The sequence below is a fragment of the Mastigoproctus giganteus genome, chromosome 12 (assembly GCF_048544385.1).
Source record: "Mastigoproctus giganteus isolate SK-2022 chromosome 12, ASM4854438v1, whole genome shotgun sequence".
NCBI classification, from domain to species: domain Eukaryota; kingdom Metazoa; phylum Arthropoda; class Arachnida; order Uropygi; family Thelyphonidae; genus Mastigoproctus; species Mastigoproctus giganteus.
Genome location: NC_143586.1, coordinates 56,532,675 through 56,821,032, shown reverse-complemented (window position 1 = coordinate 56,821,032; position 288,358 = coordinate 56,532,675). Strand labels below are relative to the sequence as shown.

General features: G+C 39.3%; 1 protein-coding gene across 1 annotated transcript; it reads right to left on the bottom strand.

Annotated features, from left to right (window-relative positions):
* Nucleotides 1-58,559: 58,559 nt before the first annotated feature.
* DCTN3-p24 (Dynactin 3, p24 subunit) lies at nucleotides 58,560-193,240 on the bottom strand. The gene is made up of 7 exons (XM_090386475.1): nucleotides 193,050-193,240; nucleotides 177,861-177,945; nucleotides 162,824-162,910; nucleotides 162,101-162,184; nucleotides 134,596-134,654; nucleotides 70,808-70,867; nucleotides 58,560-58,664 (listed from the first exon to the last, which is right to left on the bottom strand). Exons 1-7 carry the CDS (start codon nucleotides 193,152-193,154, stop codon nucleotides 58,575-58,577), a joined length of 570 nt encoding a protein of 189 aa, XP_090242601.1. The 5' UTR covers nucleotides 193,155-193,240; the 3' UTR covers nucleotides 58,560-58,574.
* Between the last annotated feature and the right edge of the window lie 95,118 nt (nucleotides 193,241-288,358).

Genomic DNA, 288,358 nt, shown 5'->3' with positions numbered 1-288,358 from the left:
TTTATCTTACCTCCTAGGAAGGTAAAAAAACTCCCTTATGTAAGATAGTTTATCAAAGCAGCGTCAGTGGCATGCAAATTGGAGTTAATGACACTTTTGTGATCCATAAAATATTTTAATGCTGGCACAATAAAATTTGTATCAGCAAAGTTAATGAAACTGACAAAAGTGGTGCAGTATAACAAACTGGAACAAAATTTCTTTTAGAATAGAAAGAATAAAGAATTTTAATTTTCTGTAATTTCACATTAAACAAATAGTTTTTATAATTCTTATATACGAGTACATATATACAATGTGATTACAATTAAACTATGTCACTCTGGTGGCCTGTAGATAGAAAATGGCTAATTGTACAGAGCTGAAATGACAAGGACACTTCAACTGAATAGTGGTGTTAACACACAGATTTGTCAGATATGGGGGAACATCACATCCATGTATTGTCAGTAAGACTACTACATTCCCCACATGCTACTGTGCAGTGCAGCTTCACTGCTAGTCTGTGCTTCTTTGAGAAAGTTCACCCATATAGTTCCATAACATGCATGTGATTGGTGCATGACACTCTGAATGCTTAAGCATGTTATTCCCTGCCTTCAAGTTAGAGGCACTCGGGTACAGTAATTTTCATGCAGAATGGAGTACCATCATGTGTTACTTCTAGTGATGTGGCTTCTTTGTGGTAGACTTCCTGATGACCATGTAATTTCCTATTTGTTCCCAACTGCTTGGCCACTTCACTCACTCAATCTCAATCCATAAGATTTTTTATTTGACATGGGTACCTTTATGATTTGAATAAACCTGTTTATGCCTACATGATGTACACTACCCTTTTTCCATCTACAGGCTTCCAAAAGCAATGCAATTCAATTATAATCACTTGTATATACATACATCAATGATAAAACTGCAGTATTTTAATTTTCATTAGTTTTTCTATCCAACTTTCATTATTTAATAAATATACAAACCACCACACATTCTTAAATGAATACCCACTCTCATGCACAAATACAATGTCAGTTAGCTCAGTGGTCACAACAAACATGCCTATTAATATTTGGAATGGCACAAAACAGTTTGTACATCAGCAAAGCATTTGAAGCATCAGCTGTTCAACCAATACAGCATAAAGTGGTAGGTCTCCCAAGCACAAATAAGCTAACAGTTTGAATAATAGGCCAGATCCTGGGAGAGGGGGGGGGATGATTTGGTGGAAACTGTTCTGGGAGAGTAATTATCCTTATGTAATTTTCTGTATACATGGGAATAATTACTCCCCTATGGATTGAGATCAGATGAGCAAGGTACTCAACTGCTTGGCTATTTTGCCATTCAGTTTTTGGTTTTAGGGTTATTTGAAGGACAAAGTGTATGGGCACAACACAGTAACCATGATATTATTATTATTATTAGCCATTGGTGCAAGGAAGCCTGAGGCTTATGTTGCATCAGCCAAAAAATATTTCTGAGTTACCCTGAAAGAGAAAGAGAGAAGTAGAAGGAAATCACCAAGAAAGAGAAGAATGATGATATCTAGCTCAGGACCCTGGGTGTGCCAAGCCCATACTCACCAGATGTGAGCCCCTGGGGTTGTATGTTAGCATAAATATTAACAGTTTCACACCTCTAGCAGACTTGCTGCCCCAGCCAGTTTTTTTTTTTTTTTTTTTTAAGAAAAAGAGTATTCTGATATTAATGAAAAATTTTCCAAGTGACATGTCAGTAATTCACCTTAATAATAATATTTCTATTAAAAGTGTATTCATGCACACCCTAATTCAAACCGTTACTGAATCAGATCATTAATTACTGTTTATTTGACATTTTAACACAGAAGCATAAGCATTGGGGATAAATATTGTTCAATGAATCTTGAAAACAGTATAACTTCAAAACAGGTGCATACAGCCTTCCCCACTCTTTAGTATACTTTTCAAGAAAGTTTTACTCGGGCACTAAACATGTTTCTTTAGTGCCTAGACAAAATTTGCTCCATATTAATGTTTACAATATTTTTCAATTATATGGAAAAATAGATTGAAACTGAGACAAAGCTTGAAAATGACTGCAAAGAGCATTCTGTTGCTTTTTTTTTCGTGGAGACTACATTTATGTTTGATTGCTGTACACCTATAGCAATGAGTAATTTTTTCTTTTTGATTTTTTGTAATGAAATGCCTGTTGTATGCATCTAAATCCGATATTTGTTGCTTATCTCTGTGTTAATGCCTACCCCTTCCTAATACATAGATCATGTGATTTAAAGCATGACGAATATATTTACATGTGGGGCACTTTTTACCCAATGCATGCACCAAAATCTCAAATTTTCACGTGTGTACTGATGGGTTAACTCTTATAATGTAATGTATATACTAATGTTATTTCTAAAAAACTGAAAGTATAGTTCACTGATGGAAAAATATTGGCATATATAGGAAAATGCACTGGCATGTGGCTACTCATAAATTTTCTTTAATAAAATAAAATTATTTTCAATAAAACAGAAAAAAATAAAATTCTGAATTGTTACCTTTCATAAAATTTCAAGATTTACTAATTTTAAAGCTATTGAAATGTTACTAGATATGTAGCTGAAATTAATTATATTTGGTGTATACAGTATATTATCAGATATCAACTGTAATAATTTGGACTTTGCAAAATGAGCTTCCAGAAAACTAGATTTGCAATTTGATATATAAATCAACAAAAAAGATATATTATAAGGGAAGCAGGAAGGTATATTCAGCTGTTTCACCAAACTGGTATGTGTGTGTGTGTGTAATAAAAAGCAAGAGTAACCTGTCTAGCAGTTTATTCAAGGTCATAATGCATCAAGGACAGACAACTAAATGCTTGTAGAAGCCCAAGCACTTAATATTCTTAACTACAGTATCTCATGGTCATCACAAACAGTGACATAATGCTTATTTTCTCTTTAATGTAATGATATCATGGTGACACCATTTATTTCATTTCCTAAAATGATTTCTACAATGTTTTTAATAATCAGCTTTCATATAATTATGTGGAATGCAAAAAATATCCTTAAACTTAATTTTAAAAAGAGAACCTGTTTTATATATACTATACTACACATTAAGACACTAACAAAATTTTTAAGTTTTGGCCAGCACCATATTTAAAAATCTGTAAAAATTAAAAATTTAATATACTCAAATTTTCTTTAATAAAATAAAATTATTTTCAATAAAACAGAAAAAAATAAAATTTCAAGATTATTTACTAATTTTAACCCTACTGAAATGTTACTACATATGTAGTTGAAATTAATTATATTTAGTGTATACAGTAATTAAGAAAATTAATATGCATAGTAAATTAATAATTAAATTAAAATATTAATTCAAGAACCTAAAAAATAATAAAATAATTTATACCAATGAGAGAATAAGTGCTACAATTATAATATACATGAAGTACACATTTATAGAATTACAGATCAAGTCAATTAAAATATAACAAAAGTGTATGCCCAAATATGTCTGTTTTAAGGCTAAAAATTTAATATCAAAACACATTCAAAAGAAAATGAATTTTTAATCACTGTTAGAAAGAAATAAAGCATTATAGTTAGAGAGCCAATACTTAATTTCTTCAAAGATAAGTTCTTGTTGTGACAGTTTAATCCCCGACTCCAAAATAGCAATGCTGCCAAACAATTATCAGCAAGTTCAATATGAAATTAGCAATGGGCTTGACCACTGAAACTAACTATTCAATATACACTTTGGTACATAAGGTCTTAATAATGGACTTGATAAACCAATCAAGTTCTAGCAACAGGGCAGTGCAAGCTAGTGACAGCACACCCAATCCCCAGCCAAAATAAGCCACTATGTTACCAAATAACTCATACTGTATATGGCTAAATGGCTTGGGTTAAAAACAAATAATAATAAATACTTAGAGTTTCATGAGACCTGGCACTGTCTTTACACAACTGAAAGATTAATTTTTAAAAATTAAGAGGTGTAAAAATATCTAAACTGCATTATATATTATACACATTATCATTATTAGTTGTGACAAAATAAATATTCAAACCAGATACCATGATAGCACACAAACACCTCACACCAATGGCATAGAAATAAAATCTGTAGTGGAGGAATGATCTGGGTCAAAAGTGTAGCATTCCCAGTGAACTCACAAGGAGGAGTCAGAATATTTTATGAAACAGAATTCTCATTAATAAAATATCTTATTCTTAATAATCAAGCTTGTATGTGATGTTATGAATGCACATAACGGACTAGAACAGCATTCCAATGTGCTCTGGTCTATTCTGAGCCCTGCTTACAAGTATCTTAACCATCTTTTAGAAGAAAGCCAAAGTACATCAGAAGAACCTTAACAGACAAAGCATCCTAATTTCCAAAGCTGACAAGTTAACCATCAAAAATTCCTGTTTGCCTACAAACACCCACTGTTATAACAGTAAAAAGAAGGGGTTAATTATATACTTTTATGTTTATTGACTGTTCTCCCAGAGGGGAAACAATAAATTGATATTTATATATAAAATTAACATAAAAACAAGGATGACATGAAAATAAAATAGTAAGCTAAAATGACCAAGATTTAAAAAAAAAAACTTCTCCCCACTTCTGAAGAAGTGTACTTCACTGGCCCCATAACAACTGAAAAAAAAAAAAAAAAAAAGGTGAAAATATCATTCCCCCAACAAGCATTAAAAACACTCATTTTCCTAATTTGCTTTAATGATAAGTGCATGTTCAAGACATGAAATTTTATATCAATTCTGACATACAAAACATACAGTAACTGCATAACTCTCATGCAACAAAATATCTAAATGTGAGGGTCTCACTGTGCAAATAAAAATATATTTACAGATGAATATCAAAAGTTTTGCTTCTGTGCACATGTCTGTGTGTAAAGAAGCACAACTTTTCAAATATGGTGCATCATTAACTATTGAAACTGACTGAAGTTTAAGCAGTTCAGTTAATTAATTTTAACTTAATTTTTTAATTTTTATTCTTTAATTTAATTATTAACTTTAACTTAACCAAACTTTTATACCTTGAGCTCCCTTAATTTTTAATAAATTTTATGCACCCCCACCAAGTTCTAGAATGTGAAAATAAACAGATCTGACTTAATTTAGCTATGAATATACATACTTTTATAAATTAATATATTTCAGTACATTTAATCTCAAAAAAATAAAATAGAAATAATAGAAATAAATAAAAAATGCTTTGTACCTAGATTAGACGGTTTGTCCATATTTTGTTAAAAAGTGCTTCATGAAAACAAGTGTGTCACCAAAAAATCAAGTGTTCCCAGGTGGGGGCATGCCCCACACTTTGGGAACCTCTGCTCTATATATAATTTAATGGTAAAACTATAATTGGAATATTGTATTCATGTTTGGAAGCTACATCTAAAAAAAAAACATGGAATTTCCAGAGGGAGTTCAAGAAAGGCCAACCAGATTGATGAGGTGCATTAATTGTTTCTCTTTTAAGAGTAGCTTAGAAGATGCAGACTGCAAGGCCTGACAGATTGGGTGGGGCATTTGAGGTGTAAAAGCCCTGAAGGGGATAAGTGAAATGAATGGGGAAGAATATTTTCACTGGTAGGAGAAAAGATAACTTGGGGGTGGGCACAGATATAAAAAATCAGAGGAAATCATTTATTTAATCATTTATTAAAAATCACTTAATAAATATGGAAGGCTAGACCTCAAAGTTTACCTTCATGCAATGTGTTTCAAAAAAAAGTCTACTTCCTTGTGTCATTCAACCCTTGTAATGTTAATACTACATGGGGGAGATATCTTATCCCCCCACTCATAGATAGCCTAGCTAAAAATCATAAATATAAATGCTATTTTAGTTTAGGAAAAAAATTCCTAAACAATTTCTAAGGTGAACTTGTTTAAAGAAAGTTACAATCAAATATGCAGCCAATAAAATCACACATCAAAGTGATTAAATAACAGTTTCATTCTGTCAAGAGTAGATTTCATATAAGCATTTCCTGTGAACCCTAAATGAATTCTGCTAATAATGATAACTAATAATAAACAAAAAATGAACAGTTTAAATTTAAATAATGTTTATTGCCCATTGGCAGCTTGAAATATGCAAGATAGGTCTGGATGCCATTCCAAGTAGTAAAATCTAACCCCGGGGGCTCACATCTGGTGAGTCTGAATGGCGTATATCACAGCATTGGGCAGTAGTAAAACAAACTTTAAATGAACTATCTCTTAATGAGATTTTCAAAATTGTGCTTTATTTGTTTGAATAAAGTGCGACGTTCCTTTTATTATGTTCATTTTTATGATTGTGTAAATAATTTTTTTCTAGTGTAAAACAGTGAGCTATAAATTTATAATGTTATTTATAATGTTCAGAGAAGTGTTCATAAACTACAAATAATCAGAATAAAGATTATGATGTTAAAATTTTGTATTTGTCCCAGGGGGTTTTGTCCTACACTGGTGAATGTGTAGTATAAACTGCACAATGTATAATTGGATGCATTTCATTGTGGTTTTCCCTTGTAAATCTTTATGCGCTGGTATCCATGTTGCAGGTTTTTATGAATACCTGTTAATGTAACTTTGAAGTGCAATATAAAATTTTAGAACAAAAGTGTTTCTGCTGTTTTTGTAAACCGTTTGAGTCAATTTGTTTTAACAGTGCAAAAGATGTAACTATATTAGTCGCAAGTTATGATAAACTCATTCTTTCTGAAGCCCTTTGTGAATGTGTAATGTAAATCATAATGTATAATTAGATTTATAATTAATATCCACGTAGATAAATGGTTTAGCTGGTAGAATCGGGTGTGTTCCATTGTAGTTTCCCTTATAAACCTTTTAGCACTGGTGTCCATGTTGCAGGTTTGTATGAATACCTGTTAATGTTCCTGTGAGGTGCAATATAAAATTTTAGAACAAAAGTGTTTCTGCTGTTTTTGTAAACCGTTTGAGTCAATTTGTTTTAACAGTGCAAAAGATGTAACTATATTAGTCGCAAGTTATGATAAACTCATTCTTTCTGAAGCCCTTTGTGAATGTGTAATGTAAATCATAATGTATAATTAGATTTATAATTAATATCCACGTAGATAAATGGTTTAGCTGGTAGAATCGGGTGTGTTCCATTGTAGTTTCCCTTATAAACCTTTTAGCACTGGTGTCCATGTTGCAGGTTTGTATGAATACCTGTTAATGTTCCTGTGAGGTGCAATATAAAATTTTAGAACAAAGGCGTTTCTGCTGATTTTGTAAACCATTCGAATCAATTTGTTATGACATTGCTAAAGATGTAACTAAAATAACAGCAAATTTTGATCAATGATAAATTCTATTATCAGAATGTCTCCATTTTCCCTGAAACTCTGAAAAAGATGACTATATTAACAGCAAATTTTGATAAATGATAAATTTCATTATTAGAATAGGTCTCCATTCTTTCTGAATGAGTAATGTAAATCGCACAATGTATAATTAGATTTATAATTAATATCCACGTAGATAAATGATTTTTCTGTTTTAATTGGATGCATTTCATTGTGGTTTTCCCTTGTAAAACTTTATGCACTGATATCCATGTTGCAGGTTTGCATGAATGCCTGTTAATGTTTCTGTGAAGTGCAATATGAAATTTAGAACAAAAGTGTTTCTGCTGTTTTTGTAAACTGTTTGAGTCAATTTGTTTTAACAGTGCAAAAGATGTAACTATATTAGGTGCAAGTTATGATAAACTCATCAGAATGTCTCCATTCTTTCTGAAGCCCTTTGTGAATGTGTAATATAAATTGCACAATGTATAATTAGATTTATAATTAATATCCACATAGATAAATGGTTTAGTTGGTAGAATCGGGTGTGTTCCATTGTAGTTTCCCTTATAAAACACTGGTGTCCATGTTGCAGGTTTGTATGAATACCTGTTAATGTTCCTGTGAGGTGCAATATAAAATTTTTGAACAAAGACGTTTCTGCTGATTTTGTAAACAGTTGGAGTCAATTTGTTCTAACAGTGCAAAAGATGTAACTATATTAGTCGCAATTATCAGACTAAGTCTTCATTCTCTCTGAAGCCCTTTGTGAATGTGGAATTGTAAAGTGCAGAATGTATAATTAAATCATTTGTAATTAATATCCACTTAGTAATGGTTTAGCTGGTACGGTCGGTGTTCCATTGTAAACCTTTTGGCACTGGTGTCCATGTTGCAGGTTTGTATGCAAACCCAGGGTCCTGAGCTGGATATCACTATTCTTCTCTCTCTCTCTCTCTCTCTCTCTCTCTCTCTCGGGAATTTTTTTTTTTTTTTGGCTGGTGCAGCATAAGCCTCGGCTTCCTTGTACCATATAGCTAATAATAATAATAATAACAACAAAATAAATAATAATTATTAAGCATCAGCCTGTTACTGACCTAGGCATCCCCATGCTTGCAGCAGCTGTATTAGCTAACCAACTAATCACACTCTGAGCACTTACCTTGAGCTAGCCCTGTTTGTTGCAGAAGCAACCAACTTTCTGTTTTAAGCATATGAAATGGGTAAAGCCAACAGGTAAAGGAAAGTTTCCTATCACAGCTTAATTATAACTGCAGAAATATTTCTGAAATATTTCTGAAACTAATCATATGGATAAAAGAATGACGCTCGGTTACCCAGTTGAATTGAAAAGTAAACTGTTTAAAACTCTACTTGAGTTCTACCTTTTTAGCAATAAATACATTCTAATACCGATTCTTATTTTTGTAAATTACGTTTTGTTTTATCAGGAATTATTTTAAATAATCGAACCTAATGTATAAAACATTTTATTAAGCAACACTAAACTTTTCTAAAATATTTTAAAAAATACTCGCACTGTGTACAAAAAGATGTGCATTCAACTAAACTTTAACAGCTGTTGCATATGCTGTACTATTATAATACGATATGCGATTTCTGTGGAATATTACATACTATATAGTAAGATGCATTTTTATCAGATGTGTACAAGAAGAAATTAGCATGGGACAAGGTCAGTATCATAAAAAAAAAAACAAAAAAACTTAATACTCCTCCATATGGGATCAGAGGGGTTTATGACCTATATAGCAACTTAAAAGAATTCTACCTTAATTTGTAGTATCTGATTCAAACATAAGGTACACAAATCTTGAAATGACCACTCAATTTAGGGACTATCACATTCCTGAAACTCCCCCCCATCCCCCACCCAAAATCTAATATTGATCTTATGAATAACATAAATATGAAAATAATGCTATGGTATATTTAACTTTCATTCAGTCTTTCACTATTTAATTATGTTGGCCAATGTATATTAATGATGAAATTAACATTCAAGAAATTATAAATACCAATCGAATAAAAACATTCATATATTTGTAGTGAACCAAAAAGTTCAGTTAACTTTTATAAAAGAGATTTTCTTGTTTGAACAAAACCTAATAATATTAATATTATTATTTTATCTTAGCTAATTTTAGGCATAGTATAATCACATTCTGTGTATGAGTACTACATATTGTTCATCTATCAATATACACTTATATGCTTGAAGTCACAACATAAGACAAACAAGCATGCTCTAGAACAGCTATGGCTTAGCCACAGGAACTAACGGGGTCAAATAAAAATTATTCCATAAAAAGAGAAAATATCTGTATCAACAAAAAGTTAACAATTCAAGAGGAAAATTATTGTCATGAATAAGAAAATTGTGTACATAATGTAATAACAAATAAGATGCATAGTTTTAACACAGTATAAACCAACTAATCATTGAAAACATGTACATTTATAATATTTATAACACTGAATCACTGCTAGCAATTAAACATAAAAAAAGTAAACTGCAGCCATTATCAATCCACTGTAGGATGGAAGCCTCCTCAATGATTCATGTTGAGGGAAATGCACCATAATCTGCCACGCTGGTCCAGTGTGGGTTGGCAGATTGATCGTATTTAGCAGTCAGGAGCTTGAACTCCGGTCTACTCAAAGAGCATGTGCTACTACACTTCTGCTCCTAACCATTAGCAATTAAACATACCATACTGCAAATTTAATCATTCACCATTTATAACAAATATCTAAAGTAATTATCAAATTTTTAATAGTGAAAACATTACCAAATTTTCATAATAACTGCAGAATCCTACACCAACTGTTATTAAAAATAAATAATTAGTGTTGTGTTATATTAAAATAATAATGATGTAAATAAATAGAATGATATAATTCCACCGGATAAAACTGATAACTTTATTATCCTGTGTTTTATCTACATTGTTTTATTGTAATTTATTCATTGCAGTTTAAAATTTCATATTTTATTGTACAGACAGTTACCTTTTTATCAGTTTTATCCAGTGAAATTATATCATTATATTTATTTCATTTATTTACATCATTATTATTTTAATATAACACAATACTAATTATTTATTTTTAATAACGGTTGGTGTAGGATTCTGAAGTTATTATGAATATGAATATTCCCAACCGAAGAGGCCTATTTGAAGATTACCAAATTTTTACAAAGTCTAAATTTCATGTATTAAAATTGAAAAATTTTAATTGCTATTAAAATTATTGAAGTTTGATATTAATGTGCATGAGATTTAGAAAACTTGTACTAAATTATATTTTGTTCATAAAATATATGGGCCACTGTAGCTGAGTGGTCAGGCATGAGGGTACATAAATACACATGCTTTGAGTGACTGGGGTTCAAGTTCGTGACTAAACACTGTGCTGTTTCTTGTATTCTTTTGATCTTGTGAACTCCTCTGACCTTGTGGTCATCTTGGAGCATAAACACATTCTTTTTAACCCCAGGGGCTCACCATCTGGTGAGTATAGGCTTGGCACACCCAGGGTCCTGAGCTGGATATCATCACCCTTCTCTTTCTTGGCAATTCCCTTCTGCTTCTGACTCTTGTTTTTTCTCTCTCTTTCATAGTAACTCAGAAATTTTTCTTGTGGCTGGTGCAGCAAAAGCCTCAGGCTTCCTTGCACCATATGGCTAATAATGATAATAATATGGTCAAACTTATGATTTTGAAATTATACCCACCCATTATTCTTTTTGAATAATACATATTAACTCAGTAACATACATTAGGCTATACTTACAAAAAATTCAGTCTTACATCAGTAACTAGGGAAAGTTTCTACGAATGGCACTGTTACCTTCCTAATTACCAATGCATGACTGCATTGCTTTTTATAGCTTTAAAATTTGTCTTTCACCAGTTTTTTTTTTTTTTTTTTTTTTACATTCAGTTTCACAATATGTGTATATTTCAGATGCCGTACATGAATGCATACAGTGTTGCTAGTGCAGTTCTAAAAATTCCTTAAAAAACCCTGTCTTTCTCTCTGTACTGGAAAATGGTTCACGTGTATACATTCAAGCACATCATAAAAATTTGAAAAAAAATAAATAAATAAAGTACAGCATATTACGTAATCAGACTTTGCTTGTATTATTTTATCCAGCTATTAAAATTAGAAGTGTCAAATATGCAAGAAAGCAAGCTTATACAGCATCACCCCAAAAAATGAAAATAAATAAAACTATCCACTTGATTTGTTCATCCCCTCTAATAATTTTTTCTAATTCTTTTTCAAATTTATTCAAACTACCTACTTCCATAACACCAGATAAAAGTTTACTCTAACAATCAATGATTCTCTGGCTGAAAGCAAATTGTCACACATCTATTTAAGTTTATGTCCTCTTGTGCACTGTCTGAGAAAGAGTAAGGATGCCATTATCATTTAGTTTACTCAGTCCATTTAATTCAGTCAGGTCTCCTCAGAGGTGCCTAGTTTCCAAGCACTGCAACTTGCAGAACTAAAGTCTTTCATGGTAAAAGTACCTTTTAATATCCCTGAATAACCTTATTTCTCTTCTCTGAACCTTTTTCAATATAACTATAGCAGTAGTATTAGAACTGTAGTAGTATTTCTTTATCATCAATACTGTTTTCTGACTATTAGAGTACCAGGTTAGGAGACAATGGTGGTTAATTCGACTTTTGTGCTCTCTCTTTAATTCAAAATGAAATGGCAAACTTTTGCTATTCAACACACATTAATTGGAATGAACATGTTCACCATGAGAGAAGAGTTGTTTTACCCATTAGTTAAAATGGAAATTTCAGAGCAGAAAGTTCATCAGGATGATACCTGCAATTAGCATGTACCGATACATATAATGAACTGGAATGGCATTCCAGCATCCATTCCAAGTCCTGGTTTCATCATTTATCATAACATTTATTTAGAGATCTCAGTTTTGGAAACCAGTGAAATTCTTAAAAGCTTCTTCAATTGGAGCTGTAGTTAGCTGATCTTGGACAAAGTGAGTTATTGTTGTCAGTTATTCTGGGTTTTTTTTATCCCACATAAAATGTATATCAGCCCATGAATATGCACTTCTATGGACAATGCACAACCATCTGCATGAACTAGAGTACCACAAGAATTAATGTACTGTAGCTTGAGCAGTCCATGCATCAAAAATTTCACAGAAAAAGATATGTACACAGAATACCATAAATATGCTGTAAATTAGAAATCAGATATCCTATACATTGCAGTTATCCTATACACCATGAACTCCTTGAATAAAATGTGCACCCCATTTTTTTAGAGTTGATTTCTTTAAAAAAAAAATTGATAGAATCTTTGTTTTCAGAGCCATGTGTGGAGGTAAATTTTGTCATTTAGCAATGCTACATATCTTAATAAAGATATGTATCATTGCTGAAAGACAAAAGGATATTATTTATCACTGAAGGATATATTATATATCACTGCTTCTTGATGCTATCCATTTCATAACCACATTTTTTAAATCATTTTTTCATTGTGTTATCTGGCAACATTTCAAAACAAACAAGTGTTTGTCCCACATTTCAAGTGGTATAATATGCAAATGCTGATTCTGCAAATGTGTGATATTTCTAAATATACAACTCCTCCTCATGGGTATCAGGTTTATGGTTGGTTGCAAAAAAATGAAAAAAAAAACCCTCCAATTTTGTGGAATTAATTATCTTCCACCCTCTCAATCCAACTTTCACTTAACATCATGCTTTTCCTCAAGACAATTTTCAATTTCTCCAGTTGACTTGGGTTTTTATACACATTAAAAAAAAAAACCCAACTTCTTCTGATTTATTTTTGAACACAAATAGTTAACTTCCAGCCTACAACAGAGTATATGAATGCTGATTCCACTGAAATGCGAGAACAATTCAGTTCTCTCATCAGAGCCAACATCAGGATGTGCAAAGTACAGTTATATTGGTTGCACATTCCTGATATTATGTCTGGTGAATATTTTGGGGGATTTAATTTTATGCTCTGTATTAGCAGTGTTTAACCTCCACTTCCCTGTGTATCTAAAATAAGCTGAAACAGAAATAACTATTTCTGCATGCTATAGAAAAAAAAAAAAAAAAAACCTGACTAAAATCAGTAAGTAGCCTTTATTGCTATTATAAAAAAAATAATAAATAAAAATACCTGAACGTTTCTAATGAGAACTTTGTTGCTGTATAATTCTGCACACAATTACACTTATTGTTTTCACTAACAGATGTAGCTGACAGATAAAAACAAATCTGTCTTTAAAAAAAAAAAAACTTAACTATTTATGGGTGGCTGCATGCCCATATATTTTCCTATATGTGTTCATCATCTCTACGCTACGTGAATTTATATCCATCAAAAGTCAATTGTACTCTTAATTCTTTGATCTTTAAGACATCATACTAGCTATGGTACAAGGGAAATAAAACATGGATACATGTTTATAAACATACTGTTAACAAGACACCTTGAATTCTTAATATTAATATGTGGCAACATTCAAAAGTACAAATCCTCATAAAAACACATGCATCAGAGTTTTTAACAACTCTTTCAGTTGTGGGGGGGGGTACTGTGATAAATTCAGTAGACACACAAAGTACATATCTTTAAATCATCAACAACATTTACTTCATGTAAGGTTGATTATTATTCATTGTGTTAATCATGTGTGATTATTTTTTATTCCATCACTGTGGAGTCTCTACACTGAACCACATAAAATATAATAATATTTTTAATCATTAACATATATATAGAAGGTATGCTGCTACAACAAGAGCTAGAAAAGTTAGGCAGATGGGCTGAGAAATGACAAATGAAGTTTAACATTGACAAATTCAAGGTACTAACCACATATGAACTGTGTGGTACTACACTTAGGGTAGTGGAAAATGAAAAGGACCTTGGGATAATTGTGCAGTCTGATATGAAGTTGTATGAGCAGTGCTCACAGGTTGCCAAGACAGCTCATGGGGTTTTGTCAATGATATACAGGAATTTTGCTAGTAGGGATAAGGAGATGATTATCCCATTGTATAAGGTAATGGTCAGGCCATACCTTGAGTACTGCATACAGGGCTAAATTCTTCTTAAAATGAGGCCTCCAGATCTCATTTTAGGAAGGAAGTAGAGCTGCTGGAACAGATACAGAGAAGGGCAACGAGATTGGTGAGGGGAGCAAAGGGGTGCTCTTACCAAGAAAGGCTTCAATTCTACAAATTGCAGCTTCTGGAGACTAGGCACATGTGAGGTGAAGTGATTGAGGCATTTAAAGCTTTGAATGGCTTGAGCAAACTCAATGCTGATGGAATTCTTCCTCTTGCTGAGATTATGCACATGAGGGGACATAAATTGAAACTGAGAAAGGATGGTTGTAGAATAGATGTGCAAAAGTTTGCCTTCAGCCAATGAGTGGTTTATTGCTAGAATAAGATTCCGTCCATTATTGTGGCAAGTGGATAGTCTGAATAAATTCAAGGAAGAACTAGACAAACTATTGGAGGGGATGGATAGGCAAAATATATATTTTTATTTTTTCTGCTGATGCTGTATAAGCTTGTTTTCTTACATCATTTGCCACTATTAATACTAATAACTAATATATGTATTAGTATTGATAGTGGCAAATGATGCAAGAAAGCAGATTTATTTGGCATCAGCCAAAAAAAAACCTACCCAACTCATCTGTCAATCCTCTCTAATAATTTGTCTTGTTTTTCTTTAAATTTATTCAAATTGCCCACTTCTACAGCACCAGATAATAGTTTGTTCCAACAATCAAAGTAAATTTTTGCATATCTATCCTACAGTCAGCCTTCTTCAATATATACTAGAATTTGATTCATTTTGGTTCCCTTTCAGCATTTCAGTTCTAAAATGTTTGTCTTCTAAAGGTAACTATAACCTACTATAGCCAAATAAAAACAGTTAATTTGTTACATATTCCTAAGGACATAAATGAGAAATGTTTTATTCTAATAATGGCATTACTAATATCCCATGTATTCATTATGTGAAATGTTATTAACAAAGGCAGTTCCATGCTCAGCTAATTTAGCACTCAGGGCAATTTATTTAATTTTTGCATCCCTAGCAGAAATGCATCTGTGCCCCATTCACTCATGTCTTGGCACATCGACAGAATTGCAGCCTTTCATGGTCAGAATACACTTTTATGTCCCTGGCTAACCTTGTTGCCCTTCTCTCCATAATATAGCAGCTTAAAAGCTTTTATCAACAGAGAAGATATACGCTTTTTTTCATGCATGCCACAACTAGAATGTAAGAATGAAGAGAATAAAGCAGAAACTTTAGACACTACACAACTGAACTCAGAATGATGCACAAGACTTTTTTTTTTATGAAATCACACTACTCCAGTCAATATCAGAAAAAAAATTTACCATATACTTCCCCTCATTTTAATTAGATACTAAAAAACTTCAAATGAGGAATGTTTGGTACATTACATCAGAATGGACTATGACCCTCCTTATTTCAGTTGACCTGTTTTTAAAATTACTTCAAGTTTTTACTAGACAGATACTGATTATTATAACATAACTAACCCATACACATCCTCCCTCCCAAAATAATCTGACAATGCACAAAAGCATTTTTTGGGAGTTGGGATTGGCAATTTTTTTTTGTCTGGTGGGATTGGCAAAAGAGTCTTCAAATATGTGGCTATAGAGCATGATAACTAAATACCCTAGAACTTATTAACTAAGTACTTAAGAGTAAAAGATCTGACTGGAGCCAGTAAAGTGAAGGGGAAATTTTAAAGTGTGAAATTATGATAGAGGCAGGGGCATAAATTCAAACTAAAAGGGAAGAATTATAAACTGGATTTAGGAGGTTTTCCTTTAGCCAGCAAGTTGTTAACTACTGGGACACATATTTCAGATGAACAGCTTGGGCAAATTAAAAACTCTGTTTGATCAGTACCTATAGGAAAAGTTAAACACACAGGGCTTTTTTTTTTTTTTTTTTTTTGGCTGACATAGCAAGGCCAAAAAATAATGTGGCAATAATGTTCTGTTCATACTCTGGCACGATCACATAGATTAAAGGAGGGTTACAAAAATATCATCATTAGTCGTATTTTGTGGAGATATGGATTTGAACCTTTGTCAGTTCAAATACATTTATTACTTTGGCATTCAGTTACATCATGCTATATGCATAATCTGGCAATAGAAACTGCTCTCTAAAACTAACTTTAATCTTAAAAAATTTGAGAATAGAGATACTTTTTGGTATCATCTAATATTACAAAATCAGACTGACTGACTACTTTTAAATGTGGCACGGTGAGAAATTAAGTAGCCTATCTAGTACCTAGCTTATTTTTTAACTATCTGATAGATTTAGCAATAATTGAGAGGAACAGTACTTAAGAATAAAGCCATATACCATAGTGGGAATATTATTATTATTATTTATTTATTTATGATGATTATTATTATTTTTTTTTTTTTGAGAAAACAGGAATATGCACTGCTTGTAAGTGATAGCAATCGATCATCATAATTTCCTATATGGACCTATTCAAACATAGGTTTACCTTCATATAAAGCATTATATAAGCTAAATGGAGTGAGCTATGCAAAAAAAAAAGGGGGGGGGGATACACTGAAAGCAAAATGCCCGAGCCCTTACACAGATGGGGAGAGAGCTCCAAAATGTTTTTAAATGGTTATAATGCAGCTATTATATTAAAAAAAAAAATGGGGAGGTCTCCAAAACCAATCAATCACTAAAGTTCTCCTTGATACTATTTAATGGCCCTCTAAGTGCGATTCCTTGGATTTGGAATCACTACAGCAAAACAGTTTTCATCTGTTATATTTATTTATTTTTGTATGGGAAAGAAGCCATCATGCAGAGATGGATGTTGATGTAAGCAGTTTCCAGAAGAAATTTATTACATATTCTTAAGCAATATTTGTGGCATACATGCAAATTGCATATGCAGAATTCTCTAGATATCTGAACATGCAAGTTAATCAATAAGCCCTGCCAGCCTTAACTATAATTAACACTAAACAATGAAGAAAGGAGCGTTGTCTGCAGGTTTCTTGCCTTTTGGGTAAAAAAAATGCTTTAGTTTATGATTTGTAATTCTAAGTTACCACTAATGCTGATGATTTAAAATGTATACAGTACTTAAGAGATGCCTGAAAACATCAATTCCCCCCACCCAAATTATTCAAAAAGCATGTTCTTGCAGGTTATGCAAGAACATGCTTTTTGATTAATTTGACAATTTTTATATACTTCCTTCTGTTCCCACCCCCCAAATGAAGAATGGATCTGCTCTTGGACAACTCAATATATCTGATAATCAAATATATATGTACATATAATCACAGACTAATATACAATATGAAGAAAAAAAAGAAATAAAAGAGTATACAGATAGCTGGAATGCCACTGAGATTTCAGCATTTTTACCATCCTTGATGGAGTTTTAGATATCCACAATCAGGCATATGATGATGGATGATACAGTGGCAATAAATGACGGTTCAGTCAATAATAGAGTACTTCTCGCAGTGCTAATCAAAAACTTTTTCACATTTAAAAAAAAAAAAAAAAATTGTCTATTTAAAGTACAACCCAATGATCAGGTACTTGTGGTGTTTCACTAATCCTTTCTTCTCTCTTTTATATTTATTATTATTATTAGTAGTAGTGGTGGTGGTGGTGGTATATGATCAGGGCCAGAATTACACACAAGCTAAACAAGCTACAGCTTAGGGCCTCATATTACAATAGGCTTCATGCCACCTTAAAAATTCTTAGCCTTGCATATGATGCAAGAAAACAAGCTTATAAAGCAAAAAAAAAATTCCTACATCATCTGTTCATCCCCTCCAATAATTTGTGTAGATCTTCCTTGAAAATATTCAAACTACCACTTCCACAACAACAGATGGAAGTTTATTCCAACAATCAACCACCCACTGGCTGAAGGAAAACTTCTGCACACCTATCCTGCAACCATCTTTCCTTAATTTGAATTTATTTCCTCTCACGTGCATAGTCTGAGCAAGAGAAGGTTATATATAAAGAGCACAAAAGACAAAACTTCCATTTGCCATAGTAAGGATTTGTTAAATATTGAATTAAAAACTATTAAATTTATTATTATGATTAAAGATATTAACACATTATACAAAAAATTATCAACACATTTCAAAGAATACTGTAAATTTTGTGAACTTCTTCCCCTTTATTTTTCTTTACTTTAAAAACTAGTCTAGTAAAAACTGCTACAAAAATATTGTAGCAGGCATGCACTTACTGAGTGCACCAAACTCAGACCCAGAATGCATTTTGGAACTGTGTCCATCCTGAACAGAGGTCAGTCTTTAGAAACTTATTTTTTCCATGCATATTCTAAACATACTTTAAAAAGACTACCTCGAAACAATTTTTATTCCCAATTGCTGAACTTAAATGGATTTAAATTAAAAATTAATTGGATTAGAAATTAATTGAATTGAAATTAAAATGTTAAATTTTGAAAGATGTAATTAAGTCAATCGTGAAAAATTTCTACATCATATTATACAACTTCAAGGAGAGGGAAGTTACAACTTCAAGAGAAGTTAGAAATAAAAAATTAAAAAAAAAAAATATGCTACTTCCAAACAAAACTTTTATTTTTTAATTTAGAAGCAGAAACTAGTGGCTGTTTATTACAATTGCTAAGACTGACTTTCAACATTTTTTTTTCCCTGATTGCGATGTATAAAATTATTTCGATTCATTTCTGTGATTCAGTTGAAAAGCTAAAAAAATAATAATAACAATGTTGAGATTAGCTTACCTTGAGACGTAAAATTCACATAAAGCTTCTCCTCCTTCTAGTGGTGGTGAACTACATCGACTTTGATCTACTCGCTGTTTTGGAGACTCAGTTTGATGAAATGTAGCGTCATCGGATAACCACATTTCTTGAAATGAGTTTATACTAAGCAAATCTGTCGAGTCCAGAGATGAGTTGTGAATTTTCAATTAACTGTTATATATATGTACATTGATACCACAAAACTTATATTCAAATGTCAGCTTGTCTGTATTCTGAAAAATGCACGTACCGAAAGTTAAATAAGTCTCAATTAAATCGATTAACGAAGTAAATAATGAAAAAAAAAAAAAAAAAGATATATGCACAAGCCAAAGCTTATGGTGGCCTTAATAAAAGCCAAGCATCACTCACAATTTTTAATGTACTGTCATTGCTTAGCTGCCATAAATAACAAAACCGAAACGGCTGCTTCAGAATAGTCTTATTTATGGAATTCCACGACTTGCACATCAATTCTAATTTTATCGCATGCTGTTTTTAAACATCTGAACCTAATTACTCTGGTCTTCACCTGTTGAGGAGGGAATACTTCGGTCATTCAGTTCACATGGAATGGACGCGCTGCAAGTATCATCCTGCCAAATGTGATGTTGAAACAGTTAAAGTGCAAAATTTCATCCAAACACGTTAAAGACTGAGCTTCAGAAATATCTTTCCACGGTATGTATAGGCACGAATTGCTGATTTCTTGCAAGGATTTTCCATATTCCAGGTGATATTTAGTCGAGGTCATATCAGAGGGTGCTCAACAGATAGTAGGCAGAATTAGTACAGAATAGGCCTATAATAACTTAATAAAATAATTATATAAGAAACGAAATTCAGTTTGAATTCATTTGGAAGTAAAAAAAAAAAAAAGTAGTACACTGTTACAAATTAATATAACAGTATAACCGTGAACTTTGGTACCGATTTGCTACTGTAAGAACCCATCTATACACATGCTGCTGCTTACCAGCGGATGAAATGATCTTAATCTTGCTCCTCGACATCACTCTCCCTCTACCGGCAGAGAATAAACTAAACTACAGGGTTGGCTATGACTCAAAAGTGACGTAGCAGGGACACCCATTACGTGGGAGGAGCGATGCGGTCATAATGTTGATGGCTTCAAACGAAAAGCCACGGTAAACAGTCGTATCATTCACTACGTTACAACCCGTTTCGTAAAGAGAAAAAGAAGGACTTTTGCAGGAAACTGGTCATTAGATCAGAGGGTGAAATTACTCGAAGCGTAAGCGCATTACTACACATTTTTCAGTGAAACTGTACAAGTAACAACCTTGAATCATTAGCGCGAAGTGATTCATTCTTAAGCAGACAATACACTGTGCGGATTCTTTACTATCATGATTTTTTTTTTTTAAATTACTGAATACTGTATTAATGAGGTTTTATAAAGTTTACTTGTTAAAGATATTTTGTCTTTTATATTCTGAAATATTGAAATAAAATATAACCTTTAATATTTTTGCTAGATTGAAAAGTGATACAAATCTGACAGGTGCTAGGTCGCACTACATTTCAACATAATTTTCATAACACCTTAAATGAGCTTCTGGTCAATAAGAGAGGCCCTCGTGGAATGGGGAGGTGGTAGAATGGCTGCCTCCCTACACCGAGTGGAAAAGACCTGAGTTCGAAACCTGTCGATGACCTGAGGAATTTTTATGGGCCTTACGAAGAAAGGCTTAAGTTCTGCAAAATGAACCTCTGGAGACTAAGCACCTGGGAGGTGGTCTGATTTAGTTGTATAAAGTCTTGAATGGGTTGAGCAGGCTCAATTCTGATGGGATTCTTCCTCTTGCTCAGATTACGAACCTGAGAGGGTATAAATTCAGATAGAGGAAAGATAGTTGTAGAAAAGATGTGCGGAAATTTGCCAGCGGGTAGTTGATTGCTGGAACAAACTTCCATCTGTCGTTGTGGAAGTTGATAACTTAAATAAATTCAAAGAGGAACTAGACAAACTTTTGGAGGGAATGGATGTGTGAAATGTGTTTTTTTTTTTTTTTGACTGATGCAACATAAACTTGCTTTCTTTTATTACATTCCTCTTCTGCTACAACTGTACTACTTTTTCACAACGTGGCTGAGTTAGTCGGTCTCGGGGAAGAGTAGCAGTTTATTTTTTTTTCTGGAAACTGGGTTTTCGGAAAAAAAACCAGTTTCCGGAAACCCAGTTTTTTTTGGGTTTTCGTCCAGCAAACAGGAAATGGAGCACAAAACACACTGAGCAATATGGCCTTAGTTGCTGATGCTCCTAAAACCTTACAACAACAACAAAAACAGTAAAAGAGAGTGAAAGGGAGAAATCATCTTATCTTCAGTGGGGGAAACCCCAGAAATTTTTTGTTCGGGGGTGCTCATACCTTTCACATTAGTGGATTTTATAAGAGCACGTGATAATAAAATTATGTAATATAAAACAAAATGCTTTTGGGAGGGCTTTAGCTCCATCAGCCCCCCCCCCCCGTTGGTGTGCCTATAATAATTTTTATTGCATGAAAAATAAAGAAGTATATATTTATTCTTTTCACTATGCCCGTCATTTCAAGCTTAGCGGCTCACGTCAAGCGAATACTGCCAAATTTAAGGTTTAGTAACTAAGAATATTCTACTGCACATTTTAGATTTATAAACTTGCTTTTCACTACATAAATGTGTTAATGTGAGATAATAAAAACAAATGAATAATATAAAAGAATAATGTTAGATTTAGATAAATATAAAAATGCATAATTTGGACAAAAAATTTATGCTATAACATAGTGCCACAATCTTATTCGTTTGTTTACATCTACACAGGAAAGGCTTCCATGGCAGCAACAGAGTACGGAAAACTTGTTGTCTCCCCTCCCTGACTATTAGGCTAGGAAAATAAAAGTCACTTAAAGGAGGAGGAGTTTTTACAGGAATGACATGTGTGGTCAGCAAAAAGGGTTGGTACATGTACGAGTTTTATTCGACTGGCATGATGAAGAATTGTACAATTCTTCCGGACGTTGAAATTCTTATAAAGCAGCAAAGCTTCAATCGTGCGACAGTTGAATTCAGGGCTGGGGGCATTTGGGGTTAAGTCAGAAGTTCCTAAAGTATGGGGTTTGTGCTGGGTAGTGGTGGGGGGGGGGGAGACACATGCTGTTTTATGAAATACTTTTTTCCAATGAAATATTATGGACAAACCATCTCACTAATTCAGATATGAAAACGCATTTTATTTCAAAATTTCAAATTAAATGTATTGCAGAACATTTTAATTTATAAAAGTATGTATACTCATAGCTAAAATTTGTGAAATCTGTTTATTTCAATTTTTTACAGAATGGGCATGAAATTTATGAATTATTTTAGAGGTTAAAGATTTTAAAGTATGGGAATCCTCTGGATTAGGCAATATACAGCGTCAATCAATGTACAAGACAGTAATAGTAGTTTGAGCCACCAGAGGTCAGTCGAATAGCCAGAAGAGACAGATAAATCATAATAAATGACACAAGTGATCCTCTTTACATGAGTATCGGTGCCAATTTGAAAGGATATCCTCTAAAACGTTTTAAATTACAATTTTTGATGAATACTGTAGTGAGCGAATGGCCAAAATGATACTTCTGTAGGAGCGATCAGCTGTAGATTTGTTAAGATCTGCATCAAGGTCCTGTGCTCGCTAACAGCAAGTGTATCAAATGGTGCCGAGATCAAACCAACAAAGAGCTTCAAAGTGACATAATTAATTGTTATTGTTTTCTTTATGGATTTTTTAGTTTAACACCGATTATATATGTTAATACTTCTAAAGAATCTTTTAATTAATCTTACAGAAAATATTAATTAATGAAAAACGTAGACATTGTGTTTGGTACTCGAACTGGAAAATATGTAACTGGAATTGGCAACGAAATCGAGATATTATCAAAAGTTTACAGGTAAAAATTATGCAGCACTCGAAAGAGCTGATTTAATGAATGAATGAACTGCTGCATATTATGGCCCACTTATGATGACATCAATATTGCGTGTTGATGTCATCATAAGTGGGCCATAAGAAGTACATAAAGCTACATCGCTACCCAGATTTGAAAAAAGCAAAAGCAAGAATTGAATATAAATCTACTTTATTTTCTGTGCATAATAGAAAGATAATTCGTAACAAGGGACAATTACGAAAAAAAAAATAAATAAAAAAATACAGTTTTGATACTTAAAGTGTGATATTTTTTAATCATAAAATTCCGAAAAAAATGAAGAGAACACATTTTATAGTTAACTATTTTATTACATTTTGAAGGTTTTACATGTAATTTGTGATCCAACTAATGTATACATTTATTCATTAAATCTAATAATTTGATTACTATAGTTGAACAGAAATTATTTTACTTTAAATTTAGCTCTTTGTCAACGTTTGAAGTTTACGTTTATGTGTTGCTTTTAATACATCATTTTAGTTTTTTATGATAATTGTTGAGCAAAATATTGATAATGGTATTAATTAGCAAATTTTTAATTATTTTTCCAAAATGATCAATTTTTCAAACATCATTCAAAGAAAATTCAATAGTTTCGAAGAAATTTGCATAGGTAATGATAAGAAATCTCTGATTATGTAACCTTAAGAATTCTTTTTCTAGGGCTGTTTTTAAGGTGGCGGTACCTGAGAGCGTGGGGAAAGTGAACGCCCTGTCCCATGTACGGTCCTCGCTGCTGAAATTTTTAAGTCAGCTTATATAGATCAGGGGATTTCCTTTATTTTGCAGCGTACTACATAATATGTACACAGTATTATAAATTGATAATAATATTATAACAATATTAATAATATTAATGTACATCAAGGAAATTCAAAACATCATAAGGCTTGCTACAGGGATGCTGTTTAGCAGTTGTACCTGGAAGCGTGGTCCTAAGGATGCAGATCAATGTGTGGATCAAAACATTCACCTTTCAAATCTTTTGTTTGCAGATGACCAGGTACTGATCGCGGAGGATGCTGTGTAGAAGGAATTTGTTTTGTAGAGACGGGATACACTTAAACAAAGGTGGTGCAAAAGTTTTTGCCAGTATTATTGAGGATACCTTAAAGTTTCAGGGAAACTGCTAATTAGGGGAGATGTGGGAAATAGGGGATGATGAGTTTCAGTACGGCTTGTATAATGTATTTAGGAAGGAGAGGGTAGATAGAAGGGGTGGTAGGGTAATGCTTCTTATCAGAAGTAGCCTGAGTGCGACGATGGCTTTCCCGGATTCAGACGTTTCACGTGCTAGTATAGAATCTGTATGGTGTGAGATAGTTGGAAACAAAGGCATAATGCGAGTAGGAGTAATCTACAGACCAGGTGATGGTGAAGATTATGACGAAAGCCTCTACATGCAAATGGAATGGGCAAGTAAGCGTCAATGTCTTATTATGGGTGATTTCAATCTGCGTCTAATTGATTGGAGTAAATGGGAAGGAAACTCGACATGGGGAACAAAATTTTTAAATCAACTAGATGACTGTTATTTGTATCAACGTATCAAGGAAAGTACTAGAGAAAAGAATATCCTAGACCTCATCATCACCCATGAATCAGATGACATAACAGGGCTGACAGTAGAGGAACCAGTAGCAGGAAGTGACCACGGAGTTCTACGGTGGATGATGAAGAGAGAGGTAGCAGTAGTAAAAGGCAAAGGAATGGATTTTAATTTCAGAAAAGGAAATTATGATGCCTTAAGGCAGTGGTCTCAAACTCAAATTGCATGCGGGCCGAATGCACGATCTGAAAGCAGCTGACGGGCCGGAATTTTTTTTTTTTTAACAAAATGAGAGTGAATATAAGCACCGTATTAACAACAAATACATAATTGAAATGTATTTGCGGGCCGTGTAAACTTGCTTCGGGGACCGGATGCGGCACGCGGGCCGCCAGTTTGAAGACACTGCCTTAAGGTACTACATGGCCTCTATTAACTGGGTAGATATCGCACAGAGAACGAATACAATTGAACTGTGGTATGCTTTTAAAACATTAATCACAGACGCCTTGAATGCGTATGTACCATTAAAAAAATACTCCACGAGGAGGGTTCCAAGTCGGATGAATAGTGAAGTTGCCACATTACTTGAGCAGAAAAAGGTGGCATGGAAAAGTTACAGAACAATAAAAAGTACTGAAGCCTATAACAGTTACAAGATGATCTGTAATAGAGCCACAGAAAAGGTTCGACAGGCAAGGCAAAGGCAGTTTATGAGAAATCGCTAGCAAACAGAGCAAAGAGGGGGATAACGAATTCTTCACATATACAGGGTGTCTCAAAAATATTGGTACAAACGTTTAGGGGAGGTAGGTAACATCTAAAGGAATGTGAATCGCATAGGAACCCATAACCGGAAACGTCACGGGAAAGTAGTAGCAGAAGCACAAGAAGCAGAAATGACACAAGACAGTAATTAGTGGCAAACAACATTTATTTGACATAATATTAGCAATGGAGTACGAGATGGATGCATTTCATGATGTTACGACAGATGATCGAAGGTTCCACCATGATACGCGATCCATGCGTGACACCGACGCAGCATGGATTGGCGGACACGGTCGAACACACCTGGAGTTTCTTTGACAGTAGCAGCAGCGCAGAGTCTCGCCACGAGATCCATTTCTGTCTCCACAGGCGATTCATACACGATAGATTTGAGGGCCCCCCACAGAAAGAAATCAAGGCTCGATAAATCAAGTGAGCGTGGGGGCCAGGCAACGGGTCCACCACGGCCAATCCATCGATGCCCAAAACGCCTGTTCAAATGGTCACGAACACACCTTCCATAATGGGCAGGCGCCCCGTCATGATGAAACTAAAACCACATTTGCTGGAACATCGTCAAGCAACCGTGGTAGAACTTGTTCAAGAAAGATCCGATATTTAGCGGAGTTCATGCGGGATGGTAACAGGTATGGGCTGACTAGGCAGTCACCGACCATACCTGCCCACATATTTATTGCTAAGCGATGTTGTGCCGCATGGGGGCGCACACCATGTGGGTTGTCGTGAGCCCACACATGAGCATTGTGCTGATTGAATAAGCCTTCCCGAGTGAAATAAGCCTCATCCGTGACCAAAACATGGGCCGGAAAATTCAAATCTTGAACACTTTCTTGAAGAAACCACTGCGCAAAAGCCACACGTGCAGGATGATTTTGGGAGAGCAGTAACTGAACCCTTTGGAGATGAAAGGGGTGTAAGGAATCGTCGTGCCAGACACGCAGTACACTGCAACGAGACACTCCTAAGGCAGAGGCAACGACACATGTGCTGGTAGTAGGATTATTCTGGACGGCATTCAACACACTTTCTTCCATGGCGGGAGTTCGCGTCGAACGTGGTCTGCCCGCACTACCCCTGTTACCTCTAAATGACCCATATTCGCACAAATTTTGATACACACGACCAAACAAACGGTGGTCCGGTACATGTCTGTCTGGGAAGCGTTCTCAATAAATTCGTTGAGCGGCTCGTCCATTGCCCTCTGCTAATCCATACACTAGGTGCATGTCTGCCAGCTCACAGTTCGTATATTGATGCATGCTCTTCGTGCGGCGACTACTGCTTGAATGAGTAAACCAGAAATTTTCCCTCTCGCGAAATGATGAACAGCGCCGTGTACCGATTTACGGTGACGTTTCCAGTTATGGGTTCCTATGCGATTCACATTCCTTTAGATGTTACCTACCTCCCCTAAACGTTTGTACCAATATTTTTGAGACACCCTGTATAAATGCTAAGAAGAGCAGGACAAACCAAATCGGACCTTTACGTAAGGGAAAGGAGATGGTATAAATACACCAGCTGCCGTTGCAGATGAACTCAACAATTATTTTTCATCGATATTTACAGATGAAAAACCTTTCGTGGCAATGGGAAATTGTGGGAGCGAAGTTTTAATATGTAATTAATGATATTGAAATTTCGCAAGATTATTTAATGAAAAAACTTTGGAGCCTACAGGCCAGTAAGGCTCCTGGAGTTGATGGAATATACCCTATAATCTTAAGGAAGGCGGCAAGTGAGTGTATTGAACCATTGAGGCTAATTAGAAGGTCGCCGTAGCCTAGTGGTCAGGCGCGCGGGTGCATAAATACACGTGCCTTGAGTGACCGGGGTTCAACCCTGTGACTGCTGAATACGGTGCTGTTTCTTGTATTCTGTGTATCTTGTAAACTCCTCTGACCGTCTGGTCGTCCCGGAGTATAAACAGAAAATTTATTATTTTTTATTTAATTATGCGAGCATCAATAGACTCTGGGAAGATTCCATTGGATTGGAAAAGTGCCAATGTATCTCCCATTATTATTATTATTATTATTATTATTATACATAAGGGTGGTTCTAAGAATGAAGTGGGAAATTATCGACCTGTCAGTCTGACTTCAGTGGTAGGGAAAATCATGGAGGCAATGATCAAGGGTGGAAATCAGGATCATTTGGATAGAATTTCATGGTTTTGTAAAGGGAAAATCTTGTTTAACAAATCTGGTTCTCTATTTTGAAAAGGTCACTCACGAGCTGGATTTAGGGAATAATTTCGACATTGTTTATTTAGATTTCAGCAAAGCTTTTGACTCAGTCCCACATGAGCGGTTGCTTTATAAGCTGGAACAGGTTGGAATCTATCACTGGGAAAATCCTTAGATGGATAGCAGGATGGCTTCAGGGCAGGAGGCAGAGGGTTGTGATAAATGGGGATTCCTCAAATTGGGCTGATGTAAGAAGTGGGGTTCCCCAAGGATCAGTATTAGGACCACTGTTGTTTTTAATTTTCATAAACGACGTTGATGAAGGGATAGAGGGCGTGATGTCTAAATTTGCAGATGACGTTAAAATTGGTAGAGTAGTTAATGATCACTGTCAAGCTGAGCTTCTTCAGAGAGACCTAGATAGACTTCAAGAATGGTCAGAAAAATGGCAGCTGTGCTTTAATCCAACAAAGTGTAAGGTATTACACCTGGGAAACAGTAATCCCCAAAAAACTTATTCACTTGGTGGAGTTCAACTAAACCCAGTACTGGAGGAAAGGGACTTGGGTGTTACGATACAGTCAGACATGAAATTCTCTGAGCATTGTAAACAGGTTGCAAGGAAGGCCCATGGTGTCCTATCGATGATCTATCGAACTTTTGCAAGTAGAGATAGGGACGTGATAATCCCATTATATAAGGCTTATGTTAGACCACACTTGGAATACTGTGTTCAAGTATGGAGACCGCACCTAAAGAAAGACATCGAGCTTCTTGAGGTGCAAAGAAGGGTAACTCGCCTGGTGAGATCGGCAAAAGGGCGTCCTTATGAAGAAAGACTTCGAATATGTGGGTTGCAGAGTTTGGAAACTAGACACCTTAGAGGAGATTTGATTGAGGTGTTTAAGGCTCTGGGAGGCATCAATAAAATGAATGAAGACGAAATTTTCAAGATTTTAAATGATGCTAGAACTAGGGAACATAAATTCAAATTACGGGGGAAGATGTTTAGATTGGGCTGCAGGAAGTTTTATTTTAACCAGCGAGTTATAAATTACTGGAATAAGTTGCCTACATGGGTGGTAGAGGCTGACAGTTTGGGGAAATTCAAAGGTCATCTGGATAGTACCTTCGGGTGAGGGAAACGCATGGGGTGATAGGTTTAATTTCCTTTTCTTTTATTAATTATTATTATTATTATTTATTTATTTTTTAATCATTGTTTTATTCGTTTTTTTTTTTTTTGGCTGGTGCAACATAAGCCATAGGCTTTCTTGCACCATGCGGCCATTAGTAATACTAATACTAATACTAATATGTGTGTAACGCTACTGGAACAATATAAAATATGAGATTTGAGAATAAACTTCAGTAAGACGGAATATATGAATTAAACAGGGGACATTTTGAATATTAATGGCACACCAATAAAGAATGAGAATGTGAAGCAGTTTAATATCTAGGAGCTATTGTGTAGATAGACGGCTCATCTGAAGATGAGATTGCAAGAAGAATTAATGAGAGAAGAAAGGTCTTGGGAATGCTAAACCCAGTATTATGGAGCAATAATATTTTTCCAAAAACCAAATGGTTAATATACACTGAGTGATCACTCAATTATGACTACCTACCTAATACTTCGTAGATCCTCCTTTTGCCCTCAGTACAGCAGCTATCCGACGAGGCATTGATTCAACAAGATGTCGGAAGCGTTCGAGAGGTATGGCCAACCAAGATGTGTGTGTAATGCGGTCAGCAATGCAGGTATGGAGGTGGTTGGTGTATCCAGACGCCTGATATGCTTTTACATAATGTCTCACAAGTGCTCTATGGGATTGATATCGGGGGGGGGGGGGAGTTCGGAGGTCAATCGATATGCTGGAAGTCAGAACTGTGTTCATTAAACCATTCCTGCACAAGTGCCCGACGGATCGGCGCATTGTCATCTTGGAAGACACCATAGCCATTCGGGAAAAAGTGTAACATAGCGGGGGTGTACACAGTCAGCAAGCAGTTGACGATAGCGGATACCACCGATACATTGTTCCACATGCACCAAGGGTCCAAGTTCCTGCCAGTGAAACATGCCCCACACTGTACAACCGCCTCCACCAGCCTGCACTTTTGATGCCATCATGATGGATCAAGAGCCTCATGTTGTTGACGCCAAATAACGTGACTCATCCGACTAGCACACCTTCTTCCAGTCTTCTAACGTCCAACTTGCATGCTCTTTGCACCAGGCGAGTTTTTTACGCCGATGAACCTTGGTTAGGAGAGGATGCTGTAGGGGTCGTTTATTGGTATAGCCCATATGTGCGAACGTGCGACGCATGGTCATGCCAGATATTGTTCCGGGTTAGCCCAGGTTGTATTGGGTAGTCAACTCTTCAACAGTGCTGCGCCTGTTCGCCTGTACGAGTCGTCGGACACGGCGCTCACCTCTAACATCAACCTTTCGCTAACCTTTATTTTACTACCTACTGAACCACACTGACATCTTATCTATGCTACGTAGGTCGACTAACTCCGCACTCTGGTACCTCACGTGGTCAACGGGTCACATTTCGTTTTCATAGGGGTGGTCATAATTCAGTGATCACTCAGTGTATAACGCAATTTTCCAAAGTATCCTACTATATGGATCTGGGGTTTGGACTATAAAGGAAAGGTAAAAAAAGAAATTACTAGCTGTCGAGATAGATTTTTGAAGAAAATCAGGCCGAAACTCTAAATTGGAAAGAGTCGGGAACGAAGATATAAGAAAATTAATGGAAGTTAAAAAAAAAAACATCATAGACAAAATAGAAGAGAAAAGCCTAGAATGGTATGGACATGTTATGAGAATGGTGGAAGAGAGGCTGCTAAAAAAAAGCAATGGAATGGATACCCCCCCCCCCCGGAAGTAAAAAGAGGGGAAGATCTAGAAGCACATGGATGGAGGGAGTAAGGGCGGCTTATAGAAAAGAGGAAATTGAAGAACGGGAACTGGGAGGGCAGAAAAGAGAGGATGAACAAAAATTAAAATACATGTATATAAAAAAAACAGTTAAAGTCCAGGATAACCGTTGATGCAACGGATAAATCCAAGAAGAAGACTGTTATGTACATAATATATTTTAATATTATGTTGAAAAATGCGTTGCGGCAACATATATATTATGTATGTGTGTGCAAAGGGCCAAAACAGTTAAGTCTATAAGGCTGGAGTGTATTCTGTGGTTAATTTGCCTGTTTGCTAGATAAAAAAATCGATTTTCTGGCAGAAAAAACCGTGTAATCCTCGCCTGACACCGACTAACGCAACTACGTTATGAAAAAAGCCTATAAAAATTCCTCACGTCGTTTACATGTTCGCACTGAGGATTTTCTTTAATTTTATTCTTTAATTTTAAGTTTTATTCTTCAATTTTAGTCGCATTCAGTTTTCATTATACTGTTCTGATTGTAACAATTGTTGCTGTTTAGGTAGAATAGTATTCTGTAATTTTTTTAATAATATTACATGACCAGAATAATAAATTGAACGGTTTAAATGACAAATGAACATAACGATTTTAGCAGTGAATCCGTACAAAGTAACTTTTTTTATATACAGTATATAAATATCGCTCAATTGTTCGGATATGAAGATATTTTCTCTTAAAAAATTAAAAAAAAAAAACTGCGCAACCAAATTTAAATTAGAATTTGCAGATTTTGAATAGTTTCAATTTAACTACACTGTACTGTAGTTTACATTAGTATCTTTTTACTGTATACTTCCAAAGAGAACCACTAGATGGCAGTGATCGCAGTGTTTCAATGTGGTGTATACTATGTGGTATTTCAAAGTGGTAAAGAGAAGAGTTTTTCTTTCTTAAAAGTGCCTAAAATGGTCCCAGAGAGTTTTTAAATGGGACCAACTGATGATGTTACCAACAAAAAATTGTAAATAAGAAGCACTGAGGAAATTAATCATATAGGCTACTAGGCTTTTTATACCAATGAACTGGTGAAAATCGTGGCAGAAAAGAAAAATGCGTGAGATGGCATATACATTATCTAGCAATACAGAAGTCTACATAAACTATTCTGCAATCAACTCACTAAGGCTGTTAGGCAAGCTAAAGCAAATTAAGAGAAGTCTTCTTTACTTATGGAAATACTAGGAGGAAGGGTAACGAATCACATTGGTCCACTGCATAAGAATAGTATAACTACTGATTGACAAACTGAAAATTTAAAATACTGGTTAAGTTATCAAACGGATATTATAGGGATATCGAAGATATAGTGTCACTCAGTCATAAGAGAAGCAGAATTTGAATATGGGAGTACAAGTGTCATGTATATGTATGTACCATTAATATCTGCACACTTGCATACCTACAAATAACTTTTATTTACAGGAAAACTAATTAAGTGTGCTGAAACCTTTAACCTTTATGACAGCCTCTAGTCCCGTAGAGCACTCACTATGTTTTTTTTTTAATTATTATTATAAATACCTTCCGATATTTTCCGCCATTTGGTCTTCAAAACAGCAACAAGTTTTGAGGAGAGACTGCCCTGTTTTCAGGGCAGTCTCTCCTCACAATTCAATACATCTAAGACCTCAAAATTCAACACATCTAAGAGGTTCTCTACAGAATTGAGATCAGTGCCCTGTGCTAGCCAGTCCAACTTTCCGACGATCATGTACTCAAACCAGTTTGTCACAACACGAAAAGTATATGGCGTTGTCCTGCAGATACAGTCACTTTCCAGACGTACTGTCACAACATAGGTAACGTATTATTGTCCAGCGTGCCTACATAGGCCTCAGCATTTATGCTTTTGTCCAAAACAACTAATGGTCCTAGTCCAAAACATGAAAAACAGCCCAAATGTCATCACGCTGTGGGCAAACTTGAACCCATGGGGACTACTCCATAAACTTAGCAGAGATAAAGTGCCAACCAATGATATTTACAACTACATAGTGACCATTGACTCTGAAACCACAACTTGGCATGATACTGTCACAATGATTCTGGATAAACTTTTCCCTCAGGATGATCAGTCAACAGACTCTCCCACTCAATCCATAATAAGAACCCTCAATCTTCAATACTCCTCCACTGTGGATACTGACCTGTTTACTCAACAAGAGCTTCAAACAGCTTTAAATAAAATCAACGTCCAAAAATGTCCTGGACCTGACTTGCTGGAGAATACTGTCATTAAGAAGTTCGGAGAAACTTATCCTAACATCCTGTTAAATCTCTTCAACAAATATCTTCTCTGTGGTACTTTCCCCCGTCTTTGGAAGAATGCACTAGTCAAACTACTACAAAAACCAACAAGCCCCCATCAGACCCCAGAGCTTTCCGTCCCATTTCTCTCCTACCAAATTTGGGTAAACTCTACGAACGACTACTCGCCCCAAGAATCTATGATCTTTTCCAAGCTTAACATATTTTTTCACCTCACCAGTATGGATTCGTTAAGGGCAAGTCTTGTGAAGATGCAGTTCTTGCGTTAAAAAATTACATCCAGAATTCCACATCAAAATATGAAATGGCCATCTTCATAGACTTTGTAGGTGCTTTTGACTCCCTCTGGTGGGAGAGTGCCCACGCAAGCCTTTGGAACATCTCATGCTCCTCTCAGTTGTACCAAGCAATCCGAGCCTACTTTGATCACAGATCTATACAGGTTACTTCAAAAACCTGCAGCATAACACGAGCTGTCAATAGAGGATGTCCTCAGGGCTCTGTTCTGGGCCGCTCTTCTGGAACATTACACTAAATATGTGGCTAACCAGACAGTTCAATTTTGCTACTCCATTCGCATATGCTGATGACCTTGTCATTGTCTTCTCAGGCAACTCCAGGCAAAAAATTCAAGAAAGAGCTTCTCCGGTCTTAAACGATCTCATTAAATGGGCAACTGACAACAAATTTAGTGCACTAGTCAAAAACCCGGCTCATGATCTTTAAAGGTCAACTAAATATTCATCGTCCTCCTATCTAGAAAAAAGCTAACAAGCAAATACCATATGTCAAGCACGTTGGTTGGGTTTTATTGGCGCCTTAGCAACTAAGGCTATAATGCGCCAAAACCTTGTCATAAAAAAAGTAAAACTTTCAGTGACCTAATGAATTAGGTCACTAAGTTAGGGTATAAAAACAAGTATAAACTGTAAAAGACAAATATCAGTAAACAAGTAACAATAATAAGGTAGATTTTTTTTAAATGTGAGTAAAAATGTTTACTGATTTTAGAAAGATAAAAACAGCAGACACATGATCATTGTCGGATAAAATCTGACTGAGTGTATACGGCTCAGTCAGATGATTAAAAGCGATAAAACGAGCATTTCTAAAACTGCTACAGTCGCATAAAATATGTTCAACGGATAAAATGGTTCGCATTGCTCGCACATAAGAGAGTCATTAGCCTCAGCAAAGAGGAGTGTGTCAAATGACAGTGTCCTATGCGGAGCCGAGCAAGAACAACTTCCTCTTTGCGATTCCTGCATAAGCTGGACCGCCAAGGATGGATCACAAGCTTAATTTGACATAGTTTGTTTGTAGTAACCAGGCGATGCCACGAATCTTGCCATTGAGATTGTAGATTACTACGGATCACTTGCCTGTAGTCTGTATAGGGGACTAACAGGTCAAGATTATCCGTCAGGGGTGCCGGATTTGGCTGCAATGTCAACCAAATCATTTCCTTTAATCCCTATGTGACTGGGGATCCAGCAGAAGCGGATATCGAATCCACTTACATAGAGGCTGTATATTATCTGCTGAATTCGGGATAGGGTTGGATGATTAGTACGTGACACCGCTGATAAAGCCTCATTGAATGGGCATATATAATACACTGTTGGTAACGGTGTTTTCTAATGTGGTCTAGAGCTAACTCTACAGCATGCAGCTCTGCAGTGTAAATGCTGCAGTCAACGAGTATCTGTTCTGATACGGTATCATTTGGAAAAACAGCAGCAGATCCCGCATACGATTATGACTTCGAGCTGTCTGTGTAAACTGGCAAGAAGTCAGAATGTTCTGCACGGTGTTGTGAATAGAGCTGAAGGTAGACAGAAGCTGGAGTATTAGACTTCGTCGCAATTTTGAGCGAGAAGTCACATGCTGGTGTTTGTGCATGCCAGGGTGGAAGGGGCTCCTTTGGTGATCGAGCAACCTTGTCTACTCAATGAGCTCTTGAATTCGTGTTCAAGAGCTCATTGAGTAGCTCTTGAACACGAATGCCGAATGGGCGATTGGAGGTCCGTCGTGTGTTATTAATATTTTCCCATCGTGGCTCGAAAACGGATGTCCACGTGGGATGGTCTGGCAGAGACTTCAGCTTGAAGGCATATTGTAGAGACAACTGCATTCGTCGAAGCGACAAGGATGGTTCATTTGCTTCAAAATACAGACTTTGGACAGGTGATGTTCTGAATGCACCAGTAGCAATACGAATGACTTGATGATGGACGGGGTCAAGCCAACGAACAGCGCTATTTCTGGCAGATGCATATACCTGAGACCCATAATCTAATTTTGAGCGTACAAGTGCACGGTATAGACGTAGTAGAGTGCATCGGTCTGCACCCCAAGAGGTAGAAGAGAGAGAGCGGAGAATGTTAAGCCCTCTCGTGCACTTTGTGCGTAGCTGTCGAATGTGTTGGACAAATGTCAGCTTTTTGTCAAAAATGAGTCCCAGGAATTTCGCCTCTGATACAATTGGAATGGTGCTTTGTCCAAGTCGTAATTCATGCTCTGGGTGGAGGTGACGTTTGCGACAAAAATGTACGCAAACGGTCTTCTCCGGGGAGAACCTGAAACCATTGGCCGTGGCCCAAGAGTTAAGACGGTCAATAGCTTGTTGCAGTTGTCTCACAATAACCCTCATATTGCATGATTGAGAGAATATGCTGAAGTCATCGACGTAGAGTGCACTGTTTATAGTTGGAGGAAGTTGTTCAGAAAGAGAATTTATTTTAATGGCAAAAAGCGTGACACTTAAGACAGATGCTTGTGGTACCCCCTCCTCTTGGCAAAAGGGCCGCGAAAGGGTGGATCCTACACGAACTTGGAAATAACGGCAGGATAAAACATTTTTAATAAAAATGGGAAGGTGACCTCTTAGACCGAGATTGTAAAGGTCTTTTAAAATACAAATCTCCAAGTTGTGTCGTACGATTTTTCCATGTCAAAGAAGATGGACACCAAATGTTCTCTTTTTAGGAAAGCATCTCGGATAGATGTTTCCAGTCTAATTAAATGGTCTAATGTGGACCTGTTTCTTCGGAAGCCGCACTGAAAGCGGAAGAGAAGGTTGTTCGATTCTAAATACCATAAGAGACGGGCATTGACCATTCTCTCCAATATTTTGCACAGACAGCTGGTCAGAGCAATAGGACGATAGCTTTTCGGAAAACTAGGATCCTTTCCTGGCTTGGGAAATGCAAGTATAGTTGCTTTGCGCCAGGTATCCGCAAAATGCTTTTCAAGAAAGATTCTGTTGTACAGGAAGAGCAGACGGTCCATGGATTCTGGTGAAAGATGTTTTATCATTTCATAATGGATGTTGTCTGGTCCAACAGCGGTAGCCTTTGTATGGGCAAGTGCTGTTTTCAGCTCGTGGTTAGTAAATGGCCCTTTATACTCGTGGGAACCATTCGATATGAACTTAAGGGTCTGTTTTTCACTGTTGTGCTTTAAGACCAGAAACTCTGGGGAGTAAGATGATGTTGTAGAGATGTTAGAAAAAGTTTCCCCAAGAGCATTGGCTATTGCAGTAGATTCTGCAATAGTACATCCATTATATTCCAGGACCGATGAGGGATGTGCTGTGTATTTCCCCTTCATTTTCCCAATTTTATCCCAGGCCAACCTAGTACTAGTAGACTGAGTAATTGATGAAGTAAAGCGGATCCACGATTCCTTTTGACTCTGATGGCGGATGTAGCGTGCTTTGGCTCGCGCGCGTTTAAAGGCTATAAGGTTGGTCGTGGTAGGATATCGGCGAAATATCCCCCACGCTTTATTTTGAGCCTTTTTTTGCTGCTGTGCATTATGAATTCCACCATGGTTTTGGAAACGGGGTGGACGTGTTTGGAATTGTAGTTGCAGCTGCATGGACAATATTTTCTGTTATGTACGTGACTGCATCATCGATAGACTCCTGAGTGACTGCAGAGATGTCAAAATTTGCCAGGTGTTGAAAGGCACTCCAGTCAGCCTGATTAAACTTCCACCGTAGTAACCTGAAAGGAAGACACGGTCTCCCATTGTGTTAACGAAGTTATCACAGGGAAGTGAACGCTTCCGTATGGGTTCTCCTCCACTTCCCAAGTGAGCGAATGAAGTAGAGAAGGGGAGCAGATGGATAGATCAATGGCAGAAAACGTACAGGTAGGCATGTGTAAGAATGTGTTTGTTCCAATATTTAGAAGGGAGAGGTCACTGTCATTTAGCATACGCTCTATGACTCGTCCCCTTCCGTTAATGCTAGCACTACCCCACAGAGTATTATGTCCATTGAAATCACCAAGAAGTAAGAAAGGGGGAGGCAACTGCATTACAAGATCATCAAGGTCTTCCTGGGAGATGTCAGTCCCAGGTGGCAAATAAATAGAGCACACGGTTAGTAGGAATCCCATTGTAAGACGAATTGCAACAGCCTCTATGCTGGTTGTAATTTGCAACTGCTGAACGGGAGTCTGGTTGCCCACAAGGATAGCGACTCCTCCATGAGCAGGACCATCTGCAATTCTATCCTTACGAAAAATTGTGATGTTACACATGGTGGGATCATCATTTGCCTTTAGGTAAGTCTCCTGCAAGCAAAAGCAAACTGGCTCGTCCTTTTGCAGGAGGTCTTTGATGTCATCATTATTTCGCCGGAATCCACGACAATTCCATTGTAGGATTTTAGCCATTATTTTGGCTTGGTGGGTCCATCAGGCGGCTTCCGAATTGCTGAGGGCTTACTTTTAGCAGTCTTGGGTTTATCTCTTTTGGGGAAGTATGGACGCTGTCCGGTATCCATTTCTTCCTCCACAAAGAGTTCCAAGACGGATTCGTCCGATACCTCCTTGTCCTCTACGTCCCTTGGTTCTGTTATTATTGGTTGCTCTTTATTACCACTTGGATTTGGTACTAGTGCAGCACTAGGAGGTACGGATATAGGAGTGGCAGCTGATTGTGTACCGATAGTGCACTTCGCAGAAACCTTCTGAGCATATGAAGGCTTCCCGCTATTTATTGGTTTTATGCGTTTTCTAGCCTCTGGGTAGGAGATGTTCAGCCCCGTTTTTATTTTTTTGGATCTCCTTTTCGTCCACCGCTGACATGCTCGAGAATAATCAGGGTGCTCTCCTTGGCAGTTAATACAATTAGGCTTAGGAGCTATACATTCCTTGCTCTCTTGATCTTTAACACCACATCGAGCACAGGCAGGGTTACCACGACAAGATAATTGTGAGTGGCCGTACTTTTGATATTTAAAACACCTCAGTGGGTTTGGAACGTAAATCCTCACTGGGCAGTTTAAGTACCTTGCCTTGATGGAACTTGGAGGCCTTGGGGTGTTAATTGTTAGGATGAGAACTCGGGTAGGGACGAGATTCCCATCCTTACGCATGGATATTCGCTTGACAGCTGTTACTCCTTGTTCTTTTAGTTCAGAGCAGATCTCTTCTTCAGAAACGTGAAGGAGATCCCACTCTGACATAACACCTCGTGAAGAGTTCAAAGTTTTGTGAGGGGTTACGATGATGGGCATAGCCCCTATAGATGTGGCTTTCAAAATTTTTTCGGCTTGATTTGTATTTGAAGCTTCAATTAAAATATCTCTAGAACGCAGCCGTTTTACGGATTTGGTTGAACCTGCCATCCCTTCTAATCCTTTCCGGATAAAGAAAGGTGACATTTTCCCAACTGACTGGTCTCCCGTGGAATGGAGAATGAGGAAAAGAGGTGTCACAGATGGTGTTTTCTCCTCAGTTCTGGCTGTTTTAGCAGAATTGCTCTCAATATCATCTGACGTAGGTGCCTTGTTGGGGCCCCAGAAGAAAAGGATTTAAATTACTCATAGGAGTAAGATAAAAATTTCAGATGCCCTAAGTACCTCACCCACCACGGAGCCCTACGAGGGGACGCCCACTCGTGAACTAGCAGGTACTGCGTACACGAATGGGACGCCAAGTTAGCTTAGAGGCACCATACCCCCGTTTCCAATAAGCCTTGATCCCGTCCCAGGACCAAAGGGAGGGAGACTTATTGGAACGCAGTTGATCCTAGCAGTAAGAACCACCCGCCGAATGATCCCAGTCGGGCCGGTCCGGGACCACTCGTGTTGTTGAAGCAGGGGCCAAAGTGGTGTATTAAGGCTGGACCCCTCAACCACCAGGATCCCCCCTTTACGAATTCCACGGGTCGCGGCGCACGGCTGCACACGCCGGATTCCAACGATGTAACCCTGGAACCAAGGTATGGGCGTTAGATCCCAGTGATGCTAATCTGGAAGCCCAGCAGCATCACTGGGAGGTCCCCTCACCACGTACAGGTGCCCACGTCGAGGGTTATTCACAGTGATGCTGTGAATACCCCTGCATCTCTGCCGTTCAATGGATCTCATATTCTGAGAGTGGCAAGTGATGGAGAGACTGTATTTGGTCTCAACTGTATTTGGAAGTTCTTTTGTGATGAAATCAATTTTAAGGGCAAAGAGGGTTGCACTCTGTAGAGAACCTTGTGGCACTCCTTCTTCCTGTAAAAATATCGTAGATAGCGAGTTGTGGTATCGAACTTGGAATGAACGATTCTGGAGAAAGTTCCTGATGAATATAGGAAGGTTGCCTCGTAGCCCAAGAACAAGTAGGTCACTGAGAATGCCATGGCACCTGGTTGTGTCAAATGTCTTCGCCATGTCTATGGAAACCATAACAAGATGTTCATTCTTTACGAAGGCATTGCGAATTGCAGACTCGGCCTTGATCATGAGATCTAAGGAAGACCTGTTCTTTCGAAAGAAATGCTGATGATTACTCATTAGGTGTTGTGTTTCGATGATCCAAACAAGTCGATCATGGATAATTTTTTCAAGTAATTTACCGAGGCAACTGAAGAGGGAAATTGGTCGGTAATTCTACAGACTGGTAGGATCTTTTCCAGGTTTTAAAAAGGCAAAAACTGTGGCATGATCCCAAGAGCTGGGATACATGTTTTCGATAAATATTGGGTTATAGTAGACCAGCAGTATTTGTAAATTTTTGTCACCAAGATTTTGTAACATGATATAAGATATTGCATCTGGCCCAGCAGCACTGTTGCGTGTTGTTTTAATGGCATGTAGAAGTTCAGAATATTGAAGAGGCTGGTTATACGGAAGGGAACTGAGGTTTGAAAGTTGATGGCACGTTGTTCAGTCATGGTCTTTATTTTCTGCAAATCCGTAGAATAATCTGATGCTGCAGAAACTTCGGCATAGGTTTTGGCCAAGGCATTTGCTATGTCCTCAGCAGCAGAGGGTTCCTGCCTATTCCATGAAAGAATTGGTGAAGGGGTGGTTGGAAATCTCCCTGATTTTCTTCCATATTAACCTGGAGTTTCTGTTTCTGTTAGTGTTTCTGTTTATGGTAGATGCGGCGCCTCCGTAGTCAGGTGGGAAGGAGCAGCAATGCGCAGCACACGCTTCTTGATTAGACCGGGGTTCGAGCCCGTCACCACCAAATACGGAGGATGCGGAAAGGTCAGGGAATGACCACCGCATATCCCTGGAGCAATATGGCCTTAGTTGCTAATGGTCCTAAAAAAAAAACCAAATAACAAATAATAATAATTATGGTAGATGCAAACCGAATTCAAGAATTCTTCTTGGCTTCTCTTTGAATGCGATGTGCTTTTGCCCTAAGTTTCTTGTAATTGATCAGATTAGCCGTGGTTGGGGATCTACGAAATAAATTCCACGCTTCATTTTTTAACTTCTTAGTTTTTGTGCAGTCTTCATTCCACCAATAGTTAAGGTGCCGTCGGGATTCGACAATGGAATTGAACATTTAGCTGCATATAGTATGTCTGAAGTGATATAATCTGTGGCTTCATCTATCGACTGTGTTCTTATGTATTGCTCATCCAGGGTGACAACTGATTGAAATTTGACCCAGTTGGATTGAGAGAACTTCCATTTCCTACAAGGTTTGGCTAATGGTGGTTGTGCAGTGAGCAGATCACAAATAATCGGAAAATGGTCACTGCCAATGGGATTGTCCATAACAAACCATTCTATGATTGGTAACAGAATCGGAGTGCATATTGATGGATCGATTGCAGAGGTTTGTCCAGTTGGTAGTTGTATGCGAGTGGGTACACCAGTATTAAGAACAGTAAGGTTTTGCTTATCCAGAACGGTTTCAACTAGGCGGCCATGTATATCTAATTTTGTCGATCCCCATAAGGGGTTGTGGCCATTGAAATCACCCAAGAGACAGACTGGGAAAGGTAATTGCATTAGCAGGTTTTGAAGATCTTGGTAAGAGAAGGTATGACTTGGTGGGAGATAGACTGATACTAGTGTTAAAGCAATCTGGGTTATCAAACGCACGGTGACAACTGCAATTTCAGTTTGCAAAACAATTTGATTGGTCGAGATCTTTGAGCTGACCAAGATGGCCACGCCCCACGGGCAGCATTTGAAGTATTACGATCGTGTCGATAGATGGCATAGTTCTTTATGTTGGTGGAAATTTGAGGAGCTAGATAGGTTTCCTGTAGACAGAAACCAACTGGAGATTAGCGGTTAATTAAGAGTTGAATCTCATTAAGGTTGCGATGAATTCCTCTACAGTTCCATTGTAGAATATAAAGCATTACTAGTTTAGTAGAAGAAACTGTATCTGACTGTTTTTCTAATAACTGTCTTGTGACGTTCAGGCTTTGGTTTGTCTTTTTTTGAGAATAATGGTCGACCGGTGTGCATTTCTTCCTTCCGCATATATTTCTAAGATCGGTTCTTCTTGTCTGGATGAGTCAATTGTATCCATTGATGTTTCTTGGATATTCTTTTTTAAATGTGATCTTCGATTATTCGATATAGAAGCAATCACTGGGGGAGGAGAAGGAGATGTAGCTGGTGCTGTAAGTGCAGTATTACTTGCCTGGTTCAACTGGTTAAGGATATTGGACTGTTCTGAGAGAGAACAGCACAAGCCCAGTCAGAGATTGAAGTGTTTGAAGGGACTGTAACATCAGTTTGGTTGTTGTTGTTGTTGTTGGGGTTTAAAGTGCAATGGCTACTTAGGCCATATTGCACTTATGGAAGTGGTGCATACTGTCTGCGTTTGTTGATTTAGAAGCAGTTAAATACGGTTATACAATCTTATTCGTTTTAGAAAGGAGAAGAATTCTGCGAAATTTGAATTTTCGCCTATGATATGGCGAAGTGACAAAGGTTCCTTTAAATTTGACAGAGAATTGAAAGACATTAGTCGAGCATTATTATATAGAGTACAGTCCAGAAGTATGTGTTTGACTGTCAGTGGTGTATGACAATGATTACACTGGGTAGGATCATTTCCTGACAAAAGAAATAGATGAGTTAAATGAGTATGATCGATTCTGGCTCTGGCTAGAATTACTTCTTCTTGTCTGTTTGCTAAAGAGCTAGAAGCCCATAATTTTGGTAAGGGTTTTATTTGGAGTAGTTTATTATGGAATTGTGTTTGCCACTGAAGAGTCCATTGATCCTCACCTATTCTTTGTATATTCATTTTATAATCTGTGACGGGTACTAGCGAATTCGTTGGGGCTGGGCTGGATGGATTTTTGGCAGCATTATCTGCAATGTCATTCCCTGGTATTCCGGTATGGCTTTGGATCCAGCAGAAGATAACCTTTTGCTAATGCTCTCTAAGAGTTATCAACTGTGTTTTGATGTGCTTTAATATCGGGTGATTAGGCGGGGAATTGTTTTGCAGTGCTAATATGGAACCTTGCGAGTATGTGTATATTATGCTCTTTTGAATTGACATATGGAAGACATTTTCTAATGCAAGCTTTATGGCAAATAATTCAGTTGTGTAGCTACTACACTCTGTCGGAAGAGATTGAGAAATTATTTTATCAGGGAGTACCACTGCTGCACCCGATCCACTCTCAGACTTCGATTCATCTGTATATATTTTAGCGAAGTCAGGATAATGTTGAGCATGTTCAATGTGTATCTGTTGGATGGTAAAGTCTGATAGAGAGTGTTTACCCCACTGGTGGAAATACTTGTCACAACATGGCATGATGACAGACCATGGAGGGTCAGGATCTATAGGATCTTGCAAGATTTTATCGAAGTGTATATCCCAATCTTCTGTTAGATGTTTTAGTCTAATACCAGCAGGCCGAACTGTCTGTGGTTTGTTTCTATACAGGGTCATATACAGCGGATCATGAAGTATTGACCAATTAGTATGGGTTACCTGGCTTTGGATCTTGATTGCATAGTTTAACAGCAACATCTTTCTCCTGATATTTAGAGGAGGTTCATGGGCTTCGATATATAAACTTTGCACTGGAGATGTTCTGAACGCACCTAATGCTGTTCTAAGAGCTGAATATTGAATAGGGTTGAGGCGAGATAAAACACTCTCCCTAACAGAATCGAAAACAGGCGCCCCGTTGTCCAGGCGTGATCTAATTATGGTTCTGTATAGGTGAAGCAGGCTGGAACGATCTGCACCCCATGTTGTCGCTGATAAAACTCTGAGTATGTTCAGTTTCTTTTGACAGTTTGTCCGGAGATATTCAACGTGTTTTTGGAAGTTTAACTTGCTGTCGAAAAATAATCCTAGTAGACGAATACAATTAGCTATGGGAAGAGGATGGTTATTCAAGTGGAGCTCAGGCTCAGGATGCATATTGCGTCTGTTACAGACGTGTATGGCAGCAGAGTTCTGGCTGGGCAGTCTATAACCATTTTGTGTCATCCATGTCAGGATGCGATTAATTGATATTTGTAGCTGCCGTTCAATATAATGCATGTTTTGAGAATGACAAGATATTGAGAGATCATCTGCGAACAGGTACGAATCTACAGTTTTCGGAATGAGTTCAATTATATGGTTCATTCTCATTGCAAATAAAGTGGCACTGAGAACCGACCCATGCGGAATTCCTTCTTCTTGGGTAAAGATCTTAGAGAGGGTTCCCCGGTAACGAACTTGAAAGGATCTCTGGTGTAGAAAATTTTTGATAAAGTATGGTAAATTACCTCTCAGGTCAAGAGAATGCAGATCTTTTAAGAGGCCGAATCGCCATGTAGTGTCAAAGGCTTTCTCAACGTCAAGACAGACCATTACGAGATATTCCTTCTTGATGAAAGCATTTCTAATGTTTGTCTCGGTTTTGATCATGAGATCCAAAGAAGATCGATTTTTCCGGAATCCAAATTGGTTGTTTTTAATCAAGTTTTGGGACTCCAGGAACCAAGTGAGACGGCGATGTAACATTTTCTCTAGGGTTTTGCTTAGACAGCTGGTAAGGGATATTGGTCTGTAATTTTGCGGAACAGAATGATCTTTACCGAGCTTTGCAATTGTTAGTACATAAGAATGACGCCAGGAACTTGGGAAGGTATGTTCGGAAAAAATTCGATTGAAATATATGAGCAGTAAGGAGAGTGATCTCTGATCCAAATTTCGCAGCATTACATAGTATATCCCATCTGGGCCAGCAGCACTGTTTCTTGAGTTGTTAAGGGATTGTTGCAGCTCAAGCATGGTAAATGGTTTATTATAAGATAAAGCGGAATTTCCAGTGAAATTTAGTCTCGATTTCTCTGCAACCGTTTTAAGTTTTTGAAATGTTTGATCATAGGGGCAGTTAGTTAGTTAGTTAGTTAATTGAGTTTTATTGGCTCATCAGCAACTTAGGCTATAATGCGCCAAAACTTTGTCAACAAAATTAGTAAAACATTCAGTGACCTAATGAATTAGGTCACTAAGTCAGAGTATAAAAACAATTGTAAACTGTAAAAGACAAATATCTGTAAACAAGTAACAATAGTAAGTCTTAAAATAATAAGATTTTTTTTTTTTTTTTTTTTTAAATACGAGTAAAAAGGTTTATTGTTTTTAGGAAACTAAAAATAGCAGACACATGGTCATTGTCGGATAAATTCTGACTGAGTGTATAAAGCTCAGTCAGATGGTTAAAAGCGGTATAACGAGCATTTCTAAAATTGGTACAGTCACATAAAATATGTTTAACGGATAAAATGGTGTCGCACTGCTCGCACATAGGAGGGTCATCAGCCCTCATCATAGGCGGCAGAAGAGGACAACTAAGAAAATACGATCCCCAGTGCATTTGCTATTTCTGTAGGAGTAGTAAGCTCCTGTCCATTCCAGTTCAGTAGTGGGGTGGATAAAGAAGGGAATTTACTGTTTAAACATTTTATTTTTCTCCAGATTAATCTGATATCGGTATTTTTATTTACTGATGAGGCGAATTTAATCCAATTTTCTTTTTTCGCTTTACGTCTGATGAAACGGGCTTTTGCTCTAAGACGTTTATAACTAATAAGATTGGAGGTGGTTGGGTGTTTGCGGAAAAGGTTCCAGGCTTTGTTTTTCTCTTTTTTCGCATGATTACAGTCTTCATTCCACCAGTAATTGTTTTTTTTGTCTATTTCTTACTTGATATTGAGGAATGGTAGCGGATGCGGCTGTCAGAATTTGATTTGTGATGTGCTCAGTAACACTGTCGATGGATTGTTGCTCTGGAGGTTTAATGGCACATAAGCTGCTAAGGCTATAATGTGCCTATTCACTTATTATATTAAGACATGAGTTTTCCCTAAATCAAAAGAAAAGAAAAAAGAAAATCTGAAATCAGAAATAATTGAAAAGCCCAATTTGCCTGAGAAAGTCAAAAAATTCAAAAATATTTGCCTTATCACCAATGAGATTTTCAAGAGTTATTGGTTTATGAAGTTTAACCAGTGAGATGAAGGATGAAGTTCTGGCTTGTTTATAATAGGGGAAGCCAATAAGAATATGTTTTACAGTCAGATTATTAGAACAATGTGTACATTGTGGTGGATCATCTCCTGTGAGTAAATGAAGGTGGGTCAGATGGGTAAGTCCTATTCTTGCTCTTGAAAGGACTACTTCTTCTTGTCTCGATGTACGGATACTGGAGCGCCAAATTTTTGGATGATGTTTAAACTGAAAGAGTTTATTATTAGTCTGAGAGTGCCAGAGTGCTGTCCATTGGGATAGGCAAGCAGCATGAATGGTTAGCGCATAATCTGATGCTGGAACAGGGATATTGGTTAAATCAATGGTAGTTGGATTTTTTGCAGCTTTATCGGCCAGTTTATTGCTTAAAATACCGCAATGGGCTGGAATCCAGCAGAAAATGACCAGTTGGTTTCGTTTTTTAATTTGCAGTAATAAGCTTCTGATTTCATCTAGAACAGAGTGAACTTTATCTGAAGAATTACATAACGACGTGATTGAGCTGAGTGAATCAGTGTAAATAACTGATTTTAAGGAACTGTCAGAGCAGAGATTTTCTAAAGCTAGTTTAATTGCATATAATTCAGCAGAAAATATACTAAAATCTGATGGAAGGGAAACTGATAGAGTTGTATTCGGAAACACTGCAGCTGCTCCAACATTTAAATTAGATTTAGAGCCATCTGTATAGATTGGGGAAAAATCAGTATATCTTTGAGTGTGAACTGCATGAATTTGTTTGACATTTGATGCTTGCAAAGTATTCTTTCTCCATTGACAGAGGTAAGTGTCACAGGTTGGAAGAGGAGGAGGAGTCCATAGTGGCTGAGTACATGTTGCTACTTGTTGTACGGAATGGACGGAAATATTCCAAACTTGCTCCAATTCAAGAAGGCGAAGACCAGCTGGCTTTACTATGCTAGGTTTGTTTCTGTATAGGATTTCTAACGGTGGGTTGAAAAGGTATGACTGAACGGGATGAGAGGCACAACTTTGTATCTTTACAGCATATTTGAGTAACAATGTTTTCCTGCGTAAAGTTAGTGGGGGCTCGTGAGCATCAATGTAGAGACTATGTGCTGGCGACGTTCTGAATGCACCAATTGAAATTCTCAAAGCACTGTGCTGAATTGGATTAAGCCAGCGTAATACACTCTTTCTGGCAGAATCATAGATTGGAGCACCATAATCGAGACGGGATCTGATTAATGCCCTGTATAAACGAAGAAGCGAGGTACGATCTGCACCCCACGTTTGGGCAGATAAAGCTCTAAGTATGTTTAACTTTTTTAGACATGAAGTCCGTACATTTTTAATATGATCTAGGAAATTTAACTTGTTGTCAAGGATTAATCCAAGAAATCTGATGTTGCTGGTGACCGGTACAGGGAACTGTCGATGGAACAGGACTGAATAATGTAGTTGTCAAATGATATGTGCGTTCTGTATTTTGTCCAGTCAGCTCTTGAAAATTTCCATTTCATTGGATTTTCTGTTGGGAAGGAACAGGATGTTTGAATTTTGCAGATTATTGGATAGTGGTCACTGCTATAAGGATCTCTTAGAGTTACCCACTCTATACTTGGAAAGAGGATTGGGGACCAAATGGTAAGGTCTATTGTAGAAGTTGAACCTGTAGGGAGATGGATATACGCGGGAGTGCCAGTATTTAGTAAAGTTAAATTCTGCCTGTCTATCAACATTTCAATAAGCTTCCCTCGTCCGTCTGATATAGGGGAACCCCATATTGGATGGTGGGCATTAAAGTCTCCTAGTATACAAAATGGACATGGTAACTGCAAGACAAGATCTTCGATTTCTTGAATGGTATATTGATGATTTGGTGTAAGGTAGATTGAAACCAGTGTCAGTGTAATACCATTTACAACGCGAGTGGCAACAGCTTCTAAGGAGGTTTGTAAATGGATGCGTCTGGAGGGGATGCTTGAATCCACGAGTATTGCTACTCCTCCGTGAGCACTGTTAGTGCCAGCTCTGTCTTGTCTAAACAAGGTATAATTTTTGATTTTGATTGAGATCTTAGGTGTCAAATTCGTTTCCTGCAAGCACATTGCAAGAGGTCTGTAGTGGTGAATTAATTCATGGATATCATCGATGTTACTGCGAAGGCCTCTAGAGTTCCATTGGATGATCTGTTCCATTATTTGGATTTGTAAGAGGGAGATGAATCTGACTGCGTTTTATAAGTGGGTTGTTTGTGACGATCCAGCGTAGGTTTTTCTTTTCTGGGGAAGTTGGGGCGTGTTGAATTATTGTTATCTTCCATTTCACCATCTGCATGTAATTCAAGAAGGTCTTGGGTAATCGTATCATCAGTATCCATCCTTGTTGAGGGTGGTTGATTAACCTCGACAGGATCGGATTTTTGCAGTTTTTCTGTTACTTTACCTTGGGTTATGATTTGGGTTGGAACTGTAAGAGGTGTATTCATACTTTGATCTACTGTGTTTGGCTTTGATGTAGGCTGGGTCGATAGAACTGATCGAGCCCAGTCTGCGATCGATTTATCTGGAGAGAGTGACACTTCCGTCTGACATGCTACTGATTGGTGAGAGTGGATAACCGAGGCATAAGAGCTATGTGGCATGATTAGTTTAATTTGTTTCCTAGCTTCTTGATAGGAGACTTTATTTTCAGTCTTACATTTTTGTATTTTTTTGCCTATCTTCCAGAGATCACATTCTTTAGAGTATGCTGGATGGCTTCCCCTGCAATTAGGACACTGCGGAGTTTGTGCTTTGCATTCTGACTGGGTTTGAGTTGTGGAGCCACAGTTTGGACATGTTGAAACGCCACAGCATGCTGTCTGGGAGTGACCAAATTTCTGGCATTTGTAGCATCTTATGGGATTTGGGATAAAGGGTCGAACACGGCAATTTAAGTAACCTGCTTTGACTGATGCTGGTAGATTCGGTGTATTGAAAGTTAGAATTACGTTACGTGTGGGGACTAAGGTACCATCTTTTCGTATCATGATTCTTTTTGCTTGAGTTACATTTTGTGTCTTTAGTTCCTGTACTATTTCTTCTTCAGACACGTTCAGTAGATCCCACTCAGTAATCACTCCCTTGGACGAATTTAGGGTGTTATGTGGAGTGACTTGTATTGGAATTCCGCTTAAAGTGGTGAGTTTCAATAGTTGTTCAGAGTGTCTTGGGAGAGAAGTCTCTATTAGCAAGTCCCCGGATTGGAGACGTTTCACCATTTTTGGTGATGCTGCTGCATGTTCCAGGCATCGTTGGATTATGAAAGGGGAGAGTTTACTAACAGGCTGTGCCGACAGAGAATGGATAATCAGGAAGGCTGTTGATTCCTGTCTGCCTGTATCTTTTTTTTCATTCTCTTCGAGGTAGAGAAGTCATGGTCGGTTTCATGATTTTCATATTGAGCACTCTTGGACTCTAGACGTGGAAATTCATTGGTTTCAATTACTGCTCCTTTTAGCCCTGAGGGTTGATTTATCCCCCAGGTTACCGGCCCCGCCACGTGGAGGCAGGAGCGGTGCCACCAGTGACCAAGCGATAAAAGGTTAGTGGTTAGTATGTTAGAAAAGTATTTATATATACAAAAGAAAGGTGTCTTTCCTTTCTTGTAGGAGCTTCCTTCTTTATTTACAAAGAGCCAGAAAATAAATAACTTTGAAAGTAAAGCCTTTGGAAATCTCTTTAACAAATTTTCTTTAGAAAAAACTCTTTCAAATTCACTTTGTAAATCGCTAGATCACTCGCTTGGCACTCGGGGCCACATCAGTTTGGATGGCCACTGATTGATATTTTTGAGGAGTACTGGCATATGTACGCTTAGTCATACTTGCAGCAATTACTTTCCTTGCTTCTTGAAAACTTACTTAATTTTCAATCTTATATTTCACACTTTTCTTAATCGAAGGTTTCCTGGTCGGTGGATAGGTAGAGGTGGACCACCTGCCTGGCCTCCACGCTCACTGATTTAAACCCACTAGTTTTCTTCTTGTGGGGCCATTTAAAGTCATTGGTGTATTCGACTCCGGTAGCTGATGTGGAAACTCTCCGCAATCGAATTGTGGCAGGTTGTGAGACAATACGAAACATGCCAGGAATTTGGATCGTCTTCGCGAGTCCATGAGACGTCAATGTGAGGCTTGTATTCAGGCAGACGGTGGACATTTTGAACAATATAAGGTGATGCGAACAGTTAAGTGTCATAGACAGACCTTCAAAACTCGGAAACCAAGCATTTCCGGAACTATGTTGATATAAAATATTTTTATTGTCTACATGAGGAACTCATTCCTGAAATTATGCCGTGTATTTTTGAGACACCCTGTATATTGCAATATAGTTCTAATTTCCTGACTATTCATGCCATTACTTAACAGACTACTAAGATATCTGTATTTATTTATCCAACAGGATTTAAGTGTTAAACGGGATTTAATAAATAATTTAAGTTATCTCCTTTTCATTCCTTCTCATCATCATAATTTTAGTCTTACCAACGTTAATTCCACTTTAATATTCTTCGCAAGTTTCCTTAAGTCTTCCTAACCAAATATGTAATCTAACCCAGGTTCCTAAACTGTGTCATGACCCCTCCGGGGATCGCGAAAAAGATTCTGGGTGTCGCAGCAAACATTGATAAACGTGAGTAAATTAAATATTTATTATAGAACTATTGAAATTATTATACACCAGCGATTTTTAAACTGCGGGCCGTGACCCTCAATGTTGTTGCGATAAAGATTCTGGGACATCTAATAATTTTGTCTCATGAAAAGGGGTCGCGGATAAATAAAGTTTAAGAACCACTATCTAACACGTCTTCTATATCTGTACAATGCTCGCGAGAGACAACACCTTTGTTTCGCTCTTCTACTTATTTTCATTTTACCGATATTTCTATCACATAACCATGGCCGGATTTAAACTTGTTGTGACCTTAATCTATAACATGAGACGCTTCTCTCTCACAATTCACCTGCGACAATATTATAAAAGGATTTCTTAAGATGGAGAGAGGTCCCTTGTAATGCGAAGCCCTAAGGCACAAGCTGTAGCTTGTTTAGCTTATATGTAAATTCGGTCCTGCACATAATCCCTAGGGGTTCACATCTGGTGAGTATGGGCTTGGCACTCCCAGGGTTCTGACCTGGATATCATCATTCTTTTTCTTGATGATTCCGTTCTACTTCTGACACACACACTCTCTCTTTCTCTCTCTCTCAGGGGAACTCGGAAATTTTTTTTAGCTGGTGCAGCATAAGCCCCAGGCTTCCTTACACCATATGGCTAATAATAATAACCCTTTGATCCCAACATAGTTCCTATATCAATATCTTAATTTCAAGTTATAGTAATAGCCTTGTTACTCAATCGAATAATCATACAGTATTATTATTTATATTAATAATATAACTCCAGGGGCTCATACATCTAGTGAGTATGAGCTTGGCATACCCAGCGTCCTGAGCTGGATATCATCATTCTTCTCTTTCTTGGTAATTTCCTTCTACTTCTGACTCTTGTTCTTTCTCTCAGGGTAATTCAGAAAATTATTTTTTTTTTGGCTGGTGCAGCATAAGCCTCAGGCTTCCTTGCACCATATAGCTAATAATAATAATAATAATAATAATATATTAATATTTACTTTTTTTCATTTTTAATAGGTATTTTATTAAGAGTTTTTATAATTTACTAACAGTAAATATGGATGACAGTTTTGTATTTTTTAAATTTAGAGTCGTTTTGGTTCGAGAGTTTGCTTTGACTGAGAGTTTTTAATAAAGGCGTGAATCATGGAAATCTCAAATCGACAAGTTTGAAATTTTTATTAGTCATAAAAATGCGCATGCGCACAAATATGCACCAGAATATAGAAAGTGTCAAATAACTCAGACACCTGATTACCACTTCCGCGCAGTCACGCACATTAATACCTTAGCGTAGAGGTCAAAGTGCGGCTAACCACCGCAACGCAAAGCAGCCAAGTGCCACAGTGTTCATCCGAAAATCAGCTTTCGAGGCACGCGCAAGACGGTGAGTGTAGTGGAATGCGCGGTTTGTTATCGTAGAGCGCATATTGGTAGTCCCCCAGGCATCCATTAAAGCTGAGTCATTCTGGGGGTTGTGTTAGTCACCAACTGAATTCTATAATCCTGCCATTCTCCTCTCATCCCCGATACTTCGATGCCAATATTCTGTCCTCGAAGTGCGGAAGGACGGTGCACGAAAGAGATGACTGAGCCGTACGAACCAACGGAGCATAAATCACACGATTTACGTATTATCTGCTGTCGTTATTATTTTACTGAGACGAAGGAATGTGTGAAGTGCATCCTGGAGAGAGAGAGAGAGAGAGAGACTGCCATGCAAACCTCTATTTCAATGAGCAACTACATTTAATTAAAAATTGCTAATACTGTTAAACATGTGTCAATGGAAAAATATTTAGAATAAATAATAAATAAATAAATAAACAAACTTGCTGTTTATACTCCGGGACGACCGCAGGGTCAGAGTGCACGGGATACAGTGAATAGGAAAAACAGTGCTGTATTTAGTTGGAACTTACCATTTGTTAATACGGTTGCATTTATTTAGAGACTGGCTGTAGTTCTGGGGTGCGCATGTGGTGACTAATATGCATGTTGAATGTTTCAAATGGTAAATCATAAACAAAAAAAGGAAAGAAAAAAAGTGCAAGGTTTAAAAAAAAAAAACAGAAAGAAAAGGAAAAAGAAGGGAGAGATTGCTGTTGTTCTGCTACATAAACCACGATCAACAGGCGTCGGTGCAGTGTCTGTAAATTGGAGTATTCTGTAGTCAATTTTTCCGGATGAAAAACCGCATTGCTATCTGTTTGGGAGCAGGGGGGGGGGGTGTTTTCGAAACCTTGAGAGGCAAATTATCTTATAGCTGAATTTTGAAATACACTTGATTTATTGGTAGAATTCTATCGCTATGACAGTCTGATCAGTTTATAATTTATAATTTTGGTAAGACTTTTCAAGAGAAGATGAGTATACGCCGGTTCCAACGCTTTTGCAACATCTTATTAGCGAGATGTTGCAGAAGTTGAAGCCTTGTCATCAGGGGCTCACACCTGGTGAGTATGGGCTTGCCACACTGTATATAATCATTCTTCTTTTTCTTTGTGATTCCTTTCTACTTCTCGCTCTCTGGGTAACTCGGAAATTTTTTTTTTTTTGGCCAGTGCAGCATAAGCTTCCGGCTTCCTTGCACCATATGGCTAATAATAAACAATAAAAATAATCAGTGTACTTAAAAAAAAAAAGAAGAATCACATGGAGTTAAATGTGGTGAGTACAGTTGAATGGGAGCACCATACTATGGTGAAATGCTTTACAAAAAATTCTTAAATGAAAAGCGCCGAGTGTACAATGGAATTGTCACGATACAAGCGTCAATTCCCTGAAGCCCACTCTCCTACCATTTCTCTGAACAATATCGGACAATCGCCACAGGACTCTTTTGTAGTATTTATGATTAACCGTTTGACCATATAGGACAAATTCACAAAGAACAATGCCCCGAGAGTCAAAATCTACGATAAGCATGATCTTCAGATTTGATCGAGATCCGTCTTTTTTTTTTTTTTTTTTTTTTTTGCTTTGGAGAAGATGGAGCGCCTTCCAGTGCGAAGACTGGGCTTTTGTTTTCGGGTCATAGCCACCAGTAATGATGGAAGAAACAAAGTGTAGTATCAGCATGTTGACGAAGATTCTGACATGCTAGAAATCGTCGCTCTCTGTGATCATCAGTGAGAATGAGAAGTCCAAAATTGGCTGAAACGCGTTGCATTCCCAAACAGTGTTTAAATTGATTGACGTCTCATAAGAAATACTTTCGTTAGCGACTTCGCGAATAGTTAAACATTGATTACTCCTGATCAGATTACGAATACGAACGATGAATCATTAGTTTTCAAAGTTGAAGGGCGGTCAGAACGAGGTTCAACTTCGACAGACAAGCACAGTGGGTTTAATGGGCGATGACCTTGGTTGTAGTTGTTATTTGTTTATGGCGCATTGGCTTCTGTGGCCATAATGCACCTCTCATAGTTTTATTTTTTTTCTAGTTTGGTCTCTTGTAATTGTAGTTCATACTGATGCCTGATAGAATTACAGAGTAGACATATTCACAATGTGCTTAATGAGGAGATGGAGTTCGATTGTATATATCGATCTGCGATGACTTTTATATATATATTTAAATCCGATTATAAAAGCCTATTAATATCAGGTAGTGAAAGACTTCTTGTATATCATTTTCTTCACTTAAAATGGTTTTCAAAGTAGGAGCATCTTGAATTTCAGTTAGGGACTTAAAAAGCTATTTTCCTTTCGCTTACAAAGATTGGACAATCTAGTAGATGACAAGGGCATTCCACTTTCAGTGGGGGAGGGGTCCTCGCAGCTGAAAATCAGTTGTGATTCACTAAGTGCATCAGTACTACAGCCATATTGGACAAGTGTGTACCCACGGGTTTTTTACACTGACATGTTGTGCAGAGTAATTAGCTGTCAATCTTTTTTATAATACAAATTGAATTTTTCGGTCTGCTTGTCTTTGTGTTTAAAATAATTTAAGGCCAGCATCTACACTGATGTCCAACGACTTGGGGAACCGTAGTAAGGCCCGAGATGCCTCAGCTCCCAGTCAGTCTGCGTCTGCTTACAACCATCCTGCATGCCAACTTGCCAACCATGCTCCATAAGCTCGGTATAATGTTGTCATCAATGCATGATCTTTGAATATTTGTTTATTTTGACTTTGATAAAATAACACATTATTAGAAGTTACTGTATCGATGCTGTTTATAAACAATTAAAATGCAGTATGTCAACCTAATGTTTCAGTCAAGGGATTCGGGAACTCTTTTGAGTTCTCTGTCACCGAGTCGCTTATTTTTGTCCATAAATATTAACAGACAATCCTGTTTTAGAAGGTTATAGGATCGGTAAACCTTTTAACAAACTTCCCCATGTCATAAATTATGGTATTTACCTTATTATGGCTGTGTGAATATAAAAAGCCTTACTATTATGGTTGTGTGAATATAAAACGCACATTTTTTCTCTGAAAAATATTGCCTAAAAATTCCTGTGTCTTAGATGCAGGGGAATTTTAGGCACCTAGTATACTTTCGGACCTACAGTCCGAAGGTATACTAGGTGCACACAGTGATGTTATTATCATTAGCCGTGGCTACAGCTTATGGTGAAAACATCCACGTGGTCTAAAAAAATGCTAGCTCTTTTATTCTGCGACCCTTTATGGAAGCAACAAAAAGAGCGGGTGCTGAATTAAACATGAAATTATCTGCAATTCCAGTAGACCTTAGCCATTGAGATGTCAATAGACATCTCAATTAAGAAGAAACCCTTTTAAAGTATTCACGTGTGAGAAGTGAACCAAATAAATGGAGGCACTAAAATAAAAATTTGACATCAACAGGGCGAATGGAAGTGGCCATTTCTCAGATGTGCGAAAGGGTGAAAAATTAGTAGGAGTTGTGTGAAACACAAGACAGTGGCAATGACTTTCAAGAATCAGCCACGTTCTTGATGTCTCTGAACATGACGAACTCTATATGAAATTTTTTTCTTAGAATTTGCCTTCTTAAATGTGGTGCATCTTATCATCTGGAAAATGCAGTAATCACAAAACACAAACATGTCTTGATTCTAAAACAACTCTATGTCTTATATGTTAATGTGTTCACTTTAGTGTTCGAGTGTAGTAAGATTTTTATTCTGTGCGGTGAAATTTCCAAATATCCAAGTTAAAAAAAAAAAAAAAATGTAATGTACTGGTTGGCCCACTAAGAGATGCCTGTGCATTGGATATAATGGATAATCACATACCAGATTATTGGACCATGACTGTAGTTTTGTGACTGTTAAACTTCTAGAACTTGAAGTAGCTTAAAATTTCTGACATGTGATTTGCTCTCAAAGGGGACCTTGCTAATTTTTTCATCATGTAGTGCTGGATGAAAAACCCAGAATAACACAGGGAACCCTACTACCATTGGCTAACTACAGCCTCAATTGAAGAGGATTTCAGAAATTCTTCCAATCAATGATGGCACTCGAATACAGACATCTCCAAATGAGTGATAGGTGGTGAAACACTTAAGGAGAACCTCAATAATGTACGAGGTGTGGAAATAAAGTTCCCGGACTGGTACTGTTGTGGTCATGTTTGATGAGTTTCAAAATTAACAGTAGTAATTTGTAGTTCAAACTTTCTCCAACAGAGATTGTACAGATGGTACAGAGATTGTCCAGTAGGCTGACAGGTTGCTAGTAACCAGTTTTGTTAGTACAGTAGTATTAATGTTTCTTGTCACGATTTTGCAGCAAATATCAACTTTTGCTTTAAACTGGAAAATTCTTCAACAGAAATGTATGAAACATTAAAAACTGTGTAGGGTGATGAAACATTAATATGTACCAATGTGTGTTTGAAAGGTATAAACAGTTCAAAGTTTCTGACGGCCCAAGAAGTGGCATCTGTCAACCTCTCAAAATGAGGACAGAGATGCAAAAGTTTAGAAAATTGTAGCAAGAGATTATCATTTAACAGTCAAAACGATGGCATCTCCTTGGTATCCGTCTGGTCTTCCATGGTAGTTGTAAACTTATTCTAAACCAAAAATCCAGGCCCGAAGACAGATTTCAAACACAGAAATATGAAATGTAGTATTTATTCGGTTGTTGGGACTGTCTGGGTCTACTGTAATAACTGTCCTCATTCCAATAAACTAATTAAATACTTCACATGTTAAAGTGTCTTTACTAAACCTACTTAGTAGTAATTCCAAGTATTGTCCTTCTCAAGTTTAATTAAAATCATATATTTGTTCAAGGGTTCTTTGGGATTAAGGAAAGCTACATTTCATAAAGTTTACTGAGAGGTGCAATGAGGGTGGGGAATTTGATTCCCCAGCTTTCTGTTGCTTTGAAGCTGAAGCAGGTCTTTGTTTGACAAAGCTTAAATTCTTATAAAGTGTATATTTTATGACATATAATCCTTTTTAAATACAGTATTTATTAACAGATATTAATTAACATTTACTATATAAAATGTAAAAGTTACTGACATTTCAGAGGACAAAATTTTGAACTTTTCTCTATACTGAAGTTGTAGTTATACTTAAGAGTTTACCCTCTGGAAGAGTGCTATATATTACTGGACTAAATTACGGCCAAATTTTTATTTATTTTTTTTTTATGTGAACCCCAAACACGAGAGGTATTAGAATCTATAATACTTAGTACCGTGCTTGGGTTGGAGGTTGAGAAGACGAAAGAAGATATTTGTTGACATTGGACTTGAACTTCTGTAGATTGCAATTTTCAGGAAATACGTATGAAGGAAGGTTGTTCCAGAAAACGGCAGTTGAATGAATAAATGAGGAAGATGAAAAGTTGGTTCTGTGGGTTTGAAGTTGGACAGTAAATGGATGTTGGCTGGTGACGGCACGTGTTCAGACTGTTTTGAAAGAGAGAGTGGGAATTATAGAAGCCAATTCAGAAGAACAGTGCCCATGGAAGTATCTGTAGAAGAGGCATGCAGCAGAAACAGTACATCTATGAGAAAGCGAGTGGAGAGACTCTGTTAGATAGGAGTCATTAATTAACCTAACTGCCCTCTTCTGAATGGAATCAAGAAGCCTGAGAGAGGTTTTGGGGGCACCACCCCAGATGTGGGAACAATATTCCATTGTAGGGCGGATTTGTGATTTATACAGAGTGAGCAGCTGTTTGGAAGAAAAGTAACGCTGAGAGCGAAAGAGAAAACCAAGTTTTTTAGATGCAGAGGAAGCAATATTTGTAATGTGCTTGTGCCAAGAGAGATTAGAAGTCAGGGTAATCCCCAAAAGAGATATATCATTTTGCCTAGAAATCGGAGTGTCACTAAAGATAAGCATAGAGGCAGAAGAATCCTTTTTGCGAGATATAAGACAAGACTGAGTTTTAGAAGGGTTGAAATCAACTAAGTTGTCTTTGCCCCACTGGAGAATTACCTGAAGATTGGCATTTAAGGAACTGGTAGCAGATTTTCGAGAAGTTGAAGCTGATTGAGCAGGAAAAGGTTTCTCAAAATGGAAAGTGGAATGCAATGTGCTATCATCAGCAAAACTATGGATAGGATTTCCAGTCAATGGAAGAAGGTCATTAATATACAAGAGGAAAAGAGTGGGGGAAAAGAATGTGGCTGAGGTGAAGAAATTTGATGAAACAAAGAGGAGCTGGATGGTTACTTTTTGGAAATGGAGAAAGTATGAGTGATTGGAGATTTATTTTATGGCAGATGCAGAAAAAAGAAATTTTTCTGCATCTGCCATAAAATCACAAGGATAGTACTCATAACCAAATGATCCAAGATGATTTTACATGATTTTTTGATGGATGATTTATCACCATATAAACACACATGTATCAATAATTGCCATTTTAAGAGCTGTTCATTAAACTAAAATCAATTGATAAAATAAACTTTCATAATTTACTGAAATTTAACATATAATATTTTGTAATACATCTTTTTGAATTAACGAGATCAGAAAAACATATCTCTAAAAAGTTCATTTTATTATAAATAAATACATCAACCAAATTAATATATTTAGATAATTCATATTATATTCAAAATATTTCCTGCATGACTTCAATGGAACAGTCAAAAGCATTTACAGAAGAAAAAAAAAAAATTAAAATATCAAATTTTTCAGCAAATTTTTATTCTAATATTTTTTTTGGTTGTGCTTCAATTTCACACCTGGTTACAATTTCATCCCAAAGGATAAATTGCTTAGCTAATATCTGAATCTGTATTTGTGGTTAAGGAGTTCTTCAAGAATTTTAATATATTTTCTATAAATTGTATGTTTCATAAACCAAAACCATACAAAACCTTGTGAATATACATCATATTTCAACATGTTATTGTAGTAGGGTTTTAGGAGCATCAGCGACTAAGGTCATATTGCTGTGCATATGTACTGTCCGTAAATTGTGTGTGTTCTGTTGTTGATTTCCTGTTTGCTGGACAAAAAACCATGCTACCCTCAACTGAGACCGACTAACTCAGCCATGTTGTGATAGAGACCCATAAAAATTTCTCCCACCATCGATGGGACTTGAACTAAGGTCTTTTCCACTAGGATCTCTAAAATCACTATCCTCCCCATCCAGTGTGGGGAGGATAGTATAATGATTTTTCCAACAGTGCTATCCACGAGGGCTTTTAACATGTCTTGAGATGCCTAATCCTGGGGAAATAATGGTTAATTCCAGAAGTCATATGACAAACAAATGGAAGTACCAGTTAAAAGTAGGATATAAAAGGCATGCCCATTCAATGATAGGTAAATCAACTAAATAGGATGGGAAAAGGTGCAGATCCTTCACAAGATAAACAATTGACTTGATTCCTTTTTTTTTTTTTTTTCCCCAAAAAGGTATAAGTATGCCATATACTTCCATTCATTTAACTTTCTTGGCACACATTATACTGTTGCAATTTAAAAGGATATATCATTAATCAATGTATTTCTTATAACAGCATTTTGTAATTGGTGCTCTGCAGAATATTAGCATTCTGTGAACATAGTCCAAGCATTCTGTGAAGTTAATTTGTAAATCATAATTCTGCAAAAATTTAAAAATTTCGAAATGTTTTGCTAAAAATTAGTGTTTGTTGTGTATTGTAGACATAAGTTGAGTTATTTTTTGCCTTGAAAACTGATTCTTAATCAGACTCACTGTATGAGTTTTCCCCCTCCCCTTTTAACATGCATCTTTCACATCTTGCTTAGCGATACAATAAAATCTGCATTCCAAACCACTGTTTATTATTTAATTCAATTATTTCTGCTCTTTCTTCTACAAGTGTACACAGTGACTTCAATTATACTGCACAGTAAAGTTTAGAGAAAGGGGTAAAGCATATACAGCACTCCCATATGCAGACGGCCACAAAACCAAAACCTAGAGGCATATATGATACGACATCGTTCTTACTGATGGTGTATATATGGGGATTTGTTTGTGTAGCCAAGTAAACAGTTTCTCTGCAAAGAGTGCCAGAATATGAAGTATGTTTGCTATAAGAATTGACAATCTTGAAAATCGGTGTTCATTTACTCAAAAAGTTTGAAAAACTCTATAAAGAAACCCGATAATATTAAAATAATGGATGGCATTATGAAGTGCACCAGCTAAAACTATTTTTAGCCTCTAGTTTTATTAAATTATTAAATGGCATATAAAGTATGCTTTGTATTTGCTTGTGTGATTTTTTTGTATGCCTGCCCAAGGGTTAAGTACCTGATTTTTAACATTCACATTTTTAAATAAAATCTGGTTTAGATCAGTAAAATTGCTTCATTATTTATGTACACAGTATAAAATTATATCATGTGCCTTGCTCCCAAACATAAAAAAAAAAAAAAAAAAAAAGGAATGCACATATATGAAATAAGACTAGAGGAGAAACATCTTTAAATAATCTGGTAGCAACTATGTTTATAGCAGTACAACATTTGCCCTACTACTAACTTGTTTCTCTTTTGCCCAAAGAAGTAATAATGGGGGTTTGAGAAGGGGTTACCTGCCATTTTAGGGGCTGCCTTGCTTCCCTCTTCTGAGGCTTAAACAGACTGAGGAATGGCCTGCTAGTAGCCGTAGACTCTGACAAGATACATAAGTAGGGTAGTAGTGCTTTGTCAGAGTTTCTACAGCCAAGAGGCCATTCCTCAGTTTGTTTCAGTCTCTGAGGTGAGGAGCAATGCAACTCCAAAATGTCAGGCACCCCCTCCCCCATCTGAAATATTACTTCAGATGTTAACAACTTTAAACCACAATAAATTTAGTTTTTCTAACAATTTTGTGTTATCTTTTTAGTTATATATTCACTTGCTTAACTTGTAAAATGCCCTTCCCACAATAAATTTAAAATAATCAAATTTTTAGAGTAATATCTTAAATTTAACTTTTTTAAAAATTGTTTAAAAAAATCATGCTCATCAAAACCAATAATTTCATAAAAGAAGAGAGCCATTCAGTAATGAAGTATTTTTCTCTGAAAGGAATGTCTGGAACAAAACCCACAAAGATTTGATGGAGACATTACATGATTGCAGCCAACTCTGAATCTTGTAATGGGCAAAAAATAGGAATCTCCAAGCCTAAAACAGGGTCAGCATAATTCTTTTAGCTGGTGAAATGGTTTGCAGACCAGAAGAGGGAGAGGGTGAATTGTGATAAGATAATTCTTGCAGAATTTGCCAAAAGATTCAAAAGAAGATTGTCAAGCCAATTGATGACCATTCCTTATTATGATCCAGAACATAAATAACATGAAGGATCTCCTCACTACAAGAAATTTCAAAAGGTGCCATTCAGCTACCAAGGCAATGGGACAAAGAAGGTAACACATTCATTACCTTAAAAAGAGTAAATCCATTATGGATAAATATTATTCTTCAATGCTACTGAAACTTCATTAGAAATTAAAGGCTAAACATAATGAGAAACTCTTCAGGGACTTACTCCCTCAAGGCAATATGCTTAGTAACAGTAGGCCCATTTCTAGATTGCTTTATTCTTTCTATTCAAATATCCATTGTGTTGTGGAACCTGCAATAGCATACCTGTTCTTGTTTCCCATTTATAAAAACAGATTTTTCTATCAAAAAAGACAGTCACCAAAAGCAATGACCAATGGCTCTCTTTTTTTTTTGCACCTACATCGAGTTAAATGAGTAGCCATTGTTTTAACATGAAATATCAAGTTTTAGTAAAAAAAGAAAAAAGAAAAAAAGAAATCTCGTTTCAATTCTGTCTGATCACAATTATTTTACAATAGTCAATTTTGCCACAAAAATTGAAAAGTTGAACTGAATGTTCTTGTTTTAATAACAATTGGCCAGATAATTACTTTTTGTTGAAAGTAACAACCAGACTGTGTCATGAAAAGTTTAATCTCAAGCACTGAAGAAAACTGATTACACAGAGTAATAGGTTTAAAATAATATTTGTGCTTACAGCAATCAATATTAAAAAAAAAAAAAAAAATAGATTAGCATTAGCATTAGTAGAGGCATTTGATGCAAGAAAGCAAGCTTATGCAGCATCAGCCAAAACAAAAATAAAGTAAAATAAATAAATAAAAAATAACCACTTCCACTTCACCCCTCTATTCGTTCGAAATACCTGTCCAGCTGAGCCTTAAACTTATTTAGGCTATCAACTTCCACGACAAGGGATGGAAGTCTGTTCCACCTACCAACCACCCGCTGGCTAAAGGCAAATTTCCGCACATCTATCCTACATCTGTCTTTCCTCAATTTGAATTTATGCCCTCTCAGGTGATTATTCTGAGCAAGAGGAAGAATCCCATCACCATTGAGCAAGGCTTTGTACACCTCTATCAGATCACCTCGCTGGTGCCTAGTCTCCAGACACTGTATTCGCAAAACTTAAGCCTTTCTTCGTAAGAGCACCCCTTTGTTCCATTCACTAATCTTGTTGCCCTTCTCTGTACCCGTTCCAGCAGCTCTACATCCTTCTTGAAATGAGGCCTCCAGGCCTGTATACAGTACTCTAGGTGTGGCCTGACCATTGCCTTATACAAGGGAATAATCACCTCCTTATCCCTGCAAGAAAAATTCCTATATATCATTGACAATACACCATGAGCTACTCTTGCAGCACGTCTGCACTGCTCAGAGAACTTCATATCTGCCTGCACAACCACCCCCAGGTCCCTTTCATTCTCTACCACTGTCAGTGTAGTACCACAGAGTTGATACATTGCTCTGGGGTTGCTGTTTCCCATATGTAGTACTTTACATTTGTCAATGTTAAACTTCATTTGCCACCTCTCAGCCCATCTGCTCAACCTTTCCAGATCCTGTTGCAGCAGCATAGTGACAGTAGTGTCCTTGACAACCCTGCCAACCTTCGTATCGTCTGCAAACTTGGACATTAAGCTTGATATACCATCATCAATATCATTTATAAATACAGAAAACAATAAAGGACCCAATACTGAACCTTGAGTTACTCCACTAATAACATTAGTCCACGATGAGCAGTGTCCATTGATTACCACTCTCTGTCTTCTCCCACTCAACCACCCTTTTATCCATAGCAGCAATTTGCCTCCAATGCCACACTGCTCCAATTTGTGCAGCAGTCTTCCATGTGCAACAGTATCAAAAGCCTTTCTAAGATCCAAGTATATAATATCAAAGTTATTCCCTGCATCCAGTTCTTTTGTGACTGCATCATAGTATCCAATCAAATTGGTCAGGCAAGACTTCCCCTTAACAAAACCATGCTGTGTCCGAGCTATAACTGCAGTCTTGTCTAGATGATCCTGCAGTGCTTCTTTAACCAGTGCCTCCATTAATTTTCCGGGAACAGAAGTTAAACTCACAGGCCTATAATTACTTGTGTCAGCCTTTGATCCTCCTTTGTGAATTGGGGTCACATCTGCACATCTCCAGTCCATGGGTACCTCCCGAGTCCATGGAAGCTCTCATAATTATGGCTAAGGGTTTGCTTACTTCCTTTGCTGCCTCCTTTAATATAACTGGATAGATCCCATCCACCCCAGGTGCCTTTCTTGCGTTTATCTTCAACAATTTCTCCTCCACTTTACTCTCAGTTATTACAAGATTCTCTAGCTTACTGCCAGAGTTGAATACACCTCTGGCATTCTCCTCGCTGAATAACTCCTCATGTGTGAATGTCGATGCAAAATATTCATTTAGTTTGTTAGCTACCTGAGCAGGATCTTCAACAGTTGATCCATCGATATCAAGTGGACCAATCTGATTCATCCCCTTCCTTCTAGAGTTTACATAAGTAAAGAACTCTTTGCTGTTTTTCTTCGCATCCCTTGCCAAGGATTTCTCGTAATATGCCTTCGCCTGCCTAACCTCCTTTGTAACTTGGTTACAGATCAACTTGTATCTATCATAGGCTTCTGTGTCACGTGTTAATTTGTATGTATCCCATGCATTTTTCTTCTCTGCCATATGCCTCATTAGTTCATCTGACACCCAGCAGTCAGATGAACTCCCACTATGACTCCCAGCAGTCCTGGAAATTGCCATTGCCTTGCTTTCCAGGCTGCTGCTCAATTGCATTTCAATAGAATTAGTGCAAGAATCACTTTTACCTCTGCCAGCAGCTAATGTTAATCTATTAGTCCGTGTATCCCTCCAAGCTAGCAGTTTTCCGACCCACCTAACTCTGCCCCGATAGCATCGGCAAATATTCTTGCACCCTTTCTATTTAAGTGTATCCCATCCCTGTAGAAGCAGTCTCTCCTGTTTGATTATATTTTTTTTTGAAAAAAACTTGTTACTGTATGTTGTTGTTAATGGACTCTGAAAAACAAACAGGCAGAGTTATGTGAATGATGGAAAATATTGCCATTCCAGACTTGAGATAGTGAAGTGTCAGTCAGGTTTTCTTTCAACAGGAGGTCTCCCCCACATACATTTATATTTTGGTGAAAGAAACATCAGCAAGAACTTTAGAAGCAAACTGGACACCTCACAGTCCAAACACAAATCCTGCTGATTTCTGGTTGTGGGGTATTTAAAAGGCTACCGGCACACATGATTCAAGAGATGTTTACATAAAGTGATGCAAATAAATAAATGCAAAAAACGTGTCCCAAGATAAGGTTTCCTCTGTAGTTCATAATTTCATTACTCGAATCAAAAACTATTACTGATTCAGATGGATGAGATTTTGAGCAATATTTGTAGTCGTGTAAATTTAGGTTTGGTTTGCTTTGTTGGAACATTAGCAACTGAGGCTATAATGCATCAAATCAAACCAGGTCATAAAAGTACATAATTAAAACTTCAGTGACCTAAAGAATTAGGTCACTATGTCAAAGTATATAACGAAAAAGGCATAAAAATGTATAAAAATATAACAATAAAGGTATAACAATAAAAAGGTAAATTTTAAATATGAGTAAAAAGATTAATTGATTTCAAATAACTAAACACAGAAAACAAGTGGTCATTATCAGATTAATCTGACTGAGTGTACAAGGCTCAGCCAGATGACTAAAAGCAGTAAAATATGATGCATGGTTAAAAAGGTGCCATAATTCTCACACATAGGATCGTCATCTGCCCTCAGCAGGAATGAAAGAGTGAGATGACTATGTCCTATTCGGAGGCAAGCTAAAAAAAACTTCCTCTCTGAAGTTCCTGTGGAGACTAGACTGCCAGTGTCGGATTACAGGCTTTATCTGATACAGCTTGTTTATTACCTGCCCTTGCCAAGATTGTTGGCATTGGGAGAGTAATGCAGAGTGTATTAGTTGCCTGTAGTCTGTATGGGTGACTAACAGGCAATGGGTGTTGTTTGGTTCTGGTGATCTAGCCACAGCATCTGCCAGTTCATCACCCATGATCCCAATATGGTTTGGTATCCAGTAGAAATAATTGTCGAATGAACACTCAGAAAGAGAAGGTAACATCTGCTGAATCTCGGTCAGGAATGGATGAGTATTATACCTCATCCCTGATAAAGCGTGCAGTATACTTAAAGAGTCAGTACACACCTTTGGTACTTGTGGGTTTTAATGTGGTCCAAGGCTAACTCCATAGCATACAACTCAGCTGTGTATATGCTGCATTTGTAAGGAATATTCTTAGATACAGTACTATCTGGAAAACCAGCAGCAGGTCCAACAGACAACTCTGATGTCGAGTCATCAGTGAAGACAGGGATGATGGCCTTACTCCAATTTTTAATGGAGAAGTCGCATGATGGTATGTGAGCATGCCAGGGTGGAAGTAGTTGCCTTGGTGACTGTGCAACACTGTCTACTGTGATGTTGAGCTCTCTGAGCAGCTATTGGACATGGATACCAAAGGGATGGTTGGCGGTCTGACAGGTGTTATGGAGAGTTTCCTCTTATGGCTTGAAGATGGAAGCCCATGTGGGATTGCTTGGCAGGGATTTCTGTTTAAAAGTATATTTTAGCGACAACTGCTTTTGTCGGAGCAATAGTGGTAGTTCACCTGCTTTGACATATAAACTCTGAACAGGGAATGTTCTAAATGTTCCAGTATTGCTACTGGAACATTTAGCTTGGTGTTGAACTGGGTCTAGCCACTATAGTACGCTATTTCTAGCTGATGCATACACTTGGAACACATAGTCTAATTTAGTGGAGTAACCACTGGAATAACTGCATTGAATTGAACCACATGAATTGTATAAAGCTGCTGGAAATGCGTGGGTACTGTGCAAAAAGTTCCATCTGAAAACCACTCCTGGCTATGCACCAATAACTGAAGATTGTTACTAGTTGAAAAAATAAGCATGCAACCCGGGAGCAGTTCGTCCTGAGAATCATACATCAAAAACTGTTGTACATTGCCATCAATGATAATTTCTTGATAATTTTGTGGAATTACTAGGTCCTGGAGATTGCTCGGTAAAGCAGGAGTACCATTGTTGCATCGAACATGACGAATGGTTAATTTAAGTGAATCCTTTTTAGGAAGTAATGCTGTGACATTGGCATGAGCCTCTGCAATTACTGATGCAACAATTTGCTGTGGCTGTTTGTTCGTGGTTGTTGCACGTTGCTGTATTTGTCCAATAAATTGCAATGCTTCCGACCTTGCAGCTTGAGCTGCATGGTTATGTTTAGTTACGACTTTCACAACTGGGCCTTCCAAACCCTCTGTCCAAACATACCCTTTGGAGGTGGAACGTTTTTCACAAACCCAGATTCCATGTTTTTCATCTAGAGTTCTCTTTGAAAACACGTAAATGTGGTTGTCATCATCTACCAATTTTCTTTTGCCTCTTATTGACGAAACACTTTTTGCCATTGTACACACAGGTTTGGTTTGGTTTGTATTGAGGTTTAATGGCGCATGGACTACGCGGGTCATAATGCGCCAGTTCATACGGTGTGATGTGTTTCAGGGGTGTTTACTTTCGATTTCAATTGTTCATTTTAACCTGATTCATACGTTCTTGTGTTAGTCTTTTGCTTATATTCACTTCCTTAGAGGAGGTGGTATAAATCGATAGCTTTAAGAAAGTTGAAGAAAACATCTGTGCAGTCATGTTTATTTTTCAAGAGATCTGTTAGTGTAATGGCGTCATGTGTCTCATAAATATCTTTGAAGGCTTGTTTACGTTCATTTGTATATGTAGGACAGTCTATTAATATGTGTTGAACTGATTGAATGGTGTCACAAGTCTGGCATCATAGTGGTTCCTCTACTCGCGACAAAAATGAGTGTGTAAGATGGGTATGCCCGATTCTTAGCCTGGTGAGTGTTGTTTCTTCTTTTCTCGACCTTCGACTGCTAGAAATCCAGTTTTCAATATTCGGCTTTATTTGGTATAATTTGTTTGCAATTTGCTGATTCCAAGTTTCTTGCCATTGCAACTGGCAAATACGCCATATCGCAGGCTTGTAATCGGAATACGGGACTGATATATCCTCTCCGATCTGTAGTATGGCTTCTTTGGCTGACATGTCTGCTGCTTCGTTTCCCGCAATCCTTGTATGTCCTGGGATCCAGCAGAAAAAAGTATTCTGTTCATTTCTGGCACAGTCAGTTAGTATTTGCCATATGTGCCAAAGGATTGGGTGTTTGGATGTACCTATGTTTTGCATGGATTGTAAGGAACTCAAGGAATCTGTATATATTACACTTCTCGTATAATGCTTATCTTGTACATGAGTTAAGGCTATTTTTATTGCGTATAATTCTGCTGTGTATACACTGCACTCTTTCGGTAGCTTGGTACACACAGGATTAATTAATCAAGATGCAAAAATAATATGCAGATATTGCACTGCCTGCAACGCTCAGCTTGTTCACGCGATGCACCGCCGATAATGAGGCGGCTAAAACAGCAAACGCGTGCTGTCCACTGCGCCAGGAAATGTGAGGAGAGCCAGATGCAGGAACTTTTACTGTTTGAATTTAGACAAATCAGAACAAGATTCACTTGTTACTGAAAAGACTCCTATAAGATTAGTCACTGTTCCCTCCCCTCATGTCCGTCACTAACCACGTGACTATCGCCCTCGTGGTCGAGTATGTATTCTTGCCATTGTGAAAGGATTAACTGGAACTGTTAATCCTTTCACAATGGAAAGAGAACCCTGAAGACATACAAAAGGGGAGAAATTAGTTTAAAGGCTATGGACAATTTGTACACGAATGTAATTTTGAAAATTTGTTCGGAAAAGTTAGAGTTATCCGAAGTTCAGTTCGAGTAATCGAGAGAGTTTAACATTGAATCTCCACTAAAGGGACTGGGACTTCAATAAAAATTTGAGTTATCGAGAAATGACTGTATTTATATTTTTGTAACCTACTCATTATGTTATGCATGTTTTAATAATCCTAAAAAAAAAAAAATCTTCGATCATCAGTGGGATTTAACCCACACCCTTTCACTTGACACACTGTTACAAGAGTTGATCAATAAGTAAAGACACAAGCATTAATAACTGCAGAAATAGCTGTCATAAAATGGATACTTTTATTTTCAACCAACACAGTTTCCCTTGACTATTAGATACCTAATAGTCATTTTTTTTATTCCTGTAGGAAAAAAAGCTTTTTTTTGCTGTTCACCAAGCCAAAGTTGCATCACTGTTTATAATTAAAAATATTAATTTATTTTCACCACGAAACTTTCTTCCCTATAATGTTGCCCTGTGTGGGCCAATCCTATTAAACTATGACTGTGCTATATCTGAAATGTATGGGAGATAAAAGTAGTGCTACCCATCCCAATTCAGTATTGGTCTCTTGTGATGCAATAGCAAAACGAGGAAGGTATTTATTGCAAAGCAGAATCACTCCTTTTGTCTGCTTTCTCTCGAATTTTTCGAGTGTTTCCAGGTGCAGGTCACTTTGAAGCATGTGATAGTAGGAATATGATATACATTTGCTTGCATGTAATGGTCAAAAACAGGATTCTCCAAGTCCCAAAACAAGATAATCATAATTTTGTCAGCTGATATCTGCACCTTAAGCTTCTTCCTCAATAGTGAATTTTGATGCTTTCAATTAATGGTGAATTGCCACTTAGACTACTCTGGCTGATAATAATATTGAATACAAGTTTCATCCAAAGTCTATGCACTCAAGAAATCAACTCTGGTAATTTTAACTCTTATATCATTGTGCTCCTGTGACAGAATTCTAGACACTTACCATGAACAAGTCCTTTAAAAAGTAAGCTTGTCACGAATGACATGGCATACAATACTTTTGCTAGTGCTGAACTTGTACAACAGTTAATGTACTATTACTTGTTATCTTTGAAAATCAAAATTAATTAACATTGAAGCATATTATTGAAACTTAAACAGGTTGTCCTGAGTGATAAGCAATAAACATCTGGGAATTCCCTTCTGTTTTCAGTAAACCCTACAATCCATTTGTAAATGTTCTTTTTATTCAGATAGCTTACTCTGTATTGAATATTCATTCTTTAGAAAATTTCTGTGCCACCAACACCTTTAATACTTAAAATTCTGATGACAGTATGATACTCTTGCAATGTGATGTCTTGAGGCAGAAAGTCAGGTTTATAACTAACCACATGACACAAAGCTGAACACAGATACTTCCTCCTGGGTAGTGTGTGTGTGTTATGGGGGTTTAATGGTGCATGAGATGCTGGGGATATAGTGTGCCTGGGTAGCAGTGATGGTTGGTTGTCGTTTTTTTTTTTTTTTTGGCGCAAAAGCAACTTTGGCCATATTGTGAAACATCAATGACAATGGCAGTGATGTTTCTTGATTATGGTTTATATCTGGCTAAAATATCCTATTAGTTTTAAATAAGTAAATATATTTTCAATGTTGGAGTTATTGCCTATGATTTGTGATAAAGTCAGGGAATCCTGAATATTTATATGGAGATGGTATGTGGTATTGTGGACATTCTATAAGGAAATGTTTTACAGTGAGTTGACAAGAACAGTGAAGACATTCTGGAGGATTTGCTTTTGTGAGTAAGTAAAAGTGTGTGAGATGTGTATGTCCAATGCGTAGTCTGGTTAAAATTACTTCTTCGTGCCGATCCTTATGAAGACTCGAATTCCATGGCTGAATTTCATGTTTTATTTGAAACAGTTTATTGTTTGATTCATATTGCCACATTTATGACCATTGAGTGTGGAGAATCTGTTTTATGATAGGTCCGTAATCGGAATGTGGAACTTTGTAAAGCCTTAGATTTGTATTTGTAGGATTCTTTGCTGCTTGATCAGCATTTTCATTACCTTCAATGCCTGCATGTCCTGGGATCCAACCCCCAGGGGCTCACATCTGGTGAGTATGGGCTTGGTACACCCAGGGTCCTGAGCTGGATATCGTCATTCTTCTCTTTCTTGGTGATTCCTTTCTACTTCTCTCTCTCTCTCAGGGTAATAGGGAATTTTTTTTTTTTTTTTTGGCCGGTGCAGCATAAGCCTCAGGCTTCCTTGCACCATATGGCTATTAATAATAATAATAATAAAAATAATAATAATTTTATTTGCCTTCTTTTGCTTTTGAGTTTCACAAGATGAGCTTGTATCTGGTAAAGAATGGGATGTGATGGTCTGCTTTTGTTGGAGGGCATGTATTGCACTCAATGAGTCTGTGTATATGAGATATTTCAGAAGAGGAGAAGATGCAATGTATTTTAAGGCCATTAGTAGGGCAAATAGCAGTGATGGATGTCCAAAGTTAAATGCCCTGAAGTATGACTTTTCTATGTCAAATCAGAGTGAAATTTTTTATGTTTCTGTCATTACTTATTGCATCACACTTGTACCCAAAGTTTAATCAGCCATCCAGGTCCAACCTTCCCCCACCACTCCAGAGAAGCCAGAAATCATTTATATGAAGCTCTTTGTTTTATGATAGAACACTAATAATAATTAAAGGATACTGTCTTGTTGTATACTTCTAAAAGGGATCTAACATCCTCTGAAAGTGCAGAACTTTGTTCCTAAAAAAAGAATTAACAAAAAGGACACAATGAAATACAGAAAAATTAAAAATTATGTATTTATTCCTTCAGATTAAAAAAAAAAAAAAAAAAAAAGAAGCTAATTATACTACAAATCTGACCTGACCTCCAAATAATTATGCTGTCCACTCATCAAATTTCATTTCCAATATCCATTCATCTTTGGCAATCTAACTTTTGAATTTTATGAGTCAAGGACAAAAGCTGCTGTCTCCAAATAATGAGATTACTTATTTGCCAAGAGTCATTTTCACTTTTTTTGTTTCTGGTTGTTAATGTATGTTATCTGGGATTTTAATAATAGCTTGGCAGTGCTTCTGGAAGCAAACTAAAGAAGAGAATGCACATGTAATCAATGTCTAATAAAACATGGTTCATTATGTCACACATTTCAGATGGACCATGGACAAAAGCTATATTCCTAGCTAATTACTGTTATAAAAATTAAATTTGCACTGCATGCCTGCGTTCTTATGTCTGAAAATAAAATATGAAAGCAATCTGTAAGTAAGTTTTGTATTTCACCTGGAACAATCAAATGGCAGTAATTAGTATAATGGATATAAACAAAAAATATACATACGGAAAAAGAAAAGTTAGAAATATTTTCAAACAGGACTGGTCAAAAGATTGTATCTACTTAATTTAATCCAGTTGCAGTTGCATTTATTTCTGTATGCAAGTGGACATTTATATATATGCTCTGTACACTAAAAATAAAACTTACATGGGCACAGTTGGCACAGATGAAATGGGCAGGTTCAAGGGTTAATGGCACTTGAAGCCTGTTCATCTCAAGCAAGTGTACCTATATTCTCAAATGCCCTGCTGAAGAAGTTAATCCAAGAATAGTGTGTGTGTGTGTGTGTGTATGTTTAATGGCGCACAAGCTGCTGTGGCTAGTGCACCTATTCACAGGAATGTTAAAAAATAATTAATAGGAAGCCAGTTCACAATTTCATTTCAGCTCAGAAACTAATTATATTAGCATTAGCAAGGGCACATGATGCAAGAAAGCAAGCTTATATAGCATCAACCAAAAAGAAAAAAAAATCCCTTATTTCACTCATCCCCCTCACTCCAAATGTTTGTCAAGTTCTGCCTTGAATCTATTTAAGCTGTCAACTTCTACGATAGATGGAAGTTTGTTCCATCAATCAACCACCCACTGGCTAAAGGCAAACTTCTGCACATCTATCCTACAACCGTCTTTCCTCAATTTGAATTTATGCCCTCTCAGGCGATTATTCTGAGCAAGAGGAAGAAACCCATCAGCATTGAGCATACTCAAACCATTCAAGGCTTTATACACCTCAATCAGATAACCTTGCAGGTACCTAGTCTCCAGACACTGTAATTTGCAAAACTTCAGCCTTACTTCGTAAGTGCAACCCTTTGTTCTGTTCACTAATCTTGTTGCCTTTCTCTGTACTCGTTCCAACAGCTCTACATACTTTTTAAAATGAGGCCTCCAGACCTGTATACAGTACTCAATGTGTGGTCTGACCATTGCCTTATACAAGGGGATAGTCACCTTCTTATCCCTGCTAGAAAAATTCCTGTATATCATTGACAAGACACCATGAGCTACTCTTGCAGACTGTCTGTACTGCTCAGAAAACTTCATATCTGCCTGCACAATTACCCCCAAGGTCCTTTTCATTCTCTACTACTGTCAGTGTAGTACCACACAGTTGGTACGTTACTCTGGGATTACTGCTTCCCATATATGTAGTACTTTGCATTTGTCAATGTTAAACTTCATTTGCCTCTCAGCCCATCTCCTCAACTTTTCTAGATCCTGTTACAGTAGTGTACTGTCATTAGTATCATTAACAACCCTGCCAACCTTCGTATCATCTGCAAACTTGGACATTAAGCCTGATATACCATCATCAATATCATTTATAAATACAGAAAACAACAATGGACCCAACACTGAACCCTGAGGGACTCCACTAATAACATTAGTCCACATTGAGCAGTGTCCATTGATTACCACTCTCTGTCTTCTCCCACTCAACCATCCCTTTATCCATAGCAGCAATTTGCCTCATATGCCACACTGCTCCAATTGGTGCAGCAGTCTTCTATGTGCAACAGTATCAAAGGCCTTTCTAAGATCCAAATATATGATATCAAAGTTATTCTTTGCATCCAGTTCCTTTGTGATCACATCATAGTATCCAATCAAATTGGTCAGACAATTCTTTCCTTTAACAAACCCATGCTGTGTCCGAGCTATAACTGCAGTCTTGTCTAGATGATCCTCCAATGTTTCTTTAACCAGTGTCTCCATTAATTTCCCTGGAACAGAAGTTAAACTAACTATCTGTGTCTCCCTTTGATCCTCCTTTGTGGATTGGGGTCACATTTGCACATCTCCAGTCCATGGGTACCTACCCTGAGTCCAGGGAAGCTCTCATAATTATGGCTAAGGGTTTGCTTACTTACTTTGCCACCTCCTTTAATATAACTGGATAGATTCCATCCACCCCAGGTGCCTTTCTTGTGTTTATCTTCAATACTTTCTCCTCCACTTTACTCTCAGTTATTACAAGATTATCTAGCTTACTGCCAGAGTTGAATACACCTCTGGCATTCCCTTCCCAGAATTGGTGAATCTCATGTGTGAATGTAGATGCACAATATTCATTTAGTTTGTCAGCTAACTGAGCAGGATCATCAACAGTTGAACCATCAATATCAAGTGGACCAATCTGATTCATCCCCTTCCTTCTAGAGTTTACATAAGTAAAGAACTCTTTGCTGCTTTTCTTTGCATCCTTTGCTAAAGATTTCTCGTAATCTGCCTTCCCCTGCCTAACTTCCTTTGTAACTTTGTTACAGACCAGCTTATATCTATCATAGGCTTCTGTGTTACATGTTAATTTATATGTATCCCATGCATTTTGCTTCTCTGTCACATGTCTAATTAGTTCATCTGATATCCATTTAGGCCTAAATCTTGAACAATATTTCTTTGTTGGTATGAAAAGCCTATTAGCTTCCAAGATTAATTCTTTGAATGCTTCCCATTTTGAATTTGCTGTTGGTAACATCACCAGTTGGTCCCACTGTAGTCACCTTTACAAAAGCAAAAACTCTTCCCTATACCCCTGATGGTAGTTACCTCTTTGGGTAAATCCCACTTCAGCACACTGTGATCACTGCCACCTAGTGGTTCCTTTATCTGCAGATTCTTGATGCATGAAGAATCACTACTGATAATCAGATCAAGAGTATTACTCCCTCTAGTTGCCTCCTGAACATGCTGCTGTAGAAAACAATCATCCAATAAATCCACAAAAGCCTTGCTAGTGTGTGAGTGTCCAACCCACAAATTCCAGTCAATATCTGGGAAATTAAAATCCCCCATTATAAGACACTGATTTACTGGCCCACTATTTCTCTGCACAACTGCTCATTATACTCATCAAATTCATTTGGCCTATAACACACACCTACTCTCATTTTTCCTTTTCAATTGCTTATGTAACACCAAACAGACTCAACATTGCATTGTTCACCAACATCAATTGGATGCACTTCCTTAGACTTTATGTGTTTCTTAACTAACAGCATAATCCCTCCTCCCTTTCTGTCCTGTCTATCCTTTCTGTACAAATTGTACTCCCCAAATTCCAGTTCTGCTCTGCTTATGTCTGTGTGACACCATGTCTCTGATATCCCAACAATATTTGTCTTTGATGTCTTGAGTAGCACTTCAAGCTCATCGAATTTATTAACTATACTCCTAGCATTGGTGTACATGCAAGTATACATGCACCTGTTTCTACACTTAGTTACCCTAACACAGCCCATGTATTTACTTGTTCCACTATGACTCCCAGCAGTCCTGGAAATTGCCATTGCCTTGCTTTCCAGGCTGCTGCTCAATTGCATTTCAATAGAAGTAGTGCAAGAATCACTTTTACCTCTGCCAGCAGCTAATGTTAATCTATTAGTCCGTGTATCCCTCCAAGCTAGCAGTTTTCCGACCCACCTAACTCTGCCCCGATGGCATCGGCAAATATTCTTGCACCCTTTCTATTTAAGTGTATCCCATCCCTGTAGAAGCAGTCTCTCCTGTTAACCAGCACAGACCAGGCTGAGAAAAATTCTACCCCTTGAGCCTTGCAAAATCTCTCCAGGGCCGAATTGATCGGCAAGGCTCTCATCATGTACTCCCTCCTATCGTGGGTGCCTCCATAGCCAGATGGGCAAGAGCAGCAGTGCGTAGCACACGCTTCTTGATTAGACCGGGGTTCGAGCCCGTGACCACCAAATACGGAGGATGCAGAAAGGTCAGGGAATGATCACTGCATATCCCCAGAGCAATATGGCCTTAGTTGCTAATGCTCCTAAAAACCAAATCACAACTCCTATCGTGCCTGGGCAGAATTGAAGAGACTTTCAAATTCAACCCTAACTCACGGCTTTTTTTCAGCATTGACTTGTACTTGTTAAGTAATTCCACCGGTCTCCTAGTCTTAATATCATTAGTGCCAACGTGTACAATATCACCCTTTGTGACCTTAAAAGATGATATCTGCTCTACAAGTTCATGAACCTTTGCCCGCGGCAGACATACCCTGGTCCTGTTCCATCTATCCTTTTTGCACAATAAGTTCCCCTATTTGTTCATAAATTCCAATTTGTTTCAAAAAACAGAAAAGTTCATTAATATTTGCCTCCTCTCCAATGATATGATTTAATGTCATCAGTTCTCGGAGGTTAGCCAGAGAATGAAATATTGAAGTGTGATGATGTTGTTGATAGTGTGGACAGTCATTAAAAATATGTTTGACTGTTAGGTGTTCTGAGCAGTGTTGACACTGAGGAGGATCAGCACCTGTGAGTAGATGGAGGTGAGTCAGATGAGTGTGTCCTATTCTAATCTTCGCGAGTACCATTTCTCGCCTAACTGTCTGAATGATTGAATGCCAAAATTTTGGGTCTTGTTTCAATTGGAAAAGTTTATTATTTGTTTGATTATGCCATAGCTCTGTCCACTGTGCATGGTATGCTGCTTGAATTATGATATTATAATCAGAGGCTGGAATAAAGATAGAGCTTAAGTCTAAAGTTGATGGATTTTTAGCAGAAATATCAGCCCGTTCATTTCCTTTAATGCTTGAGTGTGCTGGAATCCAGCAAAAGTTTACTAGTTGTTGACGATCTTCAATTTTCTACAGCAAATACCTGATATGATTTAAAATAGGGCAATCCTTATGAGAGGGATTCTGCATTGCTCTAATTGAGCTGAGAGAGTTGGTGTAAACTAAATATTTTGCAGATGGGTGAAGAGTCAAATTTTCTAGAGCTAATTGTATTGCATATTACAATTAGCTCTAGATTATATAGCTAATTAAATTAACTGTGGTTGGCGATGGACGGAATAAATTCCATGCTTTATTTTTTTTCTCCTCCTTTGTTTCTGTGCATTCTTCGTTCCACCAATAGTTGAAGTGCCATCGGTTTGGAGGATCTGATAATGGAATTGAGTATTTAGCTGCAAGTAAAAGACAGGATGTGATATAATCAGTGACTTCATCTATGGGTTGTAGTTGAATAATTTTTTTGTGCAGAGTGATTGCTGACTGAAATTTGGCCCAATTGGCTTTAGAGAATTTCCATTTCCTGCAGGGTTGGTCTAATGGTGGTTGTGCAGTGAGCAGGTTACAAACAATTGGGAAATGGTAACAGCACATGGGATCATCCATAGCGGACCATTGAGAGACTGGAAGCAGTATCGGGGAGCAAATTGAGTGATCAATTGCAGAAGTCTGTATAGAGATGTGTGCACTACTATTAAGAATGGTCAGGTTTTGTTCATCTAGGAGAGTTTCAATAATTTCATTCATTTTCATTTATTAACTGCACACAATATACAGTCTCAAGATTATGTACATTAAAGTATATACATGATTTATATACAAGATATATTTAGATGCTCTGTATATACCATTAAACACTTGTGTGTGTGTGCGCGTAAGTGTGTTCTTTAATCAGGGTGGCTCTCAGGCATAAGCCCAACTCCACCTTGAAAACTTGTGAATGTGTAGTCTTTACAAAGCAGGTTTGGAAAAGTATGTTGAATTACCTGGTTTTACTGTAGCGCAATTTGCACATGAAATCCAGCACCCACCGGAGGTAGTGCAATACCAGTGGGTGCCAGCAGGGAAAAAAAAACAAAAAACCCCCCCCCAACTAATAATCAATAGTCTGGATGGCACAACTACAAACTTCAAAAATCACAGCTCAACTGAATATCTCCTCATCTGCTGTTCCACAAGCACTGGAACCTCAATACCCAATAAAAATACTGTTCAGCAAATGTTTAACTGTCCGCCATGGAAAAATAGAACCATTAGAGCAGCAGACCCAACGCAATGGATCAGGTCCACCACCCAAGGATCCAGAAGGAAGTATTTGTGATTGCAGCACAAAGACAACTAACCAGAGTGCCAGACCCAACACCACGAATCAGGTCCACCACTCCAGCCACTAGCCAGAATTAGAATCCAATAGTTGAAGGCAATGTTCTCCAAAATCACAGAACCGACACAAGGAATCGGGTCCAACAAGAAATTTCAGGAAGACAATACAGGCACCAGGTTTGCCCCTCAAAGAAAGGCTCTAAGAACGGTTCTTGCAAAAACAGCAGCTGAAAAACTCCTGAAATGAATTAAAGCAGTCACGATTTGCAATAAGTAAATGTACTGTATCATTAGCCATTAGCATTAGCAACGGTACATGCTGCAAGAAAGCAAGCTTATATAGCATTAGCCAAAAAAAAAAAAAAAAAAACCCTTATTTCACCCAGCCACTCGTTACAAATGTTTGTCTAGTTCTGCTTTGAATCTATTTAAGCTATCAACTTCTACAACAGATGGATCTCTGTTCCAGCAATCAACCACCCGCTGGCTAAAGGCAAACTTCCGCACATCTATCCTACAACCATCTTTCCTCAATTTGAATTTCTGCCCTCTCAGGCGATTATTCTGAGCAAGAGGAAGAATCCCATCTGCATTGAGCATGCTCAAACCATTCAAGACTTTATACACCTCAATCAGATCACCTTGCAGGTGCCTAGTCTCCAGACATTGTAATTTGCAAAACTTAAGCCTTCCTTCGTAAGAGCAATCCTTTGTTCCATTCACTAATCTTGCTGCCCTTCTCTGTACTCGTTCCAACAGCTCTACCTCCTTCTTAAAATGAGGCCTCCAGACCTGTATACAGTACTCAAGGTGTGGCCTGACCATTGCCTTATACAAGAGGATAATCACCTCCTTATCCCTGCTAGAAAAATTCCTGTATATCACTGACAAGGCACCATGAGCTACTCTTGTAGACCGTATGCACTGCTCAGAAAACTTCATATCTGCCTGCACAATTAACCCCAGGTCCTTTTCATTCTCTACCACTGTCAGTGTAGTACCACACAGTTGTTACGTTACTCTTGGGTTACTGCTTCACATATGCAGTACTTTACATTTGTCAATGTTAAACTTCAGTTGCCACCTCTCAGCCCATCTGCTGAACTTTACTAGATCCTGTTGCAGCAGTGTACTGTCACACAATAAGCCAGGAATATGTGCCATTAAAGTCTGCCTTTGGTCTTCATACTCCTGATATAAGAAAATTACATGCATCCAAGTCTCCTGTTTGCCACATGTACAGAACGGATCTGTCTCCAATCCTCTTTCATATAATTTGGCCCTTAGTAAACCATATCCTGTTAACCAAAAGGAAGTATACATAGAAGGTGCAAACCGAGATGCCCCGGATTTTGCCTGGGGCATATATTTCTTTGTGACAGCTCCAACATCACCACTTTCCCATCTGGTCTGCCATAATTCCATTAATTTATTCAATATTCGTTGTTTTTCTTCTTTAATATTATTCTCCAAATCGATTGTGATGTCCAAAAACATTAATGACATAACCTTTTTCAATTTGTACAAAAAACTTCTGTAGAAAATAAATAAACCCAATGGCATGGCACTGGCAATTACCTGTAGGGTGTTTGTTGTTTTTGTTGTTTTTGGTTTTTAGGAGCATTAGCAACTAAGGCCATATTGCTCCGGGATATGCGGTGGTCATTCCCTGACCTTTCCGCATCCTTCATATTTGGTGGCGACGGGCTCGAACCCCGGTCTAATCAAGAAGCGTGTGCTATGCACTGCTGCTCCTTCCCACCTGGCTACGGAGGCGCCTAGGGTGTTTGTAGATGCCGTTCTAGTTACTTTCAGTAAAGTTTGTAACATAGAGCGCTGAAGTGATAAAAGTTTCGACTGAATCCTAGTTTTAATTACCACAGAAAACCAAGCAACAGTTGCATATGCCACTATCTGGAGAAAAATAGTCATAATACAATGACAACACTCTCTTATTCAATCCCCACTCCTTACGAGAAATCCCAGCAATGGAAGCAGTAAAGTGTCTTACTTTTATATTCATGTGTGAAACATATGGCAAAAAGGAATTTGAATTCCACCTAAAAGAACTCTTGAAAGTATGCCATAATCAAATTGTTTCTTGAAAACCATAAAACACGTCTTACTTGCAGCGATCTTCAATTTGTTCAATTTGTCTCACTGCATTAAATCATCTAAAACTGACTGTATTTTTATAAGTCTGGAGCACCCAGAAACTCCAATCACAAGGTCATCAGCATAGGCTATCTTAAACTCTGTAGACTAGGCACCGGCGAGGTGATCTGATAGAGGTGTATGAAGCCTTGAATGGTTTGAGCATGCTCAATGCCGATGGGATTCTTCCTCTTGCTCAGAATAATCACCTGAGAGAGCATAAATTCAAATTGAGGAAAGATAGATGTAGGATAGATGTGCAGAAATTTGCCTTTAGCCAGCAGTTAGTTGGTTGGTGGAACAGACGTCCATCCCTTGTTGTGGAAGTTGATAGCCTAAATAAATTTAAGGCTCAACTGGACAGGTATTTCGAATGAACGGAGGGGTGAAATGGGAATGTTTTTTTTTTTTTTTTTTTTTTTTTTGGCTGATGCTGCATAAGCTTGCTTTCTTGCATCATATGCTTCTACTAATGCTAATGCTAATCTAAAACATTCCCATAGGTTTCAGAAATTCACCACCGTGAATTTCTGGAACCTATGGGAACCAAAACCAAGGAAAATTCTTTCATTATGAAACAAGCATTTATATAAGAGAGGGCTGAAACCAATGACTCAATTAGTCACTTCAGTTCCAGATCCAGAATGAAATCTGAATGTTACTTCATCTTTTACCTCATCCTGGGTAAATTCATAATCTTTAAAATTTGTATGGTATAACTCCTCGAGGATTTCGTCCTTTGTAAACTCCTTGGCCACTCTGTATAAAAGCACTGTTGAATCTGACATCTTAGGCCTTTCGATCGATAGACCAATCTCCTATAAAGCTGAACCATTCCCTATCCTAGTTACATCTTCTGAGTTTGTGGTTTCTATTAAAACCCCTTTATTTCTCAGGAGACAAATATTTTTAATCTTCATATTCTTATAATTCTTCTTAATTGCATCTGCCACTACATTCCTGATGTCTTGGCTTGAAGCCAAAGCAGAATCTTCTGTTGGTTTAAGTATAACAATGATTTTAGGGTCTGACTAACTGAGGACTCAGGTCCAATCTTATCTTCAGCTGCAACACCCATTTCACACCACACAGTAGCCTCACCATTAGAATCCCCAGAAACCAAATTCTGCCTAACTGCATCAGCAAATGATCTGTGAGGAGCTGCCCGCTTCTCCATTAGCTGATCAAAATGATTTGCTCGAATTTCTAGTTCTGCTGATTTAGTTTCAATCAGTTGGCCGTGTCTATCTAATTTAGAGGATCCCCATAAAGAATAGTGGCCATTGAAATCCTTCAGCAAGCAGACAGGGGAGGGTAGCTATCTTATAAGTTCTTTAAGATCATCATTCCCTTGTATAAGGCAATACAACAGATCTTGTAAACGCAATCTGAGTAATCAAATACACAGCAACAGCTTCAATTTGGGTTTGGAGAATGATTTGGCTAGCAGGGATCTTTGAGTTAATCAAAATAGCTACACCACCACGAGCAGAATCAGATGTATTCTGATCTGTTCGATAGATTGAGTAGTTTTTTATGGAAATTGAAATTTGAGGAGTTAAATAGGTTTCCTGCAGACAGAAACCAACTTGAAAGTAGCGTCTAATTAAGTACTGAATGTCGTCAATGTTGCCATGAAAGCCTCTAAAATCCCACTGTAAAATCTAAGGCATTACTTGAATGTAGAAGAAGCTGTACCTGACTTGGCTGTCTTATGGTGATCAGGCTTTGGTTTGTCTCCTTTTGGAAAGGTAGGGCGAGCAGTGTCCATATCTTCTTCTTCTACAAATATTTCCAGAATTGGATCTTCCTGTTTGGATGAGTACTCTGCATCCATCGATGCATCCTGAATAATCTTTTTTGAAGTCAAACTAGGATTATTTGAAGTAGCAGCAATCACTGGCGGAGCAGATTTCGCTGGTGTCGTAAGAGGCATATTACTCGCTTGGTCTGAGTGCTTCAGGGCATTGGACTGTTTCTGGGAGAGGACAGCTCCAGCCCAGTCAGAGATTGATATGTTAGATGGAATGGTAACATCAGTTTGAGTGGCTATTGTTTGATATTTCTTTGCAATACTGGCATAGGTACCGTTAGGTATACTGGGTGCAATTAATTTTCTTGCTTCCTGATAACTAACTTTGTTTTCAACTTTATATTTCGCAATTTTTTTCTCCATTTTCCATCTCTCATATGTCTTAGAGTAAGCAGGATAGTTACCTTTGCAGTTGGGATAGGTCATTTCTTTTGCCGAACAATCACTTTGACTGTGATCGGAGGATTCACATTTGGGACAAACTGGGTCCCCCCCTGCATGCTGTTTGAGAGTGGTCATACTTTTGGCATTCACAGCATCTCAACGGATTAGGAATGAAAGATGAAAGGACGAATGCAACAAAGTAGATATCCTGCTTTTACTGATGTGGGTAGATTTGGACTGTTAAAGATGAGAATGATATTTCTGGTGGGTGTGAGCGTATTGTCTCTTTTGATCATAATTCTTTTGACAGCAATTACATTTTGTTCCTGAAGTTCTTTAATTTCTTCCTCTGTCACATTCAAAAGATCTCAACTAGATATAACACCCTTAGATGTATTTAGGGTTGCAAGGGGAGTCACTTTCACTGGAATTTTAGCAAACTTGGTCCTTTTTAAGAGTTTTTCAGAATGCCCGCGGTTGACAGTTTCTCCAAGTCCCCTGATTGTAGTCTCTTAACTGCCTTGGGAGACCCTGCAATACTTTCCAAGTATTTTTGGATTAGAAAGTGGGATAGCTTATTGAGAGGCTGTTCTGATAGTGAGTGCATTATTAAGAATGCAGGAAACTCTGTCGCCGAGGAATTGATTTTAAGCCTCTTTGGTTGCGACGAGTCATGGTCATTTTCTGTCTCTGGCCGACAGCTTGTTGGTTCTAAAGAGGGAAACATATTGTGTTCCATATTGGCTCCTTTTAGCCCTTGCAGATGAACTTTTCTGCCAAGGTTACTGGCCCACCACAGGAAGGCAGGAGCAGCAGCTGGTGTGACTAAGCAAAATTAGTAGGAGTTAGTCTAATAAAATATGAAAAATAAAGAATGGTTATTTTCCTTCCTTGCTTTCTACCAGTACTTTTGATATAAGAGCTGCTATTAAATAAAAGGATTTCTTAAAGGAGTGGAATGTAAAAGAGAACTAGAATTTACCTTTTAGAAAATTGCAGTGAAAGCACAGAGAAATTGCTTGGCACCAGGAGCACCAAGAATAGTGAATAATCAGTCTTGTGTAAGTGCTAATCTTCTCTAAATGCTGTATTAGTATTCTGCCTGTATATAAGTTTCACAACTCAGTTCTTTACTTTTAATGTCGTGAGTCTTGTACTTAGCCGTAAACAGTTTATTTATTTACTCCTAACTGCACTGGCAATATGCACACCTGTCAAACTTTAGAAATCAAAAATTGGAAGACTTTAAGAGATCTGAAATATTGCAGAACTGCATTCTTATACTATCCAAATGTCATTTCTAGGCTTTTCTTCCAAATTAATGATATTCTGCAGCAAATAAATTACATGTTTCTGTATTTTAAAGTCTCCCCCCCCCCCTCTTTACTAGTTTTATTCAATTACACAGCACTGGCTATTCAAAATCTTTATATTCCACGACCTACTTGAAGTTGACTACAGCACAACCATGTCAACCTAAGTGAATTGACCACCAGAGGTAGTCATATCATGCAACTAAGGCTTTATTTCAACAATAAACACAACTACAACAGATAACAATTACCCAACAACCAGTAACAATGATGGTACAAAAAACAAGCATTGAAATTAAGATATTAAAAGTTAAACTTTTATTGATAATAAAATATGTAAACATACCTGTCATAACTTATGACACATTAAGAAGTCTAGAAAACAAGAGTACAAAACATTGTATTTTTTGTGTTTCATTCTTTGCACTTGATGTTCCAAATGTGTTTTAAATACTTATCCCACTATGTGATTATATTAATGACACACCAGCACAAATCCCAAAATGAAAATCTACAAATTTCTGGGGCACATACCTAAATCCTTGAAAATAGAGACTTACTTTTCTTGGGTGACATTGTTTGTATTTGAAGTAATTGTAATAACTTTTTTACATTAAATCTTGACTGTTATAAGCTAGGCATATGCCTCTTTCACAGCCATACAAAGTACTGATAATGAACATTTTATACAGTGAAGGAAGGCATTATGCAGCAAATAATTTTAAATGAAAAATACCAATTGTTTATTCCCTAGTAAATGAACGAACAGTCACATAGTGTTTGGGGGTGAGGCGTCACCAGTGGTTTCCCAGAACTGTGCTATGAACAGTCACATAGAGCATCATGTCATTAATATCCGAAACGAGAGTGAACACATATTAGCATGCGATTGTTATAATTAGGCTAAATGCAAGAAGAGCCACTTAATCTGTGGTTTAACAGCCAACATTAGTTGGCTGTTAACAGCCAACATTAGTTGGCTGTTAAACTACAGATTGTTAGATTCAGTAGTTCTCTAATTGAAAAAAAAAAATAAATAAAAATAATAAATAAATAAATAAAAAAAAAAAATAAAAAAAATAATAAAATAAATAAATAAATAAAAATAAATAATAATAATAATAAATAAATAAAATAATAACAACAACATTTCTGCATATATGAAAAATAACACAAAGGAAAGAAACCAATTAGTAGACTGACGTATCACTAGAAGTCAAAATCAGCACCTTTGGCATAATCAAGCACATCGTTCCTTTGCTATCTATGCTATTGTATTAAGAGTGGGAATTATATAGGTAAAATAGTACTTTATTTATTTAGTGCATATTATATATGCACAGTCATTGACTATTGTGTGGTACATTCCTTTTGTCACACTTGAGAGAGTTGAAGGGTCAAATCTGGATCACTATAAAGGCCTATATCTTTGAGAATTCTTGGTAAATTTTTATAGGTCTTGTTGCCCTTCTCTGTACTCATTCCAACAACTCTACATCCTTCTTAAAATGAGGCCTCCACACCTGTATACAGTACTCAAGGTGTGGCCTGACCAATTGCCTTATACAAGGGGATTATCACCTTCTTATCCCTTACAGGAATTTTTGTAGGGAGACAAAAATTCCTGTATATCATTGACAAGACACCATGAGCTACTCTTGCAGACTGTCTGCGCTGCTCAGAAAACTTCATATCTGCCTGCACAATTACCCCCAGGTCCTTTTCATTTTCTACCATTGTCAGTGTAGTACCACAGAGTTGATACATTACTCTGGGGTTACTGCTTCCCATATGTAGTACTTTACACAGGTTTCAGAAATTTTATAAAATCTCTTTGGCAGAGGCGGATTTAATGGCGGGCGCACACCTTGGGCCCCGACTTCTGAAGGGCCCACGCAAAACCCCAACAAATTAGTTGAACATATTAGTTCAAAACTTTGTGATTATTATTATGCTATTATTAATTATATTATACATATATTATATTCAAATTTTATTGGAAATAAAACATTAATAGTACATAATATATTTTTATTTATTTAAAAAAATGGTTAATATGTATTTTTATTTCCCTTTTCTTTCTCTTTTTTTTAAGGGGCCCAATATTTTCTTCTGCGCCCGGGACCTCAACCGACCTTAATCCACTCTTGCTCTTTGGGCATATGGCAAAGAGGTGTTATAAGGTAGATTCAGTTATGGTGGTTAAGGATATATAGCTATATGGCATGCCCAAAATAAGGAATGGCCTGTCTTGCAAAAACTGTGCAAGGAGCAAATGTAGTTCTGATCATTTGATATTTTGATTACTGATCATATTATCTGTTCAATGATATTAATAAAATTACAATAATTTGGATATAAACTAAAATTTTTGTCTAAAAATTTGAAAAAAAGGTAGGCTTTTTGTGCAGTTCAAATTATCATCTTGAAGTTTTGCAATATAGGCACCTCAGATAAACCAAAGTTGGCAACGGTGCAAGTTGTGATGGGGCTGGCATTAGTCTTTTGTAATTCTGTCATTTGGCTAATGCTTTTGGTTTAGTTTAGTTTTGATTTTATTGGTGCAAAAACGACTGGGGTTATAATGCATGAGAAAAAAATTAAAATTTCAACAAAGATCAAGATTTTTGTTGATACATAAATAACTAAAATGCTGTATAAGAGTAAATTATCTATTTTAGATATATGTATATACAGAGTCATTGAAAAAGGTATCTGTGATTTCCCTTTTAATTATCTTCAGAAATATCTGATTGATTTTTTTTTTTTTTTTATGAAAACCCCAAACACGAAAGGTATCAAAAACCTATAGTACTTAGTACCGTGCATGGGTTGAAGGAGAAGTATGTGGAGGGGGGGGGGATACCAGAAACTTTGCTCTAGAGACTAAACATGGGTTCACCACTTCAAGCCTCCAATAAGCAAAGTGGTGGTATTTCACCGGTTGATGAAAGTCATATACCACCTATTGGATTGCAGTGATCGTAGCAGCAAATGGTGTGGTAACCCACTAAGTTTTATTTGACATGTCAACAATGACCTTGGCTGCACCTTGAGTGTGCGCAGAATAACTCCTACATGCACTGCCTCAGTCAGTGTCAGTAAGATGGCTGTGCAACAGAAAGTGCAATGTGTGTTGTGTACGCTGAATTTAAATCTGTCATAGTGCAACTTCAATACCGACATATGCCGGTATTGAAATTCAGTGTACCACAATACATACTGAGCTTCCTGTTGCATGGTCATCTTACTGACACTGACTGAGGCAGTGTACATAGGAGTCATTCTGTGCACACTCACGGCGCAGTGAAGGTCATTGTTGAGGTGTCAAATAAAACTTAGTGAGTTACCAGACTGTTTGCTGTTATGATCACAGCAATCGATCAAATATTTCCAAAAATAATTAAAAGGGAAATCACGGTCACCTTTTTCAATTACATTGTATATTAAAAGCTTGTAAAAACTTAAAAACTGCTAACACATGGTCGTTGTTGGATAAAATCTGAATGAGTGTATAAAGCTCAGTCAAATGGCTAAAAGTGGCAAAATGAGCATTTATAAAATTGATACAATTGGATAAAATATGTTTAATGGATAAAACAGTGTGGCATTGTGTGTGGCTGAGGGCTGATGACCCTCAGGTAGGAGGGTCATCAGCCCTCAGCAGAAAGGAGTGGGTCAGATGACTGTCCTATGTGCAGCTGAGCAAGGACAACTTCCTCTTTATGATCCCTGTGCAGGCTAGACTGCCATAGATGGATAATTTTGTTTGCAACCTGCTGACTCCATAAATCGTGCCACTGAGATATAATTTATTACGCATTACTTGCTAGTATTCTGGCAAGAATACTTCGGCTAGTTTGTGAACACCCGCTTGCCCAATGTTCAACAAACCGACATAACAGGTTACTAATCTTTCTTTGTATATGCTATCGCAGGACTAGATTTCACTTTTATCCAAAGGATTAAATTATAATTTACCACCTCGCAAGCTACCTAAAAAACAGTGCATTATTGATATTGAATTTGGACTTCGTAATGTTCCACAAAAAGATTTATTTATTCAACAAATTAACCAAGTGGTTAACTAAAATAAACGCGACTTCCTAAATTGAATACACGACAGTTCATCTTTATGTGACCTTCAGGAAAATAAAGACATTATTTTTCAGAGAGCAGATAAAGAAGATACAGTTTTAATACTCGATAAACCTGATTGTGGAAATCTGCTGTACACCAATGGAAACAGTGAAAGGAGTGAAGGTGGAGTTGGGTTTCTGGTCCATAAAGATTTTAAAAACATTTTGGAATTCAAAAGTACATCACCAAGGGTGTCAAGGCTAATACTCAAGATTTCTAAGCGGTACAAGCTAAAGATTATAATGATTTATGCACCAACATCGAGCCATGATGATGAAGAGGTTGAAGAAATGTACACCGAAATTGAGAGTCTTCTAGATGAGCAGAAAACCCACTACACTATTATTATGGGGGACTTCAATGCTAAGGTTGGAAAAAGGCAAAACAGCGCAGAAAGAGGAACTATAAGAAATTTTGGAATTGGTGAAAGAAATAAAAGAGGTGAAGACTTGTGGAATTTGCAGAATCTCAAGGACTGTCAGTAATGAACACTTTTTTCAAGAAAAGGGTGAACAGAAAGTGGACATGGAACAGTCCAAATGGATTAACAACTAATGAAATCGACTTCATCCTCACTAACAGAAGATATATTGTGAATGATGTTACCGTCCTGAATAAGGTAAATGTTGGAAGTGATTACAGAATGGTAAGATGTACACTTGATATAGATGTAGGAAAGGAAAGAAAAAAACTGACTCGAGTAAATAATACAAAGGTCTTTGAGATAACAGAGGAGGAGAAAAAGCAGTATGTACTGGAACTTAAAAACAAGTTTGAGCTTCTGCAGACTGCGCAGGACCAAGATATCGATGAGGAATATTACAACTTTCTGAAAGTGATAAAGCCCAAGAAACCTATAGGGAAACAGAAATCCAAAGAAGAAAAAATTAGTCAAGAAACACTTGTCATGATGAACCGAAGACGACAAATGAAGAGCAAGAAAAACACTGACAAGGAGAAAATTGAGTATACCGAGTTATGCAAAGCCATTAGAAAGAGACTCAGAGAGGACATAAGAAGATTTAACACAAGAAAAGTAGAACAAGCATTAAGGGAAAACAAAAGATTTAAATCAGCAGCCATGAGCAGTAATACAGAAAGACAAATGATACTGAAACTGAAGAATAGCGATGGTGTACTTATAAACAGCAGAGAAGACATAATTCAAATAGCAGAAGACTACTATAGAGAATTATACAAGGAGCGAGGGAATGATACCAGCAGTGGGGAAGATGGATTGCAAAGTAGCAACACATACGACACACCCGATATTCTTCCTGATGAGGTAGAACATGCATTGAAGAAAATGAAGAATCGGAAAGCCCCGGGGGAAAATGAAGTTACTGTAGAGTTGTTAAAATTGGGAGAAAGAGACATAACACAAAAACTGGCAAGGCTCTTCACAAAGTGCATCAGAAAAGGTGTGATGCCTAAGCAGTGGAATAATGCAATCATAGTTTTGCTGCATAAGAAAGGAGATAAATCAGAAATTGGAAATTATAGACCAATTAGCTTGTTATCCCACATCTACAAGTTGTTCACAAGGGTCATTACTAACAGATTAGAAAGAATACTTGATGAGAATCAACCGAAAGAGCAAGCTGGCTTTAGGACAGGATTCTCAACTATGGATCACCTTCACATAATATCACAGCTAATGGAGAAAGCAAATGAATATAAAACACCATTATGCCTGGCATTTGTGGATTATGAAAAGGCATTTGACTCCATACAGCATAAGGCAATGTTTCGGGCACTGGAAAGACAAGGCATAGATACCCCATATATTATGATTTTGAAGAAAATATATGAGAGTGCTACCTCCTTTATTAGACTAGACAGAGACAGTAGCAAATTTAAAATCGAGAAAGGAGTTCGACAAGGAGACACAATATCTCCGAAGCTGTTTACTGCTGCCCTTGAGGAAGCTTTCAGAAGATTAGACTGGTCACAGAAAGGAGTCAATGCGAACGGAGAGTACCTAAACCATTTACGATTTGCAGATGACATTGTGGTCATACGCCACGATCCCAAAGAATTAGAGGAAAATCTTAATCAGTTATGCACAGTTAGTAAGGATTTTGGACTAAAGATGAATATGGCTAAAACAAAAGTAATGATTAACAAGTATGCCATGGAAAGGGAAATAATGATCGAAGGAGCAGTAATTGCAAAGGTGGAGTCATATACTTATCTGGGACAAGTTATTAGCTGTAATAATGATAAATGGCTGGAAGTCAAGAGAAGAATAAATTTTGGATGGATAGCATTCAGGAAATATAGTCACATACTGAAGAGCAATATCCCAGTTTGTCTGAAACGTAAAATAATGAACCAATGTATACTCCCCACCATGATTTATGGAAGTGAAACTTGGGCACTCACCAAAAGAATGGAAGAGAAGCTGAGAACTACACAGCGAAGAATGGAACGAATTATATTGGGAATCAGACTGTTAGATAAGAAGAGAAACACATGGATTAGACAGCAAACTCAAGTAAAGGACATTCTTATCAAAACTAAAGAACTAAAATGGTCTTGGGCAGGACACATAGCTCGAAGACATGATGACAGATGGACTAAGAAAATAACAGAATGGTACCCAAGAGGAGCTAGAAGAAAACCTGGAAGACAAAGGCGGAGATGGATAGATGAAATTCATGAGTTTTTGGGTAGTAAATGGATGGCCAGTGCTCAAAACAGAAGGAACTGGAAAGTTGCTGGAGAGGCCTTCATCCTGCAGTGGATTGAAAATGGCTGATGATGATGATACAAATAAGTTAGATTCAGTTGTATCAGATACCTCCACTTATCCTGAAGTAGACCTGGCACAACTTACCAATTTGGTCAATCAGTACAATAAAATGCTAACCACATATCAAAAAAATGACTACATTACTATGGCTCAGTTAAAGGAATTGAAGGCCAGAACATACAATATTCCTGCACTTTTCTGTCAGGTAAAATTGCATAAGGCTGGATTTCCTATTCGGCTCATTGTTTTCTACAGAAACTCGGCATTTTCATCCTTTGCCACACATCTATAGCATTATAAAACCCTTTAGACAGGCAATACAATTTGGGATAAAAAACTACGATACAATATTTAATAACCTTAAGGACTGTAGACTTGGTGATGATAATTTATTCTCACTAGATGTTACCTTGTTATATATGAATGTAAACGTTGAATACACATTAGATATTCTTTGGGATATGTTAAATAATAACTATATACCGATTAATTATGCAAAGCTTCCTATTAAAGAAGTTTTTCACTTAATTAAGCTTTTAGTTGAAGCCTACCATATCACCTTTCGAGACAAAGTATATAAACAAATTTTTGGTTTGCCAATGGGACTGAGCCTGAGGAACTTAATATCGGAGGTCTATCTCTCAACGATTGCGCATATATGTTGACGCCTTTTCTACCCCATATCACATACTATGGGAGGTATTTACACGATGTTGTTGTTATTACTAATAGTAGCACTATCCAAGACATTTTACATTCATTTAATAATATTCATTCTAAACTCAATTTTACACTGAAAAGGGTGAATGCGGATACTAAGTCATTAAATTTTCTAAATTTCACGCTTACTTGGGACTCAAATAAAATCCAATTTAACATCTATCGTAAACCTAAAAAAACCAGCATGCTTCTGCATTATAACAGCTATCACCCATTCACCTACAAAAGATCTATTATCTTTAATCAATTTCTCAATGCCTATAAATATTCAATGATGGAATCTGCTTTGGGCTCTCAGAAATACAAATATTAACCAGCAGATTCTTAAACAGGGGTTACCCCCTTGCTACAATAAACCGAATCAGAGTACAAGCTAAGGATAGGATACAAAAAACTACACCAACCAACAATAGTAATATCAAAAAATACTTTATTTCTGTCCCATATGTTGAAGAGTGGCACAAACAGCTTAACAGATTCTTTAAAGATACTTGAATTTAAAATTTTGGCCAGGCAAATATGGAAATTACACACTATACTGAACAATCGCTCAGTCCTTTCCTCGTTCGCAACACTAATAAATGACCTGGTATACAACATTCCTTGGGGTGATTGCGATTCCTCTTACTACGGTTCCTCTTACGCGGTTTTCTCTGAATTTTTATGTTAATCAACAAGCAGCCTCAGTTCATGCTTCTCGTTCAGTAGCATCAGAATTCGCCTTTCATGGCATTAATGAAAAACGTACATTTTTATTCGAAGCCAAAATACTTAGTGTCCAACGTAATTATACATGACTATTAATTGCAGAAACCATCAAAATTAAATTACATGAAAATTCTGTTAATGTTCGCCGGCCATATCTAATCTCCAATTCATGGTTTTTTATGGGCATGCACAAAGAAAAATAATCCCTATTTAAGATTCATGCTTGCCCCTATTCGGTAATTTTCATTCCTGTGATCACAACATACGGTCGAAAAGCGTTTCAGCTTCAGGAAGGAAAATCATTTGGCAATATTTTCGTTAAATTCTTTTAATTAATTTTTCACTTAATTTTTAATTGCATTCAATTGATATTTAATTGTGTTCAATTGTTTTTTAATTGATTTCAATTTATTTTTTACTGTAATGTAGTATTTTCGATTTTTTAATCTAATTTTTACTGTAATGTTATATCCATTTTAATTTCTGGAGAGTATCATACAGAAGTATTCTACATATCATATTGAGGTAAACTGCTCTTATTCTTTTACAAATATTGCTAGTATTCTGTACAGGGGACTGACAGGTTAAGATTATTCATCAGGGCTACAGATTTGGCTACAACTTGTTTCCTCTAATTTCAATGTGACTGGGGATTCAGCAGAAGCAGATATTGAATTCACCTTCATAGAGAGTCTCATCGCTGATAAAGCCAGTAGTGCACCCAGTGAATCGGTGTATATAATCAATTGTTGGTATTGGCGAGTTCTTAAGTAATCTAAAGCTAATTCTATAGTGTCTAGCTCTGCAGTGTACACGTTGCATTCAGGGGGCATCTGCTCAGATATAGTATAGATCAGTGGTGCGTAAACTGTGGGGTGTGACCCCCAGAGGGGGTCGCTGGATAAATTAAAGGGGTCGCAGAAATTTTTAAATAAATTTATTTTTTGTGTACATAAAAGCTAAAAACTTGTTGTTAAAATTACTTTTCAATACTGTAGGTGTAGAGTCCTTGCTACTCGAACTAAGTCTGAGATATGCATGAATCCTACTGCCTACATCGTTGGGGATGCGCCTTAATTTGCTCAATGGCTATGGACACAAAGAAAGCAGCTGACTAGTGCGACTTCTCAGTATGTATTAATACTTCTCAGTAGCACTCAAACACTGAGTAGTACTCAGAAGTACTATTCAATTAATCCCTTTAGCCCTTATTTCATGCTTCCTACAGCAGCACAATTCTTAAATTGCCTGTATTGTATTGCCTAAAGGCCAGAGGTATGAATGTGCGGTAGCAGTAAATGTATATAGCAAGTGTTGCATGCAAGCTTTATTCTGGTTCATAATTCAATGCATTCTCCCTGCTGCAATAAAAATTATTTCAATTATGCATGAAGAAAAGTACAGCAATGATTTAAATACCATTCCTCTATCCAGAGACACAGTCTTGCAGTTATGAAATTCAATTTATTAAATCGATTGACAGAAAGTCCAGTTTTTGCAATACTATACAGCTAGATGAATCCACAGATATTTCAAACCTTGCTCAACTTATTGTATATGTCGGATACTGCTACAAGGGGAATATTTTGGAGGATTTTCCAATGGATTTTACATTTTGCAAAAGCTTTAGAAGGAAGAATGGTGGGCAAGAAGATTTTTGATGTTACAAATATTTTCTTTCAAGCATTTGATCTAATGTGGAACAAACTGTGTTGCAATTTGTTCTGATGGATGCATTAACAGGAGAAAATAAAGGTTTAAAAAGCAAAGTAAAGGAAGTTGCTCCAAATATAGTTTTTAATCATTGCATTATACACAGGGTTGGTTGGTTGGGTTTTATTGGTGCATTAGCAACTAAGGCTATAATGCGCCAAAACCTTGTCATAAAAAAAGTAAAACTTTCAGTGACCTAATGAATTAGGTCACTAAGTCAGGGTATAAAAACAAGTATAAACTGTAAAAGACAAATATCAGTAAACAAGTAACAATAATAAGGTAGATTTTTTAAATGTGAGTAAAAAGGTTTACTGATTTTAGATAGCTAAAAATAGAAAACACATGGTCATTGTCGGATAAAATCTGACTGAGTATATTTGGCTCAGTCAGATGGTTAAAAGCGGTAAAACAAGTTGGTTGGTTGGTTGGGTTTTATTGGCGCATTAGCAACTAAGGCTATAATGCGCGAAAACCTTGTCATAAAAAAGTAAAACTTTCAGTGACCTAATGAATTAGGTCAATAAGTCAGGGTATAAAAACAAGTATAAACTGTAAAAGACAAATATCAGTAAACAAGTAACAATAATAAGGTAGATTTTTTAAATGTGAGTAAAAATGTTTACTGATTTTAGAAAGCTAAAAATAGCAGACACATGGTCATTGTCGGATAAAATCTGACTGAGTGTATATGGCTCAGTCAGATGGTTAAAAGCGGTAAAACGAGCATTTCTAAAACTGGTACAATCACATAAAATATGTTCAACAGATAAAATGGTGTCACATTGCTCTTACATAGGAGGGTCATCAGCCCTCAGCAAAAAGGAGTGTGTCATATGACAGTGTCCTATGCGGAGCCGAGCAAGAACAACTTCCTCTTTGCGATCCCTGCGTAAGCTGGACCGCCAAGGATGGCTCACAGGCTCAATTCGACATAGTTTGTTTGTACTAACCAGGCGATGCCACGAATCTTGCCATTGAGATTGTAGGTTATACTACGGATCACTTGCCTGTAGTCTGTATAGGGGATTAACAGGACAAGATTATATGTCAGTGGTGCCGATTTTGCTGCAATATCAGCCAAATCATTTCCTCTAATCCTGATGTGACTGGGGATCCAGCAGAAGCGGATATTGAATTCACCTAAATAGAAGCAGTATATTATCTGCTGAATTTGGGACAGAGTCGGATGATTAGTGCGTGACACTGCTGATAAAGCCTGTAGTGCACTCACTGAATCAGCATATATAATACACCGTTGGTATCAGTGTTTTCTAATGTGATCTAGAGCTAACTCTATAGCATGCAGCTCTGCAGTGTAAATGCTGCAGTCAAGGGATATCTGTTCTGATATGGTATCATTTGGAAAAACAGCAGCAGATCCCACATACGATTCTGACTTCGAGCCATCTGTGTAAACTGGCAAGAAGCCAGAATGTTCTGCACGGTGTTGTGAATAGAGGTGAAGGTAGACAGAATACAGAGTATTAGACTTCATTGCAATCTTGAGTGAGAAGTCACATGCTGGTGTTTATACATGCCAGGGTGGAAGGGGCTCCTTTGGTGATCGAGCAACCTTGTCTACCGAGATGTTAAGCTCATTGAGTAGCTCTTGAACACAAATGCCGAATGGGCGATTGGCGGTCCGTCGTGTGTTATAAAGATTTTCCCATTGTGGCTCGAAAACGGATGGCCATGTGGGATGGTTTGGCAGAGACTTCAGCTTGAAAGCATATTGTAGAGACAACTGCATTCGTCGAAGCAACAAGGATGGTTCATTTGCTTCGACATACAGACTTTGGACAGGTGATGTTCTGAATACACCAGTAGCAATACGAATGGCTTGATGATGGATGGGGTCAAGCCAACGAACAGCGCTATTTCTGGCAGATGCATATACCTGAGACCCATAATCTAATTTTGAGCGTACAAGTGCACGGTATAGCATTAGCATTAGTAGAGGCATATGATGCAAGAAAGCAAGCTTATTCAGCATCAGCCAAAAAAAAAAAAAAACACACACCACTCCCATTTCACCTCTCCGTTCGTTTGAAATACCTGTCCAGTTGAGCTTTAAATTTGTTTAGGCTATCAACTTCAACAACAAGTGATGGAAGTCGGTTCCACCAACCAACCACCCGCTGTCCAAAGGCAAATTTCCGCACATCTATCCGACATCCGTCCTTCCTCAATTTGAATTTATGCCCTCTGAGGTGATTATTCTGAGCAAGATGAAGAATCCCATTGGCACTGAGCATGCTCAAACCATTCAAAGCCTCATACACCTCTATCAGATCACCTCGCCGGTGCCTAGTCTCCAGACTCTGTAATTTGCAAAACTTAAGCCTTTCTTCGTAAGAGCAACCCTTTGTTCCATTCACTAATCTTGTTGCCCTTCTCTGTACCCGTTCCAGCAGCTCTACATCCTCCTTGAAATGAGGCCTCCAGATCTGTATACAGTACTCAAGATGTGGCCTAACCATTGCCTTATACAAGGGAATAATCACCTCCTTATCCCTGCTAGAAAAATTCCTGTATATCATTGACAAGACACCATGAGCTACTCTTGCAGCTCGTCTGCACTGCTCAGAGAACTTCATATCTGCCTGCACAATTACCCCCAGGTCCTTTTCATTCTCCACCACTGTCAGTGTAGTACCGCAGAGTTGATAAGTTGCTCTGGGGTTACTGTTTCCCATATGTAGTACTTTACATTTGTCAATGTTAAACTTCATTTGCCACCTCTCAGCCCATCTGTTCAACCTTTTCAGATCCTGTTGCAGCAGCATAGCGTCAGTAGTGTCCTTACCAACCCTGCCAACCTTTGTATCATCTGCAAACTTGGACATTAAACTTGATATCCCATCATCAATATGATTCATAAACACCGAAAACAACGGACCCAACACTGATCCCTGAGGAACTCCACTAATAACATTAGTCCACATTGAGCAGTGTCCATTGATTACCACTCTCTGTCTTCTGCCACTCAACCATCCCCTTATCCATAGCAGCAATTTGCCTCCAATGCCACATTGCTCCAATTTGTGCAGCAGTCTTCCATGTGCAACAGTATCAAAAGCCTTTCTAAGATCCAAATATATAATATCAAAGTTATTCCCTGCATCCAGTTCTTTTGTGACTACATCATAGTATCCGATCAAATTGGTCAGGCAAGACCTGCCCTTAACAAAACCATGCTGCGTCTGAGCTATAACTGAATTCTTGTCTAGATGATCCTGCAGTGCTTCTTTAACCAGTGCTTCCATTAATTTACCTGAAACAGAAGTTAAACTAACAGGTCTATAATTACTTGTGTCAGCCTTTGATCCTCCTTTGTGGATTGGGGTTACATTTGCACATCTCCAGTCTATGGGTACCTCCCCTGAGTCCAAAGAAGCTCTCATAATTATGGCTAGGGGTTTGCTTACTTCCTTTGCTGCCTCCTTTAATATAACTGGATAGATCCCATCCACCCCAGGTGCCTTTTTTATGTTTATCCTCAACAATCTCTCCTCCACTTTCCTCTCAGTTATTACAAAATCATCCAGCTCACTGCCAATATTTACTTTACCTACATCATTCTCCTTCCTGAATAACTCCTCATGCGTGAATGTAGATGCAAAATACTCGTTTAGATTGTTAGCCACCTGAGCAGGATCCTCAACTGTTGAACCATCAATATCCAGTGGACCAATCTGATTCATCCCTTTCCTTCTTGAGTTTAAATATGTAAAGAACTCTTTTCTGTTTTTCTTTGCATCCTTTGCCAAGGATTTTTCGTAGTCTGCCTTTGCCTGCCTAATCTCCTTTGTGACTTGGTTACAGACCAACTTATATCTATCATAGGCTTCCATGTCACCCATTAATTTGTATGTATCCCATGCATTTTTCTTCTCTGCCACATGTCTCATTAGTTCATCTGACAACGATTTAGGCCTAAACCTTGAACAATATTTCTTAGTTGGTATGTAAAGCCTGGTAGCCTCCAAGATTAGTTCCTTGAATGCTTCCCATTTTGAGTTTGCTGTTGGTAACATCATCAGTTGGTCCCACTGTATAGAATTTAAATACTGTCTCAGACCATCATAGTCGCTTTTACGAAAACAAAAACCCTTCCCTTTACCTCTGATGGTAGTTACCTCCTTGAGTAAATCCCACTTCAACACACTGTGATCACTGCCACCTAGTGGTTCATTTATCTGCAGATTCTTAATGCATGAAGAATCACTACTGATAATCAGATCAAGAGTATTGCTCCCTCTTGTTGCCTCACGAACATGCTGATGTAGAAAACAATCATCCAATAAATCCACAAAAGCCTTGGTAGTGTGCGAGTGACCAACCCACAAATTCCAGTCAATATCTGGGAAATTAAAATCCCCCATTATAAGACTCTCTGATTTACTGGCCCACTCTATTTCCCTGTACAATATCTTATTATACTCATCAGAGTCATTAGGCCTATAGCACACTCCTACTCTCATTTTGATTTCCCTATGCTTATGTCACACCAAACTGACTCGACACTGCCCTGTCCATCGATGTCGACTGGCTTCACTTCCTTGGACTTTATGTGTTTCTTAATTAATAGCATAACCCCTCCTCCCCTCCTGTCCTGTCTATCCTTTCTATACACATTGTATTCCCCAAATTCCAGTTCCACATTACTTATATCTGTGTGACACTACATCTGTGATATCCCAACAATATCTGCCTTTGATGTTTTGAGCAATACCTCAAATTCATCAAATTTATTTACCAAACTCCTAGCATTGGTGTACACGCAGGTATACATGCACCTGTTTCTATTCTTAGCTACCCTAACACAACCCGCTCATTTCGATAGAAGCAGTGCAAGAATCACTTCCACCTCTGCCAGTGGCTACTGTTAATCTATTAGTCCTTGTATCCCCCCCCAACTAGCAGTTTTCCGACCCACCTAACACTGCCTCGACAGCATCAGCAAAAATTCTTGCACCCTTTCTATTTAAGTGTATCCCATCCCTGTAGAAGCAATCTCTCCTGTTAACAAGTACAGTCCAGGCTGAAAAAAATTCTACCCCTTGAGCCTTGCACAATCCCTCCAGGGCTGAATTGATCGACAAGGCTCTCATCATATACTCCCTCCTATCGTGTCTGGGCAGAATTGCAGACACTTTCAAATTCAACCCTAATTCACGGCTTTTTTTCAACAGTGATCTGTACTTGCTAAGTAATTCCGCCGGTCTCCTACTCTTAATATCATTAGTGCCAACGTGTACAACTATATCACCTTTTGTGCCCTTAAAAGATGATATCCGCTCTACAACGTCATCAACCTTTGCCCCTGGCAGACATACCCTGGTCCTATTCCACCTATCCTTTTTACAAAGCATGTTCCCCGTTTCCCTGACAATAGAGTCACCAACAACTACTAGTTCCTGTGGGACCAGCGCATTCTGCCTAGGGGGCTGCCTCTGTGTTGCCTGATGACCAAGTGCAAGCTCTGGCGTTGATGTGGGCAGCTGAGAGCTTGATGGGCCCCTCAATTTATTTCCCTCGAGGGCATCCACCCTGTCCTTCAAGCTCTCATAAAGGCCCATAACAACGCTGAGTTGTCGCCTGATTTCCTTGCACTCCTTACATCGTGCACACACAAAGACATCCCCCTTGGCAGTATCATGCCCCGTACCCGACTGCTCCGCAAACATCAAGCAAACAGTGCATTTTAAAAGACTGTGATTCAGAGGGCAACTGCCCCCCTCAGTTCTCCCCTGAACCACAGCACTCCCATTAGCTTGAGCCTTTTGCATTGCTGCTCTGGTCAGAGTCATGATTCCGATTTAATTCAATAAAATTTCAAAACAAAAATTAAATCCTTAAGTTATATCCCAAAACCGTTATGTTATATATATATATATTTTTTTGACTTATACGTATATTTTTACGTATATTTTTCTATACATATAAATACATATATATATGTATTTATACGTATAGACGTAGTAGAGTGCATCGGTCTGCACCCGAAGAGGTAGAAGAGAGAAAGCGGAGAATGTTAAGCCCTGTCATGCACTTTGTGCATAGCTGATGAATGTGTTGGACAAATGTCAGCTTTTTGCAAAAATTAGTCCCAGGAATTTCGCCCCTGATACAACTGAAATGGTGCTTTGTCCAAGTCGTAATTCAGATTCAGGGTGGAGGTTACGTTTGTGAAAAAATGGACGAAAACGGTCTTCTCCGGTGAGAACCTGAAACCATTGGCTGTGGTTCAGGAGTTAAGATGGTCAATAGCTTGTTGCAGTTGTCTCTCAATAACCCTCATATTGCATGATTGAGAGAATATGCTGAAGTGATTGACGTAGAGTGCCTATTTATAGTTGGAGGAAGTTGTTCAGAAATAGAATTTATTTTAATGGTAAAAAGCGTGACACTTAAGACAGATCCTTGTGGTACCCCCTCTTCTTGGCAAAAGGGAGGATCGTACACGAACTTGGAAATAAAGGCAGGATAGAAAATTTTTAATAAAAACGGGAAGGTGTCCTCTTAGATCGAGATTGTAAAGGTCTTTTAAAACACCAAATCTCCAAGTTGTGTCGTACGCTTTCTCCATGTCAAAGAAGATGGACACCAAGTGTTCTCTTTTTAGGAAAGCATCTCGGATAGATGTTTCCAGTCTAATTAAGTGGTCCAGTGTGGACCTGTTTCTTCAGAAGCCGCACTGAAATCGGGAGAGAAGGTCATTCGATTCTAAATACCATAAGAGATGAGCATTGACCATTCTCTCCAATATTTTGCACAATCAGCTAGTCAGAGCAATAGGACGATAGCTTTTCGGAGATTTAGGATCGTTTCCTGGCTTGGGAAAAGCAAGTATAGTTCCTTTACACCAGGTATCCGGAAAATGCTCTTCAAGAAAGATTCTGTTGTACAGGAAGAGCAGACGGTCCATGGATTCTGGTGAAAGATGTTTTATCATTTCATAATGGATGTTATCTGGTCCAACAGCGGTAACCTTTGTATGGGCAAGTGCTGTTTTCAGCTCATGGTTAGTAAATGGCCCATTATACGCATGGGAACCCTTCGATGTGAACTTAAGGACCTGTTTTTCACTGTTGTGCTTTAAGACCAGAAACTCTGGGGACTAAGATGATGTTGCAGAGATGTTAGAAAAAGTTTCCCCAGGAGCATTGGCTATTGCAGTAGATTCTGCAATAGTACATCCATTATATTCCAGGACTGATGAGGGGTGTGCTGTGTATTTCCCCTTCATTTTCCGAATTTTATCCCAGACCAACTTAGTACTAGTAGACTGAGTAATTGATGAAGTAAAGCGGATCCACGATTCCTTTTGACTCTGACGGTGATGTAGTGTGCTTTGGCTCGTGCGCGTTTAAAGGCTATAAGGTTGGTCGTGGTAGAATATCGACGAAATATCCTCCATGCTTTATTTTGAGCCTTTTTTGCTGCTGGGCATTGTGAGTTCCACCATGGTTTTGGAAACGATGAAAACTGGGTGGACATTTTTGGAATTGTAGTTGCAGCTGCATGGACAATATTTTCTGTTATGTAAGTGACTGCATCATTGATAGGCTCCTGACTGACTGCAGAGATGTCAAAATTTGCCAGGTGTTGAAAGGCACTCCAGTCAGCCTGATCAAACTTCCACCGTGGTAACCTGAAAGGAAGACATGGTCTCCCACTGTGTAACGAAGTTATCACAGGGAAGTGATCACTTCCATATGGGTTCTCCTCCACTTCCCAAGGGAGTAGAGAAGGGGAGCAGATAGAGAGATCAATAGCAGAAAACGTACGGGTAGGCATGTGGAAGAATGTGTTTGTTCCAATATTTAGAAGGGAGAGGTCATTGTCATTTAGCATACGCTCTATGACTCGTCCCCTTCCGTTAATGCTAGCACTACCCCACAGAGTATTATGTCCATTGAAATCCCCATGAAGTAAGAAAGGTGGAGGCAACTGCGTTACAAGATCATCAAGGTCTTCCTGAGAGGTCAGTCCCAGGTGGCAAATAAACAGAGCACACGGTTAATAGGAATCCCACTGTAAAGCGAATTGCAACAGCCTCTATGCTGGTTGTAATTAGCAAGGGCTGAACGGGAGTCTGGTTGCCCACAAGGATAGCAACTCCTCCATGAGCAGGACCATCTGGAATTCTATCTTTACGAAAAATTGTATTGTTACACATGGTGGGATCATCATTTGCCTTTAGATAAGTCTCCTGCAAGCAAAAGCAAACTGGCTCGTGCTTTTGCAGGAGGGCCTTGATGTCATCATTATTTCTCCGGAATCTACGACAATTCCATTGTAGGAATTTAGCCATTATTTTGGCTTGGTGGGTCCATCAGGCGGCTTCCGAGTTGCTGAGGGCTTACTTCTATCAGTCTTGGGTTTATCTCGGTTGGGGAAGTATGGACGTATTATGGTAAATACGTCCATAAATACTGATTCGTCTGATACCTCCTTTTCCTCTACATCCATTGTTTCTGTTATTATTTTTATTTTATTTATTTATTTTTTTTGATTTATTGGTGCATCAGCAACATAGGCTATAATGCACTAATTACTGTCTGAAATTTCCTTCGTTTTTCTTACAGGAGATAGCGGTTCAGATAAGGTGATATTTAATAATAAATTTTAGAAAAAGAAAAATGTCATTCATGTTCTCTTGATCTCCAAGGACACGCTGCAGTGTTAAATGATTGTAATTATGAAAATTAGAGGAAAAAGCTGTTTTCCGTTCTTTTTGATATTGCGGGCATTCTATGATGATATGCTTTGCTGTTAGTGGGCATAAACAATTACTGCATTGTGGAGGGTCACTGTTTGTTAGTAGATAGCTATGAGTGAGGAAAGTATGACCAATGCGTAATCTGACTAGAATAGTGTCTTCCTTTCTGTTTCGTCTCAGGCTGGATTGCCACTGTTTAGGTTCTCTCTTGATTTCAAATAGTTTATTATTTGTCTGATCTTTCTACATGCGTGTCCATACTTCTTTATATGTCTGTTTGATAAAGGACTTATGATCACTATAAGGAGTCCTGAAATTAGATGGCATCACATTTGTAGCAATTTTAGCAGCTAAATCTGCCTGCTCGTTTCCTAGGATTCCAACGTGTACAGGGATCCAGCAAAATATTACGAGCTGTCCACGTCCATGAAGTGTAAATAACTGTGCCAAAATTTTCTGTATCAGAGGATGACTAGGGAAGGATTTACACTGTAGAGCATTAACAGCACTCAACGAGTCCGTATATATGATGGATTTAGCGTACGAGGCTTCTTTTATATTCTCTAGGGCTAGTAGAATACCATATAACTCTGAGGTATAAGTACTGCATTCTGGTGGGAGCTGTCTGGAGATGGTGGCATTTGGTAGTACTACAGCTGTGCCGACTTTATTACCAGTTTTGGATCCATCTGTGTATAGCTGAATGAAGCTGCTAAACTCGGTGGAGTGAGCCATATGTATTTGTCTAATGTTGATATCGGGGAAGTTATTCTTTCCCCATTGCTGAAAAAGTCTATCAATATGTACTGGAGCCATGGAAAGCCATGGCTGGGTTTCCATGCTAGTATCCTGGAGAGTGTTAGAAAACTTCACACCCCAGCTTGTGATCAAAGCCTGAAGCCTAATGCCAGATGGTTTGTTGTAACGCCGTTTAGTTTGATAGATTTCTCTCCATTTTGGCATGAAGAGGCATTGCCACATGGGATGATGTGGGAGACTGCTAATTTTGGCTGCATAATTTAGTAGTAGAGTTTCTCGCCTAAGGTGTAACGGTGGTTCATAGGCTTCGGTATAGAGGCTTAAGATTGGTGATGTGGAAAAGCCCCCAGTGCAACTCTTAGTGCACTGTGATGTACAGGATCGAGCCATTTCAATACACTTGGCCTGGCTGAGTCATATGCAGGAGACCCATAGTCTAACCGGGATCTGATCAGTGAGCGGTATAGATGTAACAGCACGTAACGATCTGCACCCCATGACATAGAAGAAATTACTCTGAGAAGATTTAGTTTTCTAAGACAACTTGTACAAATATGTTTTATATATTCCAGGAAGTTTAATTTTTTATCAAATATCACACCAAGAAATCTAATACTAGGTTGGAAAGCAATACAATGAGAATCCAACTGAAGGTCTGGATCCGGATGTAAAGAACGTTTGCGGCAGAAGTGCACAGCAGTCGTTTTTGGTTTAGAAAGCCGATATCCATTATTTTTGGCCCAAGAGACTATTTTGTTAATGGTGCCTTGTAGTTGTCTTTCAATAAGTCTCATATTTTGAGAATGACATGACATGGCAAGATTGTCAGCGTACAAGTATGCGTCAACTGTGTTAGGTATGCACTTGGTAATAGAATCAATCCTAATGGCAAAGAGTGTGGTGCTCAACACTGATCCTTAGGGAACTCCCTCTTCTTGTACATATGCTCGAGATAATGAAGAGTGGAATCGGACCTGAAAGGATCTATTGCCTAGAAAGTTCTTAATAAATTTTGGAAGATGACCCCGAAGTCCAGATTTATGCAGGTCCTGAAGAATCCCATATTGCCAAGTTGTATCAAAGGCTTTTTCGATGTCAACACATACCATGACTAGGTGTTCATTTCTCAGGAACGCGTTCCGGATATTTGTTTCGGCCTTGATAATGAGATCAAGCGTACATCTTTTTCTCCGGAAGCCATACTGACTTGGGCTTAAAATGTTTTGAGTCTCTAAAAACCATGTCAGTCTGGCGTTAATTATTTTTTCCAATGTTTTTCCCAGACAACTGGTTAGAGAAATAGGACGGTAATTTTTGGGATCTGTGTGGTCTTTCCCTGGTTTCGGGAACACTAGCACATAAGAATGGCACCAGCTAGCGGGGTAATACTCCTCCAAGAAAATTCTGTTATACAGTTGTAAGAGTACAGTTAATGATTCCTCACTTAAATGAGAGAGAGATCATGGTGTAATAAATCCCGTCGGGACCTGGAGCACTGTTTTTCACTCGTGCAAGTGCATTACGCAATTCATTCATGGTCAGAGGCAGATTATAAGAATGAAGGATGACAGTATTAAAATTTAGTTTGTATTTTTCTGTCTGGGATTTTAGCAATTGAAATGCTGATTCATTAGCATTAGCATTAGTAGAGGCATTTGATGCAAGAAAGCAAGCTTATGCAGCATCAGCCAAAAAAAAAAAAAAAAAAACACCCACTTCCACTTCACCCCTCTGTTCGTTCAAAATACCTGTCCAGCTGAGCCTTAAACTTATTTAGGCTATCAACCTCCACCACAAGGGATGGCAGTCTGTTCCACCAACCAACCACCCGCTGGCTAAAGGCAAATTTCCGCACGTCTATCCTACATCTGTCTTTCCTCAATTTGAATTTATGCCCTCTCAGGTGATTTTTCTGAGCTAGAGGAAGAATCCCATCAGCATTGAGCATGCTTAAACCATTCAAGGCTTTATACACCTCTATCAGATCACCTCGCTGGTGCCTAGTCTCCAGACACTGTAATTTGCAAAACTTAAGCCTTTCTTCGTAAGAGCACCCCTTTGTTCCATTCACTAATCTTGTTGCCCTTCTCTGTACTCGTTCCAGCAGCTCTACATCCTTGAAATGAGGCCTCCAGACCTGTATACAGTACTCTAGGTGTGGCCTGACCATTGCCTTATACAATGGAACAATCACCTCCTTATCCCTCCTGGAAAAATTCCTGTATATCATTGACAAGACACCATGAGCTACTCTTGCAGCTCGTCTGCACTGCTCAGAGAACTTCATATCTGCCTGCACAACCACCCCAAGTCCCTTTCATTCTCTACCACTGTCAGTGTAGTACCACAGAGTTGATACGTTGCTCTGGGGTTGCTGTTTCCCATGTGTAGTACTTTACATTTGTCAATGTTAAACTTCATTTGCCACCTCTCAGCCCATCTGCTCAACCTTTCCAGATCCTGTTGCAGCAGCACAGTGTCAGTAGTGTCCTTGACAACCCTGCCAACCTTTGTATCATCTGCAAACTTGGACATTAAGCTTGATATACCATCATCAATATCATTTATAAATACAGAAAACAACAATGGACCCAACACTGAGCCCTGAGGGACTCCACTAATAACATCAGTCCACGATGAGCAGTGTCCATTGATTACCACTCTCTGTCTTCTCCCCCTCAACCACCCCTTTATCCATAGCAGCAATTTGCCTCCAATGTCACACTGCTCCAATTTGTGTAGCAGTCTTCCATGTGCAACAGTATCAAAAGCCTTTCTAAGATCCAAGTATATAATATCAAAGTTATTCCCTGCATCCAGCTCTTTTGTGACTGCATCATAGTATCCAATCAAGTTGGTCAGGCAAGACTTCCCCTTAACAAAACCATGCTGTGTCTGAGCTATAACTGAAGTCTTGTCTAAATGATCCTGCAGTGCTTCTTTAACCAGTGCCTCCATTAATTTTCCTGGAACAGAAGTTAAGCTCACAGGTCTATAATTACTTGTTTCAGCCTTTGATCCTCCTTTGTGAATTGGGGTCACATTTGCACATTTCCAGTCCATGGGTACCTCCCCTGAGTCCAAGGAAGCTCTCATAATTATGGCTAAGGGTTTGCTTACTTCCTTTGCTACCTCCTTTAATATAACTGGATAGATCCCATCCATCCCGGGTGCCTTTCTTGTGTTTATCTTCAACAGTTTCTCCTCCACTTTACTCCCAGTTATTTCAAGATTCTGTAGCTTACTGCTAAAGTTGAATACACCTCTGGCATTCCCCTTGGTGAATAACTCCTCATGTGTGAATGTCGATGCAAAATATTCATTTAGTTTGTTAGCTACCTGAGCAGGATCATCAACAGTTGACCCATCAATATCAAGTGGACCAATCTGATTCATCCCCTTCCTTCTAGAGTTTACATAAGTAAAGAACTCTTTGCTGTTTTTCTTTGCATCCCTTGCCAAGGATTTCTCGTAATCTGCCTTCGCCTGCCTAACCTCCTTTGTAACTTGGTTGCATATCAACTTGTATCTATCATAGGCTTCTGTGTCATGTGTTAATTTGTAAGTATCCCATGCATTTTTCTTCTCTGCCATATGCCTCATTAGTTCATCTGACATCCATTTTGGCCTAAACCTTGAACAATATTTCTTAGTTGGTATGTAAAGCCTAGTAGCTTCCAAGATAAGTTCTTTGAATGCTTCCCATTTTGAATTTGCTGTTGGTAACATCATCAGTTCGTCCCACTGTATAGAATTTAAATACTGTCTCAGTCCATCGGAGTCGCCTTTACGGAAGCAATAACCCTTCCCTTTACCCCTAATGGTAGTTACCTCTTTCAGTAAATCCCACTTCAGCACACTGTGATCACTGCCACCTAGTGGTTCATTTATCTGCAGATTCTTAATGCATGAAGAATCACTGCTGATAATCAAATCAAGAGTATTAATCCCTCTAGTTGCCTCCCGAACATGCTGATGTAGAAAACAATCATCCAATAAATCCACAAAAGCCCTGCTAGTGTGTGAGTAACCAGCCCCCAAATTCCAGTCAATATCTGGGTGTGTGTGTGTGTGTGTTATGGGTGTTTATCGGCGCATAAGCTGCTGTGGCTATAATGCGCCTATTCACATGAAAGAGCTAAAAACATAATTTAGGCGTAACAACTTGCTTGCGTTTATAGAGATATTTAAAATTTATCATAGAATCCAATTATTTTCAGATATGAGAAAAACTCGTTGAAGTTTGCATCATCTCCAATAATATGTTGTAATGTCATTGGTTCTTGTAGATTTTTCAGGGAACTCAGGACGGATGTTCTGTCCTGTTGATAGTGAGGGCAGTCAATCAGAATATGTTTGACTGTTAATTTTTCTGAACAGTATGGACATTGAGGAGGATCTTCGCCTCTGAGCAGATGGAGGTGGGTCAGATATGTGTCCAATACGTGCCCGTGCAAGAACCACTTCTTCTCTTCGCACTGTTTTTGTGCTAGAGTGCCAATGTTTTGGATCCTGTTTCAACTGGTAGAGTTTATTATTCTTTTGTTTGTGCCATAGCTCTTTCCACTTCGCGAAACATGCTGTTTGTATGATGTGACAGTAGTCAGAGGCTGGAATCGGAATGGAGGTTAAATCAAAGGTTGACGGATTTTTAGCATTTATATCAGCAAGTTCGTTACCCATTATCCCTGAATGTGCTGGGATCCAGCAAAAGGTCACTGATTGATGACATTCTTCAATTTGTAACAGGAGTCTTCTAATTTGATTTAACGCAGGATGAGCCTTGTAGAAAGAGTTTTGCATTGCGGTTATTGAGCTGAGAGAGTCTGTGTATACAACATATTTTACAGATGGGTTGAGATTCAGGTTTTCTAAAGCTAATTTTATGGCATGAAGTTCTGTGGAGAAGCTGCTATACTCAGGTGGAAGGGCAGCCGAGATGATAGTAGACGGAAATACTGCCGCTGCTCCTACGGCTGAATGTGATTTGGAGCCATCAGTATATATGGGCAAAAAATCAGCGTATTTCTGAATATGACTTGCATGGAGTTGTTTCACACTGAGCGTTGGTAGACGATTCTTTCCCCACTTTTCAAGATAAGTATCCAAATATAACTGAGGAGGAGGAATCCATGGCGGTTGGGAGTAATTCATTACATGTTTCCTGTTGAAAATTTGAACATTCCAACTCTGCGTTAATTCAATAAGGCGTAAGCCTGCCGGTCTTATTTTACTGGGTTTATTTCTATAAAGGTTTTGCAGTGGTGGATTAAAGAGATATGGTCCAATAGGATGCTGAAAGCAACTTTGTATTCGGGCTGCATACATAAGAAGTAGTGTTTTCCTGCGGAGACAAAGAGGGGGCTCATGTGCTTCAATATACAAACTATGAGTAGGAGATGTCCTAAAAGCACCAAGTGCAATCCGCAATGCGCTATGCTGTATAGGATCCAGCCATCGTAGTGTACTCTTACGGGCAGAATCATAAAGTGGAGCACCATAATCCAATCGGGATCTGATCAATGCTCTATATAAAAGCAAGAGAGATGTACGGTCTGCTCCCCAAGACAAGGCAGATAAAGCTCTTAGTATGTTCAGCTTTTTGAGGCAGGATATACGCATAGATTTAATCTGCTCAAGGAAATTCAGTTTCCTGTCAAGGATTAATCCCAAGAATTTGATGTTGTTAGTCACTGGAACGGTAAAGTTTTGCATCTGAAGTTCGGGATCTGTATGCATTTTCCGTTGATTACAAAAGTGGATTGCAACAGTTTTCTGCTGTGATAGATGATAGCCATTTAACTCTGCCCACCTTTGGACTTTATTTAAAGATATCTGCAGCTGCCGTTCAATGGATCTCATATTCAGAGAATGGCAAGAAATAGAGAGATCATCGGCATAAAGGTAGGTCTCAACAGTATTTGGAAGATCTTTTGTGATGGAATCGATTCTTAGGGCAAATAGGGTTGCACTCAGTACGGACCCTTGTGGCACTCCTTCTTCCTGTAAAAATGTCTTAGAAAGCGAGTTGCGGTATCGAACTTGGAACGAACGAGTCCTGAGAAAGTTCCTGATGAATATAGGAAGGTTGCCTCGTAGACCTAGAGCATGGAGATCACTGAGAATGCCATGACGCCAGGTAGTATCAAATGCCTTTTCTATGTCTATGGAAACTATAACAAGATGTTCATTTTTCACAAAGGCATTACGAATTGCAAACTCAGCTTTGATCATGAGATCTAAGGAGGACCTGTTCTTTCGAAAGCCATGCTGATTATTGCTAATTAGTTGTTGCGTTTCGATGATCCAAACAAGGCGATTATGGATCATTTTTTCAAGTAATTTTCCAAGGCAACTGGATAGAGAAATAGGTCTATAACTGTTAGGACTGGTAGGATCTTTACCGGGTTTCAAAAAGGCAAGAACTGTGGCATGATGCCAAGAGCTGGGATAAATGTTTTCCATAAATATCCGGTTATAGTAGACCAGTAGTATTTGTAAGTTTCTGTCACCAAGGTTTTGTAACATAATGTAAGATATTCCATCTGGTCCAGAGGCACTGTTGCGTGTTGTTTTAATGACATGTATAAGTTCATGATATTGAAGAGGCTGATTATATGGAAAAGAAACTGAGGTTCGAAAATTGATGGCTCGTTGTTCATTCTTGGTCTTTATTTTCTGGAAATCCGGAGAATAATTTGATGCCGCAGAAACTTCGGCAAACGTCTTAGCCAAGGCATTTGCAATGTCTTGAGGAGCAGATAGTTCTTGCCCATTCCATGAAAGAATTGGTGAAGGGGTGGTTGGAAATTTTCCAGAAATCTGCCTGATTTTCTTCCATATTAACCTGGAGTTAGTGTTTCTGTTTATGGTAGATGCAAACCGAATCCAAGAATTTTTCTTTGCTTCTCTTTGAATGCGACGTGCTTTTGCTCTTAGTTTCTTGTAATTGATAAGATTAGCTGTGGTTGGGGATCTACGAAATAAATTCCACGCTTTATTTTTTAACTTCTTAGCTATTGTGCATTCTTGATTCCACCAATAGTTAAGGTGCCGTCGGGATTGGGGATTCGACAATGGAATTGAACATTTAGCTGCAGATATTATATGTGAAGTGATATAATCTGTGGCTTCATCTATTGACTGTGTTCGTATATATTGTTCATCCAGGGTGACAACTGATTGAAATTTGACCCAGTTAGCTTGAGAGAACTTCCATTTCCTGCAGGGTATAACTAACGGTGGTTGTGCAGTGAGCAGATCGCAAATAATCGGAAAATGGTCACTGCCCATGGGATCGTCCATAACAGACCATTCTATAATTGGAAACAGAATCGGGGAACATATTGATAGATCGATTGCAGAGGTTTGTCCAGTTGGTAGTTGTATGTGAGTAGGTGCACCAGTATTAAGAAGAGTAAGGTTTTCCTTATCCAGAAAGGTTTCAATTAAGCGGCCATGTATATCTAATTTTGTAGATCCCCATAAGGGGTTGTGGCCATTGAAATCACCCAAGAGACAGACAGGGGATACTAATTGCATTAGCAGGTTTTCAAGGTCTTGGTAACAGAAGGTATGACTTGGTGGGAGATAGACTGATACCAGTGTTAAAGCAATCTGGGTTATCAAATGTACGGCGACAGCTTCAATTGTAGTTTGCAAAACAATTTGCTTGGTCGGGATATTTGAGCTGACTAAGATGGCCACGCCCCCACGGGCAGTATTTGAATTATTACGATCGTGCCGATAGATGGCATAGTTCTTTATGTTGGTGGAAATTTGCGGAGTTAGATAGGTTTCCTGTAGACAGAAACCAACTGGAGAGTAGCGGTTAATTAAAACTTGAATGTCAATAAGGTTGCTACGAAATCCTCTACAATTCCATTGTAGAATGTAAGGCATTACTGATGTTTAGTAGAAGAAGCTGCTTCTGACTGTTTTTTTAATGTAACTGTCTTGTGACGTTCAGGCCTTGGTTTGTCTTTTTTTGGGAATAATGGTCGACCGGTGTCCATTTCTTCTTCCGCATATATTTCTAAGATCGGTTCTTCCTGTCTGGATGAGTCAATGGTATCCATAGATGTTTCTTGGATATTCTTTTTTAAATTTGAGTTACGATTATTCGATATAGAAGAAATCACTGGGGGAGGAGCAGGAGATGTAGCTGGTACTGTAAGTGCAGTATTACTTGCCTGGTTCAACTGTTTCGGGAGATTGGACTGTTGCTGAGAGAGAACAGTCCGAGCCCACTCAGAGATTGAGGTGGTAGAAGGGACTAACATCAGTTTGGGTGGCTACTGATTGATATTTTTGCGTAATATTGGCGTACGTACGTTTATTCATACTGGGAGCAATTAATTTCCGTGCTTCCTGAAAGCTCACTTTATTTTCTATCTTATATTTAACGATTTGCTTTTCAGTTTTCCATCTGTCACATGTCCTTGAGTAGGCAGGATGGTTTCCCTTACAGTTGGGACAAGTCATTTCTTTTGCCAAGCAGTCACTTTGGGTGTGGTCAGCGGACCCACAATTAGGACAAACCTGGTTTCCTCTGCACGCCGTTTGAGAGTGGCCATACTTCTGGCACTTAAAACATCTCAATGGGTTTGGAATATATGGTCTAATGCGGCAGAGTAGGTAGCCTGCTTTTATCGATGGTGGTAGATTTGGCATGTTAAAAGTTAGAATAATATTCCTTGTTGGTGTGAGTATATTTTCTCTTTTCACCATAATTCTTTTCACAGCAATAAAATTTTGATCTTGAAGCTCTAGTGTTATCTCCTCCTCCGTGACATTCAATAGATCACAGCTGGATATAACGCCCTTAGATGTATTTAGGGTAGCATGGGGAGAAACTTTTACTGGAATTCCAGCAAAGCTTGTAAGTTTAAGCAGTTTCTCTGAATGTTTACAATTCACTGTTTCCAATAGAAGGTCGCCTGATTGTAGCCTCTTGACTGTCTTAGGAGATCCTGCTAGACTTTCCAGGTGTTTCTGGATAAGGAACGGAGAGAGTTTACTGAGAGGCTGATCTGTAAGAGAGTGCATTATTAGAAATGCAGGGCAATTTGTCGCTGAGGAAGTGGTTTTCATCCTCTTGGGTTGCGATGTGTTATGCTCATTTTGAAACTCTGGCCGAGAGCTTGTCGGCTCGAGAGGCGGAAAGGCATGTTGATCCATGTTTGCTCCTTTTAGTCCTTGGCAGATGAGCTTTTCTGCCAAGACTTCCGGCCCCGCCACGGGGAGGCAGGAGCAGTGCCCGGTGTGACCAAGCGTAGAGTATTAAGTGTTAGTAAAAGAAGTATGAAAAATAAAGAAAGGTAGCTTTTCTTTCTTGCTCTGTACAAGTACTTTTTGTGACAGTAGCTGATATAAAAAATAAATTTCTTAAGGACAGTAACTTAATATAACTTTAAATCGCTTTTATATAATCACTTTTTAAGCACAGAGAAAACGCTCGATCACATTCGCTTGGCACTCAATATCTGGGAAATTAAAATCTCCCATTATAAGACTCTCTGATTTACTGGCCCACTCTATTTCCCTGTACAGTTCCTTATTATACTCATCAGAGTCATTAGGCCTATAGCACACTCCTACTCTAAATTTTGATCTTCCAATGCTTATGTCACACCAAACTGACTCAACACTGCACTGTCCAGCGATGTCGACTGGCTTCACTTCCTTGGTTTTTATGTGTTTCTTAACTAATAGCATAACCCCTCCCCCCTTCCTATCCTGTCTATCCTTTCTGTAGACGTTGTACTACCCAAATTGCAGTTCTGCATCCCTTATATCTGTGTGACACCACGTCTCTGATATCCCAACAATATCTGCCTTCGATGTTTTGAGCAATACCTCAAATTCATCAAATTTATTTACTAAACTCCTAGCATTGGTGTACACGCAAGTATACCTGCACCTGTTTCTATTCTTAGCTACCCTAACACAACCCATGTGTTTACTTGTACCGCAATGGCTCCCAGCAGTCTCTGAAATACCATGCATCTTGTTTTTCAGGCTTCTGCTCATTCTAATAGAAGCAGTGCAAGAATCTCTTTCACCTCTGCCAGTGGCTACTGTCAATCTATTGGTCTTTGTCTCCCCCCAAGCTAGCAGTTTTCTGACCCACCTAACACTGCCTCGATAGCATCAGCAAATATTCTTGCACCCTTTCTATTTAAGTGTATCCCATCCCTGTAGAAGCAATCTCTCCTGTTAACAAGTACAGTCCAGGCTGAAAAAAAAAATTCTACCCCTTGAGCCTTGCACAATCTTTCCAGGGCCGAATTGATCGACAAGGCTCTCATCATATACTCCCTCCTATCGTGTCTGGGCAGAATTGCAGCCACTTTCAAATTCAACCCTAATTCTCGGCTTTTGTTCAACAGTGACCTGTACTTGTTAAGTAATTCTGCCGGTCTCCTACTCTTAATATTATTAGTGCCAACGTGTACAACTATATCACCTTTTGTGCCCTTAAAAGATGATATTCGCTCTACAACGTCATCAACCTTTGCCCCTGGCAGACATACCCTGGTCCTGTTCCACCTATCTTTTTTACAAAGCATGTTCCCCGTTTCCCTGACAATAGAGTCACCAACAACTACTAGTTCCTTCGGGACCAGTGCATTCTGCCTTGGGGGTTGTCTCTGTGTCACGCGATGTCCAAGTGCAAGCTCTGGCGTTGATGTGGGCAGCTGAGAGCTTGATGGGCCCCTCAATTTAGTTTCTTCGAGGGCATCCACCCTGTCCTTCAAGAGCCGACCGGGCTAGCCGAGTGGGTAAAGTACCTGCCCGGCAACCCAAAGGTCGCGGGTTCGATTCCCGCCTCGGGCTTGGATCAAAGTACTGCAAAAACCTTGGGAGGTGCAATATGGCCACAGAAGCCGATGCGCCAACAACTACCAAATCAAAAAATCAATGTCCTTCAAGCTCTCATATAGGCCCACAAGAACGCCGAGTTGTTGCCTGATATCGATACACTCCTTGCATCGCGCACACACAAAGACATCCCCCTTGGCAGTATCATGTCCCGTACCCGATTGCTCTGCAAACATCAAGCAAACAGTGCATTTTATAAGGCTGTGAGTCAGAGGACAACTGCCCCCCTCAGTTCTGCTCTGAGCCACAGCGCTTCCATTAGCTTGAGCCTTTTGCTTTGCTGCTCTGGTCTGAGTCATGATTCTATTAATTTATTAATTAATTATAATTAAGTATGTTATGTTATTAATTATGTTAAATATAATTAATTATATTACGTTTGTAATCTAAGTCGTTATATGTATTTATTTAAACGTACAATTTAACTGCTAACGAAGTTCAACTAACGCTTCATATGCGGCAACAGCTGAAAGCGTTTCAAACGTAGTACCTAAGGCATTGGCAATTTCTGTAGGTTCAGAGATTTCTTTCCCTTTTACAAGTAGAATAGGAGAAGTTGTCTGCAAGTATTTACCATTAAGTCTTTTGATTTTTTTCCAAATTGTAGAAGTATCTGTGGATCTGTTTATGGTGGAGGCATAATGTGCCCATGCTTCTTTTTTACTCTCCCGTCTTATATGATGAGCTTTAGCTCCGACTCTCTTAAACTGTAGGAGGTTAGCTGTGGTTGGATGTTTTCGAAAAATATTCCAATATTTTTTCCTTTCTTTTTTAGCACTGTTGCATGCTTCGTTCCACCACATTTTTGGATGAAACCGGATTTTGGATGATGATTTTGGTATAGCAGTCTCGGATGCTTTCATTATTTTATCTGTAATGTAGCTTACTGCAGAGTCAATTGTGTGGGTTGCTATGAAGACAGTATCTAAGTGAGCTATTTCTTGGTATTTAATCCAGTTAGCCTTAGCAAATTTCCAGGTTGTCCTAATGTTACTCTGAGGAGTAGAACTTATACAGAAAGTACAGATGATAGGAAAGTGATCGCTACCGCGAGCGTTATTAGTAACAGTCCAGTCTATGAGAGGAAATATCACTGGAGAGCATATTGAAAGATCAATAGCAGAGCTTGTGCCAGATGGTAAATGCACGTATGTGTGAGCACCAGTGTTTAAAAATGTCAGGTTATTTTTATCTAAAATTTTTTCAATTATCTGTCCTCTGGAGTCAAGATGTTGAGAACCCCATAGAGGGTGATTGCCATTCCAGTCACCCATAATACAAAAGGGAGCAGGTATTTGGATTACTAAATTATCTAAATCAGCAAAGGTGTATGTATGATTTGGTGATAGATACAATGAAACTAATGTTATTGTGATTCCGAAGGTGACACGGACAGCAATTGCCTCTAAAGATGTTTGTAGGGAGATAGGTCTATGGGGCACCAAAGAGTTCACTATGAGTGCTACTCCTCCATGAGCTAAATTAGATGAGTTTCTATCTTTTCTATACATATCGTAATGCTTAATTTTCATAGATATTGCATTTGTGAGATTTGTTTCTTGAATGCATACTGCAACAGGCTTGTATTCAGATAGGAGATCATAAAAGTCGTCAAAGTTAGCACGGAGCCCATGACAATTCCATTGAATAACTGTATCCATTGTTTGGTTTTAGCTAGTGTCTGCTAACTTCCGTGAGGTAGTTTGCTTACGCCTGTCTATTTTCCCTTTATCCTTCTTTGAGAAGACTGGTCTGCTTGTGTCAATGTCACCTTCTGGATGAATTTCAAGAAATGTGTCATCTTCATCTGCTTTTTCATCAGTGTCCATGGTATCAGATCTGAATGTGTGTGTATCAGTTCTTTCAGAGCTCTTAGTTTGTACTTTCTGTTGCTGATTGGGATTCTTATCTGGAAGTATTGTTACCGGTGTATTTACTTCTTGGGTTGCATATTTGGAGGGAGATTGTTCTTTAAATGAAGTAAGTAATGATTTTGCCCAACCAGATATAGAGATATTTGGAGGGACAGAGCAGTCAGTCTGAGTTGATATTGTGCGTAGCTGTTGAGTAACTGATGCGTATGTAGATAATTTAGTAGGGATTGCAAAGTGTTTCTTTGCCTCTTGATACGACACTTTGTTCTCTATTTTATATTTCTGAATGTTCTTCTCTCTTTTCCATTGGATACAGTCCTTAGAAAAGGCAGAATGATTTCCCTGGCAGTTAGGACAGTTTTGGGTTTCATTATTACAGTCCATATGTGTGTGTTCTTTTGAACCACAAGAAGCACAAGTGACTATACCTCTGCACACAGTTTGCGAATGACCGAATTTTTGGCACTTAAAGCACCGAACTGGGTTGGGAATGTACGGTCGAACATGGCATCTGAGATATCCAGCTTTTATAGTTGCGGGGAGATTTGGTGACTTAAATGTCAATATGACTGTTTGTGTAGGGACAGGCTCTCCATCTTTTTTGATGACAATTCTTTTTGCCTGGACTACATTTTGGTTGCTTAATTCAGAGACAAGTTCATCCTATGATACATTTAGAAGATCCCATTCAGATATTACCCCTTTAGAGGAGTTCAAGGTAGCATGTGGGGTAACCTTTGTGGAAATTCCACCAAAGGTAGATATTTTCAAGAGTCTTTCAGCATGTCTGTGTTCACTCATCTCCACTAACAGGTCTTCAGGTCTTAGTCGCCGAACCGTTTTTGGAGGCCCAGCCACATTTTCGAGACATCTCTGAATCAAAAATGGGGAGAGCTTACTCAATGGTTGGTCTGTGGAGGAATGCAATATTAAGAAGAGAGGAGCAGAAAAATCTGTCCCTTCTTTTTTTTGTCTCTTAGCATGGGATTTATTCAAATTATCATGGTCGTCATGTCTACTTGAATCTGGATCAAGAGATCCATAGTAGGACTGTTTTGTGTTGTCCATAGTTGCTCCTTTTAGTCCCGGGAGAGTGGATTTCTTCTCCAGGCTTCCAGCCCTGCCACATGGAGGCAGGTGCGGTGCCACCAGTGACCAAGCGATAAGGTTGTTAGTGTTAGTGCGTTAGTAGATTAGTCTTATATACAAGAAGAAAGATGGCTTTCCTTTCTGTTGCGTAAGCTGACTTCTTTACTTTAGAAGAGCAAAATTATATAACTTTGGAAATTAGAAAATAACGTTCAACTACAATCAATCGCTCTTTTAAGAAAATCGCTTTCAAATCACTGAAGAATCGCTTTAGTCACTCGCTTGGCACTCGGGGCCTGTTATTATTGGTTGCTCTTTTTTACCACTTGGTTTTGGTGGTGATGGAGCACTAGGAGGTACGGATATAGGAGTGGCAGCTGATTGTTTTTTTGGTGGGCTTTTGTGAACTAAATAAATAGCGTGCAATTGGAGTGAATGACTCTCTTGGTGGTACAGTCATCTCTGTTTGTGTACCGATAGTGCACTTCGCAGAAACCTTCTGAGCATACGAAGGCTTCCTGCTATTTATTGGTTGTATGCATTTTCTAGCCTCTGGGTAGGATATGTTCAGCTCCGTTTTTAATTTTTGAATCTCCTTTTCGTCCTTCCACCGCTGGCATGCTGGAGAGTATGCAGGGTGCTCTCCTTGGCAGTTAGTACAATTAGGCTTAGGAGCTAGACATTCCTTGCTCTCATGATCTTTAGCACCACATCGAGCACAGGCAGGGTTACCACGAGAAGATGTTTGTGAGTGGCCGTATTTTCGGCATTTAAAACACCTCAGTGGGTTTGGAATGTAAATCCTCACTGGGCAGTTTAAATACCCTGCCTTGATGGAACTTGGAGGCTGTGGGGTGTTAAATGTTAGGATGAGAACTCGGGTAGGGACGAGATTCCCATCCTTACGCATGGACATTCGCTTGACTGCTGTTACTCCTTGTTCTTTTAATTCAGAGCAGATCTTTTCTTCAGAAACGCTAAGAAGATCCCACTCTGATATGACACCTCGTGAAGAGTTCAAAGTTTTGTGAGGGGTTACGATGATGGGTATTCCCCCTATAGATATGGCTTTCAAAATTTTTTCGGCTTGTTGTTGTTGTTGAGTTTAACGACACATAGGCTGCTGGGGCCATATTGTGTCTTTCTAATGGTGAATATGAAACAATACCTATATTTTATGGTATATTCCTATCTGATTTAAGAAAGTAAATAGTTCCTTTTTATTAGGATCATCTCCCAGGATCTGCATTAAATTTACTGATGACTGTGTATTAGAAATTGACTTAAAGCTGCCTAAGTGGATGGTTTGAAAGTGGGGACAGTCCACTAGCAAATGGCGAATGGTCAGTTGAACTTTTTTTTTTTTTTTGATTTGGTAGTTGTTGGCGCATCGGCTTCTGTGGCCATATTGCACCTCCCAAGGTTTTTGCAGTACTTTGATCCAAGCCCGAGGCGGGAATCGAACCCGCGACCTTTGGGTTGCCGGGCAGGTACTTTACCCACTCGGCTAGCCCGGTCGGCCCAGTTGAACTTGGCATGATGTGCATTGGGGAGCACTGTCATTATTTAATAGATACAGATGAGTGAGGTGTGTATGCCCAATCCTTAGCCTTCCTAAAATTGTTTCTTCGCGTCTATTTTTCCGGAAACTGGAAAGCCACAGCTTTGGTTCTGGTTTTATTTTGTATAGTTTGTTTCCTGGATAACCTCTCCAGATCAGTGACCATCTATTGTAACATGCTTTACGAATGATATGTTTGAAATCGGAATACGGAACTTGACAATTCTGTAAAATATTGGTATCTGGCTGTTTGGCTGCAAGATCTGCTCTTTCATTACCTGCTATACCAGAATGCCCTGGTATCCAGCAGAATGTCACAGTTTGGTTTGACTCATTGCACACAAGTAATTTGGAATGGATTTGTTTGATAACAGGGTGAGAGGAGGTGGTATTGCTATTTATGGCAGAGACAGCACTGAGGGAGTCAGTGTATATTAAGGCAGAAGAAATCAGAAGTTGAGTAATGTGATCTAGGGCCAAGTTAATAGCATAAAGCTCTGCAGTGAAGATACTGCATTCTACAGGTAATGAGATAGAAGTAGTGAATGAAGGGAAGATTGCCACAGCGCCTACTTGGGTCTCAGTTTTTGATCCATCAGTATAGATCTTACAGGCCTGTGAATTAGAAGCAGAATGAGTTTCATGTAATTGTGCAATATTGAAGGGAGACAAGGTTTTCTTTCCCCACTGTTGGAAATAATCACCATAAATTGCACGGATATTTGTCCACGGTGGATCAGGCGGTGTTGTCCTCATATATATTGCCGATTTCAATATTCCACGTTTGAGTTAGTTCTTTAAGTCTAAGTGCAGCAGGTCTGTTTTCATTTGGTTGGCTGTTGAAGAATGACTCCCATTCGGTATTATACAGACATCTCCAATTCGGGTGAGAGGGAAGACTGCGGATTTTTGCGGCATACATCAAAAGCAATGTTTTCCTCCGAAGATGTAAGGGAGGTTCGTGGGCTTCAATGTAAAGGCTCTGAACTGGGAGGTTCTGAAAGCCCCTAGAGAAACTCTCAGAGCACTGTGCTGGATCGTGTTCAATCGCTCTAAAATAGTTTTCCTAGCAGAGTCATACACTGGGGAGCCATAGTCTAAACGGGACCTGATGAGAGCTCGATAGAGATGGATCAGGGTATGCCGATCAGCGCCCCACTACATAGATGACACACACCGGAGGATGTTCGATTTCTTCAAGCAGATGGTCCGAAGGTAGGTCACATGTGCTTGAAAGTTTAGTTTCCTATCTAGCACCAGGCCAAGAAAATGGACAGTGTGAGTAAGAGGTATTGGCATGTTATTGATCTTTAGCTCAGGATCGGGATGAAGTGATCGTAGTTTGCAGAAGTGAGTAGTGGTGGATTTCTGTTCAGCAAGACGATATCCATTGCATAAGGTCCAGGTTTCTATTTTGTATAGAGCATTTTGCAACTGTCTTTAGATAGTATTCATACTTTGTGATTGGCAGGATATAGTGAGGTCATCTGCATACATATAAATTTGAATGGTTTTTGGAAGATCTTCCAATATTTTGTTCACTCGAATCGCAAATAGGGTAGCACTCAGTATTGAACCCTGCGGGACACCCTCTTCTTGAATGTGAGTTGCTGACAGCACGTTTTTATATAGGACTTGAAAGGTGCGTAATTTTAAAAAGTTCTGAATGATTTGAGGAAGATAGCCTCTCAGCCCCAACTGATGTATATCTTTAATAATGCCATGACACCAGGTAGTGTCGAATGCTTTGTGAATATCTAGGTTGACCATCACTAGGTGCTGTTTCATGACGAAGGCATTTCGTATGTTGCATTCAAATTTTACAAGTAAATCTAGGGTGGATCTGTTTTTACGGAAGCCATATTGGTGATCAGAGAGAAGATTCTGGGAATCTAGAAACCAGGTGAGCCTCTTATGTACCATCCTTTCAAACATTTTGCCTAAACAGCTTGTTAATGATATCGGTCTGTAGTTCTGGACCAGAGTGGGATCTTGGCCTGGTTTTGGAATAGCACAAATATAGGAATGCCGCCAGGACAGAGGATAAGTATTTTCTGAAAAGATACGGTTATAGAATAGTAATAATATGCCAAGGTCAGATTCACATAGATGCTGCAACATACTGTAGTGAATACTGTCTGGTCCTGCTGCACTATTTAATAATAAATAATAATAAATTTTCTGTTTATACTCCGGGACGACCAAACGGTCAGAGGAGTTTACAAGATACACAGAATACAAGAAACAGTACCGTATTCAGCAGTCACGGGCTTGAACCCCGGTCACTCAAGGCACGTGTACTTATGCACCCGCGCGCCTTTTTTGACGATTTGCTTAAGCATTCCTTCAGCTCGACTAAAGTAAAAGGCTGGTTATAAGAGAGTGACAGTCTAGTTTGAAAATTTAATTTTTGACGTTCTTCATTAGTTTTAATGCGTTGAAAGGATGTCACATAAGAGGATGAGGCGGAAATGTCATAAAAAGACTCTGATAGCGCATTTGCAATATCATTAGGGGAAGATAATTCCTGCCCATTCCATTGTATTATTGGTGATTGCAACGGTAGAAATTTCCCATTGAGTGCTCGTATTTTTTTCCAAATAATTCGAGTGTCAGTATTTTTGTTAATGGATGAGGCGAAGTTAGTCCAGGATTCATGTTTTGCTTTTTTTCTAATTTGTCTCGCTTTAGCTCTGAGTTTTTTGTAAACAATTAGGTTGGCGGTAGTTGGGAATTTACGAAAGTGGTTCCAAGCTCGGTTTTTATCACGCTTTGCTTTGGAGCATTCTTCATTCCACCACTGATTTTGGTGTACACTCTTGTGCAGGTTAGATTTTGGAATGGAAATTTCTGCTGCAGATAATACTTGGCTGGTAATGTGGTCAGTTACGTTATCAAGATTCTGTTGCTGTTCATATTGCTTTTCAAGTATAACACAACTGGAATAGGTTTTCCAGTCTGCTTTTTGGAAGTTCCAAGAAGTACGGCCTTTAGGGTATGACATGACCTGTGTTTGTATTGAACTGATGATAGGGAAATGGTCACTGTGGAATGGATCATTTAGCACTAACCATTCTATGCTTGGAAAAAGAGAGGCTGAACAGATGGATAGGTCTGTGGCGGATGTAGTACCAGCAGGTAGTTGAACATGAGTTGGAGAACCAGAGTTTAAAAGAGTCAGGTTATGGTTATCCAGGAATGTTTCGATTAGTTTGCCTCTACCATCCATGGTGGAGGATCCCCACAATGGATGGTGACCATTGAAATCACCAAGTAAACAGAAGTTGCGTAATAAGACTGTCCAGTTCAGTCTGGGAGCAAGGATAATTCGGTGATATATAGATGGATGCAAGTGATAACGATATTCCCATTGCTATCCGGACTGCTACAACTTCTAAGGAGGTATTTAGTTGGAGATGTCTTGAGGGAATTGTAGATTTCACAAGTATAGCTACCCCACCACGAGCAGGGGAGTTAGAAACCCTGTCTCGCCTAAACATAGTATAATTTTTGATTTTGACGGAAGCGTGTGGTGATAAAAATGTTTCCTGTAAGCACGCACCTACTGCATTAGTTTGAGTGAGTAAATCACTGAGGTCGTCTATATTACTGCGTAATCCTCTACAGTTCCATTGTAGGAATTTATTCATTGGTTGGATTTGTTTGAGGAAGATTGATCTGACTGTTTTTTCTGAGAAGGTTTCTGTCTGCTTGGTTTTGGTTTCTCATTTCTGGGAAAGATTGGGCGTCTTGTATCCATGATATCACTAGCATGTAACTCTAGTACTGTGTTGTCATCCTCTGATTGAACATCAGTTTCCATGTTGATATTTCGTGGCTTCACCTTTTTCTGATTTTCAACGGTAGTTGATTTTGTTGTTTCGGGAAAAGTTGAGATAGCATCAGTTGGGATGCTGATCGGCGTATTGCTGGTTTCATCGACTGTAGGTTTCTTATTGCATGAAAAAACAGTTTTGGCCCAGGTGGCAAAGGAAATTCTCGGTTCTATGGACACATCTGTTTGAGTTGCAGCTGAGCGGCTGGTTCTAGTAACAGATGCGTATGATCGGCTAGAAATGGTTAGTAGCACTTGCTTTCTTGCTTCAGGGTAAGTGACTTTATGTTCAACTTTATATTTCTGGATTTTTTTTCCTGTTTTCCAAAGGTCACATGCTTTTGAAAATGCAGGGTGGTTTTCCTTACAGTTTGGACAAATAGGAGTGGAAGCTGTACAGTCTTCTTGAGAATGCTCCTTGGAACCACAAAGAGGACACACAGCATCGCCTCGGCATGCTGTTTGAGAATGACCGTACTTCTGACATTTAAAACAGCGAATGGGGTTTGGGATGTAAGGACGTATCTTACAATTTAGGTAACCTGCTTTAACAGAAGATGGAAGAGTCGGAGTACTGAAAGTTAAAATGATGGACCTGGTTGGTAGTAGGTTGCCATCTTTTTTAGTCATGATTCTCCGTGCATGAGTCAATTTTTGTTCACTAAGCTCTTGTATTATTTCTTGTTAGAGACATTTAGTAAGTCCCATTCGCTGATGACGCCTTTAGAGGTGTTCAGGGTGTTATGTGGCGTAACTGACACTGGAATGCTGTTAAAAGTTGTCAATTTTAACAATTTTTATGAATGGCTTGGCTTGGAAGCTTCAATTAGGTCTCCAGATTGAAGACGTTTCACCATTTTAGGAGATCCAACAACCGATTCTAAACATTTCTGTATTAGAAATGGCGATAACTTGCCTACAGGTTGTGTGGATAATGAGTGCATTATTAGAAATGCTGGCATATCTTCACTCTGTTTTTCAGTCCGCTGTCTCTTCGGACGATTCAAGTCATGCTCTGAATCAGAGTTGACAGGTCTGGAGCTCGTGGGCTCTAGCGGTGGATATGCATCACAATCCATCGTTGCTCCTTTCAGCCCTGGAAGAGGGAATTCCTTCTCCCAGGTTACCGACCCCACCACGTGGAGGCAGGAGCAGTGCCAACCAGTGACCAAGCGATCATCAGAAGAAGAGAGCAGTACGTTGCTAGTGATAGCAGTGACGTTGCAAGCGGGGTTACAGTAACGTTGCTAGCGGTGAAGCAGTGATGTTGCTCAGCGAGGGAAGCAGTAACGTTGCAAGCGGTGGAGGGATTATTTAAGCACTAGTACTCGCCCTAGGAAAATCGCTAGAAAATCGTACTAGAAAGATCGCTTGGCACTCGGGGCCTTTTTCAGCTTGATTTGTGTTTGAAGCTTCAATTAAAATATCTCCAGAACGCAGCCGTTTTACGGATTTTGGTGAACCTGCCATCCCTTCTAATCCTTTCTGGATAAAGCAAGGTGACATTTTCCCAACTGACTGCTCTCCAGTGGAATGGAGAATGAGGAAAAGAGGTGTCACAGATGGTGCTTTCTCCTCAGTTCTGGCTCTTTTATGCTTCAATTAAAATATCTTCAGAACGCAGCTGTTTTACGGATTTTGGTAAACCTGCCATCTCTTCTAATCCTTTCAGGATAAAGAAAGGTGACATTTTCCCAACTGACTGCTCTCCGGTGGAATGGAGAATGAGGAAAAGAGGTGTCACAGATGGTGTTTTCTCCTCAGTTCCGGCTCTTTTAGCAGAATTGCTGTCACTTTCAATCTGACGATCGATTAGGTAGGGGCCTCTGTTGGGGCCCCAGAAGAATTTAAATTTATAATACTCAGGAGTAAAATAAAAATTTCGGATTCCCTAAGTACCTCACTCACCATGGAGCCCTACGAGGGGACGCCCACTCGTGAACTAGCAGGTACTGTGTACACGAATGGGACGCCAAGTTAGCTTAGAGGCACCATACCCACGTTTCCAATAAGCCTTGATCCCGTCCCAGGACCAAAGGGAGGGAGATTTATTGGAATGCAGTTGACCCTAGCAGTAAGAACCACCAGCCGATTGATCCCAGCGATGCTAATCTGGAAAACCAGCAGCATCACTGGAAGTTCCCTCACCACGTACAGGTGCCCATGTCGAGGGGTATTCACAGGGAAGCATTAGTAGCGAAGGAAATGTTGTTGTTGTTGTTATGGGCGTTTAATGGCGCATAAGCTACTATGGCTATAATGCCCCTATTCATTTTTTATATAGGGAAATCAAACAATTTTTATGAAATCAGAAAAGATTAAAAAGTCCAATCTGCTTCAGAAAGTTGAAAAATTCGAAAATATTTGCCTTGTCACCAATGAGATTCTCTAAAGTTATTGGTTTATTAAGATTTACCAGTGATAGCACGGTTGATGCTCTGTCTTGTCTATAGTAGGGGCAATCAATGAGTATGTGTTTAACAGTCAGATTTATATAGCAATGTGGACACTGTGGTGGATCGTCTCCTTTAAGTAAATAAAGATGGGTTAGATGGGTATGACCTATTCTTGCCCTTGATAGGACTACTTCTTCTCGTCTTGATGTACGGATACCGGAGCACCAATTTTTTGGATCGTGTTTGAATTGAAAGAATTTATTATTTGTTTGAGAGTGCCAGATTGTTGTCCATTCTGACAAGCATGCAGCTTGAATAGCTACTGCAAAGTCTGATGGCGGAACAGGGATATCAGTTAAGTCTAAGCTAGTTGGATTTTTTGCGGCTTTATCAGCCAGTTCATTGCACAAAATACCAGAATGTGCTGGAATCCAACAGAAGATGACCTGTTGATGGCGTTCTTCAATTTTTAGTAATATGTTTCGTATTTCTTCTATAACAGGGTGAACTTTATCTGAGAAATTACATAAAGCCATGATTGAACTAAGCGAATCGGTGTAAATAACCGATTTTAAAGATCGATCAGCACAGAGATTTTGTAAGGCTAGTTTAATTGCATATATTTCAGCTGAAAAGATACTGAATTCAGATGGAAGGGATACTGAAATAACGGTATTCAGAAACACTGCAGCTGCTCCAACGTTTGAATTTGATTTAGAGCCATCTGTATAAATTGGGGAAAAATCACTATATCTTTGAGTGTGAACTACAAGAAGTTGTATGATATTAGATGCTTGTAAAATGTCTTTTCCCCATTGGCAGAGATAAGTGTCACAAGTCACCAGAGGAAGAGAAGCCCATGGTGGTTGACAGTAGGTTGCTACCTGTTGTACGGAATGAACGGAAAGATTCCAAACTTCCATCAGTTCAAGGAGACGAAGACCAGCTGGCTTTACTATGCTAGGTTTATTTCTGAAGAGGTTTTCTAGTGGTGGATTGAACAAGTATGACTGAATCGGATGCGAGGCACAGCTTTGTATCTTAACAGCATACTTTAGTAACAGTGTTTTTCTACGTAACGATAATGGAGGCTCATGAGCATCAATATAGAGACTATGTTTGGGCGACGTTCTAAAAGCACCAAGTGCAATCCTCAAAGCACTGTGTTGAATGGGATCAAGCCAGCGTAATGCGCTCATTCTGGCAGAATCATAGATGGGAGCTCCATAATCAAGGCGGGATCTGATTAATGACCTGTATAGCCGAAGCAGAGAAGTACGATCTGCACCCCATGTTTGGGCGGATAAAGCTTTGAGAATGTTTAACTTTTTTAGAGAGCAAGTACGTACATTTTTAATATGGTCTATAAAATTTAACTTGTTGTCAAGGATTAATCCTAGAAATCTGATATTATTAGTGACCGGGATGGAGACATTAGAAATTTGAAGTTCGGGATCTGGATGAAGTTTGTGCTGCCTACAAAAATGAATTGCAACTGTTTTCTGCTGCGAGAGCCGATAGCCATTGATGCTAGCCCACTGTTGTATTTTATTTAGTGATATCTGAAGCTGGTGTTCAATAGACCTCATATTTTGGGAATGGCAGGAGATGGAGAGGTCATCTGCATAAAGATAAGTCTCGATTGAATTTGGAAGCTGTCTTGTAATAGAATCTATTCTAATAGCAAACAGAGTGGCACTCAGTACTGATCCTTGGGGAAACACCTTCTTCCTGCATGAATGTTGTAGAGAGAGCATGTTGGTACTGAACTTGAAACGATCTAGTACTTAGGAAGTTTGGAATAAATATAGGAAGGTTGCCCCGCAGACCAAGGGCGTATAGATCACCAAGTATGCCATGCCGCCAGGTGGTGTCAAAAGCCTTCTCTATGTCTATTGAAACCATTACAAGATGTTCACATTTAATGAAGGCATTTCGAATGGCGAATTCAGCCTTGACCATAAGATCTAAGCACGACCTATTTTTACTAAAGCCATATTGACTATGGCTCATTAGATGTTCTGACTCAATGATCCAGACGAGTCTTCTGTGGACAATCTTTTCTAGGATTTTGCTGAGGCAGCTTGAGAGAGATATCGGTCTATAGCTATGGGGGTTGGTTGGATCTTTCCCAGGCTTTAGAAGTGCCAAAACAGTAGAGTGATGCCAGGAAGCTGGAAAAACATTTTCTGAAAATATACGATTGTAAAAAACCAGCAGCAAGCGCAAAGCTTTGTCATCAAGATGTTGTAGCATCACATAATAAATCCCATCTGGCCTTGCAGCACCATTGTGGGCTGTTCTAATAGCATGCAAAAGTTCAGAGTATTGCAGAGGTTTGTTATATGAAAGAAGGCGGGCAGTGTGAAAGTTTATAGAATGCTTTTCTTTGGTGTTTTTAATTTGTTTGAATGATGTAGAAAAGGCTGATGCTGCTGAGATTTCAGCAAACGTACTGCCCAAAGCATTAGCAATATCTAAGGGACTGGATAGATCTTGTCCTTTCCAGGAGAGAATTGGAGAAGGTATAGTAGGAAACTTACCAGATAACTGTCTAATTTTTTTCCATATAGTTTTCTGATCAGTGTTTCTGTTAAAGGTCGATGCAAAACGGGTCCAGGATTCTTCCTTGGCTTGCCTTTGTACAAATCGTGCTTTTGCTCTTAGTTTCTTATAGTTAATGAGATTGGTTGTGGTTGGACATCGCCGAAATAAATTCCAGGCTTTAATTTTTGCTTTCTTTGCTTTTGTACATTCCTCATTCCACCAGTAATTATAATGCTTGCGACCAGGGGGATTTGATAATGGTATTGTCTCCTTGGCCACTTTTACAAGATGTGACGTGATGTAGTCTGTCACATTATCAATATTCTGGAGCTGGATTTTTTCCTCATCAAGAGAGATTGATGTCCGAAATTTTGCCCAGTCTGCCCGAACAAATTTCCACTTCCTGCGGGGTTTGTTTGAAGGAGTCTTTGATATTAAAAAATTGCATATGATTGGAAAGTGATCACTGCCCATAGGATCATTTGAAACATGCCACGCTATGCTTGGGACCAGGACTGGAGAACAAATTGAGAGATCTATTGCTGAGGTGTGTCCAGTTGGGAGTTGTATGTGAGTGTGTGCACCAGTATTGAGTATGGTAAGATTTTGCGACTCTAGAAAGCTTTCAATTAGTCGACCCTGTCTATCTAGTTTAGGATCGCCCCATAAGGGGTGGTGCCCGTTAAAATCTCCTAATATACAGAGGGGTGGAGGTATCTGTATGAAGAGATCTTCAAGGTCTTTTAAGGAGTAAGTATGGTTTGGTGGTAGGTAAATTGAGACAATTGTCATTGAAATATAGTGAGTTATATGAACAGCGACAGCTTCTATTTCAGTTTGAAGTGGAATATGTTTAGTTGGGATATTTGAATTTATTAGGATTGCTACACCACCATGGGCAGCATTTGTTCTATTATGATCTCTTCGATAAAGGCAATAATTCTTTATCGAAGGAGAAATTTGTAAGGTTAGGTAAGTTTCCTGAAGACAAAGAGCAATTGGAGAATACCGGTTAATTAAAGCATGGATGTCATCTGTGTTGCAACGAAAGCCTCTGCAGTTCCATTGTAAAACACAGGCCATTATTTATGTTTAGTTGATGGAGCTGTATCTGACTGCTTTTTGAAGGTGACTGGCTTATTTCGTTCCAATTTTGATTTGTCTTTTTTGAAAACTGGTCGACCAGTATCCATTTCTTTTTCAGCGTAGATTCCTAAAATTGGTTCTTCATGTATAGTTGTCCCATCTGTATCCATGATTATGTCCTGGGTATTTTTCTTTGATTTTGGGTTTGTAATATCGGATGTATTAGCACATATCTGAGGAGGAGATGGAGCTGGTGTTGTCAGTGGAGTGTTATTTGCCTGGTCTGAGTTTGGGTTGTTGTTTATGCACACTTGGTTGTTGCTCAGAGAGGACAGTTCTAGCCCAATCAGAAATTGACTTGGTAATGGGAACTGTGACATCTGTTTGAGTAGAGACTGTTTGGAATTTTTTTACTACATTAGCATAGGTACTATTTTTGTTTATAGTAGGTGAAACTAGTTTTCTTGCTTCTTGGTAGCTGACTTTGTTTTCGACCTTGTACTGTAATATTTTTTTTTCAGTTTTCCATTTTTCGCAAATTTTGGAATATGCCGGGTGGTCACCTTTGCAGTTCGCGCACGTCATTTTTGCAGCAGAACACTCACTCTGATTGTGATCTGAGGACCCGCAATTTGGGCAGACAGAAACTCCCCTGCATACAGTTTGCGAATGGCCAAATTTTTGGCACTTAAAGCACCGGACTGGGTTCGGGATGTAAGGTCTTACCTGACACCTAAGGTAACCAGCTTTTATAGTGGTAGGCAGGTTCGGTGTTTTAAATGTGAGTATCACTGTCCGAGTAGGGACAGACTCTCCATCTTTTTTGATGACGATTCTTTTTGCGTGTGCCACATTTTGATCTTGTAGTTGTTGTTGTTGGAGTGGGATTTATTGGCGCAAGGGCTGCTATGACCATATTGCGCCTATACCGTTACTTTGGAGTGTTTGTCAATATAGGAAAGGAGACTATTCTAGAAGTGATTGTATGCGTTAATCATTTTTAGAAAGGCGAACAGTTCTGATAAAGTGGCATCATTTCCAAGTATATGGCTTAGTTGCAGAGGTTTTTGTGAGCTAATTAAGGATTTGAAACATGCGATTCTAGCTGAATGATAATGTGTACACTCAATGATAATATGTTTTACAGTAAGTATGGAACTACAATGCGGGCAAAGTGGAGGATCTTCTCCTAGCAGTAGAAATAGGTGTGTAAGATGTGTATGGCCAATTCGTGCTCTTGCCAGCACGACCTCTTCCTGCCTGTTTGATCGGGAATGATCTTGTAGTTCGTGGACAAGTTCATCCTCCGATACGTTTAAAAGATCCCACTCTGATATTACCCCTTTAGAGGAGTTTAAGGTGGCATGTGGGGTAACCTTCGTGGGAATTCCACCAAAGGTAGATACTTTTAACAGTCTCTCAGCGTGTCTACGTTCGGTCATTTCAATTAATAAGTCTCCGGATCTCAGTCGCCTAACCATTTTTGGAGGGCCAGCCACATTTTCAAGACATTTTTGTATCAAAAATGGGGAAAGCTTACTCAATGGTTGGTCTGTGGAGGAGTGTAGAATTAAAAAGAGAGGTAAGGTATTATCCGTTCCTTCTTTTTTTTGTCGTTTAGCATGGCATGTTGTGTCATCATGATCTCGATCATGTCTATCTAGGTCTGGATCAAAAGATCCATATGTGGACTGTTTAATTTTGTCCATCTTTGCTCCTTTTTGCCCTGGGAGGGTGGCTTTCTTCTCCCAGATTTCCAGCCCCGCCACGTGGAGGCAGGAGCGGTGCCACCAGTGGCCAAGCGATAAAGGAAGGTTAGTAGTTAGTGCGTTAATAAATAATCCTATGTACACGAAGAAAGGTGTCTTTCCTTTCTGTTAGGTACGCTAAATTCTTTAATTTAGAACAGCAAAATTAAATAACTGTGAGAAACGAAGGATACTACTATAATTATCAGCTGCTCTTTGAGAAAATCGCTTTAATATCACTTAGAAATCGCTATAGTCACTCGCTTGGCACTCGGGGCCAGCGAAGGAAATGCAAATCGATTTGGACAAAGTTTTGAAAGATGCAGTAAGTGTTGTCAACTTTACTGAAAGCAGAAGCTTAAATAGCAGACTTTTCACTATACTTTTTCAAGAAATGGGATCCTTCATGGTTTCAAACATGAAGTTTTATTGTTTTTATCAGATACAGATCAGAACCTTGCTCAATTGTTTACATGTCAAAAATGGCTTGGAAAACTTAGCTACCTTGTTGATATATTTCATTAATGAATTAAATTTAAGCCTTCAAGGACAGGGAACAAATATATTAATAATCAGTGATAAAATAGAAGCTTTCAAAAATAAACTTAACCTTTAGAAAACTGAATTTGAGCGTAATAATATTTAAATGTTCCCATGCTTTTCTGATTTTGGTAATAGCAATAATATTGACTTTATACAATTTAAGGATATCATTGCCACCTATATAATAATGCTAATTGTGAATTTTTCTAAATGATTTAATGTATCTCCAGAAAAAAAAAAAAAAAGTATTGGATTCGTGATCCCTTTGCTTTTGAAATTTCTTCATGTCTGAAAATTGTTGTTATGGGAGTTTAATGGCGCATAAGCTATTTTGGCTATAATGCACCTATTTATTTCTTGTATAGGGAAATCAAATTTTTATAAAATCAGAAAAGATTAAAAAATCCAATCTGCTTCAGAAAGTTGAAAAATTCGAAAATATTTGCCTTGTCACCAATGAGATTCTCTAAAGTTATTCGTTTATTAAGATTTACCAGTGATAGCAGGGTTGATGTTCTGTCTTGTCTATAGTAGGGGCAGTCAATGAGTATGTGTTTAACAGTCAGATTTATATAACGTGGACACTATGGTGGATCGTCTCCTCTAAGTAAATAAAGATGGGTTAGATGGGTATGACCTATTCTTGCCTTTGATAGGACTACTTCTCGTCTTGATGTACGGATACTGGAGCGCCAAATTTTTGGATTGTGTTTAAATTGAAAGAGTTTATTATTTGTTTGAGAGTGCCAGATTGTTTTCCATTCTGACAAGCATGCAGCTTGAATAGTTAATGCAAAGTCTGATGGCGGAACAGGGATATTAGTTAAGTCTAAGCTAGTTGGATTTTTTGCAGCTTTATCAGCCAGTTCGTTGCCCAAAATGCCAGAATGTGCTGGAATCCAACAGAGGATGACCTGTTGATGGCGTTCTTCAATTTTTAGTAACATGCTTCGTATTTTGTCTATAACAGGGTGAACTTTATCTGGGAAATTACATAAAGCCATGATTGAACTAAGTGAATCTATGTAAATAACTGATTTTAAAGATCGATCAGCACAGAGATTTTGTAAGCTCAGTTTAATTGTATATATTTCAGCTGAAAAGATACTGAATTCAGATTGAAGGGATACTGAAATAACGGTATTTGGAAACACTGCTGTCTGAAAATTACCATTGAGCAAAAGGAAGATTGACCTGTCATCTGACGAATCATTATGTGCTCGTTTCAAGACTACTTGTGAAAAAGTTTGGCTATCTCTTCAAGACGAGTATTCAGAATTATCAAAAATGGTAATACAAACATTGCTACCTTCCGGGTCTACATTTTTATGTGAGGTTTTTTTTCTCAAAATTAACAGCTATAAAAACAAAACAGCATTCCAGACTTGATCCAGAAGATGACACGAGATCAGCAATTTCAAATATTGCGTTCAAATATTATCGGTTATCCAGGCTCATCCTTCTCATTAATTGTTTTGTAATCTTAATTGAAGAATAAGAATTTGATCTGTTTTTGCTGGATTCAATTAAAATATTAAACAATTATTTTCATGTGCAAATTAAAAAGGAAGCAATTGTTTTTTTTCCTTTCTCAGTACTCAAATAAAATTTTCTACTACATAATTTATAAAATGCCATTTTTCTTCTCTAAAAATCTGGTCATCCTCCCTCAGGGTTTACATTGAGGGGTCATGCCAATTTTATATTTAATAAAGGGGGTTGCGAGCGAAATAAGTTTGCGTGCCACTGGTATAGATACAGCAGCAGATCCCACACACGATTCTGACTTCAAGCAGTCTGTGTAAACCGGCGAGAAGTCAGAATGTTCAGCAAGGTAACAGTAATAGAACCATAAAACTACAGCTTTTGTTGCACTGGCTAACAAAAAAAAAAAAAAAAAAAAAAAGAAAATATAAATAAATATATGCTTCATTCCTCACATAGGTCTATCCAGTTGACCTTTGAATTTATTCAAACTGTCAACTTCAACTACTTAAGACGGCAACTTGTTCTAGTAATCAATGACTTGCTGGCTGAAAGAAATCTTTCAACAATCTAATCTAAAACTTGTCCCCTGTAATTTGAATTTATGGCCCCTAATCTGGAATTCTTTACAACAGTGAAAATTCCACCTTCATTCACTTTACTAACCACTCTCAGAGCCTTATATACAGAGCTTGGCAATCATGTACTGATTGCCAAGCTCTGTAGCCCACATAATCAGTTTCTCCTTGTACAGTTGTCCTTTTGCCGATCTCACCATGAAAGTTGCCTGAGTTTTGGACTCTTTCATTGTGTATTCTAAATGTGGTCTTACAATTGCCTTATACAGTGGGATTGACCTTCCTATCTTTACAGGATAACATTCCTGTATTGTAACTCCCAGATCCCTATTATCCTCCACTGTTTTTAATTCAACCCCATCAAATGTGTAATTTATTTTGGGGTTGCTATTTTCCAAGACCTTGCATTTTGCTGCATTAAGCTCTCTCACCATTTCTGAAGTCTGTTCAAGTCATCTTGAAAGAGCACTGCTTGTCAATAATCATTAATGACTCTACCAATCTTTACATCTGCAAATTCTGACATCATCCCTTCTATCCCTTTGTTGATGTCATTTATTAAAATGAGAAACAACAGTGGTCCAAGAAGCAATTCTTGGGGGACCCCACTCCTGGCATTACACCACTCTGAAGAATATCCATTAATCTCAACCTCTGCCTTGCCACCACCCAATAATCCGTCTTAGAATCTTTCCAGAATTCTCAACCTGTTCACAAGCTTATACGGTAACTTCTGATGAGGGACCGAGTCAAATGCTTTGCTCAAATTCAAATAAACTATGTCAAAATTGCTCCCTACATCGAGCTAATGAGTAACTGTGTCAAAATAGCCTACTAAGTTAGTTAAACACGATTTTCTCTTAACAAAACCACATTATGTATCCTTCAGAATGCTATATCCATCTAAATGTCCCTGAATTGCGCTCTTAATCATTGCCTCTAAGATTTTCCACTACCACTGAAGTCAGGTTAACCGGTCTATAGTTACCAACTTCACTCTTAGAACCATCTTTAAGTATTGGTGTTATGAATAGAGCTGAAGGTAAATGGAGACAGGGTATTAGACTTCGATGCACTCTTAAGTGAGAAGTCATAAGTTGGTATTTTGGCTAATGCACATATTAGTCTATTATCTAACAAAAATCTATATAGGTATGTGAATAAAAAAGCATAATTATTCACTACCCCATCAAAAATCATGGGACAGCACTCCAATTGCAGAAAACTGTGTGTGAGCATGAAATATGCAAATATTTTTGCCTATAAAGGTTAACTTGAAATTCATTTCACTTGCTTATGCAGAGTGATCAGCACACAGGAACCCCACTTCTGATGAGGGACCGAGTCAAATGCTTTGCTCAAATCCAAATAAACTATGTCAAAATTGCTCCCTACATCGAGCTAATGAGTAACTGTGTCAAAATAGCCTACTAAGTTAGTTAAACACGATTTTCTCTTAACAAAACCACATTATGTATCCTTCAGAATGCTATATCCATCTAAATGTCCCTGAATTGCGCTCTTAATCATTGCCTCTAAGATTTTCCACTACCACTGAAGTCAGGTTAACCGGTCTATAGTTACCAACTTCACTCTTAGAACCATCTTTATGTATTGGTGTTATGAATAGAGCTGAAGGTAAATGGAGACAGGGTATTAGACTTCGATGCACTCTTAAGTGAGAAGTCATAAGTTGGTATTTTGGCTAATGCACATATTAGTCTATTATCTAACAAAAATCTATATAGGTATGTGAATAAAAAAGCATAATTATTCACTACCCCATCAAAAATCATGGGACAGCACTCCAATTGCAGAAAACTGTGTGTGACCATGAAATATGCAAATATTTTTGCCTATAAAGGTTAACTTGAAATTCATTTCAGTTGCTTATGCAGAGTGATCAGCACACAGGAACCCCTAACAGATTTTTGGAGGGCAATAATAGGAGAAAATGCCTTGGATACCACATGGGGAATTTGTGCATGCTATTTCTTATGAACAGAACATTCTGAAGTCAACAATTTGCAACTTAGTGAGCCCAAGAACTGACAGGAGCCAGCAGCAGTGCAAATGCACTGCCAAAGATGTGTTGCTTTGTTGTTTCTTATTTTAAATATTAGGGCATCTTGGTACTCAGGTAGCAGGACTGCAACTTGCCAAGCATAACCTTAATTGTATTAATTTGCTGCATTTTTTTGTGGTAATTAGTGTTTCTTTTTCTAAATAGTCTTGGAGACATAAGTGCATTTGTCTTCAAGATAATGTTATACTTGAAGGTACTAACCATTTGCTGCTTATTAGTAAAGAAAAACAGAATAAATGTTTTAACAGTCACTTGTCACTGTTCCACTTTCAAATTTTTATATAACAAATTTTCTAGGCACAGCATTTTTAACACAATTGAATTTCACTAAATCAATTTGCACAAAATCTAAATCTACTTACTTCTTGTTTTATTTGCAGTTGACTTAGATCACAAAGTTTAGATGTCAGACTTGGAGCAGCTGCAATTAATGTAAAAACATGAAATAAAATAAAACCATAAATATTCTTTTGGAATTTTAATACATGGAAAAAAAAAATCACAATGAAAAGGAAGCAAGATCTTGCATATTGTGAGTGTAGCAAATATTTTAAATATGTAAATTTTTAGGGATAGAAATTTTCTCAGGTTAGTCCTCATGAAAGTTTAGCAAAGTGACAATTTTTAATACATTTAGGGCTGGTTGGTTGGTTATTAGAAGTTTAATGGCGCATCAGCATCTAAGGCTATCATGCGCCAAGTCTAAGGTAATAAAATATAAATATGTAAAAATATAAAATAGCGTATCTAGTTAATATATTATGCACAAAAATATGGCATAAAACATTTACAATATGTTAAATATTAGGGCAATCTAAATAAAACTATGTAGATTAATCAGTTGTAAAAATCTAAATACATCTGACACATTGTCATCGTCGGATAAAATCTGCCTGAGTGTATAGGGCTCAGACAGATGGTTAAAACACGAACGGCGTTCATTACTAAAATATGTACATTCGACTAAAATATGACGGATAGTTAAAATTGCTTTACAATGTCTACACACAGGACAATCATCAGCCCTCAGCAAATACGAATGCGTCAGGTGAGAATGTCCTATGCATAGCCTAGCAAGAATTACTTCCTCCCGTCGAACCCTGCGCTGACTAGAATGCCAAAGCATTATTTCAGGCTTAATTTCATTCAGCTTGTTGGTAGGGCACCCATTCCAAGATTCTTGCCAACGCGCGCATAATTTTTTGTAGATCAGTTGCTTGCAGTCTGTATAGGGGACTGACAAGTGGATGCACAAAGTCGCACTGACAAGTGCGACTTTGTGGCGTTGCTGATTTTGCTACTGCATCAGCTAAGTCATTGCCTCTGATACCAACATGGCTAGGGATCCAACAAAAGCGAATATCGAAATTTAACTCTAAGAGGGAGTGTAATATTTGCTGCACCCGACATAACACTGGGTGAGTGTTTCTCACATTGGATAAGGCCTGTAATACACTTAGAGAGTCCATATATAGCATGCACTTTTGGTAGTGGTGGGTTTTTATATGATCCAAGGCCAGTCTACTGCGTGTAGCTCTGCAGTGTATATGCTACACTCACTTGGAATACGACTACAGATTGTTTTATTTGGAAAGACACAAGCAGATCCCACAAACTCTTCAGATTTCGAGCCATCTGTATAAACCGTCAAGAATTCAGAGTATTCGGCAAGGTGTGCTGCAAAGAGTTGCCGATATATACATGGCGATGTGTTAGCTTTCAGCCAACTCCTAAGACTGAAGTCACAAGACGGAGATCGTATATTCCAAGGGGGAAGAACATGCTTGACTGATGTTGATATATTATCCAACGTGAAGCTAATATCATGAACCAGCTCTTGGATCCTGATACCAAAAGACCGACTGGCAGTTTTACGCGTATTATACAGATTTTCCCACCGTGGCATAAAAATAGATGTCCACGTAGGGTGGTCAGGCAGGGATTTTATTTTTATAGCATATTGTAATGACAATTGCTGACGTCGAAGCATCAATGGTGGTTCATTGGCTTCAACGTATAGACTTTGGACAGGCGAAGTACGGAAAGCCCCTGTGGCAATCCGAATGGCTTTATGGTGGATTGGGTCAAGCCATCAGAGTACAGAAATTCTAGCAGAAGAGTAAGCTTGGGAGCCGTAGTCAAGTTTAGAGCGAACAAGTGCTCGGGTATAGACGCAATAATGTGCTTCTATCTGCTCCCCAAAAGTTGGAGGAGATAGCACTGAGCATGTTCAAACCCCTCATGCATTTTGCTCTAAGCTGACGGATATGGTGTAGGAATGTCAGTTTTTTATCAAAGATAAGTCCCAAAAATTTTGTTTCTGCTACCACAGGAATTGGATTTTGTCCAAGTCTAAGTTCCGGGTCAGGATGTAGATTCCGTTTGCGGCAGAAGTGTATGCAAACGGTCTTTTGCGCAGAAAACGTAAACCCACTGGTTAAAGCCCAGGAACTAAGGTAATTGAGTGCTTGTTGCAATTGTCGTTCAATAACTCTCATGCTACAGGAGTGACAGAAAATACTAAAATCATCAATGTACAAGGCACTATTTACTGAAGGAGGAAGCTGTTTTGTAATGGAGTTAACTTTGACTGCAAACAGCGTAACACTGAGGACAGAGCCTTGGGGAACTCCTTCCTCTTGACAAAAAAGACGAGACACACTGGATTTAACACGAACCTGGAAGCGTCGTTTAGATAAAAAATTTCTGATAAAAATAGGGAGGTGGCCGCTCGGACCCAAAGAATAGAGGTCTTTTAAAACACCATACTTCCAGGTTGTGTCATAAGCTTTTTCCATGTCAAAGAAGACTAATACCAAGTACTCACGCTTTAAAAACGCATCGCGAATCGCTGTTTCCAGTCGGATTAAATGGTCCAAAGTGGAGCAATTCCTTCGGAAGCCGCACTGAATTTTGTTCAAAAGGTCGTTTGCCTCAAGGTAATATATAAGGCGGGCATTCACCATTTTTTCCAAAATCTTACATAAGCAACTGGTCAGAGCAATTGGACGATAGTTGCTAGGAATTTTGGGATCTTTTCCTGGCTTTGGGAAAGCGAGGACAGTTGCCCTACGCCAAAAAAACGGGAAATTGATCCTCCAAACAAATTCGGTTGTAGAGATGTAGCAACAGCTCTAGAGAGTGAGATGATAGATGTTTTATCATCTCATACTGAATTTCATCTGGCCCTGCGGCACTCACTTTCGAGGTAGCAAGTGCAATGGTTAATTCCACTTCACTAAAAGGCAGGTCATAAGTTTCGGCTTTGCTTGAAGGGAAGTTAAGTTTTTGTTTCTCCGCTTTCTTCTTTAACACTAGAAACTCAGCAGTGTATGAAGTTTCAGCAGATATAGTGGAGAATATTTCTCCTAGAGCGTTGGCAATAGCAGTTGGGTCTGCTAATGTACAACCATTATGTTGTAACATAGATGAAGGAGCTGATTTGTATTTACCCTTCATCTTCCGAATTTTATCCCAGACAACTTTGGTACTGGTCATCTGGTTAATTGAGGATGTAAACTTGACCCAGCATTCCTTTTGGCTCTGTCGGCGTATAAATCGTGCTCTGGCACGGGCACGTTTAAAGGCTATAAGATTTGCAGTGGTGGTGTAATGTCGGAATTTTCCCCATGACCGATTTTGTAACTTTCTTGCTTCTTTACAATCTTGGTTCCACCATGGCTTTGGAAAGCGTGGAAATCGGGAGGATGTTTTTGGGATTGCAGTTGCCGCTGCGTGGATAATAGACTCTGTGATATACTTCACTGCTTCATCAATTGATTCCTGCTGAATTTGTACAGGATCAAATTCAGTGAGCAGTGAAAATTTCCTCCAGTCTGCTTCATCATACTTCCAGCGTGGAATTCTAAATGGATAACAAGGTTGTCCATTCACAATGGTAGATATTACGGGGAAATGGTCACTTCCATAAGGATTCTGTTCCACTTCCCAGGTTAATTGAGTTTTATTGGCGCATCAGCAACTTAGGCTATAATGCGCCTCCACTTCCCAGGAAAGCAAAGGTAGCAGAGAAGGCGAACAGATGGAAAGATCGATGGCAGAGAAAGTACGGGTAGGCATATGGAAATAGGTGTTTATTCCCATATTTAGTAACGAAAGGCCGTTATTGTCGAGAAAACGTTCATTACGTACAATACGAACAAGGTCGTACAATACGACCTCGTTCATTAGTTTCTGCACTACCCCACAGAGTACTATGTCCATTAAAGTCTCCAAGAAGGCAAAAAGGAGAGGGCAATTGCGTAATAAGATCGTCGAGATCTACCTGAGAAATGTGTGTCCCAGGAGGCAAATATATAGAACATATTGTAAGTAAAGACCCTATTGCTAAACGAATGGCTACTGCTTCTAAGTTAGTGTTCAATTGAACTTGTGAGAAAGGGGTATGGTTGCCCACAAGGATTGCGACTCCTCCATGGGCCGGGCCATCCCCGTTTCTGTCTTTACGAACAACAGTAAGATTTCGCAAGATGGGGTCATCATTTACCTTTAGGTACGTTTCCTGCAAGCAGAAGCAAATAGGTTCGTATTTGCGCATTAGCATTTTGACATCCTCCATATTTCGTCGGAATCCACGACAATTCCATTGCAGTAATTTAGCCATTATTACTTGGAATTAGTGGATCCGTTGACTGGCTTCCGAAGTGATGCGGGTTTTGATTGGCCCACTTTGGGTTTTATTCTGCCTTTGGGAAATTGAGGGCGCCCAATATCCATTTCTTCCTCTGGATGAAGATCCAGGATAGATTCTTCCACACTTTCAGTTTCTTCATTTACCTCCATTTCCTCCTGTACCTCACGAATAACAGGCAGGGTTTTAGTTGGAGGTGATTTTCCTTTAGGTGCTACTTCCTTGGGTGGTATTGAAATGGGAGTAGCGACTGCTTTATCTTCCTGTGCTTGTGTCAACAAGTATCTAGCTTGGGGTGCAAAAGAATCACGTGGCGATATTGAAATATCAGTTTGGGTCGAAACTGAAACCTTCCTCAAAACTGCTTGTGCATAAGATTTTCCACTGTTTACTGGTGTTACCTGTTTCTTCGCTTCCACGTATGGGATGTTCTGTTCCGTCTTGATTTTTTGAATTTGTTTTTCGTCTTTCCATCTTTGGCATGCTCTTGAATATGCAGGGTGTTCACCGCCACAATTCAAGCATGCTGGCTTCGAGGCAGAACATTCCTTTGTGTCATGTTCTTTTGCTCCACACCGGGCACAAGCAGGTAATCCACGACATGACATCTGAGAGTGGCCATATTTTTGGCATTTGAAACATCGCAACGGGTTTGGAATATGCAGCCTTACAGGACAGTTCAAATAACCAGCCTTGATGGAAGTAGGCGGTTTAGGTGTGTTAAATGTAAGGATAAGAACCCTAGTTGGAACTAGTTTTCCCTCCTTACGCATAAATATCCTCTTAACGGCTGTAACTCCTTGATCTCTCAGTTCGGTGCATATCTCCTCTTCAGATGTTTCAAGGAGATCCCACTTGGCAATTACGCCACGCGATGTATTCAATGTCCTGTGTGGTGATATCTTAATTGGAATTCCCCCAAGAGATGTTGCTTGGAGGAGCAATTCTGAATGTCGCACTGAGGAAGTTTCAACTAAAAGGTCACCCGATCTAAGTCGTTTTACCGACTTCGGGGACCCTGCCAGCCCTTCAAGACCCTTCTGGATGAAGAAGGGCGACATTTTACCCATTTCCTTTTCACCGGTAGAATGTATGATAAGGAATCGAGGTACAGGAGGTGGTGCAGCTTCTGTTCGGTGTTTCTTTTTTAATGTTATATTATCTTCATCAGTTTCAGGTAGGGACCTCGTAGAGGCCCCAGAGGGGTTTGAAAGATTTAAATTACTCATAAGAGTAAAGAGAAAATGTCTGATGCCTAAGTACCTCACCCACCACCGAGCCCAACGAGGGGATGCCCACTCGTGAACTAGCAGGTACTGCGTACACGAATGGGACGCCAAGTTCGCTTAGAGCACCATACCCACGTTACCAATAAGTCTTTATCCCATCCCAGGACCAAAGGGAGGGAGACTTATTGGAACGCAGTTGACCCTAGCAGTATAAAACCACCCGCCGATTGATCCCAGTCGAGCCGGTCCTGGACCACCCGTCTTGTCGAAGCAGGGGCCAAAGTGGTGTATTAAGGCTGGGCCCCTCAACCACCAGGATCCCCCTTTCCGCTTCCACGGGTCGCGGCGCACGGCTGCACACGCCAGATTCCAATGGTGTAACCCTGGAACCAAGGTATGGGCGTTAGATCCCAGTGATGCTAATCTGGAAAACCAGCAGCATCACTGGGAGGTCCCCTCAACATGTACAGGTGCCCACGTCGAGGGGACACATTTAGGGCTGTGAAGCCTCAAGTCATGGGAGATTTACGTAAGTTAATGCCATTTGCATCATTACTATATGTAACTAAATCCAAACAACTTCAGTTTGTTTGCATAGAATGGCATTCACTGAATCACTGTCTGTTTCAATATCACAGGTCCCTCATTTGATGACTGGTGACCACAATTTGTAAAATTTTGACTGATCTGTGAATAATGTACTGAACCTAAGTGAACAGTCAAGCAGTGTACGGAAGAAAAATTTCCAATAGTTGTGTGCCTTAAACACCTAAAATGAGAGTAGTAGTTTCCCTGCACGACTCAATAGTAAAGTTAGTGGGGGTGACATAGAGTGAGTGAAATGAAAATGCGATTTTGACTGTCTAAATTCAAGTTTTGTGCTGCCATGGGTGTGAATTTAGGGATTGGTAGTAATGTCTCTACAGAACAACAGAGTATGCATGCTGTCCATTATGCATACAAAGAGATATGCAGTAGCAGAGACCTTGGACACAGTGACAGGTGTGCACAAGGTAGAGAGCGTGATGTATTGTTATTAAGTTTCTTAATGTGTAGTGTTTCACTGGCACAAATTTTCTGGCATATGGAAAAGGTATATAACAACAACCACATGACACACCCATGAGTGTATGAGGAAAATTCATTACTACCACAAAGGAAGATGAACTCTGCTGGATGTTGTTGTTGTTTGATGGCGCATAAGCTGCTTTGGCTATAATGCACCTATTCATTTATTGTATGAATAGACGAGAAATTCTTGTAACGTCAAAAAAGGCTGAGATCAGAAAAAAAAAAAAAAAAAAACGTATGGCTAATCGGCAGTATGGACGTGTAATTTGGTGCTCCGTTTCTATGAGTTTTTAAAAGTAGTATAATTCCCCTATACTGGATCTATTTTGTGATATCCAAGATCCCTAGGTGACGGTGAGTCCGCAGATATTATTTTGTGCCGAACGTCTAAGGTGTTTTGGAGATATAGCAGTTTTTAATTTTTGTCTTGTGCTGTCAACTCCAACGGAGGATAGCAAGCCAGCGCCATATAGGTTCGGCCGTCCGTTCTTTTGCATTGCAATTTATAACCTGATGATATATAAGTTTTGACTAGCTTTAGGTAGTTTGAATTGTGCCTAGTAAATCTTTAGGATTTCCGATTTTGCCTCATATGTTTTTTTAGAATGATGTTTCTAAAATTTTTTGAGTATTGTGGGGAAATGTTTTTGTCTTCAATAATTATGTTACCTGGAGGTGGCCATTGCTTCTTCCACATTTGTTGAGAACAAAGGCCGTTGTCTGGAACTGCTGATCACGTGATCACAAGACCTGGTCTGGATTGGCTGGCTTAGCCTATCCGAAGCTAGACACTTATTCCACGCTTGGGCTTATAATTGTTTGTAATTAATAAATTAACTTCGTTAGGAGATTCATTGGTGACGTCATAGTTAATGATTATTAATAGAGATCATTGATAAAAGATTTAGCTTTGAACATTTTATAATGACTTTGATTAATATGGAAATTAAGGGTAAGTACTACATGGCCGCTAAAGAATATGCTTCATCCGGGTTCTTTATACAAATCAAGTAATTTGGCAGCATCCCCCAGTGACAATAGTTTGAACTTAGGTTTTCAAGAAAAGTCACGTGCCTTCAACGGAAATCAGGAGAACCCAATAATTATCAGACAGCTCACTGTAAGTTCAAAGTTTCAACCCAACTGGGAAAAACGCTTAGTAATGAGCTCCCAGGATGATTCAAGCTCTAATTTGGAAGAGCCCTATGACCCTGAGTACCTCCCCTCACCTAAGTCAGGAGGTAAACCAAGGAGGAGGAAGAAGATGAAGACCAAGAGAAGGTCCCGGGCCCAACCCCTCTCCTCCTCCAACAACCTGTCTCCAGAAGATAAAAACAGCAGGATCCTTACTGCTTATCCACCCCAGACTCCCACAGCTGAGCTAAACTTTAGCATTTCAACCCCTGTTGCTGCCTCCATCTTGGAATCTCTTGCCTCAGCAGCCCCTGTTCCCCATCTTCAAGCCCTCTATCAAGCTTCCCCACCCAATCATCTAATCAAGCAGCCCTCAGACCCCAATCAGAGCACTCAAACTCTGACAGCTCCAACTGCCACTATGGCCACAAATTCATCACTAGCTGAAACAGGAAGGGCCTCCCAAGTTGAGTCACCACATCCGATCCTGGCCTCACCAGCTGCTCACATTCTCGCTCCATCTTCTGCTCCAGAAACTTCTGCCACAGCACCTGGAGCTCCTCTTCTTCCCTCTGCCCTGGATCAACTGATTGCTTCAGGCCTTCCAGCTTCTAGTAGACTTGCTATTCCTGATACTGCTTCAGTCCCTGGGCTGAACTCCAATGATGCAGCCTCACTCCACCAGGTCATCTCCATGCTGCATAGGGGCCTGGCAAACTTTCTGAACCAAGAAACAAACAGATTCACCAGATCTGCTGCTAACTCCATTCAGGAGATGTGGGACAACTTAGAGTCAATAGCCACATCCCTGCTTATTGAAAATGCTAAGCTCAAGGCTGCTAATGAGGAACTTTCCTCCCATACGGCTATCCTGGAGCAGGTTCTTGGCACCATTTCCAAGCTACCCTTGCCCTCAAGTGAGGGCCGAGAGCCTGTGAAGATGATAAAAGAGAAACAAAGTGGACCTCCATCAAAATCCTTTGCTTCTGTCGTGGGGTCAGCACACCAATCCCCCATCAGTCAGCAACCACAAGCAGTCCTCCAGCGGACACAAGCCACTAAAAAGGATCAGCACGTCCTCCTGCTGCGTGCATCTGAAGGCTCCCAACTTAAGACAAGCGAGGAGGTTAAAGATTTGGTCCAAACCACCCTAAAGAAAGACTTTAAAACACTAAAAGTTAAATCGCTACGTGTTATTCGCAATCGAGGGGTCCTCCTTGAAGCCACCAACAAGGAAGATCTGACCTCAATCTCCATGGCACCTGCTCTGCAGGCAGCTGGCCTGTCCAGCAACCCGCCTAAACGCACCGATCCATCAGTCCTTGTTTATGACGTGCCCAATACCATCACTGATACAGAACTACTGGAGGACTTGTTTAACAAAAACCTTGACAAGTTTGACATCTCTTTTGAAGAGATTAAACAAGAGATGGTGTACAGGTTCTCTATGAAGGCTCGCTCATCTGCAGCATCACATCGCGTCATTACAGTGTCCCCCAGACTCTTCAAGTACATCATGTCCCATGATAGAATCTTCCTGGGCTGTAGTGCTCACCGATTCAGACCCTTCACAGTACTAACAAAGTGTTTCTTGTGTCTTGGCTTTGGGCATTCAGCACAGCATTGCACACACTCCTCTCCTACATGTGGACACTGTGCCCGCAGTGGACATGTGCTTGCTGAATGCCCACATAGGGATGAAAGTCCTTGCTGTGCTAATTGCAAAAGGAGAAAGAAAGAGCACGGCCACTCGGTCAGAGATGCAGCCTGCCCAGAATATCAAAGAGCCCTCGACCTGGCAAGACTAAGGACCGCTGATGGATGAACCTGTTCTAACCCTCCTACAGAAACAGTCAGCCGATGATAGACCACCACAACCACTCCGAATATATTCAGCCTCAGTAAACTCTAGGAACAAGAATCCCTTTACAAAACTTAGAATAATGCAAATAAATGGTCACCGGTCTCGGGCAGTTGCTGACGAAATTAGAAGAGCAGCAGAAGAACACGCAATAGATATAATCTCCATCCAAGAGCCCTATGCCTCCAGAACTCCGATGTCCAACAGTGATAAGATTGTGGGATACTCCATACATGCAAAAGTCATCCACTCTGCTACAAAGGACCCAAAATCCTGTATTGTAGTGCTTAATAGAAATCTTGATGTACTGGTGATCCATGGATTATGCACAAAATTTGCAACCTGTATTCAGATAACATTCTACTCACACTCATTCTATCTAATATCTCTATACTGCCCACCATCTATGGATATTGAAGAGTCACTCCACTATATTGAGCACGCATTGGACCTTCTTGGCTCTAAAGCTATCGTCATCACCTCAGATGTTAATGCAAAATCCCCACTTTGGCACTCCCCGGCTTCAGACCCTCGAGGACTTCTCCTGGAAGACTTGATCCTGTCTAGGAATCTTACTGTCCACAATCAGCCCAGCCAGCTAACAACCTTCTGCAGTCCATCAGGTCAGTCCAACATTGACATTACAGTCTCGACCAAGGATCTCAGGACAGCAGTCAGCGAATGGACTGTCATTCCAGACTGGACACTCAGTGACCATAGGGTGATCCTATTCAACCTCTGCCTGAACCTGAAAGACTCAACATCCACGAACCGGACCCCGGACTTTGTTAGGTTCTCCACGAAAACAGTTCACTGGACCGCTTTTGATGACACCATCCAGAATGACTTCCCTGATTCAAATATCCAGGGCCTGGAGCACATCTCAGCAGTTGACCTTGGACATAAGATTCAGAATTCTTTATCAAAAGCAGCGTACAAGTCTGCTAGGAAAAAGACTATCGTGCTAAGACCCTGTGCCTGGTGGACAGCTGAACTAAGCAAACTCAGGAAAGACACCCACAGTGCCAGGAGGGAATACCAACGCCATAGAGACTGGCCTCCCCCTGATGTCGAACGTCTTCACACTGCCTACTTGATAAAGAAGAATGAATACACCAAGGCTATTGCTGCTCGCAAAAGAGAAACCTGGACTGGATTTGTCAGAGACTCAGGTAATACTAACCCATGGGGCCTCCTGTACAAAATCACAAGGGACAAAACCTTTGTCCCAGAAATCTATGGATCGGTTGCCACTGCTATGAGGGAAACCACCAACTGGGAAGACTCAGTCAACGAGATACTAGATAAGCTTTTCCCCCCAGATGACGTATCAGAAGATATGCCAGAACATATGACAATCAGAAGAAACAATGCTAACTATATAGCATCCAACAGTACTAACCCTTTTACCCCACAAGAACTTGAAACAGCTATGATGAAAATTAATCCCAAAAAATGTCCAGGCCCCGACTTGATTGAGTATATGTTTATACAAAGATTTTATAAATTAAGACCCAGCCTACTGCTACTCCTGTATAACAAATGCCTCCTGGAATCAAAATTTCCGAAATACTGGAAGGAAGCACTCCTCCGCCTTATACCTAAACCAAACAAGCCACCAATGGAGCCAAGATCCCTTAGGCCAATTGCTCTTTTGGCCAACCTAGGCAAAATCCTGGAACGCCTCATGGCCCTGAGGATTGTCAACTTATTCCAATCACAAGATCTTATTTCCCCAGCACAATACGGTTTCACGCCTGGCCGCTCCTGCGAAGATGCCCTCTTCGACCTGGTTCTTCATCTAGAAACATCTAAGTCAAAGTATGAGCTTGCTGTTTGTGTTGACTTTGAGGGTGCATTTGACAAAGTTTGGTGGGAGAGTGCACTGGAGCGTCTCCGGTTAGCCAACTGCTCCTCACAACTCTACTGGCTAACTAGAAACTACTTTTCTGAAAGGTCAGTTATGGTGAAAACAAAACATCAGCACGTCACCAGACCAGTCTTTAGGGGCTGCCCCCAAGGATCTGTCCTAGGCCCCCTGATCTGGAATGTAGTTTTACAAGATTGGCTAAGCAGATCATTTGAACGCACCAAGGTCATTGCATTTGCTGATGACCTTACCATTGTTGTCTCCGGACACTCAAGACTTGCTCTGGAAGATACTGCTAACCTAGTACTAACTAACCTTACCAACTGGGCTAAGATTAACAAACTGCACATCAATCCTCACAAGACAAATATGATGATTTTTAAAACTAAACTGGATCTTCGGCGGCCCCCTCAGGTCAAGATAGATGGAATACGGCTCCCCCTGGTGACACAGACCAGGGTCCTTGGGGTCGTTATTGATCACCGGCTATCCTTCTTACCACACTTGCAACATTTATATGCCAAAATCAGAAAATTCTCTGCCTCAATTATCAGAATCTCCCGAAGCGACTGGGGTCTCTCTAAGCGTACCTTACAGTTATACTATAAAGCTGTTTTCTTACCTATCGCCACGTATGCTGCAGGAGCATGGTTTCACAGAGCGACCAATTGCAAAATCAAACAGAAGCTTAACTCAATCCAGAGAAGCATTATTCTTGCTACCCATCGTGCTTGTAGAACTGTGTCAACTGCAGCATTGCAAGTAATATCTGGAAACATCCCCCTGGATCTATTCCTTATCTATAGAGGACTTGCCTACCGTCTGAAGAAAAGAATCCCAACTGAAATACTGGATATTGAACTCAACCTGGACAGTGATACCAAACAGGAAAGAGCTCGTTGCTATAACGAGCTAATCAATTACTGGCAGACAAGATGGGACACGACCACAAAAGGCATTGTTACGAAAAAATTTATACCGGATGTCACATTCGCAACCAGCAAAGCGGTCAACAAGTGGTTCTCAATCAGCATGGAAACATCCTTTCTGGTCACTGGACATGGATCTCTCAACCAGAAACTCCACCAACTAGGTCTGCTAAATACTGACCTCTGTTTCTGTGGGTCTGTCGAGAGTTGGGAACATCTACTATTTGAATGCACTATCTACGAGGACCATAGACAACAACTGCAGGCAGCAATTTTGGGATTTTCTCCTGACCAAGTAGAACTCCTTGTCCATTCCAAAAGGAACTTAGGTGCACTACAGCACTTTGCGGCAGACGTATTCAAGCGTAGGAGGAGGATCATCCTAGAAGCTTCTGCAATTCAATAACTAGTTATTTATTTTTATTATTATTTTTTTTACTCTCTCTCTCTTCTTCTCATAATCAGCTAGCACTAGTAGCCCTAGCACTCTCCTGATAGCCTTTTCCTATCCACCCCGTGTGGGATAATTTGGAAAAAAAAAAAAAAAAAAACCCTCTTTCTTTTCTTTCTTATTTATTTGTTATTTTTTTCCCCTTTAACATCATTCTGCTTGCTGACATCCTGGCTCTATTCCTTTCCTTGACCAGGTTGTGGGATTAAATCTTTTTTTTTTTTTTTTTTTTTTTTTTCGCGTTCTGACCTGGGCTGGGGCTCCCCAGACCAGGAAAGCTCCTCTCTCACACTAATTTTTTTTTTTTTTTTTTTTATTATTATTATTTATTTATTTATTTATTTGTTTGCGTTGTTGTTCTAGCTATCCATCCTGGACTGGGACTTTCCTGGGCCGGAACAGTCCTTCTCCTCTTTACTCCTTCCCTCTCTTCATCTTATACAAGTTTTTCTTTCTTCCCTGGGAACTCTTCCCCAGGGAGGAGGGCGAGCAGATAGTAGGGGAGGCCTTGCCCTTCTTCTGCTAGGGACGAGTACCTGGAGGAATCGTCCAGGTGCTCACTCCTTCCAGGTAGCCAATAGGCCAAAACACAACATCACGCTACAGAACACACACACATAAGCTCACAAACACAGTTTTTCTTTCCTATCACTTTCTCCCGTGCGGGATGAAAAGCTTTTTTTTTTTTTTTTTTTTTTTTTCTTTTCTTTTTCCCTCTCTCCCCTTCCTTTTCATCTATCTTCATGCAATCTGGGATATTCCTGTGTGGATTCGGTTTGGAAAAAAAAAAAAAAAATATTTATTTTTATAAGACACACACCGGCCTTACCCTTACAGAGTGTATAAAAACTGAACAGAGCAACGAGGCGGAGATGAACTTCTGTTCTAGGAGCCGCCCATACAAAAACACAAAAATAAAAAAAAAAAAAAAAAAAAAAAAAATCAGAAATGATTAAAAATTCCAATTTGCTTCAGAAAGTTGAAAAATTCAGAAACATTTGCATTGCCATCAATAAGATTCTCTAGATTTATTGGTTTCCATAGGTTAACCATTAATAACAAGGTTGAATTTCTGTCTTGTTTATAGTATGGGCAGTCAATGAGAATGTGTTTAACAGTCAGATTTATATAACAATGTGGTCACTGTGGTGGATCATCTCCTGTGAGTAAATGAAGGTGGGGCAAATGGGTATGACCTATTCTTGCTCTTGAAAGGACTACTTCTTCTGCAGCATGAATGATTTGTGGATGGTGTGATACTGGAACAGTCTGTTATTGGTTAAATCTAAGGTAGTTGGATTTTTTGCAGCTTTATCAGCCAGTTCATTAGCAGAAATTCCAGAATATTCAATTACAGGCTTAATCTCATATAACTTGTTTGCAGCCTGTCCATGCCATGAGTGTTGCCATTGGGATACAAGTTTCTTTCCTAGCCTGTAGTCTGTGTATAGGGGACTAACAGGCAAGAGTTAAACAGGTTCGTTGATTTGGCTGCAGTGTCTGCCAAATCATTTCCTGAGATCCAGCAGAAACAAATGTCAAATTTAGATTGTGAAAGAAAGTGCAGCTTCTGCTGTATCCGGGTCAGGACAGGATGAGGGTTGAAATTCATCGATGATAAAGCCTGCAATGACCTCAAAGAATCGGTATATATAATATATTTTTTGTGGTGGGTGGTTTGTATATGATCCAAGGCTAGCTCCACAGCGTGCAGCCCTGCAGTGAACACACTGCATTTGTGGGAGATCTGCTCAGGTACCATGGTGTCTGGGAAAACAGCTGAAGATCTGACAGACACTTCTGACCTCAAGCCAGCTGTGTAGACTGGCAAGAAGTCAGAATGTTCAGAGCGCTGTACTAAAAATAGCTGCAGGTAGACAGTGGATGGAATACTGTCCTTTCTCCAGTTGTTAAGGGAGAAGTCGCAGTTGGGGACACGAGCATGCCAGGGTGGAGAAAGTTGCACTGGTGATGTTGCAACATTGTCTAATGTGATGTCCAAATCACTCAGTAGTCTTTGGGTATGAATGCTGAATGGCCGATTGGCAGTCTGGCGAGTGTTATACAGGATTTCCCAACATGGCTCAAAAACAGGTGTCCACGTGAGATGGTCTGGCAGGGATTTCAGTTTCGAAGCATACTGTAGAGACAACGAGGGCTCATTCGCTTCGACATACACCGATGAGCCAAAACAATATGACCACCTACCTAATACGATGCTGGTCCTTCATGTGCAGCCAAAACAGCTTGTACCCAGTGAGGCATGGATCCTACAAGATTTCTAAATGTGTCTTGTGGTATCTGGTACCAACACGTAACCAGCAGATCCTTTAACTCCTGTAAGGTCCATGGTTCAGATGCCACACATTGGAGTTGCTGTTCCAACAAAAACCATAGATGCTCGATAGGATTGATGTCTGGGGAATTTGGAGGCCAGAGCAATACCTGGAAGTCTTCCTCATGTTCCGCAAACCAGTCTCGAACAATCCGGGCGATGTGGCATGGCACATTATCCTGCTGAAAGATGGCACCACCAGAGGGGAAGACTGTTGCCATGAAAAGGTGTACAGTCAGTCCTCGTATAACACGTGTTTACATTACACGAATTCGATCATACACGATTTATAAATAGGGGAACGATATCTTATATAACACGAACCGAATTCGCTTATGCACGATTCGCCTTTGTGTTTACAAGAAATGGCAGTCGAACGCAGAATCACCCTAACCGAATGCAACACGATAGGAATGAAGAGAAGATTCTGAAAATGTATTTATGTTTTTTATATCAGTGAAGGGGAAACATTTCACCATAATAAAGTAAAAAACCAACACAATTCCAGCTATCGATATAATCGCAAATGCAATTAGATGGAGTTTACTACCAGTTTATAACAGATTCCACTAGCAGAAACGCAACTGGAAATTGTTTTATGGTAGTAACCCCCGGAAATGTGCTTTAGTAAAGTGTGAGGTGTTAATAGTGTATCTCGGCCTTTACAGTGTTGTTTATTCAGTTGTTAAATGTGTCTGATTGTTTATTCAGTTGCTACACGGGCGCAGCTTTGTTTATGTGTATCAAGCGTGCCTCCTCGTTTTGTAATTGTGCTTTATTCCCTGAAAATTAGTAAAATACTTAAAAGGTGTGAAAAGGAAGCGTCCTGGCGAAGACACTGCAGATTCAGAGAGAGAAAAAAAAAAGCAATATCGATAAACAGAGGCGGACTGAGTCAAAACTTCTTACCCGGGAAAATTTATAGTGGCCTCATACTACGGTTTATGGCCAAAATCACACCGGCCTCTGGCCCACCGGGATTTCCCGGGTAAGGCTTATGGCCAGTCCGCCTCTGTCGATAGAGAAAAAATATGAAATTGTGAAACGCTTTGAGCAAAATGAAAGACCATGTGATATTGCACGTGCTACAGACCGAAATGAGGCAATGCCGAGAATTAGAAAGAATGCAGAGAAAATAAAAACAACTTTCATAGCAGGAACAACACAAAGTGTAATTAAAATCCATTCGATTAAGACACAAAGAATTGGAAGAGATGGAATGGCTGTCATCTGTTTGGATAGAAAATCAAACAAAAAACAAGTTTGCTTATGATAGAAGCAAAAGCATTAGCAATATTTTATTACGTAATAGTCGTAATAAAATACGTAAGCATTTTATTACGACTTACGTATTATAATTTATTATAATTTATACTTACGTATAATAAAATACGTAAGTATTTTATTACGACTATTTTATTTAATATAATAATTTTTTTACTATTTTATTAATAATTTTTTATTATTTAAATAAATAATAAAAAATAAATATTTTTTATTATTTATTATATTATAATAAAAAAATATAATATTATTTTTTATTACTTGTTTTAATCGTTATAAAATACGTAAGTATTTTATAACGATTAAAATTACCCGATTATTTATTGTGTTTGGTAATGTTTTGGTTCCAAATGTGTGTTCAATCTTGGGTGGTCGGCACCTAACCCCACTTTTCCCATAGGGCCTGTTGTTTATATTGCACGATTTTGCAATGCACGAGGGTTTCTAGGAACAAAACTATCGTGCTATACGAGGACAGACTGTACCTGGTCAGCAATGATGTCTAGGTGGTATATGTCAGAGTGCCTGGCACATGGATGAGTGGACCCAGGGTTCCTCAGCAGAACGTTGCCCAAAGCAGGACACCGCCGCCACCAGCTTGTTATCTTCCCAAGGTGCACCCAGGCGCCATCACTTCCCCACGTAAATGACAGTCACGTAGCTGGCAGTCCACACGGGGCAACAGGAAATGTAATTCATTGGACCAGACGACCTTCTTTCAATCACTCATGGTCCAGTTTCGATGCTCGCGTGCCCATTGGAGGTGCTATTGCTGGTGAACCATGGTTAACATGGGCACTCGGAGCGGCTTGTGGCTATGCAACCCCATTTTCAGCAGGGTTCGATGTAGTGTGTGTTGTGACACATTACTCCCATCACCAGCATTCCAAATACCGGCGAGTCGCACCACAGCTGCCCTTCTGCTGCTACGTATCATCCGGGAGAGCCTTTGCTCACCTTGGGCATCGATGAGCCTTAGTTGTCCAACAACTCACCGGTAGTTCGTGGGTTTGGTTTGGTTTGGAGTTTATTGGCGCATTAGCAACTAAGCCTATAATGCGCCAAGACCAGGTAATATATAAAAATTTAACCTCTCAGTGACCTAATTAATTAGGCCACCATGTCCATATATATAATAAAATATATATATATATATATCAATAAAAGAAACAAAATAACATATAAATTTTAAAACGAGTAAAAACCTTTATTGATTTAAAAAAGCTAAAAACAGCAGACACATTGTCATTGTCGGATAAAATCTGACTGAGTGTATACGGCTCAGTCAGACGATTAAAAGCAGTAAAACGGATATTGCTAAAATCTGGACAGTCAACTAAAATGTGTCTGATTGTTAAAATTGTGCCACAGGACTCACACATAGGAGGGTCATCAGCCCTCAGCAAAAAAGAATCAAATGACTCAAAAAGAATCAAATCAAATCAAAAAAGAGTCAAATGACTATGTCCTATGAGGGTCCGGGCAAGAACAACTTCCTTCTTACGATTCCTGCACAGACTAGACTGCCACGGTTCAATTATAGGCTTTATATGATATAGTTTATTCCCAGTCTGTCTATTCCACGAATCCTGCCATTGGGAATGTATCTTTTGGTGTATTATTTGCCTGTAGTCTGTATAGGGGACTGACAGGCAGCGATTATTATTGGGAATTGCTGATTTGGCTGCGGTGTCAGCCAAATCATTTCCTCTAATCCCAATGTGGCTGGGAATCCAGCAGAAGGGGATATCATATTCACGTTCATGGAGGAAGTAAATCTTCTGCTGAATGCAAGACAGAACTGGATGAGAATATATCTCACAGTTATTAAAGCCTGTAACATGCTGAGAGAGTCAGAATACAAAATGAACCGTTGGTATTGGCATTCACTAATGTGATCCGAGTTAGCTCTGCAGTAAAGATGCTGCATTCAGAGGGCATCTGCTCTGATGTAGTGCTGTCTGTAAAGACAGCAGCAGATCCCACGTATGATTCCGACTTCGAACCGTCTGTGTAGACTGGCGCGAAGTCGGAATGTTCAGCTCGGTGTGCTGAATGAAGCTGCAGGTAGACACATGATGGAGTGTCCGACTTTCCCCAGTTTCTAAGCGACAAGTCGCATGCCGGGACACGAGCATGCCAGGGTGGAAAGGGTTGCTTTGATGTTTGGGCAACCTTGTCTACCTTGATATTAATTTCTTTGAGTAGCTCTTGGAAACGAATACCAAAAGGACGATTGGCAGTCTTACGAGTATTGTATAAATTTTCCCATCGTGGCTCAAAAACGAATGGCCACGTAGGATGGTCTGGCAGGGATTTCAGTTTTAAAGCATACTTTAAAGACAACTGCTTACGTCGGAGCGATAACGGTGGTTCGTTTGCTTCGACGTATAAGCTCTGGACAGGAGATGTACGATATGCTCCAGTAGCAGTACGTAGGGCCTGATGATGGACCGGGTCCAGCCATCGAAGGACACTGTCTCTGGCTGAGGAATATACCTGGGACCCATAATCTAGTTTGGATCGCACAAGTGCACGGTAAAGCCGAAGAAGGGTACATCGGTCTGCTCCCCAAGATGTAGAGGAGAGCGAGCAGAGAATATTAAGCCCACGTGTGCACTTTGTGCGGAGTTGACGAACATGATCCAAAAATGTCAGTTTTTTTATTGAATATGAGTCCCAAGAATTTTGTGTTCGCTGCTACTGGAATAGCATTTTGTCCGAGCCTTAATTCAGGTTCAGGATGAAGATTACGTTTGCGACAAAAGTCTACGCAAACGGTCTTCTCCGGAGAGAACCTGAAGCCATTAACAAGTGCCCAGGAATTCAGACAATCAATGGCTTTCTGCAGTTGTCTTTCAATAACCCTCATGTTGCACGACTGACAAAAAATGCTAAAGTCATCAACATAGAGGGCACTGTTTACAGTTGGAGGAAGTTGTTCTGTGTTGGAATTTATTTTGATGGCAAAAAGCGTGACACTTAATACTGATCCTTGTGGTACTCGCTCCTCTTGGCTAAAGGAGCGAGAGGGTGAGGATCCCACACGAACTTGGAACGATCGTTTGGCTAAAAAGTTTTGAATAAAAAGAGGGAGATGCCCTCTAAGGCCTAGGTTATGTAAATCTTTTAAAATGCCAAATCTCCAAGTTGTGTCGTATGCTTTTTCCATGTCAAAGAACACCGACACCAAGTGTTCGCGTTTTAGGAAAGCATCCCGGATGGATGCTTCCAATCTAATAAGATGGTCCAAAGTGGACCGGTTCCTTCGGAAGCCGCACTGAATGTTGGAGAGAAGGTCATTTGATTCTAGATACCATATTAAACGAGAATTAACCATTCTCTCCAGGATTTTGCACAGACAGCTAGTCAGAGCAATAGGACGATAGTTGGTGGTGACTTTTGGATCCTTTCCTGGCTTAGGGAAGGCAAGAACGATTGCCTTTCGCCAGGAGTCCGGAAACTGCCCTTCAGTAAAGATTCTGTTATACAGAAGGAGCAGACAATCCATAGATTTTGGTGAAAGATGTTTAATCATTCCATAATGGATGCCATCTGGTCCAACAGCACTTGCTTTGGAAAGAGTGAGGGCTCTTTTCAGTTCCTCTATAGTGAATGACCCGTTGTAGGGATAGAGGCCCTTGGTGTTAAAATTAAGTGCTTGTTTTTCTAGTTTATGTTTCAGGACCAGGAACTCTGGGGAATACGAAGATGTTGCAGAGATGTTAGAGAATGTTTCCCCAAGAGAATTAGCTATTGCAGTTGGATCTGCAATAGCGCATCCATTATAATCTAGGATTGAAGAAGGGTGGGATGTATATTTCCCCTTCATTTTTCGGATTTTATCCTAGACTACCTTAGAGTTGGTAGACTGGTTAATAGATGATGTAAAACGGATCCACGATTCCTTTTGACTCTGACGGCGGATATATCGTGCTTTGGCTCGTGCACGTTTAAAGGTTATAAGGTTGGTCGTGGTGGGATATCGGCGGAATATCCCCCACGCTTTGTTTTGAGCCTTTTTTGCTGCTGTGCATTGTGAATTCCACCAAGGTTTAGGAAATGGTGGAAACCGGGAAGATGTTTTTGGAACAGCATTCGCAGCTGCTTGGACAACATTTTCTGTGATGTACTTAACTGCATCATTGATAGACTCTTGACTGACTGTGCTAAGATCAAAATTTGCCTGATGTTGGAAGGCAGTCCAGTCAGCCTGATCTATCTTCCACCGTGGTAATCTAGAAGGAAGACATGGTCTCCCACTGTGTAACAAGGTTATCACGGGGAAGTGATCGCTTCCGTATGGATTCTCCTCCACTTCCCAAGTGAGTGAAGGGAGTAGAGAAGGGGAGCAGATAGAGAGATCAATGGCAGAAAAAGTACGGGTAGGCATGTGGAAGAAGGTGTTTGTTCCAGTATTTAGAAGGGAAAGGTCATTGTCATTGAGCATTCGCTCTATGACTCGTCCCCTTCCGTTGATGTTAGCACTACCCCACAGGGTGTTATGTCCATTCATATCCCTGAGAAGTAAGTAAGGGGGAGGCAACTGCGTTAGAAGATCATCAAGGTCTGCCTGGGAGATGTCAGTCCCAGGTGGAAAATAGATAGAGCATACAGTTAATAAAAATCCCACTGAAAGGCGAATTGCGACAGCCTCTATGCTGGTTGTAATTAGCAAGGGCTGCACTGGGGTCTGGTTACCCACAAGGATAGCCACTCCCCCATGTACAGAGCCATCCGCAATTCTATCCTTTCGAAAAACTGTGATGTTGTGCAGGGTGGGATCATCATTTCCCTTTAGATATGTTTCCTGCAAGCAAAAGCAAACTGGCTCGTGCTTTTGCAGAAGGGCCTTGATGTCATCAATATTTCGCCGGAATCCACGACAATTCCATTGTAGGAATTTAGCCATTATTTTGGCTTGGTGGGTCCATCAGGCGGCTTCCGAGGTGCTGAGGGCTTACTTTTATCAGTCTTGGATTTATCTTTTTTGGGGAAGAAAGGACGCTGTCCCGTGTGCATTTCCTCCTCCGCAAAGAGTTCCAAGACTGACTCGTCGGGTACCTCCTTCTGCTCGACATACATCCTTTCTTGGGTTATAGGGGGGACTTCCCCTTTCTTATCTTTCATAACTACCTTTGTAATTTGTGGAGCATTAGGAGGTACCGATATAGGAGTGGTAGCTGATTTGTCCTTTTGTGCAGGTTTTTGAGAGTTTAAGAGATACCGCGCGATGGGAGTGAAAGACTCCTTTGGAGGAATGGTCATGTCCGTCTGAGTTCCGACGGAACATCTCCCTGCTACCTTCTGGGCGTAGGTAGGTTTGTTGATATTCAGGGGTTTGACCGATTTCCTTGCCTCCTGGTATGATATATTTAGCTCTGCTTTCAGCCGTTGAATTTCTTTTTCTTCTTTCCACCTCTGGCATGCTCGTGAATAGGCCGGGTGTTCGCCTTCACAGTTAATACAGGTGGGTTTTGCGGCTGAACATGCTGTTGTTTCGTGGTCCTTTGCACCGCATCGAGCGCATGCAAGGACTCCACGGCAGGCCATTTGAGAATGTCCATACTTCTGGCATTTAAAACACCGTAAAGGGTTCGGAACGTATGGACGCTTTGTTTGTTATTGATTTTTAGGAGCATTAGCAACTAAGGCCATATTGCTCCGGGATATGCGGTGGTCATTTTGTGACCTTTCCGCATCCTTCGTATTTGGTGGTGACGGGCTCGAACCCCGGTCTAATCAAGAAGCGTGTGCTACGCACTGCTGCTCCTTCCCACCTGGCTACGGAGGCGCCTACGTACGGACGCACTGAACAGTTGATATATCCAGCTTTAATCTCGTCAGGAGGTTTAGGAGAGTTAAAAGTCAGGATAACGCTCCTGGTTTTAACTATATTTCCATCCCTTTGCGCAGTAATTCTCTTGACGGCAATGACTCCCTGTGGTTTTAATTCGGAGCAGATTTCCTCCTCGGTTACGTCGAGAAGGTCCCACTCCGAAATGACACCTCTCGATGAATTGAGTGTTCTGTGTGGTGTCACTGTTATAGGGATTCCTCCGATTGATGTTGTTCGGAGTATATGTTCAGATTGGCTGTCAGTTTTGGTTTCGATTAAGAGGTCTCCAGAACGGAGCCTCTTAACTGATTTGGGAGAACCTGCTAACCCATCTAACCCTTTTTGAATAAAAAAGGGCGACATTTTACCAATCGGTGTCTCATTGGTAGAATGCATGATTAAGAACCGAGGGACTGGCCCTGATGTTACTTCGGTTCGCTGCCTCTTTTTAGCAATACTGCTATCTGTATCTGTGTCAATGTTTTCTGATAGGGACCGGGTTGGGGCCCCCGAAGGAGTAAGTTTATCAGGATTCATAGAGGTTTTTTATTTGTTCAGTGCCCGGGCTCCCCACCCACCACGGAGCCCAAAGGGACGCCCACTACCCGGCATGGAATAAATGCGCTCGGGAGTGGGACGCCAGGGCTACCCAGACACCATACCCGCACCGCCGCCAGCCTGAATCCTGTCCCTCGGACCATGAGGGTAGGGGCGTGGCATTGACACGGTTGACCCTCGCAGGCGAACCTACTAGCCGATTGATCCTAGCCGGGCCTTCCAGGACCACCCGTCTTGTCGAAGCATGGGCCAAAGTGGTGTATTGAAGCTGGGCCCCTCAACCACCAGGATCCCCCTTTCCGAATTTCCACAGGTCGCAGCGCACAGCAAACACGCTGGATTCCATTGATGTAAGCCCAGAACCTAGGCTGTGGGCGTTGGATCCCAGTGATGCTAGTCTGGAAGTCCAGCAGCGTCACTGGGAGGTCCCCTCACCACGTACAGGTGCCCACGTTGAGGGGCCGCAGCTACTTGGACAATGATTTCTGTGATGTATGTTACTGCATCATTCATAGGCTCCTGACTGACTGTACTGAGGTCAAAAATTGCCTTGTGTTGGAAGGCAGGCCAGTCAGCCTGATCAATCTTCCACCGTGGTAACCTGAAAGGAAGACATGGTCTCCCACTGTGTAACAAGGTTATCACAGGGAAGTGATCACTTCTCTATGGGTTATCATCCACTTCCCAAGTGAAAGAAGGGAGTAGAGAAGGGGAGCAGATAGAGAGATCAATGGCAGAAAAAGTACGGGTAGGCATGTGGAAGGTGTTTGTTCCAGTATTTAGAAGGGAAAGGTCATTGTCATTCAGCATACGCTCCATGACTCGTCCCCTTCCATTGATGTTAGCACTACCCCACAAGTAAGAGAGGGGGAGGCAACTGTGTTACAAGATCATCAAGATCTTCCTGGGAGATGTCAATTCCAGGTGGCAAATAAATAGAACAGACGGTTAATAAAAATCCCACTGTAAGGCGAATTGCAACAGCCTCTATGCTAGTTGTAATTAGCAAGAGCTGAATTGGGGTCTGGTTGTTCACAAGGATAGCCACTCCTCTGTGAGTAGGACCATCCGCAATTCTATCCTTAGGAAAAATTGTGATGTTATGCCTGGTGGGATCATCTTTTGCCTTTAGATAAGTCTCCTGCAAGCAAAAGCAAACTGGCTTGTGCTTTTGCAGGAGGGCCTTGATGTGATCAGTATTTCGCCAGAATCCACGACAATTCCACTGTAGGAATTTAGCCATTATTTAGGCTTGGTGGGTCCATCAGGTGGCTTCCGAGGTGCTGAGGGCTTACTTTTGTCAGTCTTGGATTTATCTTTTTTTGGGAAGAATGGACGCTGTCCCATGTCCATTTTTCCCTCCGCAAAGAGTTCCAAGACTGATTCATCCGGTACCTCCTTGTGCTCGACATCCATTGTTTCTGTTATTACTGTTGGCTCTTTACCACTTGGTTTTGGTAGTGGTGGAGCACTAGGAGGTACGGATATAGGAGTGGCAGCTGACTGCGTTTTTTTTGGTGGGCTTTTGTGAACTCAATAAATAGCGTGCAATCGGAGTGAATGACTCTCTTGGTGGCACAGTCATCTCAGTTTGGGTACCGATAGTGCACTTCGCAGAAACCTTCTGGGCATATGAAGGCTTCCCGCTATTTATTGGTTGCATGCGTTTTCTGGAGGCCTTATTTTAGAAAGAATGTATATTTGCTTCAGCATGTACAGAGAAGGGCAACAAGATTGGTGAGGGGAATGAAGGGATCCTCTTAACAAGAGAGGCTTAAGTTCTGTAAATTGCAGTGGACTCCTAGTCTCCAATTCTGCAAATTGGAGACGAGGCACCTGCGAGGTGATCTAATTGAGGTGGATAAGGCCTTGAATGGGTTTGAGCACGCTGAATTCTGATGGGATTCTTCCACTTGTTCAGATTACGAACCTAAGGGGGCATAAATTCAAATTGAGGAAATATAGCTGGAGAATAGATGTGTGGAAATTTGCCTTCAGCCAGCGGGTGGTTAATTGCTGGAACAAACTTCCAACTGTCACTGTGGAAGTTGATAGGTTCAATAAATTTAAGGAGGAACTGATCATGTAGAGGGAATGGTTGTGTGAATTTTTTCACACAACCATTCCCTCTAATGTGACACTGCTCTTCGTGGACAAATGTTATTAGTTGAGTTTACCAGGGTTCAGTGTTGGGCCCATTGTTGTTTTGTATATTTATCAATGATATTGGTGATGGTATATCAGGCTTAATGTCCAGGTTTGCAGACGATACAAAGGTTGGCAGGGTTGTTAACGACAGTAAAGACAGTATGCTACTCCAACTGGATCTAGATATGTTGGGCAAATGGACTGAAAAGTGGCAAATGAAGTTTAACCTTGACAAATGCAAAGCACTTCATATGGTTAGCAATAACCCAAGAGAAACGTACTGTGTGGTACTCCACTCAGGGAAGTGGAAAAGACCTGGAGGTAATCATGCAGTCAAATATGAAGTTCAATGAGCAGTGCAGATGGGGTGCCAGGGCAGGTCATGGAGTCTTGTCAATAATATATAGGAATTTTGCTAGCAGGGACAGGGAGGTGATTATCCCATTATAGAAGGCAATGGTCAGACCACACCTAGAGTACTGTTTACAGGTTCGGAGGCCTCATTTTAGGAAGGATGTAGAGTTGCTAGAACGAGTACAAAGAAGGGCAACAAGATTGGTGAGAGGAACAATGGGGTGCGCTTACCAAGAAAGGCTTAAGTTCTGCAAATTGCAGCACCTGCGAGGTGATCTGATTGATAGGTGTATAAGGCCTTGAATGGGTTGAGAAAACTGAATGCTGATGGGATTCTTCCTCTTGCTCAGATTAAGAACCCGAGGGGGTATAGATTCAAACTGAGGAAAGACAGTTGTAGAATAGATGTGTGTAAATTTGCCTTTAGCCAGTGGGTAGTTGATTGGTGCTACAGACTTCCATCCTTTGTTGTGGAAGTTGATAGCCTAAATAAATTTTAGGCTGAGCTGGACAGGCATTTGGAACGAATGGAGGGGTGAAATGGGAGGATTTTTTTTTTTTTTTTTGGCTGATGCTGCATAAGCTTGCTTTCTTGCATCATATGCCTCTACTAATGGTAATGCTAATGCAAAAGAAGCTTTTGACCCGATTCCATTTGCAATAGGTTTTATTTAGCAGTAAAATTTAAATAAAAAAAATAAAAAAAATCCAAATAAATTTTTGGCCACGTTTCAAACCCCAAGAGTTGATTTAGTTTTCAGTGAAACTAACTTGCCACTTAGTTTGAAGAGAAGACAATTTCTTAGCTTTTGTGATCACAATCAACAGATCTCAGAGTCAGACTTTCAATGAAGTTGGCGTTTTTGCTCATGGTCAATTTTTATACAGCAGTATTATCCAGGTCCTGATAATGTTTGTGCAATAATTGTAATTTTTTTAAAGGGCAATATGGTTATACATGTAAAAAATTATCAATTTGCATCTTTTGTCATTTTATTACCCGAGTGTCCCACTGACACCTTAGCCAGCAGCAAAGGAAACCGAGGGAGAGGTTACTTCAATATTAATCTTTATTTCTTCTCAGAAACAGTTTTGCCAAAATATTTTCAAGGGTATTCTTGTTACAACATAATTATAATAAAAGAAACATACTCACTAAATGCAAATTTTTATTTTTTTTTTTTTGAAAATTTCAAAAATATGCTTTCCACTGTTGTTTTATTGTCTTAATTCTACAGGAAAAAAACAGAAAACATTATATACATGAAATTATCATTCAATTTTAAAAATTGCAAAAAATGTAATACATGCAACTGTCAGATGATACAAATTAACAACTGCATTTCTTCACATAAAACTGTAAAGAAACATTTTTAATAATGCTGGCACTCATCTATCAGCACATTTAAAAAAATATGCAACTTTGCATAAATAGCCTGTCACTTCCAAAATTACTCAGGTAGGACTTTAGGAAGGAATGTAGATAGATCAAGGGCCACTAATCTTGAAGAAGTAATTAATAGCTCAGTTAGTAAATCATCACAACATTGCCAGATGCTAAAAACCAAAGGTCAAAAAAAGTGTAAGTGTTACTTAAGGATTTTCTTTTTACAAATTTCTTTCTTATATAATGATTACATTTTTTCATAGCAGCATGAATTTTTATTCTGTTAAACTGATATTTGTTAAAGTGAACATTTTTACATAAAAATATTTCACTTTACATTTCTACATAGTAGACTGGCAGGGGACAGAAAATGGTTTTGTTACTATAGCATTCATTTCACCAACATTTTATTGAAACAGGAACTGATGCACTGCTTGTTCTTAAGGCTAAACCTCTGTGAACTCTGAAGTCTATAACTATAAAGTCTTCTTCACATATGACCTTAAGAGCTCTCATGTTTATTTTCATCACTGGGATCTCATTATATGAAAATGAGAAAGGTCAAAAAAGTTTTCCTGAGCTGATAATGACTGCTTATTTCAAAACTTCTTTTGATGTTCTGAAATAAGTAAGAAAATGTTCATGCTGTAAATAAACCCACAAAGTAAGATCAATACTCATTGAGGTAAATTTCACATACAAATAACTAGCAATTTTTAAAAAAAGAATTAAAATGATTAAAAAAACAAAAACAAAAACCAAATACCTTTAATGTGTTCACTATCCAAAGAAAACTTTAGATCTTCAACCTTCTGGAGAGAATCCACAATCTGCCTGATTCTGTCTTCCTCTAAAAACAACAGTTACAAACAGAGAGATCTGAGAGAAATATCAACACAACATATAAAATAAAAAAAATAGAAATAATTAGAACAATTTTACAAAAATTTGATGAGTTATCAAATATAAAAAGAGTAAAACAAGCCTACAATATTCAAAATTTTCAAAATAAAAAAGTGGCAGCTTGAATAGTTCAAGTGCCTAACATGTCCATGTCCAAACTGTATAGATATCAAGCAAGCCTTGAGCTCTCTATTTGGAAAGCGTAAAACAGAAAAGAATTTGAAAGGCCAGGAATGGCCTTTCAAATACAGTATTTACATTATTTTAATATAGTATTTACTTATATATCTCACTATCACAAAGAGAAACATATGCTTGAATAAACATATAAATAAATGTATGTGTGCATCAAAGATAAATACATGTTTGTAGAACCCCTTTAATTCACAAGTTGATTTGCTGGATAAAAAAACTTGAATACCTTATGAATAGAGGATAAAGTTGGAATGCCAATAAAGTCGTAAAATTACACAAAAATGCAAAAAATTGAATATATGATCAGTTGTACAGAAATAACATAGATTTTGCATAATATACAGAACTAAAAGTGCAATTTCAATATTCATCTAAAGAAAAAACAACTTACCAGTTAGTATTATATCTAGTTTTGCAGATTCAGAAAGTGCTAGTGTTTCAGCATATTGAGGATCCATATATTTTTCTATGTCATCAACTGAAAGATAAACATCAATTTTATGTAAAGTAAAAGGATAGCTATCCTCCAATTTGATAAAACATTTGACATCAGGCTATATGATGAGCAAAGTAGAATGAAGGTAATTTGATGAGTTATCAAATATAAGAAGAGTGAAGTAAGCCTGCAATATTCTAAATTTTTATAATAAAAAATTGGCAGCTTAAATAGTTGTTTGAACCTAGTTTGGTTTGGTTGTTTGGGCTTTATTGGCACATTAGCAACTAACGCTATAATGTGCCTCTGAACACAGTAGATTACAACATTTTTTTAATAAAAAATTGTTATCAAAATATGTTAGCTATTTCTGATAAACGCTATAGATTAGCATTAGTAGAGGCACATGATGCAAAGAAAGCTGTATGCTGACACTATATAAGCTTTCAAGAAAGCAAGCTTATATACAGCATCAGCCCAAAAAAAAAAAAAAAACACTTTCCCATTTCACTGATCCATTTGTTCCAAATGTTTGTCTAGTTCTGCCTTCAATTTATTTAAGCTATGAACTTCCAAAACAACAGATGGAAGTTTGTTCCAACAATCAACCACCTGCTGGCTAAAGGCAAACTTCTGTACATCTATTCTGCAACTGTCTTTCCTCAGTTTGAATCTATGCCTCCTCAGGTTTGTAATCTGAGCAAGAGGAAGAATCTCATCAGCATTGAGCCTGCTCAATCTATTCAAGGCCTTATACACCTCAATCAGATTGCCTCGCAAGTACCTAGTCTCCAGAATCTGCAATCTGCAGAACTTAAGCCTTTCTTCATAAGAGCACCCTTTTGTTCCCTTCACTAGTCTTGTTGCCCTTCTCTGTACTCATTCTAGCAACTCTACATCCTTCTTAAAACGAGGCTTCCAAACCTGTACGCAGTACTCAAGGTGTGGCCTGACCATTGCTTTATACAAGGGGATAATCACCTCCTTATCCCTGCTAGCAAAATTCCTGTATATCATTCACAAGACCCCACGACCTACTCTGGTAGCCTGTCTGCACTGCTCAGAAAACTTTATATCTGACTGCACAATTACCCAAAGGTCTCTTTCATTCTCCACTACCCTGATTGTAACACCGCCCAGTTGGTACATTTCACTGGGGTTACTGCTACCCATATGCAGTACTTTGCATTTGTCAATGTTAAACTTCAGTTACCACTTTTCAGCCCATGTGCCCAACTTTTCCAGATCCTGTTGCAGCAGCATACTGTCATTACTGTTATTAAAAACCCTGCCAACCTTTGTATCATCTGCAAACTTTGATATTAAGCTTGAGATACCTTTTTCAATATCACTGATAAATATACAAAACAACACTGGGCCCAACACCGAACCCTGATGGACACCACTAATAACATTAGTCCACGTAGAGCAGTATCTATTTTTTACCACACTCTATCTTCTCCCAATCAACTACCTTTTTATCCATTGTAGCAACTTGCCCTTAATGCCATAATGCTCTAATTTGTATGGTAGTCTTCAATGTGCAACAGTATCAAAAGCTTTCCTGAAATCTAAGTATATGATATGAAAATTATTATTTGAATTCAGTTCCTTTGTGACCACATCATAGTATCCAATCAAATTGGTCAGACAAGACTTCCCCTTGACAAATCCATGCTGTGTCTGAATTATTACTGCTGTCATGTCTAGATGATCCTGAAATGCTTCTTTAACAAGTGACTACATTATTTTCCCTGGAACAGAAGTCAAACTAACAGGTCTGCAATTACTTGTGTCACCCTTTGATCTCCTTTGTGAATTGGAGATACATTTGCACCTCTCCAGTCCATGGGTACTTACTCCGAGTCCAAGGATGCTTTCATAATTATGGCTAAGGGTTTGCTTACTTGCTTTGACACTTCCTTTAATATAATTGGATAGATCCCATCAACCCCAAGTGCCTTTCTTATGTTTAACTTCAACAATTTCTCCTCCACTTTGCTCTCAGTTATTACAAAATCATTTAACTCCCTGTTAGAGTTTGATAAACATCTGGCCCTCTCCTCCTTGAATAACTCCTCATGTGTGAATGTAGATGCAAGATACTCGCTATCTGAGAATGATCATCTATAGTTCAAACCATTGATATCAAGTGGACCAATCTGATTCATCCCTTTCCTTTTAGAGTTTATATAAGTAAAGAAGTCTTTCTTGAACTCTCTATTTGGAAAGCGTAAAGCAGAAAAGAATTTGAAAGACCATTCCTTAATTATTAATTAAAGACAGTAATTAATTAGTTTATATTAATGGAAAAGAAATATAAAAGTTACAGCCAAAGAACAAAATAAATAAATAAGTCCTAAAAAAATAATTAATGTATAGGGGTTTCTAATTGCTTAGGCATGATCATATGTATGGTGTACTATGGCCATAGATGCCGATTCACCAAAATATTCCCCAAACAAACAAACAAACAAAAAAAAAACCTTAGGCATGTATTTAGGTCTTTCATGAGTATGTATGTATGTATATTATTATTAGCTGTATGGTGCAAGGAAGCCATAGGCTTATGCTGCACCAGTGAAAAAAAAAAAAATTACCGAGTTACCCTAAGAGAGAGAGAGAGAGAGAGAGAGAGAGAGAGAGAGAGAGAGAGAGAGAGAGAGAGAGAGAGAGAGAGAGAGAGAGAGAGAGAGAGAGAGAGAGAGAGAGAGAGAGAGAAGGGGGAATCACTAAGAAAGAGAAGAATGATGATATCCAGCTCAGGACCCTGGGTGTGCCAATCCCATACTCACCAGATGTGAGCCCCTGGGTTTGTATAAACCAAATGACAATTTTATTAAGTACACCTACCTAATAAAGTGAGTAGGTCCCCACCCTCATTCCTCAGAATAACCTGGATTTATCATTGCATGGACTCATTAAGGTGTCAAAAGCATCCACAACCATCCAATTTGGAACAATTTCTCAAAGTTGTTGCAAATTGGATGGTTGTGGATCCCTACTCTGATGAGTCCAATCTATTTCATTCCACAGGTTGGACTGAGATCTGGTGTTGGGGAGGCCACTGCAGTAGGCTGAATTCACTCCCATGTTCCCCAGTTCTGTATAATTCTGGTTTTATGATATGGTGCATTATCTTGCTAGAGGAGAATCCATTCATGGATAGATACACTGCAGCAATGAAGGGATGCACCTGGTTTGAAACAATTTACAGATAACCTGTAGTATTCAAATGTTGCTCCACTGGTGTCAAGGAGCATAGTGCATCACAAAAACACTCCTCCTCCCATTGCACTGCCATCACCAGCCTGCACTGTTGACACTTGGTGGGATGGGTCCAGGGACTCATTCTGTTTTCACCATATTTTGGTCTTCCCATTAGTGAAACAGCAAGAACAGGGGTTAGTCAGGCCAGGTAATGTTTTTCCAGTCATCCACTGTCTAGTTGATGTTCATGAACCCACTGTAACATGCTTTGTGTTTTTCGCCGAGGAGTGGAACCTGGTTCAGTTGTCAGGTGCAATACCCCATCGATAACAAGGTACAATGAGTTGTGCATTCTGAAATGCCTCTTTAGTTACTACTGTTATACTGGGTTGTTATTTGACTGACTACAGCCTTTCTGTTTCTCACCACAAGTCTTATCAGCTTCCGTTGGTGTCTTGTATCAATGAGCTGTTTCCAACCGTAGGATTGTTGTTGGCTGGATGTTATTTGGTTATTGGACAAATTTCAATATACTTGAGACAGTCCTACGTGAAAATCTGACACTGAATACCATGCTACATTCAAAGTCACTTAATTGTTTTGTCTTGCCCATTCTTGCATGGAATTGCACACATACATCCCTAAATATCTGCTCACCTGCTTTATATCATATGGTACAAGCACATCATTCTGTTACTGAAAGAGTGGTCTATTTCATGAAAAGGGTAGGTGTTCTTAATAAAGTAGCCACTTATTGTACACATTTTTCAGGTGTAGGCTCCTCATGTTAAATTTGTATATATATATATATGCATGTGTGTGTGCATATATATGTTTTTAAGTTTGCATCATATTTCTGTCAGTGTATTGTTTGAGCCAGCTTTGAAAACTGTTCCGGCATTGGCCACCAGATGAAACTGAAGAAGAAACCCAGTTCTTTGGGTTTCTTCTTCAGGCACTAAAGGTGCAGAATTAAGTGAATGTGAAACAGAAGCTGATACATTGTACCCGAAAGAAAGCGATGATGGGGTGGATGATATACACCCCTGAAAAAAGCCAGAAATTTTAACCACATATTTTTGATTTTTACTATTTCCTTAGTGTGTGGCTAACGTGAGTTTATCATATGAATCTACAGAAATTAAAATTTTTACAGCAAAATGCCAGTATATCACTGATACCATAATCCAAATGAATTGTTTTTACCAACAAGTTTTGAGTGAAAATATTCAGGATCAATTAAAACTGCACAAAGTGGTAACAGATTAGAGGTACGGAAAATGCAGACTTTTCTTTTGAAGTAATGATGGAAATGGTGAGTGTTGTGAAAAACTACTGAAGGATTACTTGTCAGCAATTCCAGTGATACTCTTTTTTCTCCCTGAATATTTTTTCCTAAATATTCAGAAAAGGTGAGTTTGGGCAAACTCACCTTTTTTTTCAGAAAAATATTTTCCCAAGATCTGGTTTTTCATTGTTGTTCCACTTGTAACAACAATGAAAAACCAGAAGGAGACAAACATTAAAATCTGAAAGATATGAAAAATTTAAAAATTAATTTTAAAAAATTGCTGACACCAATTCAAAACCTGTGCAAGGTTTTGCTTGCCATTTTAATCACTGATTATTTTAATTTACTGTACTATAGTTTTTTTTGGGCTGATGCTGTATAAGCTTGCTTTATTGTGTCATATGCCAATGTTAATGCTAAATTATGTTTAGCATTAATATTTGAGCTGAACTCAATATTTTTATGTTCTAATGTTCTTATGTTCTAAATATGCTCCAAACATTCTTAATGTGTAGAGTATATTTATATCTCACCAGATTTTTATAAACAACATATATCTAAGATTGGTATTTGTATTTCTGGTGCAAGGGCTACTAGGACCATACTGCACCTATCAACGGTATGGAGGTCAGACATGGTGATTATAGAATCATGTCATAGGCGATCATATAGCTGTATCCCTTTTAGGAAGCAGAAAAATTATGGAAGATTTGCATCATTGCCTATAACATCATGAAGTGTTAAAGGTTCTTGAAGATTTCGTAGAATACTGAATGAGGCTCTTCGGACATCAGTGTACAGCGTACAATCAACTAGAATGTGTTTGATTGTGAGAAGAGAGTTGCAGTGCGTACACTTTGGAGGATTGTCTCCTGTGAGTAGATAAAGATGGGTGAGGCGACTGTGACTGATTCTCACTCTGGATAGGAGGACTACTTCCTTTCTGTTTACATGGAGACTGTAAGCCCATAACTGTGGTTCAGATTTTATTTGAAGGAGCCTGTTCTGCAGCTGAGCTTGCCATAGAAGTGTCCACTGTTTCTTACATACATGTCTTATATAGGATCTGTAGTCAATATATGGAACGTAGTAATCTGTCGATGCTATGTTGAATGATTGTTTTGCTGCATAATCTGCTTTTTCATTCCCTGATATTCCAGTGTGGCGTGGGATCCAACAAAAAATTGACTACTTGCTGGTGTTCATGGATATGCACCAGCTGAGTTTTTATTGTTGTTATTACAGGATGTGTTGGCGAGGAAGAATTTTGCAAGGCTAAAAGTGCACTCTGTGAGTCTGTATATATTACACTTTTTTGGATGGACAGATGGAGAATATTTTCTAAGGCAAGGTTGATGGCACATAATTCTGCCGTATAACTGCTGCATTCAGTGGGTAGGGAAACAGAGATGGTGTTATAGGGAAAGATGGCTGCAGCCCTGACTCCACTTTCAGACTTTGATCCATCAGTGTATACTTTTGTAAAACGTGGATAATTTTGTGTAAGCAGCATGGAGTTGCTGTATATTGATATTTGCAAGCGAATGTTTTCCCCAGTTTAGGAAATAACTGTCACAGGATGCTTTAATAGAAAACCATGGAAGATCTGAATTGTTTGGACCTTGGAGGATTTTGTGCAGATGTATATTCCAAGTTTGTGATAATGCCTGCAATCTGATGCCAGTAGGTTGAACTGCTCTAGGTTTATTTCTATAGTGCATTGAGAACTGTGGATCATTAAGTATTGGCCTAATGGGGTGAGTAGTTAGACTTTGAATTCTGGCCGCATAGTTCAGGAGTAACATCTTTCTCCTGAGTCTGAGAGGAGGTTCATGGGCTTCAATATAAAGACTTTGTACCAGTGATGTTTAAGCACCTACAGCAATCCTGAGGGCAGAATGTTGAATAGGGGCAAGCTGTGCTAGCACGCTTTCCCTAGCAGAATCATACACTGGGGCACCATAATCAAGGCGAGATCTGATTAGGGCTCTATACAAGTGAAGTAAGGAGTAACGATCTGCACCCTATGATGTAGAAGAGATAACTCTTAGTAAGTTCATTTTTTTCTGGCAAACAGTCGTTTGATGTTTAATGTGTTCTGAAAAGTTCAATTTATTATCAAAAATCACACCAAGAAGACAAACGCTGTTCACAACAGTGACAGGTTGATTTTTTAAGTGTATTTCCAGATCTGGGTGCATCTTTCATTTGTTACAGAAATGAATGACACTTGATTTCTGATAAGACAGTCGGTAATCATTCTGTGCCATCCATAGTTCAATATTATTAATTGATGTTTGCAGTTGCCTCTCAATAAAGTTCATGTTTTGCAAACTGCAAGAGACAGTCACATCATCAGCATAAAGGTATGAATTCACTGTATTGGGAATAATTTTGGTCATCTGGTTTATTCTTATTGCAAACAAGGTTGCACTAAGAACAGAACCCTGAGGGACTCCTTGTATATATGTAGTAGTGGCATGTGATGCAAGAAAGCATGTGTATGAGCTTATGCAGCATCAGCCAAAAAAAAAAAAAAAATCACACCATTCCCTCCAAATGCCTGTCCAGTTCCTCTTTAAATTTATTCAACCTATCAACTTCCACAACGACAGATGGAAGTTTGTTCCAGCAATTAACCACCCGCTGGCTAAAGGCAAATTTCCGCACATCTATTCTACATCTGTCTTTTCTTAATTTGAATTTATGGCCCCTTAGGTTCGTAATCTGAACAAGTGAAAGGATCCCATCAGAATTCAGCGTGCTCAACCCATTCAAGGCCTTATATACCTCAATCAGATCACCGCGCAGGTGCCTAGTCTCCAGCCACTGCAATTTGCAGGACTTAAGCCTCTCTTGGTAAGAGGATCCCTTCATTCCCCTCACCAATCTTGTTGCCCTTCTCTGTACACGCTCAAGTAAATCTACATCCTTCCTAAAATGAGGCCTCCAGACCTGTACGCAGTACTCAAGGCATGGCCTGACCATTGCCTTATACAGAGGGATAATCACCTCCTTTTCCCTGCTAGCAAAATTCCTATATATCATTGACAAAACCCCATGACCTTGGCAGCCTGTCTGCATTGCTCAGAAAACTTCATATCTGCCTGCACAATTACTCCCAGGTCTTTTTCATTTTCTACCACCTTAAGTGTAGTACCACACATTTGGTACGTTTCTCTGGGGTTACTTCTACCCATATGCAGTACTTTGCATTTGTCAAGGTTAAACTTCAGTTGCCACTTCTTAGCCCATCTGCCCAAATTATCTAGATCCTGTTGCAGTAGCACACTGCCATTACTGTCTTTAACAACCCTGCCAACCTTTGTATCATCTGCAAACTTTGACATTAAGCCACTAATAACATTAGTCCACAAAGAGCAGCACCCATTGATTACCACCCTCTGTCTTCTCCCACTTAACCATCCTTTTATCCATTGTAGCAACTTACCCTTAATACCATTCTGCTCCAATTTGTACAATAGTCTTTCATGGCAACAGTGTCAAAAACTTTCCTGAAATCCAAATAGATGATATCAAAATTATTTTTTGCATCCAGTTCCTTTGTAACCACATCATAATATCCTATCAAATTTGTCAGACAAGACTTTCCCTTAACAAACCCATGCTGTGTCTGAATTATTGCTGCAGTCTTGTCTAGATGATCCTGCAATGCATCTTTAACCAGTGACTCCATTATTTTACCAGGAACAGAAGTTAAACTATCTGTAATTACTTGTCACCTTTCGATCCACCTTTGTGAATTGGGGATACATTTGCACATCTCCAGTCCGTGGGAAACTCCTCTGCGTCCAAGGATGCTCTCATAATTATGGCCAAGGGTTTGCTTAGTTGCTTTGCTGCCTCCTTTAATATAACTGGATAGTTATATGTTTTGAAAAGGACTTGCTGATAGTGAACTTGAAAGGTCCTCTGCTGTAGGAAATTCTGTATGAACTAAGGTAAGTGACCTCTCAGATGGAGAGAATGAAGATCCCTCAGGATACCAAAATGCCAAGTGGTTTCAAAAGTTTTCTCTATATCGAGACCTCCCATGACGAGATGTTTATTTTGGATATATGCATTCCTAATACAGTAAACCCCCGCTATTCGCAGTATCTGTATTCGCGGTCGCTGATTTAATATAAAATGAAACCTTAAAAAAAAAAAAAAAAAAAAAGTGAATTTTAAAGCGCCGTGAACATTTTCCGCCATAAAAAAACATGGGCGTGGCTAAAATTATCTTTCCCGGTAAAAAAGCGCTCAGTGGGTGGGGGGGTACAGGGGTGACAAAATCGCGAGCGTGGATGTTTCTCACTAATCCTTCTTCAGTATGTGTTATGCGCTTGTCATGGAAGGTTTCGTCGTTTGCTTTTATGCAGGGAATAACTTTGATATTATATATTTGGATCTTAGAAAGGCTTTTGATACTGTTGCGCATGGAAGACTGCTGCACAAATTGGAGCAGTGTGGCATTGGAGGCAAATTGCTGCTATGGATAAAGGGATGGTTGAGTGGCAGAAGACAGAGAGTGGTAATCAATGGACACTGATCAACGTGGACTAATGTTATTAGTGGAGTTCCTCAGGGTTCAGTGTTGGGTCCATTGTTGTTTTCTGTATTTATAAATGATATTGATGATGGTATATCAAGCTTAATTTCCAAGTTTGCAGACGATACAAAGGTTGACAGGGTGGTTAAGGATACTACTGATGCTATGCTGCTGCAACAGGATCTGGAAAGGTTGAGCAGATGGGCTGAGAGGTGGCAAATGAAGTTTAACATTGACAAATGTAAAGTACTACATATGGGAAACAGTAACCCCAGATCAACGTATCAACTCTGTGGTACTACGCCGACAGTGGTAGAGAATGAAAAGGACCCGGGGGTAATTGTGCAGGCAGATATGAAGTTCTCTGAGCAGTGCAGACGAGCTGCAAGAGTAGCTCATGGTGTCTTGTCAATGATATACAGGAATTTTTCTAGCAGGGATAGGGATGTGATTATTCCATTGTATAAGGCATTGGTCAGGCCACACCTTGAGTACTGTATACAGGTCTGGAGGCCTCATTTCAAGAAGGATGTAGAGCTGCTGGAACGAGTACAGAGAAGGGCAACAAGATTAGTGAATGGAACAAAGGGTTGCTCTTACGAATAAAGGCTTAAGTTTTGCAAATTACAGAGTCTGGAGACTAGGCATCGGCGAGGTGATCTGATAGAGGTGTATAAGGCTTTGAATGGCTTGAGCATGCTCAATGCCGATGGGATTCTTCCTCTTGATCAGAATAATCGCCTGAGAGGGCATAAATTCAAATTGAGGAAGGACGGATGTCGGATAGATGTGCGGAAATTTGCCTTTAGCCAGCGGGCAGTTGGTTTGTGGAATAGACTTCCATCACTTGTTGTTGAAGTTGATAGCCTAAACAAATTTAAGGCTCAGCTGGACAGGTATTTCGAACGAACGGAGGGGTGAAATGGGAGTAGTGGTGTTTTTTTTTTTTTTTTTTGGCTGATGCTGAATAAGCTTGCTTTCTTGCATCATATGCCTCTACTAATGCTAATGCTAATATGCTTATAAATTGAATAAATGTATCAATTTATAAATTGATATGCTTAAAAGTGATAAATCTACCATTTTGCAGTGTAAAACAGACTTTTTCTAGTGTGTTAATAGAAGAAAGTGACTTTATTGTGGACAAATGGTTTCTAACCCGTACAAAAATATGGCTACGAATAACAAGGGAAATGTGAAAAGATCAAAGAAGGTGATGACATTAGCAAATAAAATTGAGTTATTAGATAAAATTTCTAATGGTGAAAGTGTCTCCTCAGTGGCAAAACATTATAAAATCAATGAGTCAACGGTACGATCAATCAAGAAATCTGAAGAAAAAATCCGCCATAGTGTCCGTGAAAACGCGCTAATTGCTTCAAAAATTTGCTCTGTAACTCGTGATGTTAAATTAGAAAAAAATGGAAAAAGCTTTAAATCTGTGGATAGAAGACGGAACTCATAATAAAATTCCGTTAAGTTCACTCATCATTTGTGAAAAGGCAAAACTCCTTTATCAACACTTTAGCGAAACTGGTGATAGCATTGGCGGGATACGTTTTTTACCTAGCAAAGGCGCTGGTTTGAAAGATTTGTTTGAAATTTCTATAAATATTACATTTAATATTAAATTGTTTCTTATTTTCATTTCGATGCCATATGCTTGCATTTCACAATGTACTGTCTATGTATAGTCATATTATGAAGGCACATATAATACATACATAGACAAAATTTTAGACTAGTTTTTCTTATATATTTCATACTTTGGAACGGAACCCCTTTATCACTATGGGAGCTATAACTCAGTATTCGCGTTTTTGGTATTCGCGGCATTTCTCAGGAACGTATCCCCCGCGAATAGCGGGGGTTTACTGTATTTGTTTCTGCTTTGATCACGAGATCCAGGGATGATCGGTTTTCCCTGAAACCAAATTGATTATCGGATATCATGTTTTGGGAATCAAGGTACCACGTTAGTCGACGGCTTTCTCTATATCGAGAAATACCATAATGAGATGTTTATTTTGGATATATGCATTCCTAATACTTGTTTCTGCTTTGATCATGAGATCCAGTAGTGATCGGTTTTTCCTGAAACCAAATTGATTATCGGATATCATGTTTTGGGAATCAAGGTACCATGTTAGTTGACGGTGTATTATTTTTTCTAGTGTTTTACTTAAGCAGCTGGTGAGAGAAATGGGTCTACAATTATTAGGAATAGAGAGATCTTTCCCTGGTTTGGATATTGCCAGTACAAAAGAGTGATGCCAGGAACTGGAGAATGAATGTTCCATGAAGATGCGATTATAGAATGTCAGTAGCGAAGAAAGTGATTTATTATCTAGGTGTTGTAGCATTATGTAGTATATTCCATCAAGGCCAGCAGCGCTGTTCTTTTAAGTGGATAGAGCCTCTTGAAGTTCTAGCATAGTGAGCGGTTGATTGTATGGTAGAAAGGATTTGGTTCTGAAATTCAGATGGGATTTTTTGGCTGAAGTCTTAATCTTCTGAAATGATGGTTCATATGCCGTCGATTCAGATAACTGTGAAAATACTGTGCCTATGGAAGCTGCAATCTCTGCAAGAGTAGACAGTTCCAGCCCATTCCAGATGATAAGTAGGGAGGACAATGGGGGGGAATTTTCCATTTAATTGCCTGATTTTTCTCCATATAATTCATACATCAGTATTTTTATTCATTTCAGTTGCGAATCGAATCCAAGAGTTTTTTTTGCTTTCTTCCTAATATGGCAGGTCTTAGCTCTAAGTTTCTTGTAGTTTATAAGGTTAGCAGTGGTAGGATATTTGCGGAATAAATTCCACGCCTGGTTTCTTCTTTTTTTTTTTTGCATTCCTACAGTCCCCATTCCACCAATAGTTTCTGCTTCTGCGGATGCTTGACTGTGATTGTGGGATGGCAATAGATGCAGCTACTAGGATCTGTTTTGTAATATGGTTGGCAGCTTTGTAAATTGGATGACATTCAATGGTCAAATTGTCGAAGGATACACAAGAAGCGTACTTTGTTAAATCTGCCTTGGAAAATTTCCATTTTGTGCTGGTTTCTGAAGTTATACAGTGTGAGGTTTGTATTTTACAGATTATTGGAGAGCAGATGGATAGGTCTATTGCAGAGACTGTTCCTGTTGGGAGGTGGAGTTGGTGAGCCAGTATTTAATATGGTTAGATTTTTTCTGTCGACAAGCATTTCAATGAGCTGTCCTTGTGCGTCTGCATAGGGAGATCCCCACAACGGATTGTGTCCATTGAAGTCACCCAGTAAACAGAAAGGGGTTGGGAACTGCAGAATGAGATCTTCAAGTTCTTCATTGAAGCAACAGCTTCAATGGCAGTTTGTAGCAGAATGTGTTTACAAGGGACTCATGAGTCTACGAGTATGGCTACCCCTACATGAGCATTAGTGGTAGCAGGTCTGTCTTGCCGAAAGAGAGTATAATTTTTTATCGAGGGCGACACCTGAGGTGTTAAATATCTCTTGTAAGCAGATTCCAATTGGATTATGGTTCCTAATTATTCCGTGGATGTTGTCAATATTGCTGCGAAAGCCTCTGCAGTTCCATTGGAAGATGTTTTTCATTGTTTGGAAAATATCATTTAAATGAAGAAGCTGTGTCTGTCTGCTTTTTGGAAGTCTGTTTCAGATGGTCAACTTTCATTTTCTCTCTCTTTGAAAAAACATGTCTGGTATCTATTTCGTCGTCTGGATGGATTTCCAGAATGGTTTCATTTTCTTCTTGATTGCAAGTCTCATTTGTGTCCATAGTGGAAGAAGATTCAGCATGCTGTTTGTTAACGGGATCAGAATTTTCTCTTTGAGCAGGTCTTACAGAAGTTGCAGGAGCAACAGGATCGTGTTACTAGATCTGTTTGAAGTCTTGCTTTGAGGACTGTGGTACAGAAGAGAGTATAGATCGAGCCCATTCAGAAATAGAGATGCCTGGGGGTATTGATGTATCAGTCTGAATGGATTTTGTATGAAATATTTTGGCTGCATCAGCATATATATGTTTTGGCATCAGTTGCTGTATTTGTTTTCTTGCTTCTGAAAATGAGACTTTTTTTTATCTTGTACTTCTGGATTTTCTTTTCATATTTTCACTGGTCATGTTTTAGAGAAGGCTGGGTGGTTGCCTTTACAATTAGGGCAGAGTGAAGACTGATTTACAATCAGCTTGGGCATGCTCCTTCAAATCACAGTTAGGGCATACAGCATCATCTCGACAGACCATTTGGGAGTGTCCGAATTTCTGACCAGCTTTCACCGATGAAGGTAGGTTTGGTGAACTAAATGTCAGTATGATGCTGCGAGTTGGGATAACTTCACCATCTTTCTTTAGCATAATTCTTTTTGCTTGTGTGACCTTCTGATCTTGTTTTTTTTTTTTTTTTTTGTAGTTGTTGGCACGTCGGCTTCTGTGGCCATAATGCCCCTCCCAAGGTTTTTGAAGTACTTTGATCCAAGCCCCGAGGCGGGATTCCATTTTTGGGGAACCTGCTACACTTTCCAGACACTTCTGTATGAGAAATGGCGATAGGTTACCTAAGGCCTGATTTGTTAAAGAATGCAAGATCAGGAAACTTGGATGTTATACTCTGGAAGCATCTGTCTTCAGTCTCTTTCTGTTGGTTGCATTATCATCGGGTTGGTGCAAATCCATTGAATTTTGATTTGCTGTCTGGATCGGTGGAAAGTTGTTGAAATCCATATTTTGCTCCTTTTGGCCCTGGGGGTTTGCTTTACCACCCAGGTTTCCGGTCCCACCACGGGGAGGCAGGAGCAGTGCCACGAGGTGACCAAGCAGCTGAGTTAGTAAGTTAGTACTAATAGAAAAGGAAACAGAAGGTTGTTTTCCTTTCTGGGCTTCTGTCTACTTCTTGCAGTGCAAGAGAGTTACTCTGATATAGAAATCAAGAAAATGGTGTTTGAAACTAAAAATAGAAACTGTTCGCTTAAATGCTCTTTTAGAAAACGAAACACTTTCAGAAACACACTAGAATTGCTTGGCCACGGAATGCTTGGCACCCGGGCTGATATCTAAGAACTAGATTTTGTGTTATTATATATTAATGTATTGAATGAAGTAGACATCACATGGATTTTTCAACCAAATGTAGCTAACAAAATAATTATTTTACAATCTCTACACTATAATAAAAAAAAAGAAACAAAATTTTCACACTCACCAGCATCAATTAATTTATTATTTTCTGACATTTCTGAACTCACTTTGGGTTTCAATTCTGAAGTCTGATGAGAAAAAGGCGACTCTGCTTGGATACGATGACTTTGTCACAGTATCCAAATTGGTCACTTTTTTATTGGACTTGAAATCTAAGTTCTCTCATGAGAAAAGAGCGACAAACTTCAAGGCAATGACTTTGTCATTGTATTGAAGCCAGTAATTCTGTTTTCATCAGATCTGAAAACAGAAAACAAGTTTGGATTTCTGTTTCTAGATCTGATGAAAACTAAGTGACTTCCTCAGCAACACTGTTAGGAAATATATTTAGTGTACAGAATATGCTGGGTGTGGGGAATTTTGTTTCTTGTATTAAGGAGATGAATAATATAATTATTTAATTATATAATAATATAATTAATTAATATAAGGAGATGAATATAATAATTAATTTCACATGGAGTACAGTGTTTTTTCATATTTGTTATTTTGTTATTTGGTTTTTAGGAGCATTAGCAACTAAGGCCATATTGCTCCGGGATATGCGGTGGTCATTCCTTGACCTTTCCGCATACTCCGTATTTGGTGGTGACGGGCTCGAACCCCGGTCTAATCAAGAAGCGTGTGCTACGCAGTGCTGCTCCTTCCCACCTGGCTACGGAGACGCCTTTTTTTTTTTTTTTTTTCATATAATTTAATACTTATATATTGATGATTTATGCAAATTCTTACGTTTTGATATTACAGCAGATATTTTTTCTCGTCCAGCAATGGCAGACTGCCACCGACTATGAAAATTTGCCAGACTGTCAATAACCTGAAGAAACAAGAAGGAAAAACATACAAATTATCTTAAAAGAAAAACTATAGCAGGAAATAAAATTTAATCATTTATAAATTAACATATTTTAAATAATGAAATCAGAAAATATTTTTTTCAGTTCAAACTTTCTAATAACGAGTGGTTATATATGTATGGTGTGATCTAAATATTTGAACTACCTAAATATTATATTCATTTACAATTAAAAAAATTTTTAATTTCATAAGGGTAATGTGCTTTGGCATGATCAAAAAAAAGTTTCGGAATTGCATTTTTTTAAAAGTCCCCAGGTATTTAATGCGATCAACCTCAGAAATAATTTTCTTGATACTTGATACAGTGAGCATGCTGGAAGCATTTCCAGAGCACCTGTTTCATGATCTCAATAATACACACTGAAAATTTTCCTGGATGTCTAAAATTTCCTGAAATTTTCACCTTTCAAGTGCAAAAAAAAAATTTAATTTTGCGAACAAGAAGTCACAGGGAAGGTTTGGTGAACAGAGGGTGGCAGACTATAGGTTACAGGTAACTTAAAGTAAGTAACACTACATTACTTATTCTAAGCCAGAAAATGTCGCTGTGTGTGTGTGTGTGTGTGTGTGTGTCAACCAACCTTCAACTATAGAGACTATAAAGAGAGAGAGAGAAAAGTAGAAGGAAATTGTGAAGAAAGAGAAGAATGATGAAAAAGACTTTGTGCTGGCGATGTTATAATAGGGGCAAGACGTGCTAGCATGCTTTCCCTAGCAGAATCATACACTGGGGCACCATAATCTTGTTGTTGACAAAATAAAAAAATAATAATCGAGGCAAGATCTGAGTAGGGTTCTGGACAAGTCAAGTAAGGTGTAACGATCTGCACCCCATGATGTAGAAGAGATAACCCTTAGTAAGTTTATTTTTTTCTGGCAAGCAGTCTGTGGATATGTGATATATTCTGAGAAGTTCAATTTATTATCAAAAATCAGACCAAGGAGACGAATGCTATTCACCACTGTGATGGGATGATTTGTTAGGTGTACCACTGGAACTGGATGCATCTTTTGTTTATTACAAAAGTTAATGACTCTTAATTGCTGATAGGATAGTCGGTAACCATTCTGTGCCATCCACAGTTCAATATTATTAAATGAGGTTTGCTGTTGCCTTTCGATAAAGCTCATTTTTGCGAGCTGCAAGAGACAGTCAGATCATCGGCATAAAGGTATGAATTTACAGCACTGGGAATATTTTTTGTCATCTGATTTATTCTTATTGCAAATAAGGTTGCACTGGTACAGTTGCTCAGAATAATCGCCTGAGAGGGCATAAGTTCAAATTGAGGAAAGACAGTTGTGAGATAGATGTGTGGAAGTTTGCTTTTAGCCAGCAGGTGGTTGATTGCTGGTACAAACTTCCACCTGTTGTTGTAGAAGTCGATAGCTTAAATAGATTTAAGGCAGAATTAGACAAACGTTTGGAGTGAGTGGATGGGTGAAATGAGAAGGTTTTTTTTTTGGCTGATGCTATATAAGCTTGCTTTCTTGCATCATACATGTGCCTTTACTAATGCTAATGTCCAGGTAGGTAGAGAACACCTATGGCCAACACACTAGCAGTCATTATTATCGCCATTTTGTAGTTATGACCAGTGAAGAAATAGCCAATGAATCTGGAATACTAAAAATACTAAAATCATCTGTTCATCAAATTTTAACTGGGGTGTTACAGAAATGAAAGGTCACTGTCTGATGGGGCCCACATTTGTTGTCAGATGAACAATGAGCTAAGTGTAGAAATGCAATGCAGTTACACATTAGTGATAAGGTGAAGAGTTTTTAACACACATTGTTGGCATTGATGAGACAGGGTCACACACAATTCTAAACTTGAAGTGAAGTTCAGTACACGCATTCATCTATGCCACAACCCTCTAAATATCACTGGCAACAATCAAAAGTAAAACAAGTGGCTATCATGGCTACAATTATGAGGGCATTACTGTTGCTGGCTCACATCTGGTGAGTATGGGCTTGGCACACCCAGGGTCCAGAGCTGGACATCATCATTCTTCTCTTCCTTCGTGATTCCTTTCTCTCTCTCTCTCTCTCTCTCTCTCTCTGGGTAGTTCAGAAATTTTTTTTTTGGCTAGTGCAGCATAAGCCTCAGGCTTCCTTGCACCATATGGCTAATAATAATAATAATAATAATGTGATACTTGGAAGATCGGTAACTGGTGACTTCAATGCAACATTTCTTTGTCAGAAATTATGCCTGAAAATTCATCAGAAGTGGCCACAGATGGTGTGCTCATACTCTACGACAATGCAAGGCCTCATCATAGTTTGTGCAGCTTGTTTTCACTGATTAGAGGTGGGAAGCACAACTTCAGTTTCTTTATAGTTCTGATATGAGCCCTTGTGATTATGATCTATTCCCAATCTCAAGGAACCACTGAAATGGCAGATTTCTGTCTTTAAAAGCACTGAGTGCAGATGTGACCTAATGCATCAGACAGCTTAACTTCAGCATAGTTAAATGGCATTAAAAAATTACCTGAACACTAGGAAGAAATCATATGGCATGCAGGAAACTACATTGAAGGTTTTAAATGTAAATTATGTAATAAAATAAATTCATTTTAAATTAACACTTTTGCACATTACTTTTGAGATAACCCTTGTAGTATTAATATTTGTGTCCTTAAATAAATGGTGCCATCTGGCACCCATATGGCATTCCTGTAGACTGGCACCAAGTAGCCCCCTATTGCCCCGCCATTGCTACATTCTTGATATGGTACAAGGAACGCCTGGAATTTTGCTCCACAGGAGAGAGGGGGGAACCCCACTAATTATATATTCTCTCTCAGGTGCTGATCCAGCTAATTTTTGAATTTTCCCAAGCTGTCAGCCTCAACTACCAATGGCAGTAATTTATTCCAGTGACTTACAACTTGCTGGCTAAAAGAATAATTTGAATTTAAGTTGTCTAGTTCTAGTATCATTTATAACTATGAAGAATCCATCCCCATTCAATTTACTATCAGAGCTTGAATATTGTAATAATTTTTGAAGAGGCCATTTTAAAGGTTTGTTTTTTTGGTTTTTAGGAGCATTAGCAACTAAGGCCATATTGCTCCGCTTGCTCTGAGTATGCACTTGGCACACCCAGGGTCCTGAGCTGGATATCATCGTACTTCTCTTTCTTGGTGATTCCCTTCTACTTTTGACTCTCTCTCTCAGAGTAACTCGGGAATTTTTTTTTTTTTTTTTTTTGGCTGGCGCAGCATAAGCCTCAGGCTTCCTTGCACCATATAGCTAATAATAATAATATGCGGTGGTTATTCCCTGACCTTCCCGCTTCCTCCGTATTTGGTGGTCACGGGCTTGAACCCCGGTCTAATCAAGAAGTGGGTGCTACACACTGCTGCTGCTGCGCACCTGGCTACGGAGGGGCCATTTTTAAAGGTAATTCACCAGTGTGCTTATTTGGATATTTTTACTATTTAAATCTTAAAAGTAATTATAGTTTTCATAGTTTCAACTGGAAAAGGAATGCACAGCATGTCATAGGACGTCGTGCCTGATGGGGGAATTGCTGCTCACAGTTCACCTGTGAGTATTTTTCCTTGTATTTGCTGTCTCATGTATGCAGAACTTTTTCTCACTGATGGAGAATCTTTTATATGTGCTAGATGTAGGGAGTATGATAAGATTGAGTCTCTCAGAACATAAGTTGATGCCCTAGAGAAAAATCAAACTGGGGCTCAACAGAGACCCAACTCTATACTGAGCATCTCTCTCTCTTTCTCTTGTTTGGCCCTAGGACTGAATGCTCTGGGTTCCAGAGGTAGCTTTATTGGGGAATATTAATTCTAAGGGAAACCAGAAATATATTCTGGTTTCCCTTAGAATTAAAATTCCCTTAGCTACCTCTGGAAACCAGAAATATATTCTCGTTTCTCTTACAACCAGATGGAACAGACGTATACACATGGAACTAAAAAACCATAGTACATCTTCCAGATATGCAAACAGAAGATGTGAGTAACCAGCTATCAGTTTGTATACTGATCCCCACGGGTTTAAATAACTTAAAATATAAATGAATTCATAAATTGGTCAAGAAATATAAGGTCATGCTAGAAAAATGTGAGAAGGGACAAAATGTTCTCGTATCTGCAATTCTGTCCAGACTTGATAGAAGGGAATATACAAGGTGTGGTTATTAAATAAAGACTATCACAATAAAATAAATATAACGAAACATTTTGTACCTCACAAGTCATTTTGATATTTTGTGAAGTTTCTAGTGCACCTGAGTATCACTGGAGATAGAGACGGGAGCAAGTAGTAGGTATTTTGCAGTATCCATTCCGTTATTTCAGTGTGAGGACCTACCAGAAGCTTTTATGGAAGAATCTATAGTTATGTGCTGTGGGTAGTAACGTTTGAAATGAGCAGACAACTGACCCTTCAAAACAATTGCCTTGGGCTTGCATTCACTGTTCCACATTTCTTCCAAACAGAAACATTTCTGAAGTAATTTTCTATCAGCCCTATTAACAATTCAGTCATTTTTTTCTGCATGTCTTAAATGTACTGAAAATGGATTCCCTTAAGTACACTTTTCAGCTTAGGGAAGAGAAAAAAGTTACAAGAGGCTAGATCTAGCAAGTAGGATGCATGTTCGCATATAGGGATTTGTTTTTTTAGCCAGAAATGAGAACAGAGAATATGCTGTGTGCTGGAGTATTGTTTTGATGGATTATCCAACCATCCTTCCACAATTCAGGTCTCTTCCTTTGTTGTTATTGTTATATTTGGTGCAAAGGATACTTAGGCCATATTGCACCTATCAACTGTATGAATGGTACACATGCATTGTACTGCTATAGCATCAGTCAAAAATGACAGATTTAATTTTATCTGTTTAATAAACTGGAAAAACTCCAGCAGATTAACTTTGTTACGTATGATATGGTAGATAGTCAGGGGTATACAAAGTACATTCAACAAGAATATGCTTCATCATAAGTGGAGAGTTGCACTGTGTGCACTGAGGAAGATCATTACCTGTGAGGAGATAAAGGTGAGTAAATTGACTATGGCCAATTCTATAACTGTAGTTAAGGTTTAATTTTAAGGAGTTTATTATGCGTTTGAGCTTGTCATTGAATTGTCCATTGTTTCCAACATATTCTTCATATATTACATTTGTAGCCAAGATATGGAAGATAATAATGTGATGATTCTGTGTTGGATGGATGTTTAGTGGCATAGTCTGTCTGCACATTCATTTCCTGGTATCCCAGAATGTCCTGGAATCCAGCAGATGACCACTCTCTGGAGTTCATGGATACGCATCAGTTTGGATTTTATGGACTTTATTAAATAAAGGATGTGTATGAGAGGGGATAATCTGTAAGGCTATAAGCACACTCAGGGAATCCATATATATCATGCTTTTTTGGGTGGACAGATGGATAATATTTTCTAGTGCAAACCTGATGGCGCATAATTCAGCTGTATAGCTGCTGCATTCGGTGGGTAGTGATACGGAGATGGTGTTACAAGGGAAGATGGCTGCAACATGCACTCCACTGTCATATTTTAACCTGTTATTTGTTATATAACCACAAAATTGATTTTGCCTTAGTGCATATTGATCATTATAGAAACAGAGAACTGCCTTATTGTTGTTTTTTCCTTTCAATTTGGGTGGTTGACCCCAGAAGAAGTCATCCAGACTGTAGGTAAACAGCGATAAGTTTTTTCATATTATCCATTGTGTATATGTAACATACTTCACTTATGCATTCTCCATAGATTTATCTGGGTATGTCTCTTAGAATAATCTTCCTCATAAACTAATAATACGGTATTTTGTATATATACACTGGTGTTCAAAGAAAGTGCACCACCCCTTAAAATTGTAATTGTCGTCTGAATAACATAAGTATATGGCAATATTTCTTACAGATTGCATCAGATAAAATTGACACACATGTGATGTAATATTGCATCAGCCATTACTTTCAGCTATATAAGCACGTTCTGCAAGAGTTTCAGTCATTCCTTGCTTGTGTCAGGATGGTGAGTACGTGCAGTTGACACCATGAAGAAAGAGTGCTATTGTTCCTTTACGTGAGGAAGGATGTTATTCCCAACATATTGCTTATAAAGTGTCTTGTAATCAGTTGACAGTGAGCAGATTTCTTTCCAAACTCAAGAATTCTGGTTCTGCTGATAGGAAAAAAGGAACCAGATGCAAAGAAGTCTGTACACCAAAACAGCACTGCACTTTGAAGCGCTTATACCTTAAAAACCATAAAGCTTCTTCGTCTGAGCTGAAAAGAGAACGGGAAGAACATACAGGAGTGGTAGCAAGTACAGTAACAGTCAGAAGATGCCTCTTCAAAAATGGACTTGTAGCCTGTCGTCCTAAGAAGGAGCCCCTTCTCACACAAAATATGAAAAAGGCACAATTAATTTGGTGTAAGCAGCATGTCAAAAGGAACCCCGAGCAGTGGAAATCAGTTATTTTCTTGGATGAGAATAAATTCAACCTGCATGGCTCTGATGGGAGACTTGTTTTCTACAGCAACATGTTCAAGAGACAACAGGAGGGAGTAATACCCTTGTTATTGTTGTTATTTGGTTTTTTTAGGAGCATTAGCAACTAAGGCCATACTGCTCCGGGATATGCGGTGGTCATTCCCTGACCTTTCCGCATCCTCCTTATTTGGTGGTGACGGGCTCGAACCCCAGTCTAATCAAGAAGCATGTGCTACGCACTTCTGCTCCTTCCCCCCTGGCTACGGAGGCGCTAGTAATACTCTTGATCTGATTATCAGCAGTGATAACTCATGCATTAAGAATTTGCAGATAAAGGACCAATGGGTGACAGTGATCACAATGTACTGATATGGGAATTACTTAAAGATGTAACTACCATTAAGGCTAAAGGGAAGAGCTTTTGCTTTCGTAAATGATGACCACAGGGATTTCAGAGTTTTTAAAATTCTGTACAGTGGGATCAACTGATGATGTTACTAATGTTGAATTCTAAATGGGAAGCCTTCAGGGACTTAAATTTGGAGGTGACTAGGCTTTTCATTCCAACTAAGAAATACTGTTCAAGCCTAAATGGATGTCAGATGAATTAATGAGGCACGTGGCAGAGAAGAAAAATGTATGGGATGCATATAAATTATCAGGTGACACAGAAGCCTATGGCAGACATAAGCTTGTCTGTAATCAAGTCACAAAGGAGGTTAGGCAGGCAAAAGCAGATTGCGAGAAATCTTTGGCAAAGGATGCAAAGAAAAACAGCAAAGGGCTCTTTACTTATGTAAACTCTAGAAGGAAAGGGATGAATCAGATTTGAACACTTAACATAGATGGGTTGACTATTGATGATCATGCTCAAGTAACTGATAAACTGAATGAGTATTTTGCATCTACATTCATACATGAGGAGTTATTCAATGAGGGGAATGCCACAGTTTATCAAACTCTAACAGGGAGCTAAGTGATTTTGTAATAACTGAGAGCAAAGTGGAGGAGAAATTGTTGAAGTTAAACATAACGAAGGCAGCAAAGGAAGTAAGCAAACCCATAGCCATAATTATGAGAGCTTCCATGGACTCAGGAGAGGTCCCCATGGACTGGAGGTGTGCAAATGTATCACCAATCCACAAAGGGGTTCAAAAGGTGACACAAGTAACTATAGACCAGTTAGTTTAACTTATGTTCAGGGGAAAATAATGGAGTCTGGTTAAAGAAGCATTGCAGGATCATCTAGACAAGATTGCAATAATAGTTAAGACACAGCATGGGTTTGTTAAGGGAGGTCTTGTCTGACCAATTTTATTGGATACTATGATATGGTCACAAAGGAACTGAATGTCAGAAATAATTTTGATATCATATACTTGGATTTCAGGAAAGCTTTACGATACAGTTGCACATGGAAGGCTACTGTACAAATTGGAGAGTTATGGCATTAAGGTTAAGTTGCTACAATAGATAAAGGGATGGTTGAGTGGGAGACGACAGAGAGTGGTAATCAATGGACACTGCTCTTCGTGGACTAATGTTATTAATGGAGTTCCCCAGGGTTCGGTGTTGGGCCCATTGTTGTTTTGTATATTTATCAATGATATTGATGAAGATATATCAGGATTAATGTCCAAGTTTGCAGATGTTATAAAGGTTGGCAGGGTTGTTGTAAAGATAGTATGCTACTTCAACTGGATGTAGATAAGTTGGGCAAATGGTCTGAGAAGTGGCAACTGAAGTTTAACTTTGACAAATGCAAAGTACTGGTTATGGGTAGCAATAACCCAAGAGAAACATAACAACTGTGTGGTACTACACTCAGAGAAGTGGAAAGTGAAAAAGACCTGGGGGTAATTGTGCAGTCAAATATGAAGTTCGCTGAGCAGTGCAGATGGGCTGTCAGAGCAGGTCATGGAGTCTTGTCAATGATATATAGGAATTTTGCTAGCAGGGACAGGGAGGTGATTATGCTGTTGTACAAGGCAATGGTCAAGCCACACCTAGAGTACTGTGTAAAGGTCTGGAGGCCTCATTTTAGGAAGCATGTACAGTTGCTAAAACGAGTACAAAGAAGGGCAACAAGATTGGTGAGGGGAACAAAGGGATGCTCTTACCAAGAAAGGCTTAAGTTCTGCAAATTGCAGCACCTGGAGAGTAGGCACTTGCGAGGTGATCTGATTGAGGTGTATAATGCCTTGAATGGGTTGAGCAAGCTGAATGCTGATGGGATTCTTCCTCTTGCTCAGATTAAGAACCTGAGGGGGCATAGATTCAAATTGAGGAAAGACAGTTGTTAAATAGATGTGCAGAAATTTGCCTTTAGCCAGGGGGTAGTTGATTATTGGAACAGACTTTCATCTTTTGTTGTGGAAGTTGATAGCCTAAATAAATTTAAGACTGAGCTGGACCGAGATTTGGAACAAATGGAGGGGTAAAATGGGAGGTTGCATCATATGCCTCTACTAATGCTAATGATTCGCTGTAGATGTGGTGAAGAATACCATCCAGACTATATGGCGTCTACAGTGAAATTCCCCACCAGCCAAATGGTATGGGGGTGCATTTCGTATCGCGGAGTAGGCCACCTGCAGTTTATAAAAGGTTCCGTAAGTGCCAATGGATACCTGGCTATATTGGAAGGCAAACTGCTGCCAACCATTAGATACCATTTCAACATGACAAGAAACTGCATCTTTCAGGATGACTCTGCTCCTTGTCATTGGGCAAAAAGTGTAAGTAGGTACTTCTGCAGTTACTTTAGCTTCATTTCTGCATTAGAGGTTTGACAGTAATGTGCTTACATTTGTTACAAGTGAAAAAATGGTTGGAAGAATGGTCCATTACAACTACAATAAACCCCCGCTATTCGCGGGGGTTACGTTCCTGAGAAATGCCGTGAATACAGAAAACGCGAATACTGAGTTATGGCCCCCATAGTAATAAAGGGGTTCCGTTCCAAAGTATGAAATATATAAGAAAAACTAGTCTAAAATTTTGTCTATGTATGTATTATATGTACCTTCATAATATGACTATGTACATAGACAGTACATAGTGAAATGCAAGCATATGGCATCGAAATGAAAATAAGAAACAATTTAATATTAAATGTAATATTTATAGAAATTTCAAACAAATCTTTCAAACCAGCGCCTTTGCTAGCAAAAAAACTTATCCCGCCAGTGCTATCACCAGTTTCGCTAAAGTGTTGATAAAGGAGTTTTGCCTTTTCACGAATGATGAGTGAATTTAACGGAATTTTATTTTGAGTTCGGTCTTCTATCCACAGATTTAAAGCTTTTTCCATTTTTTCTAATTTAACATCACGAGTTACAGAGCAAATTTTTGAAGCAATTAGCGCGTTTTCACGGACACTACGGCGAATTTTTTCTTCCTATTTCTTGATTGATCGTACTGTTGACTCATTGATTTTATAATGTTTTGCCACTGAGGAGACACTTTCACCATTAGAAATTTTGTCTAATAACTCAATTTTAATCGCTAATGTCATCACCTTTGATCTTTTCACATTTCCCTTGTTATTCGTAGCCATATTTTTGTAGGTTTTAGAAAGAACTTGTCCACAATAAAGTCACTTTCTTCCGTTAACACACTCGAAAAAGTCTGTTTACTGCAAAACGGTAGATTTATCACTTTTGTAAGCATATCAATTTATGAATCTATTCAATTTATAAGCATATAAATTAAAAGCAAACGACGAAACCTTCCATGACAAGTGCATAACACATACTGAACAAGGATTAGCGAGAAACATCCGCGCTCGCGATTTTGTCACCCCTCTCCCCCCACCCACTGCCCTCTGTTTTGACCTGGAAAGATAATTTTAGCCACGCCCATGTTTTTTTATGGCGGAAAATGTTCACGGCGCTTTAAAATTCACATTTTTTCAGGTTTCATTTTATATTAAATCAACGACCGCGAATACAGATACTGCGAATAGCGGGGGTTTACTGTATTAGCTGGTCAGAAAACAGCCCAGACCTGAATCCTACAGACAACCGTTGGCATTGTGTGGAATCTGCAGTTGCCAGAAAGAAACCAAAGACCCTTCGCAAATTTCAGGAAGCCATAATTCGTGTTTGGAACCACGAACTATCAGTTGATTATCTTCAGAAATTGATCTTGTCACTACTTCGACGGTGTGATGTTGTCATCAGGGCAAGATGCAGTTCAGCTAAATATTAGTTTGCACCTGGTGAACTTTTCATTTTGTTTTCCATTTAAAATGATAAACTGAAGCAAATTGAGGGCGTCTGATAACATTTCAGCCATAATTATCGTATTTACCAAAACTGTTGTATAAAGGTTGCAAATGCTCATTTTGGAATATTTTGAGAGCACCTGTCAAATATTACTTAGCTTTACCTTCTATTAATAAATATCTTTTGTTTATATTTCTATTTGTGATGCTAGTCATTAATGTAACATACCAGCATGAAAAAGGTTAGAAATGTGAAATTCCTAGGTGATGCACTTTCTTTGAACATCAGTGTATATTTATATATATAATATAATAGCAATTTATATATATACATATATATATATATATATATATATATAATATAAAGGGAGAAAAAAAAAATGAGAGTGAGAGAAAGTAATATAAGGCGGATCCCTTCTATCCTAATATAATATATATTATAGTATACATTATAATTTGAGTATATATATATATATATATATATATATTATTTTTTGTTTGAAGTTTAATCTACATATATATATACACACACAGTCTGACCTCTATATAACGAAATTGATCATTTGCTTGAAAAAATTCGTTAAACAGACATTTCTTTATAAAGAAATATGACTTTTTCAACAATGAAAAATACTGTAATTCAACATTCAGAAATACAGTAAAAGATGGGAAATAAATCAGAAAAAAGTGGGAATGAATTTAAATTTTAAAACAATTAATTTATTAATATGTACATATTAAGAAATGACTACTTACATGATGTGCAAAATATACGGTATTAATACACTTAAGAATTATTTTGTAAAATGTTTGTTTTTTATTGTCGTACACTGGATTTTACTGTACATTGTTCATAAAAATATTCTTTGTTTAAAGTCTCCAAAGTCTGCGAAACAATTCCTAATCGTTGTTTCCATCACATCTTTACACCACACTTTAACCAACTCTGTGATATTCACATCTGCAAATCTATAGGCTCATTGGTTTCTATTCTCAGTATAATTTTTTTTCAGTATGCGCCTTCAGTAGCACATTTTCAAATTCTTGATAATGCCTTAGTCCATTGGCTGCAGTTTAGACAATGTATTCAGTGAGAAAAAAAAAAAAAACAGCTTCACACCCGTAAGTTTCAAAATTACTGAGTGAAAGATGGTAGGGCAGTCGTCGACAATCAACGCGGTTTTTCTGTTTTCTTTTGTCATCTATCTATAGAAATTTAAAATCCACCGTTCAAAAATTTTGCTTGTCATCGAAGCTGTTTTGTTGTAGTCCAACTCTAACAAATTTACTCCTTTAAAACATCGAGATTGTTTACCAAAAACTTCAGTTTTTCATTACCAGCCCTATTTGCACCAACAAAGACTAATTATCTCCTTACTATTTTTACCACCTAAACATTTAACACCCTTAAAAGTCAGTGTCTCGTTTGGCAAACATTTAAAAAATTTAAAAAGGGTTCAGTGTTGGGTCCATTGTTATTTTCTAAATTTATAAATGATATTGATGATGGTATATCAGGCTTAATGTCCAAGTTTGCAGGTGATACGAAGGTTGGTAGGGTTGTTAATGACACTAATGACAGTACACTGCTGCAACAGGATCTAGAAAAGTTGAGCAGATGGGCTGAGAGGTGGCAAATGAAGTTTAACATTGACAAATGTAAAGTACTACATATGGGAAGCAGTAATCCCAGAGTAACATATCAACTCTGTGGTACTACACTGACAGATATGAAGTTTTCTGAGCAGTGCAGACGGTCTGCTCATGGTGTCTTGTCAATGATACAGGAATTTTTCTAGCAGGGATAAGGAGGTGATTATCCCCTTGTATAAGGCAATGGTCAGGCCACACTTTGAGTACTGTATACAGGTCTGGAGGCCTCATTTCAAGAAGGATGTACAGCTGTTGGAACGAGTACAGAGAAGGGCAACAAGATTATTAAATGGGACAAAGGGTTGCTCTTACGAAGAAAGGCTAAGTTTTGCAAATTACAGTGTCTGGAGACTAGGCACCTGCGAGATGATCTGATTAAGGTGTATAAAGCCATGAATGGTTTGAGCATGCTCAATGCAGATGAGATTTTTCCTTTTGCTCAGAATAATCGCCTGAGAGGGCATAAATTCAAATTGAGGAAGGATGGTTGTAGGATAGATGTGCGTAAGTTTGCCTTTAGCTAGCGGGTCGTTGATTGCTGGAACAAACTTCCATCTGTCGTAGAAGTTGATAGCTTAAATAGATTCAAGGCAGAACTTGACAAACATTTGGAGCAAGTGGATGGGTGAAATAAGGGTTTTTTTTTTTTTTTTTTTTTTGGCTGATGCTATATAAGCTTGCTTTCTTGCATCATGTGCCTTTGCTAATGCTAAATAGACCTCTTTCATCAATATTGAATATGTCTTTGTACTCTTAGTCCTCCATAATTTTTTCAAAACTGTTTCTTTCCAATAGGAACAGTCTTCTTTGGTTACAACTCCACTTTCACCAGAAATAACTTTTTTTGAGTAAGCCACGGCACTTTTTAAATTTGTCCAGTCAACCAGAACTGGCTTGGAATATTTTATGCCCCAGAAAAGATTTGTATTCCATACCCATTTCTTTTATTAATGGCCCTGATATTAGCATGTTTTGGTCTTGAATCAACTTTACCCACTTAAAAACAGATTCATACAGGCATAATTTCAAATGTTTGAGAATAGAAACATGGTTTTTCAGAATGGTTAGTACTACTGGCAGGGATACCATATTTTAAAGTGATTTCATTTTTGTTTTTAAAGTCCCAATCTACTCTATTAAGAAATTCTACTTTTTCCATTACAAACAAGGATTTCCTTGTAGACACATTGTAAGGTTACTTGCACAGCAGCTAAAACAAAACTGATTTCGGGACCACTTGTACCTAACCACGTAAACAGAGACAGTCGAAATTTAGTGAAATTGTGGATTACTCATTTCTGCAAAACAACAGATGAATTTCTGGGATAAAGGAAAATCACTCTCCCCTGATTCTCTAATAGGGTGCTTACAGTAGAAAACAAGTTGACCAGAGCCAATGTCCAAGTCGGGAATATGCCTTAAACTTTGCCAATGGTTGTGAGTGTGGACATACAGATAGCAGTTGACCAGTGCAACTTCTCAGTACAGTAGGTTGTACAAGTTTTACGGGCACCACTAAATTGTGGAATTTTTTAGCTCTTGATTTTTAATCCTTTTATCTTTTAATTCATGCTTTCTACAGCATCAGCTCTATTGCCTAAAGGCTAGAGGTGCGAACGTTGCATACCCAGGTCTCTCGAAATCAGTTTGTTATATGGAAACTTTCATCATTATACAGAAACTATTTTCAATGTAATGACTAAGGCGAAATGAAAAATATTCACTAAATAGAAACATTTGCTATATGGAAATCCGTTAAAGAGAGGTCCGACTGTATATACTCAAAAAGCATGGTGGGTACTTGATTTTTATATCACTTTCCAGGAAAGAATGCTGTGTTTTTGTAACTTAATGTTTATTAACACAAACAAAGGACATTAAAAATGTCAAAGCTTAACTCTTACCTAACCTGGTATGAAATGAAATCACTGTAGACCTCAGAATTTTGCTAAGGCAAACTGACAAAAGTTCTAAGAATTTATTAAGAATGAATCAATGCTGTCTGAACTTATAACAAGAAGTCACTTATTGAAACTATTATTAAATAAACAGTGATGAGCGGATATTGATTCTTGCGAACTTTGTTTTGTTTTGGTTTTATTGGCGCATTAGCAACTAGGGCTATAATGCGATTCTTGAGAACTAGAAGTCTGATAAATGAACGCGATACGAAAACGCAAACAATATAAATTAATGAAATAGTCACGCTCTTTTCTTTTCATAAAATTTCTTTAATACACCAAGCCACAAGACTGAGGTTAAACACGTATCCAAAAGTATGGATAGAACATTATTATTAGCCATATGGTGCAAGGAAGGCTTTTGCTGAACCAGCCAAGATTTTTTTTTTTCTGAGTGAGAGAGACAGTAAGAGTCAGAAGTAGAAAGGAATCACCAAGAGAAGAATGATGATATCCAGCTTAAGACCCTGGGTGTGCCAAGCTCACACTTACTAGATACTCCTCAACGATCTTTTTTTTTTTTTTATTATTTTTTAAATTACAATTCTTAATAAAACATTTCATTTAAAAGTTCTTTTAATTTTCAAGCGCCAATTGCTAAAATGGTCACAGCTCATCACTACATATGAATCATAATACTGTACAATTTTTTTTTTTTTTTTTAAATATAGCAATTCTATCAAGATTTCCAAAGGCTTAATACACAGAATATACCGGAGAGTACAAGGAAGCATTAATGCTTGTTGTTCCACATATACGCTTTTCCAGATGTTCTATTCTTCTTTCAAGAACAGAAACAGAATCGTTAACATCCACCATTCTGTCGTTCTCAACTGAAAATTGAAAAAACAAACTGATAATAGCAGAAGATAATTAAACACGCAAATTTAGCAAACACTAATATTTATGCTTTTGCGCCCTCTGGATTCTAGAATTAAAGACATTTCTTTAGAATTTAACCAAATTTTCCCAAAATAAAGGAAGAGATGCCATAATGGTATGCTAAAATACGGAAATAGCACTTGCGGTATGAAATTTAGGTTCTAATCTAAAATACTGAATTAAACAATAGAAGCCATTGTATTCCTCACTTCCACCAAAATTAAAATTAGAGATGCTACGGGCTTCATAAATGAAGGAACGCACCTCTACGGCATGCTTTGACATGGCAAATTCTGCTCAGTTTTTTTTTTTTTTTTTAATTAAGATTAGAACATTTTATTTATTATTTTTTGTTTGCAGTTGTATATTTAAACCAACATTAAATGCGTCTGCAAATTGTTGTATTCTGGAGTCGATTTGCTTATCTATTGGACGAAAATTCAAGTTTCCGGGAGGAAAACCAATAAAACGCTCTCCCAAACAACTTATCGGATTTTGTCAGTGATATGGAGGAAATTTTCTTGCAGCGATAAGGATATTATTATCCCTCTCTATAAGACAATGGTTAGTCCACATCTGAGTACCACATGCAGCTCTGGATGCCTCATTATAGAAAGGATGGGGATCTGTTGGAACGGACGAAGAGAAAAACAAAACAAAATTAGTGAGGCTGAAAAAAAGGATGCTCTTATCAAGACACAATTGAGTTCAGCTAATTGCAGCGTCTGGAGACTAGACACCTACGTGGTGATCTGAGTGAGGTGTGTAAAGCTTTGAATGAATTGAGTAGGATAAATCCCAATGGGTTCCTCTTCTCAGACAAGTCCTCCCGGGCAGCATGGTTTGTAGAATTGCCATCCTCCCACACACCAGATGGAAAAGGCCCGAATTGAAATGCCTTATGATTTGGGGAAGTTTTATGAGCCTTGTACACAATTTTGTTGAGTTCGTTGGTCTCAGGCGAGGGTAGGATGGTTTTATCTCCCGGAAAATTGCGTTTTTCATCCAGAAAAACACATCGATCAGAGAACACATGCAATTTCTGGAAATATGAGCAGGGTAGTTGTTTCTCAGATAACCCTCATACAGTATGACATTTTTTAAAACTCATCTTTGGCATCGACCTCGTTGCAGAGCCAGGTTTATAATCAGATTGGCAGAAATTGCTTCAGCTATGGTTGATTGGTTGTAGAGTTTTAGGAGCTTGTCGTTGTTATTGTAATAGGGTTTAGGAGCATCAGCGACTAAGACCATATTGCTCCTTGTATATTTTTTGTAAATTCTGTATGTTCTGAGGCCGATTTTCTGATTGCAAGACAAAAAACGAGTTTCCGGGAGGAAAAACCATGCTCCCTCGCCTGAGACCAACTAACTCAGTCACGTTATGAAAAAGGCCTATAAAAATTCCTGACGTCATGAACGAGACTCGAACTGAGGTATTTTTCACCCCGTGTGGGAGGACGCGATCCTGCCAAATCTGCTACCCACAAGGGCTGGTTTTAGGAGTGTCAGCAACTTAGCGCCGTATGTATTGTCTGTAAATTGCGTATGTTCTTTGGTCGTTTTGCGCCTTCGTGAGTACTACAGTTGTTAAGATCGCTGTTCTTCCCACACTGGATGAAAAAGACCTGAGTTCGAGTCCCGTCGATGATATGAAGAATTTTTATGGGTCTTTTCACAATGTGGCTGAGTTAGTCGGTCTCAGGCGAGGGTAGCATGGTTTTTTCCAACAGTCTTGGAGTTAAACCAACACATCTGGAGTAAAAAAAATAATAAAAAAAATCAAATTATTTTATTTGAATTTCTTCTATATATCCATTTATGTAATATGTCTGCAAATTGCGTGTGTTTTCTGGTCGATTTGCCTGCTTTTTTGGACGAAAAAAACCTTGCTCTATATTCCTGAGACCGAATAACTCAGTCACGGAATGAAAAAAGGTCGATTAAAGTAGTTCATTGCGTCATCGACGGGATTCGAACCCAGGCTTTTCCACCCGGTGTGGGAATGACGGTGGCGATACCACGGTGCTACTGCGCAGACAAATCTGGAGTCAGGCATCAACGTCATCATTAACAGGATTCGAACTCGGGTCTTTTTCACCGGTGTAGGGACGACGGCGATTCTACTAACTGTGCTAGTCGCGAAGGCTTTCATCTGGTGCTGGGCGGACAGTGATTATACCAATTGTACTACCCACTAAGGCCTGCAGCTAAATGAGGATCACAAATTCCTACAAATGTTCTTCATGAAAGACAATACAAAGCAGGCTGAGCAGTGTTGCATTTACATTATTTACACAAGGTCACAGATACTATCTGAATTTCAAGGGATGCTCCAAACGTAAAACAAATACCCACATATCTTTAGAGTTTCATGTGCAGAATAATGAAAAAAATAATAATAATAAAAAATAAATTCCAGAATGCGATGTTTTATTCGCGTGGACAACTCAACTGGTGGGCATGACCACAACGCCTATCACGCCGAAAGCAACTGGCCTTCCGTCTGGTAGCCAACATGGCAATCGACATATTGTGGTGCAAATCAGGGGCAATTCCTCCGGAAAACACCATATATGATGCTTTTCAGTGTTCCCTTTTGTTCAGGCAAGGTATTGATGTGCAGGTATTGATGTGCACAACTTTAAACTACGGAAATAATTTTTACAATACGAATTCCAACTTATTTTAGGTTGGAATTCGTATTGTAAGGTGTATTATTATCATGTATACCATTTTGAAATACATGATAATACAATTACTATGAACTTAAGAGGTTTCAATCACAGAGTCTATTCAACAGACTCTCCCAGTAATTTCCCGTGGATGCAAAACTTGACTCAGAAATGCTGAGACTCATTCGAATTAACTAAAAAGGACTATATGATAAAAGCCTTATGGATTAATTTGACACCTGAAGGACTCTGCAAAAATTATGGTTTGAAGATTTTCTTAGCTTGGCCTATCCTGGTTAACAGAAGGTATTTATTTTGCAAGAATGTAATTCACTTGAACAGGAAAGGTCTAAGGACTGTAAGGACTTTTACTGAAATCATCGTAAGGGTTAAGGGTTAGTGAAAACTGCTAATGTGAGGAGAGGAGGGGTTGGAAAACCTCTCATAAGACCCAAATTAAGTTGTAAAATTTTAGGCGTATCAGCATCTTAGACCGCATTGTGCATATATAATATGTCTGGAAATTGCGTGCATTCTCTGTTCGATTTATTGTTCGCTGGGCGAATAACCAGCGTTTTCGTTAGGAAAAACATGCTACCCTCGACTGAAATTGATTAACTCAGCCAAATTATGAAAAAGGCCCATAAATACTTCATCGTGTCATTGACGCGATTTGAACTCGGGCCATTTTAGGATGGTGATTTATAGCATCTATCAACAAGGCAGAAGCAATACTAACTCAACCAGAGGAGGCGTAGTCATACTAGTTGACGACAAAGTTCCTACAAAACAGATCACCCTGCAGACCACATTAGAAGCAGTAGCGGTACGTATCGTCTTAAATTTTACTTTAACCATAGTCTCTGTATACCTTTCCCCAAACAAAGAATTCACTGCGAAAGAACTGGAGGACCTTATAAAGCAGCTTCCATCTCCTTTCATTCTACTAGGAGATTTCAATGGGCACCACACTGTGTAGGGATCTCCCCAGATAGACAAACGAGGAAAACTTATTGAAACAGTTCTTGACAGCCAGAATCTCACGTTATTAACCACTGGTGCTGACACTTATATTCACTTTCCCACCGGAGTATCTACTGCCATAGACTTATCAATATGTTCCCCAAAACTATTCCCAATCATTCAGTGGTTAGTTTCAAGTAACCCACTGAACAGTGACCATTACCCAATTATTTGCAAATTGCAAACAAACAGAACCACACATATAGCCAGCCGCATAAAATGGAAATTTTCAAAAGCAGATTGGAACAAGTTCACAGATTCAATTTCCTTTGATAATCAAGTCATCAAAAGCCAGTCCATAGATAAAGTAACCGACCACATTACTGCACAGATAATAGCAGCTGCAACCTGTGCTATACCAAAAACCACAGCCGGTCCTCGCAGACATGCCAATATCTGGTGGTTTGTTTGTTTGTTTGTTTGTTTGGTTTTATTGGCGCATTAGCTACTAAGGCTATAATGCGCCAAACTAAAGTCATATATAAAAATTTCAATTTTCACTGACCTAATTACTTAGGCCAGCAAGTCAGTATATAAAGTAACAAAGGTATAAAATGTAGAAAAGATAAATCAATAAAGAAATAACATAACATGTAAATATTAAATACAAGTAAAAAGCCTTATTGATTTAAAATAACTAAAAATAGCAGACACATGGTCATTATCGGATAACATCTGACTGAGTGTATACGGCTCAGTCAGATGATTAAAAACGCTAGAACGGATATTGCTAAAATCTGGACAGTCGATTAAAAGGTGTCTAATCGATAAAATTGTGCCACAAGACTCACACATAGGAGGGTCATCAGCCCTCAGCAGAAAAGAATGTGTCAAATGACTATGTCCTATGCGGGTCCGGGCAAGAACAACTTCCTCCTTACGATTCCTGCGCAGACTAGACTGCCACGGTTCAATAACAGGCTTTATACGATATAATTTATTCGCAGTCTGTCTATTCCACGAATCTTGCCATTGGGAATGTACCTTTTGATGTACTATTTGCCTGTAGTCTGTATAGGGGACTAACAGGCAGCGGTTATTATTGGGAATTGCTGATTTGGCTGCGGCGTCAGCCAAATCATTTCCCCTAATACCAATATCTGGTGGAATGATGCATGCCGTGATGCCAAAAAAGAAAAGAATAAAGCATGGAATCGATTTCGCAAGTATCCAACAACTACTGATAACCTGATTAATTTTAAGAAACTTAAAGCAAAGGCACGTTATGTGCAGAAAAAAGGGAAAAAAAGACTCTTGGATCCGGTTCGCTTCCACTATTACTAAAAATACAGAGAGTAGAAAAATCTGGAATAAAATCAAAAAGCTGAATGGTAAATCGTGCCCCGAATCAATGCCCATTATAAGCTGGAAAGGTAAAGACTTCTCTTCTCCAATAGAAATTGCAAATGCCCTGGCAGATTGCTTTTCCCAAATCTCTGCAACATCAGCATATGAGCCTACTTTTAAACAGCTAAAAGTTAATGCAGAAAAGCATAACCTGAACTTCAATACAAGGGCATCTCCTCCATACAATCGACTTTTTACACTATTTGAACTGGAGAGCTCTCTAAATAGGTCGGGTGATAGTGCACCAGGGCCTGATGGGATATACTACGTAATGCTTAAACATTTAAACAAACAAGCTTTGAATTCATTACTAATATACTTCAACCGGATATTCTCAGATGGCTACTACCCTCTTTCTTGGCGTCACTCAATAGTTCTAGCCTTTGCTAAACCTGGAAAGGATCAATCAGATCCACGAAACTATCGGCCAATATCTCTCAGCAGTTGCCTTGGTAAGACACTAGAAAAAATGATTCACGCTCGTTTAGTATGGTATCTAGAATCTCATTCGGTGATGAATAAGAATCAGTACGGATTTCGGAAAAATCGGTCAACTCTAGACCTTATGGTCAAGGCAGAATCCAACATACGCAATGCTTTTATCCGTAAAGAACATCTAGTCATGATTTGCCTGGATATCGAAAAAGCCTTTGACACCACCTGGCGGTATGGCATACTTCAAAATCTGTATGCCACAGGGCTCCGTGGTCAGCTACCACTAATCATACAGAGTTTTCTAGAAAACAGGACCTTTCAAGTGCGTTACTGCAATTCACTATCCCGTACATTTGTCCAAGAAGAAGGGGTCCCACAAGGATCAGTTCTAAGTGCAACGCTCTTTGCGGTTAGGCTAAATAATGCAACAGAAAATATTCTGGCTAATGTTGACACCTATTTATATGCAGGTGACCTTACTATATCCTATCACTCACAAAACATGCGCTCCATTGAGCGACAATTGCAGCTCTCGATAAACAAAATAGAGTCGTGGGCATCCCGCAATGGCTATCGTCCTCTGCAACAAAAACAACTACTATCCACTTTTGCAAAAAGCGTCAGCTCCATCCAGATCCGGAGCTAATATTGGGAACTCAAAAAATACCACTTAGCAAAAGTATTCGATTATTAGGCCTTATACTTGACACTAAACTTACCTTTCAGGCACATATACGACAAATACGAACTCAGTGCATGAAAAAGATAAATATCCTCAAAGTTATCTCTTCCATGACATGGGGAGCTGATCGCTTCACTCTTCTACATCTATATCGAACCTTAATAAGATCTCGTCTAGATTATGGAGCCCCAGTTTATGATTCTGCACGAAAGACAGAATTGGCTTGGCTTAATCCGGTCCAGCATAGTGCTCTCAGGATTGCCTTAGGGGCCCTTAAGACATCCCCAGTGCAAAGTATGTCTATAGATGCCAATGAACCTCCACTACATCTTACGAGAAAAGTATTGCTTCTTAGTTATGCAGTCAAATTACGTAGTCAGCCGTCTCATCCCATCTGGACATATCTTTTTGAACTTCAGTGGGAAAACTTATATAGAAATAAACCCAACGAAAACAAACCTGCTGGTATTCGGCTACAAGAGGTAACTCAAAATTGGAACATCTACCTCGGAAATATCTTTCAAGCTACAGACGCAGTACAAGAACCATGGGCAATGTATATACCTCATTGCGACAACTATTTTCTTCAGTGGGGAATCTTAGACAGTTACATGCGAATCACGCATTGACCAATGCTCACAGTCTTCAGATGTACACAGACGGCTCCAAAACTGATATATCCGTGGGAGCTGCAGTAATCAGTCCTACATCCACTGTCTCTGTCCAATTACCACTGGAATGCAGTGTTTTTACGGCTGAACTATATGCCATCAAAATGGCTTTAAAACTCATTAACGATGTTCCAAACACCCAAGTAATAATATATACAGACTCTTTAAGTGCTGTGAATGCCGTAGAGAATAAATCACAACATTTGCATCCACTTCTTTCACAAATCAGGTCACAGTTATGCCAACTCAACAAAAATAACCGGACTGTCACGTTTTGCTGGATACCCAGCCACGTTGGAATTCCAGGAAATGAGCGTGCAGACGAAGCAGCAAAACACCCTACTTGCTTCGATTCTATCCCAGTTCCTTTTTCAGATTATAAACCAGTCATACGGCGGATACATACTGAGATGTGGTCGGAAATGTGGCATAATCAAACAGGTAACAAACTTCTTGAAATAAAACAGAATCCACAGCTATGGAGATCCAGTTCCCGATCAAACAGGCAGGAAGAGGTCGTGCTGGCAAGAGCACGAATTGGCCATACACATCTTACACACCTATGTCTACTGCTAGGAGAAGATCCTCCACTTTGCCCTCATTGTAGTTACATACTTACTATGAAACATATTATCATTGAGTATGCACATTATCATTCATATCATTCTTATCATTATCATACATGGAGCAATACGGCCTAAGTCACTGACGCTCCTGAAACCCTATGACAACAGACAGCAGACGATGCAAAACAGACAATATTATTGAGAGATAGAACGAGACACGCAGAGAGAGACTCTGACATAGTGGATAGTGTTTTTGTCAAGCGGTTCCTGTGGTTCCCCACAAATCCGCGTTGAGTACTTTTAAGTATGCACAACATTGCAAGACCAGTCATTTGTGGGTTAGGTATGTGTGTAGTGTGTTGTTTGGCTGGCCTCTTAGTTACTAGGAGGCTCGATCACCATGGAAAGAGTCCTTCAGCATCCGTCCACCGGCACGAAGAGTGGGGACAGGAAGGTAGAAGGAGAGAGGCCAAGTTAGAGGAACTGAGTGAAATGGACAGGAAAGATAAGAACGTAATAAAACGTTTACATGCGGTGTGGACGGAAGGAAGGAGGAGGAGGCGCAATAGACACGCAATCGTGTATAGCACAGTTGATAGGATCACCGTCCTCCCCACGGCCCCGGGTGCAAAGAGTTATAGTGATCAAGCGATTCTCTTAGTGATTTCTAGAGCTTTTATCTCAAATCTGCAGTTTTCTTCATTTGTAAAATTTTTTCTTAGTTTTCAATTAATTAGTAGTATCCTTATCAGGAGATACCAGCTCATCATTCTGCACTCTCTTTCAGACCAGCCTCTGAGTAAACTATGCCCATTCCTTGTGCAGAAATGCATTGAGTCTGCTGCAGTTTCAACAAAATCAGTAAGCCGACTTCAGTCTGGGGCTCTTCTGGTAAAGAAAATGAAATCCTGGCATTCAGCAAAGTTATTAAAGCTGGCTACTTTTTGGAGACAACCAATAAAAGTTTCTCCCCATGACACCATAAACAACCCAAAGGGAGTAATCGCAGAACGAGACTTATTAACTGTATCAGAGGAGGAAAAAATAGTCATCCAAGCAAGGAGAATCCTGACTCGGAAAGATGGTATTCTTGTTCCGACAAGTAGCATAATCCTCACTTTTAGCTCTTCCATCCTACCAATCTGTCAAAGCGGGCTATCTCCATTGCAGTATCTGTCCTTATATCTCGAACGCAATCGGGTGTTACAAGTGGGAAAAAATATGGACACTCGCAAACTGTACGTCAAAGTGAGGAAACATATCCTAATTGTGGATCAACGGAGCACAATAAATGTGAGTGCTATGCTAGCACTCCTCATTACCCAAATTGTAAGGGTAATCACCCTGCTTTTCCCAAAAAATGTGAACTAAGGAAGCAAGGAAAAAAAAATCAGAAATATAAAGTGGAGAACGAAATCACATTTTTATATTGAAGGGGCAGCGTATAATCAAGTGTAGTAAGAGGTAAGCAACAATGATTAAAAGAAAGCACATGTCTCACCCATCAGGTTCAGTAATTACCAGTCGGACCTTAGGAGAGGACAAACTGTGCTTCTACAGAGGGGTTTCATGGCATAGATACACGATTACCATCAAATGGATTAATTTTTGCATTATATAGGAGCTTGATTCAGGTTCTAAACATCACGAAGTCTGACTCTGAACTGTCTATATCAAGAAACACCATTAACAAATGACGAAAAAAATCGAGCTGCCTTATTGCTATCCATTTACTCAGTGAGCCTCTCATGCCACATCATCGTCGTCAGCATTTGTAGTGGTTCCAGAAACAAGCTGATTGTCCTGATGAATGGCCATGTTAGAGTCCAGCATTGGTATCGATTCATGATGCGTTATGGAACCATATACGACTACAATGGGAAATTGGATACTTACCACAAATCAAGTGGTAAATTTACATATTTACCACTTGATTTGTATTAAATATATGTATGATTAATCAATATGTATTTACATATTGATCAACATCAGATTTGTTTTTAATTTATTGTTAGTTTGTAACAACTTAACTCTTGCAGAATATTAAAGGAAATAAATTGAAATCTCTTTAAAATATCATTCAAAACCATCTTACCTCTATTCTGATGTGCTTTCCGTTTATTCAACAACACAGCGCTCTGCAACAATAGAAAATAAAAATTATAACTCATTTTCCAAGAAACGGAAGTTGTTCATTTTGTTCAACTATTGAATTATAACTCAATGTGGTTGTAACTGTTTCTGAAAGGTAACAATGAAAGTAAGTGGGTATATATACGATATGCAAGACCTTGCTACTCATTCACTTCTTTGGAAAGACTCGAGGTTGATTAGCTTTGAGACTGGTGGCTGGACTCTTAAGTGGTTACTCCTCTAGATGATTGAAGCATTATCAGCAGGGTGGATTGGTATCCTTCATGGAATCCATACAAAAATTGCAGCGTTTTCTATCTTGTTTAGACTGAAGGTTGATTAGCTTTGAGACTGGTGGCTAGACTCTTAAGTGGCTATGCATCTAGACGATCGAAGCATTACCAGCAGGGTGGATCGGTGTCCTTCATGGAACCAATATAAAAATTGCAACGTCTTCTATCTTGTTTCAAGTAAGTGGTCATTTTGTTGGGTAATATACTGGTAAGTTAGATTACTTGCAAATAATGTTCAAGAGTAGTATCTGTGAGAACCGTAGTTTGACTACTCACAGAATTATTTGAAAGATCTCGTATCCAAATGAAGTTAAGAAAAATTATACAAGGAACAAAAAATAGTCAACATATTATTGAATATAATTAAAAAAATGTTCCGAACATTATATTTTGAACAGAACATTTATCTACTAAGCAATGCTTTGCAATACTTACGTAACCTTCTTTTGTGAACACAAAACTATTGCATAACAAGTGGTGTATATCATCCGATGCAGTTGAATTTTTAAAACGATTGGTGTTAAATCAGCTCCGTTATTAGAAGGGTGATATCTAAGAGAGAAAAGAATGACACTGAAGTACTCTAGAATTGGTTGAAAATCGCTACTCAGTACCCATCTTTGAAAAATCAAAAATGGGTACGGAAGTCTGCTTACCAGGTCCTTTTGAAATGTTTATCTTCGGTCACTCAAGATAATACTGAGTGTCTAGACATTAGAAACTCAATGGCTGTTGAATATCCTTCTTGGAAAACGTCAATGCGTTCTTTTAGAGAAACAAAGTTTAAGGTACACGTTTAGAACTACTTATAAATGAATATTAATTCCCCTCCAGGCGGAGTGGGTAAAGGAGGGTGGCTAATACATTAACATTCTGTATAATATTGGTGTGTAGATACACCATAGACAACTCTTAAAAAACTACAAAGTAGTTGTTGTGGGCATCATTTGCTCTTTCTCATATTGTGCTCTGCCTTCACGACGAGTTGTCATGATATTGCACTACTTCGAATAAGTAACGCTTCACTAATAGAGAAGACTATTGTTACTTATTCTGAGTGAGTACCACCACCCAGACATGTTTCAAGGCTATTGGCCTATCATCAGTGGGTGGGCAGGTACCCTAGTATTCCAGACATGACGACCCAGTTGTCTAGTATTGCAGACATTAGTCAAACCAGTGATCCGACAGACGGTATTGGGAGTTCGAAAGATTAGGACTTCAATTGATTTAGAAGAAATCAAAGGAAGAAAGCTTGTTTTTAGGATAACAAGGGAGCAATAGAGCAATATTTGTGATATGCGTATGAAAAGAAGTACTTTCCCAGCTGAAGAGTGATGACATTGCGTTCAAGAAATATATTTATAGGATGGATATTCAAAACGTATTCACAGCAGGATTTTTCGAACTGGAGATGGTTCTATCATCGGGGAAACTGAGGACATGTTTACCACAAGTGACAAAGGTGGAAGAAAGACTAAGCCTGGTGTGGTGTCTTTCGATTAGGAATCCCGTTTAAAATCAGATATACCCGTACAGTGTCGTGAAAGTTGAAACAAACCTGGTGACATTTATTTACGAACTACGTTTTTAAATGTCTCATTAGTCAATACGTTTACTTGATGTTCAAGGACTTTATTCCCTGATGGAGTCGTGGACAGGTAAACAAGGGAATCGACTCGTGTTTGTCGGATTTTGACCATGTGGATGGTGAAGGAAACCAAACCCGTCATTTCGAATATCTACCGGTCTGTATAAGAAAAATAATTTCTATATTTTGTGTTATTTCACAAACTAGCTTTAGGATGAGTTGATTCATTGAACGTTAGCCTTTATAAATTTCTTTGCGTGTATGTGAACACTTTATTAGTGATCAATGAGGCTCCGGTAGAGTGTGGTTGGTTAGGGAAAGGCGGGTGGGAAATAGTGTGTATAATGTTCACCATCAATCCCTCTGGGGTTTGGTGGGACAGGGTCCAAGAGGGTGCGATGGTGGGCATGTTGGTTCTGGAATCTGGCACGGAGCGGGGACATGAGTGTGGCAGATATTTGACCGTGAGGATGGCGGAGGAAGCGGTACACTGTCTGTCATTACGAGTGTCTCTCCGTTAGGGTAGTTCCGTACAGAGATCCAGAGAGGTATTTTTTCAGTTTTACTTTATATTATTTTTATTGTTTTATTATTGAGAAACATAATCTAATTTACAGAAAATTAATTAGTTGTTGTTGTTGTTTGGGAGGTTTTCTGGCGCATAAGCTGCTTTGGCTATAATGCGCCTATTCCTTTATTGTAATAATTCATGAGAATTTCTTGCCACTTCAGAAAAGGCAGAAATCAGAAATGATTAAAAACTCCAATTTTCTTCAGAAAATTAAAAAATTCAGGAATATTTGCATCGTCACCAATGACATCCTCTAGAGTTATTGGTTTCCGAAGGTTAACCAAAGATAGCAGGGTTGTATTTCTGTCTTGATTATAGTGTGGGCATTCAATGAGAATGTGTTTCACAGTCAAATTTAGAGAACAATGTGGACACTGTGGTGTATCATCTCCTGTGAGTAAATGAAGGTGAGCCAAATGTGTATGGCCTATTCTTGATCTTGAAAGGAGTACGTCTTCTCGTCTTGATGAACGGACACTGGAACGCCAAATTCTAGGATCCTGTTTAAATTGAAAGAGTTTGTTATTTGTTTGAGAGTGCCAGAGTGCTGTCCATTCTGTTAGGCATGCACCACGAATGATTTGTGGATAGTTTGATGCTGGAACAGGGTTATTGGTTAAATCTAAGGTAGTTGGATTTTTTGCAGCTTTATCGGCCAGTTCATTACCAGAAATTCCAGAATGTGCCGGAATCCAGCAGAAGGTGATCAGTTGGTGGCGCTCTTCAATCTGCAGTAATTGTCAGTGTAAATAACAAATTTTAATGAGCAGTCAGAACAGAGATTTTCTAAGGCTAGTTTAATTGCATATAATTCTGCTGATAAGATGCTGAATTCAGGTGGAAGGGATGCTGAAATAGTGGTATTTAGGAACACTACTGCTGCTCCAACGTTTGAGTTAGATTTAGAGCCATCTGTATAAATTGGAGAAAAGTCAAGATATCTTTGAGTGTGAATTGCATGAAGTTGTTTCACATTTGATGCTTGAAGAACATTTTTTCCCCACTGGCAAAGGTAAGTGTCACAGTTGGGTAGAGGGGTACGAGTCCATGGTGGTTGAGTGCATGTTACTATTTCTTGTACAGAATGAATGGAAACTTTCCAAACCTGCAACAGTTCAAGAAGGCGAAGACCAGCTGGTTTTACTATACTAGGCTTAATTCTGTAGAGGTTTTCTAATGGTGGATTGAATAAGTATGACTGAATTGGATGCGAGGCACAACTTTGTATCTTGACAGCATACTTCAGTAATAGTGTTTTTCTACGTAGATTTAACGGGGGCTCATGAGCGTCAATGTAGAGGCTATGTGCTGATGATGTTCTGAAAGCTCCAAGTGCAATCCTCAAGGCACTGTTCTGAACTGGATCAAGCCAGCGCAAAACACTTGCTCTGGCAGAATCATAGACAGGAGCACCATAATCGAGACGGGATCGGATTAATGCCCTGTATAGCCGAAGTAAGGAGGTCCGATCTGCACCCCATGTACGGGCGGATAAAGTTCTGAGTATATTTAAATTTTTAAAACAGGAAGTGCGTACATTTTTAATATGGTCTAAGAAATTTAAGTTGTTGTCAAGGATTAATCCTAGAAATCTGATGTTAGTAGTGACTGGGATGGAGACGTTGGAAATTTGGAGTTCAGGATCCGGATGGAGTTTGCGTTGGCGACAAAAATGGATGGCGACTGTTTTCTGTTGTGAGAGTCGATAGCCGTTAAGGTTGGCCCATTGTTGAATTTTATTCAGTGATATCTGAAGCTGCCTTTCAATAGACCTCATGCTTTGGGAATGACAGGAAATGGAAAGGTCATCCGCGTAAAGATATGACTCAACTGTGTTTGGAAGCTGTTTAGTGATGGAATCGATTCTAAGAGCAAAAAGAGTGGCACTCAGCACAGATCCCTGAGGAACACCTTCTTCCTGAATGAAAGTTGTAGAGAGGTCATTTTGGTATTTTACTTGAAACGATCTAGTGTATTAAAAGTTCTGAACAAATATGGGAAGGTTGCCCCGTAGATCGAGAAAATAAAGATCACTGAGTATGCCATGTCGCCAGGTGGTGTCAAAAGCCTTCTGTATATCTATAGAAACCATTACCAGATGCTCGTGTTTAACAAAAGCATTGTGAATGGCATATTCAGCCTTGATCATGAGATCTAAGCATGATCTGTTTTGTCGAAAGCCATGCTGACTATTGCTCATTAGATGTTGTGACTCTATGTTCCAGACGAGTCTATTGTGGACAATTTTTTCAAGGATTTTGCTGAGGCAGCTTGACAGAGATATTGGTCTATAGCTATGGGGGTTGGATGGATCTTTTCCAGGCTTCAGGAACGCCAAAACAATAGAGTGGTGCCAAGAAGCTGGACAGACATTTTCTAAAAAAATACGGCTGTAAAAGACCAGGAGGAGGCGCAAAGCTTTGTCATCGAGATGTTGCAGCATGACATAATAGATCCCATCTGGTCCGGCGGCACCATTACGAGCTGTTTTAATGGCATGCAATAGTTCAGAATATTGTAGAGGTTTATTATATGGTATAATGAAGGCAGTTTGGAAGTTTATAGAATACTGTTCTCCACTGTTTTTAATTCGTTGGAAAGATGGAGTATAAGCTGATGTTGCTGAGATCTCAGCAATACTATTGCCCAAAGCGTTAGCTATATCCGAGGGACTAGATAAATCTCGCCCATTCCAGGATAGGACTGGATAATTTTTTTCCAAATTAATTTGCTGTCAGTGTTTCTGTTAATTGTTGATGCAAAACGGGTCCAGGATTCTTTTTTGGCTTGCCTCTGTATGAAACGTGCTCTTGCCCTTGCTTTTTTATAATTTATGAGATTGGCTGTGATTGGATATTGCCGAAACAAATTCCACGCTTTATTTTTTGCTTTTTTTGCTTTGGTGCATTCCTCATTTCACCAATAATTATAGTGCTTACGGCCCGGTGGATTTGATAATGGTATTGTATCTTTAGCCACATTTAAGAGATGCGACGTGATGTAATCTGTCGCATCATCAATACGCTGGAGACGGATTTTTTTCTCATCGAAAGAGATTGATGACTGAAATTTTTCCCAATTTGCTCTTGTAAATTTCCATTTTCTGCAGGGTTTAGTTAAAGGGTTCTGTGCTATCAATACTTTGCATACGATTGGGAAGTGATCACTGCCTATAGGATCGTTTATAACATACCACTCTATGGTCGGGACCAGTACTGGAGAACAAATGTAAAGATCTATTGCTGAAGTTTGTCCAGTTGGGAGTTGAATGTGAGTGTGAGTGCCAGTATTCAGTATGGCTAGGTTTAGTGCCTCTAAAAGGCTTTCAATGAGTCGACCCCGTCTGTCTAATTTAGTAGCGCCCCATTGTGGGTAGTGACCATTAAAGTCCCCTAATATACAGAAAAGTGGAGAGGACAATTCTAGCCCAATTGTCCTCTCAGAAAGGACAATTCCTCTCTGAGAGGACAATTGGGCTATAAGCTAAAATTTCCGATTGGGCTAGAATTTTCCTCTCTGAGAGGACAATTTTAGCCAAATCGGAAATTGATTTATTAATGGAAATGGTGACATCTGTTTGAGTGGAGACTGTTTCATATTTTTTTACTGCATTGGCATAGGTTACATTTTTGGTTATAGTAGGTGTAACTTGTTTTCTTGCTTCTTGGTAGCTGACTTTATTCTCAACCATGTATTTTACTATTTTTATCTCTGTTTTCCATTTTTCACAAGTTTTGGAATATGCAGGGTGGTCACCTTTGCAGTTAGGGCACATCATTTTTGTAGCCGAACAGTCACTTTAATTGTGTTCTGAGGACCCACAATTGGGGCAGACTGGAACTCTTCTGCGTACAGTTTGCGAATGGCCATACTTTTGGCATTTGTAACATCGTAAAGGATTGGGAATATATGGGCGAATGCGGCATAGTAAATAACTTTTACAGAGGTGGGTAAGTCAGGGGTATTAAACGTGAGAATAATGTTTCTGGTAGGTGCAAGTTGATTGTCTTTTTTAGTCATTATGCGCTTTGCTTCAATGACATTTTGTCCCTGCAGCTCTTGGGTTATTTCTTCTTCACTGACGTTTAGAAGATCCCAACTGGATATCACACCCTTAGATGAATTTAGGGTTGCGTGAGCAGATATTTTAACTGGGATACCAGCAAAATTACTTAGTTGTAAAAGTTTCTCCGAATGTCTGTGGTTATTAGTGGAAACTAATAGGTCTCCTGATTGCAGTCTCTTAACAGTTTTAGGACATCCTGCAATACCTTCCAGATGTTTCTGAATCACAAAGGGAGACAGTTTACTCATAGGTTGACTAGAGAGGGAGTGGAAAATAAGAAACGATGGGCAGGGTTGCTCCATCCTATCAGTTTTCAGTCTTTTGGTGTTGTTACCTAAATCGTGATTTGTGTCATGGTCATTGTAATTTTCTGTCCATGTATTTTTATCCATGTTGGCTCCTTTTGGCCCTGGGGGTTTTTCTTGACCTCCCAGGTTACCGGCCCCGCCACGGGGAGGCAGGAGCAGTGCCACGAGGTGACCAAGCGGCTGTTAGTTGAGTTAGTACAAAAGGAAAAAGAAACAGAAAGGTGTCTTTCCTTTCTGGGCCTTTGCCTACTACTTGTAGAACGAAAGAGCTACTGAAATATAATGTGAAATCAAGAAAACGATATTTAGAAATAAATAGAATATGTATTGGCAAAAGCTCTTTAGATAGTTCGCTTGTATAAACGCCACGGAACGCTTGGCACCCGGTGCCAAAATTAATTGGTGGAAGCTTGACTGCTTCCATCAGGTTGCTGGTTAGGGAAAAGGACGAGTTCAAGTCTTACTATTTGTATTGTCTTTTTTTTCTGGAATCTGTTGGAAAATGGATAGTTGAGAGCCCAAATCTGGGTGTCTCTGGAAAAATTAAACTGGAACCGTGAAACCGATGAAGCCAACAAATGAGTTTGGCAGAACTGAAAGTAGTAGACATCTTTGCCGACCTTTTTCGGATTTTCAACGGTTGTGTACTACTTACATGATTCCCGATGCAGTAAGAATAAATTGGAAACAAATAAAAAAAAGGGGGGGGGGGGAAGCAATTGATAAATTTCGGAACTGACATGCAAGAAATTAGATGGGATTAAAAAGATTGTGAAGAATGTCAAGAAAGTGATGCAATAAGTTCACGCACTGATAATTATTATTATCTTTATTCAGTCTCTCTTTGTATATATCTCTTTGTCACTACGCCGTCCATTCTTATCTTCATCTATCTGTATGTCTGTTCTTCCTGCTATTTGTTATTTTTGTCTTCATCTCTGTTTGTGCCTGTCTTCCTGTTTGTCTGTCAGTCTGTCTATTGTGCCATGCACAATAGACAGACATTTAGAATATACTTGTCGGGATGAAAGATAAACATAGCAAATTTCAACCGAACGATACACAATTTACAAATCAGTTAAACGGATTGTGGCCAATAGTGATTTGGGAAAGAAGGGTGGGACCTACCCCTTTCGGGTGCCGCGCTACTTGAATGCTGAAGATATTTGACCATGAGTTGGCGGAGGGATTTGAACACTGTCAGAATATGGCAGATAATGGTCTGAGGGATCAAATTTTGTCATACGCAAGGTGAACTCAAAATGGTAGCTAGATAGAAGAATATTAGATGAAGATTGTGAAAAGAACAATATTCTACTGTTATTGTGCTGATTTCTAAAACGTGGACAGGCTTCGATGCTAAAAGAAGCACCTTCTATTAATGTACCCAACTGTTAAAGGATGCCAAAGTTTCTAAATATAGGACGATCATCAGAATGCAGAAGATAGGAATGCGTCTAGTGACAACGTCTTATGCATAATTGCAGACTTCGTTTGATATACTTTCTCGGTGGAGTGTCGATGCACAGGTTCTAGCCATAGTGAAAGAGTTTGTCATGAATTAGATGCCTGAAGTCTGTATATGGTATTAAAAAGTGACTCTGAGATGTGGCAGAGTTGGCTAAAGTATGAAGGAAATTAATTCCTGTGATTACCAATGCTCGGGTACGCCAAATCGGGGTTGCTGGCTCATACATAAGAGACTTTCACGTAGTGGCTTCCTTCTCCTAAACACATTAGGAAAGTTGCAGTCTTACATTATCTAGCCCACCATCTTCACTTGTCTGCTATTTCGCATCTTTACTACCTGCTAGAGTTCCGTTACCAACATCACATTTGTCATGTGATTTTGAATAACTGCGTTATCAGTATTACAATGTAACGTATTAATGAGGTTGAAAGACTCCCCTCACTGGTGGAGAGGTGGTTAGGGTAAAGGTGGGTGGGAAGAAATATATATGTGTGCGCTATAACATGTGCAGGACGGTCCCATTAAGTGTTGGATATTTGACCGTGAGGTTGGAGGAGGAAACGGTACAATATCCATCATTCTAAGTGGCCATCCGTACATGGCTGGATTCGCGCTGAGGTCTAAATGATTGTTACCACATTAACGGTGGTAATTGTTAATATTCTCAAATGCCTACTTATGAATTAGGTCTTTTGATTGTGTGGGATGTCTTTGTGTTGTAGTTTGCAATAGTTTTATAGAGTGATCAATGAGGCCCCGGTGGTGTGGTTGGTAAGGGAAAGGCGGGTGGGAAAAACAGTGTATATAATATTCACCATCAACCCTTCTGTGGTGTGGTTGGTCAGGGTAAAGGAGGGTGCGAAGGTGTGCATATACAGATAATTAGAGTTTGTTCTGGAATCTGGTACGGAGCGGGAGCATGAGTGTGTCAGATATTTGACCGTGAGGATGGCGGAGGAAGCGGTACACTGTCTGTCATTACGAGTGTCCCTCCGTAAGGGTAGTTCTGTACCGAGATCCAGAGAGGTAAGTATTGTTTTGTATTTTCTCTATATTATTTTTATTGTGTTATTATTGAGAAACATAATTTAGTTCACAGAAAACTAGTTTCTGGAAGCTTGATTGCTTCGGGTTGATCGGCCGGTTTAGGGTAAAGAAGGACGGATTCAAGTGTAATACACATAATCACTTTTTGATTTATGGAATCTTGCCTAACAGGAAAATGAGGGCTCGTATGGATATTCTCTTGGAAAGTTAGATACTGCGAAAAAGTTTTGAATTGGAAAAGCGATGAATTCAACAAATGAATTTGGCAGAACTGAAAAGAGTAGACAGAGACGTCAGAAAAAGGATGTTCTAGAATCTGATCGATCTTCAAAATGGATTACGGATGCAATGTACAAAAGGAAGAAAGAATAAGAAACAAAAAAAAAAAAACACTTTACAATGTGCCCGAATTTACTGAAAGAAAGCTGTTGTTGTGAAAGAAATTTTGGTGAGGAATGTCAAACTGATGAAAATTCAAGCACTGTTTATTATTATTTTTATTTCTAGATATGCAGTGAATTCAGGCATCACCTTTTTGGTTTCTCTCTTAGTCCGTATGTCATCTTAATTTCTGTCTGTTTCACTATCTTTCTATTCCCAGCATCCATTTTCTTTCATCCTTTTTTTTTTTGTCATCCTTTTTTTCCATTTCCCTCGGCATCATTTGCTGAGGAGGCTTTCATCAGCCACGCTGGTCCAGTGAGGGTTGAGAGATCGACGGTATTTATCAGTCACCGGTTAGAACCGGTGAGTGATAAATCTATTTGAAGTGTGAAATTCCTTTACAATTTTCATTATTTTATTTTCTATTTCTGTTCTCCCACATAACACTTCGTGTGTCGTCTCTTTCTCAGTTGTGTTTGTATCCGTCTGTCCGTGTTAGGAGTTGGAGGGTGCCTGGATGAAAAGGCCCGTTCAGTCAACAGTGAACAAATGTAGTCTATTAATTTCAATCTATAAATCCATCCAATCGAATGATATATATTTTAATAAGAAATGATGTACCCAATGTAATATCTTTTTTACGTATTGGCCCAGTTAGAGTTCATTAATGCCATTGAGTTCATTAAGGAGATTGAGAAAAGGAAATAATTTCGGCTCACTTGAGGAGACAAATGTGAAATTCCTTTGCAATTTTGAGCGAGAAATAGTAGGTGAAATATTTGATGTGTGCAAGCAGTTTTAATGTAGGAGATAAATTATACTTATTAATATAAATAAATATTCATTTTTGTATAGATAAATATTCTATAATGTACAATTTGTTGACGTTGAAGTACCCGATTCGAAGTTGTCACCAACCAAGAGCAGTAAATCTCCAGGGAATTATCAAAAGAAAACACACAGCATGTGTTCTAGTATTTCTAGAAATATCACGCATTATATTGAAAATAACAGTAACCTTGCAATTATGCTGCTACTGAAAGCCATGATTCAGAAAAAGAACGTCTGTGATCGAAAGCAGTGGGAGTAATTGTAATTAGGACTTCAGTTTCTTCATATATTTTTTTCATATATTTCTTACATACCTTACACAACTGCTTCATCATTCTTCAGCTGAGAAAGAGAGAGACTCCTCTTTTGTTATGCCAAAGGAAAGAATATTTGCGTAACAAAAGAGAAGTCACTCACTGGAATGAAGAAGCAATTGTGTTAATGTATATAAGAAAAATGTATGAAAAAGATGGATATTTAGAGCAGGTTGTCTCTATTTGGGTAGAAACTGCAGATCAGTTTACTGAAAGTGGGCAAAAGCGAGAGAAAGGAGCCTGGCCTTTTTTGGATTAGAAACATCTTATGAAATTTCATATTATCCTTCAGTGCGATAAGGGTGAAACATCAACAAGGATGAAGCATATTCAATACGTTTACTTCCAGTAAAATATGTTACTGTTCTGAAAGCGATCAAGAGAATCGAATAGAGTGATATTCTATTGTTCTCATTGCAGCACTGTTGAGCCCGGCAACAAGATTCCACACATTTACATTAAACGTGATGTCTGTTTTCATCGCCAGATTACCAAAGTGGTAGAATTTGAATACCTAATCCGCCATGTTGATTTGTCTGTTGTTGTGAATCCTTGCATCTCGCGAGACTTCCTTTTCCATGTCAACAATATGTTGTCATGTAGAATCTTGAGTGGCTCTTTGCAGGAAACTATAATTCACTCCTTGTATTTGCCTTTGCCACCAGCATGACATAATTCGCATCTGAGACTGTAACACAATATTTTCTAGATTCATACCCCAAACTTAGTGAGCCACAATAGGTCTTTATGATGAACACGTGAAGTTTGTAATGTATATAAGAAATATATGTGAAAGATGGATATTTAGAGCAGGGTGTCACTAAGCATTTTACGTGTTGAGTGAAACAAGAAAGTTAGATTTTTTGATTCGAAGGAAATTTGTAATGCGGTTGCGTCCACTAAGATTAGAAATTGCGAAACGTGCTCCATTCCGCATTATCCGTAGTAATTGATGTATTCTGGTTCACATGGTTGTGTCGATTCTAGATTTTCACTGGTTTTTTTCTTCACAATCGATTTGTAGTTGTTGGTTTTAAATTCAGGTAGATATACAGCATTTTTTAGAATATACGTCGGGATGAAAGATTAAATACAGCAAATTTAAAACTAGCGATACACAATTTAAAAGTCAGAGAAGCAGATAGCGGTATAAGAGATTAATAATGATTCGAGAAAGAAGGGTGGAACCTAAAGCCTTTCTGGTGACGCGATTCATGAGTGCTGAAGATATTTGACCATGGGTTTCGCGGAAAAAACTGTCAGAATATTGCAGATAAAGGACTGAGGGATCAATTTTTGTCATACGTAAGGAGACCTCAAAATGGTACCTACATAGAATAATATAAGATGAAGATGATTGTGTAGAGAACAATGTTCTACTGCTATTGTGCAGATTGCTAAAACGTGGACAGGCTTCGATGCTAAAAGAAGCACATTCAATTAACGTACCCAACTGTTAAAAGGATTCCACAATTTCAACACATATAACGATCACCGGAATGCAGCAGATAGGAATGCGTCTGGTGACAATATCTTATGCGGAGCCGAGCAAGGACTCTTTCACGGAGCAACTTCCAATGCATAATTGCAGCCTTCGTTTGATATACTTTCTCGGTGGAGTGTCGATGCACAGGTTCTAGCCATAGTGAAAGAGTTTGTCATGAATTAGATGCCTAAAGTCTGTATATGGTATTAAAAAGTGACTCTGAGATGTTGCAGAGTTGGCTAAAGTATGAAGGAAATTAATTCCTGTGATTACCAATGCTCGGGTACGCCAAATCGGTGTTGCTGGCCCCTACAAAAGAGACTTTCACGTAGTTGCTTCCTTCTCCTAAACACTTCAGAAAAGTAGCAGTCTTACATTATCGAGTCCACCATCTTCACCTCTCTGCATATTTCGCATCCTTACTACCTGCTAGAGTTCCGTTACCAACATCACATTTGTAATGTGATTTTGAATAACTGGGTTATCAGTATTACAATGTTAACGTATTAATGATGTTGAAGGACTCTACTCACTGGTGGAGTGGTGGTTAGGGGAAAGGTGGGTGGGAAGGAATATATGTGTGCTCTGTAACTTGTGGAGGACGGCCCCTTTGAGTGTTGGATATTTGACCGTGAGGTTGGTGGAGGAAACGGTACAATATCCATCGTTCTAAGTGTCCATCCGTACCTGGCTGGTTTTGCGCTGAGGTCTAAATGATTGTTACCACATTAACGGTGGTAATTATAATATTCTCAAGTGTCTACTTAAGAATTATTTATCCATAATTTACGTATTACTTAGAAAGAATATGATTCTTTGGATTGTGTGCGATATCTTTGTGGTGTTCTGTGGAATAGTTTTTTAGGGTAATCAGTGAGGCCCGGTGGTGTGGTTGGTTAGGGAAAGGCGGGTGGGAAAAACAGTGTATATAATATTCACCATCAATCCTTCTGTGGTGTGGCGGGTCAGGGTAAAAGAGGGTGCGAAGGTGTGCATTTGCAGATAATTAGAGTTTGTTCTGGAATCTGATATACTTTCTTGCCATCACATCGCTGTACAGAACTCTGTAAGGGTAGTTCTGTACAGCGATGCAGAGAGGTAAGTATTATTTTGTATTTTACTCTATATTATTTTTATTGTGTTATTATTAAGAAACATAATTTAGTTTAGAGAAAATTAGTTTCTGGAAGCTTGACTGCTTCTGGTGGATCGGCCGGTTTAGGGTAAAGGAGGACGGATTCATGTGTATTACACATAATCACTTTTTGATTCACCATCTTCACTTGTCTGATATTTCGCATCCTTACTACCTGCTAGGGTTCCTTTAACAAAAACAGGCGCATTATAGTCTTAGATGCTAATGCGCCAATAAAATTCAAACACTTTACCAACATCACATTTGTCATGTGATGTTGAATGACTGGGTTATCAGTATTACAATGTAATGTATTAATGATGTTGAAGGACTCTACTCAGTGGTGGAGTGGTGGTTAGGGTAAACGTGGGTGGGAAGGAATATAAGTGTGCTCTGTAACATGTGCAGGACGGTCCCATTGAGTGTTGGATATTTGACCGTGAAGTTGGTGGAGGAAACGGTACAATATCCATCATTCTAGGTGTCCATCCTTACCTGGCTGTTTTCGTGCTGAGGTCTAAATAATTGTTACCACATTAACGGTGGTAATTATAATATTCTCAAGTGTCTACTTATGAATTATTTATCCATCATTTACGTATTACGTAGAAACAATACGATTCTTTAGATTGTGTGGGATGTCTTTGTGTTGTAGTTTGCAATAGTTTTTTAGAGTGATCAATGAGGCCCCGGTGGTGTGGTTGGTAAGGGAATGGCGGGTGGGATGAACAGTGTATATAATATTCACCTTCAACCCTTCTGTGGTGTGGTGAAGCTGGGCCCCTCAACCACCAGGATCCCCCTTTCCGAATTTCCACGGGTCGCAGCGCACGGCAAACACGCCGGATTCCATTGATGTAAACCCGGAACCTAGGCTGTGGGCGTTGGATCCCAGTGATGCTAGTCTGGAAGTCCAGCAGCGTCACTGGGAGGTCCCCTCACCACGTACAGGTGCCCACGTCGAGGGGGAGATCCAGAGAGGTAAGTACTGTTTTGTATTTTACTTTATATTATGTTTATTGTGTTATTATTGAGAAACATAATTTAGTTTACAGAAAACTAGTTTCTGGAAGCTTGACTGCTTCTGGTGGATCGGCCGGTTTAGGGTAACGGAGGACGGATTCAAGTCTATTATAACTTTTTGATTTATGGAATCTTGCTGAACAGAAAATGAGGGATCGTGTTGATATCTAATGGAAAGTTAGATACTTTGCGAAAGTTTTGAATTGGAAAAGCGATGAATTCAACAAATGAATTTGGCAGAACTGAAAAACGTAGACAGACGTTAGAAAAAGGATATTCTAGAATCTAATGCAACTTCAAAGTGAACTACTGATGCAATGTATAAAAGGGAGAAAGAATAAGGAACAAAAAATACTTTAGAATGCGCCCGAAATCACTGGGAAGAAAGCTAATGTTGTGAATTAAGTTTTGTGAGGTATGTCAAGAAACTTTATTGTTTCTTGACATGTTTATTATTCTTTCAGCTGCTCGATGTGTAGTTGTTGTTCTCACCTTTGTTTGTTCTCACCTTTGTCCGTTGTGTCTGTTTTTGTTTGTCTACCTGTCGCCAATTATATTCTTATTTTCTGTTTGTTTATTTTATTTTCTATTTCTGTTCTCCCACATAACACTTGGTGTGTCGTCTCTTTCTCAGTTGTGTTTGTAGCCGTCTATCTCATTCTCTCCTCTCTTCTCTGTCTGAATGTTTCTTAGTGTCTCTCACTCTATATCTTCTTGTTGCTTTTTGCATGGCTTCCGTAGCCGAATGGTCAGGGGCCCTAGTGCAATAGCACACACTCTTGAGTAGACTGGGGTTCAAGCCCCTGACTGTTAAATACGGTCGATTTTCCAACTTGCAGTGGACCAGCGTGGCAGATTTATGGTCCATTTCACTCAGCATGAATTGTTGAGGCTTCCATCCTGCAGTGGGTTGATAACGGCTGCAGTTTTTGTTTTATCCTTTCTCTCTCTTCTTTTCGTCTGTCCGTGTTATAGAGACTGAGGATGCATGGATGGAAAGGCTCGTTCAGTAAAGGCTCCGAAATTATCCGGTGTAAGAACCAAATCTGAAAAAGGTGAGTCTTTCTATGAGCAGTTGGATTTTGAAATATTAGGGCTTTAATTCATTAGGGCAACAAAAGTTTTGTTCAAATAAACAAAAAATCAGATAAAGTATAAATACTGAATGATTTGGATCTAGCACTGCTCTTACCTCCAGTGATCAAGCTACAGAAAAGGCAGAGAATAGAACTGATTGATTGTGAGTTAATTGTAGTATTTTTCCTCAAGAACCAGCAACATTTCATATTTGGCGAGGGGGAAAAAACAAAGCTTGATTTTTGGATGCAAACGAAGCAATATTCAGTATCCCTAAATTAAACCAAATGAGTACGGTTTGAGTTGATAAACATGGTTCAGCAATTTGGTTGCACCCAAATAGTATTCGGGTTCATCTGGTTGTGTAGGTTCTACATTTTCACTTGTTTAAGTTGTTGGTTTCAACTTCAGGTAAGCATTCAGCATTTTTTAGAATATACTTGTTGGGATGAAAGATTAACCATAGCAAACTTAAACCAAACGATTTTGGATTTATAATTCAGTTAACCGGATTGTGGTCAATAGTTTAATAATGAATAGGGAAAGAAGTGTGGGACCTAACCCTTTCGGGTGCGGCGCTACTTGAGGAGGGCTGAAGATTTGACCTTGCTCGCTCACACTACACTGGAAATAGGAGGATTATAATTCCATGGAAACATCTAGAAAAGAGACATGTTTGTGAAGAAGGAATGTCAAGAAACTGATGAAAGTTCAAGCACTGCGTATTATTATTTTTACTTCTATTTATTCAGTGAATTCAGGCATCACCTCTTTTTTTTTTTTTTTTTTTTTTGTATTTCTCCCGAGAAACATAATTTCAAATTTTGTCATACGAAAGGTGACCTTAAAATGGTAGCTAGATTGAAGAATATTAGATGAAGATTATGAAGAGAACAATATGCTACTGTTATTTTGCAGATGGCAAAAACGTGGACACGCTCCGATGCTCAGAGAAGCACCTTCAATTAATGTACACAACTGTTAAAGGATGCCACAATTTCTACACATAGGATGATAATCAGAATGGAGCAGAAAGGAATGCCTCTGGTGACAATATCTTATGCGGAGCCGAGCAAGGACTACTTCACGGAGCAACTTCCAATGCATAAATTGCATTGGAAGTTGCTCCTTGAAGTAGTCCAATTAATCCTTCGTTTGATATTAGCTTCTCGGTGGAGTGTCCATGCACAGCATCTAGCCTTAGTGAAGAGAGTTTGTCATGAATTACTTGCTTGAAGTCTGCATATGGTATGAAAAAGTGACTCAGGTGTTGCTGAGTTGGCTAAAGCATCAGCGATATTAATTCCTGTGATTCCCAATGCACGGATATTCCAAAGAGGGGTTGCTGGCCCATACAAAAGAGACTTTCACGTAGTGGCTTCCTTCTCCTAAACACTTTGCGTCCTTAATACCTGCTTGAGTCCCGTTACCAACATCACATTTGTCAGGTGATGTTGAATGATTGGGTTATCAGTATTACAATGTAACGTATTAATGAGGTTGAAGGACTCTACTCACTGGTGTAGGGGTGGTTAGGGTAAAGGTGGGTGGGAAGGAATATATATATGTGTGCTCTGTAACATGTGCAGGACAGTCCCATTGAGTGTTGGATATTTGACCGTGAGGTTGGTGGAGGAAACGGTACAATATCCATCATTCTAAGTGGCCATCCGTACATGGCTGGTTTCGCACTGAGGTCTAAATGATTGTTGCCACATTAACGGTGGTAATCGTAATAGTCTCAAATGTCTACTTATGAATTATTAATCCATCAATTACGTATTACTTAGAAACAATATGCTGCTTTAGATTGTGTGGGATGTCTTTGTGTTGTACTGTGCAATAGTTTTTTAGAGTGATCAATGAGGCCCCGGTGGTGTGGTTGGTAAGGGAATGGCGGGTGGGATGAACAGTGTATATAATATTCACCATCAACCCTTCTGTGGTGTGGTGGGTCAGGGTAAAGGAGGGTGCGAAGGTGTGCATATACACAAAATTAGAGTTTTTCTGGAATCTGGTACTGAGTGGGGGCATGAGTGTGGCAGATATTTGACCGTGAGGATGGCGGAGGAAGCGGTACACTGTCTGTCATTACGAGTGTCCCTCCGTAAGGGTAGTTCTGTACCAAGATCCAGAGAGGTAAGTATTGTTTAGTATTTCACTTTATATAATTTTTATTGTGTTATTATTGAGAAAAATAATTTAGTTTACAGAAAACTAGTTTGTAGAAGCTTGACTGCTTCTGGTGGATCGGCCGTTTAGGGTAAAGGAGGACGGATTCAAGTCTATTACACATAATCACTTTTTGATTTATGGAATTTTGCTGAACAGGAAAATGAGGACTCGTGTTGATATTCTCTTGGAAAGTTAGATACTGTGCGAAACTTTTGAATTGGAAAAGCAATGAATTGAACAAATGAATTTGGCAATACTGAAAAGAGTACATAGAGACGTCAGAAAAAGGATGTTCTAGAATCTGATCGATCTTCAAAATGGATTACGGATGCAATGTATAAAAGGAAGAAAGAATTAGAAACAAACACTTTACAATGCGCCCGAATTCAGTGGGAAGAAAGCTTATGTTGTGAAAGACGTTTTTGTGAGGAATGTCAAGAAACTGATGAAAGTTCAAGCACTGTTTATTATTATTTTTATTTCTATTTATTCAGTGAATTCAGGCATCACCTTTTTGGTTTCTCTCTTAGTCCGTATGTCATCTTCCTTTCTGTCTGTTTCACTATCTTTCTATTCCCAGCATCCATTCTTTCATCCTTTGTTTTGTTTGTGTGTTTGTTTGTTCTCACCTTTGTTGTTGTTGTTGTTGTTGTTGTTATGGGATTTCTGGCGCAAGGGCTACATAGGCCATATTGCGCCTATCAAAGTAATTAAGTATACATGTGATAACTGCTCTGGGAGCAATTAGAGTTGGTCATACATTTTAATTTTCTTCAAGTAGGTGAAAAATTCGGAGAGTTTTGCGTCATTACCTATGATGCTGTTGAGTGACAAGGGGTTTGAGATGGAGCTGAAAGTAGACTGTCGGGCAGTGTCGAACAAGCTACATTCAATCAGAATGTGCTTCACTGATAACGGCTGCAAACAGTGCGTGCACTGAGGAGGATCATTTCCTGTGAGTAGAAACAGATGAGTAAGGTGAGTGTGGCCAATTCGGGTTCTGGCTAGAAGTACTTCTTCCTTTCTGATTTTACGGAGGCTAGAGGTCCATAATTGTGGTTCAGGTTTCAGTTGGAACAGTTTATTATGTGTTTGCTTTTTCCACAAAAGAGTCCATTGTACCATACATGTTTCCTGTATTTTATGTTTATAATCAGGATAGGGAACAAGATCATTTGATAAGGCTACGTTGGAGGGATGCTTTGCGGCATGATCAGCGCACTCATTTCCAGGAATACCGCTGTGGCCTGGGATCCAGGAGAAGACAACAGTGCAATGTTGCTCATGGAGATGTATCAGTTCTTGTCTTATTAGTTTTACCAAAGAATTGCAAGGTGAGGTGTTTGTGAGAGCTAAGAGAGCACTCTTGGAATCGGTGTACACTATACTTTTATTCGTTGATAGACGGGAAATATTTTCCAGGGCAAGTTTAATTGCATAGAGTTCAGCAGTATAGCTGCTGCATTCAGCTGGAAGTGGAATAGAAACAGTTGTATTAGGGAAGACAGCAGCTGCACCCACTTTATTGCCAGACTTTGAGCCGTCAGTGTAGATCTTAGAAAAGTGGGAATAATTTTCTTCATGGACAAGATGTAATTGTCTGATGTTAACATCTGCTACAGCACCTTTTCCCCATTTTTCAAAGTAATCATCATATGAAGGAGTTAAGGTAATCCATGGGGGATCCGGGTCTTTTAAATCTCTGATGATATTATGAAAGGAAATATTCCAGCATTCTAATAGGGTCTGTAATCTGATACCGGCAGGTCGGATTGTTCTGGGTTTGTTTCCATAGTGTGTTCTCCACTGCGGATCATACAGTAGTGGCCAAATAGGATGAGTGGGGATGCTTTTAATTTTAGCCGAGTAGTTTAGCAGTAACATCTTTCTCCTGATACTGAGTGGAGGTTCGTGAGCCTCAACATACAGACTTTGAACAGGTGATGTTCTGTATGCACCCAGGGCAATCCTAAGGGCAGCGTGTTGGATTGGAGCAAGACGAGCCAAAGTACTCTCTCTAGCAGAGTCATAGACAGGGGCTCCATAATCTAGGCGAGATCTAATTAGAGACCTATACATGTGAAGCAGGGTGTACCGGTCTGCACCCCACTTTGTACTAGAGACGACCCGTAGTATGTTAATTTTCTTAAGGCAGGTGGTTCGTAGGTGTTTAACATGCTCCTGAAAATTTAGATTCTTATCAAAAATTAGCCCTAGGAGACGAATACTGTTAACGATTGGAAGAGGATGATTGGCCAAGTGTAACTCGGGTTCTGGATGCATTTTCCGCTTGTTGCAGAAGTGCACGGCCATAGATTTGTGTTTTGATAGTCGATATCCGTTTTGTGTCATCCATAGTTCAATATTATTTATTGATATTTGTAGTTGCCTCTCAATACAATTTATAGTCTGAGAATGGCAGGACAAGGTAAGATCATCAGCATAAATATAAGAGTCAACAGTGTTTGGAATGCTGTTTGTGATATTGTTAATTCGTATAGCAAATAGAGTGGCACTGAGGACAGAGCCTTGAGGGACACCTTCTTCTTGTCTGTATGTGTGAGACAGAGCCTGCCGATATAGAACTCGGAATGTCCTGTGGCAAAGGAAGTTTTGGATAAAATATGGTAAATGCCCTTTCATATCTATAGAATGGAGATCCTTTAGGATTCCATAACGCCATGTGGTATCGAAAGCTTTTTCTACATCGAGACACACCATGACGAGATGTTGATTCCTGATAAAAGCGTTTCTTATATTTGATTCAGCCTTTATCATGAGATCTAAGGATGATCTCTTCTTCCGAAAGCCGAACTGATTGTTGCTGATTATGTTTCTAGACCCAAGGTACCACGTCAATCGACGGTGCACCATTTTTTCTAAAGTTTTACTTAAGCAGCTGGTTAGAGAGATCGGTCTGTAGTTGTTGTTGTTGTTGTTGTTGTTCGGTTTAACGACACAAGGGCTACTACGGCCAAATTGTGTCTCTTCATCGTTAATTCACAAAAGCGTATTGTTAGAGAGATTAAATTATATGCTTCTGTACAAACCAATATGTTTTAGATATAATAAAAGTTCTTCAATATTTGCTTCATTTCCTAAGATGCGAGATAAATCAGGTGATATATTCAATGTAGAGAGTGACTGAAAAGTGTTTGACCGGATGGTTGAATGTAAGGGACAATCAACCAGGAAATGACGGACTGTAAGTTGCATCTGACAGGATGAGCACTGCGGTGGACTTTCCCCCAATAATAGGAAGAGATGAGTATAGTGAGTGTGTTCAATTCTGAGTCTTGCCAGTACCACTTCCTCTCGTCTATTTCTTCGGAAGCCAGACAGCCACAGCTTTGGATCTTCTTTTATCTGATAAAGTTTATTGTTAGGGTCACTTTTCCAGGTCTGTGACCATTTATCATAGCAGGCTTTACGTATGACCGACTTGAAATCAGAGAAAGGAACCTGAGGATGTTGTGAGAGAGCGGGTTGGGGATGTTTAGCGGCAAAGTCAGCAATTTCATTTCCCGGAATGCCTGAATGGCCAGGGATCCAGCAAAAACTGATTGACTGATTGGACACACTGCAAGCGAATAGCTGGGAATGAATTTGTTTCAATATAGGGTGAGAAATGGAGGAATTCTTCCTTATGGCAGAGACAGCACTAAGAGAATCTGTGTAAATTATGGCAGATGAGATGGAGAGCTCAATTATCTTACTAAGCGCTAACTTAATGGCATATAATTCAGCTGTGAAGACGCTGCAAGCAAGCGGTAGTGTGGCTGAACTTGTAAATAAAGGAAAAACTGCCGCAGCACCTACCATACTCTCAGTTTTTGAACCATCCGTATAAATTTTACAGGCATGGTTGTCCGTAGCATGAGCTGAATGTAACTGTCTGATATTGCAGGAAGGTATATTTTTCCCCCACTGGAGGAAGTATGTATCTTGAAAGACAGACACATATGTCCAAGGAGCAACAGGTGTAGTTGTGTCCTGGAAAATGTCATTTAAATTGATATTCCAAGTCTGAACAAGTTCTTTGATCCTGAGAGAGGCGGGTCTATTTTCATTTGGTTTGCTCTCGTAGAAGGCATCCCAACGAGTATTATAGAGATACTCCCAACTTGGGTGCGATGGTAGACTCTGGATCTTAGCAGCGTAGTGAAGCAGTAGTGTTTTTCTACGCAGGTGTAATGGGGGATCATGCGCTTCAATATATAGACTTTGGATCGGAGAAGTCCTGAAAGCTCCCAGCGCAGTTCTCAGAGCACTGTGATGGATCATATTTAGCTGTTTTAATGTAGTGCTCCTGGCAGAGTCATACACTGGACAACCATAATCTAGTCGTGAACGGATTAAACTTCTATAGAGATGCAGCAAAGTACACCGATCAGCTCCCCATGACATAGATGAGACAGAACGAAGTATATTCAAATGCCTTAAACAAGTAGTTCTCAAATAAGTGATGTGAGCTTGGAAATTTAGTTTGCGGTCTAATAGTAGTCCAAGAAATTTAACGGTATTAACAAGCGGGATTGGAGTATTGTTTATTTGCAGTTCAGGTTCGGGATGGAGAGTTCGCTTCTTGCAAAAGTGTGTGACAGTGCATTTCTTTTCTGACAGTCTGTAACCGTTCAGTGAAGTCCAGGTTTCTATTTTGGTTATGGCAAGTTGTAGCTGCCGTTCAATGGTATTCATACTTTGAGATTGACAGGAAATGGTAAGGTCATCTGCATACATATACGTTTGTACAGTTTTTGGGATATCTCGTGTCATACTACTAACTCTGATTGAAAACAGTGTTGGACTGAGTATTGATCCCTGTGGGACTCCCTCTTCCTGAATGTGAGATGTAGATAGGATGTTTTTGTACCGGACTTGAAAAGAGCGCAATTGCAGGAAATTTTGAATTATTTCCGGCAAATGGCCCCGAAGCCCCAGATGGTAAAGGTCCCTAATAATACCATGGCGCCATGTTGTATCTAATGCCTTTTCAAGATCTAAATTGACCATGACTAGATGTTGTTTCATGACAAAATCATTGCGTATATGAGATTCGGCTTTGATAAGCACGTCCAGTGTTGATCTGTTTTTCCGAAAGCCATATTGTTGTTCTGGAAGAAGATTCTCTGACTCCAGGATGTAGGTGAGTCTAGTATGAACCATCCTTTCGAAAATTTTTCCCATGCAGCTCGTAAGAGATATTGGCCTGTAATTTTCAACACAGGAAGGATCTTTTCCTGGTTTTGGTAAGGCGATAACGAACGAATGGCGCCATGAAGAAGGATAGGCATTTTCAGTGAAGATCCGATTATAAAAAATTAATAGAGTTCTCAAGTCTTCATCAAGTAAATGCTTTAGCATAACGTAGTGAACTCCAGCTGGTCCTGCAGCGCTATTGGAAGATCTGTTTAATGATTCTTGCAGTTCTATTAATGATTCTTGCAGTTCTATTAATGCAGTTCTATTAATGTTTTGGAAAAGGCTGGATGGCTTCCTTTGCAGTTTGGACAAACAGGAGTTTTGACTGAACAATCCGCTTGGGTGTGATCTTTAGAGCCACAGATGGGACATGTGGCTTCCCCGCGACAAGCCTGCTGGGAATGGCCGTATTTCTGACATTTAAAGCAACGAACAGGATTCGGGATGTATGGTCGAATCCGGCAGTTTAAATAACCAGCTTTAATACAGGATGGTAAGTCTGGAGTGCTAAATGTCAGAATGATGGATCTTGTTGGAGTAAGATTTCCATCTTTTTTTGTCATGATCCGTTTTACATTTACTACTTTCTGACTGCTGAGTTCTTAGAGTAGTTCTTCTTCGGAGACTGTAATTAGGTCCCACTCGCTGATGACACCTTTTGATGAATTTAGAGTTTTGTGGGGAGTAATTTCTACTGTCAACCCACCAAATGTTGTTGTTTTTAACAGCCGCTCAGAATGTTTAGAGGTGGCTGTTTCTATCAGAAGGTCTGCGGATTGCAGTCTTTTAACCATTTTTGGTGATCCTGCAATGGACTCCAAGATTTTCTGAATTAAGAATGGTGACAACTTACCCACAGGTTGGACGGACAGGGAATGAATCACCAGGAAGTTTGGGCAATCGTCATGACATTCTGCTTCTCTTCGCAGTCTTTTAGGTTGACTTGAGTCATGGTCAGGGTTGGAATCTTCCGCTCTTGAGCTCAAAAGCTCTAAGTTTGGATAATGATTTTTATCCATGCTTGCTCCTTTTTGCCCTGGGGGTTTGCCTTTACCACCCAGGTTACCGGCCCCGCCACGGGGAGGCAGGAGCAGTGCCGCTTGGTGGCCAAGCGTAGAGTTAGTAAGTTAGTACGGCTAGTTAAATTAAAGAAAAAGGTACTTGCCTTCTTCTGGGCTCTCTTCTTAGTGTTTTTAAGTAAGTAGAGCTACTTAACAGAAAATTTTAATTCTAAGAGAAAAACAAGGAAAACTCTGTCACTTGGAGGAAAAACGCTTTATAAACTCGCAAGAATCGCTTGGCCACGGAAACGCTTGGCACCCGGGGCCGCGGGGTTGCTGGCTCATACATAAGAGACTTTCACGTAGTGGCTTCCTTCTCCTAAACACATTAGGAAAGTAGCTGTCTTACATTATCTAGCCCACCATCTTCACTTGTCTGCTATTTCGCATCCTTACTACCTGCTAGATTTCCTTTACCAACATCACATTTGTCATGTGATTTTGAACAACTGGGTTATCAGTATTACAATGTAACGTATTAATGAGGTTGAAAGACTCCCCTCACTGGTGGAGAGGTGGTTAGGGTAAAGGTGGGTGGGAAGAAATATATATGTGTGCGCTGTAACATGTGCAGGACGGTCCCATTAAGTGTTCGATATTTGACTGTGAGGTTGGAGGAGGAAACGGTACAATATCCATCATTCTAAGTGGCCATCCGTACATGGCTGGATTCGCGCTGAGATCTAAATGATTGTTACCACATTAACGGTGGTAATTGTTAATATTCTCAAATGCCTACTTATGAATTAGGTCTTTAGATTGTGTGGGATGTCTTTGTGTTGTAGTTTGCAATAGTTTTTTAGAGTGGTCAATGAGGCCCCGGTGGTGTGGTTGGTAAGGGAAAGGCGGGTGGGAAAAACAGTGTATATAATATTCACCATCAACCCTTCTGTGGTGTGGTGGGACAGGGTAAAAGAGGGTTGAAGGTGTGCATATACACATAATTAGAGTTTGTTCTGGAATCTGGTACGGAGCGGGGGCATGAGTGTGGCAGATATTTGACCGTGAGGATGGCGGAGGAAGCGGTACACTGTCTGTCATTACTAGTGTCCCTCCGTAAGGGTAGTTCTGTACCGAGATCCAGAGAGGTAAGTATTGTTTTGTATTTTACTTTATATTAGGTTTATTGTGTTATTATTGAGAAACAATTTAGTTTACAGAAAACTAGTTTTTGGAAGCTTGACTGCTTCTGGTGGATCGGCCGGTTTAGGGTAAAGGAGGACGGATTCAAGTGTAATACACATAATCACTTTTTGATTTATGGAATCTTGCTGAACAGGAAAATGAAGGTTCGCGTTGATATTCTCTTGCAAAGTTACATACAGTGCGAAACGTTTGAATTGGAAAAGCAATGAATTGAACAAATGAATTTGGCAGAACTGAAAAGAGTACACAGAGACGTCAGAAAAAGGAAGTTCTAGAATCTGATCGATCTTCAAAATGAATTACGGATGCAATGTACAAAAGGAAGAAAGAATAAGAAACAAAAAAAAAAACACTTTACAATGTGCCCGAATTTACTGGAAGAAAGCTGTTGTTGTGAAAGAAATTTTGGTGAGGAATGTCAAATTGATGAAAATTCAAGCACTGTTTATTATTATTTTTATTTCTATATATGCAGTGAATTCAGGCATCAACTTTTTGGTTTCTCTCTTAGTCCGCATGTCATCTTCCTTTCTGTCTGTTTCACTATCTTTCTATTCCCAGCATCCATTTTCTTTCATCCTTTTTTTTTTGTTTATGTGTTTGTTTGTTCTCACCTTTGTCCGTTGTCTTTCTGAGTTGTGTATATAGCCCTCTGTCTTATTCTCTCTCTCTCTCTGTCTGAATGTTTCTTAGTGTCTCTCTCTCTATATATATTCCTGTTGCTTTTGTACAGCCTCCGTAGCCGAGTGGTCAGGAGCGGGAGTGCAATAACACACGATCTTGAGTAGCTCGCGGTTCTAGCCGGTGACTAATAAATACCGTCGATCTCTCAACCCGCACTGGACCAGCGTGGCTGATTCCAGTCCATTTCCCTCGGCATCATTTGCTGAGGAGGCTTTCATCAGCCACGCTGGTCCAGTGAGGGTTGAGAGATCGACAGTATTTATCAGTCACCGGATAGAACCGGTGACTGATAAATCTATTTGAAGTGCGAAATTCCTTTACAATTTTCTTTATTTTGTTTTCTATTTCTGTTCTCCCACATAACACTTCGTGTGTCGTCTCTTTCTCAGTTGTGTTTGTATCCGTCTGTCCGTGTTAGGAGTTGGAGGGTGCCTGGATGAAAAGGCCCATTCAGTCAACAGTGAACAAATTTAGTCTATTAATTTCAATCTATAAATCCATTTAATCGAATGATGTAGTATTTAATCAGAAATGATGTAACCAATGTAATATCTTTCTTACGTATTGGCCCAGTTAGAGTTCATTAATGATATTGAAAAATGGAAATAATTTCGGCTGACGTGAGGAGACAAATGTGAGATTCCTTTACAATTTTGAGCGAGAAATAGTAGGTGAAATATATGATGTGTGCAAGCAGTTTTAATGTTGGAGAAAAATTATATTTATTAATATAAATAAATATTCATTTTTGTATAGATAAATATTCTATAATGTACAATTTGTTGACGTTGAAGGATATTTAAGGACGAGACTGATGTTTGACAAGATTCCGGTGGGATGGTTTGTGGCAGATATTTGGGAGGAACTGTTCCTTTCAATATTAACCACACACCCGGTGGAGTGGTGGTTAGGGTAATGGCGGGTGGGAACGAGTGTTTATGCATTAAGTTTCTGGAATCTGTTGCGAAGCGGGGACATGAGTGTGGCAGATATTTGACCGTGAGGAGGGTGGAGGAAGCGGTACACTGTTTGTCATTCCGAGTGTCTCGGCGTAAGGGTAGTTTCGTACATAGATCCAGATCGGTTAAGTTGTTAAAAAATATTTTTGATGTGCTTTTCAGGATACGTCGCTGGGTTTCTTTGAGAAAACAATTTCCGTTACACTTGAGGGTTGTTGGATCGATTGGTTGCATCTGTACGGGTGCGTTTTTCGCCGACATCCTCTTGGCGTTGATCTACTGGGAAACGGTTTTCCGCTGCTTTCTGGTAACGAAGTTTTCAGAACAATCTTCAGTTAACTTCTCTCATTTTCATAACTGTTCTGTTACACAGGGTATTCCTGAAAGTTAGTTCAATCATGGCGTATCCGACGCTACCTTTGAAGTAACGTTCAAGTGCCACCCTACAAAACAATAGAACTATCAAATACTGCTTAGTGAATAAGAACAGCAGAGTGCAAAGTCACCTTTGGACTTTCCAATTAATCTCTGGAAGAACGTCCTCATTTCCTTAGAAAGAAAGAAAAATTTGTTTAAAGGCAAATATATTCTTATAAACAATTGTTTACTATGTTTTAAGGACAATAATGGAGTTGATAAGGAAATAAGGTACCCAATTCGAAGTTGTCAGCAACCAAGAGCAGTAAATCTCTAGGGAATTATCAAAAGAAAACACACAGCATGTGTTCTAGTATTTCTAGAAATATCACGCATTATATTGGAAATAACAGTAACCTTGCAGTTATGCTACTGAAAGCCATGATTCTGAAAAAGAACGTCTGTGATCGAAAGCAGTGGGATTAATTGTAATTAGGACTTCAGTTTCTTCATATATTTTTTTCATATATTTTTTACATATATTACACAATTGCTTCATCATTCTTCAGCTGAGAAAGAGAGAGACTCCTCTTTTGTTATGCCAAAGGAAAGAATATTTGCGTAACAAAAGAGAAGTCACTCACTGGAATGAAGAAGCAATTGTGTTAATGTATATCAGAAATATATGAAAAAGATGGATATTTAGAGCAGGGTGCCTCTATTTGGGTAGAAACTGCAGATCAGTTTACTGAAAGTGGGCAAAAGCGAGAGAAAGGAGCCTGGCCCTTCAGTGCGATAAGGGTGAAACATCAACAAGGATGAAGCATAGTCAATACGTTTACTTCCCGTAAAATATGTCACTGTTCTGAAAGCGATCAAGAGAATCGAACAGAGTGATATTCTATTGTTCTCACTGCAGCACTGTTGAGCCCAGCTGAAGATTCCACACATTTACATTGAACGTGATGTCTGTTTTCTCAAACTCGCCAGCTTACCAAAGTGGTAGAATTTGAATACCTAATCCGCCATGTTGATTTGTCTGTTGTTGTGAATCCTTGCATCTCGCGAGACTCCCTTTTCCATCTCAACAATATGTTGTCATGTAGAATCTTGGGTGGCTCTCTGCAGGAAACTATAATTCACTCCTTGTATTTGCCTTTACCACTAGCATGACATAATTCGCACCTGAGACTCTAACACAATATTTTATAGATTCATACCCCAAACATAGTGTGCCACAATAGGTCTTTATGATGAACAAGTGAAGTTTGTAATGTATATAAGAAATATATGTGAAAGATGGATATTTAGAGCAGGGTGTCACTAAGCATTTTACGTGTTGAGTGAAAGAAGAAAGTTAGATTTTTTGATTCGAAGGAAATTTGTAATGCGGTTGCGACCATTAGGATTAGAAATTGAGGAACGTGCTCCATTCCGCATTATCCGTAGTAATTGATGTATTCTGGTTCATATGCTTGTGTCCATTCTAGATTTTCACTGGTTCTTTCTTCACAATCGATTTGTAGTTGTTGGTTTTAACTTCAGGTAGATATACAGCATTTTTTAGAATATACTTGTCGGGATGAAAGATTAAATACAGCAAATTTAAACCGAGCGATACACAATTTAAAAGTCAGAGAAGCAGATAGCGGTATAAGAGATTAATAATGATTCGAGAAAGAAGGGTGGAACCTAAAGCCTTTCTGGTGACGCGATTCCTGAGTGCTGAAGATATTTGACCATGGGTTTCCCGGAAAAAACTGTCAGAATATTGCAGATAAAGGACTGAGGGATCAATTTTTGTCATACGTAAGGAGACCTCAAAATGGTACCTACATAGAATAATATAAGATGAAGATGATTGTGTAGAGAACAATATTCTACTGCTATTGTGCAGATTGCTAAAACGTGGACAGGCTTCGATGCTAAAAGAAGACATTCAATTAATGTACCCAACTGTTAAAAGAATTCCACAATTTCAACACATACGACGATCACCGGAATGCAGCAGATAGGAATGCGTCTGGTGACAATGTCTTATGCGGAGCCGAGCAAGGACTACTTCACGGAGCAACTTCCAATGCATAATTGCAGTCTTCGTTTGATATTACATTCTCGGTGGTGTGTCCATGCACAGGTTCTAGCCGTAGTAAAGAGAGTTTGTCATGAATTAGGTGCTTGAAGTCTGTATATGGTATTAAAAAGCGACTCTGAGATGTTGCAGAGTTGGCTAAAGTATGAAGGAAATTAATTCCTGTGATTACCAATGCTCGGGTACGCCAAATCGGTGTTGCTGGCCCCTACAAAAGAGACTTTCACGTAGTTGCTTCTTTCTCCTAAACACTTCAGGAAAGTAGCACTCTTACATTATCGAGTCCACCATCTTCAGCTCTCTGCATATTTCGCATCCTTACTACCTGCTAGAGTCCCTTTAACAACATCACATTTGTCATGTGATGTAGAATGAATGGGTTATCAGTATTACAATGTAACGTATTAATGATGTTGAAGGACTCTACTCACTGGTGGAGTGTTGGTTAGGGTAAAGGTGGGTGGGAAGGAATATATATGTGTGCTCTCTAACATGTGCAGGACCTATTGAGTGTTGGATATTTGACCATGAGGTTGGTGGAGGAAACGGTACAATATCCATCATTCTAAGTGTCCACCCGTACCTGGCTGTTTTCGTACTGAGGTCTAAATAATTGTTACCACATTAACGGGGGTAATTATAATATTCTCAAGTGTCTACTTATGAATTATTTATCCATAATTTACGTTTTACTTAGAAAGAATATGATTCTTTGGATTGTGTGCGATATCTTTGTGGTGTACTGTGGAATAGTTTTTTAGTGATCAGTGAGGCCCCGGTGGTGTGGTTGGTTAGGGAAAGGCGGGTGGGAAAAACAGTGTATATAATATTCACCATCAACCCTTCTGTGGTGTGGCGGGTCAGGGTAAAAGAGGGTGCGAAGGTGTGCATTTGCAGATAATTAGAGTTTGTTCTGGAATCTGATACGGAGCGGGGGCATGAGTGTGGCAGATATTTGACTGCGAGGATGGCGGAGGAAGCGGTACACTGTTTGTCATTACGAGTGTCTCTCCGTAAGGGTAGTTCTGTACCGAGATCCAGAGAGGTAAGTATTGTTTTGTGTTTTACTCTATATTATGTTTATTGTGTTATTATTGAGAAACATAATTTAGTTTACAGAAAATTAGTTTCTGGAAGCTTGACTGGACTGCTTCTGGTGGATCGGCCGGTTTAGGGTAAAGGAGGACGGATTCAAGTCTATTACACATAATCACTTTTTGATTCACTATATTCACTTGTCTGATATTTCGCATCCTTACTACCTGCTAGGGTTCCTTTAAGAAAAACAGGCGCATTATAGTCTTAGATGCTAATGCGCCAATAAAATCCAAACCCTTTACCAACATCACATTTGTCATGTGATGTTGAATGAATGGGTTATCAGTATTACAATGCAATGTATTAATGATGTTGAAGGACTCTAGTGACTGGTGGAGTGGTGGTTAGGGTAACGGTGGGTGGGAAGGAATATAAGTGTGCTCTGTAACGTGTGCAGGACGGTCCCATTGAGTGTTGGATATTTGACCGTGAGGTAGGTGGAGGAAACGGTACAATATCCATCATTCTAAGTGTCCATCCTTACATGGCTGTTTTCGCGCTGCGGTCTAAATAATTGTTACCACATTAACGGTGGTAATTATAATATACTCAAGTGTCTACGTATGAATTATTTATCCATCATTTACGTATTACTTAGAATCAATACGATTCTTTAGATTGTGTGGGATGTCTTTGTGTTGTAGTTTGCAATAGTTTGTTTTAGTGATCAATGTGGCCCCGGTGGTGTGGTTGGTTAGGGAACGGCGGGTGGGAAAAACAGTGTATATAATATTCACCATCAACCCTTCTGTGGTGTGGTGGGTCAGGGTAAAGGAGGGTTGAAGGTGTGCATATACACATAATTAGTTTGTTCTGGAATCTGGTACGGAGCGGGGGCATGAGTCTGGCAGATATTTGACCGTGAGGATGGCGGAGGAAGCGGTACACTGTCTGGCATTACGAGTGTCCCTCCGTAAGGGTAGTTCTGTACCGAGATCCAGAGAGGTAAGAATTGTTTTTTTTTATTTCACTTTATATAATTTTTATTGTGTTATTATTGAGAAACATAATTTAGTTTACAGAAAATTAGTTTTTGGAAGCTTGACTGCTTCTGGTGGATCGGCCGGTTTAGGGTAACGGAGGATGGATTCAAGTCTATTATAACTTTTTGATTTATGGAATCTTGCTGAACACAAAATGAGGGCTCGTGTGGATATTCTCATGGAAGGTTAGATACTGTGCGAAAGTAGAAGCTGTTGCAATTCGCCTTACAGTGGGATTTTTATTAACGGTCTGCTCTATCTATTTGCCATCTGGGACTGACACCTCCCAGTAAGACCTTGATGATCTGGTAACGCAGTTGCCACCCCCTTTCTTACTTCTCGGGGATTTTAATGGACATAACACCCTGTGGGGTAGTGCTAACATCAATGGAAGGGGACGGGTCATAGAGTATATGCTCAATGACAATGACCTCTCCCTTCTAAATACTGGAACAAATACCTTCTTTCACATGCCTACCCGTACTTTTTCTGCCATTGATCTCTCTATCGGCTCCCCTTCAAGAATCCATACGGAAGTGACCACTTCCCTGTGATAACCTCGTTACACAGTGGGAGACGGTGTCTTCCTTTCAGGTTACCACGGTGGAAGATTGATCAGGCTGACTGGACTGCCTTCAAACATCAGGCAAATTTTGATCTTAGCATCGTCAGTCAAGAGCCTATCAATGATGCAGTTACGTACATCACAGAAATTATCGTCCAAGCAGCTGCGAATGCTGTTCCAAAAACAACTGCCCGGTTTCCACCATTCCCCAAACCTTGGTGGAATTCCCAATGCACAGTAGCAAAAGAGGCTCAAAACAAAGCGTGGGGGATATTCCGCCGATATCCTATAACTGTTAATCTAATAGCCTTCAAGCGTGCACCAGCCAAAGCACGCTACAGCACGCTACACCCAGAGTCAAAAGGAATCATGGATCCGTTTTAAATCGTCTATTAACCAGGCAACCAATTCTAAGGTAGTCTGGGATAAAATCCGGAAAATGAAAGGAAAATATACATCCCACCCTTCTTCAATCCTAGATTATAAAGGATGCACTATTGCAGACCCAACTGAAATAGCCAACGCTCTTGGGGAAACATTCTCTAACATCTCTGCAACATCTTCGTATTCCCCAGAGTTCCTGGTCCTGAAATATAAAATCGAAAAACAGGCACTTAGCTTTAAATCTAAGAGGTTTTATCCCTACAACGGGGATTTCCCTATTCAGGAATTGGAAAGAGCCCTCGCTCTTTCCAATTCCTGAATAGTGCAACGGCACTTGCTTTGGAAAGAGCCCTCGCTCTTTCCAAAGCAAGTGCCGTTGGACCAGATGGCATCCATTATGAAATGATTGAACATCTTTCACCAATATCTATGGATTGTCTGCTTCTTCTATATAACAGAATCTTTATTGAAGGGCAGTTTCCAGATTCCTGGCGCAAGCAATCGTTCTTGCCTTTGCTAACCCAGGAAAGGATCCAAAACGCACTACTAATTATCGTCCTATTGCTCTGACTAGCTGTCTGTGCAAAATTCTGCAGAGAATGGTTAATTTTCGCTTAATATGGTATTTAGAATCAAATGACCTTCTAGTCTGCCTGTTAGTCCCCTATACAGATTACAGGCTAATAGTACATCAAAAGATACATTCCCAATGGCAGAATTCGTGGAATAGACAGACTGGGAATAAATTATATCGAATAAAGCCTGTAATTGAACCGTGGCAGTCTAGTCTGCGCAGGAATCGTAAGGAGGAAGTTGTTCTTGCCCGGACCCGCATAGGACATAGTCATTTGACACATTTTTTTTGCTGTGGGCTGATGACCCTCCTATGTGTGAGTCCTGTGGCACAATTTTATCTTTTAGACACATTTTAGTTGAATGTCCAGATTTTAGTCCTTTTAACCATCTGACTGAGCCGTATACACTCAGTCAGATTTTATCCGACAATGACAACGAGTCTGCTATTTTTAGCTTTTTGAAATTATTAAACCATTTTACTCATATTTAAAAAATCTATTTGTTTTAATGTTAGTTGTTTACTGATATTTGTCCATTACCGTTTATACTTGTTTTTATACTTTGACTTGGTGACCTAATTCGTTAGGCCACTGAAAATTATTTTTTTAATGACGAGGTTTTGGCGCATTATAGCCTTAGTTGCTAATGCGCCAATAAAACCCAACAACAAACAAACAATCATTAAGTTTACTTGTCACAGTTTCTTCAATGTTCTGTTGTAGAAGGCGGTTCCCGAACGTTAATTCAATCGCATCGTAACACGACGGTGCTTTTGAACGTTCAGGAACCGCTCTACTTAAAAAATAGCTATCAATATTTAGTGGTGACAGAACAGAGCTCAAAGTTGTGATTGGTCTTTCGTCACTTAACTGAAACCTTTTGAACATCAGCATACGCAAAGGTTACAAGTATTAACTGTTATTTGGTTGTTGAACACTTGCTCGCACTAGACTGAAACTAGGAGGATTATAATTCCATGGAAACATCTAGAAAAGAGTCGTGTTTGTAAGAGATAAGGAATCGGATTATCCAACTTACCTCTTTTGGTTAGGCGAGAAGCACGTGTTCGAAATGATTTAGAACTATACTTGCATTATACACAGAAGAACAGTACCCTTGGAATTATATTATATAAAAAGGCAAGTCTCAGAAACAGAACTCCTGTGATCCGACAGAGGGTAGTGGGAGTTGGAAAGATTAGGACTTCAACTGATTAGGGCTACATCCCAGAATCAGTGGACTGATAATAGCACAGAATCAGTAGTTTAGAAGAAATCGAAAGAAGAAAGCTTGTTTTTGGGATAAAAAGGGAGCAACAGAGCAATATTTGTGAAGTACGAATAAAAAGTACTTTCCAAGCTGAAGAGTGATGACATTGCGTTATATATGCTTGAAATATATTTAGAGGATGATTATTCAAAAAATATTCACAGCTGGATTTCTCGAACTGGAGATGGTTCTACCATCGGAGAAACTGAGGACATGTTTACCAAAAGTGACAAAGGTGGAAGAAAGAATAAGCCTGGTGTTGGTGTCTTCAGATTAGGAATCCCGTTTAATATCAGATATACCCGTACAGTGTTGGGAAAGTTGAAACAACCCTGGTAACTTTTATTTAAGAACTACGTTTTTAAATGTCTCATTAGTCAATACGTTTACTTGATTGTTCAAGGACTTTATTCCATGATGGAGTCATGGACAGGTAAACAAGGGAATCGACTCGCGTTTGTCGGATATTTGACCATGTGGATGGTGAAGGAAACCATTTCGAGTATCAATCCATCCGTATAAGAAAAATAATTTTTGTATTTTGTGTTTTTTGACAAACTAGCTTTAGGATAAGTTCATTTATTGAACCTTCGCCTTTATAAATTTCTTTGCGCGTATGTGAACATTTTATTAGAGTGATCAATGAGGCTCCGGTAGGGTGTGGTTGGTTAGGGAAAGGCGGGTGGGAAATAGTGTATATAATGTTCACCATCAATCCGTCTGGGGTTTGGTGGGACAGGGTCCCACCCGTTTATTTCGATCTGTCCATGTTTGGAGTTTGTGGATGGATAAAAGCGCCCGATGAGTAATGGCCCGAGTACTAATTTATCATAATGAGGATAACAGAAACTGTCCAGTAAGAGGCACGTGTACGAACCAACAGTAAGTTGGTCTATGAATACAAGAAAATTTGTTCCGAAAAAGAAAAATAGTTTAGGAGTGAAGGATTCATGAAAAATATATTTGGACTGGTTTGAAATTGCTCCTAACTCCGAAAATAGCCGCAGACCTATCCCCATGGAAACAGTTATAGAAGAGGAATTGAGCAGACACTGATCGTGACTGTTAGATGTTTGATCGAAATACATTTTCCATCGAAGCCGAGGTGAAAGAAGATGAAATTTGTAATTTGGTTGCACCCAATAGGAATAATGTGCGACTCACGCTGCATCCCGCAGTAATTTATGTATTCAGGTTCATCTGGTTGTGTAGGTTCTACATTTTCACTTGTTTAAGTTGTTGGTTTCAACTTCAGGTAAGCATTCAGCATTTTTTAGAATATACTTGTTGGGATGAAAGATTAAACATAGCAAACTTAAACCGAACAATTCTGGATTTATAATTCAGTTAACCGGATTGTGGTCAATAGTTTAATAATGAATAGGGAAAGAAGTGTGGGACCTAACCCTTTCGGGTGCGGCGCTACTTGAGGAGGGCTGAAGATTTGACCTTGCTCGCTCACACTACACTGGAAATAGGAGGATTATAATTCCATGGAAACATCTAGAAAAGAGACATGTTTCTGAAGAAGGAATGTCAAGAAACTGATGAAAGTTCAAGAACTGCGTATTATTATTTTTACTTCTATTTATTCAGTGAATTCAGGCATCACCTATTTTTTTTTTTTTTTTTTTTGGATCTCTCCCGAGAAACATAATTTCAAATTTTGTCACACGAAAGGTGACTTCAAAATGGTAGCTAGATTGAAGAATATTAGATGAAGATTATGAAGACAACAATATGCTACTGTTATTTTGCAGATGGCAAAAACGTGGACACGCTCCGTTGCTCAGAGAAGCACCTTCAATTAATGTACACAACTGTTAAAGGATGCCACAATTTCTACACATAGGATGATAATCAGAATGGAGCAGATAGGAATGCGTCTGGTGACAATATCTTATGCGGAGCCGAGCAAGGACTACTCCACGGAGCAACTTCCAATGCATAATTGCATTGGAAGTTGCTCCTTGAAGTAGTCCAATTAATCCTTCGTTTGATATTAGCTTCACGGTGGAGTGTCCATGCACAGCATCTAGCCATAGTGAAGAGAGTTTGTCATGAATTAGAGGCTTGAAGTCTGTATATGGTATTAAAAAGTGACTCAGGTGTTGCTGAGTTGGCTAAAGCAATAGCGAAATTAATTCCTGTGATTCCCAATGCACGGATATTCCGAAGAGGGGTTGCTGGCCCATACAAAAGAGACTTTCACGTAGTGGCTTCCTTCTCCTAAACACTTCGCATCTTTACTACCTGCTTGAGTCCCGTTACCAACATCACATTTGTCAGGTGATGTTGAATGATTGGGTTATCAGTATTACAATGTAACGTATTAATGAGGTTGAAGGACTCTACTCACTGGTGTAGGGGTGGTTAGGGTAAAGGTGGGTGGGAAGGAATTATATATATATGCGTGCTTTGTAACATGTGCAGGACGGTCCCATTGAGTTTTGGATATTTGACTGTGAGATTGGTGGAGGAAACGGTACAATATCCATCATTCTAAGTGTCCATCCGTACATGGCTGGTTTCGCACTGAGGTCTATATGATTGTTGCCACATTAACGATGGTAATCGTAATAGTCTCAAATGTCTACTTATGAATTATTAATCCATCAATTACGTATTACTTAGAAACAATATGCTTCTTTAGATTGTGTGGGATGTCTTTGTGTTGTAGTTTGCAATAGTTTTTTAGAGTGATCAATGAGGCCCCGGTGGTGTGGCTGGTTAGGGAAAGGCGGGTGGGAAAAACGGTGTATATAATATTCACCATCAACCCTTCTGTGGTGTGGTGAGTCTGTGTAAAAGAAGGCCGCGAATGTGTGCATATACAGATAATTAGATTTTGTCCTGGAATCTGGTACGGAGCGGGGACATGAGTGTGGCAGATATTTGACCGTGAGGTTGGCGGAAGAAGCGGTACACTGTCTGTGATTACGAGTGTCTCTCCGTAAGGGTAGTTCTGTACCGAGATCCAGAGAGGTAAATATTATTTTGTATTTTACTCGATATTATTTTTATTGTGTTATTATTGAGAAACATAATTTAGTTTAGCGAAAATTAGTTTCTGGAATCTTGACTGCTTCTGGTGGATCGGCCGGTTTAGGGTAACGAAGGATTGATTTAAGTCTATTATATATAATCACTTTTTGATTTATGGAATCTTGCTGAACAGGAAATGAGGGATCGTGTTAAATGGACTTCTAGCCTCATTGCAAACAGACAAGAAGAAGTAATCTTAACCAGAGCCAGAATCGGTCATACTCATTTAACTCATATGTTCCTCCTGTCAGGGAATGACCCTCCTTAGTGTAATCACTGTCATACACCACCTGCAGTCAAACACATACTTCTAGAATGTATTCTGTATCATAATGCTCGACTAGTGTCATTCAGTTCTCTCGCAAGCTTAAAGGTATCTTTGTCACTTAGCCATATCATAGGCGAAAAATCAAACATTGCAGAATTCTTCTCCTTCCTAAAACGATTAGGAATGTATAGCCGTTTTTAATTGCTTCTACATGAACCAAACAGGCAGTACGAACCACTTCTCTAAGTGCAATATGGCCTAAGTAGCCATTGCACTTAAAACCCCATAAACAACAACATAAACAACAACCGGGTTCGAATCCCGTCGATGACGGGAGGAACTTTAGTGGGCTTTTTTCAGTCCGTGGCTGAGTTAGTCGGTCTCAGGCGTAGATAGCAAGGTTTTTTCTCTCAGAAACTGGGGTTTTTTCGTCCAGCAAAACAGGCAAATCGACCAGAGAACACACGCAATTTACAGACTCGAATACGGGTTAATGTAATCATTTACGGGTAACCCTAATATAGTAATTTGATATATCTCACACGCAATTTACAGACGGTATACATGGAGCAATATGGCCTTAGTCACTGACGCTCCTGAAACACTATGACAACAGACAGCAGACGATGCAAAACAGACAATATTATTTAGAGATAGAACGAGACACGCAGAGAGAGACTCTGACATAGTGGACAGTGTTTTTGTCAAGCGGTTCCTGTGGTTCCCCACAAATGCGCGTCGAGTACACTGAAGTATGCACACCATTGCAAGAATAGTCAGGGTGGGTTATGTTTGTGTAGTGTGTTGTTTGATTGGCCTCTTAGTTACTGGGAGGCTCGATCACCATGGAAGGATTCTTTCAGCATCCGTCCACCGGCAGGAGGAGCGCAGCCAGGAAGGTAGAAGGAGAGAGGCCAAGTTAGAGGAACGGAGCGAAATGGACAAGAAAGATAAGAACATAATAAAACGATTACATGCGGTGTGGTCGGAAGGAAGGAGGAGGAGGCGCAATAGACACGCAATCGTGTGTAGCACAGTTGATAGGATCACCGTCCTCCCCACGGCCCCGGGTGCAAAGAGTTATAGTGATCAAGCGATTCTCTTAGTGATTTCTAGAGCTTTTATCTCAAATCTGCAGTTTTCTTCATTTGTAAAATTTTTCTTAGTTTTCAATTAATTAGTAGTATCCTCATCAGGAGATACCAGCTCATCATTCTGCACTCTTTCAGACCAGCCTCTGAGTAAACTGTGCCCATTCCTTGTGCAGAAATGCATTGAGTCTGCTGCAGTTTCAACAAAATCAGTAAGCCGACTTCAGTCTGGGGCTCTTTGGTAAAGAAAATGAAATCCTGGCATTCAGCAAAGTTATTAAAGCTGGCTACTTTTTGGAGACAACCAATAAAATTTCTCCCCATGACACCATAAACAACCCAAAGGGAGTAATCGCAGAACGAGACTTTTAACTGTATCAGAAGAGGAAAAAATAGTCATCCAAGCAAGGAGAATCCTGACTTGGAAAGATGGTATTCTTGTTCCGACAAGTAGCATAATCCTCACTTTTAGCTCTTCCATCCTACCAATCTGTCAAAGCAGGCTACCTCCATTGCTGTGTTCGTCCTTATATCTCGAGTGTTACAAGTGGAAAAAATATGGACACTCGCAAACTGCACTTCGAAGTGAGGAAATATATCCTAATTGTGGATCAACGGAGCACAAGAAATCTGAGTGCAATGCTAGCACTCCTCATTACCCAAATTGTAAGGGTAATCACCCTGCTTTTCCCAAAAAATGTGAACTAAGGAAGCAAGGAAAAAAAAATCAGAAATATAAAGTGGAGAACGAAATCACATTTTTATATTGAAGGGGCAGCGTATAATCAAGTGTAGTAAGAGGTACGCAACAGTGATTAAAAGAAAGCACATGTCTCACCCATCTGGTTCAGTAATTACCAGTCGGACCTTAGGAGAGGACAAACTGTGCTTCTACAGAGGGGTTTCATGGCATAGATACACGATTACCATCAAATGGATTAATTTTTGCGTTATTATAGGAGCTTGATTCAGCTTCTAAACATCACGAAGTCTGACTCTGAACTGTCTATATCAAGAAACACCATTAACAAATGACGAAAAAAATCGAGCTGCCTTATTGCTGCTATCCAGAAACAAGCTGATTGTCGTGATGAATGGCCATGTTAGAGTCCAGCATTGGTATCGATTCATGATGCGTTATGGAACCATATACGACTACAATGGGAAATTGGATACTTACCACAAATCAAGTGGTAAATTTACATATTTACCACGTGATTTGTGGTAAATATATGTATGATTAATCAATATGTATTTACATATTGATCAACATCAGATTTGTTTTTAATTTATTGTTAGTTTGTAACAACTTAACTCTTGCAGAATATTAAAGGAAATCAATTGAAATCTCTTTAAAATATCATTGAAAACCATCTTACCTCTATTCTGATGTGCTTTCCGTTTATTCAACAACACAGCGCTCTGCAACAATAGAAAATAATAATTATCACTCATTTTCCAAGAAACGGAAGTTGTTCATTTTGTTCAACTATTGAATTATAACTCAATGTGGTTGTAACTGTTTCTGAAAGGTAACAATGAAAGTAAGTGGGTATATATACGATATGCAAGACTTTGCTACTCATTCACTTCTTTGGGAAGACTCGAGGTTGATTAGCTTTGAGACTGGTGGCTGGACTCTTAATTGGTTACTCCTCTAGATGATTGAAGCATTATCAGCAGGGTGGATTGGTATCCTTCATGGAATCCATACAAAAATTGCAGCGTCTTCTATCTTGTTTAGACTGAAGGTTGATTAGCTTTGAGACTGGTGGCTAGACTCTTAAGTGGCTATGCATCTAAACGATCGAAGCATTACCAGCAAGGTGGATCGGTGTCCTTCATGGAACCAATATAAAAATTGCAACGTCTTCTATCTTGTTTCAAATAAGTGGTCATTTTGTTGGGTAATATACTGGTAAGTTTGATTACTTGCAAATAATGTTCAAGAGTAGTATCTGTGAGAACCGTAGTTTGACTACTCACAGAATTATTTGAAAGATCTCGTATCCAAATGAAGTTAAGAAAAATTATACAGGGAACACAAAATAGTCAACATATTATTGAATATAATTAAAAAATGTTCAGAACATTATATTTTGAACAGAACATTTATCTATTAAGCAATGCTTTGCAATACTTACGTAACATTCTTTTGTGAACACAAAACTATTGCATGACAAGTGGTGTATATCATCCGATGCAGTTGAATTTTTAAAACGATTGCTGTTAAATCAGCTCCGTTATTAGAAGGGTGATAGCCAAGAGAGAAAAGAATGACACTGAAGTACTCTAGAATTGGTTGAAAATCGCTACCCAGTACCCATCTTTGAAAAATCGAAAATGGGTACGGAAGTCTGCTTACCAGGTCCTTTTGAAATGTTTATCTTCGGTCACTCAAGATAATACTGAGTGTCTAGACATTAGAAACTCAATGGCTGTTGAATATCCTTCTTGGAAAACGTCAATGCGTTCTTTCAGAGAAACAAAGTTTAAGGTACACGTTTAGAACTACTTATATATGAATATTAATCCCCCTCCAGGCGGAGTGGGTAAAGGAGGGTGGCTAATACATTAACATTCTGTATAATATTGGTGTGTAGATACACCACAGACAACTCTTAAAAAACTACAAAGTAGTTGTTGTGGGCATCATTTGCTCTTTCTCATATTGTGCTCTGCCTTCACGACGAGTTGCCATGATATTGCACTACTTCGAATAAATAACGCTTCACTAATAGAATTGTTACTTATTCTCAGTGAGTACCACCACCCAGACATGTTTCAAGGCTATTGGCCTATCATCAGTGGGTGGGCAGGTACCCTAGTATTGCAGACATGACGACCCAGTTGTCTAGTATTGCAGACATTAGACAAACCAGTGATCCGACAGACGGTATTGGGAGTTCCAAAGATTAGGTCTTCAATTGATTTAGAAGAAATCAAAGGAAGAAAGCTTGTTTTTAGGATAAAAAGGGAGCAATAGAGCAATATTTGTGATATGCGTATGAAAAGAAGTACTTTCCCAGCTGAAGAGTGATGACATTGCGTTCAAGAAATATATTTATAGGATGGATATTCAAAACGTATTCACAGCAGGATTTTTCGAACTGGAGATGGTTCTATCATCGGGGAAACTGAGGACATGTTTACCACAAGTGACAAAGGTGGAAGAAAGACTAAGCCTGGTGTGGTGTCTTTCGATTAGGAATCCCGTTTAAAATCAGATATACCCGTATAGTGTTGTGAAAGTTGAAACAACCCTCGTAACTTTTATTTACGAACTACGTTTTTAAATGTCTCATTAGTCAATACGTTTACTTGATGTTCAAGGACTTTATTCCCTGATGGAGTCGTGGACAGGTAAACAAGGGAATCGACTCGTGGTTGTTGGATATTTGAGCATGTGGATGGTGAAGGAAACCACACCCGTCATTTCGAGTATCTACCCGTCTGTATAAGAAAAATAATTTCTATATTTTGTGTTATTTAACAAACTAACTTTAGGATGAGTTGATTCATTGAACGTTCGCCTTTATAAATTTCTTTGCGTGTATGTGAACATTTTATTAGAGTGATCAATGAGGCTCCGGTAGAGTGGTTGGTTAGGGAAAGGCGGGTGGGAAATAGTGTAATGTTCACCATCAATCCCTCTGGGGTTTGGTGGGACAGGGTCCAAGAGGGTGCGATGGTGTGCATGTTGGTTCTGGAATCTGGCACGGAGCGGGGACATGAGTGTGGCAGATATTTGACCGTGAGGATGGCGGAGGAAGCGGTACACTGTCTGTCATTACGAGTGTCTCTCCGTTAGGGCAGTTCCGTACAGAGATCCAGAGAGGTATTTTTTCAGTTTTACTTTATATTATTTTTATTGTTTTATTATTGAGAAACATAATCTAATTTACAGAAAATTAATTGGTTGTTGTTGTTGTTTTGGAGGTTTTCTGGCGCATAAGCTGCTTTGGCTATAATGCGCCTATTCCTTTATTGTAATAATTCATGAGAATTTCTTGCCACTTCAGAAAAGGCAGAAATCAGAAATGATTAAAAACTCCAATTTTCTTCAGAAAATTGAAAAATTCAGGAATATTTGCATTGTCACCAATGACATTCTCTAGAGTTATTGGTTTCCGAAGGTTAACCAAAGATAGCAGGATTGTATTTCTGTCTTGTTTATAGTGTGGGCATTCAATGCGAATGTGTTTCACAGTCAGATTTAGAAAACAATGTGGACACTGTGGTGGATCATCTCCTGTGAGTAAATGAAGGTGAGTCAAATGTGTATGGCCTATTCTTGATCTTGAAAGGAGTACCTCTTCTCGTCTTGATGAACGGACACTGGAACGCCAAATTCTAGGATCCTGTGTAAATTGAAAGAGTTTGTTATTTGTTGGAGAGTGCCAGAGTGCTGTTCATTCTGTTAGGCATGCACCACGAATGATTTGTGGATAGTCTGATGCTGGAACAGGGTTATTGGTTAAATCTAAGGTAGTTGGATTTTTTGCAGCTTTATCGGCCAGTTCATTACCAGAAATTCCAGAATGTGCCGGAATCCAGCAGAAGGTGATCAGTTGGTGGCGCTCTTCAATCTGCAGTAATTGTCTTCTAATTTCATTTACAAAAGGGTAAACTTTATCTGTGGAGGTAGATAATGCCATAATTGAGCTGAGGGAGTCAGTGTAAATAACAAATTTTAATGAGCAGTCAGAACAGAGATTTTCTAAGGCTAGTTTGATTCCATACAATTCTGCGGAGAAGATACTGAATTCAGGTGGAAGGGATGCTGAAATAGTGGTATTTAGGAACACTACTGCTGCTCCAACGTTTGAGTTAGATTTAGAGCCATCTGTATAAATTGGAGAAAAGTCAAGATATCTTTGAGTGTGAATTGCATGAAGTTGTTTCACATTTGATGCTTGAAGAACATTTTTTCCCCACTGGCAAAGGTAAGTGTCACAGGTGGGTAGGGGGTTCGAGTCCATGGTGGTTGAGTGCGTGTTACTCTTTCTTGTACAGAATGAATGGAAACTTTCCAAACCTACGCCAGTTCAAGAAGGCGAAGACCAACTGGTTTTACTATACTAGGCTTAATTCTGTAGAGGTTTTCTAATGGTGGATTAAATAAGTATGACTGAATTGGATGCGAGGCACAACTTTGTATCTTGACAGCATACTTCAGTAAGAGTGTTTTTCTACGTAGATTTAACGGGGCTCATGAGCGTCAATTTAGAGGCTATGTGCTGGTGATGTTCTGGAAGCCCCAAGTGCAATCCTCAAAGCACTGTGTTGAACTGGATCAAGCCAGCGAAAAACACTTGCTCTGGCAGAATCATAGATAGGAGCACCATAATCGAGACGGGATCGGATTAATGCCCTGTATAGCCGAAGTAAGGAGGTGCGATCTGCACCCCATGTACGGGCGGATAAAGTTCTGAGTATATTTAAATTTTTAAAACAGGAAGTGCGTACATTTTTAATATGGTCTAAGAAATTTAATTTGTTGTCAAGGGTGTTAATCCTAGAAATCTGATGTTACTAGTGACTGGGATGGAGACGTTGGAAATTTGGAGTTCCGGATCTGGATGGAGTTTGCGTTGGCGGCAAAAATGGATAGTGACTGTTTTCTGTTGTGAGAGTCGATAGCCGTTAAGGTTGGCCCATTGTTGAATTTTATTCAGTGATATCTGAAGCTGCCTTTCAATTGATCTCATGCTTTGGGAATGACAGGAAATGGAAAGGTCATCCGCGTAAAGATATGACTCAACTGTGTTTGGAAGCTGTTTAGTGATGGAATCGATTCTAAGCGCAAAAAGAGTAGCACTCAGCACAGATCCCTGAGGAACACCTTCTTCCTGAATGAAAGTTGTAGAGAGGTCATTTTGGTATTTTACTTGAAACGATCTAGTGTATAGAAAGTTCTGAACAAATATGGGAAGGTTGCCCCGTAGACCGAGAAAATAAAGATCACTGAGTATGCCATGTCGCCAGGTGGTGTCAAAAGCCTTCTGTATATCTATAGAAACCATTACCAGATGCTCGTGTTTAACAAAAGCATTGCGAATGGCATATTCAGCCTTGATCATGAGATCTAAGCATGATCTGTTTTGTCGAAAGCCATGCTGACTATTGCTCATGAGATGTTGTGACTCTATGTTCCAGATGAGTCTATTGTGGACAATTTTTTCAAGAATTTTGCTGAGGCAGCTTGACAGAGATATTGGTCTATAGGTATGGGGATTGGTTGGATCTTTTCCTGGCTTCAGGAACGCCAAAACAATAGAGTGGTGCCAAGAAGCTGGATAAGTTTTTTCTAAAAAAATACGGTTGTAAAAGACCACGGAGGAGGCGCAAAGCTTTGTCATCAAGATGTTGCAGCAGGGTTGCAGCAAAACTAGAACGTCATACTGGCTTATGACGTTCTAGTTTTGATTTTTCTGGTCCGGCGGCACCATTACGAGCTGTTGTAATGGCATGCGATAGTTCAGAATATTGTAGAGGTTTATCATATGGTATAATTGAGGGCAGTTTGGAAGTTTATAGAATACTGTTCTCCACTGTTTTTAATTCGTTGGAAAGATGGAGTATAAGCTGATGTTGCTGAGATCTCAGCAAAACTATTGCCCAAAGCGTTAGCTATATCCGAGGGACTAGTTAAATCTCGCCCATTCCAGGATAGGACTGGAGAAGGTATGGTTGAAAACTTACCAGAAAGCTGTCTAATTTTTTTCTAAATTAATTTGCTCTCAGTGTTTCTGTTAATTGTTGATGCAAAACGGGTCCAGGATTCTTTTTTGGCTTGCCTCTGTATGAAACGTGCTTTTGCCATTGCTTTCTTATAATTTATCAGATTTGCTGTGATTGGATATTGCTGAAACAAATTCCACGCTTTATTTTTTGCTTTTTTTGCTTTGGTGCATTCCTCATTTCACCAATAATTATAGTGCTTACGGCCCTGTGGATTTGATAATGGTATTGTGTCTTTAGCCACATTGAAGAGATGCGACGTGATGTAATCTGTCGCATCATCAATACGCTGGAGACGGATTTTTTTCTCATCGATTGATGATTGAAATTTTTCCCAATTTGCTCTTGTAAATTTCCATTTCCTGCAGGGTTTAGTTAAAGGGTTCTGTGCTATCAATACTTTGCATACGATTGGGAAGTGATCACTGCCTATAGGATCGTTTATAACATACCACTCTATGGTCGGGACCAGTACTGGAGAACAAATGGAAAGATCTATTGCTGAAGTATGTCCAGTTGGGAGCTGAATGTGAGTGTGCGTGCCAGTATTCAGTATGGCTAGGTTTAGTGCCTGTAAAAGGCTTTCAATGAGTCGACCCCGTCTGTCTAATTTAGTAGCGCCCCATAGTGGGTGGTGACCATTAAAGTCCCCTAATATACAGAAAGGTGGAGGTATCTGTATGATGAGGTCTTCAAGTTCTTTTAAACAGTATGTATGGTTTGGCTGCAAGTAGATTGACACAAGTGTTAATGAAATATGGAGCGTTATACGAACAGCAACAGCTTCTATTTCAGTTTGGAGCGGGATATGCTTTGTGGGGATCTTTGAATTTATCAGAATTGCAACACCACCATGGGCAGCATGTGCTGTATTACGATCTCTTCGATAAAGGCAATAGTTCTTTATCGAAGGAGAAATTTGTGAAGTTAAGTAAGTTTCTTGGAGACAAAGAGCAATTGGCGAATACCGATTAATCAGATCATGGATATCGTCTGTGTTGCAACGAAAGCCTCTGCAGTTCCAAGAAACGTACCCCTACCCCTACCTACCCCTTTCGGGTGCCGCGCTACTTCAGTGCTGAAGATATTTGACCATGAGTTGGCGGAGGAATTTGAACACTGTAAGAATATGGCAGATAATGGTTTGAGGGATCAAATTTTGTCATACGCAAGGTGAACTCAAAATGGTAGCTAGATAGAAGAATATTAGATGAAGATTGTGAAAAGAACAATATTCTACTGTTATTGTGCTGATTGTTAAAACGTGGACAGGCTTCGATGCTAAAAGAAGCACCTTCTATTAATGTACCCAACTGTTAAAGGATGCCACAGTTTCTACATATAGGACGATCATCAGAATGCAGAAGATAGGAATGCGTCTAGTGACAATGTCTTATGCATAATTGCAGCCTTCGTTTGATATACTTTCTCGGTGGAGTGTCGATGCACAGGTTCTAGCCATAGTGAAGAGTTTGTCATGAATTAGATGCCTGAAGTCTGTATACAGTATTAAAAAGTGACTCTGAGGTGTTGCTGAGTTGGATAAAGCATCAACTAAATTAATTTCTGATTCCCAATGCACGGATATTCCAAAGCGGGGTTGCTGGCTCATACATAAGAGACTTTCAGTAGTGGCTTCCCTCTCCTAAACACATTAGGAAAGTAGCAGTCTTACATTATCTAGCGCACCATCTTCACTTGTCTGCTATTTCGCATCCTTACTACCTGCTAGAGTTCCGTTACCAACATCACATTTGTCATGTGATTTTAATAACTGGGTTATCAGTATTACAATGTAACGTATTAATGAGGTTGAAAGACTCCCCTCACTGGTGGAGAGGTGGTTAGGGTAAAGGTGGGTGGGAAGAAATATATATGTGTGCGCTATAACATGTGCAGGACGGTCCCATTCAGTGTTGGATATTTGACTGTGAGGTTGGAGGAGGAAACGGTACAATATCCATCATTCTAAGTGGCCATCCGTACATGGCTGGATTCGCGCTGAGATCTAAATGATTGTTACCACATTAACGGTGGTAATTGTTAATATTCTCAAATGCCTACTTATGAATTAGGTCTTTAGATTGTGTGGGATGTGTTTGTGTTGCAGCGTGCCATAATTTTATTAGATGTATCAATGAAGCCCCGGTGGTGTGGTTGGTTAGGGAAAGGCGGGTGGGAAAAACAGTGTATATAATATTCACCATCAACCCTTCTGTGGTGTGGTTGGTCAGGGTAAAGGAGGGTGCGAAGGTGTGCATATACACATAATTAGTTTGTTCTGGAATCTGGTACGGAGCGGGGGCATGAGTGTGGCAGATATTTGACCGTGAGGATGGCGGAGGAAGCGGTACACTGTCTGTCATGACGAGTGTCCCTCCGTAAGGGTAGTTCTGTACCGAGATCCAGAGAGGTAAGTATTGTTTTGTATTTTCTCTATATTATTTTTATTGTGTTATTATTGAGAAACATAATTTAGTTCACAGAAAACTAGTTTTTGGAAGCTTGACTGCTTCGGGTTGATCGGCCGGTTTAGGGTAAAGAAGGACGGATTCAAGTGTAATACACATAATCACTTTTTGATTTATGGAATCTTGCTGAACAGGAAAATGAGGGCTCGTATGGATATTCTCTTGGAAAGTTAGATACTGCGAAAAAGTTTTGAATTGGAAAAGCGATGAATTTAACAAATGAATTTGGGAATACTGAAAAGAGTAGACAGAGACGTCAGAAAAAGGATGTTCTAGAATCTGATCGATCTTCAAAATGGATTACGGATGCAATGTACAAAAGGAGGAAAGAATAAGAAACAAAAAAAAACACTTTACAATGTGCCCGAATTTACTGGAAGAAAGCTGTTGTTGTGAAAGAAATTTTTGTGAGGAATGTCAAACTGATGAAAATTCAAGCACTGTTTATTATTATTTTTATTTCTATATATGCAGTGAATTCAGGCATCACCTTTTTGGTTTCTCTCTTAGTCCGTATGTCATCTTCCTTTCTGTCTGTTTCACTATCTTTCTATTCCCAGCATCCATTTTCTTTCATCCTTTTTTTTTTTTTGTCATCCTTTTTTTCCATTTCCCTCGGCATCATTTGCTGAGGAGGCTTTCATCAGCCACGCTGGTCCAGTGCGGGTTGAGAGATCGACGGTATTTATCAGTCACCGGATAGAACCGGTGACTGATGAATCTATTTGAAGTGTGAAATTCCTTTACAATTTTCTTTATTTTATTTTCTATTTCTGTTCTCCCACATAACACTTCGTGTGTCGTCTCTTTCTCAGTTGTGTTTGTATCCGTCTGTCCGTGTTAGGAGTTGGAGGGTGCCTGGATGAAAAGGCCCGTTCAGTCAACAGTGAACAAATGTAGTCTATTAATTTCAATCTATAAATCCATCCAATCGAATGATATATATTTTAATAAGAAATGATGTAACCAATGTAATATCTTTTTTACGTATTGGCCCAGTTAGAGTTCATTAATGCCATTGAGTTCATTAAGGAGATTGAGAAAAGGAAATAATTTCGGCTGACTTCAGGAGACAAATGTGAAATTCCTTTACAATTTTGAGCGAGAAATAGTAGGTGAAATATTTGATGTGTGCAAGCAGTTTTAATGTAGGAGATAAATTATATTTATTAATATAAATAAATATTCATTTTTGTATAGATAAATATTCTATAATGTACAATTTGTTGACGTTGAAGGATATTTAAGGACGAGACATGCTTTGACAAGATTCCTGTGGGATGGTTTGCGGCAGATATTTGGGAGGAACTGTTCCTTTCAATATTAACCACACACCCGGTGGAGTGGTGGTTAGGGTAATGGCGGGTGGGAAGGAGTGTTTATGCATAGCGTTTCTGGAATCTGGTGCGAAGCGGGGACATGAGTGTGGCAGATATTTGACCGTGAGAAGGGTGGAGGAAGCGGTACACTGTTTGTCATTCCGAGTGTCTCGGCGTAAGGGTAGTTTCGTGCACAGATTCAGTCGGTTAAGTTGTTAAAAAATTATTTTTGATGTACTTTTCTGGTTACGTCGCTGGGTTTCTTCTGAGGAAAACAACTTCCGTTACACTTGAGGGTTGTTGGGTCGATTGGTTGCATCTGTACGGGTGCGTTTTTCGCCGACATCCTCTTGGCGTTGATCTACTGGGAAACGGTTTTCCGCTGCTTCCTGGTAACGAAGTTTTCAGAACCATCTTCAGTTAACTTCTCTCAATTTCATACCTGTTCTGTTACACAGGGTATTCCTGAAAGTTAGTTCAATCATGGCGTATCCGACGCTACCTTTGAAGTAACGTTCAAGTGCCACCCTACAAAACAATAGAACTATCAAATACTGCTTAGTGAATAAGAACAGCAGAGTGCAAAGTCGCCTTTGGAATTTCCAATTAATCTCTGGAAGAACGTCCTCATTTCCTTAGAAAGAAAGAAAAATTTGTTTAAAGGAAAATATATCCATATAAACAATTGTTTACTATGTTGGAAGGACAATAATGGAGTTGATAAGGAAATAAGGTACCCGATTCGAAGTTGTCAGCAACCAAGAGCAGTAAATCTCCAGAGAATTATCAAAAGAAAACACACAGCATGTGTTCTAGTATTTCTAGAAATATCACGCATTATATTGAAAATAACAGTAACCTTGCAATTATGCCACTGAAAGCCATGATTCAGTAAAAGAACGTCTGTGATCGAAAGCAGTGGGAGTAATTGTAATTAGGACTTCAGTTTCTTCGTATACTTTTTTCGTATATTTCTTACATACATTACACAATTGCTTCATCATTCTTCAGCTGAGAAAGAGAGAGACTCCTCTTTTGTTATGCCAAAGGAAAGAATATTTGCGTAACAAAAGAGAAGTCACTCACTGGAATGAAGAAGCAATTGTGTTAATGTATATAAGAAATAGATGAAAAAGATGGATATTTAGAGCAGGTTGTCTCTATTTGGGTAGAAACTGCAGATCAGTTTACTGAAAGTGGGCAAAAGCGAGAGAAAAGAGCCTGGCCTTTTTGGATAAGGAACATCTTATGAAATTTGACATTATCCTTCAGTGCAATGAGGATGAAACATCAACAAGGATGAAGCATAATCAATACGTTTACTTCCAGTAAAATATGTTCCTGTTCTGAAAGCGATCAAGAGAATCGAACAGAGTGATATTCTATTGTTCTCACTGCAGCACTGTTGAGCCCGGCTGAAGATTCAACACATTTACATTAAACTTGATGTCTGTTTTCTCAAAATCGCCAGATTACCAAAGTGGTAGAATTTGAATACCTAATCCGCCATGTTGATTTGCCTGTTGTTGTGAATCCTTGCATCTCGCGAGACTCCCTTTTCCATCTCAACAATATGTTGTCATGTAGAATCTTGGGTGAATCTTTGCAGGAAACTGTAATTCACTCCTTGTATTTACGTTTACCACTAGCATGACATAATTCGCATCTGAGACTCTAACACAATATTTTCTAGATTCATACCCCAAACTTAGTGAGCCACAATAGGTCTTTATGATGAACACGTGAAGTTTGTAATGTATATAAGAAATATATGTGAAAGATGGATATTTAGAGCAGGGTGTCACTAAGCATTTTACGTGTTGAGTGAAAGAAGAAAGTTAGATTTTTTGATTCGAAGGAAATTTGTAATGCGGTTGCGACCATTAGGATTACAAACTGCGGAACGTGCTCCATTCCGCATTATCCGTAGTAATTGATATATTCTGGTTCACATGGTTGTGTCGATTCTAGATTTTCACTGGTTCTTTGTTCACAATCGATTTGTAGTTGTTGGTTTTAAATTCAGGTAGATATACAGCATTTTTTAGAATATACGTCGGGATGAAAGATTAAATACAGCAAATTTAAACCGAGCGATACACAATTTAAAAGTCAGAGAAGCAGATAGCGGTATAAGAGATTAATAATGATTCGAGAAAGAAGGGTGGAACCTAAAGCCTTTCTGGTGACGCGATTCATGAGTGCTGAAGATATTTGACCATGGGTTTCGCGGAAAAAACTGTCAGAATATTTCAGATAAAGGACTGAGGGATCAATTTTTGTCATACGTAAGGAGACCTCAAAATGGTACCTACATAGAATAATATAAGATGAAGATGATTGTGTAGAGAACAATATTCTACTGCTATTGTGCAGATTGCTAAAACGTGGACAGGCTTCGATGCTAAAAGAAGCACCTTCTATTAATGTACACAACTGTTAAAAGGATTACACAATTTCAACACATATGACGATCACCGGAATGCAGCAGATAGGAATGCGTCTGGTGACAATGTCTTATGCGGAGCCGAGCAAGGACTACTTCACGGAGCAACTTCCAATGCATAATTGCAGTCTTCGTTTGATATTACATTCTCGGTGGTGTGTCCATGCACAGGTTCTAGCCGTAGTAAAGAGAGTTTGTCATGAATTAGGTGCTTGAAGTCTGTATATGGTATTAAAAAGTGACTCTGAGATGTTGCAGAGTTGACTAAAGTATGAAGGAAATTAATTCCTGTGATTACCAATGCTCGGGTACGCCAAATCGGTGTTGCTGGACCCTACAAAAGAGACTTTCACGTAGTTGCTTCCTTCTCCTAAACACTTCAGAAAAGTAGCAGTCTTACATTATCGAGTCCACCATCTTCACCTCTCTGCATATTTCGCATCCTTACTACCTGCTAGAGTTCCGTTACCAACATCACATTTGTAATGTGATTTTGAATAACTGGGTTATCAGTATTACAATGTAATGTATTAATAATGTTGAAGGACTCTACTCAGTGGTGGAGTGGTGGTTAGGGTAAACGTGGGTGGGAAGGAATATAAGTGTGCTCTGTAACATGTGCAGGACGGTCCCATTGAGTGTTGGATATTTGACCGTGAAGTTGGTGGAGGAAACGGTATAATATCCATCATTCTAGGTGTCCATCCGTACCTGGCTGTTTTCGCGCTGAGGTCTAAATGATTGTTACCACATTAACGGTGGTAATTATAATATTCTCAAGTGTCTACTTATGAATTATTTATCCATCATTTACGTATTACGTAGAAACAATACGATTCTTTAGATTGTGTGGGATGTCTTTGTGTTGTAGTTTGCAATCGTTTTTTAGAGTGATCAATGAGGCCGCGGTGGTGTGGTTGGTAAGGGAATGGCTGGTGGGATGAACAGTGTATATAATATTCACCATCAACCCTTCTGTGGTGTGGTGGGTCAGGGTAAAGGAGGGTGTGAAGGTGTGCATATACACATAATTAGTTAGTTCTGGAATCTGGTACGGAGCGGGGGCATGAGTGTGGCAGATATTTGACCGTGAGGATGGCGGAGGAAGCGGTACACTGTCTGTCATTACGAGTGTCCCTCCGTAAGGGTAGTTCTGTACCGAGATCCAGAGATTTGATTTGATTTGATTTTGTTTTTTTTTGGCGCAAAAACAGCAGGGTTATAGTGCGCCAGGAAAAAGTTAAAATATAAAAAGGTAGGACTGGTAATTTGTAAAAACGTTATTTCGTCTAAAGGTGCATACAGTCATAAAATCAGTTCAATGACAAAAGCAAATTGTATATTTCATATGAGTGTATACAAATTGATCGACTTTAAAAATTTAAAAACTGCTGACACATTGTCGTTGTCATTTAAAATCTGACTGAGTGTATACGGCTCAGTCAGATGGGTAAAAGCAGTAAAACGAGCATTTATAAAACTGGAACAATCACATAAAATGTGTTCGACGGTTAAAACGGTGTCGCATTGCTCACACATAGGAGGGTCATCAGCCCTCAGCAAAAAGGAGTGTGTCAAATGACAGTGTCCTATGCGGAGCCGAGCAAGAACAACTTCCTCTTTGCGATCCCTGCGTAAGCTAGACCGCCAAGGATGGATCACAGGCTTAATTCGACATAGTTTGTTTGTAGTAACCAGGCGATGCCACGAATCTTGCCACTGAGATTGCAGGTTACTACGAATCACTTGCCTGTAGACTGTATAGGGGACTAACAGGTCAAGATTATCCGTCAGGGCTGTCGATTTGGCTGCAGTGTCAGCCAAATCATTTCCTCCAATCCCGATGTGACTGGGGATCCAACAGAAGCGGATATCGAATCCACTTGCATCGAGGCTGTATATTATCTGCTGGATTCGGGACAGGGTTGGATGATTGGTGTGTGACATCGCTGATAAAGCCTGTAGTGTCATCATTGAGTCGGCATATATAATACACAGTTGGTAACGGTGTTTTCTTATGTGATCTAGAGCTAACTCTATGGCATGCAGCTCTGCAGTGTAAATGCTGCAGTCAACGGGTATCTGCTCTCATATGGTATTATTTGGAAAGACAGCAGCAGATCCCACATACGATGCTGACTTCGAGCCGTCTGTGAAAACTGGCAAGAAGTCAGAATGTTCTGCACGGTGTTGTGAATAGAGCTGAAGGTAGACAGAAGGCGAAGTATTAGACTTCGTCGCAAGTTTGAGCGAGAAGTCACATGCTGGTGTTTGTGCATGCCAGGGTGGAAGGGGCTCCTTTGGTGATCGAGCAACCCTGTCTACCGAGATGTTAAGCTCATTGAGTAGCTCTTTAACACGAATACATCGTGGCTCGAAAACGGATATCCACGTGGGATGGTCCGGCAGGGACTTCAGCTTGAAGGCATATTGCAGAGACAACTGCATTCGCCGAAGTGACAAAAATGGTTCATTTGCTTCGGCATACAGACTTTGGACAGGCGAAGTTCTAAAAGCACCGGTAGCAATGCGGATGGCTTGATGATGGACGGGGTCAAACCAACGAACAGCGCTATTTCTGGCAGATGCATATACCTGAGACGCATAGTCTAGTTTTGAGCGTACAAGTGCACGGTACAGACTTAGGAGGGTGCATCGGTCTGCACCCCAAGAGGTAGAAGAGAGAGAGCGGAGGATGTTAAGCCCTCTCGTGCACTTTGTGCGAAGCTGACGAATGTGTTGGACAAATGTCAGCTTTTTGTCAAAAATGAGTCCCAGGAATTTCACCTCTGATACAACTGGAATGGTGCTTTGTCCAAGTCGTAATTCAGGTTCGGGGTGGAGGTTACGTTTGCGACAAAAATGTACGCAAACGGTCTTCTCCGGCGAGAACCTGAAACCATTGGCCGTGGCCCAGGAGTTAAGACGGTCAATAGCTTGTTGCAGTTGTCTCTCAATAACCCTCATATTGCATGATTGAGAGAATATGCTGAAGTCATCGACGTAGAGTGCACTGTTTATAGTTGGAGGAAGTTGTTCAGAAATAGAATTTATTTTAATGGCAAAAAGCGTGACACTTAAGACAGATCCTTGTGGTACCCCCTCCTCTTGGCAGAATGGCCGCGAAAGGGAGGATCCTACACGAACTTGGAAATAACGGCAGGATAAAAAATTTTTAATAAAAATTGGAAGGTGGCCTCTTAGACCGAGGTTGTAAAGGTCTTTTAAAATACCAAATCTCCAAGTTGTGTCGTACGCTTTTTCCAAGTCAAAGAAGATGGACACCAAATGTTCTCTTTTTAGGAAAGCATCTCGGATAGATGTTTCCAGTCTAATTAAGTGGTCCAGTGTGGACCTGTTTCTTCGGAAGCCGCACTGAAGGCGGGAGAGAAGGTCGTTCGATTCTAAATACCATAAGAGACGGGCATTGACCATTCTCTCCAATATTTTGCACAGACAGCTGGTCAGAGCAATGGGACGATAGTTTTTTGGATATATAGGATCCTTTCCTGGCTTAGCAAAAGCAAGAATAGTTGCCTTGCGCCAGGTATCCGGAAAATGCTCTTCAAGGAAGATTCTGTTGTATAGGAAAAGCACATGGTCCATGGATTCTGGTGGAAGATGTTTGATCATTTCATAATGGATGTTGTCTGGTCCAGCAGCCGTAGCCTTTGTACGGGCGAGTGCTGTTTTCAGCTCATTGATATTAAATGGCCCATTGTATGGGTGGGAACCCTTCGATGTGAATTTAAGGGCATGATTTTCAATGCTGTGCTTTAGGACCAGAAACTCTGGGGAGTAAGATGACGTTGCAGAGATGTTAGAAAAAGTTTCCCCAAGAGCATTGGCTATTGCAGTAGAGTCTGCAATAGTACATCCATTATATTCAAGGACCGATGAGGGGTGTGCTGTGTATTTTCCCTTCATTTTCCGGATTTTTTCCCAGACCACCTTAGTACTGGTCGTCTGGGTAATGGATGATGTGAAACCGATCCACGATTCCCTTTGACTCTGACGGCGGATGTAGCGTGCTTTGGCTCGAGCACGTTTAAAGGCTAATAGGTTGACTGTGGTAGGATATCTTCGAAATATCCCCCAAGCCTTGTTTTGAGCCTTTTTAGCTGCTGTGCATTCTGAATTCCACCATGGCTTTGGAAAGGGAGGAAACCGGGTGGATGTTTTTGGAATTGCAGTTGCAGCTGCATGGACAATATTTTCTGTTATGTACGTAACTGCATCATTGATAGGCTCCTGACTGACTGCAGAGTTGTCAAATTTTGCCAGGTGTTGAAAGGCATTCCAGTCAGCTTGATCAAACTTCCACCGCGGTAACCTGACAGGAAGACAAGGTCTCCCAGTAATTAAGGTGGTTATCACGGGGAAGTGATCACTTCCATACAGGTTCCCTTCTACCTCCCAGGTAAGTGACGAGAGAAGAGAAGGCGAGCCGATAGAAAGATCAATGGCAGAAAACGTACGGGTAGGCATGTGGAAAAAGGTGTTTGTTCCCACATTAAGAAGGCAGAGGTCATTGTCAATAAGCATACGCTCTATGACTCGTCCCCTTCTATTAATGCTAGCACTACCCCACAGGGTGTTATGTCCATTAAAGTCCCCAAGAAGTAAGAAAGGGGAAGGCATCTGCATTACGAGATCATCAAGGTCTTTCTGGCAGATGTCAGTACCAGGTGGCAGATATATAGAGCAAACGGTTAGTAAAAACCCCACTGTTATTCGAATTGCTACTGCCTCTATGTTGGTAGTAAGTTGCAGATGCTGAAAAGGGGTATGGTTGCCCACAAGGATTGCGACTCCTCCATGAGCGGGGCCATCCCCAGTTCTATCCTTGCGAATGATAGTAACGTTGTGCATCCTGGGGTCATCATTTGCCCTTAGGTAAGTCTCCTGTATACAAAAGCAAGATGGTATGTGCTTTTGCAGGAGTGCTTTGATGTCTTCTGCATTTCTCCGGAATCCACGACAATTCCATTGTAGGAATTTAGCCATTATTTTGACTTGGTGTTTCCTTCAGGCGGCTTCCGAGGTGCTGAGGGCTTATTTTTGTCAGTCCTAGATTTATCCTTCCTGGGGAAGTATGGACGCTGCCCCGTGTCCATATCCTCCTCAGTAAAGAGTTCCAAGACTGCTTCGTCCTGTACCTCCTTCTCCTCAACATCCATTTTTTCCTGAGAACTAGGATGTACGTCAGATTTCTTATTCTTTTCTCCAGAAACTGATTTTCTAATTGGTGGGGCACTAGGAGGTACAGATATTGGAGTGGCAGCTGATTGGTCTTTTTGTGCAGGTTTTATTGAACTTAACAGGTAGCGAGCAATAGGAGTGAATGACTCCTTTGGTGGTATGGTCATTTCAGTCTGAGTTCCGATGGAACAACTCCCAGCTACCTTCTGAGCGTAGGTTGGTTTATTTATATTTATAGGTTTCACCGTTTTCCTTGCCTCTTGATAAGATATGTTCAACTCTGCCTTAAGTCTCTGAATTTCTTTTTCTTGTTTCCACCTCTGGCATGCCCTTGAGTAGGACGGGTGTTCTTGTTGGCAGTTAATGCAGGTTGGTTTTGCAGCTGAGCATGAAGTTGTTTCGTGGTCCTTTGCGCCACACCGAGCGCATACAAGGGTTCCACGACAAGCCATCTGTGAATGTCCGTATTTCTGGCACTTAAAGCACCGTAACGGATTTGGGACATACGGACGCACTGGGCAGTTAATATAGCCAGCTTTAATTTCATGAGGAATAGTTGGTGAATTGAATGTTAAGATGATATTTCTAGTGGAAACTAATTTTCCATCCCTACGCATGGATATACGTTTAGCAGCTGTCACTCCCTGGGGTTCTAACTCTGAACAGATTTCCTCTTCAGTTACATCCATCAGATCCCATTCCGCGATAACACCACGGGATGAGTTCAGTGTCTTGTGGGGGGTTATGGTGACAGGCATTCCCCCGATAGATGTAGCACGGAGGAGCTGTTCTGAGTGTATATCACTTCTGGTTTCTACAAGTATGTCACCAGAACGAAGCCGTTTGACAGACTTAGGAGAGCCTGCCAACCCTTCCAAACCCTTCTGGATAAAGAAGGGTGACATTTTTCCTATAGGCTTCTTACTAGTTGAGTGAATTATCAGGAACCGAGGTGTAGGACCTGATATAACCTCCTTTTTCTGTCTTTTTGCAGAAGTGACGTTCTCTTGGTCTACGGTAAAGTTTTCAGTTAGGGACCGGGTTGGGGCCCCAGAAGAAATATGTTTATCAGGATTCATGAGTTTTTTTAAGTGGTTCAGTGCCCGGGCTCCCCACCAACCACGGAGCCCAAAGGGACGCCCACTACCCGGCATGCAATAAATGCGCTCGGGAGTGGGACGCCAGGGCTACCCAGACACCATACCCGCACCGCCGCCAGCCTGAATCCTGTCCCTCGGACCATGAGGGTAGGGGCGTGGCATTGACACGGTTTACCCTCGCAGGCGAACCTACTAGCCGATTGATCCTAGCCGGGCCTTCCAGGACCACCCGTCTTGTCGAAGCAGGGGCCAAAGTGGTGTATTGAAGCTGGGCCCCTCAACCACCAGGATCCCCCTTTCCGAATTTCCACGGGTCGCAGCGCACGGCAAACACGCCGGATTCCATTGATGTAAGCCCGGAACCTAGGCTGTGGGCGTTGGATCCCAGTGATGCTAGTCTGGAAGTCCAGCAGCGTCACTGGGAGGTCCCCTCACCACGTACAGGTGCCCACGTCGAGGGGGAGATCCAGAGAGGTAAGTACTGTTTTGTATTTTACTTTATATTATGTTTATTGTGTTATTATTGAGAAACATAATTTAGTTTACAGAAAACTAGTTTCTGGAAGCTTGACTGCTTCTGGTGGATCGGCCGGTTTAGGGTAACGGAGGATGGATTCAAGTCTATTATAAATTTTTGATTTATGGAATCTTGCTGAACAGAAAATGAGGGATCGTGTTGATATCTAATGGAAAGTTAGATACTTTGCGAAAGTTTTGAATTGGAAAAGCGATGAATTCAACAAATGAATTTGGCAGAACTGAAAAACGTAGACAGACGTTAGAAAAAGGATATTCTAGAATCTAATGCAACTTCAAAGTGAACTACGGATGCAATGTATAAAAGGGAGAAAGAATAAGGAACAAAAAATACTTTAGAATGCGCCCGAAATCACTGGGAAGGAAGCTAATGTTGTGAATGAAGTTTTTGTGAGGTATGTCAAGAAACTTTATTGTTTCTTGACATATTTATTATTCTTTCAGCTGCTCGATGTGTAGTTGTTGTCACCTTTGTTTGTTCTCACCTTTGTCCGTTGTGTCTGTTTTTGTTTGTCTACCTGTCGCCAATTATATTCTTATTTTCTGTTTGTTTATTTTATTTTCTATTTCTGTTCTCCCACATAACACTTGGTGTGTCGTCTCTTTCTCAGTTGTGTTTGTAGCCGTCTATCTCATTCTCTCCTCTCTTCTCTGTCTGAATGTTTCTTAGTGTCTCTCACTCTATATCTTCTTGTTGCTTTTTGCATGGCTTCCGTAGCCGAATGGTCAGGGGCCCTAGTGCAATAGCACACACTCTTGAGTAGACTGGGGTTCAAGCCCCTGACTGTTAAATACGGTCGATTTTCCAACTTGCAGTGGACCAGCGTGGCAGATTTATGGTCCATTTCACTCAGCATGAATTGTTGAGGCTTCCATCCTGCAGTGGGTTGATAACGGCTGCAGTTTTTGTTTTATCCTTTCTCTCTCTTCTTTTCATATGGTGCATATGGTATGAAAAAGTGACTCAGGTGTTGCTGAGTTGGCTAAAGCATCAGCGATATTAATTCCTGTGATTCCCAATGCACGGATATTCCAAAGAGGGGTTGCTGGCCCATACAAAAGAGACTTTCACGTAGTGGCTTCCTTCTCCTAAACACTTTGCATCCTTAATACCTGCTTGAGTCCCGTTACCAACATCACATTTGTCAGGTGATGTTGAATGATTGGGTTATCATTATTACAATGTAACGTATTAATGAGGTTGAAGGACTCTACTCACTGGTGTAGGGGTGGTTAGGGTAAAGGTGGGTGGGAAGGAATTATATATATATGCGTGCTTTGTAACATGTGCAGGACGGTCCCATTGAGTGTTGGATATTTGACCGTGAGGTTGGTGGAGGAAACGGTACAATATCCATCATTCTAAGTGGCCATCCGTACATGGCTGGTTTCGCACTGAGGTCTAAATGATTGTTGCCACATTAACGATGGTAATCGTAATAGTCTCAAATGTCTACTTATGAATTATTAATCCATCAATTACGTATTACTTAGAAACAATATGCTGCTTTAGATTGTGTGGGATGTCTTTGTGTTGTACTGTGCAATAGTTTTTTAGAGTGATCAATGAGGCCCCGGTGGTGTGGTTGGTAAGGGAATGGCGGGTGGGATGAACAGTGTATATAATATTCACCATCAACCCTTCTGTGGTGTGGTGGGTCAGGGTAAAGGAGGGTGCGAAGGTGTGCATATACACAAAATTAGAGTTTTTTCTGGAATCTGGTACTGAGCGGGGGCATGAGTGTGGCAGATATTTGACCGTGAGGATGGCGGAGGAAGCGGTACACTGTCTGTCATTACGAGTGTCCCTCCGTAAGGGTAGTTCTGTACCAAGATCCAGAGAGGTAAGTATTGTTTAGTATTTCACTTTATATAATTTTTATTGTGTTATTATTGAGAAAAATAATTTAGTTTACAGAAAACTAGTTTGTAGAAGCTTGACTGCTTCTGGTGGATCGGCCGTTTAGGGTAAAGGAGGACGGATTCAAGTCTATTACACATAATCACTTTTTGATTTATGGAATTTTGCTGAACAGGAAAATGAGGACTCGTGTTGATATTCTCTTGGAAAGTTAGATACTGTGCGAAACTTTTGAATTGGAAAAGCAATGAATTGAACAAATGAATTTGGCAATACTGAAAAGAGTACATAGAGACGTCAGAAAAAGGATGTTCTAGAATCTGATCGATCTTCAAAATGGATTACGGATGCAATGTATAAAAGGAAGAAAGAATTAGAAACAAACACTTTACAATGCGCCCGAATTCAGTGGGAAGAAAGCTTATGTTGTGAAAGACGTTTTTGTGAGGAATGTCAAGAAACTGATGAAAGTTCAAGCACTGTTTATTATTATTTTTATTTCTATTTATTCAGTGAATTCAGGCATCACCTTTTTGGTTTCTCTCTTAGTCCGTATGTCATCTTCCTTTCTGTCTGTTTCACTATCTTTCTATTCCCAGCATCCATTCTTTCATCCTTTGTTTTGTTTGTGTGTTTGTTTGTTCTCACCTTTGTTGTTGTTGTTGTTGTTGTTGTTATGGGATTTCTGGCGCAAGGGCTACATAGGCCATATTGCGCCTATCAAAGTAATTAAGTATACATGTGATAACTGCTCTGGGAGCAATTAGAGTTGGTCATACATTTTAATTTTCTTCAAGTAGGTGAAAAATTCGGAGAGTTTTGCGTCATTACCTATGATGCTGTTGAGTGACAAGGGGTTTGAGATGGAGCTGAAAGTAGACTGTCGGGCAGTGTCGAACAAGCTACATTCAATCAGAATGTGCTTCACTGATAACGGCTGCAAACAGTGCGTGCACTGAGGAGGATCATTTCCTGTGAGTAGAAACAGATGAGTAAGGTGAGTGTGGCCAATTCGGGTTCTGGCTAGAAGTACTTCTTCCTTTCTGATTTTACGGAGGCTAGAGGTCCATAATTGTGGTTCAGGTTTCAGTTGGAACAGTTTATTATGTGTTTGCTTTTTCCACAAAAGAGTCCATTGTACCATACATGTTTCCTGTATTTTATGTTTATAATCAGGATAGGGAACAAGATCATTTGATAAGGCTACGTTGGAGGGATGCTTTGCGGCATGATCAGCGCACTCATTTCCAGGAATACCGCTGTGGCCTGGGATCCAGGAGAAGACAACAGTGCAATGTTGCTCATGGAGATGTATCAGTTCTTGTCTTATTAGTTTTACCAAAGAATTGCAAGGTGAGGTGTTTGTGAGAGCTAAGAGAGCACTCTTGGAATCGGTGTACACTATACTTTTATTCGTTGATAGACGGGAAATATTTTCCAGGGCAAGTTTAATTGCATAGAGTTCAGCAGTATAGCTGCTGCATTCAGCTGGAAGTGGAATAGAAACAGTTGTATTAGGGAAGACAGCAGCTGCACCCACTTTATTGCCAGACTTTGAGCCGTCAGTGTAGATCTTAGAAAAGTGGGAATAATTTTCTTCATGGACAAGATGTAATTGTCTGATGTTAACATCTGCTACAGCACCTTTTCCCCATTTTTCAAAGTAATCATCATATGAAGGAGTTAAGGTAATCCATGGGGGATCCGGGTCTTTTAAATCTCTGATGATATTATGAAAGGAAATATTCCAGCATTCTAATAGGGTCTGTAATCTGATACCGGCAGGTCGGATTGTTCTGGGTTTGTTTCCATAGTGTGTTCTCCACTGCGGATCATACAGTAGTGGCCAAATAGGATGAGTGGGGATGCTTTTAATTTTAGCCGAGTAGTTTAGCAGTAACATCTTTCTCCTGATACTGAGTGGAGGTTCGTGAGCCTCAACATACAGACTTTGAACAGGTGATGTTCTGTATGCACCCAGGGCAATCCTAAGGGCAGCGTGTTGGATTGGAGCAAGACGAGCCAAAGTACTCTCTCTAGCAGAGTCATAGACAGGGGCTCCATAATCTAGGCGAGATCTAATTAGAGACCTATACATGTGAAGCAGGGTGTACCGGTCTGCACCCCACTTTGTACTAGAGACGACCCGTAGTATGTTAATTTTCTTAAGGCAGGTGGTTCGTAGGTGTTTAACATGCTCCTGAAAATTTAGATTCTTATCAAAAATTAGCCCTAGGAGACGAATACTGTTAACGATTGGAAGAGGATGATTGGCCAAGTGTAACTCGGGTTCTGGATGCATTTTCCGCTTGTTGCAGAAGTGCACGGCCATAGATTTGTGTTTTGATAGTCGATATCCGTTTTGTGTCATCCATAGTTCAATATTATTTATTGATATTTGTAGTTGCCTCTCAATATAATTTATAGTCTGAGAATGGCAGGACAAGGTAAGATCATCAGCATAAATATAAGAGTCAACAGTGTTTGGAATGCTGTTTGTGATATTGTTAATTCGTATAGCAAATAGAGTGGCACTGAGGACAGAGCCTTGAGGGACACCTTCTTCTTGTCTGTATGTGTGAGACAGAGCCTGCCGATATAGAACTCGGAATGTCCTGTGGCAAAGGAAGTTTTGGATAAAATATGGTAAATGCCCTTTCATATCTATAGAATGGAGATCCTTTAGGATTCCATAACGCCATGTGGTATCGAAAGCTTTTTCTACATCGAGACACACCATGACGAGATGTTGATTCCTGATAAAAGCGTTTCTTATATTTGATTCAGCCTTTATCATGAGATCTAAGGATGATCTCTTCTTCCGAAAGCCGAACTGATTGTTGCTGATTATGTTTCTAGACCCAAGGTACCACGTCAATCGACGGTGCACCATTTTTTCTAAAGTTTTACTTAAGCAGCTGGTTAGAGAGATCGGTCTGTAGTTGTTGTTGTTGTTGTTCGGTTTAACGACACAAGGGCTACTACGGCCAAATTGTGTCTCTTCATCGTTAATTCACAAAAGCGTATTGTTAGAGAGATTAAATTATATGCTTCTGTACAAACCAATATGTTTTAGATATAATAAAAGTTCTTCAATATTTGCTTCATTTCCTAAGATGCGAGATAAATCAGGTGATATATTCAATGTAGAGAGTGACTGAAAAGTGTTTGACCGGATGGTTGAATGTAAGGGACAATCAACCAGGAAATGACGGACTGTAAGTTGCATCTGACAGGATGAGCACTGCGGTGGACTTTCCCCCAATAATAGGAAGAGATGAGTATAGTGAGTGTGTCCAATTCTGAGTCTTGCCAGTACCACTTCCTCTCGTCTATTTCTTCGGAAGCCAGACAGCCACAGCTTTGGATCTTCTTTTATCTGATAAAGTTTATTGTTAGGGTCACTTTTCCAGGTCTGTGACCATTTATCATAGCAGGCTTTACGTATGACCGACTTAAAATCAGAGAAAGGAACCTGAGGATGTTGTGAGAGAGCGGGTTGGGGATGTTTAGCGGCAAAGTCGGCACTTTCATTTCCCGGAATGCCTGAATGGCCAGGGATCCAGCAAAAACTGATTGACTGATTGGACACACTGCAAGCGAATAGCTGGGAATGAATCTGTTTCAATATAGGGTGAGAAATGGAGGAATTCTTCCTTATGGCAGAGACAGCACTAAGAGAATCTGTGTAAATTATGGCAGATGAGATGGAGAGCTCAATTATCTTACTAAGCGCTAACTTAATGGCATATAATTCAGCTGTGAAGACGCTGCAAGCAAGCGGTAGTGTGGCTGAACTTGTAAATAAAGGAAAAACTGCCGCAGCACCTACCATACTCTCAGTTTTTGAACCATCCGTATAAATTTTACAGGCATGGTTGTCCGTAGCATGAGCTGAATGTAACTGTCTGATATTGCAGGAAGGTATATTTTTCCCCCACTGGAGGAAGTATGTATCTTGAAAGACAGACACATATGTCCAAGGAGCAACAGGTGTAGTTGTGTCTTGGAAAATGTCATTTAAATTGATATTCCAAGTCTGAACAAGTTCTTTGATCCTGAGAGAGGCGGGTCTATTTTCATTTGGTTTGCTCTCGTAGAAGGCATCCCAACGAGTATTATAGAGATACTCCCAACTTGGGTGCGATGGTAGACTCTGAATCTTAGCAGCGTAGTGAAGCAGTAGTGTTTTTCTACGCAGGTGTAATGGGGGATCATGCGCTTCAATATATAGACTTTGGATCGGAGAAGTCCTGAAAGCTCCCAGCGCAGTTCTCAGAGCAATGTGATGGATCATATTTAGCTGTTTTAATGTAGTGCTCCTGGCAGAGTCATACACTGGACAACATAATCTAGTCGTGAACGGATTAAACTTCTATAGAGATGCAGCAAAGTACACCGATCAGCTCCCCATGACATAGATGAGACAGAACGAAGTATATTCAAATGCCTTAAACAAGAAGTTCTCAAATAAGTGATGTGAGCTTGGAAATTTAGTTTGCGGTCTAATAGTAGTCCAAGAAATTTAACGGTATTAACAAGCGGGATTGGAGTATTGTTTATTTGCAGTTCAGGTTCGGGATGGAGAGTTCGCTTCTTGCAAAAGTGTGTGACAGTGCATTTCTTTTCTGACAGTCTGTAACCGTTCAGTGAAGTCCAGGTTTCTATTTTGGTTATGGCAAGTTGTAGCTGCCGTTCAATGGTATTCATACTTTGAGATTGACAGGAAATGGTAAGGTCATCTGCATACATATACGTTTGTACAGTTTTTGGGATATCTCGTGTCATACTACTAACTCTGATTGAAAACAGTGTTGGACTGAGTATTGATCCCTGTGGGACTCCCTCTTCCTGAATGTGAGATGTAGAGAGGATGTTTTTGTACCGGACTTGAAAAGAGCGCAATTGCAGGAAATTTTGAATTATTTCCGGCAAATGGCCCCGAAGCCCCAGATGGTAAAGGTCCCTAATAATACCATGGCGCCATGTTGTATCAAATGCCTTTTCAAGATCTAAATTGACCATGACTAGATGTTGTTTCATGACAAAGGCATTGCGTATATGAGATTCGGCTTTGATAAGCACGTCCAGTGTTGATCTGTTTTTCCGAAAGCCATATTGTTGTTCTGGAAGAAGATTCTCTGACTCCAGGATGTAGGTGAGTCTAGTATGAACCATCCTTTCGAAAATTTTTCCCATGCAGCTCGTAAGAGATATTGGCCTGTAATTTTCAACACAGGAAGGATCTTTTCCTGGTTTTGGTAAGGCGATAACGAACGAATGGCGCCATGAAGAAGGATAGGCATTTTCAGTGAAGATCCGATTATAAAAAATTAATAGAGTTCTCAAGTCTTCATCAAGTAAATGCTTTAGCATAACGTAGTGAACTCCATCTGGTCCTGCAGCGCTATTGGAAGATCTGTTTAATGATTCTTGCAGTTCTATTAATGTAAATGGTTGGTTGTACGACAGTGAGCGGCGCGTGAAGAAGTTGATTTTATACCGTTCTGCACCTGCTTTGATGTTCTGAAAGGCAGACGCATAGGTCTCAGAAGCTGAGTTGTTGTTGTTGTTGTTAGGTTTGTTGGTGCATCAGCAACTGTGGCTATAATGCACTGAATTCTAACTAGTATATCTTTGTTGCTGAGGCTGGTTCTGATAAAAATTTAAACAAGGTGATATTTATCAATCAATTTTAGGAAAATAAAAACGTCATCCATATCTTGACGATCTTCTAGAACATTACGTAGTGTTAATTGATTGCAATTTTTGAAAAGTAAGGAGAAAGCAGTTTTTCGTTCTCTTATATATAGTGGGCATTCAATAACGATATGCTTTACAGTGAGCGGACATGAACAGTTACTGCATTGTGGGGCATCTTCCTTTCTCAATAAATAACTGTGAGTGAGGTATGTGTGACCAATGCGCAGTCGCGCTAGTACAGTTTCTTCTTTTCTATTTTGCCTTAGACTGGATCGCCACTGTTTGGGTTCTTTCTTTATTTCAAAAAGTTTATTATTTATTTCTTTTTCCCATATATGTTTCCACTGTTCTTTAGAGGTCTGGTGTATAATGGATTTGAAGTCAACATAAGGTGTCCTGAAATTGGAAGAAATAGGATTGGAAGCATTTTTGGCAGCTAAATCTGCCTGTTCATTTCCTGGGATTCCAGAGTGTCCAGGAATCCAACAAAAAATTATGCGGTGACCACGTGCATGAATTGCCATTAACTGAGTCCAGATTTGTTGTACCAGAGGATGACTGTTGGGGCGTTTACATTGCATACAATTCACGGCACTTAATGAATCGGTATATATTATGGATTGAGTATATGAGGCTTCTTTTATTTTCTCCAGGGCTAGTAAAATACCATACAACTCAGCAGTATAATTACTACATTCTGAGGGGAGCTGTTTGGCAATGATAGCATCTGGCAGGACTACAGCTGTACCAACTTTACTAGCAGTCTTGGATCCATCTGTATATAGCTGCACGTAACTGCTATACTGAATTGAGTGGGCCAGATGTAATTGTCTGATGTTAATATCTGGAAGATTATTCTTTCCCCATTTCTGATAGTATTTTTCAATATCTATCGTTGGTATTTGCCATGGCTGGATTTGTATGCTAGTATCCTGCATTATGTTATTCATGTTGAGTCCCCAGCTAGTGTTTAGAGCTTGAAGCCTAATGCCAGATGGTTTGTTGAGACGTGATTTAGTACGATAGAGGTTTTCCCATTTTGGTCTGAAGAGATATTGCCATATAGGGTGATGTGGAAAGCTGCTGATTTTTGCGGCATAATTTAGAAGAAGAATTTGTCGCCGAAGGTCTAGCGGTGGTTCATTGGCTTCCGTATATAGACTTAAAATGGGAGATGTACGAAAGGCACCCAGTGCTATTCGAAGTGCACTATGATGAATGGGATCGAGCCATTTCAGTACACTTGGCCTGGCTGAGGCGTATGCAGGAGATGCATAGTCTAAGCGGGATCTAATTAATGAGCGGTATAAATGTAGTAACATGTATCGATCTGCACCCCATGACATAGAGGAGATTACTCTAAGAATATTTAGTTTCTTAAGACAGCTGGTACGAATATATTTTATATGTTCAAGGAAGTTTAATTTTTTATCAAGTATTATACCAAGAAAAAGAGTGCTTGGTTGAAATGTAATACAATGGGAGTCTAACTGAAGGTTTGGATCAGGATGCAATGTACGTTTACGACAGAAGTGTACTGCAGTTGTTTTCGGTTTAGAAATTCTGTAGCCATTGTTTTTGGCCCAAGAGACTATTCTATTAATGGTGACTTGTAGTTGTCTCTCAATAAGTCGCATATTTTGAGAATGACATGAGATGGCAAGGTCATCAGCATACAGGTATGCATCAACGGTGTTAGGTATACTATTAGTTATAGAATCGATCCTGATAGCAAAAAGTGTTGCACTCAGCACTGAGCCCTGGGGAACTCCCTCTTCTTGAACATACGTGCTAGAAAGTGACGAGTGGTAGAGGACTTGGAAGGATCTGTTAGATAGGAAGTTCTGAATGAATTTCGGGAGATGACCCCGAAGACCAGATTTATGTAAGTCCCGAAGAATCCCATAACGCCAAGTTGTATCAAATGCTTTCTCGATGTCAATGCATATCATAACAAAGTGCCCATTTCTTAGAAAGGCGTTCCGAATATTTGCTTCTGCTTTAATAATGAGATCGAGCGTCGATCTACTTCTCCGAAAACCATACTGGCTTGGACTCAGAATGTTTTGAGTCTCCAAATACCACGTTAGTCGGGTGTTAAGTATTTTTTCCATTGTTTTTCCCAAGCAACTTGTTAAGGAGATAGGTCGATAGTTTGTTGGGTCTGTGTGGTCTTTTCCTGGTTTCGGGAAGGCTAGCACATAAGAATGGCACCAGCTGGTGGGGTAATATTCCTCTAAGAAAATTCTATTATAGAGTAGTAAGAGAGCACTTAATGATCTTTCACTTAAATGGGAAATCATTGAGTAATAAATTCCATCAGGGCCTGGAGCACTGTTTTTCACTTTTGTGAGCGCATTAAGCAATTCAGTCATGGTCAACGGCAGATTGTATGAATGTTGGAGAGCGGTATTAAAATTCAGTTTATACTTTTCTGTATCACGTTTTAGCAACTGAAAGGCTGGTTCATAGGCGGAGACAGCTGAGAGTGATTCAAAAGACGAGCCAAATGCATTAGCAAGTTCTTCAGGTTCAGAAATTTCCTTTCCTTTCAGAAATAGAACTGGAGAAGTAACAAGTGGGTATTTGCCACTGATACGTTTGATTTTTTTCCAGACTGTAGCAGTATCTGTGAATCTGTTTATTGCGGCAGCATAGCGTGCCCATGCTTCTTTTTTACTTATCCGTCTTATATAACGAGCCTTAGCCCTTGCTCTTTTAAACTGTAGGAGGTTGGCTGTGGTTGGATGTTTTCTAAACTGATTCCAGGATTTATTTCTTTCTCTTTTAGCAATGCTACATGCTTCGTTCCACCACATTTTTGGATGGAGTCGGATTTTAAATGATGATTTCGGGATAGCGGATTCAGCTGCTGTCATTATTCGTTCTGTGATATAGCTTACTGCAGAATCGATCTTGTCAGTAGCAATGATAGTGGAATCTAAATGAGCTATTTCTTGATATTTAGCCCAGTTGGCCTTGTCAAATTTCCAGATTGTTCTAATTCTGTTGATCGGAGGAGAACTTGTACAGAAATTACAGATGATCGGAAAGTGATCACTACCAAGAGGGTTGTTAGTAACTGTCCAGTCTATGAGAGGAAATATTGTTGGAGAACATACTGTTAGGTCAATGGCAGAGCTTGAGCCAGATGGTACATGAACATATGTGTGATCACCTGTATTTAAAATAGTTAGATTGTGTTTATCCAAGAATTTCTCAATTATTTTCCCTCTGCAGTCAAGTTGTTGAGTACCCCATAGAGGGTTATGGCCATTCCAGTCACCCAGAATACAGAAAGGAGCGGGTATTTGTCCTACTAGGTCATCTAAATCAGCAAGGGTGAAAGCATGGTTTGGTGACAGATACAATGAGACTAATGTAATCGTTATGCCAATGGTGATACGGGCTGCAACTGCCTCCAACGGTGTTTGCAAGGGAACAGGTCTGGAGGGAACTGAAGAGTTTACTAACAGCGCTACTCCTCCGTGTGATGCATTAGAGCAGTTTCTATCTTTTCTATACATGGTGAAGCGTTTAACTGTTATAGATACTGCATTCGTCAGGTTTGTTTCTTGTAGGCATGCTGCGATGGGCTTATATTCACTTAGCAGATCGTAGATGTCATCTAAATTAGCACGAAATCCGCGACAATTCCATTGAATCACTGTCTGCATTGTTTGGTTTAAAAAGAGGGTTTGGTTTCTTACGGCGGATTTTTTTGTTTGCGCTTGTCTACTTTTGCTTTTTCTTTTTTTGGGAAGACTGGCCTACCCGTGTCAATGTCATCCTCTGGATGAATCTCAAGAATTGAGTCATCTTCATCTATCTTTTCATCAATATCCATGGTATCAGATTTAAATTTAGTAGTGTTGCTTCTTTCAGGGGTCTTGGCTCGTTCATTTGGTTTCTCATTAGGCTTCTTGTCCGGAGGTATTGTTACAGGAGTATTTGCTTCTCGAGTAGCATATTTAGGAGTAGGTTTTTCCTTTGAGGAGGAGAGGAGCGATTTAGCCCAACCAGATATTGAGATATTTGGAGGGACTGAGCAGTCTGTCTGAGTTTCTACTGAGCGTAGCCGTTGGGTAACTGAAGCATATGTAGGTGACTTAGCAGGTACTGCAAAATGTTTTTTAGCTTCTTGATAGGATACTTTCTGCTCTATCTTATATTTTTGAATATTCTTTTCTCTTTTCCATTGAGGGCATTCCTTAGAGAAGGCAGAGTGGTTACCATGGCAGTTAGGACAAATTTGCACTTCAGTGTTACAGTTTGTGTGTGTATGCTCTTTTGATCCGCAGTTAGCACAAGTGGCTACACTTCTGCAGACAGCTTGGGAATGACCAAATTTTTGGCACTTAAAGCACCGGACTGGATTTGGAATGTATGGTCTTACTTGGCATCTAAGATAACCAGCTTTAATATAAGTAGGTAGATTTGGTGTTTCGAATGTTAGAATCACCGTCCGTGTGGGAGCAGGTTCTCCATCTCTTTTAATAACAATTCTTTTGGCTTGTACCACGTTTTGATCTCTTAGTTCATGCACAAGTTCATCCTCTGATACGTTTAATAGATCCCACTCTGATATTACCCCTTTAGAGGAGTTTAAGGTGGCATGTGGGGTAACCTTCGTGGGAATTCCACCGAAAGTAGATATTTTCAATAGCCTCTCAGCATGTCTATGTTCCGTCATTTCGATCAATAAATCTCCGGATCTTAATCGCCGAACCATTTTTGGAGGGCCAGCCACATTTTCGAGACATTTCTGTATCAAAAATGGGGACAGCTTACTCAATGGTTGATCTGTGGAGGAGTGTAGTATAAGAAAGAGTGGAGTGGTCTTCTCCATTCCTTCTTTTTTTTGTCTCTTCGCATGGGATACATTTGTGTCGTCATGATCTGGATTATGTTTGTCCAGTTCTGAATCATAAGATCCACACGTGGACTGTTTATTTTTGTCCATCGTTGCTCCTTTTAGCCCTGGGAGAGTGGATTTCTTCTCCCAGACTTCCAGCCCCGCCACGTGGAGGCAGGAGCGGTGCCACCTAGTGGCCAAGCGGTTGGAGAGGTTAGTTTGTTAGTGCGAAAATTAATAAATATACTAGGAAAAGAAAGGTAATTTTCCTTTCTGGGTTTTTACTTAGGATCTGTTAAGTACAAAACCACTTATAAAGAAATAAGGATGAGAAAAGCACTGGAAAGAAAATATAACGAAATCACTTAGAAAGAGCACTATATATCACTTAGGAAAATCGCTTGGACACTATCGCTTGGCACTCGGGGCCCTCAGAAGCTGAGATTTTTGCAAATGATTCTGCTAATGCATTTGCAACTTCTTCAGGAGTAGAAATGTCTTTCCCTCTCCAATGAAGTATCGGAGAGAGCAGCCGAGAAAATTTGCCATTTAATGCCTGTATTCTTTTCCAGATGACCCGTGTATCCGTGTCTTTGGTAATGGTTGAGGCAAAAGCAATCCATGAATCCCGTTTCGCTTTCCGCCTAACTTGTCTAGCTTTCGCTTTGAGTCTTTTATAAGAAATTAGGTTACTAGTGGTGGGATACTTGCGGAAATTATTCCAAGCACGGTTTTTTTCCTGTTTGGCAATTAAACAATCTGTATTCCACCAATTATTTCTGTGTTTGTGATAAGGCGTGGATTTTGGAATGGAAGCATTAGCTGCAGTGAGAATCTGATTGGTTATATAAGTATTTACTTTATCAATATGTTGTCTTTGAACATAACATCTGTTTAAGAGTATTTGGGCAGAATATCCTTCCCAATTTGCCTTTTTAAACTGCCAGTTGGATCGTTGAACAGGATTCGGAGTTACTCTTGTTTGTAGTGAGCAAATAATTGGAAAGTGATCACTGTTAAAGGGATCAGTTAATACTGACCATGTCATGATTGGAAAGACAGAGGGTGAACAAATTGATAAGTCGATTGCAGAAACAGATCCTGTTGCTAGGTGTATGTAAGTAGGAGATCCAGAATTTAGTAAATTAAGACCATTATTGTTCATGAATTCCTCCACCAATTTGCCTCTTCTATCCATTGTAGCAGACCCTCACAATGGATGATGTCCATTAAAGTCACCAAAAAGACAAATTGGAGTTGGGAGTTGTGAAATCAGGCTGTCAAGTTCTGAATGAGGAAGTGGTAGAGAGGGTGAAATGTAGATGGAAACAAAGGTAACTGAAATACCAACTGCAATACGAGCTGCGACAACTTCTAGAGTGGTTCTCAATTGGATCGGCCTGGATGGAATGTCAGAGTTAACAAGAATAGCTACTCCGCCACGAGCAGCAGAGTTTGAACTCCTGTCTCGTCTATATATCACATAATTTGAGAATTTTGGTGAAATTTGGGGTGACAAGAAAGTTTCCTGTAGGCATACACCTATGGGATTGAATTGAGCTAGTAAATCCCTTAAGTCATCAGAATGACTACTTAGTCCTCGGCAGTTCCATTGTATGATGTTATACATTATTTAGTTTTAGCTGAGGATGATTCGTCTGACCGTTTTTTGTTCGTGGGACATTTTTTCCGGTCTTTTTTTGGGAATGTGGGGCGTCCAAGATCCATGGTGTCATCTGCATGGAGTTCTAGAATGGGCTCCTCATTACGTAGCAGCTCATCTACATCCATATTATTGGTAGGCGCTTCCATTTTTTTTGAGACTGAGTGAGATTTTAATTGTTCTTTTTCAATCGAGACCAATGGGGTATGAGTAGGGATACTGATTGGAGTATTTGTGGCTTCGCTAGTTTTTTTTGGAGGATTATGAGGATTATCTTTTTTAGAGGTTGAAAGTGTAACTTTAAGCCAATTCGCTAGAGAGGTGTTAGGCGGAACTGATACATCCGTTTGAGCTGCAGTAGAAACAAAGTTTCTAGTTCGAGCTGCATAAGAACGACCACTAGGCATGGTCGACATAACTTGTCTACGTGACTCAGGAAACGTGACTTTATTTTCAATTTTGTATTTTTGTATTTTCTTTCCTGTTATCCATAGCTCACAAGTTTTGGAAAAGGCTGGATGGCTTCCTTTGCAGTTTGGACAAACAGGAGTTTTGACTGAACAATCCGCTTGGGTGTGATCTTTAGAGCCACAGATGGGACATGTGGCTTCCCCGCGACAAGCCTGCTGGGAATGGCCGTATTTCTGACATTTAAAGCAACGAACAGGATTCGGGATGTATAGTCGAATCCGGCAGTTTAAATAACCAGCTTTAATACAGGATGGTAAGTCTGGAGTGCTAAATGTCAGAATGATGGATCTTGTTGGAGTAAGATTTCCATCTTTTTTTGTCGTGATCCGTTTTACATTTACTACTTTCTGACTGCTGAGTTCTTGGAGTAGTTCATCTTCGGAGACTGTAATTAGGTCCCACTCGCTGATGACACCTTTTGAGTGTGTGTGTGTGTTATGGGGGTTTAATTGCGCATAAGCTGCTGTGGCTATAATGCGCCTATTCACATGAAAATGCTAAACACAAAATTTAAGCATAGCTAAAAACATAATTTAGGCAGAACAGCTTGGTTGCGTTTACAGAGATACTTTAGAATTTATCATAAAGTCCAATTATTTTCAGATAAGAGAAAAACTCGTTGATGTTTGCATCATCTCCAATAATATGTTGCAATGTCATTGGTTCTCGTAGATTTCTCAGGGAACAGAGGACGGATGTTCTGTCCTGTTGATATTGAGGGCAGTCTATCAGAATATGTTTTACTGTTAAATTTTCTGAACAGTATGGACATTGAGGAGGATCTTCGCCTCTGAGCAGATGGAGGTGGGTCAGATATGTGTGTCCAATACGTGCCCGTGCAAGAACCACTTCTTCTCTTCGCACTGTTTTGGTGCTAGAGCGCCAATGCTTTGGATCCTGTTTCAACTGATAGAGTTTATTATTCTTTTGTGTGTGCCATAGCTCTTTCCACTTCGCGAAACCTGCTGTTCGTATGATGTGACAGTAGTCAGAGGCTGGAACCGGACTGGAGGTTAAATCAAAGGTTGACGGATTTTTAGCATTTTCATCAGCAAGTTCGTTACCCTTTATCCCCGAATGTGCTGGGATCCAGCAAAAGGTCACTGATTGATGACGTTCTTCAATTTGTAATAGGAGTCTTCCGATTTGATTTAACACAGGATGAGCCTTGTAGGAGGAGTTTTGCATTGCAGTTATTGAGCTGAGAGAGTCTGTGTATACAACATATTTTACAGATGGGTTGAGATTCAGGTTTTCTAAAGCTAATTTTATTGCATGAAGTTCTGCGGAGAAGCTGCTGTACTCAGGTGGAAGGGCAGCTGAGATGATAGTAGAGGGAAATACTGCCGCTGCTCCAACGGCTGAATGTGATTTGGAGCCATCAGTATATATGGGCAAAAAATCAACGTATTTCTGAATATGGCTTGCATGGAGTTGCTTCATATTGAGTGTTGGTAGACGATTCTTTCCCCATTTGTCAAGATAAGTATCGAAATATAACTGAGGAGGCGGAATCCATGGCGGTTGGGAGTAATTCATTAAATGTTGCCTGTTGAAAATCTGAACATTCCAACTCTGCATTAACTCAATGAGGCGTAAGCCTGCTGGTCTTATTTTACTGGGTTTATTTCTATAGAGGTTTTGAAGTGGTGGATTAAAGAGGTATGGCTGAACAGGATGATGACCACAATTTTGTATTCGGGCTGCATACTTTAGAAGCAGCGTTTTTCTGCGGAGGTAAAGGGGGGGCTCATCAGCTTCAATGTACAAGCTATGAGTAGGAGATGTCCTGAAAGCACCAAGTGCAATCCGCAATGCGCTATGCTGTATAGGATCCAGCCATTTCAATGTACTCTTACGGGCGGAATCATAAAGAGGAGCACCATAATCCAATCGGGATCTGATCAATGCTCTATATAAGAGCAACAAAGATGTACGATCTGCTCCCCAAGACAAGGCAGATAAAGCTCTTAGTATGTTCAGCTTTTTGAGGCAGGATATACGCACAGATTTAATGTGCTCAAGGAAATTCAGTTTCCTGTCAAGGATTAAGCCCAAGAATTTGATGCTGTTAGTCACTGGAACTGTAAAGTTTTGCATCTGAAGTTCGGGATCTGTATGCATTTTCCGTTGATTACAAAAGTGGATTGCAACAGTTTTCTGCTGTGATAGATGATAGCCATTTAACTCTGCCCACCTTTGGACTTTATTTAAACATATCTGCAGCTGCCGTTCAATGGATCTCATATTCAGAGAATGGCAAGAAATAGAGAGATCATCGGCATAAAGGTAGGTCTCAACAGTATTTGGAAGATCTTTTGTGATGGAATCGATTCTTAGGGCAAACAGGGTTGCACTAAGTATGGACCCTTGTGGCACTCCTTCTTCCTGTAAAAATGTCATAGAAAGCGAGTTGCGGTATTGAACTTGGAACGAACGAGTCCTGAGAAAGTTCCTGATGAATATAGGAAGGTTGCCTCGTAGACCTAGAGCATGGAGGTCACTGAGAATGCCACGACGCCAGGTAGTATCAAATGCCTTTTCTATGTCTATGGAAACCATAACAAGATGTTCGTTTTTCACAAAGGCATTACGAATTGCAAACTCAGCTTTGATCATGAGATCTAAGGAGGACCTGTTCTTTCGAAAGCCATGCTGATTATTGCTAATTAGTTGTTGCGTTTCGATGATCCAAACAAGGCGATTATGGATCATTTTTTCAAGTAATTTACCGAGGCAACTGGATAGAGAAATAGGTCTATAACTGTTAGGACTGGTAGGATCTTTACCGGGTTTCAAAAAGGCAAGAACTGTGGCATGATGCCAAGAGCTGGGATAAATGTTTTCCATAAATATCCGGTTATAATAGACCAGCAGTATTTGTAAATTTCTCTCACCAAGGTGTTGTAACATAATGTAAGAGATTCCATCTGGTCCAGCGGCACTGTTGCGTGTTGTTTTAATGACATGTATAAGTTCATGATATTGCAGAGGCTGATTATATGGAAAGAAAACTGAAGTTCGAAAGTTGATGGCTCGTTGTTCAGTCTGGGTCTTTATTTTCTGGAAATCCGGAGAATAATTTGATGCCGCAGAAACTTCGGCAAAAGTTTTAGCCAAGGCATTTGCAATGTCTTGAGGAGCAGATAGTTCTTGCCCATTCCATGAAAGAATTGGTGAAGGGGTGGTTGGAAATTTTCCAGAAATCTGCCTGATTTTCTTCCATATTAACCTGGAGTTAGTGTTTCTGTTTATGGTGGATGCAAACCGAATCCAAGAATTCTTCTTTGCTTCTCTTTGAGTGCGACGTGCTTTTGCTCTTAGTTTCTTGTAATTGATAAGATTAGCTGTGGTTGGGGATCTACGAAATAAATTCCACGCTTTATTTTTTAACTTCTTAGCTATTGTGCATTCTTGATTCCACCAATAGTTAAGGTGCCGTCGGGACTGGGGATTCGACAATGGAATCGAACATTTAGCTGCAGATATTATATGTGAAGTGATATACTCTGTGGCTTCATCTATCGACTGTGTTTGTATATATTGTTCATCCAGGGTGACAACTGATTGAAATTTGACCCAGTTGGCTTGAGAGAACTTCCATTTCCTGCAGGGTATGATTAATGGTGGTTGTGCAGTGAGCAGGTCGCAAATAATCGGAAAATGGTCGCTGCCCATGGGATCGTCTATAACAGACCATTCTATAATTGGATACAGAATCGGGGAACATATTGATAGATCGATTGCGGAGGTTTGTCCAGTTGGTAGTTGTATGTGAGTAGGTGCACCAGTATTAAGAACAGTAAGGTTTTCCTTATCCAGAAAGGTTTCAATTAAGCGGCCATGGATATCTAATTTTGTCGATCCCCATAAGGGGTTGTGGCCATTGAAATCACCCAAGAGACAGACAGGGGGTTCTAGTTGCATTAGCAGGTTTTCAAGGTCTTGGTAAGAGAAGGTATGACTTGGTGGGAGATAGACTGATACCAGTGTTAAAGCAATCTGGGTTATCAAACGTACGGCGACAACTTCAATTGTAGTTTGCAAAAAAATTTGCTTGGTCGGGATATTTGAGCTGACTAAGATGGCCACACCCCCACGGGCAGTATTTGAATTATTACGATCGTGCCGATAGATTACATAGTTCTTTATGTTGGTGGAAATTTGCGGAGTTAGATAGGTTTCCTGTAGGCAGAAACCAACTGGAGAGTAGCGGTTAATTAAGACTTGAATATCGTTAAGGTTGCTACGAAATCCTCTACAATTCCATTGTAGAATGTAAGGCATTACTGATGTTTAGTAGAAGAAGCTGCTTCTGACTGTTTTTTTAATGTGACTGTCTTGTGACGTTCAGGCCTTGGTTTATCTTTTTTTGGGAATAATGGTCGACCGGTGTCCATTTCTTCTTCCGCATATATTTCTAAGATCGGTTCTTCCTGTCTGGATGAGTCAATAGTATCCATAGACGTTTCTTGGATATTCTTTTTTAAATTTGAGTTGCGATTATTCGGTATAGAAGAAATCACTGGGGAAGGAGAAGAAGTTGTAGCTGGTACTGTAAGTGCAGTATTACTTGCCTGGTTCAACTGTTTCGGGACATTGGACTGTTGCTGAGAGAGAACAGTCCGAGCCCAGTCAGAGATTGAGGTGGTAGAAGGGACTGTAACATCAGTTTGAGTGGCTACTGATTGATATTTTTGCGTAATATTGGCGTACGTACGTTTATTCATACTGGGAGCAATTAATTTCCGTGCTTCCTGAAAGCTCACTTTATTTTCAATCTTATATTTAACGATTTGCTTTTCAGTTTTCCATCTATCGCACGTCCTTGAGTAGGCAGGATGGTTTCCCTTACAGTTGGGACAAGTCATTTCTTTTGCCAAGCAGTCAGTTTGGGTGTGGTCAGCAGACCCACAATTAGGACAAACCTGGTTTCCTCTGCATGCCGTTTGAGAGTGGCCATACTTCTGGCACTTAAAACATCTCAATGGGTTAGGAATATATGGTCTAATGCGGCAGAGTAGGTAGCCTGCTTTTATCGATGGTGGTAGATTTGGCGTGTTGAAAGTTAGAATAATATTCCTTGTAGGTGTGAGTATATTTTCTCTTTTCACCATAATTCTTTTCACAGCAGTGACATTTTGATCTTGAAGCTCTTGTGTTAACTCCTCCTCCGTGACATTCAATAGATCCCAGCTGGATATAACACCCTTAGATGTATTTAGGGTGGCATGGGGAGAAACCTTTACTGGAATTCCAGCAAAACTTGTAAGTTTTAGCAGTTTCTCTGAATGTCTACTGTTCGCTGTTTCCAATAGCAGGTCGCCTGATTGTAATCTCCTGACTGTCTTAGGAGATCCTGCCAAACTTTCCAGTTGTTTCTGGATAAGGAACGGAGAGAGCTTACTGAGAGGCTGATCTGCAAGAGAGTGCATTATAAGAAATGCAGGACAATTTGTCGCTGAGGAAGTGGTTTTCAACCTCTTGGGTTGCGACGTATTATGGTCAGGGTCTAACTCTGGCCGAGAGCTTGTCGGCTCGAGAGGCGGAAAGGCATGTTGATCCATGTTTGCTCCTTTTAGTCCTTGGCAGATGAGCTTTTCTGCCAAGACTTCCGGCCCCGCCACGAGGAGGCAGGAGCAGTGCCCGGTGTGACACCTTTTGATGAATTTAGAGTTTTGTGGGGAGTAATTTCTACTGTCAACCCACCAAATGTTGTTGTTTTTAACAACCGCTCAGAATGTTTAGAGGTGGCTGTTTCTATCAGAAGGTCTCCGGATTGCAGTCTTTTAACCATTTTTGGTGATCCTGCAATTGACTCCAAGATTTTCTGAATTAAGAATGGTGACAACTTACCCACAGGTTGGACGGACAGGGAATGAATCACCAGGAAGTTTGGGCAATCGTCATGACATTCTGCTTCTCTTCGCAGTCTTTTAGGTTGACTTGAGTCATGGTCAGGGTTGGAATCTTCCGCTCTTGAGCTCAAAGGCTCTAAGTTTGGATAATGATTTTTATCCATGCTTGCTCCTTTTTGCCCTGGGGGTTTGCCTTTACCACCCAGGTTACCGGCCCAGCCACGGGGAGGCAGGAGCAGTGCCGCTTGGTGGCCAAGCGTAGAGTTAGTAAGTTAGTACGGCTAGTTAAATTAAAGAAAAAGGTACTTGCCTTCTTCTGGGCTCTCTTCTTAGTGTTTTTAAGTAAGTAGAGCTACTTAACAGAAAATTTTAATTCTAAGAGAAAAACAAGGAAAACTCTGTCACTTGGAGGAAAAACGCTTTATAAACTCGCAAGAATCGCTTGGCCACGGAAACGCTTGGCACCAGGAGCCGCGGGGTTGCTGGCTCATACATAAGAGACTTTCACGTAGTGGCTTCCTTCTCCTAAACACATTAGGAAAGAAGCTGTCTTACATTATCTAGCCCACCATCTTCACTTGTCTGCTATTTCGTATCCTTACTACCTGCTAGAGTTCCGTTACCAACATCACATTTGTCATGTGATTTTAATAACTGGGTTATCAGTATTACAATGTAACGTATTAATGAGGTTGAAAGACTCCCCTCACTGGTGGAGAGGTGGTTAGGGTAAAGGTGGGTGGGAAGAAATATATATGTGTGCGCTATAACATGTGCAGGACGGTCCCATTAAGTGTTGGATATTTGACTGTGAGGTTGGAGGAGGAAACGGTACAATATCCATCATTCTAAGTGGCCATCCGTACATGGCTGGATTCGCGCTGAGATCTAAATGATTGTTACCACATTAACGGTGGTAATTGTTAATATTCTCAAATGCCTACTTATGAATTAGGTCTTTAGATTGTGTGGGATGTCTTTGTGTTGTAGTTTGCAATAGTTTTTTAGGGTGATCAATGAGGCCCCGGTGGTGTGGTTGGTAAGGGAAAGGCGGGTGGGAAAAACAGTGTATATAATATTCACCATCAACCCTTCTGTGGTGTGGTTGGTCAGGGTAAAGGAGGGGCAAAGGTGTGCATATACACATAATTAGAGTTTGTTCTGGAATCTGGTACGGAGCGGGGGCATGAGTGTGGCAGATATTTGACCGTGAAGATGGCGGAGGAAGCGGTACACTGTCTGTCATTACGAGTGTCCCTCCGTAAGGGTAGTTCTGTACCGAGATCCAGAGAGGTAAGTATTGTTTTGTATTTTACTTTATATTAGGTTTATTGTGTTATTATTGAGAAAAAAATTGAGATTACAGAAAACTAGTTTCTGGAAGCTTGACTGCTTCTGGTGGATCGGCCGGTTTAGGGTAAAGGAGGACGGATTCAAGTGTAATACACATAATCACTTTTTGATTTATGGAATCTTGCTGAACAGGAAAATGAAGGTTCGCGTTGATATTCTCTTGCAAAGTTACATACAGTGCGAAACGTTTGAATTGGAAAAGCAATGAATTGAACAAATGAATTTGGCAGAACTGAAAAGAGTACATAGAGACGTCAGAAAAAGGATGTTCTAGAATCTGATCGATCTTCAAAATGGATTACGGATGCAATGTACAAAAGGAAGAAAGAATAAGAAACAAAAAAAAACACTTTACAATGTGCCCGAATTTACTGGAAGAAAGCTGTTGTTGTGAAAGAAATTTTGGTGAGGAATGTCAAACTGATGAAAATTCAAGCACTGTTTATTATTATTTTTATTTCTATATATGCAGTGAATTCAGGCATCAACTTTTTGGTTTCTCTCTTAGTCCGCATGTCATCTTCCTTTCTGTCTGTTTCACTATCTTTCTATTCCCTGCATCCATTTTCTTTCATCCTTTTTTTTTTGTTTATGTGTTTGTTTGTTCTCACCTTTGTCCGTTGTCTTTCTGAGTTGTGTATGTAGCCCTCTGTCTTATTCTCTCTCTCTCTGAATGTTTCTTAGTGTCTCTCTCTCTATATATATTCCTGTTGCTTTTGTACAGCCTCCGTAGCCGAGTGGTTAGGAGCGGGAGTGCAATAACACACGATATTGAGTAGCTCGGCGTTCTAGCCGGTGACTGATAAATACCGTCGATCTCTGAACCCGCACTGGACCAGCGTGGCTGATTCCAGTCCATTTCCCTCGGCATCATTTGCTGAGGAGTCTTTCATCAGCCACGCTGGTCCAGTGCGGGTTGAGAGATCGACAGTATTTATCAGTCACCGGATAGAACCGGTGACTGATAAATCTATTTGAAGTGCGAAATTCCTTTACAATTTTCTTTATTTTGTTTTCTATTTCTGTTCTCCCACATAACACTTCGTGTGTCGTCTCTTTCTCAGTTGTGTTTGTATCCGTCTGTCCGTGTTAGGAGTTGGAGGGTGCCTGGATGAAAAGGCCCATTCAGTCAACAGTGAACAAATTTAGTCTATTAATTTCAATCTATAAATCCATTTAATCGAATGATGTAGTATTTAATCAGAAATGATGTAACCAATGTAATATCTTTCTTACGTATTGGCCCAGTTAGAGTTCATTAATGATATTGAAAAATGGAAATAATTTCGGCTGACGTGAGGAGACAAATGTGAGATTCCTTTACAATTTTGAGCGAGAAATAGTAGGTGAAATATATGATGTGTGCAAGCAGTTTTAATGTTGGAGAAAAATTATATTTATTAATATAAATAAATATTCATTTTTGTATAGATAAATATTCTATAATGTACAATTTGTTGACGTTGAAGGATATTTAAGGACGAGACTGATGTTTGACAAGATTCCTGTGGGATGGTTTGTGGCAGATATTTGGGAGGAACTGTTCCTTTCAATATTAACCACACACCCGGTGGAGTGGTGGTTAGGGTAATGGCGGGTGGGAACGAGTGTTTATGCATTAAGTTTCTGGAATCTGTTGCGAAGCGGGGACATGAGTGTGGCAGATATTTGACCGTGAGGAGGGTGGAGGAAGCGGTACACTGTTTGTCATTCCGAGTGTCTCGGCGTAAGGGTAGTTTCGTACATAGATCCAGGTCGGTTAAGTTGTTAAAAAATATTTTTGATGTGCTTTTCAGGATACGTCGCTGGGTTTCTTCTGAGAAAACAATTTCCGTTACACTTGAGGGTTGTTGGATCGATTGGTTGCATCTGTACGGGTGCGTTTTTCGCCGACATCCTCTTGGCGTTGATCTACTGGGAAACGGTTTTCCGCTGCTTTCTGGTAACGAAGTTTTCAGATTGGTTTGGTTTGGTTTTATTGGCGCATTAGCTACTAAGGCTATAATGCGCCAAGACCATGTCATTTATAAAATAATTTAAACTTTCAGTGACCTAATTAGTTAGGTCACTATGTCAAGAAGTATAAGAAAAATGTAGATTTTATAAACGAGTAAAAATATTTATTGACTTTAAAAATCTAAAAATAGCAGACACATTGTCATTGTCGGATAAAATCTGACTGAGTGTATACGGCTCAGTCAGATCATTAAAAGCGGTAAGACGGATACTGCTAAAAACTGGACAGTCAATTAAAATGTGTCTAATTGATAAAACTGTGCCACAAGACTCACACATAGGAGGGTCATCAGCCCTCAGCAAAAATGAATGAGTTAAATGACTGTGTCCTATGCGGGTCCGGGCAAGAACAACTTCCTCCTTACGATTCCTGCGCAGACTGGACTGCCACGGTTCAATTACAGGCTTTATACGATATAGTTTATTTCCAGTCTGTCTATTCCACGAGTCCTGCCATTGGGAGTGTATTTTCTCGAGTATTCTTTGCCTGTAGTCTGTATAGGGGACTGACAGGCAGCGATTATTTCTGGGAATTGCTGATTTGGCTGCGGTGTCAGCCAAATCATTTCCCTTAATCCCAATGTGGCTAGGAATCCAGCAGAAGCGGATATCATATTCACGTTCACGGAGGAAGTGAATCTTCTGCTGAATGCTAGACAGAACTGGATGAGAATTAAATCTCACGGTTATTAAAGCCTGTAACACACTAAGAGAATCAGAATATAAAATGAACCTTTGGTTTTGGCATTTACTGATGTGATCCAAAGCTAACTCAATAGCGTGCAGCTCTGCAGTAAATATACTGCATTCAGAGGGAATCTGCTCCGATGTAGTGGTGTCCCTAAAGACAGCAGCAGATCCCACATATGATTCTGACTTCGAACCGTCTGTGTAAACTGGCGCGAAGTCAGAATGTTCAGCTCGGTGTGCTGAATAAAGCTGCAGGTAGACCGATGATGGAGTGTCCGACTTTCCCCAATTTTTAAGGGACAAGTCACATATTGGAATACGAGCATGCCAGGGTGGAAGGGGTTGCTTCGGTGTTTGGGCAACCTTGTCTACCTTGATATCAAGTTCTATGAGTAGCTCTTGGAGACGAATACCAAAAGGACGATTAGCAGTCTTACGGGTATTGTACAAATTTTCCCATCGTGGCTCAAAAACGGATAGCCACGTAGGATGGTCTGGCAGGGATTTCAGTTTAAAAGCGTAGTTTAGACACAACTGCTTACGTCGAAGCGATAACGGTGGTTCGTTTGCTTCGACGTATAAACTCTGGACAGGAGATGTTCTATATGCTCCAGTAGCGATACGAAGAGCCTGGTGATGGACAGGATCCAGCCATCGAAGGGCACTGTCTCTGGCTGAAGAATATACCTGGGACCCATAATCAAGTTTGGATCGCACAAGTGCACGGTAAAGCCGAAGAAGCGTGCATCGGTCCGCTCCCCAAGATGTAGAGGAGAGCGAGCGGAGAATATTAAGCCCGCGTGTGCACTTTGTGCGAAGTTGACGGATGTGGTGCAGAAAGGTCAACTTTTTATCAAATACGAGTCCCAAGAATTTTGTGTCCGCTGCTACTGGAATAGCATTTTGTCCGAGCATTAATTCAGGTTCAGGATGAAGATTACGCTTACGACAAAAATGTACGCAAACGGTCTTCTCCGGCGAGAACCTGAAGCCATTTGCAAGTGCCCAGGAGTTGAGGCGGTCAATGGCTTTCTGCAGTTGTCTTTCAATAACCCTCATGTTGCATGACTGACAAAAAATGCTAAAGTCATCAACATAGAGGGCACTGTTTACAGTTGGAGGAAGTTGTTCTGTGATGGAATTTATTTTGATGGCGAAAAGCGTGACACTTAATACTGATCCTTGTGGTACTCCCTCCTCTTGGCTAAAGGAGCGAGAGAGTGAGGATCCCACACGAACTTGGAAAGATCGATTGGCTAAAAAGTTTTGAATAAACACGGGGAGATGCCCTCTAAGGCCTAGGCTGTGCAGATCTTTTAAGATGCCAAATCTCCAAGTTGTGTCATACGCTTTCTCCATGTCAAAGAACACCGACACCAAGTGTTCACGTTTTAGGAAAGCATCCCGGATGGATGTTTCCAGTCTAATAAGATGGTCCAAAGTGGACCGGTTCCTTCGGAAGCCGCACTGGATGTTGGAGAGAAGGTCATTGGTTTCTAAATACCAGATTAAACGAGAATTCACCATTCTCTCCAGGATTTTGCACAAACAGCTAGTCAGAGCAATGGGACGATAATTTCTAGTGACTTTTGGATCCTTTCCTGGCTTAGCGAAGGCAAGAACGGTTGCCTTGCGCCAGGAATCCGGAAACTGCCCTTCGGTAAAGATTCTGTTATACAGAAAGAGCAGATAATCCATAGATTTTGGTGAAAGATGTTTAATCATATCATAATGGATGCCATCTGGTCCAACAGCACTTGCTTTGGAAAGAGTGAGGGCTCTTTTCAGTTCATGTATAGTGAATTCCCTGTTGTAGGGACAGTCGCTCTTACACTTAAAATTAAGTGCCTGTTTTTCTATTTTTTGTTTCAGGACCAGGAACTCTGGGGAATAAGAAGATGTTGCACAGATTTTAGAGAATGTTTCCCCAAGAGAGTTGGCTATTGCAGTTGGATCTGCAATAGCGCATCCATTATAATCTAGGATTGAAGTAGGGTGGGATGTATGTTTTCCCTTCATTTTCCGGATTTTATCCCAGACTACCTTAGAGTTGGTAGACTGGGTAATAGATGATGTAAAACGGATCCACGATTCCCTTTGACTCTGACGGCGGATGTAGCGTGCTTTGGCTCGTGCACGTTTAAACACTATAAGGTTGTTCGTGGTAGGATATCGACGGAATATCCCCCACGCTTTGTTTTGAGCCTTTTTTGCTGCTGTGCATTGGGAATTCCACCAAGGTTTGGGAAATGGTGGAAACCGAGTAGATGTTTTTGGAACAGTATTCGCAGCTGCTTGGACGATAATTTCTGTGATGTACGTTACTGCATCATTGATCGGCTCCTGACTGACCGTACTGAGTTCAAAATTTGCCTGATGTTGGAAGGCAGTCCAGTCAGCCTGATCAATCTTCCACCGTGGTAACCTGAAGGGAAGACATGGTCTCCCGCTGTGTAACAAGGTTATCACAGGGAAGTGATCACTTCCAAATGGATTCTCCTCCACTTCCCAAGTGAGTGAAGGGAGTAGAGAAGGGGAGCAGATAGAGAGATCAATGGCAGAAAAGGTACGGGTAGGCATGTGGAAGAAGGTGTTTGTTCCAGTATTTAGAAAGGAAAGGTCATTGTCATTGAGCATACGCTCTATGACCCGTCCCCTTCCATTGATGTTAGCACTACCCCACAGGGTGTTATGTCCGTTAAAATCCCCGAGAAGTAAGAAAGGGGGAGGCAACTGCGATACAAGATCATCAAGGTCTTCCTGGGAGA

What these genes read in the sequence shown, in the direction of transcription:
- DCTN3-p24 (XM_090386475.1), bottom strand. Translation starts at nt 193,154, where the DNA reads ATGGTGGATGTTAACGATTCTGTTTCTGTTCTTGAAAGAAGAATAGAA. An exon ending in ATGCTTCCTTGTACTCTCCG is followed by an intron (nt 177,946 to 193,049) that starts GTATATTCTGTG and finishes TTGTTTCTTCAG; the next exon opens with GTTATTGACAGTCTGGCAAA. An exon ending in AACTGCAAATAAAACAAGAA is followed by an intron (nt 70,868 to 134,595) that starts GTAAGTAGATTT and finishes TTCTTTTTTTAG; the next exon opens with GAACAAAGTTCTGCACTTTC.